At 38.7% G+C, this 288358-nt stretch overlaps 2 protein-coding genes and 2 long non-coding RNA genes across 17 annotated transcripts; 3 read left to right on the forward strand and 1 right to left on the reverse strand.

Moving 5' to 3' along the window:
- Nucleotides 1-86390: 86390 nt before the first annotated feature.
- LOC129371918 (uncharacterized) lies at nt 86391-101455 on the reverse strand. Of its 2 annotated transcripts, none has more exons than XR_008607213.1 (6): nt 101408-101455; nt 92264-92390; nt 92043-92165; nt 88949-89091; nt 88563-88840; nt 86391-86538 (listed from the first exon to the last, which is right to left on the reverse strand). It is a non-coding gene; the product is annotated as an uncharacterized LOC129371918 (long non-coding RNA). The 2 variants fall into 2 exon arrangements; XR_008607212.1 differs by having other exon boundaries at nt 92043-92195.
- Nucleotides 96586-176708, forward strand: mef2cb (myocyte enhancer factor 2cb). 13 transcript variants are annotated; one of them, XM_055048778.1, is made up of 13 exons: nt 96586-96861; nt 104676-104796; nt 131210-131458; nt 143566-143769; nt 159275-159418; nt 159603-159740; nt 161940-162120; nt 162901-162948; nt 169280-169452; nt 170365-170388; nt 171164-171293; nt 172469-172604; nt 172894-176708. In XM_055048778.1, the coding sequence occupies exons 3-13, from the start codon at nt 131405-131407 to the stop codon at nt 173240-173242; spliced, it is 1581 nt and encodes a 526-aa protein (XP_054904753.1). In that variant the 5' UTR covers nt 96586-96861; nt 104676-104796; nt 131210-131404; the 3' UTR covers nt 173243-176708. The 13 variants fall into 13 exon arrangements, with proteins under 13 accessions (XP_054904753.1, XP_054904756.1, XP_054904766.1 ...); XM_055048781.1 differs by having other exon boundaries at nt 161943-162120; XM_055048791.1 differs by lacking the exon at nt 170365-170388 and having other exon boundaries at nt 161943-162120.
- Nucleotides 176709-183318: 6610 nt separating this feature from the next.
- Nucleotides 183319-226971, forward strand: LOC129371968 (uncharacterized). The gene is made up of 4 exons (XR_008607214.1): nt 183319-183690; nt 198546-198642; nt 219909-219986; nt 224398-226971. It is a non-coding gene; the product is annotated as an uncharacterized LOC129371968 (long non-coding RNA).
- Nucleotides 226972-244268: 17297 nt separating this feature from the next.
- On the forward strand, nt 244269-263934 carry tmem161b (transmembrane protein 161B). The gene is made up of 12 exons (XM_055049112.1): nt 244269-244495; nt 250318-250421; nt 252688-252768; nt 253905-254002; nt 254108-254264; nt 254863-255014; nt 255094-255154; nt 256229-256369; nt 257711-257824; nt 259244-259418; nt 260089-260185; nt 260285-263934. Exons 1-12 carry the CDS (start codon nt 244493-244495, stop codon nt 260578-260580), a joined length of 1479 nt encoding a protein of 492 aa, XP_054905087.1. The 5' UTR covers nt 244269-244492; the 3' UTR covers nt 260581-263934.
- Nucleotides 263935-288358: the final 24424 nt, after the last annotated feature.

Consider the following 288358-nt stretch of genomic DNA (forward strand, 5'->3'; position numbering starts at 1 on the left):
CTTATGCCTACAATATAAACTCAAGATGTTGTCCGCAAAGTGGTATGAGCTAAATGTGACAGAGCTACATTAGAACTTGGCCCAAACAGCGAAATTTTAAATAACCTGATTGTAGCAGCTTACATGGATACCTGTCACTGTGTCCCATTAGAAAGGTGGAGAACTATTTAGAGAATGAGTTCCCCAGTAAGTTTAAAAGCATTGTCCTGTTGAATACACCAAGGGAAGCTCCCTTCTCGGTGGTGGCTATAAACATGATTGGTTATCTGTAGGTTAAATTGTACTTCAACACAAATTACCAGAAAATATGAGCTATGTTGACAGTGTGGAACCTTCCGCAATGATTTGGAGCACATTCGATCATCCAAGAAAATTAAATCTTCTCTCCACTGTCTGGCTGCACTTGCCCTATGCTTAGAAATCTGTTCCCCCTCCAGCTTAAGGTTTTGTTCTTGAATTCCTTCTCATCCACCTTGTTCTCCTAGGCTAAAGTAAAGCTCAAACAAGTCAATTCCCACAGCTTTTCTGTCAAGAAGACTGTGAGGAAAGAAAGGATTACCTTTGTGGTTGCTGACAAAAAAAAAAATCTCACTTCTTTCGGCGTACACAACCCGTATTCTTGACACACTCTATATTATACAAATATATATATCTGGTGATCTTTAAGGGAGTAACAACCCATAGCTGAGGGGTATGACGGGGGACGTTTTAGCTCTGGCTGCATGAGAAGATTGAGTTGTAAAAGGAACAATAATCCTTGAAAAATGTGCAGGGATCTGGCAGGAGACATCCCCATAGCTGCTCCATCACCCTGAGATGTTCCAGGATTAAAGAAGAGAAAGATCAATTAACAGCAGCTCATGGCTGATGACCCTGCAGCTGGCAGAGTTGCTTCTGACTGGGCTGACACCTTTGTGAGAGAGACAAATTATGGCTTAATAACCACTATATTTTACAACAAGAATGCTACAGTGATTACTGAGTAATATATTACCATATAAATGCTTACATATGAAATTTGGTCTTAAAGTGAAACTTTTCATCTCCTTTTAGCATTGAAAACATTTACTTAATCTTCCAGGTGTTTGTGCTCATCTGCATAAAAGCATGAGTGTGTGTATCTGAGTTCTTTCAGGCCACACACACAAAAACTGGAAGAAAATTATTCTGTTTCCCAACACGGAGGGTGTTAACATAAAAAAATATTGTTGCCGTAAAATAACGCAAGTAGAAATTGTGGTTTTCTTGGGCCTGTCTGCTAGGGGAAACTACATCACAGCGGAATTTACACAGAAGTATGCTTGCCTCACTTAACAGAGCCTTGCAGTGTCAGCAGAAACTATTTTGTACTAAAGCTGTTTATGCTAAATATGCCTGAACTTGGATGAAATTAGTACAAATTCCCCACTTCCTCTAAAAGTCTCCCAATTTTAGCAGTATGTCTCACTTCCACCTTTCCATATTTTTTAATCACTCCATTTACTAATATTTTTTTCTTGCTCTTCCCCTCTCAAAACTGAGACACATCTGAGGCTCCTCTGGCGGTGACAGAAGTAGGCTGCACACGCCACGGAGCCAGCCCAATCAGTGACAATCTGCATGGTAATGTGTGGCAGGGGCGGGATAATGAAGTTCCCAGCTTGCCGACTGGAAGGCTATCCTCCGGTGTGCTACGTGATTTATCTCCTCTGTCAAGAGCCAGGACAGCCAGGACTTGTCCTTCCCAATGGTACGCGAGAACAGGAGTTGAGCAAAGCCACGTAAGAGATGGGAAAAGCAGGCCCAAGTTGCTTGCAAAGAAGAAAACACACATATATACAATATTCCACAAAACAATAGTAGGTAAATACTTTTTTTTTTTAATATCAATGCATTACTGATTTCTGCAAATAGTTGTTTGATGGTGGAAGAAATTTAATACCCCTTGATTCACCTGCATATTCTCTAAAGTATAGGCTTATCCACCAACATCAACCTGTTCAAAGCTACTGTTACGCAACATAACTATGATATACTGTTTAATTTAAAACACATTGTGAATGGATGTCTTTACAGTCTTTCATAAAAAGAAAACTGCTGGATGACTTCTGATGCAAACAAAAACAAGCAAAAACATTTGGTAGAATTTAAGTCAAATGTTTTAATATTTGCTTCAGTTCTGATGAGCATTATAACTCAGGCGCTCATGAGCAACAGCCCTCCATTTTTTCTGAATTACTATCCGACTACGCCATTTTATTGGATGTGTAAATCATTTCAACAGTGAAAAGAGGCAGCTTAAAATCTTACTTTTCAGTCTGACTTTCACTTTCATTGCACTGAAGAAGCCGTAAAGCCATTATTCCAATGACACACGCCGTCACACAACTCTTTCAAAACTCAGCCCAGTACTACTGTACTCCGGCCCTGGTTGTTTTGCACTGAGCATCGAATATGTCAATCAAACTTCTGCTAAAGCTGCCAAGGCGATCTCCCTGAAGATAGTGAAAAGGTTTCATTCTTCGTTGTCCCATCCTGTTCCGTCTTTCTGCGTGCCAGCAAGGAAGCGGAGAAAAGAAACATTTCAGCTTTACCTTCAATTAAAAAAAAAACTTGTCATCTGAGTATCCTCTCTGAGCTGGACTATCGTTTGGAACTACCGCAGTGGTTTGCGGGATTTCCCCCGCTGGAGCAAAGCGAAATGTGGAAATACTCTTATTCAGAGTCTTGCCAACTTCTGATCGGTTCAATTGGAGAAACGTTATTTAAACAAACACTCTCTCCTTCATTTGGCTCAGACACTGAAAAAAATACAAGTCCCAGTTGTGGCTAAATATCATGGACAAAACATAAGTGGAATGGGTGTTTTGATAAGTCAATTCACTGATCTTGACAATTTTTCTCAGTCTTTGAGGAACATGAGAGTTCACACATCATGATATATGTTGCTAATAAATAGCCTCAAATCAATTTAAAGTATTCCAAGATTAAAGGTGTATTTTGTCAACACAGTAGTAAGTTAAAAAAATATGTCTCATTATGTGTACTAGAAATTTCACAGTGTTGCAATTTTAATTACATTGTAGATAGAATTATACAATCAGATCTTTTTTTAACAATTTTGTTTTGTCTTTTCTTGTCTCCCATCTGCACACTGTGGTCACTGTAAATCTTTGTCAGACTTGACCTTGGCAAAAGATTTTAATTAGCTCGGGAAATACGTAATGAGTTCATTTAGGTAATTAAGCACTGAGGTGGAATGACAAAAAGCTCTCTGAATTTGCCTCAGGAGTGTTTTTGAAAATGGTCAAGATAAATCATACACTTAAATTTGTTTTGTGGGTTTTTTTTGAATTACATAATTTAATTATTTAAACATTTGTATTTTTTTCAAATCAAAATGAAAATGTGAGCTTCTAAAAAGAATATTTTAGACTTATTACTGTGGAATATACCACCCTGCAGCAAAGTTTTGTAAATTACTTTAAATGATCATTTCTATGAACCATATAAATAAACAAAATAGGACATTTTGCTTTTTATTTTATTTTTTATTTTTTTTTACAAGGATTCTGTTTGAGTGCAGTTAGATTGTGACACATAGCCAGTAATTAACAAGAGCAAAAGAGAAGAGAGGAGTATTAAAGACGCACTATTACGGTATGTAAAATCTTCTTTTCTCAGCTTTCCATTGCCTGGGCGTAAATTCTAACAGGAAGACTCTTCATCTCACCTGCCCAGCCAAACATCTCATCATGCTCCTCCTTCCTGGTGCTGGTCTTCTCCTCATGGTAATGTGGAGAAGGTGATCATCAGGCTTTTCTTTCTTCATAAAGTCCAACGTCAGCTCTACACTTGCTCCTTGGTTGAGCTTCAACCCACCTCCACCCCTTCTCCACCTCCAAATTAGTTTCAGTCCTTCACATCCTCTCTGCCAGCCCGGGGGGAAGACGTCTGTAATTCTTATCCACAGCGGCTCATCCTCCGATGGCGGTTACCAGCTCCATGCCTTCTGCCGAGGTCGAAGCGCCACAGATTATTTGTCAGATAGCTTATTATTTCTAATAGCTACTTTCTCTCTGTGTTAGTCTTGAAATAATGTTATTCCCTCGTAAAAAACATATCTGGCGTGTTTTTTTTTTTTTTCATGCATGTTTGATATATCCTTTAAAGGAGAGATCAAACCCTTAAATAAGTTTTTTGTGTATTTTGAGTCTCGGAGTGCAACAAATAAAAATGTATTCTCTCCTGGGGTTCCTTGGGTATCTTTATACACTTTTGGGGAGACTTGACAGGTATGCAGTCATACTTTCAAAATGGAAACTTTTTTTCGCTATTATGATGGAGATTGTGATTAGCCGTAAAGCTAAACTGATCATCAACTTCTTATGTTACCAACAAGGCCCAGCCATGGATGGAGAACAACGACTGAACTACACACAGAGAACAACAGAAACTGGTATAAACTCTGAATCCCAGAATGCATAGTATTAACCCATTTTTATGACAGTTCCCTGGAAAGTGGGGTTTTAAAGCTGAAATCCCCACAACATAAAAGGGGTACAAAACTCCATGTACACCAGCATAATTTGCTTGACCTCTTCTTTGGCTCCAGAGGACTTGGGCATTAACCTCTTGATGTTGTTAAAGACTATATCTTCAAAAAAAAAAAAAAAAAAAAAAAAAAAAACCTTGAATGGAAAGGTTCAGTAAGGTCTCCTGTCTGTGTAATAAGTGACTGTATCCCAGAGAGGGGAAAAACTGCCTGAACTTCCTCACCCGAACGAATTAAATGCCCTAATGCTTTGTTTGTAGTGCTAACAGGCCCGATGCTACACGTTTCCTTTGTATTGTTGATAACTGAAAAAGAGTAATTTCACTCTAGCAGTGCAAGCTCATTCTGTTTTATTAGCTTTCCCCTTACATCACCTCTCACTCACTCGCATGAAACATGTCTAGATATATTTCTTATAAACAGGCTAAATGTGTTACATGCTAATGCTATAGCTTTGCTGCTGCTAACAGTACTATCAGTGGGAATTCAGAGAGGGCCCCCGTAAATGAAATTGGTTACTTTTATTAATTTTCCGGCCTGTGCTTTTTCTTGTACAGTGAAGTCAACTAAAAGTAACTGAGTGGATTTTTAAATTGTTAAATCTTGTCGAAACGTTTGCCAGAAAGAATATAAAGGAAATGTTGTAACTTACTCTGTGTATGGATGTCACAGAGCAACAGGACCTGGATCTGGGAACCGTCTCGGTAGGCTTTGTTTTCCTTTCTTCTTCTTATTTATTTAATGTAAAGTGTAACAAATATGCAGTGTGTTTTACTGCGTGTGTTGCAGGTCCGGCAGCATGGCACAGAGTCAGCCGTGACCCCTTGGACTAAAAGCTGCTTGCTGATTTTACTTTAAAGTGTCCAACTCTGTTATTCCTATATCGATTTGATACAGTAGGGGCTTCCGCACTTTCGATATTTGTGCCTTCTGTCCCTTTTTTTAGCAGTTAAAACTTTTTAATCCGTTGATAACGCGACTTAACCTGTTTTTTCCGAGCTGCCTTTAAATGCAACATGAGCGAGCTGGGTTTACGCAGGTGCGGCGACGCAGCCGAGGAGACCTGCTGCTGCTGCTGCGCAGAGCGATTCGGGTATGTGTCAGAATCATGGCAGCAAATCGCAAAGAACTTTTCACAGTTTTTCCCCGGATCTAACAGACTGAGTTGAGTAATATGCTGTTGGATACAGCAGGTAATGTTAGCTAAAAGATGACTAGCTAAAACCAACACAGCACTTTAAGCTTGACAACAAGTAGCATGTAGGCTACCGATGTGTGTTGTCCTTGTTACATTCGCTTAAGTAAGTGTTTTCTGTTTTTTTTTTTTTTTTTTTGAGAAAAAATTACTTATAAAAGTAGTTTTGCTTCAGTGTACCTTCTCTTTTATTTGGGTAATATTATTATTGCTACATAAATTGCAAATTTAGGGAGAGTTAGGGACGATCCAAAGTCAGGCTCTGATTGTTATCCTGTCCACTAGTTATCTCTGGTTTAGATCTGAATAAACTGGAGATATTAACAATGTCAAAGAATACAAGAGTTAGTTTTGGAAGACTCTTGAGCTTAGTGCTACTTCTGCAGTGCTTAGTATCTCATTCTTTTGGACATCAAAATAGCTGTCGTTGACATTATTGCCACCAACTGGCACAGCAGGTGTATTACAGGAATGTCAATCCAACTGACTGAGGGAACAAGAGGATATTAAAAATATACCTGAAATATGATCGGCAGGGCCAAAAGGTAGTTTGAAAAGGGGATACAAATTTGTATTCCTTCAGATTTAAAATGCATTTGAGAAAATTTAAATTTGACAGACATGTCTTCTATCTGCTTCATGAAATATCTAAAACAAACTGTAAGAGTGTGTGTTTTGGTTATCTTGTTTGTGATGTGTTTATTTCCATACTGATATGTGTTTCTGAGGTTGTATTTGTATATTTGTTTTTCCTGATTAAATGCATAATTTTATTTGAGCAATAACTTTAAAGTTTCTGAATAACTGGGGAAATGCATGTTGCGCAGGCCACAAATATAGAAAAGGTTTTCCAATTTGTGTATTTTGCATAAGGAAAACACCTCACTCTCTTTTTCTGTTGCAGATATTCAGTGCATTGCTAACTAGCCGACACAAACAGAAAACACACCTGCAAATTAGCTGCAAAGGCATGTGCAAAAATAAGATAAACTAGATTTATATTTTTAGCCCAGGAATTGTAAGCTACTTCACACAGGTAGTATATAATGATGTAAATACAATTGGGAGAGCATGAGAGCTTCTTCTGGCAATAGCGAGTTGTTGTTAGAGCTCTGGATGTTAAAGGCTGTTTTTTTACAGTTACAATCTTTATTTCGCGTCAATTCTTATTGGACAAGTGAAGGCATGTTTTGTTTATTTCATGCCTCACATAAGTAACCATGAAATGTATCTAACCTTTAATCTGGCTTGTATTAATATACTGGTTTAGTAAACAGTATTAATGAATTTTAATTATAATACAGTACCTAGTAATTTGTTAGAGGATGCCACTTTTGTTATTATATTAACAGCAAAAGGTTGGGACACCATTAAAGCTGTAAGTTACACATTCCCAATGTCCTTCACCTCTGTATTCAATTTTAATCAAATATAAGTGACAGTGTTTTGCAGAAATGATTAAAGAGAATAGAACGTGTTTTCCCTTTTGTGAGACGAAAGGATCTAGTGCTGAACTGCTGTTAGCTGCAGCTCATTATTTGAACGCGTTAACAAGTCTTTTCAGGCAGAGAGGTAGAATGAGTACACAGCAATTGACTTCTGGCCCCACTCATCGCATTAGAGACCCAATAAAATAGGGTTCTGTTGTCACCAGCATGCAAGATAACTGAGGGAAAATTGTTGCCTCGTTTGTTATAAAGGTGGTTGGAAAAGCACAAGGCCTCAGCTATTGATTCAACTGAGGCCTTAATTGAGCAACAAACTTTAACTTGACCATTTTATAATGAAATCATCCTTTGTTTCCCTGCCTATCGCTGCGGTTTTGGTTGCAATATCTTAAGCTTCCATGACTAAAATAGAAAAAAAAACCCACATTTTTGTCACTGCATTCCTTAGCATAAAACACCAGCCTCCCTTTCAACTACTTTCATACACTTATGCACACCGAAACCTGGATGTCAAAGGCATGTCGTTTAGAGCCCAGTCTGGTTGCAGCAGAGGATGGTGTGTTCCTGAGCAAGCTCCTCAGAAGCAAGCAATGGCGGGGCTGACAGCGTCAGCTTGGCTCTCCTAATGAATGTCTCACTTCCCCCGGCACACTCCCTTTACTTACCACTTACAGGCACCTAGCACCCACCGCCTACGGGCTCCACATTTCACCGGTCGACAGCTAGTGCCATCATTGCTGTGACCTCACGGCCTCCTAACCTTGCCAGCGGAGCCAGTGTCACTTTAGTTTTCTGCAAAAGCCGGGTGGTGTCAGGCCAGTGTGGAGGGCATATAGATTAATGGAACTTAATGAGAAACAGTGCAGCATTACAGTTAAAAACAAATATCTGAATTTTGTCTCAGTTTACCAAAGTAGGACAACACAAGAACCACAATAATATTTCTTCAGAATTCAAATGAGGTAAAATAAAGTCAAACTGAACCACAATTAATATAAACTCATGAGGTACACAATGAAGATGTTTGTGAGTAATTTTGAAAAAAAAAAAAAAAGTTTAGTGTTTATTGTTTGAGAATAAATAATTTGGAAGGAAATTATGAGCTAAAGTGTAGACCTTAAAATGTATTAAAATGCCTTTAAAAGGATTTAAAGGTATTAAAATGCCTTTTTTTATTGCAAATGTGGATCGTTTTCACATTTTGTCACATGCCAGACAGATGTCATTTAAAGCACTCAAATGTGACAGAGTAACAGTGCTGGATAATTATATGATAGATGCAAAAAATACATGTTTTTCAATCTTTTCTACAGATAGGAATCTAAAAAGTGTGTTTTGCATCAGTAAATCTCCCCTTGCAATCTATACTTTACAGAATCAACTTTTGCTGAAATTACAGTTGCAAGTCTTTTTGTCTCTACCAGCTTTGTGTAACTTGAGACTGACATTTTGTTTAGACTTTCTTGCAAAACAACTGAAGCTCAGTCAGATAAAGTTGGAATATGAAATGTGATGGATTATTATTTTTCAATTGAATCAGGGATTTTGCTTAAACTATGTTACACATATAAGCTTTAATCTCAACCATTCCATTAGAGTTGTGTATGAAGGTGACCCTCCACCCCAGTCTCTAGTTTTCAGCGGTTTTCGGTAGGTTTCCTTCTAGATAGTCTTCTATCTCCATCCATATTCCCATAATATCGTTCTGTCGGAATTTTAATCTCTGCAGCTCCTTAAAAGTTACCATTGGCTTCTTTACTCATTTCAATTTCAATCTAGATGACAGATTGAACAGTCTGTTGTTCAAAACGCGAGACATTGTTTAACGAACCTAACCTTGCTTTAAACTTCTGTTTCTTGATTGACGTGATGGTGTTTGTTCATTCGTTTTCTCTTAGGAAACTCTGAGGCCTTTGATTTAACTTTTTTCTTTTTTTCAAAATATGATCTCTACACCACAACTGTCAGATTTGCATTTGTGCTTTGCAATTATGTGTGACTTTCTTAGTGTAACACGTACAATTCTAATAAATGCATGGGAAATGTTTCCAAGGCTGTGAATATTCTGAATAGATCTCAGGTACAGCATTCAGCTCAACTCAGTAATGATATGAAAACAATCTGTGTGTTATTGGTCAGTCAGGCACTAACAATGTAATGACTATCATCACTGAACTCAACTCCCGCATCAGACAAACTGCTTTTTCTTTTATTCAGAGATGTATTACGTACACACACTTGCTTGAATACACACTGCAGGTATCGCAGTTGCCCAAATCAAAGAAGACACATTTTTGTTTCAGTTTGCAGATTGTAATATTTGATGCATATTTTCATTAACTTCTATTTCTTTTTCTTTGGCAGATTTTTTTTTCATCTTGTTGCACATCTTTCTACTTCTCCCCTCTTTTTGCAGGTTGGCTGGACTGCTGGTTATAAGTGTGATGTGTTTTTGCTCCCACCTCCCCTACTTGAGCAGGGTGACAATTACAGGTTTTCCAAGCTGAGAGGAGACGCTCATCATCAGCTATAATCTGCGGGGACCCCTGTCACACACACACACACACACACACACACACACACACGCCACCGCGCGCACACACACGCACACGACTCGACACAGACACACACACACATATGCATGACCATCCCGCTTGTATGCCATTCACATACAAAGCCAGATACAGGGTTCACATCACATACACACATTTTACCACCCACACACATATCCTATGCTGTAACTCACTCACAAGAATGGGAGAGCAAAATCTGGAGGCATGGCAGACAGACATGTCATTATCCAAGCCTCTCCATCAGCGTTGAATGTCTGATGCAGGGAGGAGGACCCCGGTCCCATCTTACAAACAACTAGACACCCATAAGTTCTGTAAAGCCTATTTTATCCGCTTTTGCTTAGTTTTTCTTGCACTTACTTTATCATCGAGTTAGTTGAAACCAGAAGCAATAAGTTAATTTTCAGCAAAATCAGCACAAAGTCATTATTGTTATGATAGGTTGTGCAGCACTGCCACTAATGCAAAATCAGCCTCTTTTGGGGTAGCAGCCGTTATGGCAGCGTGTCTCTATCATTCCCTGCAAGATTTCCAGATGTTCTAAAAGTCAAAACACTTTCTTTATTCTCTGTACCCTTTCCCTCCCTCTTTTTTTTTCCTGGCACGAAACTCGTCTGGACCTAAACAGGAAGGGTGTGACGCTGAGGTGGCACACCAGGGTCGCGACCTGGTCTCTCTCCCATCATTAGAGCCTCCAGCTAGGCCAGAACTTCCGTTGATGTGGTCCGCTAAGGAGGGGAGGCAGGGAAGGGACATCCCTTTTAATTGTACCCTAGGCCATAGCGAAAGGAATGTCTGAGGTCTGAGGCCTTGTTACATATACACAGTTGCATCCAGAGACGCTCAAACGTTCTCTCTCTCCCCCGGCCTCTCTCCGCCGTTTCTCGTTCCTCTGTGTTCTGCACCTCCCATACACCCCTGCGGAGAAGGCCACTAATTGGCACATTGGCTGCCCGTGTGGGTGTGGAGGGAATGTCAGCGTGCCACGCCAAAGCAAAGGAACCCACAGACATCTCAGAAGCAATATGGGAACCCTGGGGAGAAAGAGAGGAGATAAAGAACACCTTACAGCACAGTTTTCTCATAGACTCCTGTGTCATATGAAGCAGAAAAAAAACCCAGATTCAGTTCAACTTGTTTTGGTAATACTTGATTGTTGAAATTGTTGTGGGTTTTTTTGTTTGTTTTGTTTTTCTTATCAATATGATTTGGAATACGGAGAGATGTTCTTGTTAGATGGTAGGTAGATGGCTAAGAATTAATGACAACAATTTTATAACAAGAATGCCACAGCCATATAAAATGTTTTTACAGTGAGTGCGCTTGTAATTTTTTTAAATGTTCTAATGTATTTAGTTGACTGTTTCACGTAATTATGTAATGCTATTTTTGATGCAGGTATTTCTAAGACATCAATATTTTAAAAAATTATTTATTTTCCATTCACTGTTTTCACAGTATTGTGTGATTGTTTCAGTTGTTTGCTGAAAGGAAATTTTCCCAAAGGGGGCAATAATACAGTGAAATATATATATATATATATATATATATATATATATATATATATATATATATATATATATATATATATATATATTCCATCTACTCTCTTTCTCCCCATAAATCACACAAAATGTACATTTTAATTCACAACAACCGCCATCAATGATGGCTATTATTCTATTATTCATTATTCCTCCTTTGGACATCGAAAGCATACAAAACAGTTTAGATTTGAAAAAAATAACAATAAAGAAATCTGAATCTTTTCACAGTTCTTTTAATATCAAGTTTTAAATATTGAAATTAGTCTGTTTGCTTAACAGTTAACATGAAAAACATAAATGTTGATAAACGTTTAGAAATTACTCAGATTTTTAAAATATATTTTCAGAGAATTTTAGGTATTTTGATGAATTCAGAGGCCAAACAAAATGGAATTTAGAAATAAAGTATCTTAGGGAATGAAGAAAGATATGACAAAAAAAATCTTACATTTTGATATAGGAGTTGTGAAGAATGGAATTTTTTTTATTGAAAAAGCAATTTTCTTTACATTAAAAATGTTTTAAATATATTTTAAGCCAAAACTGGTGCACTTTTGTTTAACCGGCTTACACTGAAATGTTTTATAGATTTATAAAAGCAGGACCAAAAATAATCATTTAAAAAATTTAATTTTTTGCTTTTTCAGATTTTTTGGATAATTCTTTTCAGGACAATTTGCATTTATCCAATATAATTTAGATCACATTAGGCATACATAATAACACATAAAATCTAAAAACATCACAATTGTCAAAGTTTGACAATTTTTAAGTTTGGTTCTGGTTTTGTTTGTCCAAATAATTTAACAATATTTGACAATTTGCACGTTGCAGCTGCGTGCAATTTGTCTTGTTTCCACATGCACAAACACAGAGCAGAGAAGTGACTTTCTCTTGACTGGATCTGTATAGTTTAAAGTGAATTTTCAATTGCAGAACTTCAATGCACATTTTTTATCCACTACTTATTGTTCCTCTGAGAAGAATAGCTAGTATATATAATTAATTGATGACTTGCAACCAAAATTGCAGCAGAGCATGGATGTACTTTGTTCCTGACCTTTAATGGGTGCTTTATTGGATTAAAATTCCCCTTTTCATTATACATTTAAAAGAAGTTTAATTTCAATTTAAAACAATTCCATGCCACACAAAAATACATCTGATATACTTTGAGTGAGCATATGTGCAGCTAAAGAGCTTTTTTAAAATTAAACCATAAATCCAAATAAGTTTGGGAATATCAATATACTGTTCAATAGAATTTCTTTATTTTCTGTAATATCTCTCTCTCTCTGTATATATATATATCGTTTTGATGTTATCATCCTATGCTTACACTACTGTCTTTTTGGAACACCTTGGTGTATATGGTTCTCTAAGGAGGACTGAGGTGCGTGGGTGTGTGTGCAGGGAGTAGAGTGGGTCAAATGGGGGGAGAGCAGGTCAGGCACTGATAGCCCATAGGGCTGGCGGAGCCTCGGCCTGTGGAGCGTGCAGCCAACTTTCCAGTCAGTCAGCAGAGATGCGCCCAAAATAAATGGCTTCCCTGTTGCAAGCGGAACCACACCCATCTCGTGGTTTCTTGGAGGGCAGCGTGGGCAGACCGCCCTTTGGGGTTTCTGGGGCCTGTGGATGAATTTGAACAAGGGAGGTAGCAAAATAGGGGGAGTGAGGGACAGAGGGAGTAGGCGGTGCAAGAAGGGTGGAGAGGCGTTTTGGGCTGGAGGGGGAGGGGTGTGTGTTTGAGTTCCCAAATTGGCAACATGAGGGTGAGGAGCTGGCAACCCCTCAATCTTCTCATTGTTTATTGTTTACCCGCATGGTGGACGGTAAACAATGGCACACCCACTCTTCAGGCACTCTGTGGCGGAGGCCGGAGGTGAACTCAATCTGCTCAAACACACGATTCGGCCCTCGCCGACCTACTTGAAATTTGTTGATAACTTCTTCCCCTTGCCGTTAAATCTCTGCAAACTTTCTGTTTGCTTTCTGTCTTTCCAAATGTACCATTGAAATCTCTGAGCGATGAGTTGATGATGACTGTCTAAACTAGATTTAAAAACCGTACAAAGTTTGCGTTTGTGCTTCGAGGTTAGATGTGCTTCTTTTTCTGTATGTCCTGTATATATATTCCACCGCACGCCTTCCCTTGGTCTCTTTCCAGTGTGTATGAGTGCACGTCCGCCACTGTGATGGGTCTCGTTAGCTGTCAAGTGTCATCTTTATTAGCGCTCTCGGTGAGTCAGAGAAATGACAAGACAGAGCTGAGAGTCAGTCTTTCATTACCCCTGGCGACGGAAGTGTCATTCCCTCCATCTATTATTCATATTCTCTTTAATTTAACCAGGTGGAAGTAGCCTCGCAGCCTCGGCATTCAGATATACTGAGTCAACGAAGCAAGACAAACAGGGCAGAGGAGTTTTCTTTTTACATTAGAAGACACTCAACCTCTCCGCTTGTTGACTTACGGCACAAAGGTGCATCTCATTGAATAACAAAGTCACAGAAAAGTCCATTCATTAAGCTTTGAGTTAAAAAAGTGAAACTGACACAGATTCATGATACACAGTGTACATACATTTTGAGTGTTTATTTCTTTTTAGATTTTTGCCTCAGAGCAAATGAAAACTCAAACTTCAGGGTTTTTTTCAAAGCATTTTAGAGGATGAAATAAGACCAATAAAATGAAGGATTTTGAATTTAAAAATGTTTTGTTATTGTCTATGTGCAACAGTAACAGGCTTGACATTTGACCAGATAATACTGTAATTTTGGGACTAGATGCCACTACTTTTTTCACACACTTAGAGCATCGCCATGCGGTTAATTATTCAACTGTTTACCAACAGGTTTCAAAAGACTGGACTTTTGTGTGATGAACAGGACAGCCCAACTCAAGAGAAAATTTAACTCAAGACGAAAGAGACATTGCGAGCGACAAAGAAAGACTGAGTAAGTGTATGAGGCTGTTCAATTCTGATGTTGAAGAAGACGACTTTACTGGTCTTTCTGTCTTCATCTTCCTCCTGCGCATTATGATTTTTCCTGGCTGCTCTTTTTTTTTTTTTTAAGTAGCCATGTTACAGGAACTGTTTGGAAAACACATGTTTGTAATACATATTTAAGCTTTGCGGCTTTTAGACAAGTGGGGCCTTTACTCATATCCTTTTTTTCCCCCCAAAGTTAGTTCATGTGGCTCATGTGAACTCAATCGACCAGAAATCACAGTAATACCTTCCACATAAAAAACGTAAAACACAAGATGCCCTTGCTAAAAAGCAGACTTTTCATAAAGTGCCCAATTGAAACACATTAATGGTAATTCAGTGGAAAGAAAACGTGTGGAAGGACCTGGGGTTGAAAACAACAAAGCTGTACCATTGTAAGGATTTTGAAGGAAAGCCCATTCAAATGTTGTGGCGAAAATTCTCAAGTTGTGGTCTATAGATGGATTTGAAGAGGTATCAAACACAGATTTATCCAGAACTCGACCAACAAATGAAACTTTTGAACCAAGTATAATGTCACAAGAATTTTATGTGGGCTATGGAGTAAAATACGTAGTATTCTAAAGTCCTCTTTTTAGATGAAAGTAAATTTTTCCCTTCACTGGAAATCAAAGTTTCAAAGACTGGAGGAAGAATGGAGTAGAATACAATAAAAGCTGCATTAGGTCCAATGTGAAGTTTCCAGGAGTTCTGCTGCTGTTGGCCCACTGGATCTTATCAAGTCAACGCAGCCATCTTTCAGGAAACAGGCGTTTCTGACTTCACTTCTCAGCAGAACTCGTCACCTGACCACACTGCCAATAGTACCAGTATCTGACTTAATATCTCTCTATTTGTCTGGCAACTCACTTGTCATAAACCATATTATGAAACTATGCTGTGTTGTCAAAAGGAAGATGAGAAACACCACACCGAGCAAAGCAGATGAAGGTGGCTTCTTTTACACTTCAGCAGTCACAGGTAGATCCCGTCCAAGCCATACCTTATTGATATAATAGAATAATTTCTATTATATCAATTTTGTGCATCTACTCTACAGAACATGAAGATACTATTCAGTAGGTTGTCATTTATTTGTAATTTGTCTAGAGTAATATTAAAATTTTCTGATATTGTGAAGCAATATTACTCACACCAAAACAAATACTAGTCACAAAAAATATTTCTCTGCATGCAAATAATTTATATAATATAATTATATAACTTTTTGAATCACATTACTGACTTATAAGATGAGATTCAAATATATGTATAGGTTATAAATTATTGTTTTAGAAAATAGAGTACAATTTGTTAAAAATGTCAACCAGTCATTGGAGTGCTCCCTGGATATTCCTGTCATATTATTTTAATTCTTTGAATTTATGAAAGGATTGATGTGATTTTATTTTATTTAAATAAGGGATCCCTGTCTGTGTTTCATGCTTGAAAAGAGAAAATGCTAATCTTTGCACAGTTAATTACATGAATATGATAACATTGTTATATTTCTTTTGTTTTTTTTTCCAAACAGAGACTTTCTTAAGAAAAAAAACTAACCCTTAGGGGAGTACCACCTTGCCTGCATTAGATGAAAAAGATCAAACTAAAAGCATACACCAGTTAATGTGGAGCATGCATGCATACACACATGCACACACACGCAGTACGTATTTCTATCTTCACAGGGACTTTTCTTTAATTTCTGTTCATTTTTCATTTGTTTCTTTAGCCTAACATGATTCTATGCATAACTATTCCCAGAACATGCTTAAACCTAAACATACTAAAAACTGAATTCACACCTTAGTCCTAAACCTTATCCTAAAACCCCAAAACAGCACCTCTTCTTACGGGACCAAAGGAGCAGTCGGTCCCCACAGTGTAGTATTTGTTGTATCAAATGCAAGGCCACACATACACACACACACACCCACACCCACACACACGCATGCAGTCAGAATTCACTTGTGACTACCAAAAACACACACACACATATGCACTGACTAAAGCTTTTAGGAGCTCCAACTTCTCGTAGTTGAAATGATGAGAAGTACAAGGAGATCCTGAATGATTGAGACAAAGAGAAGGAAAAAAGAAAGAGGGAAGAAAAGAAAAAAAAACATTACATCTGCTAGCCTAGAATTAGAGCGTGAATGTATTGTCACTCAAGTGAATGTTGCAAACTCCAGGTTCCCTCAAAAACAGGGACGTCTCCCTCACCGCCTTTTTCCCCCCGAGGACTAGGTGCGTTTGGGGAGATAATTGACGAGTCCCTTGGCATGCAGGGAGGGAACGAGTGCCACACTCAGCAGCTCACAGTCACACAAAGCTCATGCTCGCTCACAGTGCATGTATGCCAGCGTCTCAGCAAAAACAACAGACTGGGAGAGGGCGTGCGTATGTTTGTGCATGCAAATGTGTCTGTTGTGTGTCTTCGCTCGCACACGCCTGTGTTGGGTGTGTTTACCAGGGGAAGGAAGAGGAGGAGAAAAGGGTGATTATTCCTTTCTTTGTGTAGAAAAATCCATCTCTGCTTGGCTTGAGAGAGCACCCAGGAGTAATGAGAGATGAACCTGAAACGACGGTACTCAATACATAATGTTCTGAAGAAGGCCTTGTGTGCTCAGTTTTTCTTTCCTTTTCATCCATGTTCTTCTCACCTCTTTCTCTTCCTCTGCTCCTCCATCCATGTGCCTTCCTGAACACTTCAGTGTTTCCGTATCAACTGTTGTGTCTGAGCGACAGGGCTTTTTCTGACGTTTTCAAACTACAAGACGTCAATGTCAGATGCACCGTTCTGGCTTGAACGTCATGTTTTATGTTCTTCCTTTCCTTTTGATCTTTTTGCAAAAGAGCTAACCAGCAAGACTAAAAAGAACTAAATGTATCACAGCAGGGGGAAAGTTTTAATTGTTTACAGAAAAAAAGTTCCTCTGAGTCGAAGAAGCACAAAATTTGTACAAAAACTTGCCAACATTGATTTTTAGATCTGCCACAGGGATTATTTAAAGGTGATTTAATCAATAATGAAATTGAAAAAGGGAAAATCCAGTGTTATGCAGATTCATAGCCCAGACAGATTCACAACATACAGAGCCTTCTGCGAGTCTGCACTGTTGGCTCTTCTGTCTCTCATCTTCCTCTCCTACGGGATTTAGGTCAGACCAGGTTGAGATCAAATCCAGCACGGTGATTCCATGGTTGTTAAGACAGGTCTTTGTATTCTTGGGAGTGCGGGAAGGTGGCAAGTCCTGTTGAAAAATAAAAACATCAGCTCTATGAAGCTAATCAGCAAAGAGGTTTATGAAATGGTCTAAAATATGTATATACTAGAGGCCTGTGCTGCCTTTCGAGTTTGATAAAAGCCAGAGGACCAACAACAGCAGACATGGTTCCCCATATCATTACTGCCTGTGGGGACGTCTCTACCTCAAGCAAATTGACTTGTGTACTACACTGTGAGTTCTTGATTTCTTAAAGAAATTGGACTGCATTGTTGCTCAGCATCCAAATTCCCCTTTTCAAATAACTTTGGATTAAGGACAGATCAGCTGATTTTTTTTCCAAGCTCAGGCAAGTTGTTTCTGATATCTCTGGTTGTGGACTGGCGTAACAACATTGAGGTTTCCCTTCATCTTGTGGTCCATCTTAAACTGGATTTTTTTTTTCAACTTAACTGTCTATTATTATGATTGAACATGTCACTGGGTAAACAGCCGGCATCTTAAGAATTAAGCGTTTGTGGCTTTCCTACAGACGGTTAAAGTTGTGCAGAGTTGGTCGGAGAACTGTGAAGTCTACAGTCTTCCCCATGATTGTGTAAGCCAACGTTTATGTATTAAAATATTTTGTTGTTGTTGTTGTTCTTATGCAATGCAATTTCCTGTTGAACATAAAAATAACCAAGATGAGTTCTTGTGAATAATAATTATGTGTGCAATGACTGTGTACAGCACTTATGTTTAACTGTTGGAATTACATTTAAAAAAATTCTATTTCAACGAGATTGTATTTTGCTACAGTGCACCTATGGTGCATATTTGTGCATATTGGAATATTTTTAAACAGATCAATACATATTTTGATTTAACTGTTGCACCAGTATCAAAGTTGCACCGGATATATGAACTTCCCTTCAGTTCTCCTTAACAGAAAAATATTTCATAAGTCAGGACTCTTCCCTTTTTTAACAATTTCACATGCTTTAAAAATCAGTGCTGATAAACTAATTTAGCTGCTAATCAAATTTCTCTGTATTTTAAATTTCCGGTATTGTTTGGAGAGTCTTTTATAAATAGAACTGCGGTGAAAATGATTTAAGAATCTAAGTAAGAAAAGATGCATTTTAATACCTAATATTTAAATAGAATACAATGTTTTCTTTGCATTGTAAATCATGTCAGAAACAAAAGAGAAATATAAATTTAAAAACAATTTCAAGAGAAAAGAAAATACAGTCCAAAGAAAAATACATAACTACGTTTTACATTTACAAAACATTGGTTTTATTATTTTAAGTGAGAGACATTTTAAATCAAATAGTTTTGATACACATCATACTGTAAACATAACCATGACTGAAATAAGACATAAATTCAGTGGAGTGTGTCATTAACTGAAAAGCTGTAAAATATCCATTTACTGTAAGTGAATGTGGTATTTTTAACACCTTCTAGATTTATTTATTTATTTTTTAGTTGCTAATACTCCGATGCAAAGTTAACAATGAGGAAAACACAACATAAGCAGTCAAAGGACTCTTCAAAGGCAGAAATTATGAGTTAAAATGCAGGAAAAGAATCTCCTAACTGCCACAATAGTTTTAATGAATATCTGTAGTTGCTGTGCAATAGATAAAAGTTTTTTTCTTAAAGTCTCAGGATTCCAAACTAAAGATATTGTAATGAGACGTTATGAGTAAATAAATACAATTTTTGCATGTTTTTTTTTCCCTGTCGGAATTTTATAACATTGTATGTAAACTGCTTAAATTTGGTAATTTTGCTGGTGTCTTGAAAAATACATAAAAAATCGTAGATGAAATGGAATTTCTTTAGTGAATCGACTGTCTTGAAATTGAAGGCGTTGTGCAGGGGTATTTGTACATTCTATTGCGCAGCTGCATACAATTTGTCCGTTTAAAATAACATGCCATTATAATCAGACAAAAAAAAAAAAAGGGAGAATCCAACCAGACTTGACAAGAAATTATGACATACAGCCAAGTTCCCTAATATTCTGACTGGAACCATAAATACTTCCCCCTGTTAACAGTTTGAGGAAGCTGTCATAGTCACATTTGCCTGGGGACAAATTCATTCACAGGAAAATAATAAGAAACCTACACGAATTAGGCGACATCTCTGAGTGTCACACAGACAGTATGACACGTTATAGGCTTTGAGATTCATTGTGTGAATCACTAAACAATCCTTTAGTTCATCAAACTGACAACAATGAGATTAACGTTAACATAGATGCTTTCATGAGCTGCACAATAAAAATAAAGATTGGGCTGGAAAATGAATGCCTCAGAGTGCTTGTGTGGTATTTTCTTTTTCTGAATAGAGTCGTATGCGAACACACACTCCTCCATTTTTAAGTTGGGCAGCGTGTTCAAATCAATCCTTCAGTACATAGTTTCACGTCTGAGAGAGTCAGGGAGGAAGAAATAAGTGCATGCTTGCAAAGTCTTACCCGTGAGTGCAGGAGGCTCTTGCACTCGGTTTGTCCCTGCAGCGCGTGTTCCCACCCAACGCCTCCATTCTCTACCCCCTGCAGAGGCCTCTGATTGCCCTGGAAACCGCACTTAAGGAGAAAATTAGGGTTGCCTCCTCCCTAATTTAGAAGTATGTCTTAATTGGTTTCATTTATTAAAGATGCAAATGCAAAGTAAATACGAAATTATATATATATTTTTTGTTTATGCGTAGATGAGATGATGGGATGAAACACCAAGCGAATATTCCAGGAGGAAACCAAAGGAAGGAAAGAAAGGAAGAAAACTTTTGTGGTTTCAAAGTTACTGCACAATGGAGGAGATGGAAAAGAATCACAAAAATAGTTGCAAACAAGTGAAGTGTGAGCAAGCATATAAAATACACATGTACAAGGGCTCAGGAGCATGCAACACTTAGGTTCATAGAAACACCCTGCAAGGTGGACTCAAGAGGGCTGAATGTAGATGTGGAAAATTACTGCTCTGATCTGACCACCCATTGCACAATCAAGACTCAAGCTTGTGGATTCCGTGCAGGTATATTTATCTCCTGTGGGCAACAAACTGTAAATTCATACAGACACCCAGACAGAATTGAAAACCTCAAAAGACATTTACTCAGTACACAGAAAAATACTCAGCTCGGGCCCATATGTATGCATCTCTGGCACATGCCAAGAGCTTATACATGTCTCTTAAACAAGACGAGTAAACACGAAGTAAAATACAATTTTGAAGTACAGACAAACAACACTTGCAGCAAACCCACCAGACGTTCCTTGACCAAGTGGTCCCGCCAATAGGTGACAGCGGTCAGTGGTCACCTTTCCTCTCACTGACTGGTTCTGTGTTGAACCAGAACCACATGGCTACCACACGACATCCTGGGCCAGGTGAATGTGCCGTGATGCTGAGCAACAAACACAAACACCATTCCGGTCTTGCTTCTGTACATATACGCACAGGGGGCAAGCAGTGGGGCATGAGCGGTTAAAGTTTATTTCTGGATGTATTCATTACACAGTGAAAGGCTTGCAGTTGGGGCTTAGCAATTGTGGCGCCAGCATGTGATTGTGGCAAGACGGCCTGACCGCCCAAAAATGGCTGAGCTAACAGGGACAAGGAGAGCAGGCAAGGTTTACACTTTTCAGTCAAGTTTAGTCTTCTCATCATCCACTCAGGAACATTCTGTGATTATTATGTACACTGCTAATACCACTATTTAGTGCTTTGCTAAATTATTCAAACCTGTTGAGCTTTCATACATTTTGTGGTGCGACAACCTCAATCTCCATGGGATTCGAAACTTTTGATTGTTTTGTCAAGAAAACATGCTCCCCAGACTAAAATGTTTTGCAGCTTCTAATACATTTTCTACCAGGATTTCGGTTTGTTATTCTCCATCCAAGAAAGGGAGAAAAGAAGCCAGATTTGTGTATTAAATTATTAATAGGTGTCCTTTCAAAGGAGTCTTCCATCTTAGCTTTGGATCTCTACAACCCCAAAGGGGACAAAACTCAATATCTGTTTGAATATTGTCCCCCATTTTGGGCCTGTGACTTTAGTTGTGTTTTTGCCAATCAATGATGGTGCCATATTCTTTCAGACAAAATGACATGAATATTCATAGCGGCTGTAATCATCTCCACAATGTTGTTGAACTTTCTGTTTTGTTTCTTGATCTTCATGATTCCATTTTCTGAATGTCTTTAACAAACCTCTGTGGCCTGTATTTATAGTAAAAGTTATTGCGTAAGTTGAACTATATTTTACTTAGGGTGTCAAAGTAAAAAGAGGGTTTACATTTACATCAGATGAGATTGCAATTTGGTGTTCCTTGTGGTTTGCAGTTCATAAAAAAATCCCAATAAATACATTATACATTGCTGTAACTGTAATGAACTATTTGCAACTAACTACACACTGCACCCATTAACAAAAACACAAAAAAGGAAAAAGAGAATGCAAGCATAAAACAACAAGGAGAGAAAAAAAAGGGATCACGATAGAAAAAGTCACCAAGCAAACTTGAGGAAGATAATATACACAAAGAAGTAAAAGAAATGATGGAATAAAAAGTGAGAAAAGGGATTGAGAAACATGACTTGTTTGGAGAGGTAGCATCGCTCTAACCTTCAACTGTAGAAACACATTTTGAAAGTGCGAAGAAAAAGAAGAAGCTTGATTCTGCCACCTTTAGCTTTCAGTGGCCTACACAGCTGAGGGTGTTCTACTCTGAGAAGCTCTGGAGCTGTTTTGTGATGAGAGCACCCTGAGGGAGACACAGTGGGACACCGGGTGTTAGAGTTCAGCTGTGTTTGCCTGTGCACAACCTGAGGAGGGAGGGAAAAAAAAAAAACAACACAAAATCAATGATGAAACTGTTAGTGGAGGGTTTAAAAGAGAACGTTTAGAGAGGATCCTGGGGTGGAAGGTGATGTAGCTGCAGTCTGTAAAAAGCATGTGGTCGGACTTTGCACCGTAAGAGAACTGGGGTCATGATGCGCTCTGTTTGTGTAAAAGCAAAGCACTGATCGAACGACAGGCACATAAGTGAGGTTTTTGAACACGTGTTTTTAGGGTATTTATGTGAAAAAGGGTGACCAGTTGGTACATGTGTGCATCTTCACTTTCATATATGCCAACAAAGGCTCTCTCTCTCTGGTTATCAGGCCTGCGTGCGTGCGTGTACGCGCGTGCTCTCGTGTGTGTGTGGTTGAGGATGATAAATCACGTCCCATTCTTTAACAGTGACAGCTCTTCGTGGCAGCAAATCTGATTCTGGCCTCTTAAATCAAGACATGTGGTTGAACGGAGGCTGCAAGATCTGAGGTTTGCAATGCCTCTCAAAGAGAATGTTTGAATGGGCCTTTTGATAAGAAAACAGCTTGAAGCCATCCCACACAGGCATGAAAACAGCATGCACCTCCCATACGAGAGCCAAACAGATTGGAGGGGATGTGATGTTGGATCTGTTCCTATTACCCAACGAGCCAAGCCAGCAGAGTGATTGACAATGATTAAGTGTAAGAGGGTATGCAAGTGTCATTCCCTGAAACATATTTCCTACGTGTCGCTGTGTGGGAGGGTTGGGCAGAGCCTGTCGATCAAAAGAGACAGGATGAGTACATGGATGCCGTCTTTAGAGCTCTGGATCAAATTGTGTCTCGTTACACCTGAAGTATCACGTGATTCTCTCCCCTGTGGGTTTGTGATGTGTACTTTTTTAAAAGTGCAGGTCAGCACAACAATGAAGGGGTGATGTTTCGGAAAAAAATAATTTAAAAAAAGAGAGCGAAGAACTCCAGCTTTGGAATCCAATCATCTGAATTTTCAACTTGGAATGCGTCGAGGTGTCTCTGCCAAGTTTCAGGAAAACAGCACATGTTGACAAATTGGTTGAATCGTGATCAAGGCACCTGCCACATTGAAAACCTGAAACAGGCACCAGTTGGTGGTTCATGAGGTCGGCCGTTCGGTATTGAGAAGAGGAAACGCATGCCAAACCTCCCTTTCAATCACATGGCACATGCAGAGATTACCACCTACTTACACAGGATCGGTTTTGGATCAGACTTAGCAAAAGAAAAAAAAAAAAAAGCATACATTTATTTGTTGCACTCTTCCAGGTCCATTCAGGTGGATTCTTTAGTTTGCTTTCTTCTTACACCAAACAGCATTCATTATGATCAACGCCCTGCACACAGAGTTGTGTTTCATTAAGTACCTGCTCTCTGTTACCTACTTTTCAGGATTAGTGCCCCGCTGAGTTCAGTGGATATTATATGTTTCCCCTAATTGCAACTGCATGGCAAAATATAAACATAAAATGAAAGCGGTTATGGCAATTTCACACGAGTACAACAGCGAACTTTCAACAAGTCAATTATTCTAATGTTATGTCTTTATTTACTCTTAACCACCTTCTATGTGATTTATGAGAAATCATACACTCCAGGGAAATTATAGTGCTTCTTGTTATGCCAATCATTTCTCTGCTTCTCCAGGCCATTGTCTGAATTATATCTTCTCCCACATATTAAATCTTTTCTGATTAAACCTGTCTCTTAGACTTAGTAAATACTGAAAAATATCAGATAAAATTGCTATGAAAAATACAACAAAATTTGTGTTTGCTTGGCATCATATTGCAACATGACTAACAATTCAGTCAGCAGCTGTGAGTGCTTTAAAGATGTAAAAAAAAAAAGAAATGTGAGAAAATAATTCTAATTGGAAGAAGATGATGCACATTATTAAGTGCATCATCACAAAATGATACACTAATCATTTGGGCAATGAAATGTTGCCCAATTCAGTAGACATTAAGGAGAAAGTGAGATTTGGTCATTTCATCAGTGAGGCAAAGTCAGGTAAAAATGTTAGTATGAACAAATCTGTGAGGTAAAGATTGGCCTTTTGGGGGGGTTAAAGAAGGGAGGTGGGAATGACGGTGATGTAGAAGACATAATTTTGAGGTTCCTTCAGGCCTAGAAGATCTCAAACATCGTACAGTTTAAGCTGTGTGGGAATAGCAAGGCATATAGCATAAACAGCAAAGCTATGGACTCATAGGATAGTGATGTTTATGTATTATGCTAGCGGCAACAATTGTTGCCATGCTTACATTCATTGTATAAAATTTAGAATTTCATCAAAAGTTGTAGACGGACATAAAAACTTGTTGAGAATTGACAAAATTTGTGTTATGCAAAAAAAAAAAAAAACTGTGTAAACAAAAGTTTGACTTTCAAAAAGCTGAGGAATTTAACCCCACACATTTTAGTTGTGGTTATAAGGAAAAAAATATATATATATCTGACCACGTTAGAAGAGATTAGCAAAGATATTTTTATCTCTCAACTAAATTAACATTGATGCTAAAGTTAAAGCCTAAGTTAGCTGATCTCTATAACCCAGAGGCAATTAATTCAAATAAACAGAATGGTTTATCTGTGGTAATCAGGTGAAATAAATGGATGTGTCATCTCCTAACAATAGATTTTAAAACATTTTCAGAAATACTTTATACGTGAACTTGTTTGACAAGTTGGTAGGCAGTGCAACTTGGTTTCATTACTTACTTCATAAACCAGTTTTTACTTATTTTTGAACTAAATAAGACAAACTAGATGATCAATATAATTAGTCAGAATGAAACTCCTTTCAGATATAGAAATTTTTTAATTCATTACAATTGAACTGCCGTATTTAGCTTTAGCTTTTACGCTACAATATAAAAAAACAAAACAAAAAAAAAAACAGGCATACTCAAAGCTATTGATTAGACATTAACCAAACAAAATATTTGCACATATATCACAGCATTTTTATTGATTTGAGAATAATAGTTTGTTTTCGTAGCGTGTGAGCATTTAGATAATAAGCAGATGAGTTACGAAAACATCAAAAAAGCAAAATTTGAAATCCACAGAGGATCAGTCGGAGAGGGGAGTGAAGAATAAAAAGAAAAAAGGGAGGAAATAAAAGGAGGAGGTCGCAACAGTTGCAGAAAGTGTTTTCTCTTGTTTTTTTTTATTTTTTTAGAGCTATCAGGAGCTTTCTCTCAGGTACCCTGAGAAGCTGCATGCAGCAGCAACAGTAACAGCAGCAGTGTGTCTTTGGCTGACCTATTTAGGTAATTGCACTCTTCATTAAAAAAAAAAAAAACTTCATCTGCAAGAGAAATTACACTTCCCCAATGGTATCTAGGTAACATAATCTCCCTCCGGCGGACTAATTGCATGGCATGATAACCTCATAGGCTCAGCCTGTTTAATTTTTCATCTCTTTTCAAATAATTATGGATCAGTAGAGAGAGGTATTGATTTGATTCATTAACTTCATACACTGAGCCAAGGTTAACGATAACACACATCCCAAATCACTCAGTTAAAATCCGGTCTGTTTGATTTGATTGGCTTCCACTTTATTATTGGCAAAGGTTGTGTTGAAACATCGAACACACTTTGGTGGAAGGGGACTTAAAAAACACAGATGTAGCGTAAATGTGCAACGCTGCATAATTCTTTGCCCATTGTTGCTGCGTGAAATTAAGCTCTCTTGTTAGATATTCCGCTATCTATTTTTCTGATGGTGTTTCACCGCTAGCATTTTTCACTAGCGCTTGATAAGAAGCTGCGTCTTGAAAGCGTAGCATGGAAACTGAAAGCCTTTCAATAAATGAGTCTCACAGCGGCAATGGCAGCTTCAGTTCCACCTTACACTTTGCTCAGACACCTGCTGTGCTCTGCTTGTGAACAAACAGGTCTTTAGAAGACACAGGGCCTCGGGCTGGGTGAACAGGCAGAGGCAGCAGTTCAGGTTTTGACTTCAGGCTGTCGTGCTTAATGTGCAAAAGGAAGGTTTCAGGGTATCTGTGAAAGAAGCTGTAATAAAATTGTTCCAGATTGTCTTATTTTCTTCAACTTTTTTTTGTGTGTGAAATAATACGCTGATGCAATCTATTTGTGGAAGGGAGTATCCCCCACATCTCTTTTTCTAGTCACTTCAAATTTTACGTCACCATGATCTGTTCTTTTTCCAAATCAGAAATGTTTGGTTTGAAATAAAGGACTGATGAAACAAACCTGTTAGACTTTAACAAATAAAAGTGCTTTAATAATTTCCACGCATTTTATTCAGGTATGTTTTTATATTTCTATGTAAAACAAATTAAAGTTTGACAGAATTTTTTTTTATTATTATTTAGAATGAAAATATGGTCATTCAAAATTAAAATTTTGAAGATGTACTTCTTTATAAAAAAAAATATTTACTCTACAAATTTTTAGATTGATATCACTCAAGTGAAAAATATTTCATGAGACTAATTTTGCCAAATATATCCTCAAAAAATACATTTATGAAAATTTATAAATACATTTATGAGAATACATTTCATGGGAATAAATTTATGAAAATGAATTTGTGGAAATAGGTGGAGCTTCATATGAGCAAGTCATCAGGCGTCCCTGAATGGTTGCTGATGTAGATCCAAGGATTCTTCACACAATCATGAAAGAATCAAAGCAACATGCCGCATGTATTATTGATGGGTCTAACATTACGTCATGAACTAGCCAAAGGTCGGCACACAATTATTCTCGCACCAGAACAGAAACGTTTTCAACCAAAAGCCTTCTGACAATTTTTAACTTTTAGTTAGTTGATATCCTGTGTTCATTCATAATGGATGGATGTGCCATCTGCCATTACAGATGTGTCTGCTGGACACATTACACTACAAAAAAAAAAAAAAAATGTTACTGAATCAACATCTTGTTAAATTATAATCGCAATATTTCGGTTGAATTGGTTGGTCAAAAAAAAGGATTTTTAGAATTAACCATTGTGAAAAAATATATTTCCAAACTAATGTGCTCGTTTAAAATGTTCCGAAATGCATTTTTCCTACTTCAGCAAGCAATAAAATAAACCCACTTCTTGTGACAGGAATCATAGGTTGAATCCCTCCCGGATGATTTCAAACAGACACATGGACATTAAAATGACTGAAAAGTCTAAACGATTTCCTCCCATTAAGTTTCTCCTCCGCTCTTCTTTCTTTCATAATCATTTCTCTTATTTCCGTCACCTTATGCTGGAAAAGGGGAGGAAGCTGGTCTTCACATAGCCCCAGATGAATTACATTTCCCTTTAATCATTTCCAGAAAAAGGGAGGAAAAAAATATATTAACAAGAAAGAGTTGCTGAAAGTACTAGATTTCAAACATTTAAGTGGTGGCCATTTCTAGGTGCCCAGTGGGAGCAATTTCGAGTCTGCTCCATTATGTACACAGTAAATGTTTTATATATTTATTTTTGTCTTGTTGATCACGCTGTGGGGTATGCACTAATCTACCCCCTGCCTTTGCGCTTCGTCGCAGTTTTCCATATATGTGACCGATGGCTAAAAGCGTGCCCAGGCACACACCCCGTCTAGTGATCTCACCTGCTCTGTGTCTGGTTGACTACGAGGTCTTTCAACTGTGTTATTCATGAAATAACAAAATGAGTGTGTGCGTGTGCGCTTGTAAAGCTAAGCATGCCTATGTTTGATGTCGCACTAGTTGCTAGGGTGAATTCAAGTAGTTTCACATGGCTGGCAAGTGAAAGATAATTTTGCTGGATGTTTTAGGACATGTTGCTCCCACAAAAAAAAAAAAAAAAAAAGGGGGAAATTATGCAAACTGTCCCACACCTCTAGATGGCATCTGGATAATGTCTGAGCGGTTTCTCACCGAAAGACTAAAAAGAGGCCTTGGGACTAATCCCTTGTTTCCTAATCAAAACAAAGCCCCCAGTTTGGTGGCCTCTCTCTTTCGTTATTTTGATTTTTCTCACATCCTCATTCTCACTCTTCTCTTATGCTTCTTCCTCTCTTGCTTTCTTTGTTCTTTTGAAATCAGGCAAACAATGAAAACTCATCAGGCAGCCCAGACTTTCCATGGGGTGTACAAAAAAAAAATTTCCCCAAAAAACATTTACAATAAAAATAAAAAAAAAAGATCCTCGGACCTCTAGGGTCCAGAGGGGAAATCCGCAAACTACTCCTCCATTCACTGTGCTGCCGTAGAGGTTCATGTTACCTTTCACCATCCATCTGTGGGCAGAGAGAGAGTGCAGACAGACCAGTCTGCTTTTATTTGTGCAGCATTTCCATTCAGGGTGATGAGGCCTGCCAAGGTTTCACAGGTACTGGTAATCTAAACCTTGCTTCTGGGATGTTGGTTGTCTAATTTATGGGGTTTAGACAGCAGGTCAGGGGTGTATGAGCGGTTGGGTTGAATGGCTCTGTTGGATCAGTCTGTCTCTCAATCAGACCCTTCATGAACCAGACTGTTAGAGAACAGTCTGGTTCTCTAACAGAAAGGAGGAGGAATTGGAGGAGAGCTTGTGGCTGAAGGCTCTGGATGAAGTTATTCTTCTCTCATTGCTTTCTTTTCAAACACCTAGTTTTTTCTCGCTCCCTGTGAGATTCCCTCCTTCCCCCATTTGTCCCCTGCATTGAGGTTCTACTAAACATACAGTGCAGAGGCAGTCCCTGAAGGGTTGTTCTCAGGCTGTTGACATTGCAAAAACGTACGTTTTAACAACTGTTTAAGGAGCAAGCTCGGTACACGGGACCGACTGAATGCTTGGAGTGTTAACAGGGCCCTGAGTGAGGCTGTGCACTTCTCATGAAGGAGATTCAGACAGATTCGGAGAACCTGTGGCTTACTGTTTTTTTCTCAGTCCTGTGTTGTCTTATGCTTTGATAAATAATTTAACTGAACAACATAAAAACAGGGAAAAAATAGCAGTCCACCAACATAGATTTGATTGAAGAGATTAAGAAATACTGAAAATCTTAAGTACAGACTCTTCCGCTGATTTCTGTAGCTCAGGGGACAATTAAGGCAACAAAGAAAGCCAGCAGAAATATATATTTTTTTAAGTAACCACCAAACTGCACATCAGGTATTCAGAAGTCTCTAACAGATATTTGAATGAGGCCAATAATGACTGCAAGCACTCTCCAGCCCCAGCCTGAAAGCAAAGATCTTTGTTGCTTTCGGCACAAATTTATTTAAAGGGATTTTTCTGAATATTTAAAGTTCTACAAGGCATTGCATAACCAGCGATCTTCCTGTATGAAACACATACTTTAGCTGTATATAAAAAGAGTAAAAACAGTGAAGTTCTCTATTCAGTTTTTGTAGATTCACTTATTCACAGATCTGTCTGTGAAATGGAGCTCCGAATTATTTGTGTAAAAAACACCTTTTTGTGGATTTTTTCCTCAGAGCATAGCTTAAACTATTTTTTAAACTCAGCTTATAAAGCTGAAATACTTAGATGCAATACTTAACACTATTGGCTAGCTTTTACGATGCAGATAATCCAGAGAAGCCAACTGGTGCGGACTGGGTAAGCCAAGATATATTAGTTGTGTCAAGATGATTCCTGGATATTTGGGGACAATAGAGCACAGTTGTGGTGATTTTCTGGGATCCATTGTACCTGATAACATAATGAGAGAGTGTACAACTCTTCAAAATTAGCATTCACCATGAGCCACTTTAATACTTTTGCTTTTTACACAAAAGTACTCTTCCATCATGCAGTTACTCTAGAAAAAATTGGTCTTCAGACTGAAAAACTGGAAGGTGAGTCGCCTTCGGCGTCCATTTAAATTCACTTCCTGTGGAAATAACCACAGAAAACTTGACAATAATTTAAACGAGATGCAAATGTGTGAAAACAAATCAAATTCACATGGGTCTTAGTGTCTATAAGAGTTTAAACATTCAACTAATTACTTTTAAGTAATAATTTAAGTGTCATAGTTTTATACTTTTTCTTAGCAGACACCACAACAATGCTTGTCCTCAAGCATTGTTCTGCCTTTTTCAGAGTAAAAGACAGAAATCTGTTGTGAAAAATATACAACACATCCACTATGGAAGAAGGGGCACATTTCACAACAGATGATACCAGCAGTCTATTTTTATTTCCATTGTAGGCCTCAAGTTACTCATTGATCTGATTTCTGGTTCTCTTGGTTCAAAACCACGGCAGTTATGTCCCTCTCAAGATCCACATGAATTTGTCTAGGTTTCTCACTGCACCTCTAAAACCAACCTCTAAATCATATCTATGACATCTCTCCATCATTGGTTTGCTGCCAGTTTACCTCACGGCAATATCCCACCTGGGTTATAGCCCAGTCTATCCCTTCACATAGTTCCCAATTGAAACATTGACAGCCTCTGGATAGGTGCAGTTCGAAATATATGTTTTTTTTTTCTTTCACATCGTTCTCAAATGAAATGTTAACAGTCTGTCTACAAAATACCCTGAAGACACATATCAGTTTTGTCTAAAAACAAGGTGTTGAGTGTAAATCATTGAGAAGCCCTTGTGAACCACTGTGTTTAAAACTCTCCAGAGATCTTCTGAAACTACTTTTTGTTTGCCAGTTTTTCTTTCAAAATTAATTAAAATTACTTAAAAATTCACAGCAGAGTAAGAGTAAAGTTAGTATATTGCTTAACTTTTCTTTATAAACAACTAAACAAGGTAAGACCACTTTTTAAATATATATTTTAGCGTTTCCATTTCTGCTCACCCATTTCCTAGTAGATCAGTGCAAATTAAACGTCCCATGCAAATTTTAAAATTGTGAATCCTTTTTGAATTCTGAAATTGTGTTTTCTCCAAAAACACCATAGCACATACCTATCTCTCCTCAGAACTTTCACTCCAAACCCATGCACTAGTGAGCCACTGTATGTGGTGAACATTTATCAAGTTTCTTTTTACTCTGCACAAAGGATTGACTGTTCTGGGTTTACTGCAGGGGACAGGCCTCACAGGCCAGTGATCTGAATATTTATGCATTAGACCTCACCATCTTTCTGTGGGGATATTTCTCCTTTAGATTTGTGAAACATTTCTGTGGTCAAGTTCATGTATTTTGCATTGGGTTAAGCTGAGGTAGCGTTTATGAAAACAGACAAAAAGAGGAACCCAGTTATTCAATTCTTACTGTCAATGTAAAAATACTTCAGTGGCTTTTTTAATAAGTTGACAAAACTAGATCGGATATCCTCAAAATGTAGTGATTATTAAACTTTTTACTACATCAATAAAAATGTGTGCTTTTCAACACACACAGGCAAGTTTAGAGTTGCACACACACCCACGCACACAAAATTTCAATACAGTAAGTGGGAGACCCTTTTTTTTCCTCCAATGGGACACAACAATCCAATCAGGCATGCAATCATGCTAAAACAGAGTAAACATGGCCAATTACAGAGCATTTTGCTGGATGCTGATTAGTGCGTGTTAGCCCCAGGGCTACAGCGAGGTAAACAGAAACAGTGACCGCCGGCATGTTGACGTTCTTCCTTCACTTCACTTGGCCAACCGGATGAGGGATGACAAGTCAGCGTGCGTAATCTGTTAAAGGTAGAATAACAAATACCAAAGTGCCACTTTGGTTCCTCTGTCCCCCAGCAGCCGTTTCCACCCCTGGAGGGCAATTTGGACCAAGATTTATTAGACATAATTAACTGACTGTGCTGCTCCTGTCTTGGCCCTGATATTTAATTTGCTCACTTAAACAAAAGACAGTCAAATAGAATGCATGAGTTCTCTCTGTGTCTTTAGGTCCAGCGCCCTGCTATGCTCTTTACAGTCTTTTTAAGAACTCATCAAGTTTACACATAGTGGCTGAACTAGAATAATATGTGTACCTGGTTGCTGGATGCATCTCTTTGAACAATGGCTTTCTTTTTGCCACTTATCCAGGAAGGCCATATTTGGAGGCTGAACAATTCATAGATGACTTGTCAATACATCTCCCCTATGAGCTGTGGCACTTATCTCCATAGGTTGTTACTAAAAAAAGTTATTTCAACATGTTAAGCTCTCCTTTAAAAAATTATGTTTTGTGTGATGCATTAGACTCATATCAATATTGCATGCCAAGTGTCAAACCACAAATTTTAGTTCTAAAAAGCTCACCATAAGGTGCAAAATAAACAGGTCTACATTCTTGAAGACAACATTATGTAACTGGCACTTAGCAAGCCTTTATTCTGTTCTTGTCCTCATTCTGTCATCATGCACAGTTCTGGAAGCAGCTTGTTCTCCGTAACCAGTGAGGACAAAAGAGCCTTAAGCTGTACTTTAACAATTAGTTTACATCAGACTCGTGTGTAGCTCACCAAAACTCAAGAAGAATTAAAAAGAAAGGCACTAGTCTTTAAAAGCTGTCTAACTAAAACCTGACTGCAGCAAAGAGCATTAATTTCATTCAGGGCGTGGTATCAGTGGCTTAGCAGTGAGGGACAGTGTGGTGTGTTGTGGTTCTGAAGCCAGCGCACTATGAGGAAGTGTGTTCTCTGTAATACTGGATGTTGTGGTGGTGTGAGTGGAAAGAGTGTGAACGTCTGTTTGTTTGTCTGGCTGTCTGTCTGGTTTTCAATCTGAACTGATGAGTGTGTAAAGGCTCTGACTGGAATCCCCCTTCCCTCTCTCAGCCCTGGCTGTCTGTCCAGCAGTTCTGCAAAGAGACAGGAGTGTTGAAACACTTCCGGAGAGAGAACACATAAGAGACTCATCTTGAGTCTCATCTTGAGTCTCTTATGTGTTCATTGACTTTGTTATTTGAATGACGTCCAAAAAAGGACGTCATTCAAATAACGACGTCTGTGAATTTGTGCTGACAGGACAACACAAATACAAAATCCTAAAATTTTTGTCAGCTTTTTCTTAACAGATTTTTAACATGACAAATTACAACAAGGGAAACAAGTCATTTGCAGTTGTGAGGATTAATTCTCTTCCTCTATTGTTCTACAGAAATGTGTCTTTTTCACATCTTCTATTGTTACGTCTCCATTTTATTTTTGCAACTGAAGTTCATACTGTGTGAGAAAATTGAACGTACATTGATAAATAATTATAATTGTTTTAATACCATAAATTTTTCTGCAATTAAATGCTGCAAAAACATTTCGTTTTTTTATTTTGTCTTATTCTGCACAGACTTCCTTAAAATAATATAGCTGAATTTGCTCCACTGAAATTTGTTACCGATGTAAGTGTGCACAAAGTGAAGGCACATTGGGCTTTATTTACAAGTGGGCTTGTGTGCATGTGCATGTCCGTGTGCGTGTGCGCACGTGTATGTGTGTGTGTATGTAGATTACAGCACGGCTGCTCTCAGACATGCCATGCCCGTGTGTAATGACGAGACTGAAACAAGCGATGCCCTGAAGCTACTCGTTCCATCTGATGAGCCGGAGTCAAGCTCTGATAGATTTCATCTACCTTGCCTTAACCTTAATTTGCCAAGATGCGGCACATCAAACAGCCTCAGGACCAATGGAATCTGTCAGCCAACTTCAAAATGTTTTTTTCCCCCCCCTCTTCCTTCACTGCTGTAACAAAGGGGTTCAAATGTGCATCCACTCAAGCAGCAAAATATCCTTCTATCACCTCTCGTTTGTGTGTCTGCTTCGTGAAGCTTTCCATGGAGAGTCAATATTAATCATTGAATATAAGAAGAATCATGGCATTTTTCTGTGGTCACTGACCTGTTGATAAGTAGAAACATTTAAACAGCGTAATCATATGAAGGGTCTCTGAAAATGTTTTTTGTCACTCATTTCATAAAGTGAAACTCATAGTGTTTCAGAACATGCAGAGTGAAATATTTCAAGCTTTTATTTTTTGCAATTTTGATAATGATTGCTCAGAGATAATGAAATCCTAAAGTTCAGTGTCTGTAGAACAATGTGAAAACATTTAATATTGGAAACTCATGGTGTCACACTCCAACCTACTAATTTACTAAAAACACCTCCATTGGTTTTCTGTGCTCCATGGACCAAAGTCCTCTTCTCAGGTGAAAGTAGAGTTAGCATTTTATTTTAATATCAAGGTCCCAGAGTGGAGAGGTACTGCTTGTGTTGTGTTGGTCCATTTTGTTCTCTGAAATTCACAGTCAAAGAAGTTATCTACCAGTAAATGTTAGAGGTTTTCATGCATCCTTCTGTTGACAAACCTTATTGAGATAATTACTTCTGATGTAGTTTTACATTAGATGTAGTTTTATTGTGTGTGTGTTTTGTCCTCCAAAAACACGTACACACACGTGTAATTTACATTTACTGGCAGCGCTTTTTGCCTCTTACTGATAATTCATCCTTGTCTCAAAGTCTAACTTAAAATCCACACAAAACGACAGTTTTATATGTCTTAAGATGAATTATGGCTACCGTTATTTGACTTGAAGCAGTTTACATGTGTGTCTTTGACCTTGTGTGCTAGCATGAGCATATAGCCATGTGCGGCATGTGCGAGCATGCATGTTTGTGCGTCTTGCATACAGCTGCTTGCTTCTTCCCACAGACTGCCTCTGTGGTTACCTTCTTGGCCCTCCGTGCCGGAAGTCCCACACCAGTCACATGTGACATTGGTGCCTGACACTCGTGTTTACAGCGAGCACAGATGAGCACAGCCCCCTCCAGAAATGTTTGTCCTTAGTAAAAAAAAATAAAAAAATGGGAGGAAGATTGTGGGGGGGTTTGAGGTGCTTGTCCTTCTGAGTCTGTTGGGAAATTGTCTGCGACTCTGAGTGAATCCATTCCTCCCCGCAAACGCAAGCCTCTCCACAACAGATGCTTGCGCCGCGTTGACTGTGGTCTGTTGCGTCTTGAGTATAAGAATAGTTTTCTTGTTGGGGTTTTTATGTCCACATGTTCTACTTTGCTGTGGAGTTTAGGGCCGGTTGCTTTTACAGGCAGCAAGAAAATACCCTTAATCCTTTTAGTTAAAAAAATGGCAAAAATTCAAAAACATGAAATGAAAGTTCATATTCACCTATATTTATTTACGTAAAAAAAAAAAGATTAAAAACTTTGAACAAAAAAGAAATGTCTCTTAATAAAAATATATTATTGTATATATGAGTCACTTCCATTAATATTGTCTTCTAGATGTTTGGATAAGTAGTGACAAAAAAAAAAAAAAACACAAAAGAAGACCAAGGAAAGAGAAATATTGCCCAGAACATTACCACCAGCCGGGTCATTAATGAGCATTGCTCATGCTGTCATGGCAACTATTATCACAGCGATGTCGCTAATGGCATCTGAGACAGGGCAAGAGAAATATGTGAAAATTATTGTCAGATTCAATTAGAATCCTTTCGTCTGAACTCAGCTGGTCCCCCTTCAGGCTCCTCATTGATTAGCTATCAAACTGGAAGAAGAATGGGAATAGTGGACCTGAGACGCCCTGATGTGAGACTCATCACAGGATCCTGACGCTCACTGATAGGAGAAGGCTGACCCTACCCAGCAACCTTAATCAGCATCATTGCAGACATATTAGTATTATTACTGTAGAGCAAACTATCATCTGCACTCAGAGAATGATTGTTGTGACAGTGTCTGAGGTGGCTGGTGTTGCAGTGGAGATTGTTTCAGGGCCACAAAAAAAACCCTTAAACCTGTCGATTAAATTGTCAAAAAAATTCAACCTGATTTTATTCTTAATTTCATCAAATCTTTAATAAAATTTAAAATTGTGAGGTAAAAAGTAAATGCAGTTTTGCGTGGCATCCATTTAGTGCAAGTAAATGTCTTCACAGGCCATCCATTAAGGGTCAGAGGCAACCCGTGTCCCTGAGATATTTGTTAGCAAACAGAAGTTAACTAGAAGACAAAGGAACATTTGAGGCAGGATAGCAATAAAGCTGTGGAGAGGCTGGAAGCAGTTTATAGTCGTTATAAAACAGCAGCTATAAAACAATATCCCAAGCTTTGATTGAAAGTCCTCTGTCAATAAATGGCATAAACTTTTGCAAGTCCAGGAAAGCAAGTCTGAGTTGAAAAAATGTGGATCCAGCTAAATGTAGCATAAAGCTGGAAGAAAACCTGAAGACTGCAAAATACTTGAAATGGGGAGATGGTTTATGGTCCAGCAGGCCAACAGCCCTAATCATAAATTCACTTAACAGAATGTTAGATCAAAGAATATTTATGGCTAGAATGGTCTAGTCAAAGTTTCTGTTCGCAGGCACAACCCAAATCTCATTTGTCTGAACTGTCAAAGCAAAATGATCAGGACCAACAGCAAAGTACAGCGACATATTTTAAGCACAAGTCGGCATGTATAAAAATGTACTTTGCGTCAAAGTTTACGTAAATATACGCACACTTTTTCGCTGCCGTGAAAATGTACGGCAAACTGCAAAGCGTCAAAACTCACCTAAATACTCTGAAAACTGACTACATCCGGTGTTATTTAGACCAAGAAACATCAAACCCGATGTTTTTCATAATTTTAAGATTTTATTGTTTAAACGATGAAACTGAGCCGCATTTTTCCTCAGACAATAAGTGACACACACACAAAATAAAGAAAACAAAAAAGAAAAGAATGTGAAAACCTCTCTCGAATGTTAATAGTACTTTTTCTCAGTTTTTGTCTCATAAAGATGTAAGGCATTGGTCCGAGCACCAAAGCGCATAAAATGCATCTATGGGATCATTTCATTCTCACTAAAAGAAGCAAACAGGACTGGATCAGCAACTGAAACCTTCTGATTAAAAATAATCAACAGGTTTGTTTATTTTTAAGGTGATCAAGGTGTGTATGCGATCACACATATATAAGTAGCTGCGTAAAGGTAATTTTGGCTCTGATGGAGAACATCGCCAATGGATGGATTCAGAGAGAGCGATTGTTCAGAGACCATATTGATCAGCTGGGAAATGTTGATGATAATTTATGAGCGTTTAAATTGCTCATCCTGGAGCACTGAACAAAGGAGCCGTGCGGTACCGGTCCAGCTGCAGTCATCCTTCAGTCGAGTCGCCCGCTTTGTGAAGGCGTCTTATGGACATAAAGTATTCTACTATTAACAATAAACGTCCACATTCCCACTCAAAGGATTCTCTGACTTTAAATCCCGGCTGAACGCTACAGTTCAAACAGACATTTGCAGGATATCTTTTTTTTAAGTTGGATTTTTTTTTTTCTTTGAAATGTATTTTTATTTTTGTGAGGTGACATTGAATGTCCTCAACGTACCTTTTAAATAAAATATATAAGTATTATTATTATTATAAATACTTATACTGGTTCGAACAATGACATTGCCATGATTATTGCTTCAGGTGGTGACAGACTTCCGGGTATTTATACTAATTTACATATGTATTTATGCAAGGCGACCTGCAGCTGCGCTGTATTTCCTGCAAATTAGGATTTATATTTATGTGTGCGCACGGGTTTATGCATCCAATTTGTTTATACATTTTTCGGTACTACAAGTTTTAGTTTGAAAACTGCGCACTCTTTTATCCGTGATCTGAAATATCCCAAAGGACTTGCAGTGAAAGGTTGTGAGTATTGACATTGGTAGAGGTAAATAAAATTTCTGCCACATTTTAAAACATCTTCTGTGTAAAACAAATTATGAATACAATGTAAAATGTTTGTTTCACTTCGCTGCTTTTTGCGCAGCGTATATCTTTTCAAAGGTTTAACGTGTGTGACGCGTGGAGTGAATACTTTTGCGAAGCACCCAGTGAAACATGGAAACTAGAATATTGAGTAATACACCAGCTTAATGAGAACCATCTTGTCCCGCTGGGCAGGTGCTTTGCTAAAACAAGTGAAAAACAGTATGGATATTTAAAAGTGGGTTGCTGGAAAGGGCCGATTTGATGACTCCCATTTGGTCAACATGTTTGTGTGCTTTGGAATGCATGAGGTTGTTGTGGATGGCCACATAAGAGAGGCCGGCACTGCATGGTCAAATTCCTGTGGTCGGACAACAGCAGAGCTACAAGACCCTCTTTCTGGAAAATAATGTATTAGTTGAATAGAAAAAAAAACAACATTTATGTTTGCTGACATGCTGTTGACAAAAAGCTCAATGCGATATATTTTGTTGTATTCCAAATTTAACCCCAATGCCATAAAACGTGTTTGTCTCTCTCCACATTGCTTCTGCTTTTGTTACTCTTTACTGTTTCAGATAATCAAAAAAAGTTAATTGTGTTTTATTTTGTTTTGGGTTTTTTTTGTCAGGACCGGGTTGTTGTGGATCTATGTTTTTGCTCAAATAGTAAAATCAGTCAGAGTCTGAGAGACTTTAATTTATTGAGGTTATCTTTGTCTGATATTATAATTTGATTGATAATTTGACACAGGTGTTACAAAAATAAACAAAATCTGTAATGGATCATCTACTTTTTTCTGTAACTATATATATGTGTGTTTCACATGAGGTCAATTTTTTAAATGGACATATTAATATAACAGAAGAATGTCATTTTTTTCCTCCTGGATAAACAATATGGTTTGGATCGTGTGTATATTTTTATTAATAATGCACTACGTCTGCAACCTGACATTAAACCACAAGACATGACAACCAGGCCAAAACTAACTTCTAAGGCATTTTGGAATCGTATCATTGCCCTAATACCTCTGAAGATCAAGTGACCGCAATAATTAAAGGTTGACATATATACGTCTTCAGGAAATAGAAAGTCTGGTGGACAATGTGGGCTGTGTTCCTACTTTTGGAAGTTGTTTAACCTTTTTATTAAAGACTTCAACTTTATGAAATGAAAAGGTTATTAAAGAAACATTGCACGGTGGAGAAATGCATTCCAGTCAAACGCTAACCCTTCAAACCAACAAGTCATCCCTTTCCATGTGATCACAATGGAAACATCATATCTGTTTTTACTACAGTACATTTCTGATAGTGTATTTTTTATATAGAGGATTAAGCCCGAGGGCAACAATCTGCAATGTTCCCTTAGGGAAGTTTGAATTCCTCTGGGACTTATGTTCCTCTTTATTCACTCAGCCATCCTAACAGCCTCTGTGGGATTTTCCAGCTTGTCTAAAATAGTGGACAATAGTCTACTTTCTGTAGCACACAAACATACTGTTACATATATATATTGTCTGTCAATAGAAACAGCAACCTTATCTATCCTCTCCTGCCATCTTCTCAAACGTCACTCAGTATATCTTTAGTTAATTTGACCGTGAGGCAGCCCTGAACAATGCTTTTTCTGTGATCATTTTAAATCTCTCACAGGTGCTACAGACATTTAAGTAGCAGACGTTTGGATTTGGGTTGTGTTTGTTCATACCTTAAAGTGATGCATTGCTTATAATAGCTTAACTTTTAAGTTATGCATGGGAAATAACAGTTATTAGTTCATAGTTCTGAGCGCACGGCAAAATAACTAGCCCACGGATAGATTTTCACTAGATACTGGAACTTAAAAATGATGTTTTAGGCCAACTCCCAAAACTACATGAGGTGAAACAAACCTGCGTGCTTTCAGACAAATGGGAAATTCTCTTGATTTTTGTGGGAACTTCTAAAGGTTTCCACCTTCCTCTTTAAAATCCTATCCACTGAGTTCACGTGGTGATTTCAGAGCAGATGGATAAGGTGGCTGCAATGTAATAACTGCAATAAAATACCTCAGCGTCATTAGAGTCATTACTAAATACCTCCATTCTTCCCATTTTGCTTGGGCAACAAAACTGAATCAGCCCAGTATCATAGTTGAAAATTGTCTGTTTTACATTTAGGCAAAGCAAAGAATTTCAAATGGAGAAATTAAAAAATATTAGCAGCTGTCATTCATGATGAGTGACATCTTTTCACTAAGGCTAATATGCCGACAAATAAGGCAAATGTATCCAAATCCATGCAAGCATTTATCCAAATGTGAAATTGAAGCCCATGACACAGCCTTTGGAAACTTATATACATACAAGTATTTTCTCACAACCTATTAATAAACACTCTTTGAGTGACAGAGTGTGTCTCCAAAAGACAACACGGGTCAGCAATGTGAGAAAGAGACCCTCCCTGAGGGTAAAGCTGACAGGACCAGCTCTGAGCCTTTTGCAGAGCCCACTTTGCTTCTTCACAGAAAAGCTTGCCGCTTCTTTGGTTTGAATTGTTCCAACAGGCTCAACCTGCTCAGAACCGTACTAACTACCTCTGGTATTGCTCAAACATCATTCTCCAGCCCTCTGGTACCTCATTTACTCCAGCAATATCTGCTTCCTCATCAGTAACACAGTCCGCTTGTCTGCATTGCTTCACATGCTGTAACAACAGCACACCAACTGTGGGTCACATGGGTTAAAACAAGGATTCTTTTCAGACGAGTGTAAGTACTAGAGTTCTACCTTGAGCAGGTACTCCATGAAGTGAATTGGCATGTAAGTGTAAATGTGCTTATTGTGCATGGTAGAACTTTTCCGTAATGTTCCAGAACAGTATTATCATGATGGGTCGCTCTCCCTTAGAGTAATGCCTCAACATCCAGCAGCAATCAAAGCAATCAAACGCAGCTCTGCAATGTAGAACGCAGAGCTGCGTTCTACAGAGCTGGGGAATTTATTTTGTGCACAACTTCCAGGTATGTAGCAAAAGTTGCAGTAAACCCAGTGTTCCCATTCCTTATCATGTGTAGCAAACTGCATTTTTGTGTGTGTTTTGATAACTATACAATTATGAACATCTTTCAGTGAAACTCAAACATGAGAAGTTGCTCTGCCCATTGCTTTACCTTTGAGTTAAATTGGGTGTGTACTGAAAAAAAGGACCAACAACTGAACCTGGACTTTTCCTGTGATTAGCGGATTTTTATAGGAAATCTCAAAACAGTCAAAAGAGAAAAATCTGTAACCTCCGTAGAAACATCTGCTTCTGAAAAGGATTAACACTTGAATGAGGAGATTCTAACCCAATATTTTTACACAAATTGACTGACAAAGAATTTTTTTGTGCATTAGATCACAGTTGCTGTCATCACAAGTTTTACATTCCAACAGCTTGACAAACGGTTTGACCACGAGGACAGATGCAACAATCAACCAGTCTGGCTATAGGCTGAACTGGATGCTGGAATTTAAAGCTTGCCACTAGGAATTCTTTTGGCTGCATCTCCACATATCTGAGCACATGTTTTCAAACTCTGTGTGGCTTCTTTGAAGTTTTCTGTCTGACTGTTTGCTAGATATTTAGAGCTGGGCAAATAGCTGCACTTTTAGTAGACAAGAGCCTGTTCCTCTGGTTAATTATCTTTCTACCCAACACCAACCATGAGGTCAAAAGATCCTTTTTCGATCTCATAGAGTTAATGACAGAAGGTGAGAAAAGTGATGGGAAGTGTGTCGCTGGATAATGGGGCCATGTGACTGTTTGCACAAATACCCTTTGCCGTGTATGGTTATGAACCCTTCTTCCATCAGCATGAAACTAACAATAGATCACACCTGTTGGTCCTTACTGCAGAGACACTAGACACCACGTAGACTCTCATAATCTTTGGGTGCTGGCTGATGTCATTTAATATTTTGCAGAGTGACACATGCAGACACATCGACAAGCACACGCTTACAGACACACCCCACATTACACCATAGAGCACAAAAGTATGCAAACACTTTTGTTTTGTCTACAGACTATTTTCCATTCCCCTAAAAGGCATCATAGGATGATGTCCCCTGCCTCTGTCTCTAGAAGTAGTGTTAGGTTTTTGACAAGCAGTTTTGGAAACATTTCTACAAATAATTTTCACACAGTTTTTAACTGGAGTACTAATTTTAAGTTTTTGCAGATCAAATGTGATAATGATTAACTTGGTGACGTACATTTCAGTCGAGGATTCTTTTTGGACTGCACATCGACAAACCACCTTGGTAGACCCACATCTTGGTGGTTATTCAGCACCAGATCCCTCCGTCACCAGCCATGGTCGGGTTCCAAATTGTTGGAAGGACAGGGAAAGCCCGCTGCTGGATCAGATTAGCTTCAAACTGCTCTCTGAGGGATATCCTTTTTAAACATGGGAAAACAAAGCAGGAGTTTGTAGTAATACTCATTGAAACCAAATTTACAAATGGAAATCTTTGGAAATTGAATGATTAACTAGTTTTGTGATAAACTTCAAATGATGGAGGCTTTTTTGGGGGGTAAATCTGTTGTATGCTCACTCTTAAGTATAAATTAACTCTGTAGACAGTAATTCTCAGGACTTGCAACAGAATCCTTATGGGATTTAGATCATGAGTCTAACCAGTCTTCTATTATTGCTGCAAAAGTATATTTTGGTTTAATTTGAAGTATTTTTACTTTATATTTTTTACTAGTCTTGACGATTAATTTACTTTGTATATCTTGCCATCAACTCTCACCAATTTTCCTGTTCCTTCTGAAGAAAGGCATCCACACAGCATGGTGCTGCCATCACCAAGTTTCTCTTTATTATTTAATGTTTTTTTTTTTTACTATATCTCACAGTTCAGAGTTGTGGTATGCAGGACAAATAGTTAATCAATTCAAATATTCCTCCACCAAGAATATTTGTGGTTCTTGGCTACTAATCTCATTCATGTTATATTTAGTTGAGGTGTGTTGGGCTAACATATAAAATCCAAACAAAATATACATAATTTAATGTTTGGAACATAACAGGACATGAATAAGTTCAAGTAGTATGAATTACTTTTGCGAACTACTCTACATATGTAAGCTTAATCATAATCTTTTTAATGTTGAAAATAGTAAGATGGCAGATGTGTGGCTCTGTAAAATAAACTGAAGCTTTCAACTTTCCTTAGAGAATTTTGGATAACATTCTTCAAAACATTTTGTATCTCAGATTTTGGCAACAACAAAAGCGTCACACATTCCCAGTCTGTTTACGACGTGTGCAAAAATCAGAGAAATGTGAACATGCTGCTTAATGAACATTTGTCAGCTTAGTGCTCACAATTAATTTACAGTCCATCCACTTAGAAAAACCCAAACCCCGTCTTCTTTTGTCCTCCACAGAAATCAATTTAGGAACCAGAGAATGGCCTCTCTGGCCCACTCATTATCCCAGCATACGTTGTTGCATTTGTAATTCTCATGTAATCAAAATTGTCATTGATGTGTGCTCTCGTCCCTCTGGCGAGGCAATTCATGTAACATAGAGGTAATCACAATAACTGTGTAGTGACAGAATATGTTGATTATGTGATTAAGTGTGCATGTAATTGGCATTATTGTTATTTTTAGCTAGAAGTTAATTGCTAATGGAGATCCTAGTAATTGGATCACCGAATGGCAACACTGCAAATCTATTAGCTCCTAATAATTGCTGCAAAGTGAGAACAGAAAGAGTGGGTGGAAGGTGTTTATAGGGGGATAAGTGGCTGTCTGTGCACTGTAGCAGGGATACAGATAGCATATTTAAAATCCGCGACATTCAAAAGCTAAAATGTTAAATTTGTTGGGTGAATTTAATGATTGGGATGAAGCCTCTGTTTATTTTGCATTGGTGGTAGTCTGTGTTTTTAGTCCTCATGAATGTTGACTCAGACCTAATTAAAAAGTCTTGTTGAGAAGGTGGCGTTTGATCAAATGATCATAATAACTGAAAAAGTACAAGCACATTTAAATAATGTTGAATTTGATTAAAAAACGTTTTTCTTTTTAAAATTGAAGTTTACCTTAAAACTATATTGCAGTAATATAAATGTTTATTTGCTAATTTTTATGATTATGGCTTTCAGCTAATGAAGACCAAATTTGACATTAGACAAATAAAAAAGAAATGTACAAATGACAATTATCTGCAACCTGGAATAAGCGGAACAAGAACTGGGCTGTTGTTCAGCTATCCAACAGCTTTCCTCTATGTAAAACTAAATGTTGCACTTTGTGTCAGCTGCTGGTGAAGGTCCACAGTGTTTTGTCAAGCCCAAAGCTAGCATAATAATATACCAAGAACTTTCAGAGCATTTTGTGTTTTTATCTGCTAACAAGATGTTGTTTTCTGTCCATATTGCCAAAAGTGCAAAAAAAACCCCAAAATGTTTTAGACCATGGTAACACTGTGCCGGATTGTCAGACAAACTCACCTGACCTATTATTGAAAGACAACAGCCCCAACAGCACAGTACAGCACCAACCACTACAATTAAATTAACCTTTACAGACATTAGAAAAAAAGACATGATTATTTTTTATTTTATAAGAACAATTAATTCAGTAAGAATTAAGTTATTCATACTTTTTAAAGTTTGAATGACAGACGTTTGTTTGGTATTTTAATTTACTGAGAAAGTGATATATAAAGACAAACAAGGGAAATTAACTTAAGCTAGAAAGTTGTGAACTTTAAAGATAGGAAAGTAAAAAAAAAAGAAGCAGGAAGGATGAGTTTGAAAAAAGAAATGTACACAAAAGGAAAAAAAGAGAGGCCTACAAATGAAGAAAAAATAAAAATGACTAAGACAAGCAGAGAAAGAAAAACAGCGAGGAAGAACGACAGGAGCCTGTGCTGTATCATTTGACAACGGGCCTCTCCAGCGCTATCAGATGGAGGCGTCAGAACGATCAGTCTCACACACACATATACACACAAAATCACTCTCTTTCTCAGGCTCTTTCCCCTTGTCTCTCTCCGCACTAGAGCAGGCACCAGCCGCTTGCTGATAGAACAGGCCCATTAGGATCCTGCTATCGCCCTCAGCAGCAGAGAGATTGAAAGGCCCAGATAGTTACTCTGCAATCCGCACGGTCCCAGGAAAATCTCTCCATATCAGTCACTGGATCCCTGACTTGAAACAGAGGGGAAGAAAGTAAAGGAGGTGACAGAAAGGGAGGGGAGAGTAAAAGGCAGATTACACACCTAGTCAGATGTAAAGAGGGATAATTCAGAGAGGAGAGAAGGGTAGAGTTGGCAGGGAGTGGCAGAAATTGTTAAAAAGAAGAAAATAAATTCCCACAGAAGAGACAGTGCAAAAATGTCTTTGTGTCAACACTTTGTTTACTGGAAGAAGATCTCCAGAGCAGCACACAAGGTGTTTTAAAGTGAAAGCTTTTATTGTCTGACAGAGGTGAATCCTATCTTACAACATAAAGTTTTAGGATGTCATGCATCTCCACATGGCACATAACAATTCAATAGCAGATAATAGTGTGCTTTCCTGTACAGGGCTCTGTTGCTCAGGTCATTATCTCCTTCTCCGAGCCAGTGGGGGTTAGCACAGTCACTTGGGCAGCGGGTCAGAGGTTCTGAAAGCAGCGTTAGGTCAGGGTGGTGAACAGAAAAAGGTAACAGGATTAAAGGTATGTCCTTTAATGGTCAGATGCTTAACTGGGACAACAAAGGTCAACTCAGTGGTGCTAGGCTTGCATGCAACCTCCTATCAGTGGGGACCCAAGAGCAGTCAGATTTCTGGCCCTCTGTTGGATGACTTCCAGTGAGCAAACTAGGAAGCATTTTGTCTGCAGCGCAGACATTTCCACTCACTTTCCAATGTTTTAAATGATGTCATAAGTAAATACAGACTTCAATATATTTTATAAGAAATTTATTTGACAAGTCAACATAAACTGGCACATAGATGTGAGCTGAGAAAAGTATGCAGTTTTTAAATCTTATCCAAAATGAAACATAAATGTTTTATAGAAAGACAAATAATCATGAAAAGTGGACAATGAACGTAGAAAATAATAATTGTCCATCCATCCATCCATCCATCCATCCATCCATCCATCCATCCATCCATCCATCCATCCATCCATCCATCCATCCATCCATCCATCCATCCATCCATCCATCCATCCATCCATCCATCCATCCATCCATCCACTGTCTTTACACCTTTATGCCATTGGGGTGGGAAGGGGTGATGGTGTCTATCTCTAGCTGTCAATAGGCAAGAGGTGGGGTTCACCCTGGACAGGTTGCCAGTCCATCGCAGGATAACTGGATGTAAGTAATTGATTAGAACTACATTTTATGTAGTTCTAAGTACATAAAATGTTTTAATCAAAACTTAAAAGAAGGGAATCTTGTCTTTGATTCCATTCAAGCTGTCTTCTCTGCTCTGACTCTGTGTCTCTGTTTGCAGCCCACCAGTCTCTGATTCTCTTCTTTGTAATTCAGTGTTGAGAGCTCAGCTGAAAGAAGCTGCCACAGTTTACCAGATCTAATAAAAAGAGGTTCTTCTATTTGTCAAACCCTGTCATGCTGCTAGTTGACACAGGTTACTCAAGGTCTGCTGGGTACTTCTTCAAAAACAGGCAATAATTTATTAATTTCAAAAGAAGTTAAAATGTAACAAAAAAGATAATCACATTAAGGAATAGTTTGACATGTATCCTTTTACTTTTTATTAAAACGTTCTTTGTCTAAAACAACTTTTTGGTCAAAAATGTTTTAAATGTTCATGTAAGATATTTATATTAGCTAAATCTGATGTAATGGGGAAGACCTTTTGCATAGGAAACTAACTAAATGTGAAAAAAAGACAGATTTCTGGGGGCTACAGCTACAATTTGTACCCAACCCTATTTATCTATTTACCCCTAAAATCTAGCGCACAACCTTCGGAGGCCAGTAGTGCATCTGTGTGTAACTGATAAAACAGCTGTTCTGTTAACGGTGGAGAAGATCAGAAAATCATAGTCATGCACTACATTGGGGTTTTTCTGTCACAAAAATATTGTAACAAACTACACTGAAGTTTGTGTATTTCTACATGGCAAAATTGTCAAAAGCTCTCGAGGTGCGAATGCTTTTGCAAGGGACTGTAGATTCATTCACAGGGGCTGTTGTGCTTGCTGGATCTGTTTGTCATTTTCAGGTCTAAATGCAGTTTTTAACAGAGCAGGACCATGGCTAATCCGAGGGACGTTTGTGTTGTTAAAAAACTGGACCTGGAACAAATGGCTGATTGACTCATATGAGCTGGAAACCAACAAGCTCTGTGGGAGCTCCCTAGCTGGCATCTGAATTGGCGAGTGAGTCACATAGATTGAAATAGGCAGTCAGACTTTTCTTGCACTGAGTGACTCAGGACATAAAAACAAAGTTTTAAATTGCCGAGTGCATATAGGTTCTTGTGAAGCTGCCGTCTGTGTGATAGTATAGGAGGCAATGGCTGTGTCTAGGACTTTGGCTGCTCTAATAACACCTTGCCATTGGGAGACTAATGAAGCATGTCTGCTTTCTTCATCTTGACAGAGAATGAGAGGGCGGACACATTCTCGCACAAACACACACAGAGTGATGCAGATTAAGAGCGGTCTGGATGTCACTACAGTAATTGTAACTTAAAGCGTCTTTTCACATTGACAATAAAAAGCAAGATCGAGGGGGAGGGAAGGGAGAAAGAGAGCGCAAATGACAGCGGCATCTCTGTGGTTTTTCCTGCTCCGACTTTAAGGGTCGGTGAGTTTGTGGTGCTTATACCTCAGGATGCCTTTCCTCCTGCCCAGGGGGGCTGTTTGAAGAGCAAGAGCTGATGAGGCTTCACTGAGAAGCCACGCGGTGGTTTAACGGTGCAACTAATACGGCCATTTCCTGAAGTCGGCCGAGCCAAAGTAGCAATTCCATGGAACGGTAGATTTCTATTAATTAAATCATAATTGGGTTTTATATATTTATTTGCTGGAGACATTGGCAGGGAGAAGAGTAAGATTAGGCAGAGATTTGCATGTAAAATGTACGAGCTTCATTAGACTACCTTGGCAAAGACGGAATAATTTGCCTGCCTGCGGGGCACACAGATGGCTCTGTATGTTTGCTAATTTGCTCTCCTTTCAAGGTCATTAGTTCTGTTTGGAGAACTATCGAAAAGTTTATTTGAGGTGGGTAAGTTCTTAAAATGCTCATAATGTGACAGCTCCTTTTTTATGTCTGCCTGGAGTTAAGACTTCAGCATCATTAAAGGAACAGTTCAGGATGTTTGAAGTACCAATCCGTAAAAAAGTTTTAAGCTCTAAGAAAGCCCAAATTTCCCACTGCACTGCCACCCAAGCCCTCTTCCTCTATTTATCCCAAGGCCAAAGGTATCATTGTGATCATTGATTCAAGACAGACTCTTAGTTCTTCTAGTTCTTTTAGCAGCTTTAACTTAACAAAAGTAGTTTCTCCAGTTCAATGTAAATCAACTCTATCCAGAGATGTATTTCAGCTGCAGAACCTCTGATTCACGTTGAGAATGCTGTCCAAAAGTAAATACATGAAAAAAAGTGCAGCACATAAGATCTTCAAAGCATATCACAAAATATGATCAGAAATATTGTTGTATAGCATTTTTGCTTTCTCACATTATCTATTTACAGCAGCAGTTCAAATATCTTCCTATGAAAATCATCACTAGTCTAGTAAGAGCACCTTTTGACAAACGCAGAAAATGTCCAGCGACAGTATGGTCAAAATGACGACTGTAGTTTTATAGTTTAAGATCAAAGGTGTTAAGACACAATTAGTAATGCATATCTACCTGAACACCTTAAAGGCCCTTTTTGATATGAAACTATAGAGGTTTGCTCTAGAGACTGAAGTTAAAGGCTGATCAGACACCAAAGTTAACCTCTGTATTATAAGACAACTCCAAAGTCAAAAATTCCCTGGAGGTTTATGTAAACATTGTCGCATAAATTTTGAATGATCACGTCAGCATTATGTTGTTACTCACATTAATGCCGAGCCGTTTTTCATCTGAATTGTATGTACAAGCCAGCATGGCACCAATGGCCTGTGTGAAGTTTGCAAGGAAAACAGAAATGCCTTTCTGCCTAGAGCAACAGTTAGAAAATTTCAAGGGACTCCTTTAATTTTTTTGAAGAGAGGGTTTTTTGAAATCATTGAACAGAAATTTCTTATACTCTAACAATAAATCCTGGAGGTGGAAAGCTGACAGTTGGTCCGATATATCCCTTGTTTTAGCTGATACTAGCAATGTGAAACAAATAAACTGGAACTCAAACTCCACTCAGGCACAAGAAGTATTTTTCTCAGGTGGACCAAACTTTAACATTTTGCAACAGGCTTGCAATAGATTTATTGATGGGACGTTGTTGAGTTGTAAGACATAATGAACTTTCACAATCTCTGAAGATAATTACTTTTTATGTCAAAACAAAGCTGTTGTGTATATTAAAATGTAAACTAATAAATAGTATAAACTATTTTTGTCTTATATAATAAACATAGATGTAAGTTGTCCAGGTCTGAACCAGTATGCTATTCCATCTACATTTTGCTCCTACAGACACAAATGAGTATGAGTCAGACATCAGATACCTGGATGTTTATCTAAACAACCCCTTTTCATGTCTTAGACTTATTACTGCACAGTGACAGAAGCTGAACCAATTTTTTTTTTACCATGCTTTTCTTCCCTCTTTATACAGGTCCTGTTTAGTTTTCTCATGCAGGAAATGAGTTTTGACATAATGGATTTTTTTTTCTTTGCTTTGGCATTACAAAAACACCGACAGCACTGGCACAGTGCACAGCAGAGGTTGCTAAGGCTTTCCTGGTGTTGTTTATCCAGAGACAAAACAGCCTTACTTTAATTTACAAATGGTTGGAGGCAATTTACACACAGTATTCAATTTTTATGTTTAATTTATGACAAACTAAAATGTTGTCATTTTTAGAAATGATGCATTTTGACACAGTAATTTAGATTATCCATGTAAATTCTGCTAACTGTAAATCTAGAATCTAAATTCACACAAAGAGAAATTAAAGTATTACAATTAGATGAATTCATAATGAATACATGCAAAGTATATGAATACTCTTTGCAAGTGTTTTATGTGCATGACATTGAAGAAATTTTTGATAGTGGAAATTTATCAGTTAAAACAACTAAAAAAAAACCCAAAACATGGCAGTATTTATTAATCCTTCCTTTACAGGTCTGTCTCTTTTGAATTCAAGTCAATACTGTAAGTGTGATAATTCAGACTTAGCGTGTCAGATTCTCTGCCTTCTGAGATAGGCAACATCACTGGGAATTACTTGGCTATACTTTTTATTTAATAATGAAACAGACAAGAGAAAAGTTTAATCAGCCTAAGCATTACGGGGGATACAGTGCAGCCGTCTTTGCATAGTAGACAAAGAATAAAAAGAATCACTTTTTATTACTATCTAACTGCAATTAGTTTAACCCTTTTATCTCTCACCATTTGTAACGCTATTTGGGCCATTTCACAGAGCCTGGAAATTTGGGCAGTAACAGTGAAATTGATACAGTGCAGGAGATACCATCAGCCTAGAGGAATTGGGCAGTAACAGGAATGTGTTAGAGATACATCAGCCTAGGGGAAGGGTCGGGTGAAGGATTAGACGGGGGGGCCCTGCTTATTTCACAGTCTGTCCTTATGGCTTAAATCCAGCTAACAAGTAGCAATGAAGGACTTTCTGTTCACTAATCCTTTTACTTTTTGATTTTACATTTTACTCAATTAAAACACAATGTATGAAATTTCAATCATCCAAAAGATGATCAAAGTCAGGTGAAATTGAAAACATATTTTCTCACAATGAAAAATTGTCTTGGACATGTTTATGAGAAGGGGTCATTTGCCACTTGCGCTTCAGCCATACGTCTGTGCCTGTGCTGTAAAACACTCACCGCTCATGTTCAAGAGATTCCGAATCTGAAATATTCTCTCCCCAAATAATAATATGACTAAGACGTCTCATTAGCATGCAGTGCAGGGAAGAAGTCTTTAATGAAGGTATCAGAAGAATCTTATTGTCTGGGGATTAACACTTTCTTTTTCTTAAAAGCCATTATTCAACATTGACTAATGAACGTATTGTATTTATTTGTGTTATTTTTGGTATTCTCTTCATGTTAATTGGCTCTTCTCATATTTCTGCTTTTTATTTATTTATTTATTAATGTCTGTTTTCTTTCTCTTTTTTTTTTTTTTTCAAAATAGGGCGTTGCAATTACTTCAGCTTTTGCCGTGGAATTGGAGGTTACAAACATTTGTTTATTCCATCCCAACTTTAAACTTGAGACTGACAGAAGCAGAAGACAGATGCATAGCTAGTTTAGTTTTTACTTATTTTGCATTTTCATGCCCTTACAAAGCACTGTGTTAAACATATTTAGACGTATCAGAAAGTGTAAGGTATAGATGCACGTGAATAATGGTTTGCATGTGCGTATCACATGTAATATGTTTTGGGGGAACTCACATACATATGTAGCACTTTTACCCTGATTTACAGTAAATAATTAAAGGTAGAGACAGAATCAGGTTTCACTGAAATTAATTTAAAAAGATTACTACATACATACGTGGTGCACCAGCTACATGAAATTACTCACTTTCCTCTTGTTGATTAATGTCTCGTTGATCCATGGCCGCGTAAAATGCTGCTCTGTGATTGGTTGCGTTGGTCTTATAAAAATTGCAACTATCAGTTTAACAGCAAAACTATTACAAATGCGCTGGCCTGCAAAAAGGACAAAACAAGAGGAACAAAAGAAACAGCAAGACATTTTTAGCTCATCTTCCATGTTTCGATTTGTACATTAACCAAATTATGTGTTCAACTGGCTAAAAAGAAGCTCTCTGCAACAACGTAAAGTCTGATTATCTGTATTAATTAGGCCAAAAGTTTTGTGTAAGTTTTAGATATCACAGACTTACTTTGTCTTGTTGTTTTTAATTATTATTATTTTTTTAATCAATTTTAGAAACAGGAGGTTGAGGCAAGATGCTAACTCTGCCCTGGCAAAATATGTCCAGTTTAAATTTCCCTAACAGAGACCTCTGCTGTTCGAACTAAAGGTGTGAGATTGTATATTGGATAGTTTTACACGTATGACAAGATTTTCAGTCCTTTCACCGAGTGAAGAGAACGTGTCTAGAACACTGGCAGAGAAATCGGGAGAGGCACGCTGCCACATGGCCAAAGACTGTGAGACCACTGTTGGCAGCCTCAGTGGGGATGGCTGCCTTCCAATCTTCAACGAGCGCTGAGAGGATGAATAGATCTTAGAACAGTTTGAATTCGAAAATGTAAATTTTATAATGAAGAAATTGATATTTAATGCAGTCCTTCATTTGTAGACTTGGTGGTTTGATTTTATTTTGCGCAATATATAAATTCCAATATAAATCCAAATCGACAAACCGTATCACAGTTGTCCAAGGCTCAGTGGTCCACTGAATATTCAAATGAATGAAAATTTAATGCAGGTGTTTCCTGGCAACAATCACTTTTGCCATCACAAAGACAGAGATAAAAAAATATATATTTGCTGAAAGTTAAATAAAATATTATTTAATTTTGTTATTCGGCAAGATAAATGCTAAATAATTTGTTAATTACTTCACAAAATTATATAATTATTTAATTACTGAATACCTGGAACGCCACACAAGAGCTGCAGTTTTAGAAATGGCTGGAGGTTGTGTTTGGTTCATAAGCTATAAAAATAAATAAAAGAAAAGAAAACAAAAAGCTGGGGGTGGATGCATGTTTTAGATGGTCATTCTCTTTTCTTTCCTAAATATTAAGATTTTTTTTTTGGGAAAACCCCTGACTCTTTGTGACTAAGGAAGATAGCGTACACACTGATCTATTCTTGTCTGAGGTCAGACGTTAAAGACCTCAAGAACTTCCTGCTTTGTAAGAGAAGTGGGGGGGGAAAAAAAGTTGTTGCTTCAACAGACTCTGGTGTGAATATCGACAAAGGCCAAACTGCTAACAAAAAAGGCTAATATATGGGGATTAATATTGTTCTATTTGTGGGTAGCGTGTGTTGAATTGTGTACGCATGTATGCTTTTGTGTGAGCAGCCAACCAAGCTCTAATGGCTCTGTGTGTGAGATAGAATTGACTGCACGGCTCTGACAGTGAAAAGAGGATAACAGGGAGATGAGGAGCACAGAGGAAAAAGAAACAGAGAGAGAGGGAAAGAAGGAGAGGCACTCAGACACTCATTAGGCTCCAGACGCTATCTGGAGTGTGTCAATAGAGTCATGTTAGTGGGGTGTTAAAGCATTGACCAAGATACAGTGAGAGAGGAGGGGAAAGACGAAGAGAGAGAGAGAGAGAGGGGGAGAACGGGAAGGATAAAGCGAGCGCTCCCCCACCATCGCAGCACCTGTCACACCTTGAGATAATCATCCATCATGTCTTGCCAGTGACTGGAGAGTGTGTGGTCCTTTTTAATGGTTGCCATTGACACGATTCGTCTTCCCCGCCACCCACAGCCTGTCACCAAATTGCTACTGTTGCAGCGGGGATACATTTTATTGCACCTGTGCTAAGATGAGATGTGTGCATTTCTGGCTCTGAGAAAGGTTCGCCAAGGAAAGTGTGATTTCTGTGCGTTGATAGAAGGTAAGGAAAGTGGCAATTTCTATTGTCAAAACCTAGGAAACTTGGGCATTCCTCAACAGATCAACTCTGAGCATGACAGGAAAGAAGAAACTGAAGTTTTAGTGACGCTGCGGAATGAGGCTGAAACACATGCACTTGATTTGATAAGCGTATTCATTGGCCACTTTATTAGGGAAAGCTTTCTACTACCACATTGCCCCACACCCCAATGCCTTCAGAACTGCCTCAAGTCCTCATGGCATGGGTTCCACAAGATTTTAGTCCATATTGTGATGATTGCAACTCTTGCACATTTGTTGGCTAGCCATCCATGATGGAAATCTGCTGTTCCATCGCATCCAAAACCAGAGCTCTTGGATTGATATCCAAAAACGGTGGAGGCCACTGGAGTCCAGACAGTTCTTGTCATGTTCAAGGACTCAGTTTGAGATGATTTAAGTTATATGACATGGTGCATTACACTGCTGGACATTCCCAACAGGAGATGGTTACAATGTGATCAGAGAGTTGGGCATGGTTGGCAACAATAATAGTTTTTAGCTGTGGCACCTAAATGATGCTCACTTACTTAGTCATCCAAAGTGCTGTAATAACATATCCCCATTTTATTTCGTTACAGAGTTACCGTCTGATATTGTTGATGCCAATTTTTTTTGTCTGACCATCAAACTATTCCAGCTGAAGTGAAGAGTTGTCCTTCTATCATCTCAAACTAGGCTTCCCACTTTCCTCTTATTTCTGATATCAACAGAGTATTTGCATACACACAACCATTCAATTGATCTCTTTCAAACAATTATCCCTAAATCTGAAATCTGCATAACATTCAGATGAATTTCAGTAGATCATCAATTTTTACAATACTCAGATCAGCCCATCTGACACCAGCAGTTGTGTAATGTTCAAAGTTACTCAACTCCACTTTCTTCCCCTCTCTGCCTCATTTTAGACTTCAGCAAGTAATAAAAATGTCTTGACTTGATTCCATATCATTGACAGATTAGTTTTTTTTTTGTTTTAGCAACCATCTGTGCGGGTGGCTGTATTCAGCACTTTAATCAAGTTTCCATATGTTTTACAACAAAAGCGATCTTCTGAGTTGGAAGCTAGAAGTCTGAACAAAAGAAGTATGCTATACATAGAAGTTGTAAATGTGGTAATCTGTGGTATGAATGTGGAGATATGTGCCTCACCAGGATCTTGCCAGGTCTGGCCCCAAGGAAATTGCGGTGAGGTGAGCTCAGACACTGGAAAAGGCGTTAATAGTGGATCTAACATGACTAGATGTCCCGTGGTGCTGCTAGGCACGCGAACGGAAGAGGCCTAGCTAATAGGAGAACGTCGGTGGGAGGGTGGCACACACCCAGGGCCTCTGGCGGCCCTTCAATAGAGGACCGCAGAGATGCCTGCCTGCTGTGGTTTCTGGGTTTTAGATGATTCTAGTTTCAGGTGACATGCCTCATGCTCTATTAGCAGACTCTTCCGACCGCAGTTTTCTTTGGCAGCCGCACAGGTCGAGACTACAGCAGCTCTGAGCAGAACCAGTTTTCCACACGGCATCTTTCTGCTCTTCAATCATTTGCACACACACACACACACACACACACACACCCACACACACACACACATACACACACACACACACACACACACACACACACACACACACACACACACACACATGCACATAAATAAACATATGCAGACACACATTTGCATGACCAAATCTATATATTTTTTTATATATTTACACATTCAGACACAGAGTCAAACATGATCATGTACAGATACTGACAGACAAGCTCTGCCGTTGGGCTCACCAGTAAATAGAGTCTGTTGATGATGTACATACTAGGAGCCCAGTGCACATGCACACTCATACACATCCATATATTTTGTCTGAAGCAATAGTGTAGACATGGTAGCAGTGAAGGATTGAGGCTCCAGTGGTGTTTGTTAAGTACAGCGCTGTGTCCAAACATCCTGCTCATTCCTATGAAGTGGTCGCACACTGGTCCTCTCTCTCTGCCAGTTTTCTGCACGCTGGCACACAGTCTGGGTGGCATGAGGCCTCAAGTCTGAGTCAAAGGTCTGTCTCCATGGCTCATGCTAGTCTTCCTTTTTTCTCTGTTTACCTTCTGTGATCGTCTTGCTGTCAGTCCTGAACTGAGAGCAGACGGCAGAAATGTGTTCTCTTTCAGTGGATCCTGTGAGTTGATAACACAGCTATGTAACAAATGTGTCATCTTCCTCAATTTGAATGGAAATCTACTTCCCCTACTGTAAGAATGCTGACTTTTGTCTTTTGTCGATATGTCAAGTGTATTATAAGGCCGTGTTTTTTATGCACAAAAGCATGCTTTGTGCTGTTGAAATAATAATTCCCGTAGTTAGCGTTAAGCAATAATTCCAAGAGCTTTCCACTAGCGATATCTCAATCATCATCTCAGTTGGATATTGGCATGCTCTGAAAAACTGCATTGTCCTGCGTCATTTAAACTCTGCTCAATCCAAAATTCGGCAATACTTTCACAGGAATTTAGGTTTTAACAAAGGAAAATTATCAACTACTTAAATGATGAGGACTGAGATATGCGGAGCATATACTTCTTGCTGTATGAAGAATGTTTTAAGCTTCCACTGTTTGGTTTACACACAATATTAAAGCAGCCATGAAAATCTTGTTATTTTTAGTGATAGAAACAATAAAGAGAAAATATTTACTGACTTCACAAGTAAAATAAATTGAGAAGAGCCTAGCAAGCAAGATTAATGGGTAACAATATAGTTGGTTGAAAAGCTTTTGCTTTTACAAGATAAAAACACAATTTTAAAGCCACTGTACTCAATGTTATTAAGCCTCGTAAAAGTATTCACGCCTTAAAGTTTGACCAATTTTGACATTTTACAGACAGAAAGTTCAAGAATCAGGAATGTTTCATTTGGGATCTTATTTGAGAAACTAACACAAAACAGTGTCTAATTGAGAAAAAGGAAGCAACATGAAGGTTTTCAAAAACTTCTCCAAATCCAGTTATTGTATAATCACTTTGTACTGTAATTCCTCCAGCAAAAATTTTGGGTCAAGTCTCTACAAGCTTTGTACATCTAGAGACAGAAATTGTTGCCCATGTGAACAGCAGTTTCAGAATTTGCCACAGATTAGTTTCAGTCACATGATTCGTATGGCGTGTGGATGTGGCTTGATTTCTGATGGTGGACAGGAAGTAAAATGTCAATGAAGGCAACTGTTTCAAATTGCAGTGATTTAGATCCAGCTTCAAAACAAAAAGTGTTGGACATGGCTTGCATTTCGGAAAGAGTTTGAAAGAAGTGAAATATTTGGCAACAATCAAGGCTTTTGATATCAAAAACTCTCTGGTCCTCCAAACATCCTCTTGCACCTACCAGCAGACAAAAGTCCATCAAAAGGTCTGGAAGTCTTACCATAACCCATAACATTTTTGTCAGTGGGTGGGTCCAACACCTCGGTATGAAATGGCTCCACAATAAATGTTGTTTGGTTTTTGTTATGGTGGGTGTTTTTCACATACTGTTTTTTCAGTGAAGATGCATGCAGCGAGCAGTTGTGACAAAAGCGGAGCACTGGTTACACAAATGACCTTGATCTTTTATGATCTATTTCCACTGATCACCTCTGATTGTGCCACCAGTAAAAGCTCCTCCAGGGTCATGCATACAGCTGATAGGCCACCATGGGCCCAGCACATTTTGACCATCTTTGTTATTCTTCTTTTAGCTTCATCCTACGCTCTGATTTATGAGATGTCTCTAATTTGATCTTGGATTGTTGATGATTGGGCTGATTACCTTTGGAGCCTAGTCTATTGACTCAATATTACAGTAAGGGTCCTGAAAAGTCCAGATGAACTCCATGTTAGACTAACAGGTGCATAGATTTAAGATGACAAATATTTTAGATAAACATTTTACTGTCCTATGAGTTTTTTTTACATGTTTATGAGTGACAACCTCGTCACTCAGTCATGACCCCTTCCTTTGTCTTTATTACAATGATTGGAGCAGCTTTAAACTGCACAAAACTCAACACTGGCAGTCCACCATCTTTGAACCACTGTGTGTGACCTCACAATCCAGCTGTGTAAGGTCATGTGGAAGCATGCTATCGGATTTTCAGAGTTTCATGGCACATTTACCATTTTATTGCACAATAAAGTAATTCTGTTACATTCAGTTAAAAAAAAATTGCATATACATCAAACATGACTTAAAAGTTGACTTCATAATCTGAAATTGTCCTATGAATTTCCTACACTTCCCGACACTGTCTTTAGTGCGTCATCACAATGCTTCTCATTATGCTGTGAGCAATCGTTCTTTGAAGGGTTGGAGTAAGAGAGAGCTTCGTTTAAGAAGCTCAGCAGACGTGCAGTTCTACCAAGTGTTTGCTAAATTGCTGCTGCAGCTAGTCTGGTGGAGCTGAGAGGAGAATGTGCTGATCTAAGGAGGAGTTTTGTGGAAATAGGCGTCCCTTTGTGGGACTAAGCATTTTTGGCACCCCTGAAAGCCTCTCCTGGGAGATTGAAGGATTACTCAGACATGTATGAATTAATCAAAACAGCACTCCAGTTATGTTTTTGATGAGGGAATAACTTAACGTGATGTAAATATAGTAAGAATTGACTTAACCCCTTTAAGCTTGAACTTCTAAAGTGCCATTTCACCACATGCGTCAAAATAATTGTCAGCGTAGATCTGGGTGCATGTTTGGAGTCGTCCTTCTTAAAGATGAACTTCTTCCTGAGTCTTAATTCTTTTGTGGTTTCTAACAGGTTTCTTGGCAAGATTGCCCTGCATTTATCTCCATTAATCTTTCCATTAACTCGGATCAACTTTCATATCCCTACTAAAGAAAGGCATAACCACAGCAATGTACTTTTGGTTTTGCACTACAGATAGTATTTTGCATAAGAGAGAAAAGTTTCATTGAACTCTCATCAGACCAAAGAAATTTCTTTTACATTTATTGTGTCCATGATTTGGTTCATAGTGAACATTAAATGCAACCTTTTATTGCTTTCTGTTACATGGAGGCTAGGCTTCACAACTTAGCTGTTCTCTTGACAGATTATCCCACCTTTATTTTGGACCACTGCTAGTCCTCCAGAGTGACATGGCCGTGTTGACAGCTTCAATGATTAAATGTCTCCTTGCCGTCGGTATTGGTGGACGGAGCTGTGCTTTTTATGACATTCCAAATTTTGGAAATTGTTGTGTTTGTTTATAAAATGGGACTGTGATAAAACACACAAAAGTTTCTGATTATAATATGACAGAAGTGAAAAGATTTAAGGGGTATAAATATGTCTGCAAGACGCTTTGTTGGTGCACTGTCCTGATTTTTTAGGCACTAAAAATCTCGATCAACTACACATATGCTGCCAGATCCTTTAACATTCCTTGAACACACGTGTTAAATGCATGGCAGTCCCTTTTAAAGCCATTTAAAATGGATTGTGGCATGATGTAAATTAAAAAAGATTCATGTCGAAAGCTGAAAAGAGAGAGGCACCGGGGTAGGTTTCTTGACTTAAAGAGAGATCATTTTGACAACAATGTGGATGTTCCTTCGTCGGTGCTCTGATATGCTGCTGTTTATATTGAGCTGTATATTTGCTGTATAATCTGCATGGAATCAGATTTTCAACAGAGGATATTTTCATCGAGGATGATATGATTTTAAAGAAAGCTTCTGTCACTCTGAGGACAAACCTGTGTAATGTTTTGTATGTTATACACTGTGTCAAGAGGGGTAGATGGCAAACAAGCAATTTTCAGGCAAGACCAAGCACTAACTTGAAGCAAACACACATCTGCACACAAACACACATGTGAACCTGTGTTATCAAGGACTTTGGCTTAGTATTTCATTGACCCACTGTAGTATTGCAATTGTTTTAAGGTGGCACTATGCACAGCTCTGTGGTTTTACGACTTTGCTATAACTTTAGGTCATTGTTCAAACTATATAAAACAAAATCATAGACAACTATTTTTGTTTCTGGGTTTGTATCTATAAGTACATTGTATCCAATATCCTGAAAAAGACTTAGAATCACAAAATCCTCAATGAGATAAAATATCTTACACCCCTCTTTGTTTTACGTGTTACATGCATCTATTCTGTACATCAATTGCCAAGTAAAAAATTACATTTATTGATTGTGCGCCAAATAAATATTCTGTGATGCTTCAATCTTTTGCTGAGTGAAAACAACTTAAATTTATTTGATTAGTCAAGCAAAAACAGCTTAACACAAAGCCTAGACAATTGACAAAAATATAAGCTTACACGTCGAATTGTGTTAAAGTGGATATATTGTGCTTTTAAATCCTTCCTTTTCACATGTAAATCATTCACATCTGGTCAGTACAAAGTGGAACTGCAATGCTTTGGTCTGAATTTGTTATTACTGAAAGCTCTCCATACCCTAGTTTACTCCTATTCTGTGGTGTGTTTTAGAGCAACTATTCTTTTTTATTCTTTTTAACATGAATGAGATGTTTCACAACCTGACCCTATAGGTCACGCAGAGCTACTCTCCACCTCATTTGACCACTTTTGTAATTTAATAGGAAAAATAAAATTATCTACCGGCAGAAAAGCTTTTCATTCCAAAGTTCATCAAAGACGTCAACAACGGAAGACTTGTACATCCAAACAAGTCATCCAAACTGCACATTAGTCCAAAATATATAATTCACTCAACAAATTATTGACAAAGTGTCTTTATTTTTCTGACCCAGAGCAGGAAAATAAAGACAATCAACCTGCAGAACCACACCTTCAAACGAATGCATTGTAATGGTGTTATTATGGTACTACAATATCCATCCACACCAAGTACCTTCAATATGGAATGTAATACTGTGTGGATGCTCGTTAGATACCTTTTAAAAGGTCAATACTACCACAACAAGCAAACCCTTGACGTGATTAAGGAGTTAGCCAATGGGAGCATCAAGAACATCGCCAAAAGCATTTCGGTTATTTTTTCCCCATGACCAGTTTGATAAAGACATGAGCTTTTAGAAGACTGTAACTATAATGGGTCAAGTCAGAAAAACAAAATGTTGGGTCTGGGATTAGAGTCATAATTACAGTTTTGTTATATTTATGAAAACTGAAATCTTCAAACTTCACAAAAATACTTAACTACAATGGAAAGCTAACAGATGAGCTATGGCTTACGTTAGTACAAGTTTTCTTTTGCAGATATAAAAGGGAGGTTGGAACGGTCGAAACGGTGCTTGACCTTTTTGGAACCCAAAGTTTCTAAATAGTGTACCTGCACTGCACATTAGTCCAAAATATGTAATTCACTCAACAAATCATTGACAAAGTATCAAATTCTCCCAACACTTGCTCACAAAAGGACTGTTATAGCTACAACCACGCACGCTTCCTTTAAAAGTGGTTTGGCTCTGATATTCCGGGAGCAGCCCAACGAGCTGGCTCATGTGACCAACATTGACGATGGTATTTACATTTGGCTCATGGTGAGGTGTTTGCTGAGAGGGATAATTTGACAGTCAGATAAACAGACAGACAGACAGACAGACGGATAAACAGAGTATTGGCTCCGGACAGAGATCTCACTGTCAGTCTCACTGCCACACTGTTCCTCACTCATGCCCAACAGCCACGGGGCAATATTTGAGCAGACAGTCAGCAAGTCTTCCAAATATTGAACAACATGCTGTATCTGTTTTTTTTCCAAGCGGGGTTTGGACCAGCTCTCTCTGTTTGCTTCTTGATCGTCTTCTTGTGGCGTAATACTGCCTGTGGGTAGCTTGAACAAGTCTCTCCTCGTCCCTTCTTTCTCCTTGTCCTTTTTCTGTCCTGGTTTCTGCCTGTTAGATAACAAAGAATATCATTTTAACTGTATTTTACTATAAAGGATCTTCAAATTGTTTCCTTTTTGTTTTTATTTTTATTACGTCATTATAACATAGTTCTGAAATCTATCAGAGCCATATAGCTCTCACAATGTATAAATGTGATCTTTAAAATGCTCTTTTGTTGAAATATTTTTTAAGAAACTTTAATTAATGGCCATATGTAAAAGAGTTCACAGATATCTTTTTTTACAGTCTTTCAAGTATCTGTTTTGTGTGGGCGCATAGTTTAACAATATCAGATGGTGTCAGTATGTCGTCTTTGTGCCTTTGCAGCGTTTGTGGATGTGTGTATCCACTGTGTGTTTAAGTATTTGTGCAAGCCCATGCACATGTGTGTTTGGCGTTCCATGCCTGCTGCATCCAGTGACGCTGTCACACCTCTCCCGGTGTCCTGCTGAGTTTCCCGCGGCATCCTGAGGTCCTGGACGCTGTCTCAGTATCGCCGCTAAGGATGGTGGGCGTCTGGCACAGATAACACTCTGATAACTTACTGATGGACAGTCGGGAAACTTTTTTTCCTTTCTGCTCTTTTTTCTTACCATCCCCCTCTTAACACCACACAAAACATACATTTGCTTTATTTTTTTGGTTGTTTGTTTTAAATAAGCATTAGGTTTTTTCTAAGAGTACGCCAAAGGGAAAAATACTGAAATCAAACTGTATCTTCTTAATTTTTCTTGTTTTTCTTTCAATTATCCGGCTTTCCTTTTCTCAATTAAAACACAACTTCTAATGCGAGCGTATATCTTGAAACATAAGCTCCGAGTGGCTTTTTTTCTGCAAAAGTGTCATTGGCATTCTTTTATTCTCTCTTTGTGATGGCCTGTGGGGGAAAGGCTAATATGTTCTGTGTCAATTCACAGCATGAAACTTTTAGATCTATATAAGGTTACTCATTGCAGAACTTATTTTCTAAGAGAAAAGAGAAATACATTATTTATGAACTAATTCCCAGGCCATTGCTAATTGTTTATTTTCTTCACAATTGCTTTGATGTAACCAGCTAGATACTTATAGAAGTCTGTCGAAAGATGATTTTTTTCCATTAGACTCCCTTAATATATAATTATTGTGTGTCATTGCGCTAAAGTTTATTTTAGAGCAGTGAGTTTTAGTAAATAAACTATGAACCCAAGTCCTGCACTAAAACGTGCCATCATGCTTTCTTGTGTTTTTTTTTCTTCTTAAAGCAACACCATTTAAAATTATATTCACTGTATGGACATGTTCATGTTTTTTCCTTTTTTTAATCCAATAAAGAAAATGATCTGTTATTGAGCTGAGTAATAATTTTCTGAAGGGGTTCACTGGCTGAATGTTTGTTGTTCCCCACACTGTCACCAGTAAGCACAGGCTGGTTTCCAAAATGAATGTATTTCCAGGGTTTAAAACTTTACACAGCACCACCTATTACATCCTCCACATGATGCTGCACAGTACTAGTTAGCAAAAGAAACCCGTCAGTGTCTTCCATTGCTGTTTTAGCTGATAAGTTGTAATAGCATAGCTTGGAAATGGTTGCTTCTCTGTTTTGGATCGAGTTGTTAGATCAAGTTTCAGATTTTTAATGTCGTGTTTGTACAAATAGTTTGACACTAGAAAACTGTGATATTTTCCACAACGTTAATAAACTGAGAACCTTAATATCTGTGGAATCCCATTCCTTCCACTTGAAACGCAGTTTTTTTCTTAATCATTCAAAGCAAACATTTCTTTTCTTTTTTTTTTTTTACCATAATTTTATTCAGCAATAAATGTTATGAGAGGCAGAAAGTTGAAATCTCATCCACACTGAGTGAACATCCAATTCGATGCCAATAAACTGTGTGTTTGCCAGGTTGTGGTGTTTTCTACATATGGTCAGCCCCATCCCAGGCAGCTTCACCTGTCTAGACTTTGCGTTCCCAGCTGGCAGGCTGTAGGGAAACGGCCTCCTCACGGAGCCTTTTACACAGAGTCATGTCGTTCAAATACCAGGGTGCCCAGTGGCGGGATCTGTAGCTCTGTTCTGGATATCAGCTTTCATAGGATCAAAGCACTGGCAGCGATATCCTCCCCCTCATCAGCCAAACAGCCCCGCATGTACCCAAGGGATATGATCAGCGGATGGGAGTGAAAAGAGGGAGTGAACGAGAGAAAGCGAGGCAGATAGACATAGAATGGGGTTTGAGGGTGGTGAAGGAGGCTGGAGGAGAGGAGGGAGGGTGTAAGGAAAAAGGGAGATGTGAGCTAGGTTAGGGGCCTGCGGGGCTCAGGAAGATGGGAGTGGGTGAGCGAGGGTAGGAGGATGGAAAAGACGGTTGTTATGGATGTTTGAAGACAGCGGGGGGAAGTGCCGCTGATGGGAGAGTGAAGCAAGGATTGAAGGTGGGGGGCAGGGTACGAGATATCTGCGTGTAAACAAGACAGCTACATTCTCCTTATCATGTAGGGCCTGAGTTTCTAGATGGAACCCTCACAGCTGAGTTTCCCCCAGCTTTGCAGCATCTGGGTAACACTCCTTAGCCCCGCATAACTCCGCTACCTTCACCACTCTTTTTTTGCCCATGAGTCTATTTACTCACCTGTTTGTTTGCCAAGAGCGACAGTGAGCCACCCCTCCTCCACCAACAGTGCCAACCTAGACACCCTCTGCTCCAACTCCCCCAAATCCCCCCACCTTCTTTCTATCCTCTCTATCATCTTCCTTAGAGATATATGGAGCGAGGTGCAACACTTTCCTCTTCCTGCTCTCCTCCCTCTCTCCAGGCGTTTTTTGATTTCTCCTCTCACCTCCTCTTTCTCTCTCCCCCTTTCATATCCCAGAGTGCCTCTTTCTTCTGTTCGTCTCTTCCGATCGCAAGTTCTCCTCAAGGTATCAGTGTGTGGTACAGAGTTGTGGTGGAGTCTTTTCTTAAAAGTGCTAGCTCATTAAGGAGTGCGAGTGTTTGGATATGCGTAGTTTGTATTTTTAGTGTGTTTGTTTGTGACTCTGCGCCGCGGCTGTGTTCGTCGTGTGTGTGCCTGTGCATGTGTGTGGTATGTGTGCGCGGTGGGTGTAAAGCAGACGCAGGAACAGTGCTGAGTCTGATTCTTTCTGTTCCACCGTGGCGTTCGGGAAGCAGAAAACTTTATTCCTGTACAACAATAACATCTGTTTACAGTGTTGAACATGCTGAGCGGCTGGCGAGGTGAAACAACAAGATGTTTAAAAAGTCTTTCTGCATAATGTAAGCATGTGGCGGTACAGTCGATGGTGTTATTCAAACTTTGTTGCAAACCCACTTTCTTATTATAGGTGAAGGCATTAGTGGAAGTGCAGACTGACGTGCATATACGATGTGATGATCTTAGCAGCAAGCAAAATGAGATGGTCTAATTATGACTAAAAATAATAACCAAACCATATCATCAACACTCTAAAAAGTTTTATATGAAAAAGAATTAGATCAGGCCAAAAATCTGGTAAATTTTTATGATAAAACTATAAAAAACTATAAAAGCATAAGGATGTTCTTAAGCAGCTGTATTTATTGGATTTATTTACACATCTAACATATACATATATATACACATAACATATATATATATTTGTTAATTTTATGTCAAAGTAATGGTCTCTGCAAAATGACTGAGTTTTTGTCTCACTTTTAAGTAGACTATAAAATAAATAGAAGATTTTGAAAGGCCAAATTCTCGGGTTCCTCTTCCTCAATCAGAATCACAAGCAAACATTTGTTGGTCAACTCATAAAGTTATTTATTAGCACTTCAAGTATTGCTGGACTCTTCGCCTTAGAGTTTTGACCCTCTATGCTCCTGAGGCATCAGTGAAGTTGTTCCAAAAAACATTTCTGATTTCAACATTTTTTCCATTTACGTTAACTAAATTGAAAAGTGAGAAGAGAAAATGCAATTAATATTTTTAGCTATGCTTTTGTGTCTTTTGGGAAAAAAACAATAGGGAATGCAAAGTCACTAAAAATGTTACATGTGGTTGGAAAACATTAATTGCTCAGGGCAAATTTGGAAATTGTACGTTAAAACTATGCACCACACTTAAAATCCATATGTTTTTCAGCCCAGTTTGTTTTGCTACATCGACTCCTGAAAACAGATTGCAGCACATACACATGGACAAACCTATGCTCTCAAGTAAACAAGCGAGCTTACCTGGTCCAGCTGACTTCCAGTTCCCGGTTCTGTTCCAGTATGATCATGTGTAATTGTGATGGTGCGTGTGAGTCTATGTTTGTGTGATGCATAGTCTGGAGCATGAATATTTCAGCCTTAACCCAGTTCCCAGTGCTAGGGATGTCCTGTCTTTACCAACTGAGACATGGTGTCATCTATTTCAGGTGGTTCACTGAGTCACAATGTGCACTGTGACATTTCCAACCTCCTCCACTTAATTCATATGCAGTCAGGATTACACTGAGTGCAAACCAACACATGTGCATGCTTGCTTGCCCAATGATGGCTATTCAATGTATTAATTCAATGTAGTTAAACATAGCTCGTGAGTGTCTTCTTCATATAATAAATTGTGAAGATTGCTCATTTCAGTAATACAGCAGATTTCGGAAAACCGAGAGTCATTCTGACTTTTATCATATTTTGATGTAACATAGCAATTTAATGTAGAATGACTTATCCAGCATGATATATATGTGTTACATGACATGTATTAGTCTTTATGTACACATACAAACACACAAACTACACAAACAAAGTAGAGCAGGATGCCTTAAGGTCAATCCTGTATGCACCGAGTCTTCCTGGAAAGAGGAAGGTAGCGTAGCTGGCAGGCTTACTGCTTCAGATCGATAAAGGATTGCTTTTACTGCTGTTTGTGGACGCCTTCTCTCCACTGTGTTATTTTATCCTTCGCTGAGCTCTGTTCATTTGTTGTTCATTTGCTCTGCTCTGTTGGTTCAATAAATCTTATATCATCTCTGCTTTCCCCCCATTACAAACAGCCAGCTTTGCTTTGCCAGGACCTCCACAGCCTGTCTGGTCCTCCTGAGCAGCTACTGCCTTCCCAGCATTATCCAGCAGGCCCATCTGTGAGTTGGAGGACGAGATGTGATTGAAGCACGGGATCTACAGTGCTAATCTAATGTACATATGAGCAAATATGCAGCAATGCTCTGAATGAGCATTAAACCTCATCAAAATGTGTGAAGATAGATAATGAATACATCAGTTCTCCTCAAAGAACTTTGCCACGTGTTAGGTATGTTTCCTAGTACATTTTTGCTTTTTAAATCCATATAAATGTCTGCTGGAAAAAGTCATTTCTAATATTGTTTGCAGAGACAAATATTCACAATCTTTGACAGAAAGCATGCTATCTATTAATCTTTCGCTCTCACCATCCTTTCCACGATTGGAGTGTAAAATGGTGAAAAATATGTAAAATCTGAACTTTATTATTTAAAAAGAAGGTCTTGTTTTATTGTATCCCAGTTCTATAACCTCTCATAAGTGAGCATGTGGTGTCTTCAACCACCGCATAATTCAGACCTAAAACAGTCTCTATCCTCTAAAGTGTGAACACCAGTATCCCAAATATGAAACCAAGTCATGCTTGGTTTGCAAAGGACCCAGGCGCAGAGATCTTTGTTGAAGTGGATATTTATTAAAAGGAAAAAAAAGAACAGATCTACTTATAGAGAAGACATGTGGTGGCCAGAGCATGCTACAGGGAAAAAATCAAATACACAAAACTGAGGTGAGCATCAGAAGGATCCAACAAGGAATGACTGAAGGTAAGTAGCTTAAATACTGGGGAGCCTCATTACTGAACGGAAAACAGGTGGCTGATTGGAACAGGGAGCAGCTGTGAGGAGAGACAGATGGATTGAAAAGAGAGACAAAGAGAGAGAGAGAGAGAAATGGCAGGAGAGGAGCAAGAGAGTAAACAATCACAAATAAAAGCGAGAAATAACCAGAATTAATTGCACAATAAATAGAGGAGACAGATCTAGATAATTAGAAAACAACTTATAATTAAGACACGACACAAATAAAAAAAAAATCAAAATGCAAATAGCTGTTTTATAAGGAAACTTATCAGCTGGTTGCAGAATTAATGGTACCACATTAATACCCTATTAGCAAAGGTTTGAACAGTGGAATCTTAAAATATTTGAGAACCCCTATCACTGTTGGATCACTTACATTCATCACCTCTTTTGGAAATGTGATAATCAGTTTAATCACCTTTATTGCAGTAGGGCTACCATGTCCTACCTGCTCTGCAGTAGCTAGCAGTGATTGTGTGAGGAGATAGAGGAGCATTCAGGACTGATCATGCAAGGAGCCATTTTGTAAGTCACCATGCTTCTAATAATAAAATTTTTCCCAGAGTGAATTTCCAGTCTGAATCTTTTACTACCGGGGCCTTACAGAGGTTCCCTCCATGTGCCTATCTGCAGCGGTCAATGGTGAAGAGGCTGAGTATACCCTGGACAGTTCACTTATCCGTCATTGGACAACGCAGAGACACATGGGACAGGTAGTCAGTGAGTTTCCAAATGGATGTTGAGGTTTTCCTTTTGAGCTATAACTCATTCAAAGCTGGGTTCTAGACCTTTGCTGGTGCCACTAGTTTCATTATTACTGAGAAAAGTTGTGTTTGCTGAAAAAGCATTCAGTCATCTTCTGCCAGTGACAATAATTATGGACAATAAGCAGTGTATGCACAATAAGTAGAAGAAAACACAAATTTCAAACATTTTACATGTCATCTTTCCCTGCCACCGAAAGTCCAGTCACACTCATCCCACAAGAAAGTAAATGAGAAAAGCAGAGAAACTTTCTCTATTCAGAAGACCTGTTCAGCAAAGTGTGCCAGGTTTGCCAGGGAAGCTGTCACTGCTCTCCCAGATCACAGCCCTGGTGCCACCAGACTTTGTATTTTATTTCTGTGCTTTCCTTGTCATGGCAACCTGTTCTGTTTTCTCTGCTGCTCACCATTCTTTTTTTCATTACGGTCTCCCGTTTCTCCACCTCATCACCTCTTTTTCACTGTGTAAAGTGATTCTCCTGGTGGATGTTGGTCATTCAGAGATTTGTGGACTGGCAGATAGATCGTGTGCCTGGTTTCTCCCTGAACCCATGCTCACCCCCACAGACAGAAACCCAGCAGGCTGTCGCAGTTCAACATGGCAAAAGGCCAGGCTCTTGTTATTGCAAAGAACTTACGTCTGGGTTTGCTAAGCCTACTGAAGGAAAGCGCTTTTGTATTTCATCACAAGCAGTAACGAAGCGGTGGTTGCTGGTTAATTTGTGCAAGTCATTTCTTGCTAAATTTTGGTGATATACCAACGAAAAGAAAGGAAATGACATTTTTTGCCGCGTTCCACCACAATTGTGATGTTTCTGCAAGCTTGCGTAAAAGCATGGCAACTGTCTCCTTGACATCAATATATATAAAAAATGTAATCTTTTTTTACGATAGTTTAACATTCATGGACAACTAAGTTTTCTATGCATATGTGTGTACCTGTTTAGGTGTGTGTTACGGGACAGGAGATCACCTTGACAATGGGCAGTCAGAGAGAGCCCTGGGCACTGAAACTGAGAAGGCAGGTTCACCTGCTTCCCAGAGGGTCGTTCTGTTCGGCAGAGCCATCCTCTGAGTCCCTTTAGACTCCCTCTCCTTCTGTCTTGCTTCCGTTCCTTTTCTGTTCCTCTCTCTGATTCTATCTAACTCAAGCATCACACACACACACACACACACTTATGCGCGATCACAGCCCTCCAGCTGGGGGGTCCCAGGAGGTGGTGAAGCTCACTGACTGATTAGGTCCCAGGTAAAGCCTTGCCCGGAAGCTTGCTACAGAGCCAAAGTCAATGATGACGCTCACCAGAATACGTACGACCATTGTACACCTTTCTTATGCCTCTCCCCAACCTTTTTTTTTTTTTTTTTACAGAATCTTCACACACACACTTAGAGGCACATGCATATGTGTGCAGACATACCATCCTCCTCAGCCAGCTGCTCAGGCAGTCTGCTCACCTCTGGGATTTCATCATATTGCATATGATATAATGATATTATTCCTTCTATTTGCTGGCTAGTTAGTCACCTAGCCAAGTGGCTTACTTAGGAAATTAGGATACCATTATGGGTATATTTGTGGTTGTGAAATTGCTATACATTGGAACCGTAAATATGGAGTCTCACTTTGCTTTGGATATTTCTTTTTTGTTGTTGTTGTGTCACTTTTAGACTGCTTTTATCTTATTTTCTTTGTCTCTTTCTCTTCTCGCTTCTAATCATTCTTTACGACAGACATGCCTTGAACAATAGGCTTCTTAGCACAGCTTGCTGGATTCATAAACCATGCACCACAGTGCTAATCAGGAAGTTACCGGACAATGGCAGTGGCCCCCGCCAATCCACAAGCAGTAAAATGACAGCAGTCTCTCTGAATCTATTCTTTGCTTTTTGCCATTTTATAGTCTGCTTAGGCTGTTGGTAGTTTGAAAGCTCAGACCGGAACCCTCCAATGCTATTTCAAGCTCTTTACTGAAAACCCACTATTGTGGATGTATAATTACAGGCCCGTGAGCTGTGCTTAATTGTCAAACAATAGGGTATACACTTACACAAGGGTACACACATTACTTTCCATTGAGGCACAGTTCATAAGACAAACACGTCTCTTTGTGTTTAAAGTCTCTGTCTAGCTTCAAAATGCCTAATGCAGTCTTTAATGATTATTTCATATTAAAAGTTAATCCCCACTGATATATCAATATAATCCAAAATATAATTTTTTAAACAGTTGTGTCAAAATCAGTCCAAACTCATACATTTTCCTCTTCCAAACCTGGCAAACAATTTTAGTCGTTTCCCTCCCTTGCACTGCTTCACCTGAACAATCATGGCTGAGTATCAAAACTGGTGCTGAAAGTTTGAAACTGCAAGATGGCATGACCAGAGTAGAGCCAGTGTCACCCTCTTTGGCCGAGAAAGACAAAAGCATTTTTAGGATGTTGCTCCAACGGCACGCAGAAAGAGAGCAGGCCTTGCCTTGCTACAGAGTTTTGGCAAAAGAAACAAGTAACACTGCAGAGCAGACAAAGCATTTTCCATTAAGAGTATTTTTCAAACATTTACTTTGGCATAAAACCTACTAGCAACACACCAATTCATAAAATTGCAGACATCAGACTGTTTGGAGGTTTTATTGTCATAATTATGGAGTAATTTTTTTTGTTTTTTGTCAGTAATTATTACAATGATACAATAAGTGATGGGGTAATAGTATAGCCTATTTAAAATATAAAAGAGAAATCACACAGCTTTATGGTACAACTTAAAAATCTTCCCCCGTTAGATCTTAAGACAAGATAATAAAGTTTCCTTTTCAATGAGTTGTGGGATGTTAAAGCTTTTTTTTCATTTTCTCTTTTCCTGTTACTTCTCTCTCTACTCCACTTCTTTTTCACAAACTCTGTTGTTCCTCAGTGGTCATAGCCCCATGTCTGACACTGATGGGTTCTGTTGCTCCGTTCACTGCTGTCCTCCTACGACAGGCACCCAGCTCCCAACTCTTAATTGGTGGAAATGCTAGCAGCGTCTGGTTATGGTGAGCGTTTTTTTGTCCACAATGGTGGCTATCCAGTGGTCTGACAGCTGCTTACCCATAACGTCATCTCCTTGGTGACAGAGTGGGCTCTGGCGCTGTCCTGCAGGATCTGTCATTCAGCATTACTCGCCATCCTAACAGAGGAGACAGAAAATTGTATGCATCTGAGAAATGAGCCATCCACTTTCAAAGAAAAACAAAAAAATATATATATTTTATACTGTAAGCTTATTAGAACCACCAAGAAAAACACAACAAAATATTCTTTCCAGCTCAGACAAACTCTGGCATTTGGGAAAAGGAGTAACTGAGAATAAAATATTATTTCAACGGATCTGTGGTGTGAGTATGACGCTATGTAGCATGTATGTATGACTTTCTATTCTCTACCAAGTTTTTTATATTTGGATTTCTGCGCTATAGTGGTAAGACATGAGCAACTGGCAGACAATGTCTTTGTTTGTTTAGTTTGAAGTAATTTTCTTCAAACTGCTGATGGAAACTCTTACTGTAAGTATGTACCATCGTAAGAACGACTTGTTAGTGCCGGAGAATGTAATACTGGCTTAAAGGAGAAACATTCTTGTGATCACGGGCTGTAGGTAGAGTGTCAGAAAGGCCTAACTTCAAAATGTTAAATTGGAAAGTCAAACTTCTTTTCAGTCATGTTTGAGATACACATATTTCTCTGCCTCTAGAAACTAGCAGGAGTTTTAAGGAAATTACCTTTTTACATATGTATTGTGTTTAATTTATCTGTTTAATTTGTAATGTTAGCAGTGTAGTTGAAGATACATTTATATTCAACAGTGCAGCTAAAACAATGGGGCTTTTTACTTAAGGCCTTAAGTAATGCTTACTTCAGTTGTACTGAATTATTTCAACCCGTTTGAAGATGCTATTAGGCCTTTTTACTCAGCTGGTGAAATAGAGGAAACAACAATGAACCAGGTGGAAGAGGTTTTAAAAATAACAAGTGGTTTATTGTTAGCGGGGAAATGCTCTGTTATATCTGTATCATTCACAAGCTGTGGATTCATGTAAGGAAACTGTGACATTAAGAGTTGACTGTATAGAGAAAAAAGCTCACATCACAGAATTGCCATCCACATTTACAAAGAAATCAGTAATTAATTATAATAAAATGTCTTTCTAAAAATAAACATAGTCTTGCTTTTGAATAGTATACATTTCAGACAAATTAATTTGCTTTAAAAATTTATGAGAGGGACGATTAGCATTCAAACTGCTTGTTCTGATTGATCTTATTTTACCTATTTAATATTTTATTTGTTATTTATTATTAAACCAAATAAAATATATTATTTTAAATCTGAGGAGAAAAACAAACAATTCAAAATTTACTTAAGATGCCTTTAACTTCATACACATGGAGACAGTTTCTTTTACTGTATCAAAATATGCCTCATATATTAATAAAAAAATAGCAAAAGCAAAAATAAGAACATATCTTTTAAATTGAGTTTGTCAGAAGTTTGGCAAACATATACAAGCTGGAAAAACTTAATAAAATAAGATAAACATGCATCTTAGTTCCTGCAAGATGGCACACATCACTTCGTATTTGCTCCTGTTTCTGATCCACACATGAGAAAACACAGCGGTGGTCATACAGGAGAGGAGGCGGCCGAGGAGCAAACAGCGTGAGGCCACCATTTTCAATCTGTGGTGACCAGTGGCTCCTGCTTGTCCGTGGCCTCACAGCCTTGCCTTCCGCACCGGTGGTTGAATGCAGGTATTCACGAACTGGATTCCGGCGGCCACAGAACCATCTAACCCAAATGGACACGGCGACTCTTCTAGGTAAATAGCGACTTGTGCCAACAAACAAACAGGTCAGCTTCTTTCCATGAGTGTAGCTGTGTCTGTGAATGGTGCTCTTTGGCATTGTTTCCCCAAGCAGATTTTACCCATCTAAAAATAAGCACGGGTGTGCTGTTTTTAACAGGCTTAATAGCTTATGTTTTGGAACTAAATATTACCACTCTGTAAGAAATAGGGAGGCCAAGCAGTCAGTATTTTCTTTAGAAAAAAAAAAGTCATTAATGGTGATCTGGGGGGAGGTTTACAAATCATGCATTCAAAGACACATTATTCTGATTAGACAAAGAAGTAAAAGCAACAAACATTTTAAACAGTAGAGAGTAATTTCCTATCCTTCATGACTGAATTGTGTAATTGTTCAACATTAGGAGCCCCATTTCAGTAGTTGCTTTGCTATGGAGGAGACTTGGCATGAACACTTGGTCAAAACTGAGGCCAAACAATAGTCTATAAAACAGGCAAACAGCTCCTGAGAGAGCAAACCACATCATAGAAAGACTTTCTAAAGTCAGACAGCTCTATCTCCCTGAATGCCAAGGATTAATGTTAGTTCTGCAAGTGATGTTCTTTTTAAGTAGTTTTGTTCTATTGACTTGGCTGTATGCATCCTCTGACATGTAAATCCCTTAAAGTGCATTCATTTCCTCATTGACAGAGATGCTTTGGTAAATATGTGCAAGATATCTTCACACAAAGCATGAAAATCATATTTTTTTTAATTTGAAAAAAATCTTTGTGGGGGATATATTTCTTTTATTTTTAGAAAATCACAGGCATCAAAAGTATCTGTGCTCCTGACGTTTCCTTTTAAATAAATGTCAATATTTATTATGTACACTTAACTTTTTCGTCAAGTTGATCAAAATTCCAAGGGTTTTTTTAATGGGAAATATATGGATAAGCCTTGTCAGTGTGGGAAAGACAAGGCAGCATTCTTTAACTGGTTTGCAAGGGCCACTTAACCATCAAATCCAAATAGACCCTTATTGGTAAAACATTACCTATAATTTTTAAAGCGACTGAAGATTCTTGAGTTGGATTTATTGTTGACTCAGAAGTCAGCATTATGGATTACATTCTGGATTGTGGATTATACATTTCGGATTATACATTCTGGATTTTTAGATTGCAACTGATGTAAATTGATCCAGATAGCAAAGACAGTGTGAAATGGTTTTGCAGTCTCTTAATAATTCCAAAGTTAGCCTCATCAGTGTGTTGCATGATTTGTGGAACTAACAGAGAAAACCTGTCCAGGTGATACCGTCTTACTCAGATGTCCGTAGTGGCATTAAATAAAAACTGATGGATGGAAAAATCTAGAAAATGGTGTGTAGAAAAAAAATTGAAGATAAAGGCTATGTTTAATGTCTTTTTTCATATTATCATATTTCTAAAATAGTTGTTCTCTTTTGATAAAAATGATTTTTTTTTTTTTTCTGAAGCACAACTTAAAAAAAATTCCTACTCAAATATCATATTTCAATAAACAACATTAAGGAAATTGTGTGATTTTTAAATAATAATTGAAAGATCTTTCTAGAGTTGTAATCATTGTTGCAAATAATTTTTGCTTTGGATTTTCTTTGGCCAAACTGTGACACAGAAGAGCAAATAAATATAAACATCTTTAAACTGTACTTAATGTTAAGGACAACTGCGCTTGAAAAAGAGACAAAATCTGTTGATAAATTGAAATGTTTATGACTAACCTTTCCGCATGATGCATTGCTTATGACATTTGCAGTGACGAGTGTATTTCTGCAGGAACCTTAGCATTGTTTAGCTTTAGTGAGCAGTGGTCGACAGGCTTTCCACATTTATCAAGCATAATTGCTGCTTAAAGTCTTAAATTATTTATTATTGTGAGATCTGACAGTGCTGCTCAGAAGCAAATTGGGATCATCTTCCATGACCACCAAGGATTTGCAGATTGGAAGCAGAACTAAGTTTATTTCCTCAGCTCTGCTTTTATCCCTGCAAACGAAGCGTTTAAAAGGATCACCCGCGACAGATAACCACGTTACTGTACAGACGAATAACGCTGCTGCTCTTAAGATCCCGATTTTGTCTGTGACTTTTTTTTTTCTCTCCCTCTCTCTCTTGCCTTCACCCTAGAATAATTGTGCTGATGCTCTCCCTGTGGGTTTTAATGTTTGACACGGCAAAACACTCTTAAATCCTCCACACTTAGCTGCTCGCTCACTTATGAGGCCCCAGTATCTTAAAAGCAAAAAGGATGTATGTCTAATTCACAAATTTATCACTTTGCAAAATGATGCATTAAATGAGAGAGGACACGCTCTGATTTGAAATGCTGACTTAAGAAAAGAAGTTCAGATTTTCAAAATTAGTTTAGATGGGCTCCTTTTAACCCCTCACCCACCCGCTCGCCTCCCACATCCTCCTGCTTTCGCAGTTATTGCTCTCGCTCTCTTTTAGATGGGAGGCCATGTAGGTCTTGTTTTGTCTGACAATCTCTTGGTCTCACTTCCCAACCGATGAAAAACACAGATTTTTTTTGCGGCTCCGCTTAATGCGTTCGCACATTTATATATGAAGTGCTTAAGAGCACATTTAAGATTGCGGGTTACAACACGTACATCTGCTGTTTATAAATATATAATTATATTTTATAAGAAAAAATATACTCCTTTTAACACAATGATTAATTTAAACTTCAAAAAGATTGAAAAAGTCACTATGACTTTTTTTCACCTTTTCTCATGATGAGAGAGAATAAAATGCAGCTCTGCCTACCTCAACCTACCTTGTCAAATTACTAGCTCTATATATTCCTAAGGGTACACCAGCCTATGAAAACATGTTTTCATTGTATAGTCTGTTGTTGGACAGAGACACAAATACTCATCTATGGAGAATTATCAGATTTAGAGTTACTGATAATTATAAGACTGTAGATATGATTCTGAAAGCACAACATATTTCTGTGTTTTAAATGGTACAACAATTGCACAAACCTTTTACAATGTCATTGAACAGAACCCATCGTATTTATCTGATTATTTAATGTTGCATTGATGTCGTAGTTGACACGTGGCTCCATCAGACACTTTTCTTTCTCTTCAAAGGTCTTGCATTTAAAGGAGTACTGGTGAAAAAGGAGAATTTCTGAGCTTTTGCATGCCATCATTAGTTTTGACTGATTACTTTATTTACACATTTCCTTATTTCTGAATAAAACAGTTCATAACAGTCAGAACTTATAAGCCTTGATGGATAAAATAACCCACCTTTGTTTTTCTCTTTCACCGCCTGGTGTTGCAAACTTTCACAGCGCAATCTGTGATTATTAGACTGAAGTGTTTGTGTTACACACAAACATCTTATTTCACCCCAAAATTTATTCAAGTGTTTGTCATGCTCTGAGAATATGATGTAAAAGAGATTTCGACTAAATCAGTAAAATGTGAACACACAGAAGTAACACAGGATGGCTAATGTTACTTCGAACTGGCACTAAATGGAGGCGCATGATGAGGTGACAAAAAGGACTGGAAACCTAAAAGAAAATAAGGGAAATAAGGCCCCTATGTCAAGATAAGATTAGAAATTCTTTACTAGCCCCTCAACTGGAACATTTAAGTTGTGATGATGTTCATATCAATGCAAAATCCAAGCAACCCCATTGCTAACTGAAATAAAACTGGGGAATGTCATTGAAGATTTTCCAGCATTTTCAATGGCTCCCTAGAGTGATCTTAACCTCACTATTTGTGAAATGGAAATGGTTTAAGACCACAAGGATTTATTTATAGAACGCCTGTCTGGCTCTACGGGGTAACCGAGAAAGCAAAGCTTCGGGCAGGGATGTCACCGGTGTTTCAAGACTCAGTTTCTAAAAGAACTATCATAGATGCTTCATAAGGCTGGAGTAAAATCTATGTTCCCTCTTCTTATTGTATTATTCAGATAGAGTAATTTCTTCTTGACAGACAGTGTTCTTCTCAGATTTTTGTTTGTTAGTATCTTTCAAACATAATTATGAAAATTTAATTACAGTAGAGAGACAAATGTTTTGATTTGAAACATAACCCATATTGATGAAAATGTCCCTTAGATTTTATGTATCCAATTAATAATAATAATAATAATAATAATAATAATAATAATAATAATAATAATAATAAATATCATTTTTGATTGTTTGATTTACTATTTTTCTTTTTTTAAATTATTTGACAATGGGAAACTGTCCAATCTGGAATTCTTACCAAATGAGCTGTACATCACAGACAATCCTCATATTGCTCTATGACAGATCAGTGCTGACTGTAACCTGAACAGGATGAATTGGGTATGGAAAGTGAATTCAGGAAGACATGTAGAAATGTGTGTTTAAAGATATTCTATACCATATGTATTTAGGTGTGGTATTTTGCAGCATTCCTGTCCCTAATTCACACTTCACCAAAAAACAGCATTTCAGCTAGAAAACCAAGTCATAACACAAGCTGTTAGCCTCTCTCCATTTGGAACTGCTGCAAAGTGTAGGCGAGTAAGTTTAATAAATGGTGTTCAGTGTAAAGTTACTAGGCTGTCAAAGGTCTTTGGCTACTCACCAGACATATAGCTGTAAATCAGAGGGAGTCAGCAGATTACTGAAGCGTGGCATGTGGTTAGAGGCTGACTGCAGGTGTGTGTCCTCAACACGTGCAAAAGAGTGAGAGCGGAATGGAGGGAAAACCAGAGCAGAACTGAGAAAATACCGGGTAAATATGGTCACTTCCCTCAAATTTCCAGGTGCAAGATCATATGGAGAAACAACCAGGTTCCCCAGTCTGTCTATCTATCTATCTATCTATCTATCTATCTATCTATCTATCTATCTATCTATCTATCTATCTATCTATCTATCTATCTATCTATCTATCTATCTATCTATCTATCTATCTTTCTATCTATCTATCTATCTATCTATCTATCTATCTATCTATCTATCTATCTATCTATCTATCTATCTATCTATCTATCTATCTATCTATCTATCTATCTATATCTATCTATCTATCTATCTATCTATCTATCTACTACCTACCTACCTACCTACCTACCTACCTACCTACCTACCTACCTACCTTCCTACCTACCTACCTACCTACCTACCTACCTACCTACCTACCTACCTACCTACCTACCTACCTACCTACCTACCTACCTACCTACCTACCTACCTACCTACCTACCTACCTACCTACCTACCTACCTACCTACCTATCTATCTATCTATCTATCTATCTATCTATCTATCTATCTATCTACCTACCTACCTACCTACCTACCTACCTACCTACCTACCTACCTACCTACCTACCTTCCTACCTACCTACCTACCTACCTACCTACCTACCTACCTACCTACCTACCTACCTACCTACCTACCTACCTACCTACCTACCTACCTATCTATCTATCTATCTATCTATCTATCTATCTATCTATCTATCTATCTATCTATCTATCTATCTATCTATCTAGCAAATGTGAGATATTTTGAGACAGATGCCTAACATGTTATATTTGCAAGTATCTCAGAGAGTTGAAAAAACTGTTTTCGAAACTTTATCTGAGACGAGGATGTGCAGAAAAAAAGAAGAAAATAATAAAAAAAAAGAAAGAAAAAAAATCCTCTCCACCAGTCTTCGTGACCCCACTGGGTATAAAGAAATTGTTGGGGGAGAGTTTGAAGAGACTGTGAGGGTGAAACAGGTGAAACAGAAAAGAAAAGAAGTGCAGCTTTTCCTGCCACCTTCTCTGCCCTTTGTTGCTTCCCCCATTCCTGCATCACCTTGCCTCGGGGGTTTGAACAACTGCTCTTGATGGGGGGGCAAGTGTTCTCTCTGTTCTTTCCATGCGCCTCTGGGTGTACCACCGACTCTCACTACCCTGGCGATCTCCTGCCGCCTCACACTTTTCAGAGTTTCACAAACACGGAAACACAAGTGCACATGTGAACACACAAGCCCTGTGCAACATCTGAACCCTCTTCACTCCGCTCCCTCTCATCTTCCTATGTGGGGCTCTTTGTAGATGTTGTGCCTGAGCTTGGTGAGGAGAACAGGGAGAACAAAGCAGAGCATAGAAGACGGATGGCGAAGAGAGAACGGAGGTGGTGTTAAAGAACAGAAAGTGGTAGGGGATGGATAAGAAAGAGAGCGGAGGAGCTAATGTTCAGATTGTAGCGACAGCGCTTGCCTGTTGTTGCTCACAGAATATGGGTTGGTGAGTGTTTGTGCACCGCAGCTTGATTTGGGGGTTGTCCCCAGCTGTGCGTGGAAACAGCAGTGAGGAGATGTGGCAGAGACTCTAATTAGATGGGCCCAAGTGTGCTGAACTGGGGGAGAACCCTGGAGCGCAGGCAAACGCTGCTCAGCCCCCCTGCAAACAGAGCAGGAGGAGACCCCCAGCAGTAATTATAACGTTTCACAAGCCAAGCAAGACATCACCAGGAAGTTTTCAATCTGAAAAATGTTCTTTCACTCTCTAGGGAGCTGAAAAAAGTTGTCTTTCATTAGTCTTCCTTTTAAAAGGCAAAAAGGATAGAGAGGATAGTTGCTCTTTGAGTGGAGAGATGCTCTTGTTGCTTCTCCTGTGATGTCATCACTATCTTATGCTTTTTGCTAAAAAAACAAAAAACAAAGTATAAATAATGGAAAAGCGACACTGCTGAGAAAAAAAAATATTTCCCTTGTTAAACATTTTTTTGCCACAGTTCATTGCTCCAGATCAACATGCAAATTAACTAAAAATATAAAGAGTGAATGAAAATCAATGTTCTTCTCAAAGAAAAAAAACAAAACAAATCCAAAACAACTTTAACCTCCCCTGAATTAATTGTGTTCAGCTTGACATTTTGGTTCAATTTCATTAGCAGGCGTGAGAATTAAGAAACCACTTATACAGAACCTTTAAGACAGTATGAAGTAAGCTAAAAGATCTCAAAACACACAATGCATCTCAATATCAAAGGATATTTAAGAACAGGTGAGAAATCACGCCAGTGACATTGATCAATAGCATCATTATTTCAAGAATGTTTGATTTTAAACCTGGGACATTTGGAACGCATCATTAGAAAAATAGAAACAAGTCACCAAAGCAAAAACAGACACAAATTATTAGACTTCTAATTTCTGAGAAAGAAAGAAAGAAAGAAAGAAAGAAAGAAAGAAAGAAAGAAAGAAAGAAAGAAAGAGAGAAAGAAAGAAAGAAAGAAAGAAAGAAAGAAAGAAAGAAAGAAAGAAAGAAAAAGAAAGAAAAAAAGAAAGAAAGAAAGAAAGAAAAAAGAAAGAAAGAAAGAAAGAAAGAAAGAAAGAAAGAAAGAAAGAAAGAAAGAAAGAAAGAAGAAAAGAAAGAAGAAAGAAAGAAAGAAAAAAAGAAAGAAAGAAAGGAAGAAAGAAAGAAAGAAAGAAAGAAATGCTGAATATTCTAGTTGGACTTATAAAGAAAGCATCTATGCTTTAGATAGCATTTTGAAAGGTTTAAAAGATAAGCTTTGTATTTGAATCACTCTTGTGTACGGAGTAAGGCACACAGTGATGGGCTCGGTATATTTTTGTAAAATACTAAGAAAAAAAATGTTTGTGCTCACAGCATGATGCAGCACCTTAGAAAATTAAGTCGCAGGTATGCCAGGCCAATCGGTGGCTCTGTAACACTGACAATAACATTATTTGTCAGAGTGAAGCGTATTAGGACATAAAAAAAGAAATGGAGCTTCGACACCACTTTTAAAAAAAAAAAATCACCACATGGAAACATCAAACCAGCATTCTGAGATTTATCCACTCTAAAAGTTTGAAGTAAACACATGACTCACTGACATCACCAAAGCATAACAGCATTCACCATGAAGATACCACTGAAAAGAAGACTATGAATATGATCAGATGTGTCTGATCATATTTCAATTTTCTTGGGGTGAGTCTCAGAACTTGTTTTGTTTTTAGAACATTATTATGTTACATTTCATGCAACTGGCAGGCAGATCCAGGTCTCCCCGGCTTTAGGTTGCACTGCTGTGACTGTGCTGAGTGCAATATGACAGTAACGAGGCGGTAAGCAGGAGCACAAGCCACACCGGCCAACTGCATCTAGTAGCTGTTTCAGTAATCTGGTTTCCAGAGAGCCATCATTCAAATGGACATATCATTTTATTTTTGATTTCCATGTGGTTTGCCATCATTAGAAAGCTTAGAATCCAAACTTTTCATAATCTCTGAAGGTCCCCAGTGATTCTTCTTGTTCCTGTTTCACATTCAATTTGGGGCGCTACTTACTTTCTGTACATCATGGTAAGATCCAAAGAATATTCTCAAGTCTTCAGAAAAAAGATCGATGTAATACATGAGTCTGGTAATAAATTCAGAGGTCATAAATAAATTTAAAACCAGCCAATCAACTTTCTGGGAAATAGTCAACAAGTGGAGGGGCAACAACTGCCAATATACCCAAGTCTCGCCATGCAAGTAAGCTGATCTTGAGAGCCAACTGCAAGATGCCAAAAATAGTTTGAAAATGCTTAAAATGTCAACAAGGGACATATAGAAAAGTCTTGCTACTGTTGATGTGAAAGTACATGCTTGTAGATTTACAAAGACTCAGCTTTCATGGTAGGCATGGACAAAAGAAGCGCTTTTCAAATGCAGCATTTCAGGAAAAGAACAACTATGTCATATCGAGTTTAAAGTGTCGTAGTTTGGAGGCTCTTTGCTTTGACCTATAAACTCATCACCATAGAAATCAGCATGAATTCTACCATGTATGACAGGGTGCTTCTCGAAAACACTAGACCATCTGTAAAGCCAAAGGAAGCCAAAGCAGAACTCCATCCTGCAACATGACAGTGACCCAAAAGACACCAGTAATGCAACATGGGCCCAGCTGAGAGGAAACGGTGGAAGCCCTGGGCCGAGTCAAAGCCCTCATTCTGATCTCACTGACATTCTGCATGGTGACTTTGCAGGCTGTTTGTGATAGAAATTTTTCAAACATCTCACTGCTGAAAGTGAGGTGAGGAGTGGGATGAAATTTCCTCTGAACTATGGAATAGACTAGTTGATGGAAAGAAGAGATTCAACATCTAGAGGTAAAAGTTTCATAATACAACCTTTATGTTATTGATTATTTGTAGAAACGTGTTTCTGTGAGTGACAAAGCTGCTGCTGTAATATAAGAATGAGCACATTTCAAAAAGTTAGAGACTTGAAACGCATTTACACACATACACCAGCACTTACACTCAACTGCTCTCTTTAGCATGTGCAGCAAAAATTAAATTAATAATTTCCATTATGCATGCTTAATCAAATATACCTCCAACTTCACTTTGTAAACAAGAAATGAATCATTATGCCATACCAACTGTTCTAACATGTCTACCATTTTAACATATTTAGTTTTGACATGAGAAGTAGCATTCTTAATTGCGTGCATGTAAAAGCATCTGCCCAAGCACGGAATGTGTAATCTATGCTTTTCCTGCTAGGATTAGTGAGGGATGTTGTGGTATGCCTATCACAAAGTATTAGGAGAGGGGGAAAAAGGAAACAGGAGTAATATGGACCTTCTATATCATACAAATTTTCTGCCACTACAAAAAAACAAAGAAACAAAAAAAAACACAAAATGCATCTTGGAAGATTGTTTTAATGCTAACTATTGATCTATTGAAGAAAAGTGTGTGTATTTTAACTTTTTTTAAAATCTTTTATTTATTTCTCTGAGCAATGCTTGCTGAGTTCTCAAATATAAATATGTATTGGCTTTATCTTGTCTTCCCCCTTAATATCCAGTCAGTATTACTTCACCACAGAAATGGTAATTACAATCACACTAAACAGGCTTGTACCGTATCAAAAATTAATTAATATCAAATTCATTTGGGTTATCCACTACTAAAACACCAGGTTTTTGCATGCTAATGTAACATATTTTGAAAAAAAATTCCTGCGATTCAATTACTTGTGGAATATCATTAAAGGCAACAAATATGCAGTTTAATTTGTGTGGACTATTTAAGTCACGCCAGAGCTGCAGAATCCCCTTCCTCTGTAAGTGGATTAATTAATTTGAATCAATAAAGTCTCTTAGTTGGGTTGTACCAGTCCCCTAGAAAAATAATGCAACATGAAGCCTTATCAGCTGCAGTGACAATCCGAACCACCACTTTGCGCTCAAAAATGAAGTTTTACTGAAGTAATTAGAGGCAGATGAGTTTAACTGCGTCTTTTAGTTTTTCCGTATTGAAAGCTTGCTTTTGTGTTTACATGCAAAACTGAAGCCTAAAACTAAAACTCCACTGAAAGTTAAAATTCTGCAAATAAAATCCTTCAGATTTACAGCCTTTTATAAATGTGAACAGTTATTTTACAAATCATATTTTCTCTCAATGTAGACGAAAAATGTAAAACTCATTGTGATTACGGTTTCAACACTGCTAGTAGATCATTTGTCCAAATTCCATTTGGGCAACTTTTGGCAACCGTGATAAACACTGATTTTAACGTCGACCCTTACAGCACAACTGAAATGATTTCAGGTGTCAAACTTTCACAACACACATCATGTCTGTTCTTTCTTTTACATCAGTTTTGAAAATAACTCAACGATAGTGAAAGAAGGTTGGGTCGTTTTCATTTTGTAACAACTTCTACACTGAAGAGTGCTATTGGCAGTGTATCATTGTAGTTTCTATGTAGGGATTTTGTACAAAAATAACTGTTCATCATCCATCTTGTATGTAATTCCTATGTGTTTGTTGTGATAAATATACACACATAGCATGAAATCCTGAGCTGCATAATCTCTTTTTTTTTCTTTTTTTTCACTTTTTTTGTATTACTTTATAAAATAACAAAAAATAAAAAAAGTAGACCACCAAAAGATTAAACATGAAAACAACTGTTTTTTTCCTAGCCACCTTCTGCTTCAATACCAGCTTTGGAAAAACTTCCTCAGTCCACATGAGTTTGTTTGGTGTATATACAGTAGAGACTGCAATGGCATGGTTTATATATATATATATATATATATATATATATATATATATTATATATATATATATATATATATATATATATATATATATATATATATATATAAAGATACCAGAAACTGAAAATCCATAATTCAAACACATTAGAGGCTTTGCACATAAATTCATAATTTTTTCTTTGACTGAATGAAATACTAAACATTATATTGCCAATGAATAGAGATGCATGTAACCCATGAGAACATATGGATTTAAAAGAAAAACTCCCCATTTGACAGGTTTTGTGTGTACCAGCAGGAGACTGAGTTGCTTGATGAGTCACTATGACTACTCGGCAAAGGAAAATTTATGTAAGGAACAATATTCAGCCTCCACATGTCAGTGTTAAACATTAGTTTTGCTGTTTTAGTGTCATTTTAAATTACTGGAAAAGCATAAAAGTGTCCTGCTATGCTCGAGCACATAAAACAGCTCCAGTGGATTACTTCCCGTTTCTGTGTCCCTGTAAACTTGTAAAGCTGATCATTCATGGTACATCTGAATCCCACTTTCAATTAAGGATTTAGTACAGCTGTCTTCAGACATAAAGATTATATTGTGTGATTTGTAGCGGCTTCCTCTCCTGGTATTTCAGAGGGCTCAGTTTAGTTTTGATACTCAAAGAAAAGTCTCTCCAGAAATATTGCTTGTTATTTTGACAAACACAAACACGCACACAACCGTAGCCAGTGAGACTATGTGACAATTTGTCTTGATGCTTTGATTTTTGGCTGCAAAGTGACACAGTTGAATGAACTATTGCCTTGCTGAATAAAAGGTCTCGGGTTCAAAACCCAGCATGGGGTCTTTCTGCATGTACTTTCCATGTTCTCCCCTTTTGTGCATCGATTAACTTTGTTTTATGACGGTCCCATTCCCCCGGAAACCTGCAAGTATAACAGCAAGTGCAGAGGAGAAATGGATAACATATTTTATTTTAATGGACGTCTTTTCTTACTTGACTTCTTTCATGGAACCTGATATTCTAATGACCAAACATAGAGCGGTCTCAGAATATGTGTGCTGTGGGATCACAATCCTCCACAGTTTTATAAAATTTGCATGAGGCTGGTCATGTTTTATTTAGTCATGTGACTATGATATTATCAGTGAATATTAGTTATTGGCCAAAACAGCAATAATAATTTTGGATGTTGCTTGCACAGATCTTTAAATCTTTTTAACCCCAAAGTTTTATGTCCAAAAGTCTGATTGAAAATAAAGCAACTGACAAAACTGTATTGCAAAACCGACTCTGCTTTAACTGGAAGTGAGCATAGGTTAAAGTCAAGTGCTTTTCTTCTAATGCATTTGATTAGATAACCATCTGAAAGTGTGTCTGCCTTTATAAAATGTGAGCCTTAGCACAATGTGAATTTGAACAGAAAAGCAATCAACTTAGAGAACCGTTATTTCTGCCATGCCAGAAAAAATCTGTACTTATCTGTCGGTGGCTGTTCAGCAATTTTAAGCAATTTGAACAGAAACACAAAGATTTTTGCCAAGAGAAAGTCATTCATGACGTTCACTAATCATCTCAGGATTAGATATCACAGCAAGTTCGCTCACAGTTAAGAGCATGTAGCATTTAGAGAAATTGTGAAAATGTCAAAAGTGATAGTCAAACAATAAAAGTTATTACACAAGAAATTAAGCCTTCATCTAGAAATCAACCTGAAAGCATGGTCAGCATTTACGTAATTGCATTTGATTAAGTCACAGGACTTATGGAGCAATGTGTTTGGACAAATCTGACTGAAGTAAAAACATAATATTAGGCAGGGTGATGTTAAGGGAAAACCAGAAACACCATTTTAGCAAAACTAAACAAAGAAAGAAAGGAAAGAAGAAATAAAAAAATACCGGAGCAGGTAAAAAGTTATGTACTGCTCAGAAAGAAAGAGTGAGAGAAGAAAAAAAATTAAAATTGTTTGTTTTTATCCGTGTTTCAGTTCTGGAACAAAGAAAAGATTAGAACCCTGAAGCAGAATGTTGTTGCTTCAGGATTTTTCTAAAGGTGGAACCGTGTATTTAAAGAAAATCATGCAGGCCTCGTAATTTTTCATCAGCTCTAAACCCAGTGGCTATTCTCCTGATTAAAATAGGATAATTTTCATTACATTGTGATACAAAAGATCTTCACTATAGTGAATGTGCTTTCTTCTTACAGCCTCCATATACAGTGCACTTAGTAACTCTGTGTCCCTTACCATTTCCCTCTGCTGTGGTGAGGAATCTGATGCTGAGGTGTTGAATTTCTGTTTGTTTAAGAGAGTATTTGTGTCACAGGTCCAGTTGGAAAGCTATACTTGTCCTCAGTTAAAAAGTTGTTTTACACAGGGAAGGATTGTTCATCAAATAATCCTAGATTATTTGGGGCAAAGGAAGAAAAATGTTTTAGCCACAGCATACATAATCTTTGAGGTTTTTCAATTTGTAAATGAGACTGATGAAAAATGGCACTAAAAGAATATTTCTTTAATGATCAAATCCTTCTATCTAAAAAAAAATCACAATTCCAAGAGATAACAAAAACGTGAATGCATATTATACCGAGCAATTGTTTAAAAAACAAGCAGATGGCTACAAAACAACTGCTGCTTTCAGTATTTTGCCTTATTAAATTGTCACATCTGTGTTGTTGAGCTGAAGCCAACACTCTTTCTTGGAATTTAATCAAACACACGAGGAAATGGACTTCAGAGGACGGAAAAAGATGTAACCACTTTCAAAGGAATATACAGACACTGACTAAAGAAAGACATTCATTAAGTAGGTTTGTAACAGCTGATTTTGGTTTCAGGCTCAAGATACTTTAATGAGGAATGAAAGAAATGTCAAGTGTCCTCAAAAAGATCAAATCATTCTTAAAGAAATAAATTGTTGACATTTAATTATTTATTTTTATTTTTATTTTGACAAGACATGAGTACTCATGTCACAGCTGTAAAAGTTCAGATAGCAAGCATGTGCTCAGCTTTTAAGGCTTTGAGGCTTATAATCAATAAAGCGCAGCCATGAAGCTATCAATTTTACTTTGACACATCACTTTACCCAATCTGGACATAACACCATATATTTGCTTAAGTTCATTTTTCTCAGTTATTCCTGCTTGTGGTGTTAGAATGGTAGACTTATGCCATGTGTGGTTGTTGGTCCACAGTGTGTCATTTTTTATGGGCCTCGTTTGCCATGCATAACTTTTAGAGAAACTGAATATGGGCATTTTTCAACTGTAAACTATAATCATCAAAACGAGCAGAAAGACTTGAAGTACATCTCTGCGGAATGAAACATGACTGAGTGCGTAAATTAATTTTGCCTTTAATATTTTATTGAATTGGACTTGTATAGAATAAAACAAGACTAGTCATTTATATGAGTCAACACTGAATATTATGGAGGGATTTTAGTCATCAGTCAACTGTACAAATATGGGTAAGTTTTCCACAGGAAACATCTACTGACTCAGTCATGTTTACTTTAAAATGAAAAAAGAACAAGTTATTTGTCACTTTGAAGCTCTGATTCATGGTTAAGAGAACCACAAGAGTTTCTCAATGTCCCTGAGTTGTTTTGAGGGTTTATTATTATTATTAGTTATTATTAATAATAATAATAATTATTATTATTATTATTTTGTATTCCTTAGGCTCTTTCTTTGAGCAGTCTTGTTTCTGTTTTGTTCAGTTCAGTTCTCCTAGTTTATTTCTTGTCTCTAGCTACTGTTTGTTACTCTAGTGTAAGTTTCTTAGATCTAATTATTCTTCATTGTTAAATTTATTTCGTAGTCCCCTCTCTCTGTCTCCTGTTCTCCCCTCACACCTGCAACCCATTTCTAATCAATCATCTGATTATTGTTCAGATATTGACCTCCCCAGTTTATTTACAACTCATTCTCTGTTCCTCACTGCTGGGACCTTCTATTAATTCCTGTTCAACCGTGTTACTCCCCTGAATTTTCCTGGCAACTTTATATTCTAGATTTTTGCTTTTGCTTCTCTCTGGCTCCCTGTGCTCCCATGGTATATTGTGATTTTTTTTTATTTTTTTTTTTATTTGTTTATTAAAACTTTTAACATGACAACACACAAAGAGCTAGTTTGTTACTTTCCAACCAGTTTTAAAAATAAGAACAACATAAATACACAGTGTGTGATTAAAACTAAAATCTGCAAAGGGAGGAGGATCATGAAAATCATGTTCACATTTATAATAACATTTAGCTGCAACAAAATCCCTTGCAAATGAAATCAGGCAACAAAGTAAGGGAAAAGAAAACATGGACATAAAGTGTGAACACATGAAGCTCTTGAATTGCGGTGCCATAAATAAAATAAATAAACGAGTACAAAAAAGAGGAAAATGAAAAAAGTAGCAGGGGGTACCTTGCATCATTCACTGTCCTTTTAGATGCTTTTTTCAGTTAGGAGAGTGGTGGGCAGTTGGGCACTTTAACCTAAAACACTGTAATGGGTGACGACTCGGGTTATACTTGCACTCCACATCCATCTGCTCAGAGCAACACTACCAGAAACGTGGCTCAACCAAAAGCTGCCCTTTGAAAATGCTTTTACCCCCTTGGTGGCTCTACACAAAGGTAGAGAGTTCTGGACATGCGAAAATCAATACTGAAGTGAATTAGAACTGCTGCGGCACAAATAACCTGTAAGATTAGAACAGCAAGTCAGCTTGTCTCGACCAGAGCAGCGTTAAATCTCCTGGCAAATTATTAATGCATTCATATACAGTGGAAAATTTCAACTGCTCATACTTCAAAGTACCGGAAGCCACCATACTCTATCAGCTGCGGCATGCTATATGGAGCACACGTAGCCCTCTGTGTAGATTCATTTATCCGTCTTTGGTGGTACTTTGCTGCATTCTTCTGGCACATTTGACAGCCCCACGCCTCATCTAGATTAGAAAATTACACAAATGTAAGGTTAGAAAGGTGTAATTGAAAATGGCAAAGGGGCTGATTAGGAGACATTTAAATGATTATTCAACAGCGTTGAACACGGAGGGCGTGTGGAAGAGGCCACAGAGGGAACACTTTGAAATTATCACTGCCCCTGACAGGTGGATGACAAGTCTCGCTCGGACCGTTTCTTTCACTGAACTTGTACAAAGATTGTGCCTTGATGCTTAATTGTGCACACTGTGTGCAGTGCAATGTGGTTCACATGAATTTGTGCATAACTATCTATGTATATTGTTGGCTCTTCTGTAGTGGGTCTCTCATTATTGACATGGAAGGGTCTCAACTCTTCCTCAGTACCTGCAGTAAAAATACTTGCGAAGACATATTTACAGAAATACTAACTTAGTAATCAAGTACATACGAGAACGGAAACATTCTTCAATGTATTTCCATGGTAGCCACAATGCCCCGTATTGGTTGCAATACTTCATTCCTTTATAGCGGAGGGTTAAATGGTTTCGTCTAAAAAGAGAACTTGTAGCATTATCAGAGTAAAAGTAGACTGTAGGGGGAAGGTGGGAGTAAGCTTGAATTTATTCAGTAATTTAGGGATGTGCAAACATGTATTTTCTATGGTACAAACCCCCCCACCCCCCAAAAAAACACAATTAGGTTTGATAAAGTTTTCTTTTTAACTTCTTCTTAACTTCCTGAATAATCAGTACTGCTGCAAATTAACACAGGTTTAACTCATAAAAGTTAATTATTATGTCAATGTGGTCATGAGCTGTGCTGAAAATTTTATACCTAGACCCCAAGATATAGACAAGGAGAAATCCCCTCCTCTATCGTGAAAGGGACTGTTGTTATTTTGCAAGACTGGATATTCTTGCAAATGAGAAGGGTTCACAACTAGAGGAAACTAGAGGAACAGTCCACACGCATCAAAAAAAAGGTATAATACTTTTTGGAAGTCTGGATTTGATGTAAGTGAAGATGGGACCCTGGCAGTCTGCCACATACTGTAACTAACCTTATTATGTGTAATGAGGTTAGTCATAATAATTTATAGTGTATTGCTGTGTGTGGTCGGCTTTCTAACAATGAGTATGCCACAATAGACACAAAAAAGATAAAAAAATACAAAATAAGATAATGTTTAAAAAAAGTATAGAGCATCACATCAATTCGTAGACCAAATAGTATAGGAAGTAAAAAGTGATCCATCCATATTTGATCCTTCACAGCTGCATATTTTCACAGCTGCTCCAACACTTGCATTTTTCTTGTCTACATTCATGTGTTGATGTCAGTTAGTTGATCTTAACATCCTGTTAACAATATGTGGTCAGGCTCCATTTGCATTCGTTACTCAGTAAATTAGAATATTATCAAAATATTCATTTTTCTCAGTCACTCCATTTATTGACTAAAATCAGTTTTATGAATTAATTACAGACATACATATTTTCTATTAGTCTTCACTTCTTTTAATTTGTTGATTAGAGCTAATTAAAGCAACTCTTTATAATGTATGCGATAATTATTTTACTGAAATACACGCTGTTTCAAATTCAGGTTAGTTTCAATATTTTCATTCAGCAAAATAGTTAAATAAGGATGCTCTATGGTATACAGTGTGACTGTTATATATATATATATATATATATATATATATATATATATATATATATATATATATATATATATATAAACAACACAACATTTTTGAAGGATTTAACCTTTTTTTGTGATTCCTCATCAAATAATATTCTAAACCAGGTTTCTTGACATTTTGTTGTCTTTAGCAAAGTAATGACTTCAGCCGCGATGCTTGCGTGGCAAACCTAGAACACCATGGCCACAGTGAAACAACTGACATATCACTTTTTTTCCATTACACAGTGAGATGTTTTCTATCTCTGCGGTCTGAGTCTGAGTTGTGTTCTGTCAGAGTAAGTGCAGTTGACAGGGGAGCCTGGGCAACACCCTAAACCTCTGGCCTGAGACTTTGTTTTCCCTGGGCACCATAGCACTGTACTGCCCCAGGCATTGCTCTCTGAGCTGCTGCCTTTGGCTGTTTAACTCCACTCTCTCATGCCGTACATTCGACGTGAGCAGTGAAGGCTTTCATCTAGGACTGAACTATCTCAGTTAGATTAATCTGCCAAGTGCAAATACCAAATACTTCTTGAAATCTACATACATGTTCAAATTAATAAAACATATTTTGAAGAAAGTGTCTAAAAATTCAGACCAAATCTTGTTCTGCTTTGTTTGTAATTACATTTATGTGTCAGCTGCTAGAAATATCATATTAAAACTTTCAAATTATTACTTCTGTTTCCTAAACACTGAACTGAATAAGAAATAATAAGCTTTCGTATCCAGTGTAACTGACTTTGAAGATTGCTTTACAAACAAAAACTAATCTGCTTACATGACTTTTGGCTTGTGAGAACATAGCTGTTCAAATCAGTCAGGTTTGTTTTTAATTGCTTGAAATAAATATAATTTGAATGATTTTATCCCACATAACCATTCTTGAAATAATAAAAATGTTTTCATTCCTAAAGTTCCCTAAAAATAAAAAATAAAAAAGCTGCTCATAATTAGCTGTAGACCTGCAGACCAAAGACTAAAGATATAAGATTTTTTATTTCTCACTATGTTTCTAGAACATAACAAAATTGGAATAGACTCCTCGATGATAAAGAGATACGTAGATGAACAAGTCTCAGTCAGTCCTTATGGTGCAGCAAATGGGTGTGAGTGTGTCTGCTGAGGGGATGGAAGGAGGGCAGATGGATTTCACAGCTCCTGGGAAAAAGCTGTTCTTTAGCCATGTGGTTGTGCTGCCTATGTACCTGTACTGTTTCCCAGATGGCAGCAGTGCAAACAGTTTCTGTCCTGCATGAATGGGATCAGCAGCAACATGACTGACCTTCCTTTGCAATCTGCTTCAGGTTGGGTAACTGGCTCTCCACAATCTGCTGGGCAGTTTTCACCAAATCCTTTTTGGCCTGGACTGGGACCAAGTCATGGTTCCATGGAAGCTTTTGAGCAACTGTGAAGGAAGTGCAGCTCTTTTCAGTTTCTAGAGAAAGAAGAGTCTCGTTTGGGCCTTTCTCGTGAGAGGAGAAGTGTTCAGCAACCTCCTCTTACCAGGTTTGAGATGAGGTGGATGCTCAGGAATTTGACGTTGTCCATGCACTTCACCACTGCATTAGCTCCCCATGAGTTGTGATTGTTGGGAGCCTGGAGGTTCAGGGATGAGTGGATGACTGCACAGCTGAGGGTGAACAGAGTAATTGTTGACTCTGTGGTGTCTTCTGTGACTTTTTTTTTTTTTTTTTGTTTTTATGATATAAAGTTGAACTGCCTTATTGCTGAAACGTGCTATGCAAATAAACCTGATTGTTTGATTGGTTGGATTTTGGTTTTAAAGTTGAAACACCAGTCACATGGATTTATAGAGGAGCGAAAACACTCAAGGCACAGTAGGAGAAGGAAGATGACACTACTAAGATTTAACTGAATGATGTGATTGCAGTGTGTCAATGATTAATAGTACTTAAAGCGTGAATATTAATCAAGTGCTCATGTGTGATACTTTGAGTTTGGTCCAAAGTGCTAACTAAAACCTTTGAAATGTTGTTAATCAAGAAGTCGTTCTGTTCCCCACTTTTCTCTGCTTTCATGCTTTTGAATGGCTTTGACATTTCTTCTAATTTGCAGATATGGGCATAAAGGAAGAGATGTGAGGAAATCCTCTGTTGCCATCCATGATATAACACAAAGAAAGCACCAAAGGGTTTATTGCTTCAGTAACTTTCTTTACACCACATATCATATTTATTTACCACATCTAAAGGAGGAAAACATATTATGTATCCCAATTTGCACTCAGTCCACAGGAAACTAAGTGAAGAGAAGGTGAAGGAGATTTGTGTGGAAGTTAGGGCAAATACAGAGAAGAAAGAGAAAAGGAAATTGCTTCATTTTGTTGCCATGGCCACCTGAAAATGCTTTCTGTCTTTCTCCTGTTCCAGAGAGAATGACCATGCAGGGAATCTAAGCACAAAAGATGTGCTTTTTGTTGGAGTGGCAGCTAATTTTCTTCAAAAATGCAAAATTTGACAAAATGGAAAGGAAATATATTTCCTTTCCATTTGAACATATCTTTAATCTAGTTTTACTTTCGTATGGCTTGTATTATATAAATATTTTGAACTCTCAGCAGTAGTGACAGTTATCACAATTATGACCTTTACAATTATCCTTATGGAAAAATGTCATTCTGGTCTTACAGAAGGAACAGTGTAGGCTAAAAACCCAGCCATGCTACTAGTCATAATCCACCCTTCAAAAGAGCCAGATGGAAAGGGTAAGGTTTCACTTAAAATGTTGTTTTTGGATGGAGGTGTGCAGCTCGCTCTCCGAGTCTCGAGCTCTCTCATGCTCTCTGTTCTTGTTTCAGTGTCTTTCAAACCCTCCTTCTGCTCTGCTTCATCCATTCCTGTCACTGAAAACTGACCAAGCTCATCGAGATGAAGCACCCCAGGACCTTTCGCGTCACAAATTCTTAATTTTCTGAGGACATGATGATAGGACCAGAAACCCTAATTATCCATATGCATAAAATTCTCAGTTCTGTATTGAGGTTAGTATTTTTTCATCACTTGATGATGGACACTCAGTTTAGAGCCTTATAAGCAGGGATTATAAATCAGCTATTTCACCTCGAGATGTCTGATAAAGATATAGCCCTTAGATCTGTCTCTGGACTATGGGGTAGAAAGGTATGCGCTTGGTGGTGATTGTGTGCTGCAGCCTCTCATCATTCTCTGAAGCTGAACACACACAGAGCGACCTTGTATGGAGAAGAGAGGTGGGCAGACATACTGACGTCTGCAGCAGATGGACGACTGTACATGTTCATTATGACATTGTTCAATTCAGATTTTGGATTTAGACTTTTTGGAGTACTAAGAAGTTATGTTTATTGAATCTATTAACATGCTTTACATACTTTTATTTTGAATATGTTGTTTTTTAGGATTTTTATAATTATGAACATTTTTAACAAGCCAATTTTTTATTTTTATTTTTTTGTTTGGAAATTGCTGTTTGAAATGTTTGACTTTGTATTTCTGCGACAGACTGGTGACCTGTCCAGGGTGTACCTGCCCCTCGCCTGCAACATTAGCTGAAGATAGGCACCAGCACCTCCCCACCCCAATAGGGACAGGGGTGTACAAAAATGGATGGATGGATGGATGGATGGATGGATGGATGGATGGATGGATGGATGGATGGATGGATGGATGGATGGATGGATGGATGGATGGATGGATGGATGGATGGATGGATGGATGGTTTCAAACCTCTGATCAGGCTCTGCTTGTGGTTTGAGGTACCAGTGGTTGATCCTGACCTCCTATAAAACTCCACAACCACCCTTAGATCTCAGAAAATAGTAAGAATTTGAGGTTATTTAGAAGTTCTCCTTCAGTAGCAATGGACATGATGATGTTGCTAAAAATGCCAGTAAATGTCATTGGAAGTTGGATCTTTGAAAGACAAATGAACTGATAGTATTAAATTAAGGTCCAAATGTTGAAGTTTCTATAATTTTATTATTATTATTTATCATGTGATTTTGATAAAATAACACACGCAACCTATGCAAAGCACCAGACTTTAAGGAATAAGGGAAATACTGTGAAGAAAAGTACAATAAGATAGAAATATGTTTCTCTCGACAAAAGGGTTTTGATGAATCACTTTCTTCTCTCAGATGTTAAAAGCTTCAAACAGAGGTCCGTCATCTATGACATTACTCAAGAACCATGCAGCAACAAGGTTTGATGTTTTTGCCCTCTGAACTCAATGCATCCTCACTTTAGAAGTCAGCCACTGACGTCGACGCAACATGTTATCTTTCATATATGTTCTTAGAGTCGATTCTCATCTGGCATAGATCTCTCATTTTATTTCAGGTTATCCATTGTTTTTCCTCAAAGTGGATAGCCACTACATTTACAAGATTTCTGTTACTTTGTCTCATCAGCCCACCAAATACCTCCTTTTGTCAGCCCAACAAGATTAAATAAACTGTGACCATTGATCCACTTCCCACCCGATTCCTGTCCAAAAAAATTACTCAATTCCTGTCCAGCATGAGGTCACAAAAATACCAGAAAGGGCAAACATTAACTGGCTCGTGCATGCTGCAGGAGTAAAGGTAGTAATGGTAATAGAAATTGGCCTAAAAAAACTGATTAGTTTATTATCTTTGCCCAGAAACATGTAAGCAATACAAAACAGATCAATACAAACAAAATTCCACTGTCAAGAGTGAATCCTGTTGCCACCGCTTCATTCGCTCTCATTCTAGATCAACACTTTTGGATATGTTCTGGGAAAATACTAATCTATATTCTGCTCGTCTTTCCTTAATGTCATCAATCTCCACTTAAGACAGTCAACCTATTTAAGAGGGACATATGACATACTAATTTAGTTGTACTGTGTAATTTTGTACATGAGACTTTGGCAATAGATAACTTGAGCGTGACTGGAAATTATTTGATAAAATTACAATTACCTCTGTGCCACCCCCACAAAAATTTTAGCTAACACACAAATGTGCACAGAAGATGTTGTGATTTAAGCCTGCTGATTCTTGCACTGTACTGAATGTGTCATTAGGATGGAAAAATGGCTTAAAGTCACTATGCCAGCAGCTTAGGGAAACCAAAGTTTTTCTTTGGAAGGAAACACGATTTTTATCTGGCAGTAATGACAAAACAACATTTTCTGAGCATTATGGTGCTTAGAAAAAGCAGGAGTGTGGGCGGATTTTAGTCATGGATATTCTCAGATAAATGAGCTTATAATTACTAAATTATAGGTGTATACCAGCGCACCTGGTATTTTGATAATTGTCAAGATGCTATCAATGCTCAGTAATTTCTTCCAGTGGTTAATTTATTTATGATTCACATAGAGTACTCTGACTCCGGTTATGAAAGGGGCAGGATTATTTCTCACATCCAAATGTATTTATTTTTATCCCATTTTGGAACGGGAACATCCTGGATCATCAAATTTGACACATATAAAATGTTTACTTTAATATTTACTCATATTCAGACAAGTTATTTTACTTATTATTGCAGAGAATCTATGTAGAATGCTTACTCACAGGATGAAGAGATTTTCTGTAAGATACATGCAGCATGCATACTTATCTATGAAGTTACAAGCTTTGTTTACGAAGTTGCACATGCAGGCATGCGTTTTGCATTTGAAGGGACAAAGGTAGTCTTTTTTTGCCAGTGTGAAGGTTGCAGGATTCTTGGGAGGGCACATATGCCAGTGCCGACAAGTGACACTGATCCGTCGCAAGGCTAAATTTATGCAAGACTGATAGGGGCAGGTGCACTTAGCTGGGACAGTGGCACAGGGTGGTCGGAAAGAAGCAGACCTGATTTCAGTCCAGGCAGAGATCCGGGGCAAACACACAACCCAAATAGGGGTTTCTTTTCAAAGCCAGCTGGTCTGGCTTTAATTCGTGCAGGACATCAAACTTAAACTAATTTTTCTTCTTTTTTTTTTTTTTTTACTATAATTGTTTATTTTTACAATCTTTTTTGTTGTTTAGATTTTTAAACAGGTTTTCTCTACTTTTTTGAACATTTGGGCCTCAGCTGGTTCTGCAGGGTGTAACTTCCTGGGGAAGCAGAGAAAAGGCGCGGGTGAGTTTTCACAGAACAATCTATTCCTTCCATTTCCCCCCATCTTGTCTGAATGTCATTCTGTCAGTGGAAAACCCTGTACCCTCCAGGATGTTAGGCCGTACATGGCAGACCAGTTCAAAACGTGTGTAACTGTGATTTTGATATTGGTTCAACTCTGTTCAAAAAGTTCTAAAATTTCTTTAAATGTTTTTCTGTTATTTGACCAGACTGACAGAGAAGAAAAATAGTTGGTTTCAACTAAGGTGGAATCAATAATTTGGAGAAAGTTTCACTTAGGCAACTTTTTTGTTTCACTTTAGGCTACTTTCACATACAGTATATAGTTTGTTTTGCAAATGACCACACAAAGCAGAAGTCTCCAATATTTTTCCTTTTTTGTTTTGTGCCAAACATATATTTTTCATAAGACTTTGGAAAGTTAGTGAGAACAATAACATTAATTTATTTTAGGTTTTGTTAGGTTTAAAACTGTTTCATTCTGTTATACACCAAACCAAACTATTTTTGCCAATTCATACAAGTAGAACTCGCAGTATATAATTTGCTTTCCTCATGGAGAACCACTAATTCCCCAAAATTTAGAACCTTCGAAACTTTGACCCAGTTTACAGGAACTGCTTAGCCCTCACATATTAGCTTTACCGGCTCTGAATTCCCTGGCTTTGATGGTCACCAGAGTTGAGGAAACGCGATGTTTTCTTTCTCTGTAGGGTGGTGAATGCTCTCACACTGTTGCCTTTTTGCCTTTGAAAGTCACCTCATCCTGTCAGCTTGCTTTCAAGCTCTGCAACTGGTTTGATTCTTGTTTTTAGTTGTTGATGTAGCGAGGTAGAAACTTGAGTAGGGTGGCAATTTATTTTTATTGGTAGCGGACGAATGATATAATGAGTGTATCCAATTATTATTAGATGGTACGATCACCAAATGTAACTTCCTAAAGACATTTAATGTCATATCTGTTTTCTACACACTAATTTAATTGCAAGAAAGTGAATCCTTAAGTAGTTAATTAATTTGCTGTTTCAGTTGATTATGTTAAAGATGAAGTTAATCCAGATGCTTTGTGGTTACAATGTTTTCATCATTGGAAAAAGTGTATTTTATTGAATTCAGTCAGTCATTCAATTTTGAACAAATTAGAACTGTACCATGACCTATCGCACATATGGGAGCAGTTTTGATAGCAGTGGTATGGAAAGCATAGTGTTGTGATGCTTTAATGCCTTACAGAAACTGAGTAATTTTGCTCACATTGCCTTTTTTATTTGCTCTTCCCTTTGTTATTTAATTCTGGGAGATTTCCAGCAGCGTTATGTCCTCCTGTATGATAACTCCTTTTCCTTCTAGCCCCTCTGAGCGGTGCCGAGGCCAGAAAACAGTATGATGCTCCGCTGCCGCGATACATTGCTTGTGTGGTGGGGCCGCCTGAATCTACAAAACACAAGCGCTGGAGCTATGCGGCTCTTTTGATCTACGGCTAATCTCAATTGCCTGCTTCCCCTCTGATCATGTATGAATAAGAATGAGTCGAGGGTGATCCTGAAGGCACAAAGAGCTTTAGACGGTGCTGCTCGTCTGCCAAGCTCCACCATGTAGCACAAGCCTGAGCCCGTGGCCGCTATAGGCCCCACAATCGCACACATGAGCTGGGGATTCCTCATTTAGACACATTTATTCCTCTGCACTCCCTTTTCTTCCCTGCAAGATGTTATCTGATGCTTGTTAGGAGTGTGGGAGAAATTGCGTATCCACACCAAATGATCTTTAATTGTCCGTAGAATTGGCAGAGGTCAACAGCTGCAGGAAGAACATATGCCAAGTCATTGTGAGTACAGGATTTTGAAACAGTGAAAACTAGGAACCTTTTTGTGGCACAGAGAAATAATAAAAGGAGGAAAGATAGCCCATGAATCTTGAAAAATGAATACTTAAACAAGTTGTCTCTTGTTCATGCCTGTGTTCTCGTTTGCAGGGCAATTTTTTTGAAAAGTTTCTCAAAGTGATAAATCAGATTTTTTCAAAGTTTATTTGTACTGCTATGAATGTTACCTGCGTCATTTTTTACAAAGGGGAAAGTTCTCACCAGAGAGTCTTACTGCTTGCAATGGCAGGCAAATTTCTGAACACTGTTGTCCATTGAACTTCTACCAAATTACTAGTTTAATGTGGCTAGAATTTGTTTCTTTGGTTCTATAAACTGAGTCAGATTTGAATATTTTATAGAACAACATAATATATACATATACTGAAAACTCTTAAAAAATCTAAATAAGTGCATATATGACAAGTGCAAGGTGGGCATTTTCAGTGTGGTTAAATCAGACTACATTTAATAGTTACTAGGAAATAATATCACAAAACTGCCAGTTCTCCAGTTTTAGGAATAAGAATCTTACCCCGAATTTACACTGCCTGCGTCTCCGCTCTGCAGTAAACGTGCACCCTCTATAGTCAATGGAAGCATTTACACTGCGTCTGCATGGCAGCGTTGTGTGCATCACCTCTGCATAATCAATCATCAAAATTAGAACCAATCCTGTTTTTGATGGACACAGAAGCAAATGCAGAGTCAATCTTCAAAGATCACATCACTCCAACAGCTAAAGCTGAGATGGATGCAGGGTAAATCTGCAGTTACAGTGCTCTGGTCCGGAGCCAGCCAACGATATAATTGAGTTTATGCCCTCCATGCTAGCAGGGGGCCCTCAAGAGCACTTTACTCCTCATAAAGAATACATATCCCATGCATTCACGTTTGTAGTTGTGTTGATCAGAAACAAACTGCCCCGTATTCCCCACCCTCAATTAAAACAAAAAGGTGCAACAGAGTGATGGGCTATTTTTGTTCTTACCAGTTAAACTGAAACATAGACTGGATTAGTTCGAACTATTTCAACAAACAGTTTTGAAACGCAAATGTTCAGCCAGGTAAAACTGAGAGCTTGGCATTTGCGTGTTATATTAAGACTGACCAACGTTAGAAACTAGGCACTATGAAACTGCCACTATCCCAAATTATATCAACCACACACCGTCAGAGTGAGAGCATATCCAATTCATAGAAGGCAAACCTATACAATGAATAACCCTAAAATCTCACTGTCAAATGGACTTGGTAAAGAATGCAATGGAAACCAATGTTTCTTGGGCATTTGTCAATAGGTAAGGAAACTACCTTATTGATAAAGTCTCAAAGCACAATATGAACAAGAGTGAGGGACAATGAACATCGTCAGTGACTAGTGTGTGGCGAAAATCGGACTTTGAAACAAACTTCGACAGGACAATTATACAGCTTAACTCATCATCTATCTGTGCAAATATAATCTCGCTCCCATTTCTGCGCTCCCTGCACTTTCACATGTGCAGCTTTTTTTCACAACTTCAGGAAATACTAGTGGGCACTCCTTGAACTGAGACCAAAAAAACAAAAGGAATGCCAGCATCTCCCCTTGCTAAGCACAATTAGAGAAAGGGCAGCAAGAACAATGAAATAACTGTGCCTGCTCTGGGGCGGCTCATAGCGAATTATTTCCCAACCATTCAAAGCGGAGGAAAAATCATTAACAGAAAGTAAGTTTTTTTTTTCTTTCTCAAAGCAATCTAGAGGAGACAAAAAGAGTGCTTAGCCCTTGATATATACAGACTGAAAGCATGACAGAAGATTTAGGAGCAGAAAGAGAGGTTAGAGAAACAACAGTGTCAGGGATTAGATTGAAAAAATTTTGAGTAAATTACAATGAAAATAATTAGAATGCAGTATGAAGGATAATTTCAACAAGTATTAAATCTCAGTTTAAAATGACCTGTTTTTAGAGATGATAATTCTACTAAATTGCATTGCTATAAAGCTGTTAATGCATGGTTTAAGTTACTGATTTATTTTTGCATGAGGGATACCTTCAAGTCAACACTAAACTGAGATATTTCATTCTGTTTGAGAAGGGAGCAGACCTCCCCTACAGGCTACACACTTAACTGCAGTGTGAGTGAGTATTTAATCTGTGGCAGATGGTTCACCGATGGCACCTGTCATACAGTGGGCATATTAATGCTACATATGAAATTAAAGAGCTGTGATAAGAAGCCAGATCGATTTGTAGTCACTCTGCAGGTGTTTAATGAAATATTAATTCAAACCTTATTTTTGTTCTGTTTTCTTCAAAATATCCAGATGTTAAGTGTTTGTTTTATTGAAATTATAAAGATCAAGAGGAAAAATTTTCTACTATTTGAGTGAAGTAGGATTGATGTTTTGGTGTGTGAGTGTACAAACATGCATTCATATGATGGTGTTAAAAAAAAAAAAGCAACAGGCCTGACCAACAGTTTACCCGCCAGAGCTTCATCTGAGGCTGTCTGCATGGTCACAGGACCAAAGAGCTGTTCTGATGTTGTAACTGGAGCCCCAGGCGCAACAAAAGCAGAGCTTGTTGTTGAGCTTGTGATTCATCCATAATGCAGAAAAGGTGTACAGACAGTACACTGTTTGTTAAATACAACACATGCAAATCCCACGTGACACAGCTTGGAGAGAGCCTACCTTGTGGCCATTGCAGTTTAGAAGTCCTCCTGACCTTGTTTGTTTTTGTGTTCAAGTTTATTCTTGAACTCTTTACATGATCTGTCGTCATGACGTTTGGCGTGACTGTCTATGGTTCTGATGACAAATATCAAACTAGAAAAAAAAAAAATACTTTTAGGGGAGGTGTTTACGTTTTTTTGCATAATCTAAGTAAGAAACACTTAAATTCTCTAAATGGGTTGATTTTAAGTTAAAGTTATAATATATATTCACCATGGAGTAATGCAGCTGTTTGTAACTGTTTGGAAAGTAAGCGGACTAGATTTACGACCGTAAAGTTTTGATGCCATTAAGATTTTCTGATACGCTGTTCCTTTGGTTAGGTTCTTTTAATGAGAAGCTAGAGGTTTCCCAGACTTTAAGGAGCTTTAAATCCTGCAGAGCCGCCATCTTCAGCTCATGTTGCACGCTGGTGGTCAGCTGGCTGTATGAAAGCAACTTCTACACTTTTCTTTTCCTTTCAAGGAAAACAATTTACAAATTTTGAAAATGTTTGAATCTAGGACAGTCGTGGCGCTCTGGCTGTCTCACTTATTATGATATTATGTTACTGTTTTAAAACCGCACTTGGTAGCAAACATGCGACATGTAATGTAGCTCCCTTCAGGTTGACTACAGCAGCAGAAAGCACAACTAAATAACCACCAACAATTAGCTAGTTTCTTCTCCAATGTTACTGTATGAAGAGCAGAAAGGCAAAACTGTTTAATATTCTATGCAATTATCACCTCAACTAAAGTTATTTGGAATTCATTCTACATTTTTAATAAAGTATTTTTTTTTAATCAAGAATGTATGTTATGCATTTTTGTTTATGACAGTATTAAAAATGATGGTGTTTTTTGCTCAAGGTCATCGTGCTGTGAAAGTATGACATGCCTTGAACTTTTTATGAAAAATAGATAATCAGTTATTGCTATTTGTCTTTTTAGTCATGATAACAATTATGTCTAATTGTTTACCAAAATAATTATTTTTTTCTTAAAAGAAATAAAATAATTAACAAATACAAAACAACACAGGTGTATTGCTTTTTTGTTTTCAAAGAAAAATAATACAGAACATTATATTCATAGTTTATTTAAATATAAAACATATATGTATTTTCTATCAATGTATATATTGATAGAAAATATATATATCTTTAGCTTTTTAATAGGAAGAAAAAAGAAAATCGGTTGATCAAAAATGTTGTTGTTTCATATATTTAATTTTAGCAAAGGGTGCTTCCATAACTTGAGTGAAACAAAATACATTTTTGTCACCTTTACTCCTCTAATTATAATTTACAGTGGTAACATTTCTAGCAGCATAATTACTGGTGATGTTACCCTCTGAGTTTTCTTATCAATCATATTAATAAGGAGCTTGAAGTCATATTAAATACAAGGCTTTGCAAGCTAACAAAATTAGAAAAAGCAGAGAAAAGGAATTTTCTCTCCTCTCCAAAGTGTGATGTGACTCCTAAAGTGGGGATATCTCTCCAGATGTTTGGGTTGAGCATGTCCTGAATATGTATGCTAAATTTAACAGGCTGGATAAAAGACAATTCAATTAAAAAATGTTTCATCCTTGCCCAAAATCAAGAACTACTTAATTAAATTGAAAATATTAAACCAAAAATGATACATTTTCATAAAGCTCAAGAATAAAATTTTAGGAATAAAATTTGTTTTACACATGCTTTTCACTGAATAATATGCAGAAACTTGACTGAAAATATTATCTCTCCTCATGCCCCTCAGACACCTGTATCTTCTAAAAGAAAGAAAGAAAGCATGCAACAATATGCAAACCCATGTGCAAAAGGGAAATCTATAGCTTCTCAGCTGAGCCTGTGAGTTAAAATGGCCTGCAGGTCTTTTTGTCCCCATCGTGAAGGCTTTGGTCGCCACGTCATGTAGCATCAATCTACTGTCAAAACACCAAACGTCTCCAAAATTCATTAGGGAAATGAGAGCAGGAAACAGCGACTGAAACCTGTAAATACCAAGTAAAGCTGGGAGCATCCTCAGATATATCCGACATACAACAAATACTCCGCTCGTCTCCCAGAGCCTCTGTAATAGCCGGCTAATTCTCAGGAGCGCCGAGGCAGAGTGCTTGACAACATCATCGACTGTGACAGGCAGATTGTATTTTCACGTGAGCGTGATCGACAACAGATTGCACTGAGCCTGGGCTGTTCCTGTTTGCCCTGGAAATGTGTTTGTGTTTATCTTTTGCTTGAAGAGAGGCATTCCTTTCCCTCTCTCCCCCTCCCGCTCTCCCTGTTTCTCTGTTACCAAAAACGCATTTTTAGATGAACCACTCCGCTTGTGTTTGTGTGTGTGTGTGTGTCAGAGCATCTGTGTGTGACACAGGCTATAAAGTGACTGCCAGGAGAGGCTTAAGAAACAATCCAAGCAAGATCAATATCAGCAAACCGCACTTATGTGTTTGACTTAACATCCAGTTGCAGTTTCCCCTGTTCTCTTTACATGCCAAACCTCACAGTAAACTACATTTAGCTGATGGCCTGAGGAGTGCGTGTACATGCTGTGACATATTGTAATTGCATAATTGTTTTGGCAAACTGTAAAACAAATTTTATTTTCCCCCATCGGGCTTTGATGCGACTGTCAAACCCACACTTGAACACGCACTCACACTCCCTCCTCTGTATGTTAAGCGCAGCCTTATAGGAGTAGGAGGGAAGGATGATCAGGGCCAAGAAAGTTTCAGGTGGAAAAAAAAAACTATTAAAACTATAAAAAATAGTTTGACATGTTCAAATCCCTTTGAATTTTGTATGCAAAATTTAAAGCGATAATTCTGAACTATTTAGGGAAGGTTTTGTTAAATTATTAGGAGTTGATATCTCTCCTGGAGTAGATACCTCTCTTAATTGTCATCATTTCTACAGTGTTCTTGAATTTTGAATATGCAGTGGATCTTCCCTGCTTTGGATTAAGAATAAGAGCACTGATAAAGCTGGATGTATGCCTTCACTGTAGTTTTACAGTTATACACCCCTATATGAATATGCATGAGCTAACGATAACATTGTTTTAATGATTTTACACCATTTAAATGTATTCAATCCACAGCCTCCAATTTATTCAGACACCTGCATGTGGTCATTTTACATGCACACACATACATATTTTGAGAAAGAAATATTTTAAAGTGTATTCACAGATTCACTTCCTCACGTCACGTCTCTGTAATTTGTTTCTTTTTCCAGGTGCCGTTAAATGACAACCTCAAGGATTGCAGTGCAGAAAGGACCTCTCCAATGAGCTGCTGGCAGACAGTGTAGAGAGCAAGAAGGACGCAAGACAGGAGACGAAGGAACGCTGAATGTGGTATAACCAAACAGACATACAAAAAAAACACCTATGCATATTGATGTTTCCTTTATCGTCTCTACGCACAGTCGAAACAGAGGTCTGAAGGGGGAGAAAAAGCGTCTGCAGAGGTTGTGAAAACTGTGTACTCATTGTTTCACTTGCTATTGATATCTGACATGTTCACATTATGAACTCAGGGTGTCTAACAGACTCCTCCTTATTGATTATCATAGAGGCCCAGGGTCCAGAGGAAATGCTATTAAAGATTAAAGGGTCATGTGATGTGAAGGTGGCACGCAGAGTTATCAGACACCAGCGGCTTCAGTTACATGCTGTAATGTCCATCCGTCAAACAGATTAGCCAGATTGATTAATTTATTAACCTTTGTTCCCCACATTTCCTAACTTGACTAACTAGGTGGCAAGATTGCAGCTTACACTCCACAGGAAGGCAAAGAGGGACTCACATTTTGTGCATTAGGCTCACAGAGAAGGACTAAACTATTTGGTGTAGATTTCAGAGTATGAATTGATATAGCAAAATACTGAACCAGCAACCAGAAATATGGTGGATATTAGTAATATAAACATGGCCACTGTGTGACTGTGTGTGTCTGTGTGTGTGTGTTTGGGGGGGTATAAAAACTTGCAGTTTGCTTATGGTCATCTCCCCTTGTTAGGAAATGGGCAATCCCCTCTTTTGTTCAGAGAATACGCCTTGTAATATATTATTGCTGAACACTGCAGTTGACCAACAATGGTGAAGGCTAAGCTCAGTCTGGACTCCCTTGGATTAGCTCTAGTTCAACATCTATACCTAGACTGGACAACACTACAATGAATAATTCTATACAGGACAAACACTGTTTGTTTTTGGCATTATGAAAATCTAAAATCAGGATGTGTGGAAAAATACATCACAATGCATGTTCTTGTCAAATTGCACTCTGTCACGATGTATGCTATTAAAAAAAAATGCAGTTTGGATTTGGAAAGCCTATATGTATGTGGCAACAAACTAAAATTGACATTCTTACCCAAGCCTATGGTCAAAATCTATTATTGTTTCCTCTCTTATACAACCACCACTGAATGAGAATAATGAAACTATTATAATAAATCTAGGTATTTAACAAATTCTATGGGATACATATTTCTGCACAAAGACACTGCGCTGTCTGTCTTATCTCTAGTGGTGAACTTACTGCTCTAATTGACACTAATAGAGTGGATGTTTGGAAATCATTTGGCTGGATGAATAAAGAGCTGGCATTTTCCACAATGCTTACTTACTGACTGCTGTTAAGGCTTATCTGCATGAAATAGCTAAGACTTGGATAGATGGAAAGAAAACCTGAGAAAGTAGACAGTTTTTCTATATGAGAATCATTTTCCTTAAGATACAAAGAGTCTTTTCAGGCTGTGTTAAACATCCAATGATTTAGTTCATTATCTTACTTTTCTTCTGAAGTCCTTGGATCGGCTCAGAAAGAGATGTTTTTCCCCCTCCACTAACGAAACCAGTTGTTAGAACTGGCAAATATTGTCTTTGGGTAGATTTTCATCAGCATTTTAGGGCTCACGTTATGTTAGTTTGTCAAACAATAAAGTTGTCCAACTTCAATTTTTGAAATCAAAAATTCTAACATTTATTGAGATTAATATATTCATCTTGTTTGTTCAGAGATTATAACTGTTGCCTGAATGAAATTATTGAAATGCTATAAGCTTATAAAATCTGTTCTCAAGAGAAGAGCTGTACATGTTTCATCAGAAACCAGTGGATAGGCAACAACTATTTCCAGGTTGAGGTTGGTTGGACTACGATTTTGACTTCAAAATTAGTGCCACCACTAAACTAGCTGGATACCTAATTAAATACTTGTTCCAACACAGAGCCTATCTAAACCATTACTGAACACTGCATTTATAAACAAACACACTTGATTAAAGTTCCTTACCTTGATTTTCATTGGGAAGGTTTAATAACTTTTGTTGTTTTGTTTTTTTTACAAACAAATTCTCATTTTGGCCAAATGAGAATTTGGCCAAAACTGACGTCTGAATCCAATTAAAACATGTAGGAAGGATTTATCATCACAACTAAGAACTTACTTCAGATTGATATTGTTAATTAATATTACTGGATTCACAAAGTATCATTTCGTTTAATTTTAAATAACTGCCAATCTAATTAAAAACACACTCTTACAATATTCTTTTAGTTTAATAGGTATATACAAGTCCAGAAACCTTTTTTTTTATTTTTTTTTTTCGCTGTGTAGCAAATTTTGGTCGACTTCCGATAAAAGGGCTTAAAAAATAATAATAAAAAAATAAGTTTCCCACAATGAGCACTACAACTTCGGCGGCTTTTTAAAAATAGACCGCAGACGCGCTCTCTGTTGGTTCATTAGTTAAACTAGACATCAGCCAATCATCTTCCTCTAGTGGTCCTCTCGGAGCACTTAATTGTGTGTCCAGTCTATCGGGACTGGCGTGATAATAAAGTATTAAGAAACCATGCCTCGTTCATTAAAGTAGAGTGGGGAAATGTGAGACCGCCCCCTTTTCAGGAGTCAAAAAAAGGAGAAGGGGGGGAAATGATTATTGCTTCTCGCACAGGGTGGGAGAGTAGAAAGGTTTCAGAAAAAAAAAAACAACACTTGGTCTGGATTTGAGGGGAAGGCAGAAACGGCGCTCTGAACACCGGTGTCAGGCTCCCAGACGTCCCGCACTTCGCTGGCACCTCCCCTCCACCTCTAACGCCGAGTCCCGCTCCTCTCACCGGCACCTCTTGGAGGGAGCAGGCGAAGCGTCCTCACCGCCTTCAGAGAAGATACTGTCCGATCACAGAGAGGGTGGGGGGAGACGCACACACGGAGCACAGAGTAAGAGAGAGAGAGAGAGAGAGAGAGAGAGAGAGAGAGAGAGAGAGAGAGAGAGAGAGAGAGTAGTTTGGTTTGATATTATACAGACTCCTACCACTTACGTTTACTTTTTTTCTTACCCGGCGCCGTCTTCTGCTAAGTTGCGCTCCTGGATTTTAAGTGCGTCTCGGCGAACTCCGTCCCCCCCCCATCAGGCAGCGGCTTCACTCTTCCCGTCCAACAGCCGGGCCAAGCAACCGGCGGACCCGCTTGTTGTTCCTTTCTCTTCACCCAAAAGAAGATTTCATTCCAAACAAAAGTAAGTACCCGCCGCGTTCACACCTGGCGCTCGCTCGCTCACTCACCCGGGAATGCAGCGTCATTTACACATTTAGACCTTTATTTCTAAGGGGAAAGTTAGCGGCTCTATTTTGACGCGCGCAGCCCGTCAACAAAGTGCGTTAACTGCGCGTATCGATTTGTTGTGACCTCCGCCGGCGTCAACTCTGTGCTATCATTACAAGGTGACATCAAATAGCTGGTTATGTTCTATTAGAAAGAGGCCAAATGAGTTTCATGTCATTGTTAATGTTACTCTTGTGGTGACCTTGTGCAGCTTTGGAGAGACCACATACACAAAGCCACATAAAGTGAAATGAAGCGCACTCTTAAAAATATTATATATATATATATATATATATATATATATATATATATATATATATATATATATCACAAAATATTAAAAAACTTTTAGACCAAGTGGAAAAATTGTCAAGTAGGCTTGAAATTTTCAGCTTATTGTGCATATTTCCATCTTTTTATACACATGTAAGCATGCCACGCCACAATTTTTTGGACTAAAGTGCAAATATGATATAGCTACAAACTCTCCTTAAATTATTTTATTACAACAAAAGGATTTTCATATTGCATCAGGACACAATTTGATAGACTTGGGTGTTAATTGATGCAGAACGACACAGAACAGTTTTGTAAAACAGTCCTTTTTGGAGAGTGTTACTCTCCACAAGACTGAGCTAACAATTCATTTTCTGTGACTTTGTAATTGAGACTGACTTACTGTAACCACTACAAGAGGAGTGTGATATATTTACAAGGTGAGCACAGTTGAGTCTCCAGTGGCACAACTGAACCTGTTGCAGTGAGAGGATTAAAAAGGACAATATAATTAACTTGTGCCAACTTTTACAAGTTGCCACCTCAGAGTTGAATTAAACCCCCTGCACTGTTTGTTTCATTTTAAAAGTGTACGGACTCCATGCAGAAATAGGTTTTGCTCAGTTTAAATCTGAGACTGTGAGAAAAGTTGATATCTAAGTGTATTTTCTTATATTTTAACATTGTGAGGAAAAACGGTGGGAATTTCACCTGCAATTTTATGCTCAAAATAATTTAATAAATAGTTAAAGTAAAAGAAAACAGTTTTTAAAAACAAAATAATTTCACCGAAGTTTAGAATTTTTTTTTCACACTGACTGCCAAACTTATAGAAATGTAAAACATCACCCCAGAAAGGAAATATCCTAAGTTGACAAATTGTGCAGCATGTCGGAGCGGCTTATTGGTTCTGTCTAATGCGCACTTCATACCTTCAGTCAGTGCACAGTCGTTTCTTGCCCTGAATTCAAAAACAGAAGAGCCACTCACCCTCTGCTTAAAGTATCCTGCATTTAAGTGAGATATTATTTTAAAAGGTCAGCTTTAATTGCTCATTCTTTTTATTTCGTCCCGCCAAAGTTTGTCATCTTTTTTAGTGAATTGTAATTTTATCAGAAACATACACTCTTGTCACAAAGATCTTACACGTGGCCTTCCCTCCCCTGACTATTGTCAATGAAGCTGTTCTGTGTGGCCTCTCTGGCCTGTTGCTCTCTTGGGATTAAGCGTTAGGTTAATCCGCTCAGAGGAAGGTGAGCACTCGCATGTGGACCTACGATTACACACAGAGGACTCCTGTCATCCAAGCTCTGTAATCTCAGAGACCCTTCACACACACACACACTCACACACACAGCAGACGTCTGCTGCGAACAAGCACGCGCAAGTGCAAAGACGAAACCAGGTTCCCTGTCTGTCCTTCCCTTACACACGCAGACACACACACACGCGCTCGCCCTTTTTTGCATCAGAGGACACATCGACACCCACACTATCTGGCCCGCGCTGCAGTTGCTTCTCCTGTTTAGCTTAAGTCCTTCCACCTCCTGACAAATCATTTGGGATTTTGAATGCCGATTCACAAAACCAACAGTGACAATACACTCTTACCCTTCTCACAGAGAGGGATTAGAAGGTCACGTGTCCCTCTGATTGGCTGGGGCATTGAGCCGATTGTTAGGGCACTTTGCTGTACACCAGGGGCTCAGCGGAGCTTTAGTTAAGTGAGGGGAAGGGACACTTTGTATTTCCAGCTTTTGAAAGGTTTTGCCGTGTGTTTAAAAAAAAAAAAAAAAAAAAACTTCATTAGTTTAATTTGCTGCCTATGGAAAGTGAAATATAACGAGAAAGTTAACTTGTGAATACCGTAACATGTTAGCCATTTTTAGAAGAAGTCCCACTATGTATGCTGCTCTGAGCAGAGACATTCAATATAGCACAAAAGGCTCAGTTCAAGATTCCCTCATCATGGAAAACCAGATCTGTAAAAACAGTCTTAATGAAAACATCAAATGTATTTATGTTAAAGCAAATAGTTTAATAGCGCCCTTTTTGGTGTGCTTCAAAGTTTTTTGTTTTTTTTTCACTAATGGTTTCAAATATTTTGGAAGGAGTTTGCACAGTTTGCACAGTTAAACATTCATTTGCAGATTGCCGGCTGGCAAGATCTAGAGGGAGATATTGAGAAACTGTAATTGGACTTCATGCCCTTTGGCTCAAATGAAAAGGTAATATGAGAGTCAATTGTAGAGAATTATATTTACTCTAGATCATAAAAAATACCTGAAAAACAACTGAGAATTGTCTCTTCCGTGTACATTTACCTCTCTCTCCTTCTTTATATATATATATATATATATATATATATATATATATATATATATATATATATATATATATTTATATATATATAATTACATTTCTTATGAAAGTCTTTAAGTTTTGTCTTTTATCAAGTGAAAGTTCTTACAACCATATGTGTGTTTTTTTTCTCTTCATATGCTCAAGACACGGTTCTTCTTCTTCTGCAGTTTCCATTTGTTTTTGCATTGTTGTATAATTGCTCGGAAAAGTGTCCGGCTCAACTTCAGCATGTGTTTATTTGTTAATTTGCAACACGCTTTTCTCTCCTTGTCTCTAATGTTGAGAATGTTCTAAATCTCCCTCCACATGGATCTGTGCCTTACTCAAACCTAGTCGTCGTTTCTTCACAGAAGCCTAAAAATCACTCCACACAAAAAGAACTTAAAGAAGTGTCAGTAATCTAAATAAATAATTCACTTCTTGGATGTGTTGAATGCATACATTTGAATATGTCCTGGTTTTTGCATAATAATTCAAAACATTCTTCGGTCTCTATCTAGTAATTAGCAGTGACGTTCAGCAACTTTCTCTGTACGTTGTAAGTGGATGGATGGGGTGGGGGTAGTGGGGGTGTATGGGTGTGTTCGCTGGGGTGTTAAAGATCACAGAGGAATATATCAGCCTTTGATGTTTAATTGTATTGTAAAACACACTTTAGAATATTTCTGCATAAAGTAGACTTCTGGCTGTGCTGTGCTTTGTGTTTGCTGTTCTGTGTTTTGTGTGTTTGTCTGTCTGTATGTGCATATGGGTGTCTGCGCAAGCGCGTGTTCGACTTTGCGTCTTGTCTCCGCGTGTTCATGCATCAGAATGTTTGTGCCTTCTTTTTTTTTGTCTTAGTTTTGCGAGGTTGTTGTTGGTGTATATTCAAATCAAAAAGCCTCTTGTTGTTTTTTCTCTCTCCCTTTTCTTCTCACACTGAAGAGAAAATGATTTGATGTCTGGGATGATGGAGCAGTCTGGAAAACAGTGTCAATGCGAGGGGCTGATAAGGCAGACTGAGAAGACTGATGCTGATGAAAACAGACACAAACAGACGCGTTTGAGGTTAGTTAGGAGTTGAGCAACAAAACCTTCGGCCTCCGCTCAGGTGCACTTCGTGAAAGAGCGATGCTTTCGTGATGTCATCCTTAGCACCCCAATCTAGATGAACAGGACGTCCTGCCTTCTTCATCCTGTTTCCTGTTTCCTGCCTGCACTGTTGGTCATTATTACAGCGGCTGCCTGCTGGGTGGTCTGCGCTCGGCAGTGCTGACCACACAATCATATCGTCAGCTGCAGCCCACCTAACGAGACGCTAGAGACACCTCACCATACTTGAGGCCAGCTCCCTGAAATATTTGGACAGTGAGAATCTTGGGAGGTAAAAAAAAAAAAAAAATCATCAAAAATAGAGGGAGTGAATGATAAGTTAAAGAGAAACATTTAGAATAGAGCAGAGGTAGGGTTTTCTTTGTTTAAACACATCATCCTGAAAGCCTCAATATCAAAACTCAAATGATAAAGTCAAATGTAAATAAGAACAAAACTGTTTATACATTAGTTGATATGGTTCTTGAGCATGAAAATCCTACAGCTTTTTGTTGGGAACAATTGTATCGATTCATTCATTTTCTTGAATTATGGGTTTTGATTCCAGTTTTTTAAGAATGACAAAGGATTAAAGAAAATAAAATGTGCGGCAGAATGTTTTTTTTTTTTTTGCTGCGATAGTAGTTTTGAGTCCAACCGATCATGAATAAATAACCAATCTTTATCTCGTTTTTCCTAAGCGAAATGCATGAAAGTACATGTGGTTGGTTCATATGGTAGGAAAAGAAACAATTTCTCATTTTCTGCCATTCAGCTCTCTGTTTGCATCCGTTTAGTTATGGTCCAATATTAAATTCTTATGGCAAGCTAAACATGTCTAATAATACCCTAGTTAATTAATAAATTTAAAAGAAGCCTAATAGAGGGAATATTTTAAAGAAAGAAGAGCAACAGTTAACCTTACTTTTGCTAAAATTATATCTTAGTAACAGTGATGGGTGGCACCAGTTTCCATACCATATATTGAATATTTAATACCCCCCAAGAATTGGAAAGCAAAGGAAAAGCGCAGAAGTCATCTTTCAGCCAGCTAACCAACGGAGCAAAGCAGCAGTTTATGGAGGAGCAGAGTCGTGTTAGTAATTAAAGAAAAAAGGTCTTTGGGATCTGATTGAGTGGACTTCAGCCGGCAGAATTTGTGTAATGGAAAAGTTTGTGATTTGAAACCAGTCTTTTTCAAATCCTCTGTACACCACAACACTAATAATCAGGTTCATGCCTCGGGCCGAATCGGGGTGAATTGGTTGATTTCAATCCTAATCCATATAATTGCTGCTAATTGAGTACATAGAAATAAAGACTTAATCAGTGCAACTAAGTGTTATTTCTTTGACCACACACATTTTTTTGAAAATAAGTTGAGAGGATTTCCAGGGGGTCATTTAACGTGGAAGGGGGAGAAGAGAACGAAAGTCCGCTGTATTTCAAAGAACGGTACCTGACCTTTAAGTATTAAAGGGCCAAAATTGTATGCCTAAGATATTTTTGCCTCTTTTGGTGGAGGACACATTTGGAATAGAGCCAGTACCAACAAAATTAAAAGAGCTGGAAAGACAGAGAAAGAGAGAGAGAGAGAGAAAAAGTAAGGAGGGTGGAAAAAAAAACAAAAAACAGAGACGTCTTCCAACGACTGTAATTTATCTTTGTCACAACTGCAACATAGCCGAGTCATTCTGCGCGAGTCCGGCGAGACGCACAGAGGTAGCTCTGTGTCGTGGCCTCACATACGCTTCCATCCATCTGAAGCCCACGCTCGGTCGGCTGCCACAATCCGCGGCACTGCTGCTGCTGCTGTCACCACCGCTCCCTGTGCTTTTTGAGAGCTTTGAGTTGCAATACAGAGTATTTTTAGCAGCTCTTGTGTGCACACTGAATTAACAGGAAATTTACTAAGTCATTCTTTGGTGTGAATTTGCTCTTTTGTCATCAAACAATGCAGCACAAAAATTTCGGCCATCGGCACAGTTCTGCACGTGTATGTTTCTCCGTGCGCCAGGAAAGAATATTAATCATGTTCCTTTCTCTTTTAGATATTTGGGAAACCATATCAGGAAATTTACCATTCTGATCCAAGGGAACTCTCTTATAAATCTATCCCTGGTGGCAGGGGAGTCAGGGGGGAGGCTCATCGGGAGAAAGAAAAACAATATTCAACAGCTCACACACAGAGTTCCCACTTTTTTTCAGAGCACACAGCTTAGCCAGACGGTGTACGGCCAAAGTCCACAGAACTGTTCCTTTCCACTGTCATCTGTGACATTCCCAACCAAAGGCCAGCCTATGTAATGATGTGCAGCACAGACCCGTTGAGACCACATACATCACTAAGCTAGCTGGAAACAAAAAGGCAAAAAAAAAAATGTAGGAAAAGAAGTGAGCAAGATGAAATATATCAAAGATAATTAAAATATGATATTTAAACTTTTCAACAAAAGCATATTAGAATTCAAACTATATAAGCACAATAACATACAGCGATACAAAAGTACCCTGAGGGTGGGGAAGAGCTAAGCGACGCCTACCGCCCACTCCTGTTTTTTTTTCTCTTCTTCTTCCTTTTTCTGAAAACTTTTTCTCTTTTTTTTGCCTGACTCCCTCTGCCCCTTGATGTATGGCTTTTTCCTTACAGTGTCTCTTCCAAAGTGCAGCTCGTGATGTCATTAATTTTATTCATACTTTATACATGCTCTGTCTGGGAAAAAAAGAAAAAAGATAGAAAACGAAGAGGGACGAGGCGAGAAGAGAGTGAAGAAGATGGAGAGAGAGAAGCTGAAAGAGAGAGGAGAGGAGATGGCGTTGGAGAAGGAGATTTTCAGTGCAGTTGCATGTATAATAAATGAGGGGGGCACTTTGTTTGAAACTCCAGTCCGAGTGCTTTGCTGCAAGGTTCGCCGGTCCAGAGCAGGGAGGGTCGGTAGGTTGGGGGGGCTTGTGGTCTCACAACAGCCACTTTCTTTATCCTGCCAGCTGATGCTTTCACCTGGCACTGCGGTTGGACCTGGTGGAAAAACAAACAACCTTGTTTATTTGGCGGAGAGAGATATGACAATGGAGCAGGGGATTGACTGAAAAAGGGTGAGGACAGGGTGAGGGAGAAGGAAAGAGATGAATTCGTGTAAGAGCGCCATTTGCAGTGACAGGCCAGACGATCCTGAGGAGAATACTGGCACCTGGCCCACACTTCCTAAACAGTCCTGCTACAAAAATAGTTCAGCCTTGGTATTGACTTTTGTCCCCTTTGTGTGTGTGTTTGTGTGTGCACGTTTGCTGAATAGGACAACATAGATGGTTTCATTGTCTTGTGAGGACTTTTTCACTTTCAGCTGTTTATGCACATGGGTATTTTTCAGCTTCCTGTGTGTTTGTGTTTGGAAAGCATAAAGGGAGTCTTTATTTGTCCCCTCTGTCATCGTTGCTGATAAAAATGGCCTCTGTCTTTATTTTTGGCCAGGCGCTGGACTCACGGTTTTATAAATAGCCGAGGAAGTGCGGGGGGATACCTGTCGTGGCTCCAGCCTCCCCTTCCAGTCGAGACCCAGTTCCCCCACGTCACATCCATCCACTGCCGGCCCACTTTGAGCAACCCCCCCCATCTCCTCTCAGGGGCCAAGCAAACAGGATGGCATGCCGATTGGGAGTGTGAGAAAATACCGAAAAACATCGGAGGACTTGAAGTTAGGCCTGAAAAGCCTTCGTTAATGCTCTGATGTAACATGCAAACTACAACTTCTAAACTAAAAACTTCTAAACTAAATCTTCTGAACTAAAATGTTTAGATTGTCAAAACAACATTGAAGCTAGGTTTTGTAAATTAGAAAAAGCCCATGCTGCTGTAAACCCAATTATTATTTTTTTTCTCAGTTCAAAACAACTAAATTTGCTATATGTTATATTCACAGCTCTTAACCATCTACACTTCCAGAAGAGACTGGTTTCCAGGTGTCATACTGGTGTGGAACTGGCATGGTAAGGCCAGACTGAATTAATACAGCCAGTAAACTCCTATAGCAGACTTAGCATAGTAAGAATGATGTTTTTCAGCTGAGAAAATATTAAACTAAACAGTATTCTGTGAAACAACAGGCAGTTAATTTTCCTCAATAGTGTTTTACCTGATTTTTAAGATATTAAAAATTCAGACAATCAGCTAAATGGGGGTACAAGGAAACAACAAAAGCCAAACTCTTTAGTGCAATTATATGTTACTAGAGTAGAACGGCCATAAAACACCTTACCCTCTTTATACTTTACTATCTAACATTTATTTTTTAAAGGGGTTATTCTCAGTCAAACTGATTTCTCTGTCATTATTATGTGGGCAAATGGCAGTCTTCTTGGTTAATCCTGTTATTCTTCGAAGGGCACCACTCCTCAACCATGCCATCTAATTGTTGAAGTCACATTATCACCCTCAGATGCTCTTTCCTCTGCAGCTCTTTTTTTTAATAAAAAAAGAAACGAGTGTCATCTTTTCTGCATCCTAGCCCAAGATATTATTCTCCAACTAAGTGACTGACACTGCATCTTGGCCCTCATAATAGGGGCTTCGTAATCATGTTATGAGTGGGCCAGAAAGAGAGAGTGAGTCTTTGCAAAGCACTCTGCTGCCCTTGGTGGACTGTCTCTTTACACTGGAAATGAGAAGTGCTCCCCCCACCATCTTCTCTGTGCAGGGAATTGTGCCTCCTCCTTTTAATGTGTTTTTTGACAGCTTAATATGATAACCAGGCTACTTGTTAAAGAAACCTTAGATTATTCTCATAGCAAGACCATGTTTTTTTTCTTTTTTTTATCACTTTCCCATGTTCTTCAAAATGCTGCTCCACAAACTGTCGATGACCCAGTTCTTCAGAGGTGGTCGAAAACAAGCAAGAGCAAAAAAGCAAATAGCAGAGGGAGAAGGAAAAGAGGTAGGGGAAGGAGGTACTCTTGGGAAGTTAACGCAGGTGCTTTTCTTTCTTCTATCTCCTTCTAGCTTCCTCTTAAACTGAGCGACCTGCCTTGTGGGTCTCCTCTTCCCTGTAGCCTAATCGGAAGAGAAACGCTGGGAACGATAATGGGGATTAGCTTGCACAGCTCGCTGGTTCCCCCTCGGTTAAGTACATGTGTAATGAGTTGTTTATTTGGGATAATGCTCAGTAGGTGCAACAGAAGCCCAGTGCCGCTCACCTCCCTATTCCCCGTTTAACACATACACGCTCACGTGTGCACACAAACATATAGGCATGTACACGTATGGGACATACATGCATTGTGTAAACCAGAAATGTACTTGGTGTGAATTGTGATGTGTATAGACATCCACCTACTTTAAATAATAATTCACACATGATCATTCTTTTGTTGGAAATCGACTTCCAACAAAAGACAAACAATCCAGCAAAGTGTTCGAAGTTCTACTTTAAATGATCACAAGAAAGTGAGACTCTTTCAAAGTGAAATGACAGCAAAAGAGGAATAGACACAGGCACAGTAGCCTCATGTATAGTTTTAAATTGTGACACAAATATTTTATAAAGATTCATGCTGAGACTGGGTTCAGACTTAAGGCAGACAAAATCAATTTTTTGTTTCTAATGGAGTATTAGAAAAAAAACAATTATATTCTGCAATTTAGATCAAAAATCCTTTTTTTTCTTTTTTTAATGTAAGCTGCTTCTAAGTAAATCTTGAACAAACAAAAAAAGAAAACAGAAAAATGGTTGTTGTTTTCTTTTGTTGATTTCCATATATAAACTATGATTTTATGTTTGGAGCAAAACAAACATTTCAGTTTGGACTTGGTTTATATTCAGCAACACCCACCAATACACCAACCCTTACAAATTCCCACACACAGCTGTGATGCAGGTCACTTGGTAAGGAGAAAAATGGGCAGTTTGTATTTAGAGGACTGAGTTAAGGGGGTGTGTGTATAAGTATTCTTGTGTGTGAGTGCTCATGGATGTTCTCAGGCCTTCTAGGGGTCAACAGGCCGGGGAATTTTTCTTAGGGTGAGGAGAAGGGGAAGGAATTGAATGATATGAGAAAAAAAAAAATTAGGAGGGAAAAGAACCAAAAAGGAGGAAAGGGGGATATGTCGTGTGCCCACCAGCCTCTGCTTCTGTCAGTTGCTCTTGCGTACATGAACTGGGAAAAACTGTGTTGCTTAGTGGATGGGACGTGCTCTGCTATCATTTAGTGGGGGGGTGTCGGGTGGTGGTGGTGGAGGGGGGTTGCAGGCGAGGTTATGTGAACAGTGCAGCTGTGCTCGCAGCAGAGGGATTTGAGTGGAGAGTTGAGGCGAGGGGGGTGGAATCCAGGCACCCTGGTCCTTCACTGAACCACTAGATTGGGAAGCAGATGAGAAAAGAAAAATTCTACATTGCAGCAACTTGCTGCTGCCCCCTCTGTGCACTGATATTCCATCCCTCCTTTGCTCCCCCACTTTGGACCTTCCTATCCCAAATAGGAAAAAATAAATAAATGATGACGGATGCTCGATGGCAAGGATAAGAGTGCCAGAGAAAGAAAGAGGAGGAAAGAAAAAAACACTTATGATTTATATACGGCGCTCATCAGCCAAAGAAGGAGCTTTTCCTCTGTAATAATCATGATATTAATTTAGATTTTGTCGTCTTTTAGCAAAAGGGATTTCCCCACAACACAAGTGTTTGAGTGAGGTTTTGAAATCTCTCAAATTTGTTGAAAGATCCCTCCCTACCAGTGAACGATTTCTTCGCCCAAGAAGCCAGATCCACCACATAGCAAAGGATGGTGGGGCATACGAAAAACCCAAAACTTGCTTGTCAGTCCATGTGATCAGTCGCTGTTGAGACAGGAAGAAAGAGAGACAGAGAGAGAGACAGACAAGGCAGAGGTGGCTGAGAGACGACAGAACACAGAATGGCATCGGTGCGCGATGCTAATGCATTCAGCCTGCCACCGTATCCAACAACAAGGCAAAATATCACACGACTCACTTCACAAGATGTTCCTACAACAACAACAACAACAGCAACAGACAAGTAAAATATCGCGCGCTCGTAGAGGCACGCACACACACACATGCGCGCGCGTTTTAAAAACCAACCGTGAGGAACACGATTTGAAAGCAAACAAACAAGTCACAATGTAAGGAACTTGTCTACGACGTTGTGACAAAAAAAATAAATGCAAAAACACAAAAAAGCGGAAAAAAAACCCCTTTTGTTTCATGAGAAAGGAGTTTAAATGCAGGGGTGCAACCACACGTTTACATTTTGAGATGAAACTATAGTTTAGAGCAAAAAGAAAGTAGAGGTTGTTGGCATATTTCTGTAGAAATGGTAAGTGTTGGGCTAAAAATAGAGTGTGGTCAAACAGTAGTAGCTTTGGCATGAGGGGGGTTGATACAGCAGCCTTCATTGTAGCCACATCTTTAAAGGCACTCTGCCAGAGCTTGTAGATTCAAAGCAGTAATTTAATATTTGTTTGTCTCTATTATTTCAATCTTCCCCTTTCTCTCTTCCCAAACTCTCTCTTTCCTAAAGGGTGGGAGGCGGGGGGGTGAGTAACAGCACGCTTTATCAGATTACTGGGTCTGAGGTCTCTTTTAAACCTCTTTGCCATCTTGATGTTGTGCAGCTGTGCAGACTCTTTAATCACACGCTATCTTTTTTCACTCACCCTCTCCCCCTTCTCCTCCCTTCTTCTTGTCCTCCCTCCCTCCCCTAACATATGTTAATTGGCTGCTTTCTGTGACAAATTACGAGCGCTCACTTTGATGAGGTCGGGTTGTGATGGCGCTGGGAGTGGAGTACAGTGGAGCTGCCAGACCCTCACCAGTTCACCAGTCGCCCCCACCCCCCATGCCCTCCCTCCATAACCACTCCAAAAAGGAGCGCGGCACCCAGCCGATGAGTAATGATAGGCTTGGACTCGGTCTGGCCTGGCTCGAGCCTTAGTGGGGGCCACTCCCCTAAACAGAGGCTGATCTGTAGGTACCGTATGCCGCCACACGCCCTCCGCACGGCATGCACAACCTTTCGCCTCATGCAGTTCGCCACTGACTCTCCTCAGGGAACCGTAACGCTCTAAAAGCACCATGATTTCTTTTTAGCAGACTCAGTTTGACACTATCTACAGCAGAAGATTTTTAATGCAATGATTAATTGCAATAATTATTACTTTTATTTTGGTTTGTGGTCAAATTGATCTGAAATAACCCATGAGAATCACATAATTTGTAAATGTAATGCTCCCAACTTACATCTTGAATTTACACTGGTTGGTGTGTGTGTGTGTGTGTGTGTGTGTGTGTGTGTGTGTGTGTGTGTGTGTGTGTGTGTGTGTGTGTGTGTGTGTGTGTGTGTGTGTGTGTGTGTGTGTGTGTGTTTGTGGTGAGGGTACATTGCCTGGAAGCATTAAACCAGCATTTCTTAAACAAACAATTTCGGTGGACCAATTTCTTTTTAATGATGCTCATCGTCAACAGGGAAACAATGTTCACAATAATCAGCTCAATTATTTGCTGTTGAAAAAAACAAACCCTCTCAACTGGTTCTTTTGCTCTTTCTTTGCCTCTTAGTCTCTCTTTCACAATCCCCTCTCTGCCTACTCTGCGATCTAGGTTACTTGGTTTCCTAGTGGAGCACAGGGACCAGAGGAGGGGAAAAAAAAAGGAAAATCAGTAGGTCGAATCTATGAAGGACATCCTTGTTCAAGTGTGCAACCTTCTACTTCTCTGCAAATTACCCACACACTGTGCATAGACTGAAAGCCGAGTGGCGGCACTCTTTTCAACTCGGCAAGGCTGCGACCGATCGGCTCCAGGCAAAGCCGTAATGGCGTCCCAGTGGCAGGAAGAGGTATCACTTGATTTCATTGCTGCATTAAGATGGCCATAACTTCAGAAATAATCAATTTACATCATAGATTCACGATAGAAACCAAACTTGCTGACGCAGCCCAGCAAGAAAGATTAGTAAATTCCACAACTTCCTCATAGATCTGCTGGTCTACTCTAGCTGATATTTAACTAGTCAACCCAAAAAAAGGGAAATATGTCCTTCTTCTTTTAGCAAGCATGCAAATTAAATTACACCCTACAAGATATTCCATACTTCCAAAACCAGAAAGCAGAAAGACTCCTTTCTGCTTGTACACTGAAAGATGGTGGTGGAGAGACAGTGAACAAGGCTGCAAGTGGTTGCTTGAGGGTTAGCCATGTTAGCATTAGCCTGCGGGCCCTAATTGAGGCCAGGAGGGAACATTTAATAATTGCTGTCACCAGATCAAATTTAATTTTCCTCTCCTCACTGCTACTACTGCTGTAGGGTAGAGTGAAACAAATTGTCATCAGAGATTTCTAAATGAACAAAGCTTTTAATTAGGGTGATTAGAATACTGTGGCAAGGAAAAAAGAGTAAAGGGTGTGGGTGTGATGAAATCATCAGTGGATTGTCTCAACTCTGATCTCTGCTGGTGATACTGTGCAGGGTGGGGTGAAGAGGTGGGGTACTGAACCCCAAGCAAGCAGGCATGTATTACATCATATTTAGTTAAACTGTTGCCAAATTACATTTAAGTGACAATCAGTTGTTTAGAAGTAGCTCTTGAATAAATGGTTTTGGTGGCCCAAAAGTTGCAAATAGAAGAATAACAAATATATATATATATATATATATATATATATATATATATATATATATATATATATATATATATATATATATATATATATATATATATATATATATATATATATATATAAGGTATTGGTACACTGGGCAGAAGCGCCAGGCACCCCTGAATGGTGACTATAGGACACTCAAAGATTTCTCAAACATGCATGAAAAAAAATCAAAGCAACACTCAAGGTGTGTTTTTGGTGAGAGAATAACATCATAACACTTAAAAATGGCTAATGCTTAGTCAATTGTTGTATTCTCACACTGCTTATAAATCGTATAAATCATGCTGGAGGCAAGCTTATGTTTCGTAAAGGAGTGTTGTCAACAAGTCTGACGAACATTTTTATCACTCATTTCCATTAACACAGCAGGGTGTCTCAAGGACTTCTTCTTTTACTTTTTTAAAATAAGAATCTTAAGTATATATGCAGGTGTCAAGCTTGAAGCTCGCAACTTCATAACTGCAGTTCATAATAATAGCACAGTCTTACTTTACCAGAGGAAGTCAACAGGGTAGCAATTTTTGAGACAGCATTCACTTAGAAAAGAAATATTCTGAAGTTTTAACATTCTGTGGTCCATGGGATCTTCTTGCATTCCTAGTTGACTTTACGAATGCGTGGACAGCTGCTTGTTGTCATCAAGAACTTTTAGCACTAGGTGTTTCTTGAGAGAGGTTACACATGAACAACACCTTTAACCAAATAAAAAAAAATCAGTTGGAAAGTATCGCAGCAGTAGAAATATATAAACTTTACTTGGAGAAACTTCTTTCTAGATTCGGCTATCATGGTGATGTAGAAGAGATATTTAAAACTTGTTTTATATATATTTTTTACTGATAAACAGGATGTCCTTAGAGTTGTCTTTACATGGCGTCAGAATATTTTTGTACAAACAGAATTTGTTGGAGATGCTTCTAACGGCCCATGAGCAACGAGGCCTTGGCTTCATTTTCAAACCTCAGACTAAAACATGTACATACACACACTCTCCATCAGTGTAGAACATTGGTAACATCCTGAGACATTGTCATACTCGACAGACTATATACAGTAATTGGGTGAATACGTCAGCGCTTTGTGTTTTTAGCAACATGACTCCTGACTGTTCTATTGGTTAAAATTAGTGAAAAGTTTGCTGTAGTTTCACTGCATTGGTTTGATTTTGTCCTTCTAGAGGTGTGGAAAATTTCTCACCACTGCATCCAAGTCGTTCTGGCACAGAAACGTATGGTGTACATTTTCTGTTCCTGTTCCCTCGGCGGTCGGGTCACACCTGGGTGCTATGGTGCTCAGGCTAACATTTAAAGTAAGTGAGTGGTTCCTACTGACTGCAGAGTGACATTAAAAAAGGGAGTGACAGAGAGGAAGAAGAGACAGAAACTGCTGTGGTGTTGAAAAAGTGAAACTTGGTGAAACTATTTGTGTTTATAAATCAGATGTGATCATTACCACAATCAGCACCACTTCCATATACAAAACCTCTTCGATATTTCAATAGCGTCAATCACATTAATGAAATATTAAAATTATTTTAATTTTAATCTCTGCTGTATACCTACATGTTGTCTAACTGCTGTCCCTTCCAAAGCAACTGGAATGGAAACACTGAATATACCAAAGGGTGATTCATTCCCGCCTTCCTGGGCCTTTCCACATTGTGGCTTGCATTTGCTTCTTCTTTTTAACCTCTTCTTCTTTTTCTTTACTTCCATTTCGTTCCAGTTTGGCTCATGGCTATTAATGTCGTCGCGGTCATCTACGCTTATTTGTTTATCACTCCTGCTTGTGAGCCACTGTCGCAGCAGACGGCTGCTGACAGTTGAGACATAATGCCTTTTGAACTGGCGTAGCTACTAGTTCTCCATTTCCCAGTTTGTTTGGCTTCTCCTTGCTTTCATGTGTGGCCTCTTGCTCGATTTGCCTTTGGTCCGGCAGCTGCAGCTTCACAGCTCTTGGCCTCCTTTCAAACGAGGAGGGGGGGCTTGACGCATTATGTCAAGTCATTTTGTCCTTGGGGAAGTCAGCGCCGGGTTATGGAAAGATGGCTTTCACCTGTCTCTGTACTGGCTCTGACGGATGGCTACCTATCTGCGTTGCCCAAGGCCTGCTTTTCCTGGTGCTGAGTGAAACATACAGCTGGCCAAACGAACAACACACCTCTGGTCTCAACTGTGCTTATATCACCTCCTACAAAGGTCCACGATTGAAACCAGCACATGCTCAGTGAATTGCAGAATATCTTAACATGTTAAAATTAAGCTGCATTTTGAAAGTATAGCTATGCTTTCTAACAAAATAGCCTTTTACTAGCAACATTTTTTAAGAATTTAAAACTTTGGAATCAAGTTTGAGTAAAGATCTTGTAACTCACACACCTGATAATAAAAGTATTTCATATTCTGGAAGTGCATTTCTTTTTGTTTATTTCCTTTTTTCTGCTACTGGAGATACTCCCTATTTTGCAATCAGACTAATTCGAGAAAGGAAACACCTTTAGCACCTCCGATTGTCTCTGGCTGCCTGTCACATCCTTCCACTGAGCTGTTTGTGTGTGTTTCCTGTCCTGTCCTCCAAGATCATGGAAAGGAGTGATCACACCATAAAACTAATAGGGAAGCAATGCTACTAAAACTACATCAAGATAAAATCCGCCTAAATTTAAAGCTAACTTTGGAAACAAGACAATCAGACATTAATGAAAATTTGAGAGCTCATATAGCGTTGCTTGAGATGCTGCCTATAGCAGTAAATTTCCTACCATAACGTCAATCACATTTATGAGGGCTTGACAGAATGTTTGAAACGTGTGCCAACCATAGGCTATTGGCTCACTTTTCTCCTTATCAATAGACAGGTGTCTCAGTTCTGTGTCACATGGAGATTGAAAATAGAATATATGTGAAACCTTCTCTGTCTCACTAATGATCCAACTAAACCGTGATCTAATAGAGAGAGACAGGTGAAGACATATCCTCAAATACACACACACACATAGATACAGATGCACACAAGGCGGCAGCATCTAAATTCAAGCAGTGCTAGAAACACACTGGTTAAAAAAAGGAAGAGAATGCGCACATTATAAGATGATCCACCACAAACGCTCTAATCCCCAGATGTACATGTTGCTAATCTCTTTAGCTGCTAACATGTTAAATTAGCCCTAATATCTGCTGAAATTCAGATTCACAGATGTCCACCTACGTTTGGGCAACCGCCCAGGTTCAGGTCACTCTCCCCCCCCCTCTCCGCTTGTGTTTCAAAAAAGATACAGACACTGAAGTGGAATGGGGGTGGAGGAGGTTGAGAGACGTAACAGTGATAGCCATTCGTCACCCTGCCTATCTCGCTCTGACAGATGGGGAGTATGGCGTGCCACATAGAGGAGTCACTGCCTGTAATGACATTAGAGACACAATGAGACCCAGCACACGTTTTTCTGTTCATCCGGCCCGACCATTGACTCGCTCCTCTGCCTGATTCTTCCCTTCCTCTCTGTTGTGCTGTTACAGTATATGTCCATCCAACCTTACTGGAGATAAAGTACTGCTGTGTAACAGCTTGAAAGCATAAACACGTAAATGCACTCGCAAACACATCCATGCTTCTAAAATAAATAAAAAAAGGAAAGGCAAAACAAGCATGCTCTTACACAAAGACAAAGTACAAAACTCAAAAAATCTGTGCCACCGATAAAAAGAGTTATTGAGCAAAATCCATGTCGAACACAAAATGCGAAAACCTAAAGGCTGTTGTGAAGTGCATCTACGGAAAGTCAGGCTGTATTGGAAAACTGTTCAACACTTCCTTTCATTCTCCTCCTTAAGATGATAAAAGGAGTTTATTTCAAGGGAGGGGCTCTCCCATTCACCTCCAGTTTACTCAGAAATGCTTATATCTTTGCAGAAACTCCAGTTTATATTAAACTATATATATATATATATATATATATATATATATATATATATATATATATATATGTACACACTTGCCACACTCTTCAATAACTGAAAGATAACTGGTCCAATGTATATTATATTGACCTTTATGAGTTTGGAAATGTCTTCAAGGACATAGTTATGTTATTTAATTTGCCAGTATCTTCAGTCAGATGTGTAATTAAAAATTTTAGAGCAACTTAAATTATAACAGATAAGAACTTTAGCCAATCTATTCTATTGTCATCAGAACATTTATGTATATTATCATTTTTACTGATCTGGCAGATCAGTAAAAATACATGATTATTTAGAGAGGTGTACGATGACTGAAATTATATCAGCAATCTGCATAACACAGCCAAACAATGTGAATATTTTGCAAAACTGTTAAGCCCAGTGCTTTATTTCTGTTTTCTAGACCGCATGAACCAGATTTATGCGCCGCACTACATAACCAAATATGCTGCAGATGTACCTGGCATAGTGAGTTAGCTTCTTGGAAAAACATCTCCAGTTCTGTCATGATAAATGACCTTCCCCAATTTGCTATAACATGTAGAATTAGAGTCTAAGAACAACAGCCTAAGCAGAAATGTGCACAGAGTGCATGTCTAAGTGTAGAGCGTTAGTTTCGTTCACAACATTTTGCTTCGCGGTTCTCTAAATGCTGAGATTCTCTCTTTAGTTTTTTTTTTAGTTTTTTTTCTTGGAACTGGGGCTCTTGAACATTTCTTGTCATGCCCACTGTCCTCATTCACAAACAATACAGCTGTCTTTCAAAATGATGAATTAGTCTTCCGGATGACTCAAGCTAAGAGTTCCTCTTTCTTTTCTCTCTGTCCATAGAATTTAAAGGAGTTGTTCTTACTGTACGTCCTTAATGACGGAGCCACATTAAAAACCAGTCTACACACATCTATTAGATCGTGAAAAAGCGCCATGTGCTGTATATTAGTTTTTAGTGACTAAACACTTGGGAGAGAGGCGACCTAGAATCAAGCCTTGTGGTGCTCTGAGTATGTATGTTCTCATTGTCCTCTCAGCTTCACTTCTGAGACACAGAGAGAAAATGCTCATTAGATCTACGTGCTGAATCTCCGCTCTCACTCTCTCTCTATCTCTCCTTTCCTCCCCCAGTCATCTCTCTCTCTATCTCTCCATCCGTCTGCTTAACAGATGGGAGGGTCGTGGGCACAGCTCTTCCCCTCCCCCTGGAGAGGCATGGTGCCTGTTCAAAAGATCCTTCTTTATGCTTCTCTCCATTTTCCTTTCTTCACTCAATTTCTATGTTTTCCTCTCACCACTCTTCCAGCTTTTCATCGTCACCCCTCCAACTCAAAGAACAAGGATGTTAAACAAGCAGAGGAGCAACTGTTGTCCTTCTGTCTGCTTGATGCCACTGTGCTCTCTGACCTCAGCAACTGCCTACCCCAGCCTCCCTCCAATTGTCTACTTCTGGCTTGTGTTAATAGAGGAATACCATTAGTTGGAAGCCTCCGGACCTCCCTCTGCCTTGCTGCCTTTGGGCATTCATAAATCACTAATCAAATCGCTGACATCTTGCAAACAAGTGAGTTTGTAAAAATCAAACCAACAACTCTGACCGTAACCCAGGACTGAAGTGGATGTCAGCAGGATTGATATAGAGCAGTGCACATAAATTGTGTCAACATCTCTCATTGTAAAGAGTGGCTTGTGATAACATCTCAGTTTTATTCTATTTTTAAGTGAAACTGCTACAGAAGTCTATTTATCTGTGTGTTAATGGAAAAAAAAATGATTGGTGTAATGCAACATTCCACTTTGGTTTGCGATTATTTTATGATTTTGGAAGGATTTAAATACCTATTTTGTCCCTTTGGTGTTTTTTCTGAATATAATGTTTCAGACATCAAGCCAGGTAATCACCACCACTATAGCTGACCGCTTTAGTGGTGAACCTGCTTCCATCCTCCAAACGGTGACATAGCTATAGCCTGACCAGAATAGTTAACGTGAACATACATTAGCGCCAGAGCAGATGGGTGAATCATGCAAATAATTTCTAGACATTAACAAATTCTGTGGGGTGCATTGAGGTGCACTAAAACAAAACAGATCCGTTGACTTAACCCAATAGAAGTTTCTTCAGTGCTGGTGGGAGACGTCACCCATTTGTTTTCTGAGAACAATGGGAGATGTTTGACCTTGTTGAGTTAAACTTTGTTCCTCTTTGGTCTTGGAATGTCAGGTTGATTTTATCTGACATGTGAAAATGTGCATGTCCTATGTGACAAATCAGCTGTGATTTGTCATATAGGACCTGCTCAAAGCAGGGCTTATGTTTATGGGTTCATGAAAGAACTGTTTTGTGAAAGAGGCTACAGTGGCGACAATAAGACATCTAAATTCTGGCTGTAAGTATGTTTAATTATGTAGACTCTACATAGTACATGGTCTCTTTTGTCTTCTTCGTTTTCCCTTTTTCTCTACTTTGGGATTAGTAAATTGGCTTAAAGTGTTAGACCGTTTAGGTTTGTATTTCATTTGTTATTGCCCCACTTTTGGTCAGGTATCAGTGTCAGGGGCCTGTAAAAGCAATCTGGCTGTGTTGTGCCTCTTGAGCAAGTTAAAAAAAAACTGCTTGTTTGCTGCAATTCCCTTTAGTTTTTTTTTTATCTTGGCGTTATGAGGCTAAATTGGATTTAGTGAGTCAGTGGTAATCTGTTAAGTTAAATGATGCTCCATCCACCACAAGGGAAGAAAAAGGGAAAGGAGCCCGATGAGGAGGTGGGCACTCACTTCTTAACCAGAAGCTGTCTGGCTCTCATATGGGATGGGGGCGGGTGTGAGGAAAAGTGGGGGGTTTGGTGGCAAGAGAGATGGGGCGGTGGGGTTAGGGGGAGGCAAGTTGCCCTGTTGTGTAGGAGGAGGTAGACGAAGCACAGATGAAAAGGCATAGGGGAAGCTGGCTGAGCCGAGGAGGCATCAATACGGGGCTAAGTGGCAGCAGAACCTCACCTCAGGGGAGTGCTAGTTGGTGCTGAGAGCCAGAATCGGGGATTAAATGTTCAGGACACAGGCTTAATCTTAGTGTTAACGTTACGTAAGGCCTAAGGTGTTGCCCCAGCGGGTGTTGACATTGAGAGTTTCAGCTCTGCTTAGCGAGCTGCACGAGGAACTAGAGGGAGGAGGTGGAGGCCAGGAGGCAGGGATCACGGAGGTAATGCCTCCCTTGTTTGGAGTGATGCCCAGGCTGGGTAATGTTGAGTACAAAGACTTGGGAGGGGATGATGCTGTCAGCCTGTGATTGAGGTACTCCGGCTTGATTGATATCCTTGTCTGGCTGTCTTGTGCCAAGCGCCTTAGTGCTGGCTTGTAATCCTAGTTTGTCTGACAACATCCTTTTTTGTTGAGTACCAGAGGGCAGCTCTTTGTTTTCCTGTCTATGGATGGGTGTGTTTGCGTAGAGCAATGCTAAGATGTTTTGGATAGCCTCTTTAGAGCTGCCACAGTATTATTTAGGATCTTAGTTTTATTGTTATAATGGTTCAGTTTGATCGTTGTGTTAGCTGACGAACGCAGCATTTCAATACTTTCATGGGTGGGTGTATTCCAAATCTCTAAAAGTTTTTTTTTCTTTTTTTTGTCTATCATTTCTTTATTCTTTAGACTCCATTGTCCCACATTGTATTAGTTTTTCATGTAATGTCAGTTGTTGGTTGACTGATCTGTAAAATATAGAAAAATTATGGTGATAGTGTTTCTTTGGAAGCAAAAACGATTGCAATGATATGACTTATTTAAAAAAAGAAGACAAATAATTGCTTTTCTGTTTTAAGCATACATATGTATATTTTGACTTGGTTTAGTTAAAATAGTTAAATATATATAAGGAAGGTTTTCAGTCTTAAGGACCTGAATCGTATCACCAAAGATGAAAAGTTAAATCTCATTGGAAACATTCAAAGAGCTGATCAGCAAACATGAGAAATGTTTGATTGCTTTTCCTCTGATTACTGAGAAGTATATAAATATTTTTTGATGTGCCAAATTGTATAAAAATATAAACATAACAGACACATTTGAGAATAGTTGATTGTCTTGTCTCTTTTCCTATCAAAGACATTCACGGTTACATAAAGATTATTTTATAATACATAAATATTTATAAAAAATAACTTTAAAAATGCAAAATGGCAAATATTAGTTTATTAGAGTTTTTTTAGTGTCCTTTCATTTTCTGTTGCACCTGGAACAAAGTTGTGTGCTGTTGCCACAATGAGCCAAAGTATCCCTCGCTGTCTCCATTACAAGCTTTCATTATCAATGTCCTACTCGCAAGCACAAAAAGGTCAAGTGCATAGCAGTGTCCTGCAGTACAGCTAAAGGGTTTGGATCTTCCTTGTACTCCCTTGGGCATGTTACTCAATAAATACATGGATTCGGGTTAGGGGAGAGTAAAAAAAAAAAAAAAAAAGGAAGGAAGAAGAGCGCATTACAATGTTCGAATATATGTATGGGAGTATGCAAAAGGAGAGAATATGAGAGAGTGAGGAAAAAGAGCAAGGGTGTTTGAGAAAAGAGAGACAGAGAGTGATCGAGAGAGAGACTGAGACTGACATGTCTTTTGGTGAAGTGGTGTCGTCTTCCACATCAATGTCTGATGCTTGTGCTGCCAGGTGCCGGAAATGTGGTTCAGAAAGGAGAGAAGAGAGAAGAAGGGGAAAGTAGAGAAAAAAAAGGCAGGGTAGATGGAAGATTTTTTTTTTTCTTATGTGACGGCGCTGACAGCTCCCCTGCATTGCACTGAGCTTAAATAATGGGATGCTCATTTGCATAACGAGGGACGTTATCACCTCTACTGTCAAAAGAAAACACAACAACAGTTCTTCTGCTCCTCCCCGAGATAGATTGGGTTGGCCTACTTTAGCACTCCAGAGAGATGCTCTGGAGCTCGGGCTTAGCCAGGCTCATACAAGAGTGCACACACCCATGTACACGCACACACACACGCAAACGCACGCCCGCACACACACACACACATGCACACGGACAGCCGTTCAAAGTTTTTTGGAGCGCGGTTCTCTTTTCCTCGTGGGTGCAGTCCTTCACATAAAGCTGCAGCGCTCCACCTGAGTGAGGGTTTCTACACCCTCAGCTGTTCACACAAAAGTACAGTTTTTTACTATTAATCAGGTGGTGTCACTGACTTGCAGTTTCTCCAGCTGGATTAAGTGCAAGCAGGAGTTGCGCTGGATCCTAGTGCGACTTTCAGAGAAACATAGCATTTTTTTTCTTGTTCTCCTTGTGGCTTTGTTTTCCAGAACGTGGCAAGACCCGGGCTCCACTTTTACATCTGCCTCTTATCCTCTAGCTCACATCTGCCGCTCTGGCAGATGTGATATGGACCGCAGATAGAGTAGTAAAAGTACATGGCTGGCAAGTTCCACTGTCTATATACAGTGCCGTTTCAAGGGGGAGACATAAAATGTGTTTCTCAGAGCCGAGGTAATGTAACAGTGTTGGTGATTAGAGCAGTTAAGTTAGTGGCACATCCAAAACACTGTCAAAGAACGAGGCAAGATCCTGACAGCGCTGTCTTCTCTCGTAGTGGGTGCCTCGGTGAAAAAAAAAAAAGAAGCAAAAACTGATTTGCATGATATCGACAGAAAAACACAGCATTTCTCACAACATTGTTGACAGATTCTTTGTCTTTCTTCACCCTCCCTTGTGGCTGCCGTGATGCTACTTTTATATATTTTTTCCCCTCTCACTGTTTTGCCATATTTCATTTCATTTAATGCTTATTCTCTGCTTACCCCTCCCTCTCTGTCTTGCAGGTACAGATGCTGGAATCTTTGAGGTGATTGGAACAAATAGAAAGAAGAAAAAAGCTAGATAAGAGATAGCAGGAGTGCAAGAGTGAAGAGAAAGAAGAGCGAAAAGAAGAAAAGAGGAGAGACAGAGAGTGAGAGAAAGAAAGAAGAAAGCTTTGAGTTATTCAGAAAGAGAAGAAAAAGAAAGAGACGGGGACGATGGGGAGGAAAAAGATTCAGATCACGCGAATTATGGATGAACGCAACAGACAGGTAAGTCCCGAGGGGGCGGGAGGATGGATGAGTACGAGAATGGGGGAGAGAAAAGGCTGGAGGAGGGAGGAAGAAAGGAGAAACACCCTACACCCCCAATAGCCCTCAACAATGAAGGTCTTCTGGGAGTCTGGGCAATATGTGAACTGGGGAAAGGAAAGGTGCATGCAGGAAATCTACTTATTTAATGTCTTTCAGAAGTATCCATATACCTTAAACTTTTACCTTTTCTTACATCGCAAACCAAAAACTTTATTTTGTGAGGAATTTATGTGCTAGACCACCTCAAACTAGAACGTAATTGTGAAGGTAAAGGAAGCGATTTTATCAACTGATTGTTTTGTTATTTTGCGAAAAGCGTTCAAACATTAGTGAACACATAATATAATTAAGACCAAGACACAGCCGAGACTGGTCAAGGAAGTTCGACAAGAAGAAAATGTAATGCAGAATGTGAAATTTCAAAACAATTGGAATTAAGAGTAAAAGCATTGCAGCATTATTTGCGGAAAACATTTGAAAAAAAAGTAACTTTTAATTATTTGTTTTTTTAGTTTGCATACAAAAGCTACGTGTGGCAGAAAAATTAATATTTGACATCAAGCAGAACATACAGTCTTCTCTAAAGACACGTCCATGGCAGCATAAATCTGTGGGGATGCTTAAGCAGGAAATAGGTAGGTGTTCTGAGGTGATAGGGCAATTGACAGATAGATACAGAGCAATCTTTTCATAAAACGTCTTAGAGGAGGAGGTTCAACTTACTTCTATTACTGGGAACAGGGTAGCAGCTCATGACTGTATGGCTGGAGTAAAACATAAATAAACAACCAAACAGAAATGGAATAGTTAAAATGACACGCTGGAAAACAAATGATGTAGCTCTATTTTTGTTTGGAATAGAATCAGTACCAAGATGTAGAGCATTTAATATCAAACAGTTTAAGCTAAACAACAGTGCTAATAGAGGACATATTGACGTAGAAAACACTTTGCAACAACAGCTGGCATCACTTGAGAGAGATGTATAAAATGAGCTAATAGTGGACAGAGAGTTAGAAGTAGACACTATCGTCTGTGGCAGGAAATAGACAGAGACAGAGCTCTCTCTCTGCCCTTGAGGCCCACAATCGATCACTTCCTGTGGCATGGCTGACCACTGACACTTTGTCAGCTTCCTGGCAGCTCCAATTGGATCCATACGCTGCTAAGGTGGCCTCTGGATCACAGGTCAAACACATACACAGACCCGTTTCTGTCGCTGTTGCGCTGTTGGGGCATCTTTATGTTTGGGTTTATACAAGCATGCTCCCATGTTGTTTCAGGCCAGAATTTATCTCGCAGTGATCTTGAGGACATACTTTAGGGTCAGTCAAGAATATCTTAGGGGGTAGTTTGGATTGTTTTAAGTTTTCATCAGAATTAGTTCCCTTACCTAAAAAAAGATGTTATTTTGAAATGAGCGTGCCAGAACTCTATCTCACAATTAGTCATCAGTTTAGCTTCCTGTAGCATTCTAAAACACCTCACATTGAGACTATTTATATCTGTGGGGTAAAACTCAGTACTAGTGGCTTCTCACTTTATATTATTTCACAAGAGACCAATGCTAATATTGTCATTATAGTTTAAGCTAAGAAATGTCCATGTCAATACACCTGCAAGTTGAAGTTGAATCTCTGCTCCAAGTTTGTCAAGAGTGGAGTAAATATTAAAATTTGCAAATTATGCTGAATGACTCAGAGGCAGTTTATCAGGCAGACAGTGATAGTCTGCAGCTGCACACATTGGAAGTTTAGCATTGCAACACAGATTTTGTTCAGCTTAGAAAACAGCAAAAAAACTAACAATGGTCTTTTGTGAAAATAAAGTCAGTTAATATGCTGTTACTAATACAGATCCTTTTCATCTTAGCAGTTTAAAATTGATAAAATAAGCTCAAACTTGTCTGACTAGCTGTCAGCCTTCTCAGGATGTATGGAGTGTTTTATTTGCGGTGTTCCCAGTTGGAAAAACAGCCAGAACACCCCAGAGATTGTAATTCTGACTGGGAGAAGTTAAGTATCCATAATGGCTGTTTTGTGGTAGCAACTATTAGCATATTTAAGCATTTTTGATGTATTGTAACTTAATAAACTGGTGGCAGAAACAAATCAGACCATTTCGTTTTCTCGTCCATCACATTACTGATAAAAAATGTTACAAGATTTTGTTTTGATGAATAAATAAAACTGTCCCTTTAAGAGAAAACAAAAAAAATCTAGTTAAATAAAGTTTGGCTGAAAGAAAAAAGACATGTAAAAGCATTTGTTCTTATTGCCAGTTTTCTGTTACTGAAAGAGACAGGCAGGCGGACCAAGAGACAGAGCAAGAGCAGGGAGGAGGTCACAGGAATGTTACATGAGGACTATAACTATCGTGTTGCAGCACCCACTCTCCCTCAGTGTTATCGCAGGCCCTCTCCCTCACCTCCTCCTTAGCCTATGCCTGCAAGCTGCACCAACCTCTCTGACTCCCGAGGATAAGGAGGGAAAGAGGGAGACAGGAAGGACACCTGAGGGGAATCGATGCCTCAGATATCTTGGCTTTATTTACAGGGAGAGGAGGAAGGAGAAGGAAACTGAGCAGAGAGAAAAGGGTTCACGGAAAGGAAAATCAATAAATCGCTGCATTTTTCTTGTTTTGATCTTTAAAGCGATAATAATCATTAATGGCTGCTTTTTTTTATGGAAATAATAACTCCTCCTGGCGTGACTTCACCGAGTTATGTGGAAAGCACCAGTTTCTTGTTGAACCTGGAGCTTCAATAGGTGATGTCATTTTGTTTAGGGGAGGAGGACATCACAAGACTGAGGCAGACACAGAAACTAAAATTTTCTTCCTTTATGAAAAAAAACAAAAAACAAAAAAAACAGAAGCTTTGCTTTTGCATATTTTCACTTCCTTTTTGAGGAAATGTCCCAAGTCTAAGCCAAATAAACACCAGATGACTCCTCTCTTCCTCACATTCATAACATATTTCAGGTTTGTAGGCCTAAAACATTTACTGCCAACTTAAAAGGATAGTTCAGAATTGTGAAGTGAGATTCTGTTAAAAGGTTACAAGCCAAAATATGTAACATTCAGGAGATGACCCTTCATTTAGTATAAGTCCAGAGAAGTTGGTCCCATTGACTGAAGCTAATGGCTAATCCAAGAGTGGCCAAGACCAAAGTGGACATTCACCTACTTAAAAGAACTCTAATTATGAAAAACATAATTGTGATTAAATGTAAAACATTTAACAATGCATTACTTTTACCTAGTGACTCTGATGAGATCCCAAAAAAATCAACAACCTCCTCAGCTTAACGTCTATGTCTCACTGCAATGGGTATCATTGTATCACAGCGATGGATGCTAACACTACTGAAAATAAATGATCTGTTAGCAAAATAATCATTCGACACAAATTTACAGGTTGCAATGACACTGAACCAACTAATGTGGATTTACCTTAAATGACAATAACACAAGAGTTATTTGGCCCAGTTAAGATATTAACTCTAACTTTTTAACAGAGCATCATTTAAAAAAAATCTCTAGCAATCCCTTCAAACATATCAAAACTTATTTCGCCTGCAATAGAAAAAAAATACAACTTCAGTTATGAGAGAGAAAAAATATGAGGTTTCAGTTTAAAAGAAGCTGCAAAAAGGTGCTTCATGCCTTATTTTGAAATTTATCCTGGATTCTTACACACTCCATAACGCTACCGTCTTTGGAGTGGCACCACTCTGTGGAGCTGTCAACGCTACCTTGCCACCTACAGAGCGGCGCTGCCTCCTTTTCCTTCCCCTCCTGCACTCCTCACAGTGGCAGGATCACACTGGGCACGACGCCTGGCTCTCTCTGGGCGGCCACTTTGGACTGCCACCCCCGGGCTCCGAAACACTTCCCGAGAGCGGTGGCAGAAGGGCTAGGCCTCCCTGGTGTTGACTGGCTGCCCGGAGCTCCGGACAGTGGGCAGCAGTGTGTGAACCCTGGCTCCAAGCCGCCCGACCACTCATACCCTCTCCCAGCCTCGGGCACATGAAAGAGGCCCCTGTGTCATAAACTCATGGACTGCAAACAGAGAGCAGACTCTCTTGATCTGCACACACATAGGCAGGCAAATGCTCCTAAAAGATACAAGTACAGGTGTGGGTGCGCATACACATCGAGGTAGCTGATTATTCTATCACATGCATATTTTACATGCTACATTTACTGGCTTTGTGTACCCTGAATTCACAAACACACGCTTTCATTTACATGCAAACATCGACAACACATCTTTTTCTGTCTAGCCCGACATGGGGATCAACTAATTTACTGCAATTGGCTCTAATTAGTGTTACCTCTCCAGCCAGTGCACTCAGTGGGCTTAATTTAGGATGACTTGTTTGCGTGAATGCGTGTGCGTGTGTGTGTGTATGTGTGTGTCTTTGTTTGTCCTTGTGTGGGACATGTGGTATCCAAAGGGAAGGGACCCAGAGGCCAAAGGTTAAACATGGATCAGGTCATCAGTGACAGGAAGTAAAACAACTGGATTTCTCAGCTCCCTCAAAATAAGTCGCTCACACTTAGCTGGGGAGGAGAATTAAAAAAAAAAAAAGAGTATGTTTTTATGTCCTTCTGTGTCTGTTTTCCTCTTTTATACTCTACTCCTCGCTAAGTTAACTGCAGCAGCAAAGACAAAAGAAGGGATCTTTTTGTTTCAGCCGGCAATGCATTCTTCATTCCCAATCAACAGCGCTGGGGTGAGAAAATGTGTGAGAAAAATTAACAGCAGGAAAATAATGAGGCCCACAGGGTAACTCTTCACCCCTGAACTCCTCCTCCTTTAATTCCCTGTTTCCCACCTTCAGTCGTCTCCCTCTCCTACCACGGCGAGTGGCACTCCTTTGCTGTCATCTGCTCGCCACTACAAGATCTCACCTGAGAGAGGTCCACAAAGATCGTCTCTTTTATATTGTATGTCTGCAAATCATTTTAGTTTGTTTCATTCTTGCACATCAATTACGTTATCCAGCATTATTGGGGGATTTTGATCCGGACGATACAGCTCAACTCAGGCGCCATTGTGTCCGAGGCAGCCCACATTGTTTCCCATTGTTGTTTACAGTTAATAGTGAGTTTGGAATTGCTTCTGTGTTATAATGTATGCACCATAATAAAATATGGCCATACATCGCAGCTGAAAGTAGCATCTGGTTATCTGTGCTACGTTAAATCCTGACTGTGTTTGATCAGCTTTATTTCAATGTCCAAAATACTTTGGCTGGTCAAACCAGAATAATTTTGTGCTGAACAGAAATTCTTTAAAACGTAGTTTAAGACATAAGAATCCTAGTTTTATTTCAAATCATAATATATATATATATATATATATATATATATATATGTCCTCGATTTTGTGAACCTAAAGAGAGGTCTAACCCACCATGTAGAAAAAATAAATCTGTATGTTTAACAGTAATAAACACTACAACTGACAGGACATTTGTGAACTATAAAGTGATTTAAAACTGTTGGTTTGATGTGAAGTTGCCAGAAATCAGTGAAAACAGCAATTTGTACTTTTTGGACTTAGGTTGTTTTTATGCACACATCAGAAAAAAAAAACATCAAGTTTGCTTCCTTTTCTGGTCAAAAAAGCAGATTCATTAAATCTTCTGAGCACATTTTCATTCATGGGATTTTCATTGTGTTGTCTAAAAGTTTAAATAAAAAAAGAGTTCCTCAATTTTTGTAGAAACTAAAAATTCAATCATTTTCTTTTCTCAATCCGATTAGTTCTTTCTTTTTAATTTGCTTAAATATTGAAAATTTAACTTTGTTGGAGCAATAAAACGACTAATGTGTAAAGTGTGGAAGTCAACTTTAGGATAAATTTATATTATCTTGAACTAATTGAAATAAAGTGAATAAAATGAACCGTGCCATGCAGAAGTGTCAGCCTTCTTTCTGCTCTGAAAGTTGACCTCACTCAGACAAACAGCAGTAAAGTTATTTCTGTCATTCCAACCACTAACTTGGACCCAAAGATGCAACTTCCACTTATTTTTAATCATTCTTTTGTAACTGTAGTTTTCCAGCATAAACAGGAACATGCAGAAGGGCATTGCGAAGGAAACATCTTCGATGAAACCAAATTACCGGTTAAAACTATTTGAACTGGTGTGCAATTTACGACCTCCAGCTTAAACTGGCCAAATTAAATTTTTATCATTTTTTTTCTGGTTAACAGTTGGACTCTTCTTTCTTTTTAGATACTGAATCAAACACTCTTAGGAGGCTCCTGCCCTCAGTTCATATGGTACAAAGAAAGCACACACGAGGATGATAAGTGTGGTTTTGAAGAGAAAAAGGAGCATAGAATATATTAGAGGTGGGACAAAACCTCTTTTGTCATAATGCCTCTCTTAACAGCTTCTCTAGCTGTGATGCAGAGTTCAGGCCAAGGTCCCCGACTCCTCTTATTCCTTTTGCGTAAGTCCCTGGTTTCCTGCTCTACTGTGACAATAGGATAAGTGTTTGTCTTGAGACAAATTCTTCATAGGTGACTGACATGTCTGTGTTTGTGTGTGTGTGTGTGTGTGTGTGAGAGAGAGAGAGAGTTTGTTTTGTGTGTCTGTCTTCATATGGCCCTGTTTGGTTTATTAACCAGCAGTTTTTGGGTGCCTGTCCATCCACTCCTCGTCTTCCTTCACCTCCTCCTCCCCCAGGGAAGAAGGCAGGAGGTGGGAAGCAGAAGCGAAGCCATTGTGAAGGGGAAGCCACTGGCCTCTTCCTGTTATGAGAGGAAATGCATACAAATGTGCTTCCTGTGCATCCACCCCCACTTTTTATGCTTGTCCCTCCTGTCTTTTTCTCACTCTTTTGTGGTGCAGAATCACAATATATCCCTCTTTTTCTTTGATTTTTTAAGTCTTCCTGGAAAAAGTGACCTGGTCCTTAAGGTAAAACAGGGAATTTTTCATCACTAAATACTATTAGATCGGTTGATCCATGTCCATTCTCACAATATCTCTTAATAATTGTAGATGTCAAAAAAATAATTGGAAAAAAAAATAGCATAAGCGGGAGGTGACAGCAGGTAAAGGTAACATGGTTCAATGATTACCAAGTCGTGTTTGTGAGTCTGTGTGTGTGTGAATGACTTTGCGTGGGCATGTGTGTTAAACTGCATATGTCGCAATCTCCCCTGGGAAGAAAGCTGAGGAGGAGGATATGGGTGAACAAATAAATTGTGTACTTCTTTAAGGTTGTGCAAAATAATTTCCACCGTATATTACGGATCAGTTTTGGAACGTCAGAGGATTAGATATAAGAAAACACACTAAATAAGAGTATTTGATGTTTAGTCTACACAAATCTCTGATTAATACTTGTTGCACATACAAAAATACATATTTAATTAAATATTCCATAAAGACCGTTCTCTTATGAGCCATTAGCTCAACACTTTTGCTCATGGGGATGTAAAAAGCTTTGATAACTTGTAATGTTTTGTGTATGTGACGAAAGTCACCACGCCCCATTCACAGTGTGCTGTGAATAGAAACAATTAGGTTTACACTCACACTTAGTCCAGTTTCCCACCAACCAAAGCACTTTCATAACAGACTCCCCGACGATAATAAAGTGTTGTGTCTAATAGTATTGATGAGCCGAGGACAAAAGGTTGTGACCACATACGGGTTGTTTCCACCCGGGAATGTTTTTTATTCTGTCATCTGGGTTTATTATTATTTCTATCACTGAAAACGTGTCAAATCACAGTAAATATAAAGTGCACCTACCTCTGTATGTCTCTACCAGCTGCTGAAGAAACGGGTCAGAGCAACAGTTTACAACAGCGGCTTGGGGTACTGATGTGTTCTTGAATTTCCAAATAAAAAAATTCTCTCGTAGCCATGGAAGACAAAAAAGGTCACATGAGGCAACAAATGTTGGAAAGTGTCCTCAAGCCATAACAGCAAAGATCAGAACATAAAAACTCTATTGATGAGATTCATCACAAATTAGCACATCCCACATTAAGTATTTAACCAACCACTTGTCATCTCGGCAACATTCATATACATGCCAACGAGTTTTATTTTTAAATTGTGTGTTGAAATCAAACCACCGGGTGTGTTTACGGATGTGCGCGGATGGGATTTTTGTTATATATGTGTGTTGGAGGTAGCAGCTTGTATGTGTCAGGTTGAGATATGTGGGTGTGGTGTGATATTTATGTGGCTGTTATTGTTTGGTCAGTTTAGGCTTTTCATTATCACACTCGTTCTCTTTCCCCGGCTCTGTTAAAGTCAGCGTACGTGTGAATTATGATATGTGGGAAAAGCATGCATGCAGTTCTGCATTCAAGATTAGAGACTCAATTTGATTTGATTCTTCCCTTCTCTGAGCTGTTAAAAATGACATGATGATAAGTGAGAGGTTTAAAATATGTCTTCCGCAAACGTTTTGTACAACTACTGATGAGAAAAGCCAGGTGGCACTTAAAATTTGCTCTTTCCCTACAAGAAAACAAAATGTCACTTTATGCTTACACTTGTTTATGAAGCTAAGTTTGTCTGATTTTTAACCATAAAACTTAATGAGATTTATAACAAATTTTAAACTGTATTTGATCAACTTAATTACTTTTGACACTTTGATAGATAAGGTACCTTTCTTTGCACAGAAGTAAAGCAAATTGAATGAACCCAACTTAAAGTGCAACAGTATGATACTGTGCTATCCAAGCAAGTAAACGTAAAAATAAAAAAATAAAAAACTGTCCAACAATTTGAAGTTAAATATTATATTACATGCATTAAGTTAGCTCCCTAGAGTTTTTTTTTTTTTATCTCTTTCAATATTACCTTTCTTTAATTATATTTTTCTTTGTTTGCAATGTGCAAAGTACGGGCATACTTTAATGTGACAAAGTGTAGATGTAGAATATGAAGTTTAAGGATTCAGTCACAAAAAATAACTTCAGTGGAATTATTTTATTTCTTTAAAACTTCTAGAATCTACCCATGTATTTTTTGTATTTTTGTAATAACTAACTAATGTTTGTATACCCAAAGGTTATAAAAACATCCCAGTTTAATTAAAAACTAGCTTTAGCTTAGTTTGACTTGACACAACTGGATACAAAATTTTTCAATAAAAATACATTTCTGAGGATGTTTGTCCAAGTAGATTTTTGCTGAGAGATTATAATAACCTTAGCTTTCTCCCTTTCTGTTTTGATATGCCATGTTGATCAATCATCATATAGCAAGTTCCCTTAATCTTGTGAGATGTTCTGTTTAATAAAAATAGTTTACTGTGAACTTTGTAAAAACTAATTACAAGATTTAAAGCAGCATCCCATAGCACTATCAGTTGAATCTCAGCTAAACATGCCCTAAAAATAAAGTGAAGACTGTATCTGGATTGAGCATGGACATAGATCTAGTTTGAGATTTCACTTGCGTAACTGTTGCTCAGATTACACGTCTCCAGAATTATGTCGATGAATAAGTTGCCAGCCCCAGTAGGAACAGTGTAAGCAAGCATGTCAATTTTGTTTTGAGGCTAGGTCCTCTTGGCCTTTCGGATTGTGCGACATGGCAGCTGTTGAAACTTTAATGGCGCCAGTAGAGTAAGTGACAGAGTGAACAGTTGATAATGGAGCTATGATAGTTGTGTCCTACATCTGCCCCTTGTTTTGAAACACCAGTGGAAGACAACACTCTACATGCCATGTACCCCAACAGCTTGTTTTGACCTTATGTTCTGCAAGACTTGTCGTCTTATTGACGCGCTCATGCACAGTTTGCAATGCAATTCAGCCCCTGAAAGTCTCCCAGGCCCCTCTGGGAGAGTTTAGGTTTCAGCTGTGGATGATGCAAGTTATAGTGGATATGACAATTAATCACATTGTCTGAAATTGTGAGTTAATCTAAAGCCATGAGAATAAGGTTTGTATTTTTCACATTTTGTCATGACTGTAAATGTCAGCATGGTATTTAGAGCACAGGGGAGCATTTTCTCCCCGTGTCATCACTGAATCAGACGAGTGTTCTGAGGTACGTGACCTGACGCTGCTCACACAAGTTTGTCAGGAGCTGGATCGCTCTCCGAGTCTGCGGTTTCAACCTGTTGCCTGACAGCATTCTCAGCATGATGCTCTGGCATCTCGGGGAGAACCTTGGACGCAAAGGGGGTCCAGAAATATCAGGATTATACCCACTCTTAGTGGAAAGAAAGAGCGAGAGAAACAGAGAGGGAAGGAAAAGAAAACAGGATGGAGTGAGAGGAAGATTTTGATATTGAGTTTCATTTGTGCTTCTTGGGAGATATTGTTTCAGGAAATTCAAAATTGTCAATATCTTTTCAAGCTTGTCTCATTTTACAGTTATAAAGACAAACTGTAAACGGCGGTGCATTACAGACAAACTTCAGAAACCCATTCATGGCGCAGATTCACCACAAACAGAGACCTTTTCTTTAAAGGCTTGAAAGGGTCTTTATCCTCACAGTGATTGGCTCTTTATTGTATTCAGAGCATGTATTCATTCGCTGTTTATTTTGTATTTTTTGGCCCACTTAAAAGTCAGAAGAAAATAGGCAAACACGCAGTTAATCAACAAACTCAGATGGTTAGTTACCAGATGGGCACGGCTCTGGCAGTATTTTCCTCGCTGTAAAAAAGCTTTGTCAAGACGGATCTCCAGTGTAATTAATACACACACGGTCGCATAGGAAAATAAAAAAGAAACTCCAATAACAACAAGCAGCGTTGCTCAGGGAAGCTGGCAGTGGCATTTTCTTTTTTTTTTTCCCTCCTCCCCGTACCACTAAAGAGCTGGCACACATGGTTTGGAAAAGAAAGCAGGTGCAGCTCACTGGAATTAACTCACTTTCACTGCTCTAGTTTTGATCCAAACAATAGGTGGAATAGAGGCTGTTCTATTTTCACAATGTGGCCACTTTGTATGCCTTTGTAGCAAAGGCTACTAATCTTAAGAGCTCACACAGACATACACAGATGTGGCTGCATACCCACATAAAGAGACAGAGACAGGAGGAGGGGAGGCTGTGTTGCATGAGATAATTCGTGTTGTTTATCTTGAGTAGATTACCACTTTTGTACCATATGCAAACGTCTCTAAGCAGACAATATTTTTCTGAATAGAAAGCTCATTCTGTCAGGCTAGTTGTCTCATACAACAACTTGCACGAGGGTTTGCCATTGAAGAGTTTAACATTTTGTCACGTTTCAACCACACCCTTCAATTTTCTTCGTTAGAATTGTATCTGAAATACTGGGGAAAAAATATATATATAGCTTTAAAACTTTTTACAATTAAAAATCTTTTCTACATATGTGCTACAAACTGACAGAGTTGTCAGGTGTATAAATCCGATATCCCCAAAAAAAAAAAAACAATCAAAATTTGCACTTTGCATGAAAAATGTCTGTCACAAAAGAAATGGACATATGAAAAGGTGAAACAATGGAATTAATATTTTGGTAAGGCATTTAGAAAATTTGGTTCACTGTGGCGCATCAATGACTAAAATAGTTAGAAAAGCTTTTTTTTTTTTATTTCTACCAGACAATTTGTTGCCGAGGGAAACTTTAACTCACCATATGTTCCACAATAAACCTCTGTGATCTTTGATGTACAAGCAATAAGTGATCCTCTTTACCGTTATCTGACTGAGACAGAGTATTTTCAGTTCCTCCTTTTTTCTCTTTTTTTTCCTGGCATGGTGGATGAACTGTTACAGTCAGGGTATGTTGAACCCTCAGCGGACTTCTCTTTGACTTTAGTGATGTTTCCCTAAGAGCGATAGTTTTTGAAGAAGAGATGTTCTAATGTCATTTTTCAGGGTCACTTCCTATTTACAGTAGGATTGATACGTATTATGTGATTGTTTTTTCTATGTAAAAATAAAGACGCTAAATACATTTGATTCTCATTTCTTTAATTTCTATTTTTCTTGTGTGCATTTCTTTAAATCTTCGCACCTTCTTGGCTTGAATCGGCTTTCTTTTAGTCTCGCTAATTTTGTTTTCCCTCTTCTCTCTCACCCAGGTGACATTTACAAAGCGAAAGTTTGGCCTGATGAAGAAGGCATATGAGCTGAGCGTGCTGTGTGACTGCGAGATTGCCCTGATCATCTTCAACAGCACTAACAAGCTGTTCCAGTATGCCAGCACAGACATGGACAAGGTCCTCCTTAAATACACTGAGTACAACGAGCCCCACGAGAGCAGAACCAACTCTGATATTGTGGAGGTATGTTACAAGAAAGCACATACACATTCACATACACGCAAACACATTCCCTGACATGCAAGTTCACGGAAACGCACAAGCAGACAGATGGTAACTGCGCTTGTGACTCATTCAGCAACCCTTACTTCTCTCTTTTAGACTTCACACCTAACAGAGTGCAAGAAATAATTGCTCCCATAGCTTGTTGGTCTTCCCCAAGGGGCTTGGGAGCAATATCAATCATTCTTTTTTCAGAAAAGGCATTTTAAGCTCCGCAATATGTCATTAATTTCAAGAAAATATTTTTCTTTAAATGGCCTCCTCTTACTGTTTAAGCTTCCCTGCAAACAAGAGGTTGTCTGTTATTGATCTGGACTTCTCAGCCTGTCCCCTGTGGTGTATAATCACTGCACCCTGCCCTTGGTGTCTTGTCAGCATTGATGTGCCTCTAAGAGGAGGATGTTGATCTGGCTTCTTCTGGACACTTGTCACCGAAGTGGCTCAAAGCAACATTAAACAGAACTGTTGGCCGAGGGACTAAAATGCAGGTGGATCAAGCAGGAAATGACGTTGTCAGTCTCCTGAAGCTTTAAGCTCCCAACGTGGAACTGTTATGCAACAAATGCTTCTGGACCTGGTGGGCAAAATGAATACACACATAGTTCATCTCCTTCTGCCTTGCAGTGCCATGATCTAATGGAGTAGGCACATAAAGTTACCTCTTCATTGTAAAATTAAAGATAGTTACAGACATGTGCAATTTTGCTTTATTTTTCTTGTTATCCAAGCAAAATTTTGACTTTTGTTGAATCAATTTTATGAATCCTGATTTTTCCCTTGTGGTGGAGGAATTTTGGAAGCTATGTGGCTGTTTTATATTAATAACATATATAGCAGCATAATGCTATGTTCATAATTCATGTGCAACACATGCATACTTATCTAAATCTGTTTTTTTTTAAGACAAGCACTTAAAAAACACAGAACACATCAAAGGGATCATAGATATTTGTGTTTTGTAACGAATGAATATCACACATGGTCCAGTGGCTCAATCCAGATGGCTACGTGATCAAAAAGCATGGGACATATTTTTCTTCTCATATAGCTGCTGCTAGGCTTATTGCCCAGTTAGTAAGTGACAAACATGTTGTTTGCTGTTACAGAATACGAAAATTAATCAGTTTATGTATGTGAACAAAAGTACTTTGGCACTGAAGATTTTTGGTCTTATGCTAATACCATTCATCATGTGATCAGGCGTTGTCATGTTTAAAATCTAAAACCAGCATCAACAAACATGTTGCAATACAGTTACTGATTTCAGTAGCCCATTGTTTCATAGCCATTTCCATTTGGTAGAGTCAAATGTGAAGAGTGTTGATGCAGTTCCTACATTAAGCACTCAACATATGACAAACCTCAATGATGAAAACAAAGGGAATGAACACGGTGCATTATCATGGACTGTACTGAAAAGCATGACAATTTATTCGCTTTTGTAGGACATGCTTTATTGCCTGCCTATAATTCATACTCGCAAGCTCTTTTGAAATTTTAATCTGCTTAGGGCTTTATGCATTCTATGAATCACACTAATCAATTTAGGATATACTTTTAAAAAGCTAGAGTCCATTTGAGCAGTAGTGATTTTAATGCACCCAGCTCTTCGCTGCCGGTGTATAAAGCTGCCCCTCCTGAACCCATGAACAGAGCTGTCACATGTTTCAGCAAGTGCCTGTGACGAGAGTTCTTTGTAGCTCTTCCCTCAACTGTGTCTCCATTAGGGAGCACAGGATGGCTAACGTGTAAACAGCCGTGTCAGGGGAAAGACGCTAAAGAGCCTAGTGGGGGGAGAGCGCTACGGAGCACTACCTACAATTTGATCCCCAGAGGACTGTGTGCTTTTTGAGCAACTCACTGCGGGAGAAATCGATCTGAAGAGGCCTCCAGCCTGAGCTGCGCTGAGCTAAAGGGATTGGCCACAGGGCAGACACTAGCACGTTTATTGTGGTTGGGGGGGAGGGAGAGGGGGGCTGAGCAAGGGTCAAGATTTTTCCCTGGAAGCTGTTTGCGATGCTGTTTAGCAACGTCACAGATGTGGGACGTGGGAGGCTTGTTGAGTTTGCAGGGAGGAAAGAGCAAAGCAGACTTCCTGTTGAGATGAATGGACGATGAGGAGGAGTTCAAGAACAAAATGATTCAGAGCTGTATAATAACTCACGTTCCCTCGTAAGAATATGTGTCCTTTCTTACGTGGAAAGAAAGGACACTGGTCTTGTCTTCAGCAGCGCGCTGAACCACATGCATCATTCTCCCTGTATTACTGCTGCGCCTGAAGTTGTAGTGGGAGGAGAGGCAGAGGTAGGGGAACGGAGCTCACAGTGTGGGCGGCTGGCATGGAGACCTGCTACATTAGCAATAAAGCTCTATGTAATTAGCATGTCTTTGGTTGATAATTAGCGTTGTTGAGAGAGTGGCACTAAGAACGTTGCGCTGCCTCTCTAGCAACAGAATGTTTACAAGAGGCTCGAGGGCTGACTTCTCTTCCTCCTTTTATTCTTTTTATTTTGAGTTCAGTTTTGTATTGAGCATACATCTTCACAAGGTGTGTTTTTATGGCTTTATTCTAAGGGTCGACAAATACACATATATGTTTGAAACCAATGGCGGGTTTGGAAAGGAAGACAAAAAAATAAATAAACAGGACAAACTGTCTTGCTGACTCATTTTGAAAACATTTCATCTTGAAGAAAACTTACATCGCTGCTTGTGGAAGAAACAACTAACTGACCAAAGAACAGTTGTGAATTTTAAAATTGGATGTTTTGCTCGCCCACAAAGGTTATTTTTTTGATGGGAGTGTCTTTCATATTTAAACAGACAAAAAAGTCCAAATTACCATGATATTATGATACACTTTTTCCAAATGTCTTAGTTTTCGCAAAGCTTTAAAGTGGCGTTACTGTTTATGTTCTAGGCACAGGACCATTTCATCGCACAATCAAATAACTGTTACTTACAGATGTCATAAAAATTTTGTATCTATATCAAACATAACTTAAAAGAAATTTGACTTTGCAGTCCGATGCCTTGAAATTGGCCTGTGTCTCTTTAAGAAGCTCCTGTTCTTTCCAACACTCTTTTCCAACGTGACATTGACAGCCACTCCTAAGAGCATTGGACTGAGAAGTAGTTTGTATGATAACCTCAGCAGTTGCACAGTTCCAAGATGTGTTTGCTAATTGCTACTGACACTAGTCTGGAGGAGCTGAGTCGGGAAATTCTCCCTCAGCTGGAAACTGCACCTGTGGAAATAGGTGACGCTTTGTATGATCAAGTGCTTAGGCACCCCAGAATATATGCCATGGGAGATTCAAGGATTTCTCAAGCATAAATGAAAGAATCAAAGCAATACTTAAGGTATGTTTTTGATGAGACAATAACATTACAACATGACAAAGCTCAAAAATGTTGATTTTACATAATAAAATCAACATTTAAAACATTTAAAATATGGTTGTTTGGAGAAAGAGGGGAGCACCTTGGGTGCAACTCTGGCATTCTCGATTCTCCTCGGAAATTGGAAAGGAAGTCACAAGTATATACATATTTAAAAAAAAACAGTTTGAAAGGTTTTACTGCAATTTTAAACAAACTCAGATGTATATTTTAATAAATCTGTTTGATTATTTTATTTTTTTACCATGACATTCTAACTCCCTGATACTCCTCTTGTGACTGTACTAAACTTTTCAATGCACAGCTATCACGCCTTAGCTAAACAAGAGGGGAGGTCCTCCTAATTAACGATAAGTGTTCAAAGAGACATCTGAGCTCGTCTCGGCTCTCACAGCTTGATAAAAGCAAATACAGACACTGATCCATCATCTCTGGATGTCGGCGGAGGGTTCAAGTGTGTCCTGCTGGCAGGTCCATGCCTCACTCTGAGTCTGGCTGCAGATAAAACAGATATACACATAGATAGATTTCCCATACTCGCTGTTTGCCAGACTGGCTTCCTGGACATGTGAAGAGCATTAGAGCTGTACTTGGAAAAGATGAGATAAAAGTGCCATTTCTCTTTTTTTTAGTCTTATGTTATTAACACTTAAGAACAATCACTCTTCCCATCGTTATTGGCGATTTATTTTTCTGGGGGAAAAGGGGATGTTTGGGAGGGGGTGGGAGTAATTGCCATAGCACAATAAAAAAGTCCTTTCTGTTTCCTCTACTGATGATTTCTGCCATAGCCCAAACCAAAGCAGAGTTGGCTGGATCATGCTGAGATTGAAAGACCACCAAATCCAACAATTCTGATGGGGTTTGCCAAATCCCTGCACCACAATGTGCTTGTCCTTCCTACTGCTGAAACAAAGAATGCAGGTTTGTGATGCAACGAAAGGGTTAGTTCCTGTTGTGGTAAATGGGGCCATGTGTCCTCAATGCTGGGAAAACAACCTCATTGGATGTAATGCTGGTATCAGTTGTATTCAGCTGTACAGTGTGAGCCATTGTCCTCTTAGTGTGTTGGAGATTGTGCATTTGACTGCATGTTTGCTACATGGATACCTTACGCTGAGCGCTGTGGTGACCTCCAACAGAACCTGCACACTCCTGTGTCAGTGCTGAAGTATCACATGGAGCAGCACATGGAGCTTGGAACTTAGGTGACCTGCCGGCCAGAGGAGGGCCACTGGCCAATCCCATTCCCAGCAGATTTACCTAATCTGAAAGTTCAGATCACCCTGTAATCTTAAACAGCAGCAGCACGAATTTGACTCCCGCACCCTAACCTCAGCTTTTTTTTTCCCTCACATTTTTTTCTGCCTACATTTTCTCTAAGAAGGAACTACTGAATAAGGGATGGAAATGGAAAGGGACAGAGGGATAGATGAGTGCTAGAAGAGAAGGAGGGAGGGAAAGAGGGATGGAGGGAGAAAGGCTGGTAATTATTTCCAAAGGTCATTCTGTTAATGACTACCTGCTTGGCTAATGAGATTCAGCAAAGCTCCCTCACCATGTTTCACCCTGCGTATGTTTCACCCGTGTACCAAGACGTGTGAGAAGCACAGGTGTGATTTCATCCCAGTGACAGTCCACCGGAGAAGGGGGAAGAGTGTGAGGAAGGGGGCGGTGCTGTGGGAGAGTGCAAATGAAGAAACATAAAGAGAAAGCCCATCAAGCCAGGTATTTCTAGGAGACAGCGCATCTACACCGGCTCAGTTCACATTGCAACAGGCGGTGGTTTTTTAACGCTTTCAAAATAGAACAAAGTCTCATTTGGATCGACTCGATAACCTCAAAAATGTCTTTTTTGTTAATTCTGTCCCCTTTTCTCTATTTTCTCATAAAATTCCTGCAAGTCAACACGACATGTGATCTCCTCATCTGAGCTGCCAGTGTGCTCGTGTTCTGCCGCACTCTTGTGAAAATATTTTCCAGCGTGTATGCTATTCTGTGTGCTTATTTAGTTTCTAAACAGCGTGGAGAACATTAGCCTTGGGGAGTTTTCTGTGTTGATCGGCTTCACTGAATGGCTGCTTCTCATGGCTCTCAAAGACTGTATAATTACTTGGACTTGAATGTAATTTATCCTCCATTACTTTTACATGTGTCAGCATCCAAAAGAAACAGCGGGGGTCATATCATATCTTCAGTCCTTTTCAGTTGTCCACTGTAATTTTGTGTGCAGCCATTCTGCGGTTTCAGAATAGGGCACATGTGGCGTAACATGGGGTGGAGGTGAAGGGTGGGGCTGTCCCGGCATTCACAGTGCCTCAGTGTTTACTAGCAATCGACAACACGGCTTGTTTTTGCTGGTGAGACGAGGATTAAGAGCTGAAGCTGCTTTGACGAACTAAGTAAATTAACCTTGTGGCATTGGCAAGCTAAGAGTATCACAGTTTGCTAAAACAAAGATTTGAATGGCAGATTTTGCACATGGCATCACAAAGTGATTAAAACAAGGGGGTAGATAGTCAGTAACTGGTGTATCAGGTTGAATGCATTGCCGTTACGATTCTAGACACATTGGAACTAAGAAAACAGCTCTTAAACTTTTTTAGTCAGCCATCCTGAGTCAGTAGTTTGATAAACCACCTTTTGCTTTAAGTATGTGCACATTTTCTGAGGTAAACCAGTACCATGCACATCTAACGACTGACATTTTCCATTCACTTTTGCAAATTCACTTTTGAAAAATAACTCAGAGTTAATAAGGCTGAACATTGAGCATCTGTAAACTTAATATTTCAAGTTCTCCCACTGATTCGCAATTGATGGGGGAGTTGCGGTTGTTCCATACTTCATTTTTCAAATGAGAAATTGAACAATACCTGGAATATTGCATTACACCCTAGCATTTGTTGAAGTTTCTGCAAACTGAAGTGTTTGTGGTTGGAACATGACAAAATTTGATGAAGATCAAGGTGTACAAATACTTTTTCAAGACTTTCTAAGGTACTGACATTTATCCAAGTTACCCCAAAGCTACAATACACCACAAATTAAATGTTATGAGATTTCACTTTTAAGAACACAGCGTGGAGGTACTGAGTTGTACAACCCTCTCTGTTCCAACTCATTTCAACTTTTAAATAGATTATTTAAATGGAGATTAATTTGTTCCCCTATATGTATGCTTCACAGCCACAGATCTGACAATACGAAATGATATGACCACAAAACTTACCATCCCCAGAACAGCACCACTTTATTTGAAGTATTCTCCTTCTAATAAACGTTTAAAAAGTGGAAGCGGTCTAAAAATAGAATGTGATGAAGCTAAATATAGCTGTCTGTGTTTTGTCAGGAAGGGATAGAAGAATAGAAATTGAGTTGCTTTCATACTCTCCCTCTCTCTCTGTCGCTCGCTCTCTTTCTTTCTTTTTAATTGCCCCCTCCTTGTGTTTCAGGCTGGGTAGGTTGGGGGTGTTTAGGCAGAGGAGTGAGTAAGCAAAGTGTGAGGATATTCATCCCGCCCTCTGTCTCAGCGTCTTTCTCCCTCTCATTCCCCCCTTCACTTTTCAAAGATCAACAGAGAAGATTTGCCCCTCGGCGACCGCATCCAGAAGGCCCTTGGTGTGAGACCTTGTGGTGCCTTGAAACATTTGATCCCCTGAATACATAAGTCTATTATTTGTCTCCAATGTTGCCCTGTCTCTCTCTCTCGTGGTCTCTCTCTCGCATACTTCGCCAAACAGACTGTCCCTGACTGGTTATTTTCCAAAGTCTTCTTGTTACAGAGAAGATTCATTTGTAGAATGCTATTTCAACTTTGTCAGTGCGTTCAAGCATTTGTTAAGATAAAAGTGACAAAAACGGAGGCGTCGGCGTCAGACGTTTACTGAGTTCCTGTTTTATTGCCTGCATGCCTTTTCTGACTTCAGAAAAGTTAAACAAGATGTTAGATAATATATGTGACCTACAGGCTCAGCACTTTTTTCCACATCAGATGCCCGCTGACCAGAAAAGCAGAACCTCAGTCAAGAAATTATACCACTTGGATCTCTGAGAGAGGTGTTTTTTAGGGTCAATACCAAAGCGGAAGTCTGAGGTACTCGCAAAACAACAAAAAGGAGGTTTTAAAAATAGACTGTTTGAAATGTGCCAATATGTGGTCCCTGTGGTGAGGTAGCAGCGCAAAAGGCAGGCCACTTCTGAGGCCACGCTGCCAAAAAGGCAAGGCTTTTCCACTGCACAGCCTAAAACAATTCACGCCAGTCATTAAGATGAAATGATGCCCTGTGCTTTGAAACTATTTATGGAAAATCTTTTTAGAATAATGAAGATCTATTTTTAAAGATGGCATTCCCTGCCCTGCCTTGGAGTACCCTCCTACCCCTTCCCCTTTTCCCTCCCCTCTTTGAGTGTGGAAACTCAAGGTCACAGTATAGAGGTCAGCAGGCCGGTCATTGTTACTTGAGGCCCCCCTCCGGCTTTCTTTTCCTGCTATGTTGCCACGCGATAAGAAACGGAGAGACAAAAGACGCTAAGTGAAGATTAGTGATGCTGGAGGGGACCGCGAAGTAGGAACAAAGAGGAGCTCAAACGTGACTTGAGATCTTCATCCGAAGACAGCTGGAGTTACTCGGCTACACTGTCACTACATATCACTTTTGAGTCTGTACTGTAGAGCTGTATTGATATGATTGTATCACATCTGGAGTAGCATCTCTTGACATAAACTGCTCATATCCCATTACTGCCTACACAAAGTATGTAAATCTACACCTGAGAGGAAAACATACAGTTTTACTCTTGGCCGATGAATTTTCTGCTTCTCATCAGAAGCTCATATAGATTCGTTCTCATTTGAATAGAGAAGTATTTTACAGCTGGAGTGTAGATGGGGATGAAAGATGGCCAGGCTAAGGGTGAACACACAAGTGCCCTCTTTATGCAGTTCCACTGAGCTGGCATTGTGTGTCATAATGTCTATCTGGCTAATTATACAGTGTAGTGACAAGTCTGAATGACCACTTTGTTCCTGAAGCTGGGATGCTGCTGCAGCAAACAGTGTTGGATTCTGACATGTGCTAAGTGTGTGTGTCTTCCATATGGGAAACACTGCACCATCTGGTATTCTGCTGTGTACTGGCTAGCTAAAATTGCGTGCGTGTGTGTGTGTTTGAGCATGCTCATGTTAGTAGCATTTTTAGCATAGACATAGTGTGAGGAAATGTGAATAACCATTCACTTCTCTCACCTCAACAAACATTTTATTTACAACTTTTTTCACTCCATTTTTAGGACAGTCTAAGAGTCCTCTCTACAGACAGAAATAACATGCACTCAGTTGTTAGCTACTAGAAACATCAAAACTCTGCTCAACCATGAGAAAACAATAGCCTTAGATTTCTTATTAAAATATAGCAAGACACAATAAATAGGAACTTTAAAAGGCACAGAACCTCCAAAAGTAGCTAAACCAATAGTGACCTTAACCAGTGACTATTGGGTGCACTGATGAATAATAAAAAAAACACACACACATACAGAGGAACACAGTGTGATTAGGGGTCCCACTTCTCAGACTGGTAACCTACTAAATCAGCGATCTAGCCTGAAATCGCTCATGCAGATACACACACCATGCCGCCGCCATCCATGGGCATGCCCCTCGACATGGTCCTGGCATGTTCAAACTACGCTTCATGAAACTGTGGCCCTCTTCCCTTTGGTCTGCCATCTGCTTCCAATAAACTAAGCCAGTCTGATTCCTCTGATGTTCCCTTTGCTTTGAAAAGCACAGAACCGAATAAGCGAGCCAGAGAGAGAAAGAGTGTGAGGCAGCAAGAGAGAGAGAAAGAGAAATAGAGTAAGTAAGAATAAGACCAAACAGGCCCAAAATGAATGAGAAATATAGGGAATAAAAGCACATCTCCAAGATATTATTACTTCTTCCCTGCTGACGGTAAGGCCACCCTGATTGTGCTTATGGTATGCCGGTGCTGGAATCTCTTAATCCACAACTTTTCCACTTCAGACTTACCTCCATTGCATTTGTAATGGGAAGAGACAGTGTTTCTCTTACTTGCCTCAACCTTACAAACATTAAACCACATTACACCTTTCCAGCATGCTCTCACTGAATGAAGTTTGTCAGATGGCTAAATAAAGCATACTCCTTGTGGTCTTTCAAAACTTTTCCTTGATTTTAATCAAAATTTTATCTTGGGTATATAATATATTTCAGCTGAAATTTACTGTACACTTTCTATTTTTTGCCGTAAAAATAAGTATAGATTATTATTATTTTTTTTTTACCCTGAAGCTTTTTATTAACTTCAGTTACTGCTTGAATTAACTATGTGACATAAACAATGTGACTACATTGTTCGTGTTACAGATAAGGCTTTACACAGTGTATATGTTTATTTAAATTCCTCTAGGACATCACACATTTGCTAAATGATTCATTACTGTATTTCTCAAAACAACAGCTTCACCACTAGGTCTTAATAATGATGAATTTGAAGCATTGGTCATTGGCTAATAGGACCACAACCAATGGACAGAGCCATTGATGTCTTTCCCACATCTGTTCTGTGAAAAATTGCCTAGGTTTAATGCTTTAAATTGAACCTGCCATCAAACCTTTTAATAACTCCATTACTTTGGTAATTTGTTCTTATCCTCTGTCTTGGTTTCGTTTCAAAAGTGACTCCAAGGAACGATCTAACCATTTACCACATGTGAAAAGAGTTTCTATCAATGGGTTGTTTTCCTTACATGTTTTTGCACTGGTGCTGTCAGTCAATGGGTTGAGGACATTGAAAAACATTCACTGGCCTGGCTGTCACCAATAGCCATAAACACAATATTGAACATGTCAGACCCTTCAGCCATTGCCAAGATAACTGCAGAGGGAAAATGGTCTGTACTGGAGCTCTTTCCAAACACAACCCATCAACTAGCCATAGCAGATCAGAAGTAAAGACGTACCCATCAAGCCAGCAGTGTTTTGACTCTGTTCGAGAAATGGTTGAAGTGCAGAAAATGTGAGGATCAGGACGGCGAAGGCGAGACCAAGACAGACTGAGGAGCAGACTGAGACTGAGACATGGGGGCAGAAAGACGGATAGAGGGACAGAGAGGGTGAGCAGGGTGGCAGACTGCCGAGCAGACGGATCCTGGTATGGCGGGAGCTCTGGGCAGGCATCATCTGTCCCTAGCAGACCCCCTGGGGCCACTCAGAATTCACACCCAAATACCCTCCGCTGTTTTGCTTGAGAGCGACACTAAGTTGGCACCCACAACCCAAATTATGAAATTTAGCTCTTTTTCCTGTTATTAAAACATTACAGAACTCAACATGAGGTTGCGAATATGTGTATTTACTGAACAAGCATGCTTCTGATTCTTTCTAGCTCTGGTCACCTTACTCAGTTTTCTCAATGCTGTCCGATGGTTCCTCTTCTACCACCACAGTCTAGGCCAGCTTGGCTGAAGGTGCAAAGCTACAGGATACCACTGAGACGCTGCGTCTCAAGTATGTAGGACACCTTGTCTATGCTGTGCCTGCTTCACACAAGCCCTGTGAGTGGAGTCATAAGGGAGCGTCATGAAGAAGGAGTTTAATTAGGAGCAAGCCTCCAAAGGGGCCATCGAGAAAGACACTGAGCGAAGCAAGAAGAAACAGCTTTTCTGCCATATCACCCTCATTTCTGGTCCCCTATCTTGCACATTTACTGGACTTTGTCCATATAATACAGATCACTGTATTCTTAGACACATTCTGTGGTTTTTGTTTGAAGGATGAAGTCATCATCCTCTCCTACTCACTTCTTACTCACCTTCTTCTCATTTCACACTTTGGTCAAATTTGGTCTTATCGTTCTGTCCTTTTGCGAACGTAGCAGAGAAGGTGTCAAAAGAGGGCAGCTAGGAGGAATACGTAGTGATGCAAATGTATGTATTTGGAAAACAATAAGTTCCCAGGATAGTACTGGAGACTCGTCAGAAATGTCCCTCTTTTCTTCGGCTTGATTCAATTTTGCACTTTTGAAAGTGGATCGAAATATTTTTACAGCACTTTGCAGTTACAATGTCTGCTCACTGGGACTGGTATTACCAAAAACTAGCACTAACGAAACTAATGCTAACCAAAAGCAGAAGCAACCCCCTCAGCATGTTCACAACAAAAAACAAGCAGTGGTGGAATGCCAAATATTTACAGACCTGGGGTTTCTGCTTTTATCATGGTGTTCTAACCAAGATGTTTGTCTTCAAGATACTGCTGAGTATGAGGAGCAGGCGAAGCGGCACATAATTCAACATGTTTCCTCTCTTATTGGTTCACTTCCTGTCTTAGGTTTTTCGGATAGTCCATCTGAGAGCTTTCATTTGGTGGGAAATTCCCAGTTTTCAAGTGTTTAATGACTAATCAAAATCTGATTTGTCATTATTTAACCAGTCAATTACTAAACAGAGGCAATCAAAAAAATAATGTCCAATTGATTGTGACTTCCTTAACTATTGTAACTCTAAGAATACTTTATTTATATTGTTGTAGCAGCAATTGGAACTATTGCTGCATTTCTGTTTGGAATAAAAATAAAGTGGTTTTACTTTGATACTATGCAACTATAATATCATAAAATGGTTACCATAAAATATACTTGTAGAATCCAATAATGGACTCCATTTTAGTGAGAGGTTGTTTGACTATACACTTATATCTAATAAGTTATTTTTGTTTGTTGCCTTGTCAAATTAATAAGTAACTCTTACCCCCTAGCAAGAATTGACATCTCCTTAAAATAAAAAAAATAAAAAATAAATAAATAAAGACGTGAACAAGTTATAAAACAACATTAAAAAGCATTGGATGGCAAAAGTAAGCTACAAGAATGAGGGCTCCATTTATGGCTACAGATTATCCTATTGGTTGCTGGGTTGTTTGTCAGACTTTGGCAACAGATGTGATGTCACTGAACAGGTGGGCATAACTGGGATAGGTGACATACCATCCTTGAACCCTACCCTAAATATGTTGAATCCTGCCGGAGAGCTAAGCCTAGGCCACATGCTTCATAGTCATGTAACACTCCTGTCCTGGCTGCCTGCACGCCATCGACGCCCAGCGCAACCATTGCCCAACCCTCGGCAGGACAGCCAGCTCAGTTACCCCATATGAGTGACACTTTTGGCCCAGCCTTTGCTCTCGTCCTCCTGCTTCGCTCCACTGCTGTTTCTCCAAGAATGGAAATGAATCCCTAGTGCTCTCCACGCTGGTGGCAGTAGGTGGAAATCTGTGCTGGTGGGAAGAAAAGTTACTGGTACTTGCGTGTGTTCTCATGTGAACCAAGGAAAGGCCGGCGGTTCAGCTCTTGTCAGCATGATGTGATGCATCGCCAAGATCACGGAGGAAGCTCGGCAGGAGAAATCGAAACTTTTTTACATCTGACGCCCGTTTCTTATAAACAAGAATGCAGCATGCAGAACCTCTGTCACCCCTTTGTTCTTTCCGCGTAGAGTGCTCTAATAGAGCAAGAGGGCCTGATTCACTGCAGGTCTTCTGTATCGCCTCAGCTGATTTGTTTGGTGTGATTTCCTGAAGACTGTCAAAAGATATGAGACGCTTTTAAATTCAGAATTCCAGATTTCCACTCCAGGGGCCGAGGGAGGATTCGGAGAGCCAGCAAATGTTGACACACTTACTGTAGATGCCTCAGCCACAAGACGTTTCAAGAATCAAACAGTTATCTTACACACACACAAAAGCGGCCCTCTAAGTTCACTAAAACCACACTCTAAACAGGCCTTTGTTGTGCTGACATAAGAGATAACTGGATTGTTATTTGTTTTCTAAGCAGGCAGATCGCTCCTGTCATTTCTGCAGCTGCTTGTGATGGAGTTGCTCGCACTTGTATCGCTTCTGTGAGTGAGAACCGGCGGAGAGAAACAAATGAGAGGAAGAAGTTCACAGAGATTAACTTATCTTAGCATCCATCTCCTTTCCTTTCTCCTGCTCGGTCGCTTTTTTTTTCTTTCTATTTTTTTTTTTTTTTTTTTGCTTGACTCGAACACCTACTCTCACACACCCACACATGCACACGCAAACACAGATTCATTCCCCTTCTTTCCCCTCCCACATACATACACACACTTGATCAGCATCAAATACAGGGTGTGCTAAAGTAAATTTAATTACGTCTGTCTGATATGGAGCTTCAGATGAAAGTAGGAGAGCGCGGTGCGAAGCAACGACTGCACAGACAGGAGCAGGCCCATGATATTCCTCCTGTAGACTAATCTCCCTTTATTAAAGCCAGAAGGAGAGAGGGAATGGAAGGAGGTGGGGGGTGGATGGAGAAGAGTGGGAGGAGGAGGGGTGTCTTTGATGAGATCTGTAACTGTCAGCTACTGTACTTTTCTGCTCTCCTGCTCTGTCTTTGTCTCCCCACTTTGCGAGGCAAATGAACACAGCACCTATCGTTGCAAGGCAGGCAGACTCTCATGCAAAGTAATGTGCTGTGAAACTCATCCTCGTTGTTAAGGATGTCAACAATTTCTTTAAAAGAAAAAAAAGGACAGATGTGGCTCTCCCTCACCTCCCTTAATGCTTTCTTTGTCTTAGTCGCTCCTCCAGTTAGAGGGAGTGGTAAGCCAGTGAGTTGTCGGCTGTTTTGCTGCCCACTCTAATAGGGGCAGGTGGCCATCAGGTGGCCAAAACAAGAAACTGCCTTCCTTATAGCACCTATATAGGGCCTTGAAGTAGCATTTTTGTAATGTTACATTTTTATATTTGTAACAGACTCATAAAGTGAAGTGCTTAATTGTAATATTTATTACACCACCCATACCCCAGTGTACATGTCTATCCACCTTCTTATTTTGACAGGTCTACAGTACAACTGACAGCCTTCAGACATCATCTTAGTGAAATGAGGCCAACTGTGTGTAATTTAATCATGCCATTATTATTATAGCTGTGCATTCCACAAATCTGTTCCTTATGGAACGTTATGAGAATAAGGCTATTGTTGTTGGTTGATGGGCCGATGGTGGCGACGGTGGTGGAGTCTGTCCTATAACCGATAGGTTGCTGGTTCAATCCCAGTGCTGTCTGTCTCACTCGTTCTTCAGATTGCTGGTGGGCCTGGTGGCACCTGTGCATGACAACCTGTCACGTCAGACTGCCCCACCACAGCTGTGGCCTCAATGTGTCTTCCCACCATCAGGGTGTAATTCACCCACATGTGCGTGAACTGCTGAATGAATGGCTGAATCACTGATTGTGCGTAAAGCACTTTGGGGTCCTCTGCACTTGATAAAGTGTTACACAAGTACAAACAATTGATCTATTACTCCTGAAAGAAAGCTCTAGGTTTCCATAACATTCCCATTGGTGAAACATGGTGGTGGCAGCATTATGGTACGTGGATTTTTGTCTTCGCAAGTGAAAGGGAATATAGAAGAAAAAAAGATCATAAAAGTTGAGGCAATGCATCAAGCCGTTTTTCATGTAAATACAGAATAAATCTAGGGGAAATAAATCAAAGTTATGACTGGGCTGTGCTGTGAAGAAGAAAGGGCAAAAATGTTAGTGTCAAGTTGAAAGAGACATACCATAAAGTAGTTGCAGCTGTAATTACAGTGAAAGATTTCTACATTTACAAGGCATGGAATACCACAACCCCACACCTCCTTTTTATTGTTATTTTTTCAAAGTCTTGTACTATTTTTAATTCTTCAAGTCTGTGATTATGTGTGGCATTGTGCTGTCAGTTGTGATTAAAATATCTGTGCCATTCTGAATGATAAGTTGAATGTAAGCGTGTTCAAAAAACAACTGATGCTCCTTCACTCAATGTTAACAGGTTAAAGATTTCCAAAATGGCAAAAAAAAAAAAAATAGAAAAATGCACTTGTCATGGAACAGCTCCTTAAAACAACAAATGTACTTTAACAGTTCATTTTTTAAAATAAAAATAAAGGCTAAGGTGTTTTAATTGGGATTCCTGTCTACCTACCCAAAAACACCTTCAACTATGTTGTGCAACTGCTCTTATTTCAGACGTTGAGAAAGAAGGGCCTAAACGGCTGTGACAGCCCAGACCCAGATGCAGACGACTCGGTGGGCCACAGCCCCGAGTCCGAGGACAAGTACAGGAAAATAAACGAGGACATTGATCTGATGATCAGCAGACAGAGACTGTGTGTAAGTACTTGACATTAACCCCAGAGCCTTGCTCTCACCTTTCTTTTCCTCTCTTCCCCTGTCCCTGTTTTTGTTTATCCCCCTGTGTCTGTCTTTTCATCTCCATGTCCCCGCTATCACTCCGTATCTTCATGTCTTCATGTTTCCCCCACCTCCGTTTTCTGTGATTGTGGAACCTGGCCAGGCATTGAACAAGAAGGAGAACAAGGGCAGTGAGAGCCCGGAGCTCGAGTCTGCTCTCATCCTCACCCCACGCACTGAGGAGAAATACAAACAGATTAATGAGGAGTTTGATCACATGATAAAAACTCATAAGATCCCTGTAAGTACTGAGGGAGCAACCCCATCGCTCAGCAGCTTTTCAATGGCAACTGTTGAGCTAACCCAGCTAACCACAGTTGTTTTTAACTGGACTAATTGCACAAAGAGAGTGAGAGTAAGCTCAAAGTGCGATTACAGTGTTTATTTACAATGAAGAAATTACAGTTCTTCAAACTTGCTTGCTTACATTTGAGGAACAGCCCTCTAATCTGACAGAAGTGTGACCACAGCTCACAGGCGTTTTCCTCTATTAATTGCAGACTTTCTCTCAAGAAAAAAAAAAATATCTGACTTTCCCACCTTGAACTCATTCCGCCCGCACTACTGTTGCCTGTGTCCCGGGGGGAGTGTGGTGTGCATGTGTTTGTCCTTTTGCTGCCTGCACCAAAACAGCGCTCAGTCACCTGCAACATCAGGGGTTTGGGGTTAGAAGGGAAGTGGGGGGAGGTGGCAGGCAGCATGGCAGAGAAAATGTAGCAGATGTTCCATGTTCTTCACAAACCTGAAATTATTGAAGGCTTCTTAGTGGACACATGTCAAGGTAGCGTCTGCAAGATTTATGATGTTAATTTTGCAAAGTAAGCTGACACAAACCACAAAATAGGGACTTCTTTTCCATTTAAACTGACCCCTGTTCCTCATTCAGAATGTGCCATATTGGAATGGTTAGCGCTTTGGCACTTGCACAGAGAGACATAATTCCACAGTATATTAGTAAGAGGAGAACAGTAGTATCTAGCCCACGTGGAGCAGGAGGCGATGTGGTTAGAAAAAAGGCAGGGGTTGCAGAGTTGAGGGGTGGACTCTGTACACAACAAGTGGCAGTTCAGCGTGTGGTCAGGGCGGCTGCCAAGCACTGGGCCTCTGGATTGCAGGGGACTGTTGGCAGGGGTGGGGGAGCTGTGGGGAAAGGCAAGGGAGGAAGATGAGTGAAAACAGGAAGGATGGCACCAGCTAGAAGACAGTTCACAAACGGGGCCCTTTGCTCCCAGTAATGGGGGATGTAGACAGCTCCCACTACAAAGAAGGCAATGATAAGCTCTGAAAGTCCAGTCAGGACTCTAAAATGGAAGAAATGGCAGACTGGGTGGGTGACTGGATCGGCAGTTACAGCGAAGCGTACAAAAGCCCACAATGAAAAATGGTAGAAACAACCATTTTTTGCATGTTAAAATAATATTTGTCCTCAGCAATGTAGAGGGGAAAAAAATCATAGAAGTCGAGGCAATGCTAAGGCACCAAGCCGGTTTCCATGTACAGCAGGCCGATGCTCTCATGATACACTCCCTCCGCAACTTGAAGACACATGGCAGTAATTTAGGGGCCTATTTTCTACTTCCTAAAGCTAACATAAAGGATCAACCACTTCCAGGGTACTCCCAAGGTTAAATCCTTCTGCCAAATGACACAATAAATATGACAAACTGGATGCCTCAGGGCTGTCGGGTTAGCTTGACTCGTGTTCCTGATTGAGCTGCTGGCTGATCTGCGCCAACCATTTAAACACCTGGTGTCGGCTCAGTGACGCAGAAGGGAAAATAATTCTTAATTTCATTTAAAAAAAAAAACATATTCAGGAAGTACTATTTAGAAGGTAAATCTTTTCTATTTTATTTTGGCCTTCTTAGGAAAACACAATGCCAAATCTTTATCCAAGTAACCCATAGAATTTATTTTGGGCTATTTTGGACAATTTCTGTAATTGTCCAGAAAAATACTCAGATCAGACATGAGTCCGTTTCTGATCTCAAGATGTAGGAAAGTAAAACAAAAAGTGTTCAGTCATGCCATTCTTAGGAGTTATTTGTTTAGATGCTAAGTCATGCTAAATCAAACTGGAATGCTACAGGGTTTCCATGGCCAGAGTTACCAACAGGAGAATCTCTTGTTCTTTGTTGACAATCTTTTCTAGTCCTACTTATTCTTTCTTTACCACTCTCTTGTTTGGATTTTTTAAATTTTCAGTACTTGTCCAGTCAATTTTTTTTTCACATTCATTGATCCCTTTTGAAATTCCATGTCTTTTTATGTCATCTGTACTCTTCAGCAATTCTGTGTTTCTTCTGCATTTCTGAATAATTTTGTCTCTTTTTATCCACTCTTTACTAAAATCCCTAATCTTTCATTTACTCACCTGAATGATTGTTATCTACAGTCTAATCTTTGTCTTTTTTATATATTTTTCTCATCTCTTTCCCAGCAGGCTGTACCCCCATCGAACTACGACATGCCCGTCTCTATCCCCACAAGCAACCAGAACAATTTAATCTACAGCCATCCTGGCGGGTCCCTAGGCAACCACAATCTGTTGCCACTAGCGCACCATGGTCTACAGAGAAACAGCATGTCTCCAGGCGTGACACATAGACCCCCCAGTGCAGGTAATGCAGGTAGTGCCCCATGTGCACCTATGCACGCCCCCAACCCCAAAGCATGCGGTTACCCCATCTGTCTGTCTTTTCGAGCAAGCGTGTGAACCTGTCTGTCATGCTAATAGAGCCAGACACATCAAAACGTGTAATTTAATTCATGACAGCTACCCACAATGTTCCACCTAAAGGCGGTGAATGAAACTGGAGTTTTTTTTTTGTTTTTTTTTTCCTCCCACATATAATCACATATTCCCTGCTTCACTGTTTTGTCAAAGGTAACAGCAAAATGATGTAAAACAATATTAAATCCCAACCCACAGTTATTTATTGTGAGACTCTGGTGCTACTTATAAGCAGTTGAGCCTGTTGGTTTGTTATTGTTGTCCAAAGTCCTTTTTCTGTCCCTGTTGCCCAAAAGGCTGTTGCCCACACCCTCAACCCTGTCATTACGACTGGATGTCTGAAACGCAGAGCACAAACTAAATATGAGCTTTGGCGCTCACCGCATCCAGAGCAAAAAACATTCTCAACCCTCCCACTCTTCCACCTCGCATGTTTTAAAAATAATAATGTGTCATTTTTCTTGGACAGCACCTTCATGCATCCGCAGTGTCGTCCAGTTGCTCAGTGTGCTAAGGGTTTAAGTGGGAGGAAGCCTTGCTTCTCGCGTCGCACCGACACACGTTGTGATTAAAGTGGGAGAGACAGGGAGGCGGAATGGATGCTGTGTGGGTGTCTATCCTCTAATGGTTTTTTCTCCTCTGCTTTGCTCGTTATTTCATCTTACAGGTGGCCTCATGGGTGCTGACCTCACCACTGGCGCAGGCACCAGTGCTGGTAAGAATGGCCTCCTCTTCTCACACATGTCTGCTTGCAGACACACAAACACACATCTATGTCACCCACTCACCCACTTGGGGCCATAAAACGCATGACTAACACTAACCCAAACCCAAGTGAAGATTTGGTCCATGATGTGTTGAAGTTAGTGGTCGTGGAGTTCATATGGGAATGTTTGCTCAGTGCCTCGGCTGTGACACATCCTGCCCGCTTTCAGCTATAAAATGGTAAAACAAGTGGGGGGGAAACAGAAGCTAAAAAATTGCACCGTATGCAGAAGCTAGGCGCTGAATCTCTGGTTACATTTTACAATTTAGAAAGAATGAAGTTTGTTGTTTCTGTACAAAAATCTTAATTTATTAAGCAATGCCAGTGGAGAAGCATGTTGATGAAATCTTATGAGATAGCTTTTGTTTGTCCACCAGTGTGCCCCCAAGGACATGCTCAGCTCAAGTTTATAGGAAAGGGACTCCCATTTTAATGGTTAAATTTTATGATATGCAGTGCGGAGTGTAAAAATGGGGGAATTAGGGGCGTTGGTCGGGCACAGCTGGGTAGCCTTGTCTAACACACACCCGCACACACACTCCCAAGGCCCTGACATTAGGGGTCAACGCCTGGCTCTCTGTCTGGTCACCCGTCGCACACAACAAACACGAGTGTGCGCAACAACAGGGCCATTTGTTGTGGCGTACGTTCCATTGACGGCGTTCCGCAGTGCGCGCCTCAAACGCAGCCTTTGTGTTGGCTTCACTGGGGGGGAACAGAGGCACTCTGTGAAGGGCTCTGCGTCGCTCAGCAGCCGTGAAAAACACAACGTGGAGAGAGAGGGTCATGTGGAAGCTGAAAGATTCCATTCAGTACTCTCTTAAATCTCATTTGAGTGGGGGTAAAGGGGGTAGAAAGAGTGTCTTGGTGGGGTTGGAGGGGGGAGACCCCGGTGATAAATATCCACTGATGGTGGAAGCATGTGTGCAAATGAAAAACAGTCGGGGAACACAGATGGAAGTGTTCTACTAACTTGGTCAGCCGTTTTAATTATGTTCCTACGAACTTCATTAGAGTTACAGTTCCTTTCTTAACTATTCAAGCTACTTGAACTTTGTCTCCTTTTGTCACCTTGCAACCGGAAGCTTTAATGTATTTTATTGGCATTTTATTTGATAGACCAACAGAATGTTGTGCATGATTGTGAAGTAGAAGAATAATTGCACAATTTATTGTTTCCAATTAAAATTAAAACATGTGCTTCAGTATTCAGACTCCTTTACTTGTATGCCTAAAATGAAATTGTACAAGAAATGCTTTCCAAAGTCACTTGCTGTTTAATTTATTCTCAGCAAAAATACAACTATTCTAGAGAATATTAGTGAACAAACAATTTCATGAAGATCAAGGGCCGTGACAAACGGGCAAGCAATAAAGTCTGGAAATGCTTTAAGCATTGTTAGGTTATTCAGCTAAATCTCAAGTTTTGAACATTTCACAGAACACTGTTCAGATGATTATTCAAAAACAAAAAGGCTATGGGTCAGCTGCAAAATTACTATGTTGTGACTTTCCACCCAAACTGGCAAAAAGTCCTGGAGAGAATTATTCAGAGAAGCAGACAAGAGGCCCAAGCTCCAGAGGACCTACAGAGATCCACAGCTTAGGTGATTTAAATCAAAGTGTGTGTTAGAATAGACCAGTTAAAGTCCAGACCTAAATCTACTTGACAATCTGGTAAGAAAATGTATGACCACATATGCCTTGTATCCAGCATATAGGAGTTTGAGCTATTTCACCAAGAAAAGTGACAAAATTGTCCATCTTTCGCTGTTCAAAGCTGGTAGAGACATACCCCGAAAGACTTGCAACTATGTTGGATTATCACATAAAATCCCAATAAAATTGCATGTGTTTGAAAATTCTCAGCACTTTTGAAGGAGTGTGAATACTTTTGCAGGACAGTCAAGGTGTCTCAAACACTGTTGCACCATAAAGAGCCTTTTGATGCCCTTGATCTTTTCACTGTGTTTAAATAAGCAAAATACACATTTGCACTGTCTTAGATATATTTATATGTCTATGACATATCTAAGAAACCAAAACCTTTTGGATGGATGTCTTTCAGATATGCACGTAAACACCCGCTTTGTGGCACTTTCTGCTAGAGTTCAGTTTTTTGCAAGACTAGTTGTAAAACACTGTGTTTCAATCATATCTGGGACCAATTCTTTGGAGAATTGACTTTCAATGTTAACCAAAACACCCTTTTTTCTCATCTTGTGCAAATATGGTACATGAAACCCAGATGTGGGGGTGTATTCAAAATCACTAAAGGTCCCCAGGTAATTCTAGTCTAGTGTAAATGGGGCATGTCACTGAAAGGCTTAGTCATCATGTCTTTTCTATGGAAATATTGCAGGCGGTGTGTGTGCACATGTGCATGTTTGCTTATTTATGCAGTATATTTTCAATCTGTCATTCCCTTAGCCGGCTGGGAGAGAGTATGAGGTGGTGAAAGGGACAGAACAGGAGAGTAAGAGACCCGTTGAGCAGAACTCCAGCTTAAGGCCCCAGCTTGTGAGATCCTAACGACTGCCATGAGCAAAACTAATTACCCATGATCCGCATTCCAATCAGCACCCTCCTCACTAAAGTTCTGCAAGAATCTCTCCTCTTACCTCCCAACTTTATCATACACCATTCTCTCCTTTCAGTCTGTTACACATGGAGCTGGACAAATAGTAGACTGCGCATGGTAACTGGCAAAAAGTGGCCTTCAACTGCTTAAACAATGTCTTTCCTCGGTCTGGGCAGCACCTTGCACCAACTGTGCAGATTGTGAGCTCGAATGTGACACCTTGGTTCAGTTGGAGAATTCGGGGTTGAATGCACATTTGGCCAAACCGCAACGGAAGAGTGTGTGAGCATGGGGAATAGAATGGAGCACGCCTGTTAGACCACAACAGGACATCAGAAATTTGTTCAGTAACAGTTAAATGTACAAGAGTTTAACCACACCTCTCTTTTTGTGTGTGCGTGTGTGAGCGTGAGCGACGTGTGTAAGAGGGAAACAAAAGGGTGAATGAAGACACTGGAGGGGCCTTGTCAAACACATGCCCTGTAGCCATGGAGCTAAATTAACGTTGACCCCCACACAGGCACACTTATAAATAGCATGAAGCTGTTTATCTCAATCTCAGATCAGATTTTGTTCTCAGTATGAATGTTTAACATAGCAGCAATAAAAAAAAGGGGCTACTTGATAAGCTGTATTTAATTTTGGTACTTCCTCAAAATAGGTGACGCCAGCCTGCATGCAGCTCCGGTTTGCAAAGCAGTATAAAAGGAGTAGGAGGACGATAGAAATGAACTCTGGGTATCATGTCTTCAGCTGATGTAGAGATCCAGTCTATGTCGAATGCTACCACCCTCAAATCAGCTGCAGAATAGAGAGATTTGAGTCACAGTTCTCGCTTCATTAGTCTAATTGGTCGGTGATTTTACTTTTGAAGTGCTTAAGGACTGGCCTCTGCCACTCATGATTACAGTCATCCAGCATATAATTGACTGGACTGCAGCCATCTCTACAGGGCGGGAACACACAGATGTCTGATTAACTGGCACCGTGATGAAATCCATGTCTTCTTGACCAAAGTGTGTATTAACGTCTCTCTATAGTGTGGCGTCTATTTTACTCATCTGTAGAGAAACACTGATGAACTTCCTGCTGGGTTATTTACCAAAGTATATGTGTATGTGTTGCGTGGTGTGCTCTGTGTGTGAGTGAGGTCTCATTCATCCATCTCCACATGCACCCACTCAGTCTCATAAAGGGCTCGCCATGAGAATGAGAAAGCGGCAGTGCTGAAGAGGCAGCTGCCTCTTTACAAGTGTGAGAAAGACACTGGAGCCAAGAGGGGTCCGACACAAAAACACATGTGCAATCATATGCAAGGCTTGGAAGCACCCTTATGCCATGCTGGGCAACCTGTGCTCATAGCGCTTTGTAAATTTGTCACGTTCCAACTCAAATTTCTATTTATTTTATCGGATGTGTGTAGTATCTGTGAGGTCTTTAGTAATTGGTCAAAATAAAGTTCCAGAAGTAACCTATTTAGTAAATAGAGTCTACCTGTCTGAAATTTAATGTCGGCATGAAACCAGCTATTCTGTGAACAAACTGCATCACGGAGACTAAGGAAAACAGCAGGTCAGAGATTACCTTGTGGAGAGTTTTAAAGCAGTTTTAGATTATAAATGTTCCAAGCTTTCTTCTCACAGTTCAGTGTTCAATCCATCATCTGAAAATGAAAGGATTATGGCGCAACTACTGTCCACGTAAACTGTCGAGCCAGATGAGAAAAGCATTGGAGCCAAGAAGGAGCCAAGAGACCTTTGTTACCCCTTGTGGAGCTGCAGAGATCCACACCTCAGGTGGAAAAATCTGTCAACAGGGCAAATTTTTGTCACGCAGTCCCCACATAGTCATTCTAAAGCAGAAAAACAAAAAGGTGCAGGATGTCTTGTTTGTAGTTTTCCACAGGTCATGTGCGGAATAAAGCTAAAGTATAAAAAAAAAAAACATGCACTCCTCAGATCAGAGCTAAATAGTACTTTGTGACCTTCATAAAAATCACTTTGTGATGGAAAACTATCTTTGCACATCGGCCTGAACACGACATCACTGCTAAGGAAAACAATGGTGGCAAACTCATACTGTGGAAATGCTTTATTCAGTTGGAACAGAAGAGTTTGCAAAAGCTAAACACAGGGCGATCGTGCAAGAAAACCTTAGGGTGATGAGGATGTTCTCTTTCCAGCAAGACAACGGCACTAAACATCAATGCAAGTGCTGAAAGAGAATACTTCAAATGAAAGAATATTTGTATTCTTGCCCGTTGGAAGCACAGATCTAAATCTAATCTGTGGCAAGACTCAAGATGCTCACAGATGCTCTCTATCCAATGCGACTAAGCTTGAGCTATTCTGCTGTTAAGAATGGGCAATAACACGTTTATGTGCAAAGCTGGTCAAGAAATACAGCCAAGAACTTGGTGGTTCTACACTCTAGAGTTGACTCACTGGAGCTTATTATCAATGCATGCCATAATTTATAAACTTTTCATTGTTAAAGCAGTTACGAACTTCATGTTATATCACAAGAAAATATGTTTCATCTTGTTGTGTAACATGACAAAATGTGGAAAGATTCAAGGGGTGTGAAAACTTTTACAAGATACTACGTGTGCCATTTATAAGAAAATCTCTGGATTTACACACAAGCCGAACTGCCTACAAAAAATTACTGCAAAACATACACAAAATGACACACAAACTCAATTCTAACAAAAGCTTAAACATGCTTATAAATCACAGTTTTCAGCAATCACACTCGCACCACGAGCGACATGCTGTTTTTCTCGTTTTCTTGCCGGCCTCATTTTCTCTCACCGCCAGCGGTCGTTTACTCTTCAAATTGTTCAAATTGAGCTTTTGAGACTTTTCATTTCCAAACAACAACAACAACAACAACAACAAAAAAAAACCTCGCTCTCAAATTAAACAAAGATCAGCGAGGGAAATTGCCCTGGAAGACATCTGCGTCTCATTTTTCCCCCTGGAGTATATGATTAGGAAATTCATTTATGTCTAACGTATAATTCCTGCCCGTCTTTCAAGTGGGAACGTCCACACTGCGCCCTGCGTTCTACCCCTTTGGAAGATCGGATTGGGAAGTAAGGGGAAAAACAGCCCATGGTACGAAGTTAGAAACAAAGACTTTGTTGCCTGGCAGTGTTCTCTACGCTCAGACTTTTTTAATGATGGTAGGATTTCACCCCACCATTTTTCTTGTGTAGGAGAAAGTGGATCCTAAGCAGCAATTTTGATTTATTTATTGACCTCATTCTTCTGTGGTCTTGTGACCCATAATTAGATGTTTTTACGAGGTTAATTCGCTGTGGCTGAGACATAAAGTCTTTGTTGACAGTGACTGAGGTAAAGGGTGTGTTCATCATATGACTTCCTAACAAATGACTGTTACTGTTGTGATAATCTGTTTGACTGTGGGTCTGTGGGTGCGCTTTCCTCTGAGTCCCCGTCTACTATGAGTGTTCCAATAAAATTCCTACCACAGGGTTTGGGAAAGGAGACAGAAACACCTAAAAGTATCCGAAGGGAGAAAATCAATTTGTGTATTCCCTAATTAGGCGTATTACAGTCAGCAGAGGACAGAGTTTTGCTAAACTTTTCAAAAAAGGTTTAATTGTTTATGTTAAAGATCAGGTCAGAAAAGAAGCATTTTTAATGTTTTTCCATGTGTGTTTTGTTCCGTCAGGAAATGGCTATGGGAACCACCGCAACTCTCCTGGCCTGCTAGTTTCCTCAGGTGGAATGAACAAGAACATGCAGGCAAAGTCCCCCCCACCCATGAACCTGGGCATGAACAACCGCAAACCTGACCTACGCGTGCTCATCCCCCCTGGGGCCAAGAACAACATGCCCTCCATTGTGAGTAATCTCTGCATCCTTCATTTGACATCCTTTCTCTCCTCATCTGCTTTCCCCATTGTATGTGATATGACCTGTATCTGGGTCTCTTATTGTTTATTTTCTTTTTTTCTTTCTCTCACTGCTGCTTTTATCTCTTCGTATCAGACTTGGGTTGATTGATTTATTGTTATGGGAACAGGGTTTCTGCAGAGAGCTAAAAAAAAAAAGTCCTAAACAAGTCTTAAACCACTTCAGGGCCTAAACTATCTTAAATACATCAAGATTTTCTGAAAAAAAATCTTAAAATGCCTTTAGAAATCTGCAAAATTTCTATGTACGCTTGTTTTTTTGTTTTATTGCTTCTTCCATTGATCTGTTTTTATTTATCGTTTTTATTTTTTATTTTTGCTTTTTTGCAGAAATTTACTGCTGTCTGTTTAGTTTGATGAATTTGTTTTTAGAAAGTAAATAATTAATTTAATTTGTTTTTCATATGTCTTCATTTTAAATAATGAGTCTCTGGAAAATGCCTCCTCCTAAAGTTTGCAGAAATCCTGTTCAAAACAATATCTTTACCTTTTTGACAAATCTTTTCAAAAACTTTGTCTTGGCCCAAGGCTGATATTTTGTCAGATGCCCACCATAGACTCCGCTGTGTCTCTGTGCGCTGGCACTTAAACTGTTATGATCTGGCAGTTTTGCCTCATCTCTTTTCAATCTGTTTTTAGTTTTAGTTAGTCCAGGTTCACTAGCTTTTACATATGTGCTTTATTTTTTTTTTCCAATTAGTTTTGGTTTCATTCCAAAACTAATTGGAATGAAATTAGTTTTTGAATGTCCTCAATTAGTTACATCCCTATGAGCTCCCTTACTGTGCTCAATCATGTGCACTAATTTGAATGTATTACCCTCCCCTTTCAATGCCATCAGTCTGAGGATGTTGACCTGCTGTTGGTAAGTCAGACTGCCACTCAAATTTAGAAAACGAGACAACCTCCAAGTAGTCGAAACCTTTTTTCATAGTTCGAGTGAGCACATTGTGCCTTAGAATCCCGACAGCTGTGCCTTTTATTGTGGGAAACGCTTTCCTTTTCTTTGTTTAAGAAGAGCAACTCCTAACTCCTAATGGCCAACTTTTTCCCCTTGTTTCTGCTGATGGCATATTGCGAGGGTGCATAGTGCCATCCAGTGGCGTGTCTAAGTAAAAACAACCCAGCCACTTCAGCGCCACAAGCCCGGCTGTATCTCCTCCTCCTTTCACTCTTCGTGCGTTTCTTTTACTGGCTTCCAGGGGGTTAAAACAACTTCCATACTGATCCTAAGCCTCTAAATGTCCACACACACACAACAAAACACCAGACGCATCATTTTTCCATCAAACCTCTGCTGTTTTCTTCCTCTCCCTCCATGAAAGGCTTTCCCTTGCAGTTGGCACCACGCGTTGCTATGGAAACCCACGGTGTTACTATAGCGACAGCAGCCCCTTGTAAAATAAAAAACGAGAGGTAAATGATGGGGTTGGCAGAGTTCAACCGAGCCTCTCGTCAAGTGATTAATTTCCCCTGAAGTTGGTTCCACATCTGATCTCTCAGCATCTGCTGGCACAGAGAAAGAAATTACACATGATAAAATGTTTGGGTTTTTTTTTGTTTCCTGCAGAAGTTCAGTTCATGTTCTCAAGCTTCTCTTGTGTCTCTCTTTTTTTTTTTCCCCCCCTTTTCTGTCACAGAACCAGAGAATTAACAACTCGCAGTCTGCTCAGTCGCTGGCCACTCCTGTGGTTTCAGTGGCAACTCCCACTCTACCAGGACAAGGGATGGGCGGCTACCCATCTGCCATCTCTACCTCTTATGGTACCGGTACGTACTTCAATGTCTTCCCTCTCCTCTTTTACCTTTTTCAGTAACACTATCTAATAATGTTTATTTTACATTATTAACATAACTTAAGTTACTTTACACTTTAGTGAAATGACTCAAATTTGACCTCAGAAATGTTATCATACATATATAAATCGCCTGAGCATGAACAACTCAGGAGTGTAAGAGGTGTAATTTCTGTCCAGGGTTTAATTCAGGTGAATCTGGTGCTGAATCTCTGAAACAGTTCTCAACAGCACGAAATCTTGGTAGATAATTGCATTGACTTTGAACTCAATGAAACTCACTGAACCGATAGCAGCATTTGACATCTCTATATATCATTATTACTCGTGGAAATTTCACCTTTGACCTCTAACATGTAGCAGCATGTGTCACTTCACTTTTCCTGGAGACTGCATTGCTGTGATTTTGAAGAATTTCCTTGCATCTGAAAAGAGCACGTCGAACACTGAGCAACAGTCCAGCACTTCTTCGCTTTAGTAAAATTATTCTGACAACTTTGCTAAGGAGTGCTGCTGCCCATGTGTCCACACTTTGTTAATCTCCCCCAAATTTGAAAGGACATTGCTTCATACTGTTGGTCCAGTATGTTGCTTGTGTAGCTTTTCTGGCCGTATTTCTTCTATTCTATATCATCTTCACACGCCTGGATACGGCACTATTTGAACACTCGGCTTCATTGACCGTTTATAGTTTACCTTCAATGTGGATGGCATAAGTGAAAGTAGGACTATACAGACATAACCTGTTAAAATAAAAAAGAATTTTTTTGTTCATTTTATGTAATATTATCATTTTCTGGGAAGAAAATTTTAATAAGTTATGAGACACATTTATCAATATAACCAGAAATAATATTCTGAAATGTACCAATGTGTTTAATGTGCATATATATATATGACATTTGATTCCTATTTTTAGAATTGTGTAATAATAAAAATAATTAGCATTTTCAGAATTAAGTTACACTTAGAAGCTCTCCAAATGTTCAGTTGTAATATAACCTTTCAACAGCAGATGGTGCTATAGCACTACTAACCGTCAGGGAATGGGAGTCACACGTTCTACCGGAGCTGCTCACTTTTTGCAACTTTAAGCTTTTGTGGTCTTCATCCTACTCTTTCTTTTCTCCCTCGTGTGTTTCCGTGCAGAGTATTCCCTGAACAGTGCAGACCTGTCCTCGTTGTCCGGCTTCAACAGTGGCAGCTCCCTGCACCTCGGCTCCATGAGTGGCTGGCAGCAGCAGCATCTTCAGAACATGCAGCATTCAGCCCTCAGCCAGCTCGGGTGAGTGCAGAAAACTTACTGTTAAGGTGTTTGTGTTTTTTGGAAAAATGCATGATAACACATAGATAATTAACAGAGATTTTTGTTTGAGTTGCCACGCTAAGACTTCTTCACTGTTCCACATCTTCACTTGTTAGGTCAAACAATAAGTGACACATCACTGATTTCACATGTGTGCGTGCGGGAGTGCTGACTGCATGCTTGTGTGAACAGACTTGACTATACAATCACCTTGTCTCTTGCTCTGTAACTCTGTAACCCCTTTGCCTTTCCTTTTTCCTTCCAACAGAAATTGCTCTAGCTCTCACTTATGTCAGGGTTCAAATCTATCCCTGCCCTCTGCTCAAAGCCTGCACATCAAGTCCGAACCTGTTTCTCCTCCTAGAGATCGCACCAGCAGCACACCAGGGGGCTACGGCGGCGGGGTGCCACCCAGTCAGAACCCCCAGTCCCGCCAGGACTCGGGACGCTCCCCCGTCGATAGCCTGAGCAGTTGTAGCAGCTCCCACGAGGGCAGTGACCGCGATGAGCACAGGAATGAGTTCCACTCACCCCTTGGACTGGCCCGGCCTGCCCTGGATGAGCGAGAGAGCCCCTCCATCAAACGGGTGCGATTGTCAGAGGGATGGGCGACATGATAGCTCTGCCGACGCCCCTGGCTGTGCCCCAAGTTGCCCGGAGACCCTGACAATGCAGCATTTCGATGCCCCCAAAGTCAGCTCCCATTTCCTTTTCACGCACCACCGGACCCCACAGCCTCTCTCCTTTTATCTCTTCAAAGATGAAGGAAAGAAAAGGGACAACCCTTTCAAAAAGTGTTTTGTAATTTCTTTTTCTTTTTAATTATTATTATTATTATTATTTACTTCCTTTTGTTGAATGTGTGTGTGTGTGTGTGTGCTTTACTTATTGACATTATATAAACCAGTGAGGGTGTTGTAATGGGCTTTTGGGGGGGCGGGTGTTGGTTTGGATGGGGGGATTTATGCCGGGGAACTATGCATAAAATGTATTGTGTGTGGATAAAAGAATCACATGCATATATCTCTACACGTATTTATGTGTACATATATGCATATCAGCATATAAAAAGAAGTAGTCAGGTACTCCGTCTCATAAAACAACGTACTTACAATTTGCCTCAGTGATGTATCATTAACTAGAAAAGAAAAAAATTTATAAAAAAAAAAGCATTAACATGAGAGAGAGTGTGTCCAGAGGGGGGGGAAAAAAACACCTTGCACTTGAGTTGGACAAAACGTACGTGTGTACAGTATCAGTTTCATTGGTTATACTCCTTCTCCGCAGTCCTCCCTTGCAAAAACGTGTTAACATTAGATGATGTCATGTTGCAGGTTCAACGTATTTATGTAAATAGTGGATTAACAGGTGGGGGGAAGGGTGTTGCAGGCGAGGGGTTAAGAAGTTGCCAGACATTTCAAGATTTATGAACTCAATAAATGAAATAGCTATTATGCAACATTTGAAGGATTGTACAGGTAAACATGCAGGAACCCAATGCTAGGTGTCGATTTTTTGGGGGGGACTCTGGTCAGAGGACGGAGTGAGGACCACCCTTCGATCTAAGAGCTGCATTGGTGTAATCATGAAAACTCGGGTTCTAGTATTAACTTCTCAGTATTGATGAACAAATAAAAAAAAGACGAAAAAAATGACAAAAAAAAACAACAATTGTACGATACACTTGCTTATATTTTCATATGAAAGGAATACAATGCAAAGCATTTTGTGGCTTTTTGTAGTTTCTATAAGCCAGAATGTGTTTTTTGATAGCTTTGCTAATGAAAGAGGGATAGTTCACCCAGAGAAAGAGAGAGGTATGGGGGGATGATTGGGCTTTCACGCCCTAAGCCATGAAAAACAGATTGAGATCCGATGCTTCGCTGAACTGTTTTATCTTTGTAGAGGTTTGTTTTTAAACGTGTATTTCTAATTATTATATATAATAATGGTAATATTAAGAATCTTTAAAAAAAAATCTGTGAAATTAACATGCTTGTGTATAGCTTTCTAATATATGAATATATATAATGATTTTTTTTTTGTTTCTTAGTGAAGTTTCTATGTGCAGTTGCACATGTTGTCTGGTTTTTGTTTCATTTGAACTCTGAACAGTGCTGTTGAAGGGGGTTGTATTTAGACTAACTTTAGAAACCAGCTGGATTTGTGCAACACAGAAGAGATGGGGCCTGAATGCTGAAAAAAGAAATTAAAAAAAAATCACAAAAACAGTGTCCTTGTGGAAAATGTCAGAAGACTGAAACTGGAGATGAATAGAAATGAGAAGGCTCGATGTATTCTGCTTATCTCACGCACCAAGAAATATGATGGGAATCTGGTTGCGTTTGTATAAATTTAGCTGAATCATAGGGATTTAAAAATTATCAAATTTAGTCCCAATAATCTCATAAAGCAGTTTTTTTCACATTATATTAAAATCTCAGGTCTTCTCCAATCTTAAATGTGTGTTCTAGATGTTTGACAAAACTCACCCAAACTGTACTGTTTCCTTTTGAATCATATTTACCTAACGCAACTTTGCAAATGCATCCTGATGAATTCCCACTGATCATCATTATCATTTATCAACCTAAGCTGATTCTTCTCCTTGCGATCTCCACTATGTTCCAGTCTTCAAAAAGCATTTCCACTTGAGGCCACTGATACTACAGCAAAAAAGGACGAAACTGATCATGCTGGTATGGGAAAAGCACAATGTGTTAATTTGAGATAAATAGTTGTTTTGGATTTATTTTTATTTCTTCTTTTGTTTTTAAACAATGAAACTAGCCACATATCTCTCTCTGCCTCCCACTCCCGTATCTGCTGTCACTTAAGTGTTATTCTATTTCTGTGTGCATATTTCATGCAGGTTCACAATGTTGTTACTGTATACAGTCTGTGTAGTCAAATGGGGCAGAGCCTCTGTAACGGTGTTCTTTCTTTTATTTTTTAAAACTTCAATACAAAAAAAAAAAAAAAAAAACAAAAAAAAAAATACAGTTGGAAAGATAAATAAATATGATGTTTCCGGCAGCATAAAGTGTGGAGAAACCAAAGCCAGTGGTATTTCTGTATTGTAAAATCAACTTTTATTTTCACATCCATTTTTTTTTCCGCAAGCATTGAAAAAAAAAGATAATAAAAGAATTTGCTCAAATTTACAATTGTTTTTTTCCACATTTCAATCACAGTTAGTTGGGTGTAGCTTCAGGTTTGTTTTTGTTTTTTTTTCTTTTTTGTTAATCTGCTTGAACAGTTTCTCTGTTTGATTGCTCTTCTTTTCTTTGCGCTCCCTGTGTATTGCATTGCAAAAGGTTCATATTAGCAAAAGGAAATTGGGTTTTTGCTCAGAATCAAGAAAATCATCTAGACCTGTCACTACTCCCTGCTCTAGTTTCAATAATTTTTTACCAAAGACAGAGAAAATTTGTAGGGTTGCCTTTTTATTTAAACACGTCTGGTGTAATTGTCGGTACCTCAAAATTGACCTAAGCAGTACCTCAGCTGATTTTTGATAACGTAACCTGCAGTGCAAAGGGAAGACCATCCACCTGTACAGCCATGTGTATTAACTTACAAATGCTAAATGTCCTGGCATTTACACAGGACTCTTTGTTGCTCCACTGTGTTTGTGGTCTATTTAAGTTGTGCTCAAAAACTTACAAAAAAAAAAAAAAAAATTTAAAAATATTTTTTTTTAAAGTGTAATATGGTATAAAAATAAAAAAATACTTCAAAGTCAGTCTTTAGTATCAATGTAGCTTGTATAAACCTGAAAAAAATGGGAGAACGTTTGGAAGTAATGTTTTTTGTTTTGTTTTTGTATTTTTCCTGGAACGCAAGAGAGCGGCTTTCAGTGGCATAAGCTGGCCTTTGTCGCTACTTGAGACTAAGATGGTTTTAAATTAAATCACATCTCTGTAACTCAAGGGACTTGTTTCAGCTGTATGTAGTAACATAAATTTAAAAAAAAAAAAAAAAAAAAAAAACGTGGGGATGGAGCCCAAGTCTCCTCTGCTTGAGGGAAAGGCTATTTGTATTTTGCAGAGATTTCAGTAAAGTTACTGGCTTTCTTAGTTATCCTGATGTGACTCAGTGTGATTTTATTGTGTTGGATTTGTTTCTATACATGCTTGTCTAAACAGTCATTCATTTCATTTAGAATCAATATGATAGTATTCTCTGGGATTTTCTAAATAACAACATCGACTTCTTAACACTCAACAATGGAAAAAGAGAGTGCATTTTCTTTTATTTAAACATACATTAAACAATTTAGTGATTTTTTTTTCTCACACTCGCAGTAGTGATATATTTTATTATTGATAAAGGTCTCTTGCAGATCAAAGAACATACACGTGCTCTCCATCAGGTAGAAGAAACAGTGCAAGGAAAAAAAAACTAACACAGTTTGTGCTTGCTCAAACCATGATTGGCTCATTGGATTCTAAATAAAAATAATGAAAATAATAAAGAATAAAACATAACCGATTATACAGAGAAAATGTGTCATATCGATATTTGTCCCGATTGTTTTTTTCTTTGCTCACCCAAATGATGAACACATAGCTGAAAATAAAGTGATCAATGAGGTCATATGGGGTCTTATTGTGGATATCCTTAATTTTCACATCACTGTATTGCTCATTTGTGAGCTTAAAATATAACAGGCACAATCCGGAGAGTTGCTTAATAAAAATGTGATGACGTTACAAAGAAGTTCTTCAAGAAATAAAGCTTAAAAAAAGGAAACCAAAAAAAGGAGACCCTTCAGCTCTCATTTTTTCTCAATTCCCTGAAATCCAGAATAGAATAAATTTAAGGTTTGTCATTAGGATGGTTAATATTAAATAGTGGTAAAATACAAAATGCACACTTTACTTCAATCTTCACAATTTGTTTCATCACCACATTGAAGCTGGTAGAGCCCATTTTATCTTCAATATAGTCAGAAAACAGTATTGGTAAAAAAAATAAAATAAAAAAAAACCAATAATGCCAATATTCATTTAAACGTTTCTCCTATTTATTTTTTTTTTTTTTTTGACTTTTACAAATTTAATAAATTCGCAGGTTTCGCTGCGCAGCCGCTTCATTGTGAAAAATCTACCACTTTGACGTCATTGGATGGCTCTCTTTGAGCTTACATTATGATAGGCCTAATAAGAAAAACTGTTCAAAACTGCTGTGATGACAATAAAAGAACACATTAGAAAAGATAAGAAAAAAACTTAATAAATCAACTTTTTAAAAAATCATCAAAGTGGGGCCGTGTTAAGTCGATAGTCACCTTTTCACGATAGGTAAATAAAAAATAAATAAATAAATAAATAATGAAAAATAGCTTCATTATGAGAAACCTGCAATGTTGACGTCACTTCATGACGCATTAGTGATCTTACAACACATTTGGGCCAATCGGGAGAACTGATTAGATTGATGAGATGACCTTACAGCTACATCAAGGACCCAAAAAATAAAAAAGAAAAAGGGGAAAACATTACAAATAAAGACAAAAACGGAACAAAGATATGTTAGCTCCTGTCTGTTTGTTCATCCCTCACAAACAAGGGATGAACAAATTCCGTCTACAAGGAAACACGACAGTTGCTTTGAACATTATCTAAGTCTTTTTTTTTTTCATCAATAGGCTATGTTTTTTTTCCCTTTTCTTTTAAAGGTAAAGATAATACATAGCGCTACTTGGTGTGTTGATCGCTGGTCAATCCTTATCAGTTTCCATCAGTCACATCACACCGCTGGAATGCTCTCAAAAAAAAAAAAAAAAAAAAAAACTTGTGTCGCAATTTAGATTTTTCGAGTCTTTGCATAATTGTTCGAACTTCAAATCGACCTACATACTGCATGTAGTGCAACAAAGATCTCGCTGGTGGCCTATTTGAGTTAAACTGATGTGAGCAGCAAAAATGAGAGACAGAAAACAAAAATCATTATTTCTCTAAATAATCTAAACATGAACAAAAAATAAGTCGCTAAATAGTATAGTCACAACAAATATTACTGATTGCGTTAATTATTTTCAAGAACAGTTTTAACGGATAGTTTATTGTCCCACGTCACATTTGCATGCAAACATGTGATGCAATGTGAAATAATCTCTGCAGCCTGAACCCCATTAAAAACACTGATGTCTGAACTCTTCCTGAGTTAAAACAATCGTATCGTTGCTTCTGTTTGAACACGGATGCGTTTTCTTTGCTTTATTTTGACGTCAGGAAGCGCTGCGTCTTTTTCGTTCTTTTGACCAGTTCTCAATTTTCTGCGAAATAACCGCGACATTTTCTGCTTGGCATTTCGGAGACGCGTTGCCAGCAGCCGTAGAACAAAAGAGCAATTTTCATTTTACTCAAACACACATGAAAAGTAACATCAGAGAAAGCCATCATGTTAAGTGGTCTCTTCATGCTTCACAGAGCTGTTTATAATTCTCTATGATATGGATTTATCTGTATATATATATATATAGACGAAAATTAATAGTGAACTGTTACAAAGAACGAGGCACCAAAGTCCATTTCGACATAGATCGCATTAATCTGCCCCGCCTCCCGCCTACTTGCTTCGTTGGTGGAGCAGAGTGAACTTTTTAAAGCTGAAAATCGCGAGTTCATTGGAGCTAAGACGACGCGTGCACGAATGCGTTGAATAGCCTATATCTTCTTTTGTTTGTTTTCTATCAGCAGTCAAGATTGCTGAAGCCGCCACGAGTCGGGGAAGCCGGTGACCGCTGTCCTTCCTCCACAGTGCGCATTCTCCAAGTTGACCACTAGATGTCACCGTTCACCATTTAGTCATTTTTCACCGACGCCGACCCCGTTTAGTCGTCATGGTCGTCATCTTCATCGTCCAGAGGCGTTGCATGTTCCCAAGAACTTAAAAAATAAATAAATAAACAAATAAATGAACGAACAAGCTTTATGGCGCTTCGTGCGGTAGATGGAAAAGCAAGACATGTTTAGAGAAGAAGGTGAGAGCAAAATATGAACAAGAGTATCACATAATTTGAAAGACATTTGTAAGCCTACTTTCTATTCTACTTATTATTATTATTATTATTATTATTATTATTATTATTATTATTATTATTATTATTATTATTATTATTATTATTATTAAAAATAATAAATTATAATAATGATAGCTCATGGACTGTTTTCCTAAAGGTGTGTGTGGTTGTGTGGTGGTAGGAGTGAAGGTTATTCGTGCACATTGTTTCCTCGATCTCAGATATTCTTCTCAAATGAACTGTATTTGGGAAGTTAGACTATTTTTACTACACCGTTTATTTCAATGAAAAACAACATGCTGAGTCCAACGCTGTCCCCAATGTCACATGTTACTCGGAAGGCTCATGTACTGGCACATAAAAAAAATTATAATAAAATAACGTGCGCACACAAATTATTCTTTTTTTCTATTATTGTTTAAAAAGCAACTCTAAATGCATTTAGTGTTTGTTTGCAGAACAAAAGTAGGTGTCAAATTATAGCGTCTTGTTTCTTTTTTCTCAAACTCAGAAGAGCTGCTGTTAAAGCGGTGCGTCGTTTTATCATTTTTCTTCTTTCAAATTCACCCTCTCATCTTTGATGAATAACTCGGTTCGAACAATAGGCGTGTTAATAACTGCAACAGAATCGTTTTCCATGCGGATATTTGAATTGTCTCTTCTGCATTCTGCTCCTTTATTGCAGAGTTTGTAGGCTCAAATCCACATTTATTTTTCTTTAAATGTAGGTTAGAGCTCATTTTTGAGATTTAGCGGGGTAATTATTACTTGTTACAAAAAAAAGAGTCAAGTTTTAATGACCTGAACTGATTTACATCATCAAGCCAATGCTGAACAACCGAATGATGCTTTTGTTCGGTTTTCAGAATTGCCTGTTTGTCACTATTATTGTTTTTTATTCCACGCTTTTTTCTTCGACTTGTGTAGTCGATTCCAGAAAGTTTGAAAGAAAGCGTAAAAATGCAACGCATTGAGCCTAACTCTGAAGCTGGTGTTATTTATGTTTTAAAACAGCATATTGTCAATTTAAACTCCCATAAGGCGACATTCAAATCAGCTGCTCCTAATAAAAATATTCTAGAACAAGAAACAAGCTTTTAAGATTTTTTTTTCCTTGCACGTGTGGGGTTATCCGGATTCCTGTGGCTCTGGATGTGTTTACGTGAGCCAGTCTGTCTGACCACTGGTGCTGAGCTTTCGAGCATTTGAAGAGCAAGGTTCAGTGACGGAGGGGAGTAGCCTATAGGGGGACAGCTTCTGCCTATTGCTGCAAGAGGAAAAGTTTGCACTCCATCCATCAAAAGCGGCCTGCATCAAGTTGATCTATGGCGTCGCTAAAAGCGGACAGGTCGGAGCTACAGAAGCGTCGGATTTTTGTGAACTGGAGGTAAGTTGGAGCGTTTTGTAAATTTGGACGAGACGGGAAACATGCAACATGAGATGCGATTTGGATAAGGAGGAAAAGGACTGACGAGGGAAGAAAAGTAAACAAAATAAAAGAAAACAATTATACTACATGTTAAGCTCACACACAATTATTATTTTGGATCTTTTGTCTCACAGAATGCCGCACTTCCATTTGCGCGCTCTTCCCTTTGGCGTATGTGTGCGCGTGCATGGCAACGCTTTAGACAGCCCGAGCACTTGGATCGTGAATGTCAACGCTGCGTCACTGCTGTTTTTTTTTTTTTTTTTTTTTTTTTTTACAGTCTGACCACGGGACTTTTTTTAGGGTTATTAGTTTCTGCACAGAGTGTGCAGTTTTCTGCGTCTGTCTGAAGAACAAGCAGAGCTGTCTCTGCTCCCCTTCTATCCATTGTTTATCCAGCCACCAGGAAGCTCTTTGTTCATGCATGCTGCATATGCATTGTAAATTTGCACGGAGATGATTATTTTATTGATTTATTGATTTATTTTTTAGATTGGAAGACCACATATCACTATTTGTACCATCTTTTTAAGGATAAATAAAAAAAAGAAGCTTAAAATTAAACAAATCACCGCTACAGTGCATAATATTGAATAGTCATATTCATGCAAAAAAGGTCAGCCATATATGAACACAATGCAAATCTAAGCACTGAATATGCATCTATATGAAAAACAATACGCACACCAGAGCCAACGGCGTCGAGGAATTTAGAGAGAAAAGTCGGCGCGGATGCTCTCATTACGCATGGGCGTTTTTTCCACGCAGCAGCAGCAGCAGCAGTCTCCCGGTTCCACTTGTTCTCTTCGTCGTGCCTTCCTCCTTTCGTCCCGCTCGCTTTATATGCCTTCTTGTTGGAACAAAACAAACGCAGTGGTCGCTCTTTCAAAAAGGCAGTTATTAAAAAAAACACACGTATGCAGCAGTGGGTGCGCAAATTATCCTCAGACTGCGGCCGTGCTGCACTGGCAATGTAGTAAGGATGGGGGATTTGCATATTTTGATGGGCTAATTGCCTTGATGTATTTAAATATGGCTGCACGCAGCTGATATGCTCGTCTACGTCACTGAACGTGCCCTCGCAGTTTAACTAAAACGTGAATCCAGGCGGCGGATGCTAATGGATACGCCTGCAATTAGGCAAAAAAGAGGGGGGAGGATGAAAACGAGAGCTCTTTGTTTTAGTATTCATTATTATTATTATTATTATTATTATTATTATTATTATTATTATTATTATTATTATTATTATTATTATTATTATTATTATTATTATGGGTATTTTCCAGGATAAAATGTGAAAATTAAGCAAATTATATTTTGCAAGGAAGCTCTGGAGAAGTTCTATTAGATATATAAAAAAAACAATAAATAAATCAATAAAAGTAAACACGTTTTTCTATAAAGATAAACATCGACAGAAGGACAATCTATTGTACTGACCTCATTTGAACTTTTGTTGAGTGAAAACTGCTTTTAAAATTTCTACTCTTTTCCTCAAACTGTGTGTCTGAGTGTGTGTCCAATTTCTGGACTCTGGTTGTCCTTCCCATTAGGACACTTGCAGCAGTGTGACTTCTGTTACACTTAAGTCAAAGTGTGTCTTTCCCAATTTTTTTTTTCTGTTTTTCTTCTTTTGACTTTAGTCCCTGACTTAGTTTTCTTGTTTGTTTGTTTTTGGAATTGCACGTTGCAAAATTATTCCCCCATATTTTGTCTGCAAAACCTGCAATAAATGCGTTCCGTTTGTCAAAGCGTGTTAGAGGAGCGCCCGCAGCAAATTCATTACCACTCCGACAGCGAGGCTCAGATCGCAACCTGGTCAGAGGGGGTCGGGGGGCGGGGGGAGAGGAAAGGGTAGTGGGGTCCGAACAATGCTCCCTCAGTTCGTGCGTGCAACAAAAGAACCGAGGGAACTTGTTTTGGATTTCAGAGCACGTCCTCTACTCACAGAGAAGGATGGACTTTACACCCACCCCTCCTCCTCATCATCACCTTCATCATCACCACCCACCGGCCTCCCTCTCCCCCCCTTCTTCCCTCCTCATCCGAACCCCATTATCAACAGGGGGTGGCGGTGGGGGGATTGGTAAGGGGGTGAGAGAGAACAAGAGAAAAAAAACAAAAAAACTTGCACACTCTCCGAGAGCTCAACTGTGCATGCACTTTTCTATTTGCTGCTTTATGGGAAAGTTGTGTCTCTCCCTCTCCTCATCCCTCCCCTCTTTTTTTTTTTTTTTTCCCTGCCCGTCTCTGCGTCTGTCATGTGCCTGGGATGTGCTCATGCTTTTGGCACAGAGCGGCCGTTGCACGCCGCCTGATGCGGGTTACAAAGTGGCAGCACCAGTTTTAAAGTCCCCCCTTGCCCCCCCTCTCCCTCCCCCTTTAAGCAACCAACAAGCCGACCAACTACCCACCAACCCAGCATATTTAAACGCCTGGGATTTTTAGTTGCTCTCCCCCCTCCCCCTCCCCCCTCCCACCTCCAAGAGGAACATTTACCTACACATCATACCACGATACACACGGACCTCGTTGTTCTTCTGCTTCTGGCGCCTTGGACACTTTCTGATTCCCTGGCAGTCATCTGGCTGGACCGCGAAGAAGTAAGTTCAACTTTCAGTGGCTGGTTTGAGGGATGCGCTCGCACTCCGGTGCGCAAAAAAAGTTAAAACGTACAAGTGGCTCGTGTTGTCTTAGTTGGAGCCTAATGCAGGGGAAGTTGTTCGTGCCGAAGTTGACACAGACGTCTCAGGTCGCTGCCATCTCCCCACACCGTTTGAAGTGAACAGATAAGACGGGAAAGATTTGTTCGATCATTGAAATCGTGTATTTAAGTCAGGCTATAATTGTCACATGGCACTTTAGTGCAGAATGCGCTGTACAGTCTGCCAAGTTTGCATGTGAGTTATTGTGGAGCCTTGAGCCAAGCTGGGGTTATTATTATTATCATTATTATTATTATTATTACTTGCGTTCGCAACAATTAGATAAAGATAAGTCACAGTATTATGCGTTTTTGTTTATTTTTAAAACGCCTCTTTTACATAGAAAACGCGCTTTCTGTTGCTCAAGTTCAGGTTGACTAAATACAATTTGAGATGCGTTATCAGTACATTGCTAGAGAACAATAGGGAATGAATCAAATACAAAAGAAAAGCAAATATTTAATTACTCTCGTTTATAAAACGAGGTCCGGTGCTGCGCTGAAATAATAATAATAATAATAATAATAATAATAATAATAATAATAATAATAATAATAATAATAATAATAATAATAAAAACAAACAAAAATACACGTACTACACTGTCTGCATGTAACGTCACGAAAATTGTCGTGCTGTCTGTTAAAAACAAAGCCCTCACACTAACTGCAGCTTCTCTGCGTTGTTTACTGCACTTAATAGCAAAAAAGAAAAAGAAAAAACAAGCATCCATTTGACAGATGGCATCCATTATGGAATTTCTCAGTTGCAATTCAGTGCATGTTGGAGGGATCAGCAGGTTGTGCGTAGAATCGACTGTGCTGTAATTAAATCTGAGTGGGAAGGCCCGGCGTAAAGCTCCTCGCATTCTAATCAGGTGATCATTGAAAAGTTAGTCAGGCTGATCCTTATGCGTTGCTATCAACGGGGAGGTCAAAAAGCTTGTGCTGGATATGAAAGCAGCTGAAAGCAAAGGGGCAAATGAGTGATAAAGAGTTTTATTCCAAATATACATTTTGATGCAATTTTTACTGCTTGTTTGTTTGTTTTACTGCGGATACAGAGTGCTTAAGAGTTACTGGATGTGTTGGTTGTGTCTGAAAACATGCCCACAGGAACCCCTAATTGAAATGCAGAAAGTCGGGGTCATACGAGAAGAAAAAAACAACTTAGGGGTCAGGTCTAAAATTATGCGGAGGTTACACAAATCAAAACTTTTTAAAGCTTTAATCTTTTCACTCATTCAGCCGAACCGAGTCAATCACTGCTTGAGACCCATTCCCCCCCCTCCTCTGTACTGTGTGCGTGTGTGGAGTGCAAGCGTGGTGGTGGGAGGTGGTGGTGGTGGTGGGGGGGTTCATCGTCCGAACAGAATCAGAAGTTGTACACGAGCCAGCGCAGGGTTTTGTGGAGCTACATTCTCCTCCTGCGCATGATCCATCGCGCGTCCCGCTACGTTGGTGATGGCTAACTCACACTTGCAAAGATCTTATATTTGAGCTGTCATCCACTTGCATTTTCTCTAAGGAAAAGTGAAGGGGGGTTAACATCCGAGAGCAGGGAGATGGTGTGTGTGTGTGGAGTGGGGGGGAGGGGGGGGGGGGGGGGGGTTCAGTCGGTGCGAGGCGAGGTCTCTACCTTACCCATCGGATGCGACAGTCGCGAAAAAAACATAACGAAACAACAAAAGAAAAAACACCAAGAGGCTCTAACGGATTTTCGACGCACAAATCGAGCAAGAGAGAGCGATTTAACTCCTACAGTCGCATCTGAAGTGAGCAGGAGAGCAGCAGTAAGCAGACGGAGATCATGCTACTGAGGATATTCCACCTGGTCCGTGCAGAGGAGGCGGCTCCGCGATGCTCTTCGCCGACTTATTTCGGGTGTCACGCTTTATTTTCTGCTCTCATCTTCCATTAAAAGAGAGAGACAGAGAAAAAGAAAGCTTCCAAATGGCTCCCGAGCTGCGGCTTCATAAAATAGAAAAACAAGCATTTCCTTTGCTCTCCGTTTTCCTTCCCTGCTCTGCTGCGTGTGAGGAAGGAGGAGCGGCGGAGCTGCTCGCTGCGCGCGCGGCGGACTCGCTCCACGCAGCGCGATCTGTGTAAATGGATGAGGAGATCGTGCATCTGAAAGGAGGGCGCATTTGTGATTTTTTTTTTTTTTTTTTGTGTGTGACATCATCGCAGTTCCTCTCTCCCGGTCCGCGAGGCCTTTGACCTCCTCCGGGCTGGTCCATATTTTTGGCCAGCCCTTTGCCCCCCGATTTCTGTCAGTGGAAGGGGATTGTCCCCTATTTCAACACACTGCCACTTTCGTCCGATCCAGCCCGCCGAAAGGACCGTCATCGCAGGTTTTCGCTGCCCAAACAAACAGGATGCAAGCGGACAACTTGACAGTCTTTTGTCCCCCCTCCAAAAAAAAAAAAAAAAAAACGTGGGGGGGAAGAAGCAAACATAATCTTCTCAATCCGAAACATTTGCGTCCCAAGTCCCTGTCGCTTATTGCGCTTTCCACGGGAAATCTGGATTTTTCTTCACCACCCGGCCTTGCAGGATCTTCTATTGCTGCTGCCACAACGACTTAATAGAGGCGAAAGAGCCTTTGTGGGATTGAGGCAATTTGCATTGCAAATTAAGGCCCCGTGTGCAAGGATGACTGCACTTTACCACCGATTTCCAAGGCCTACTTCAACCCAGTAATACTGGTTAATGTCAAGTGAATTTGACATTAACATTGGGAATATATAATCCTTTTTTCCCTTGAAGAATTATCACCTTTAACTCCTGAGTGTTAAACAATTTTGGTTGGCCATCTGCAGCTACAGTAAAAGGGAATATAAAGCATATGATGTGACTGTATTTTACCAAGAATATTGAAGTTGCAAAGAATTTAAAACTTTGGAGCCCAGAAGGTGAAACATGGATTGTGGATTACTGTAGAAGACAGTGGAGTGGGTTGTTATCTTTGGTTATCTAGCTGTATGAGTGTTCTGCTCGTCATAAAGCTAGATAACCGAAAGTAAAAACTACTTCCAGACTCATCGAGGACCTTTTGGACGGACGCACACTTTGATTTCCCCACGGACTAAAGCCTGGAAATATCACTTATGTCAACAGAAACTGGATGTATTTTTGTCACTGTTCTGTAATTTATGTTGTATTTTCATTTTCTCCCACAGTGTGAATATATATGTGTATTTGATAGGACTGTACCAAGAACATTTAGCTTTGACAGTCTGATTTTACAACTGCTCTCTTGTACATTATGTCCAACTTTAAAATGGATACACACACCAATAGATGCGCAAACACACACACGTGCACGCACACACACGCGTACACACACACGCTGGTTCTTCTCAGGTCACATATTGCATGTTAATATTTATAGTCCTCTTGATTTTCATAATATTGCATGATTTATGTTATTTAAAATGCATGAGGTTTCTGCACAGGCCCACTGGGTGCATGGAAGAGTCACATTCTGGGGGCTACTGTAGAAATCCACGTGCGCCCTCATTTCAACGTTCTGGGGTCTGGCCGGCAAGCATCACCGGCATTCCAAACGGCAGTGATGATTAGGATGTATACAGACAGAGCTGACAAAAAATGGAGAGAAAGAGAGAAGGACGTAGGGACAGGGTTAGGGAGAGGAGGGGGTTGGGAAGAAGGGGGTTATGAGGGGTGTATTTGGGAGAAGCTGGTGTGTGTGTGTATGTATGTGGGTGGGTGCTGGGTCGGGTCTGCTTAATTGATTCCGTTAACCGCAGTGCAGGAGATGTGAACGACTGGACGATCCCATTCCCACGCTCGGTGGGGCAAGTGGCAATGCCGTGCCCGGGCCCACTATGACAGACAGCGTCGTGAGGGCCTAGAGGGGCCGGGTGTGCGGTGTGGGGATGGGTGGGGGGGTATAGGGATATGGATAGAAGAGGGGGAGCAACAGGGGTCATGAAAAGACGTCAAGTGCACCAGACTCATCTGCATCCCCAAAGAAAGGGGCGAGGTTTCCCAGCCTCAAGCTGACGCGGTGGTTCCAAACTCGCAAGCAGTAACGGTCTTGTCCGCGTTCCTGTCTCGCCAGTTGAGTTGATAATGAGGATTCTGGGTCATTAGCTTAAAAAAAAAATCTATGCTTTTATACAAATGTAAATGTGACGTGATGCAACTTTGTAATCCAGCGTGCCCCCCACTTGAGTTTCAATGCAGATATTGTTATATATAGGACATTTGAACAATCGACAACTTACACCATTGTATCTGAAATTCAACATAAACAAGTAAGTAAACTAAGTAAGTAAATGGAAATCTGAACAGAGAAACATTAGATGTCAGAGGTGAAACAGAGGTTGGCCAGACTTCACATTTTCTGAAAAGTTACTCAACCTGCTTTAGCCATAATTAACAAAGGGAGCATAATTTTGGTGTTGGAAAAGCAGTGCTACAATAAAAGTGTCTACATTTTTAGTTTGGGATTCACTAAAAATGTGCTCATGTGGTCGATTGACAGGCTTAATCAAGATAATTACTTGAAGGGCTGTTTCCACCGTAGACCTTTTAGGAAAGGGCCGGTTACTGGTATCAAGGTGCTAAGAAACATATGATTGGTCAAATTTCTCATATTTTGTCTTATACATTTATTGTAGTAACATGATGTCAGAGAAAATGTCAAAACACTAAAAACGTAGCATTAGCTTAATGGCCTTATTAAGGGATGATGTTGTGAAGTTCCCCATAAATGTATTTTTTTTGTTGTATTAATGAAATTTTCAACGAAGAATTTTGAAAAGATTCTGTTTTAATTGGATTTTGAAGTAGTTAACCTGTCATGCAACTATTTAAAAATAAATAATCTAATACAATTTTAGCGCTATTACTCTTAACCAACCCTCCCCTCTAAGCTGGGCAGACATACAAATAGCAACTTTCTTTATGTATATTTCATGACTCCTTTGTTTTTGTGCACTCCATAAAGGGAGTTAGATCACCCTATGGATGGATGAATGGCTGTGCAGTGAAACCTATAAACCTTAAAGTCGATTCATGCTAAACTTACCAACAAATCGTGTGCACATGAAAAAATAGCTTTAGCCCAGGACTAAAATCATCTTAAATTCACCTCTTAGCTCTTCTCCTCCCCAACCTATTGTTGTGCATTGCTGGTGAGCTGGTTGAAAGAAGGCCAATTACATCAAAGACAAGATGAGCTGTGTGGATATATGTCCTGGCAAATTGTATCAATAACACAATGATACCTAGTCAGTAGTTTATGTCAGTACAGAAGCTACAATTGTTTTGCTGTTCAAAATAAAAGCCATTAGATCATGTTACTATGGTTATCCTGATTTTGTGCTAAACCATTGTGTTATAAATCAAGGTTCACACTCTGGAAAAGTCTTGTACCGCCCCGTGGCAAAGATTACATGTTGCAAACACACTTTCTTATTTACTAAAGGAAGTATAAAAATTCACATGTTTGTTTTTATGAATTTCTTTTATGTGTCCTTCCTGTATGCTGTGGCAAGAAGACCCAGAATGGTTAAATTCAGAACTGCCTTTGCTAAAAAAAAAAAGAAAACCCTATTACATCGAGACTTTCTCACACCATCAGACAAAACTGGTGTCTTTTGTTCCAAGCCATATCAGAAACTGCATACAACACCGGGTTTGCCAGAAAGAAATCTGAGACCTCGATTTAGGCCAAGCAGTGATGAATGAAACAAGTCTTATTATCCTTGGTTAAGTCGATTGAAGTTGTTTTCGTTCTTTATGAAAGAAGGCATTGTTTTAGGGCTGTTGAGGGGAGCACAGTGAATGTCAAAGAGGAAGGGAGGGAACCAGTCTGTGACTCTTCCACCATCTAATAATTTTCAGAAAATCTTTTTCAGTAACACCTCCATGTGTGCTTTGTATTCTAAGCATTATTTCAATTTTTAACCTTAGTATCAACAATGCTATACTCATAATTGTTTAATAAGGTAAAAGATTAAAAAAAATTAATTAAATTGTGCTTCTCTCAAGCAGAGAATCACTGAAGGGTTTCTGGCAGCTGAAACCAGGCCAGACTGGAGGCAGTATAGCCTCTGTTAGCCCCTTTGGGGACCCTCATGGGGGTCCTGAGAATTTGGGGGAGGGAGGACAATTTAATGGATCTTTCACAATAACATTTCATCTTTGAAAACCTTATTGTCATTTATCTGGTGACATGCTTTATTTTGCTGGATCTTTGATTGGCTAACCAGTATTGTACATTTTTGAAACAATGGTGCCATTGACTGAACCCCTTCTTTGCTTTGATATATTTCACTGAGTGCCCGTCAGGTCAGGCATTGTTAATCAAACGTTTTGGCTTAGCCTTCTTACCTGGAAAGATGTCAAGCTTTTTGTAAACATTGTAGACCGGACAAATACAAAGACGATTTCACAGTCTGTGTGAATATTTCCAAGTCTATGAACCTCAAAGTTGAGATGCACACATTATAAATTTAGCTTAATTTACAAAGGCGAAAAGAAAGTTAAGTAAGGCAGGAAAACTGGCTCTGTCCTGAAGCCTACAATCTCCTGATTCCAATCCTTAATGTGTGACCACATGCCATCCTGAGGTGCATGAGGGAACCTGAAAGCTTCACTTGCAGAGTTTTACATGGTGCTTCTCCAATGTCTGATTTAATAATGTGGTTCTGATATACAGTTTTTTTATTAAGTCTACCAACTCTGTTGCAATAAACAAGAAGTATTTTCTACTGACTTACAATCACATTATAAACAGTGCTAGGTTTCCTTTTTGAAAAATATTCTGCCCCTAGAAATACGACTGATTTTTTTTAATATGAGCTAACTAAAATAGCTTTTCTTTTTATGGATGGATGAATGAATGAATGAATGAATGAATGAATGAATGAATTAATTAATTATTTCTAAATCTGTATATTTGTGTAATGCATATTGAGTGTCCTCCTGCACCTGCTGTGCTTCTGCAGTAGAACAAAATCCTATCTATCTATCTATCTATCTATCTATCTATCTATCTATCTATCTATCTATCTATCTATCTATCTATCTATCTATCTATCTATCTATCTATCTATCTATCTATCTATCTATCTATCTATCTATCTATCTATCTATCTATCTATCTATCTATCTATCTATCTATCTATCTATCTATCTATCTATCTATCTATCTATCTATCTATCTATCTATCTATCTATCTATCTATCTATCTATCTATCTATCTATCTATCTATCATTGGATTTTTGGGGGTGGAAATAATGATTCTTAAATTGTCTTTTTTCTGGTCTGAAGCTCAGAACTTGATTTGTACCAGACTAATCAACATTATAATTTGTAAATGAAAATTGTACAGATAGAACACCAGAACCTGCTCTTACTCAGTGACTCATTCCTCTCCTAGATCCAGCACAGGTGGTGTTCATTAACATATTTGTTGAGCATGGTTGTGTCTCTTTTTAATATAAGCCGCTTTCATGTTGTTTTGCTATAGCAATATTGTTCCACTGAGAGCTTGTCTCCAGGTACAGTTAAAACTATTGTGTCCAGTTTGACACAGCATGCTTGTTATTCTGCTGGAGTTTCCGAGAGGGCAAAAGGCTCCATGTGCATCTACATATGTATGTCTCTGCATGCGTGTAACCTTCCTTCGTGTGTTTGTCCATGTGATTAACTGACCCAGGCATCCCGGATAGCTAGCGAAGCTTTCGCAATCACGATGATGAGAGGGAACAATGGCTCAGTCTACTACGTCTGCTTGTCTGGGCTGAGCCATGCCCCGCTCTGTGTTTGTGTGTGTGCCTGTCTCCAGGACGTGAACTTGAACTTGAGACAGAGCAGCCAGACACCATCTGTGTACTAGGGGTAATGAATTCAGGGCATTCATGGCTGCAGTGCAGACCTAGGCCACCACCACCCATTGATAAGCAGATGACCCTTATAGTCTGAGTTAGCTCTTCATCACTAATAGAATTCAGCACAACCAGCTGGTTGTAGAGGGACTTTACTTGGACTATTTTCCCACAGATGTAGCTTTCATGCACATGTTTGCAGAAAGCATCCCCGTGCGCGCCACTATCTTAGTTTGTATGCACGGAACCGGCTGTGTTTTCATGTCGTCTTTGTCTCGCTATGGCTAACTTGTAGTAATTGGAAAAGCATGAATTTGCTCACCATACGTCTGATAAAACACTGAGTTGTTATTGTACCAACATAGCCATGCTGGCCTTTGATAATTGAAACTGCCGGCTCGGTATTTTCCCTGATAAAGGGTCATAAATGAACGAGGCATGAACCTTAAACAAACCGGGCACAATGTGAATTCCTGAAGGCCCTCCTCCTATTTCTACCCTCTCCTCTTTCAGCTCGAGCTTCTATCACAATCACTGCCACGCATTCACACTCTCTCGCACTCACTCGCATGCATGCAGAAGCGGACGCATGCGCGCGCACACAATAAGGCTTTTCCCTCTGGTTGGTGTTGCCACAGCAACGGTAGGTGAGATCACCTTGCGCATGGCAGCATCGGTCCCTGCTGATGCAGGACAGGTTCCTGGTTTCCTGTGAGTGGTTGGGTGTTTGTTCTTGTGTGGAAACCCCGAATGTCACCCACCCCCATGTCTCTGAGGCTCTTCGTGCACACACATTATCATGCTCATGAAGTAAAAAGCTTGTGCACTTGGTTTTTGATTTACTTTACATTTTCCATGTTAAGTTACCTATAAACCAGAGGGGTATAGTTTTAAATTGGCACAGACACCTCGAAGGTGTCATTTCCAATCAACAGTGCACTGATTAACCTGTCTTCAGTACCCAGATGTCCAGCTATAACCTCCCAATAATCCAACGAGGAATGTCATGGCTCGGCCCTTTTTAATGACATCATGCATGGCCACTTGAGTGTCTTGTGAGGAGCAGCAGGCATGCTGGGTTATGCTGAACTGCATGGTTTTGCTGCATGCCTGACAGTGTGTTTATGTACATGTTCTATGTCCATAAACATAGAAAAATAACCTGACAGTGTTTCAAAGTAACAGATTCATGTTTTCGAAAGGTTTGTGTCGTTATGGCATAACAGCAGTACTCTTGCATGAATTGAAATGTCTTCATGACAGTTTCATGAACAACAGAAGAAGTGCACGATTAACGTCTTAAACCTCTGACACTCTGAGCTCCAGTTGCTTTCTGTTGCAGATTCTTATAAACCTCTGTTATTCACATAAGACTGTATGGATGTGCATTTTAATATGTGTGTATGTCTCTGTTGCTTTGGATTAATTTCATAACATATTTCTGGTGTTGACTTTGAGCTATTTGCTTTTTGAAGTGCACTGACATGTCAAAAAAGGAGAAAACAGAAAATTTGTGTAAATATTTTCTGTAAATATATCTCAAATATTTTGCTTTGATGACAGTCATAATGTGTAATTTGGGGGTAGATCTTATTTGAGCTTTCCCTGTTCCTAACCCTAAAAATGTTCAAAGTCTACAACACAACTGTTTTTCTTTATTCCTATTTAATTAAAAACTAAAAGTGACAATTTTGCCAAAATAATCAGTCTTCCATCATGTATGTTTGTATAAATACTGCATATATATACCTTCAGAAGTAACATAAAATATGATTATATATGCAACATAAATTGCATTTATGCAACTGTAAATTAATGCTTGATTCAATGCAGTGTACTGTTTCCTAAATTAAATGTGTCCCGCCATCTTTCTTGTACTATATACTGTTAGCTTTATATGTGCATGATTAAACAGCATCATCGTGACAACAGCTGTGCATAACAAGGCCGCATGCACAAATGCTATTTTTCGCTCCAAAACTACAAAGGTGGCTGTCAGCAGCTTGTGTTCCAGAGTATCTGTGCTTCTTCTTGGCTTTCGATTATGCAAGTGTCGGCACCACAGCATTAGAGGCGAATGAGTACACCGCATATGAAATCTGCCTCCTCCTTGAAGATGAAAGGGTGTAAATAATGTATTTTGTGTCACTGCATTATTCATCCGCAATTAATTGCAACAACCAGCCACATTTTTTTGTGCTGTTCGTTTGACTAAATTTCATTGCTCTTAGGTGCTGTTTACTATTGCCTGGAGGGCAGTAGGTAAATCTGTACTCAGGGATTGCCAAGGTGCCTGCCACTAAATAGAAATGGGAAGTATTCACTTTCATTTTTATCATAATTAGGCTAAACAGTACAAGCTTAGATTAGTCAACAAGTTTTTTGGTTGATAAATAGAGAATGCTTCTCTAGTGTCTGATATATGTTCTTATTCGTGTTATGCATGAAGGTGCCTGTTATGTATGGGAGGAGGGGCTTTGGAAACATTGAGAAAGCATAAAGGCACAATTAGAACAGCCCCATATTTCTGGTCTCTGTAAATCATGTTGTTCAGAGGCCCGCGTACAATCAGAGCAACGTGAATCATTTGAAAAATACATGTTGTGTGGCAATTAAATTATATAGCCGCTTGGACCAGGGAGCCAAGACCAGTGCATAGATTGAATAGTGAGGAGCCATTGCTATGCTTGCATTAGCATCTGGCCCTTTTATGTAAATTTGATGAGAGAGGACTCATGCATATATGGCAGGAGCTGGGGTATACTTGCCTAATATCCTTATTAGAGAGAGGGGAATTAAATATTTATTAGGGGGGTACCAAGGGTTAGAGAAGGGGAGGGGACACAGAGTCAGACCTGTGTTGTCGTGAAGACCTGAGGTAGAGGAAAGGGTAAAAGGGAGGAGGAGATTGGCTTTCTGTATGAGTGTCTCTCTCTGCCTCAAGGTGCCACCATCTTAAGGCGTTTGGCAGTAGTGAGAGTGTGGGGAGGGTAGACCTAAAATGTCCGCTGGCACACACATGCACACACATACACATTAGCGATTGCAATTTTTTTTTTAATTTAATTTTTTTTGGTGTATTTAGGCAGAATGGAGATCCCAAAGGCAATTTTATTTTAGTTACGGTCGCCAGACTCTTGCATGCTAAGAATCAAATTTGCATCCATTAAATCCTTCGATTACTATCAGTGTGCACCAAATGAAGCTTTGTTTAGTTTTCTAACGCTTGCCACTAATTGGACAATATTGCTGCCACGAACAATGTAAAATCTAAGCTGGTATTTTCTTTATTAATATTTAGTTTTCTGTTTGTTGTTTTTTTTAAATTTTTTTTTTAGTCTGAGCTGACAATTAATTGCCAGGTCCAATAGTAATGTCCAGTGGCACCACCAAGGGGGTACCAAGAGTGGGTAATTTCCCCTCCTCAAATTTGTTGGCCCATCCCTTACCCCTTGAATTTCAGAAACAAAAGAGTAAGCGTTAATAAATTGCAATGCATATCTATATTCAAGTGCTCTATGTTTCACCCGTCTTATTACCCCCTTATGAAGTTTTTTATGGTTCTGCTGCTAAATTACATAAGGTTCACATATTGACATCAGAACTCAGGAGTTACAGAATTTTGAAAGGAACATCACAGAACAAGCATGGTCTAATTTATCAAATCAGCTGATTTTTGTTGTATACATAATTGAAAACAAATCAATAGCATATTATTTGTTTACTTAAATAAAAATACATGTTATGAAAATCTAAAACAAAGAAAAAAACTATAATAAAAGTAACAACCACAACAACAATAATAATAATAATAATAATAATAATAATAATAATAATAATAATAATAATAATAATAATAATAATAATAATAATAATAATAATATTACAGAATCTGAAAATAATCTAATTTAAAGCCTTTAAAAATTATAAGAATGATCTGGATTTTCTTTTTTTTAATTTTTGGAATTCACCTAAAGTTCAAGTTATACCATTGCAGCAAACCTAAATAAAAATCCTGGCTTTTTATTCAGCTGGTGCCACCCCACTATTAATTACGAGCAGTTTCCTTCTGGTGTCCCCTTGCAAAGCCTCCTGGAGGAAACAAACAGAGATACACAGACATGACCCATCAGTTTATTCCAGTTCTATAAGCTGAACATAAAAAAAGCATTTGAAAAATAAATAAGTAAAATAAAAATACTTCTGAGATGTATTGTGTATTTATGTCCTTTTTGCAAGAATTGTGTCAAATCGTTCATATTTTACTTTTATTAAGCAGTTATTGTAAACATAATATGCCACTGCAGCAACAGAGAGAATGACTGGGAAGCCATTGACTTCATAAGTCTTTGATGCAAATTAAAGTTTTCTCTGGTATCATTCGTTGCCTGTGTTACAAAAATAAAAATCACAAACCGTAGCTAACCTCTACCATCTGTATGCTTAGGAGGGTTGGGTGAGATACAGATACAATATTAGCAAATTTTTTTTGTTTGTTTTCTCGTTTCAATTTTGGAATTTGTGCATGGCAATATTTATGGCTTGCAATACATTTATTGGCATGCGAATTTCTGTGGGTTGCTGATTTATTTATCTTACATTCTACAATTTTCAGAGCGTGCATGTGAAATTATCCCCTTCCTTGTACAGTTATCCTGTTGTCGGCCTTTTATTATCCGCGCATAGTCTATTGCCTCTCTGTTCCTTCTGATGAGTGGTGCGGCCCGGCGTGCTGCTGAAGAATTGAGAATAATTAAACGGCTGTGAGTTTTAGCCCGGCGTCGGCTAATGGATTATTACCGAAAGGAAATGAGACAGACAGCATGGGGTGAGCCGGGTGGCAAAACAGTGCCTCCACTCTGGATAATGAAACACTGAAAGCTACCTGGGGTATATAGAGAAGACACACCTTACCTATAAAGAAAGGAGGCACTTTTCTTCTGTGCCTACTTCCTTTTGTCCTATATGTATAAAGGGGTGACACACAATTGCAACCGCATTGTTGCAGACATATGTGATGTTTTTAAATCAGTGCAGCTAACGTTTTTAGGAAATTTTGATTACCACAACTTGTGCACTGGCACTACGTAATTCTAGAGAAACAATAACCATGGCACCTCCTACCCCCTCACTATCTCCATATTCTCTCTCATCGCCACTATCCATCCCCCAACCCAGCCACCTTCTACACATATCCTAAGAGTGTGGCGCTAGGAAGAGATGGGTGCTAGAGGGAGATAGGATGAGACAAGCCACACAAGCTGCAAAGGGAACAAAGTGAAGGTAAAGGGGGAGGAGCGCTCCATGGTGTCCTAAACTGTGCCGTAGGGCTTGAAATACACATATGCACACTGATTTGGCACCACACCACAAGGATGCTTTAAGATGTGTAAAACAATGCTCTGTTCATAGCCTGTGTGGCCAGTCATGCATTTTTGTACCAAGTGTGTGGTGAAATAAAATCCTGAAAACAAATCAATTAATTTAAACGACTCTTGTTGTGCTTTGTTAGCGACTGCAGACTTACATGACGCAGAGAATGTGTTTGTGCCAGTCTGGATTTGCCCTGATGGATGTTAGCTGAGAGCTCTAATAAAACGTGGCACCTGTCAGTTTGATACTGACATATCAGAGGAGTCACACAATCACCAGGGACAGAAAAGCAAACTGCATATGCTTTACATCTGTATATTTTTGCAGATTTTGAGCGATTAGGATAAATGCACCCTCTTTTAGATGAGAAGCAAAGCAATCTCAAATGTTATTTTAAGAGTACCAGTCTTGTTATTTATTTTTACTGTTATTGGCATGTGACCAGGGTTTCACCTTACTGTCTTCAACCAGTGTGGCATCGGTGAACGTCAACAGTTGCATCTCAAGTTAAAGCAAAGTTTATTACTACACAAAAACTGAACTAATATTCAAGTTGTTAAGTCAAAGGTAAATCAATCAGTACAATCTAAACAATGATAAGGAAATTTTGTTTAATCTGGTCAACATAAAAAGTAAATGTAAAGCCACAATACCTTCCCTTTCAAACGCACATCGCTTATCAACTTTTTTTTTTTTAACCATCAAAGTAGATTTTTTCTGTTTTGCTTTTCGATTAAAGAAACATGACTTATTTGCTATTTTTAGGATTTGAAGCAATACAAGAAATACAATTTTCCAAAGAGTGAATCGTTACATTTCAATAAACGTTCCCGGTGACCTAATGACAAGTGAGAGAACAGCAAAAATTGATTCCTTGTCCTTTTGGTGTCATTCTGCTGAGGAGTTTCTGTAACAATATTGCAGTCAAATCTTAGTAAACGTAGGGAAAAAAAATATAATAATAAAGCTTTATATTATCTAAATAAAAACCTTTTTGGTACTCATCAGTTCTGGCCACAGTTATTAAGGCCTTGGGAGCCACATGTGGCTTAGGAGCTGTAGTTAGCTGACCTCTGGGATAGAGGTCAGAGTGGAAGACACTGGTGTTGTGGTAGAAGTAGTGGGGAACAGTTAGCTACAAAAGGTAACATGGCATTTATCATAATTGTCTGATAGTTTAAGAAGAAATGATGCAGCTGTTCATTTCCAGGCTGACTGTTAAACTTGCATTTGTGGAATATGTAAGTATTAAAACAAGCTTTGACATTCTCTTCAGGTTCTGCAGAAGTCCTGCGTTTAAATTGCTGATTTGAGGGAGATATTTGCACAAAGTTATTGCAAATTTGAATTCCTCAAAACAAACATAGCAATTGCTGCTCTCACTTCTTTCTTTTAATCTTTTTTAATGGAGACAAGTTAATTGTGATTTGCAGTGGAGGAGCTGTTCAACAGCTAAAGGTTCCCTTTGGGTAAACATAGTCTCTCTTACTGTATTTGTGTGTGTTTTGTTGCAGCAGTAGTGGAGAAATGGAGCAACAGGCAGCTGCAGGACGCAGAGAGAGGAAGCCATCACAGAATCGGGGATTTTGATTTTCACTGGACCTGTACAAGGTAAGATGTGGTTGATGGCCAAAATTAATGTTGGTCTATTTGTCCATCCATCCATTTTCTGTTCACCCTCACCCCTACTGGGGTCGGGAGTTGCTGGTGCCTTTCAGGGTACACGCTGGACAGGTCGTCAGCCTGTCGCAGGGCAACACAGAAACAAACAGGACAAACAACCATGCAAACACACCTAGGGAGAATTTGGACCTAACAGTCATGTTTTTGGACTGTGGGAGGAAGCCGGAGAGAACGCACACATGCACAGGCCGGGCCAAGCATCGAACCCAGGACCTTCTTGCTGCAAGGCGACAGTGCTACCAACTGCGCCACTATGCAGGAAGAAGTGCTTTTTTTGGCCACGGAGTTAGGCCTAGGACGAAAGTTTGTTTAGGATCAGGGTTAAGCATGTAGTTACTGGTAATGGGTAAGTGTAAGTATTAGGCTATAGAAATGAATAAAAACTGAATGGAAGATAGAAAGAGATAGTGTGTGTGTGTGTGTGTGTGTGTGTGTGTGTGTGTGTGTGTGTGTGTGTGTGTGGGGGGGGGGGGGGGGGGGGGGGGGGGGGTGTGTGTGTGTGTGTGTGTGTCCTTTATGTGTACAATGTCAGGTCCCACCTTCAGACCTACAAATTTACTTTTTCTTTTCCACCAAAATTGTGGCATCTCACAACTAGAAGACAAGCAAACTTTATGTTGAGCAGAGAAGCATTTGAAAGAAAAAGATGCTAACTGTATGTTGGCAAAGCAGATTCTACTGCTTTGCTTATTTTAAGTTTGACCTCTTGAGATAATCAAGTGCATCAATGTCATAGGAAAGAACCTACACACCTGGAAAAAAAATATATATACATATTTTGGATTCTGAACACTTCAGAATCCTTATAATCAAAAGTTTATTCTCTGTCAGTTATAAAGAAATTAAAAATTACTGAAAAGAGAAAAAGTTATAGGCTGATGAGATGAAGTGGCATGTCTACACCCCTGGGTATTAGTGTACTGCAGTTTAACTGACTTTAATTACTCCCAGTTCTCCCACACTTTTGGTGAACTTCTCAAAAGGTCCAATTAGAAGAGTAGGGAAGGTCACTGAGTAGAAATAGCCATCTAGTCATTTCCACAGAGAAAATTCTGCAGAACATCCAGAGCAGAGGCACTGGATGGACCTGACTGATTTTTAAGCTCATACTGAAGATTGTTTTAGCCAGAAATGATTTCGTCTTCAGTAATCAGTTTAAGGCAGAGGCGAATCTAGAACAGCTAAATGAACGTTCCATTGTTGAACACTTTAGCAATCAGATAATAATGTACAGCTGAACTGAGCCAAACATGTTTTGTTTAATAATCACATAAGTCAGATGAAATGCTAATTTGAAAAATATTATTTTTCTTTTTGCCCAATATTTAGGTCCCATTTTTATTTTGAAAGAGCTTTTTTTTATAAAGCAACAAAAGGTGCTCAACACAGGACTTGACAGTCCTTTCATTCCAACCATTTTTTGGAAATGAAAAGCGAATTCAATTTAGTGTTTTGGGGTTTGATATTATTTTCATACTCTGTCTTTTGATTAATTTTGCTAAGTTTTCTCTTCAATTTCTTCAATTTCTTTTTCAACTTTCAGTTAAGTTGAAAGATGCTTACGTATTAAATGCGATAACATAACACTTAATAATTTACTTATAGTATTTCCAGAATGCGAAGTCAGCAACAAGTCATTTTAAAAATTAATTGCAACAACTTACAGTGTCATGAAATGTGACTCAAGTTCAGAAACAAGCGGCAAAACGACTCAGGTAAATTGTGACATTAATGACATCATTTACAAACTGTGTGTAAACAGTAGGGGCATTCTCAAACCCGCACTGTGTGTGGTTTTGCTTGATGATGAGGTTTCTTGTGCTCACCTGATACTGCTTGCTTTGCACCAGCTTTTTGTTTCCCCCAAGCCTTACCAACTACGGTTATGATGAGCCAGTTTGATCTCAGGTCCAGCTCTGTGGTGGAATAGGTTTTGTTAGCAGTTGGAAGCAGACTCAAAGTATTTCTAATGGCATGTTTTTAAATTCTAGAGATGAATTTTTGATAAACCTAATTTCACACTCGAAAAAAAAAACCATCTAAAAGTAATAATAGAAAGTCAGACCTGTAATATAATAAAATAGCTCTCTGTCTCTAATCTTCCCACTGTTTATTTTGAACTCACCCGTCACAGAGTCGAAGTTAGTTATTGTGTCACACAGCACCGCAGCTACAGCTGATATTTTCTGCTGAATCTGTGAATATAATTTTACATGGAGTTCCCAAGCAGCAAATATTTTATTCCAAGTCTGCTGGCATTGATTACGAATATGCTATGTAAATATGTGAAACTTTGATGAACTTATTGTTTTAAAACAAATAAAATTTCAACTGGTTATATAAAACAATCCTTGCAGGTATACTGAATAATGTGATGTTGTAGTTAAGCTATCTCCCCACGCTTCATCTCAACTACAAAAATGTAAATAAAGTAAACTGAGAGGGGATCAAACATTCACTGTCTGAGATGTTCACAGTGACAGAATGGCAATGAGCTGGCTCTGTGGTCGAAGAAAACCAACTTGATCTCCAATTTAACCTGTTAAGAATAAGCTTAAAAGGTTCAACAATAAGCAGGAATAAAATCCTCAAGGCTTCCTGTGCATCAGGGGACTCATTTAAATTACAAAGACAAAACATGGCGAACCATAACACACAAAAATAATCATTGTGATATTACCAAAGTCCAAAATGTCTGTTTTTTCATCAGATAAAAACCACTAATACACATTGTACAAATACACCTCTGTAAATCCTAACTCGGGATTTACAGTACTTAAATCCTCCCATTTTACCCATTAAAAAAAAAAATGAAATAAAGTTTCCATTTACCAAAAACACATTTGATTTTACTTAGACATCTCTGTTTAATATAGAGTAACTTGGCAACATCTGTTCTGTTTTTGTACACAAAATAATTTAAGGGCCTGGGCATAGACTAGCCCATTAATACATTAAAAATCCTAAACTTGGTAATTTGCATTAGAATTTTAAGCAAACACCATAAGCTCCTTAAAAGCAGTTTACATCATTCCAATTGTTTATTTGGAAGAAGGACATTTGGCTGGGACCCCACAGAATTAGAAGAGCTGAAAAATTTGCAAAGACTGCTCATACTTTGGGCCGGCCAGGGCTTTCAGATGAGCTCACAGTGTCAAATATTACTAAGCAAATACTTTCAAAATTTCTTACCTTTGGTACTTTACATCTGAATCAATAAAATGCATATAAAGCTAACTTTGTTGAACATCTTAGTGATAAATTATATGAAAGATATACAAAAAAAAAACACTGCATGGGTTAAAGCACGTGCTCTCTAAGTCCCCAAGCCTCAGTGTGTTTTAGGCTCACAGGGCATAAATATATGATTCTACATTATTTAGTTATGGATAAGCTTTTTGTTTGACACGAACATCTTGCCCACCCACTGTGGCAGGAGCTGAACCAGGTCATCTCACCATCTTTGTAGAAACGCAAAGAAAAACAGCTCATGGATTTATTTGTCTCTCAAACTGTTTAAATCCTTTTTTTTATGCCTACACATATTGCGCATACATATGCATATGCACCATATTACATAATAAATTTCACAACTGAAGGAATACAAAAGTATTTACACTGTAAATTGTTCTTTAGTCTGCTATGCCCAGTAATAAAACCATAAAAAACACAGAATGTTTACGTCAAAGTATAGCCTGCCCATAATACTCTTCTTCATTTTACTGCGCTACAGTTGTAATCATCTATCAGACATGCATATTGGTGCTAAGGCTGCTTACTGTTACCGTACCATCGGGAGTAAGTCTTCATAATGAGGCCCCCACATTCTGAATATAAACCCTCAAACCCTCACAGAGGCTGGCCCCTCAGCTAGAAGTGCCAGCTAACAGAAATTAATAACATCATCTGAATGTGTCTGTAGGATTTAAGCGAGCTGAAATATGCATTAGATGCATGCACGGTGTCTTATCTGCACTGATAAAGCAATAAAAAGTGAAAAGGAAAAGATATACATTTTTATACTTGTATTGTGTAGGTAAATTGAAAGGCGTCTGTTTTAATAGATGATACAAGAGCAAACAATTTTAACCTGTGAAAAAAAATATTCCAGAGGCACTTGAATGAGAAAAAGGTAAACTATTTAGAAAAATATTGCAAGATATGTGAACAGGTATTTTAAGTGATTTAGTTTCCATCTGTAATTTTTCTATTTTCTGTTTGCCATATTTTCCATGTTTTGTGCTTGGAAGCAATGCTTTGCCACTTATTGCAGCCACATATGCCGATAATACAATATGGCTTTTGCTTGTTCCACAATTCCACACCTAACTCAACTCTTTTTGCATTTCATTTCACTATAATATCATAAATCAGTTCTTTCTTTTTAAAATCACAATTAATTTTTTATTTTTTTTTGCATCTAATAGCCAAAGAGCTTTGACTTGGGCGGGTAACAGAGATCCAGAGGGAGGGTTTTTCCTGCATCATCCTACAGTCAGAACAAAGGATATGCACATACTGAAAATCATGCAAATACATGCAAATTGCCGGGGGCGAGAAATAGCGGTGTGTGTGGTAGGAAAGGAGTTTGTATAAGCAGCGAGGAATGCAAAGGACTTGGTACACAGCACATGCTTAGATACTTTTTTTCTCAAAAAATATACATAACTTCAAAGATAAAGATGTTGGACTTGAATATAATTCTGCATCTCTTCTGGAGACGACTGCCTCCACATGAATGCCGGTTAGATCTGTTTACCCACAATGCTCGCGGAATGTGGATCTCGGCATGTCTGCTTTCTTTATTTATTCTTTGCTAAGAATTATATTCCATTTATTATGATGCAAGAAACTGCACACCATTCAGAGAAGACTCTAAAATGCAGTGAATGCAAATGTGACAGACAATGCCTGCGAACGGCACCCCGTTAAGAAAGTGTGTGTATATGCGTTGGGATGATGCAACATTTTGATGGCGCCGCCCCAGAGGAACGCCGAGCTGATGTTAGTGACATGCGCTAATGACAGTCGCAGCTCAACTTTATCATGGCAGACATTTTCATGAGGTTACCGCAATGATTAGGTAATGACAGCATAGGCCGCTTTCCTCTCATTGTGAAAAAGAATTATGTGCTTGTTCCATAGTCCTTGATAGTTACTCTAGTTCAACCTATCAAAATTTAAAGCTCTCACAGGATTGCTACATCATTTCAGATTGACTCTTGTACATGGAATATGAAAGTCACTTTATGTTTTAGAATGAAAATCAAAAGGTAGCTTGCAGATTACTTTAAATAGGTCTGGGGTGAAGCACTTATTACTGTTTTTCCTTACAAGTTCACGCAGTGTTGCTAAGCCTATTTTGAGATAAAAAAAAAAAAATCAAATTACTAAGAAAAAAACAAAGTACATATTCTTCACAGAAAATTAATTCAAGCGTTGAGACAACCAGCTAATATCAATGTGCGTACTGGTTGCCAATATAACACCCAGAGAGTCTCGACGTCTTGCAGGAATCTGTGATTTGTATAAGACTGCATACAAAAAAGAAATAAATCACATTTAAATAAACACCGCCCACCAACCTCTTTCCGTGGCACTTAGACACACAAGCTCACGCACGCACACACACACACACACCCGCACACGCAGGCAAGAGAGACCTGCAGACACAATGTGGTAGAGGAGAAAAGGGGGGGAAGGCGCACACAGACAGACGCTCACAATTGTGCATAATAATGTTAGCATTCCTGCATGTCTAATGCAGGGGATATTTAGACAGACACTAGCTGGTCTGCTGTCTTTCTGCACGATGTGGGTGTGTGGGCGTGTGTGTGTGTGTGTGAGTCATTGTAGGTCTATGGCCAGAGCATAATGATGTTTTAATTGTGGAATGAATTCAGTCCGGGTGTTCAAGGCTCCTTGTTGAGGTTACTAATAGGGATTCGATGTGATTGTTAATCTTTGTGGAAGCTCACATTTTACTTTTTTGTATGTTTGTTTGCTAGTGCAGCATAACCTGAGTGGAGCTGTCCATGACGCCATGTAAAAAAATAACTGCTTATTTTATCCTAATTATTTGTATAATGTGATGGAAAATGTGAAATATTCCCTCAGACCTGCACATTAAAATACCACATTTTGGAAGACTCAAGAAAATGCCAAACAAATGAAGGAGCAATGGCAAAACTATCATTGCAAACTGTTGTATTCACACACGATTAACGGAAAGTGAATATTTAAATCTGCTCAACACTAAATGAACCTCAATTTTTTTCCAAGGTCCTTCCGAATAGACATGTACAAACCTGGGAGGTGTGGTAAGAAAATGAAAATAGATTTTCCATAAAGGATGCAAACAAAGAGGGACAGACAGCATATATTCTGACAAGGACAGGCAGAAGATGAAGCTCATTTTTTCCTGGGCACCCAGTGGTGTCTGCATTGCAGATCGCTGAAATCCCCCTCGAATGCGTCCCTGGGCTTAAGGGGGGTGCGGGGAGTTGGTGTAGAGATGGGTGAATGAGGGGATGGGTTTCGGCTATGTCTGCTGTGGTACACTTTTTTTCTTCTTCTCTCCTTCCCCCCTCCTAAATATGTTTTTTTTTTTCCTGTTTCCATCAAATGTCAAGTTAATTTCCTGGGTGCTATGAGGGATGTGTCCTACCCCCTCAGTACGTGTGGCACAGTGCAGGATTATGATAGTGTGTTCTGTGTCTCTGTGTGTTTCTCGTGTGTTTGTGTGTCTCTTAAGTTTATGAAAGGATGAATGGAAGAAAAGATGAAGGGAGGGGGCTGTGACTGTGTTGGACTGGCATGTACCTATGTGTGTTTTGATTACGGTTGTAAAGAATATGATACAATTACTACTAGATACATTTAGCGCTGTGGCCATGGCTACGTCGCTACCCTCATTTGTGAATTGATGTGCATGCATTTTGGTGGTACATTTTCTCTGAATACCATGAAAGAGAAACAAAACCCACAATATACTCTGTCACCTATGATTCAGTTATCTGGAAAAGAACCAGAAGACCACAAAAGCAGTGAAGATTGAAAATGTTGGACAGAGTATTTTGTGCAAGCTGACAAAAGATTACCAAAGCTTATTTGAAACAAACCTATTCAACTTGCTGCTATATGTTTGTTTCACATAAGCTGGTGGTGGATGTTGATGATTGGCACCATTATGAATCCTTCCTTGAGAAGCAATATTTGATATTTTTATTTCCTGTGTTTGTTAATAATTCTTGTGTAAATTGTGCCTTGAACACATTTCCATGTAATATATATATATATATAATATATATATATATATATATATATATATATATATTATATATATATATATATATATATATAATTTTGATGCTTTGTGGCTTTTTAGTAAAAAAGGCTTTTTGGATCTTTAGTATTGATGTATTTATTATTTTTTGTATATCAAAGGACTTCATCCTCAGTGTCAAACCTGTTTTAAACTGTAACAAGTTGCATTGTGAGATTGCCTTGCATTTTCCTCAATCTGTCTTACCATCAACTCTGGCCATGTGAGAAAAAGCATACCCACAACATGATGCCGACACTGCCATGTGTTTTTCTGGATAGTCCTGTTTTAAACGTCTACAACTTTTACTGACCTGTCTCTGCTTCATGATGCAGTTTGTTCACTTGCATTTATAGTGAGATTAAATAACAGACAGGAGGACTCTATTTGCTAATTTCTTTTTCTTTTCTTTTTTTTAATAGTGTTTGATTTTGAACATTTTTATTTAGGGTTAACAGAGTGAAGGGGTCTGAATATGCACAGTAGGCTTTTCAAGTTTTACATGTGATTATGGTGAAAACCATTCGACTGCACAACTGTTCTCTGCTTTGTGTTGGTCTTGAGCTCATATTAAATCTCACTAAAACCTTTTAGAGATTGAGGTTGTAACCAAACAAAAACAAAATTAATTCTTGAACATGTTTTTCGGAGCTCTCTAGTTTGCTGCTATATGTGCAAAATGTTGGAAGGTAAACAGCTTATTTTGTTTCCCAAAGTGTGAAAAGGGATTTTGGCAGAGAAATGGATTTGCATTTTGCCAGTCGTGCTTACTCTGATTTATGCTCATGCCCCACAAATGTCACATCCCATAACCCAGAAAAATTATACCAGTCCCACCTAATTACGCATATTCATGCTGGTGTTTTGCATATAACACTGATAGCATATGTCTGTTACAGACTGCATAGCGGTCGGAAGTGGGTGAGCAAAAAGGCTTTCAATCCACTGATTCAGAATGTCTGCCACTACCTCAGCTGGATACTATTATTATTTGAGATCATTATTGAAAGAAAGCTTTGTGTTGTTTCTTACAGTCAGTCGCATTTTCACTGCCTTCAGTATTTTAAACTCAATTGGAAAATTTTAATAAATAAGTCAACATTGTTCTATGTTATAAAGGTCATTCTTGAAAATAGATCAGATTTAGCAGATTGCCTTGCTTTGACATTCATATCACATCTTCTGTGTTTCCCTTTTGCTTTTGCTGAATCTGCATGTCTTTTATCCAACTTCTATGGCAAATGGGATTTCCTTGGTTACTGGAGAAGAATATGTAAATGAGAGGGATGGCCACCTACTAGAAACAGTTATGACTGAACAGGCGGAGAGAGCTGGATGAGACTCACATCGGGATCATTGTAGTTACTCACAGGACAGACATTGTCAACCTTTGGTCTCGCTGTGACGAAGATAGGAAGGTCCACATTTCCAGAAAAACAGCAGTTGTTTCCAAATCCGCTTAATAATAAAAAATGAATAGGAAAGATTTTCTTGGAAAAGTGTGTGAGCAAGTGGGAATCTGTAAAGAAGAGAAGGAAGAGTAGGTGGATGAGCAGAAGAAACGAGTGGTGCAGCAAAACAGCAAAAGGTGCTTTTTCTGAACGACATCTTTTTTGACACTCCTCAATTGTATCTTTTTTCCTACTTCCTCATCTTCCATTAAATTTCCCTTTCTTAAATGTTTTCCCCCAATCTTTTCCTGTCATCCCTACAGTGATGATTCTGTCTTTTACTAACCTGCCACCCATTTCATTTTTCCCATCCACTTGCCCTTTGTTCCCTGCTTTCTTTGCATCAAGAATGTTTTACCTGTCATACCACCTTTGTATCACATTTCCTATCCAATTCCAGAGAGAAAGCAGAAGGAAAGATGATACAACACAGGAAAGGGAGGAGAAGGGAAGAGAAAGGAGGTGAAACAAAAAGGAAAGATCACACTGCTTATTGGCCTAATAAACATGACCAGAAGATGCTCACAACAGAATGCAATTTGCTCTTGTTAGTTTTACCAGTCAATTAGCAAAGGGCACACTGTGGCACTTGGCTAATTGACAAAGTTGCTGCATGGCTACTGGGGTTTTTCACAGCCCAAACGAGAGACCAAAGGAATTTTCTTTCCCATTCTGGATTCTCAGTGGCCACAACAAATTTTATTTCATTTGTCAGTGTACAGGAACAGTCTGAATTTGCGTTTATGCTGAAATTCTCTCCTCAGAGACTAAAATTACCCAGCTTTGGACACTATGAAAGGACCTAGCCGGGACTTGTATACATATATAAAACTGTGTGAAAAAGAACTGAGAGAACCACAGATATCTCCGAAATTTAGACTTCAGCTGATGTACCTAAAAGAAAAGCTATGCAGTGATACCACACAGCACCCACTAGGAGTGGGCTCTGCCGGAAGGAAATCAGCCATCACAATGTGTCTGTGAGTGACACTGACAATTGCATACCAAATTGTCACTCTGGTTCTATCAGCATTTCATACAGCAAGCTGGCTGAAATTCCTTCGCCCTCTTCCCCTCCATGTTTTCTTCCTTCTCGTTCTGTCATCCAGAGGAATAGCTTCAGATAATAGCAGCAATCTTTATTGTGAGAAAAGGCAGGGAGTATTTCTGCCTTACCACAGACTCAAACCACTACTCTGCTTCCGATGCAGAACTTTGCTATGATGCCAGTCTGGAACTGGAAATGTGGAAACAATAGGAAATGAAGAAGCTTGTGAGGAAGAAAAACAAAATGTATTAAGTTTTTGTGTGTTTTTGTGTGTTTGTATAGACGAGGCCTACTAAGAGAAACATGATTTCATATTTGTTTCAGAGGGTCTCTTGTTTATAGGCAGAAGCAGCAGAAAGCCACGGTAGTTACACAGTAAAGATTGCAGCATTGAGAAGCTTTTAAAGTGGCCAGCATGGCTCACTTTCCAGGGCAGCACAGTTTTGGGGACGCACTCTGAGCATAAAACTGTCTTGTGTTGTCAAACCATTTTCTGATGGACAGACAGACAGACAGACAATTACAATAAATAATACAAATACAATATGAACAATTTGAACAAGGTAATTAAAAAGTGGGTGGCTTGGACAAAAAAATAAGAATGAAAAAAGTTTTCAGTTGTCATTAATTCTACTAACTTGTTGTAGAGCATAATTTTAGAACATACTGTAGGTTCCACTAAAAGACATCAGTAGTTCTGCAAAGTATTGTCTCATGGCATTTCCTATGGACATAAAATATGCAGAAGCTAAAAGCTGGCGCGAAAGGGGACAAAACGGTCCCTTAAACTTGTCTGCACGTTATGTTGAATATGCTACTGAACACTATTTCATAAGTGCCTCAAGTTATTAATCTGTGCAAACTGTTGGAAATACATACGAGGTCACAGGTAGGAATAGGCAATATTGCATCTATGTCATCTGTCTGAAACAAAATAAAATAACTGCAATACATGGAAAGGCATGTGTGAAGATTATGATCCAAGAAATAGCATCATAGAATACATAGCTCATATATTCTGTATTCAAATGCATTCTGTCGTTTTAGTTGTGCAGAGGACATTTGGTTCTATGTCTTCCCTCTGAGAGCTTCGATAAGCAGCAGTAAATGAAAGGGATGAAGAGAGACACCATAAAGATTGAGAGAAAATACAACTTTAAAGACCCTGAAACACTACGTCTTATAGATATGTAGTGCCTGCACGATCCAGGCATGGATGTTGATTATGTTTTGTGTAATAAGAGAAAACGATTGCAAAACATTAGCAGTATCGTATTTTCATTTGGACGATTTCTTTTGGACATCATATAGAAACTCAACAAATGATTAAGAACAAACAGCTTGTGTCCTTGTAAAACCATGTCTGCACTTATCTTCATAATTATGCATATATCCCCATGCACCATCTTTGCAGGGGGCTCAGGGCATCTTCTTTCCTCTTCATATCTTTTTTCCTTCATCATGTGTTCTATATCACTGCGGGGTACCTGTGTACAGGTAGTCACACTGGTGACATTTGTGTCCAAGCAGAGGCTGATGGCATGGCCTTTATCACCCTTTTATCACTCCTTGCTGGTTCTCCCCTCACCCAAAGAACCCCACCAAGTTCTCTTCATGTCTACGTTTTGCATTTGTATGTGGGCATTCTCAAGCTTTTGAACCATGTTACTGGTCATGCCTAAATTTCCATTCTTTACTCTGGCCTGTGTTCACCCAAGGGGATATACTAAGTTTAAAGAGGCTTTCTTTGCAAAAAGCAAGGTGAGCAGATACAACCCCTCTGCTTGCTGGGTGACAGGGAGGAGAAGTGGGTGCAAACATGAGCTAATATGAATAATCATAGCTCGCTTAGATATTATTTAAATATGACGTTTCTGAAAAAGCAACTTAGTGAAGAATAAAAAAAAAAACACAACCTGTTTTGAAAATGTTCAAATCAGATCGTGATGCACATTTACTGGTTTTAATGATTACTATGACCAAATGTTTGACATCATACTCTATAAGGCTATTTCAGTCTTTTTTTTCCCTTTTAACTTAAAGGGATAAATCAAATCTCTTTATCTCTTTAAGAGCTGAAACATATTGTGCTCTGAACTAAAATAACCCCTAGAAAAATTTCATTGACACAACAGTCTGAAATGTGTTTCTATGGAGGTGCTTACACTAGATTCAAATTTTACTTTTATCACATTATTTCAAATGTTTTAATAGGGAATATAATGCTTTGAAACACATTAGAAAGCCAAGATATTATGTTATGCCTTTGTAGTCTTCCAAAATATTACTATGTTAATATTATTGACAAAGTGAAGAGAAATACAATACAAAACCAAAGAAACAATCCATCACCTTAATGCTGCTCTTCTCTAACCAACAGACACATATGTGCAAATCCACAGAAATACTCACCGTCCCTGCAGCCATGGGAATGGAGAATGCTGAGGTTCAAGGTCATTTCAAGTATTATGCACCCCGGAGCGCTTCATTGTCAGTGCAGCACATCCTTCAGCTCACCCATGTTCTCAAATTTGCAAACAAGACATTGTGGGCAGACATTCACTCCAAACACAGCATTTAAAAGAGCACACATCTGACAGGAAAGTGCCCATCTGGTTTGAAAATGACACTACTTTGCTCCACTCAGATATACAAAACAAATACAAGTGTGAATGCAAGGCAGAGACATAATTATCTGTGTTTGTTTCGTGCCGCAGTTTGTCATGGCAGAAAAGAACGGCGGCTATATGATTGTTGGTGTTACTGCTGTTGGGCACATTACTTGCATACAGGGATTTGTGTTTGATGGCAAAAATGATACAGGCAAAGATTTTCAGACTGGAAAGAAGAGAGGTGGATGCAGCAGTGGGTTTGATTAGCCCCTTTGTTGGAGGTCTGGTAAGCTTCATTGGTTCCAGAGAATAGGTTCCTAATGAACCCAGCCAAGCCTGGACCAAACTTTGTGTAGAAGACAAACTAAGTTATGGTGGTCTGGCGGAGCGCTGGGGGTGAACTGACTGATATACAACGCTTGGACATATGGTCCCCCCCATCAGGGCCTCTCCAAGCCACTTTCACATGTTCAAAGTCTGTGTGTGTGCAAAAATTACAAAGGGGATACAAATAGAAAGAATATGTAGTTCACAATTGTCTATTTTTCTTTGTTAATTCACAGAGAAGAGCAAAACAACCAGAGAGAAAAACGGATTTCGGAGGGAAAGTAGGGATTGAGGGGATGTGAGTAAAGAGAAGCTGCTTGATGCTTACTGAAAGCGACAGAGGAGCGAGGGCTGCAGGCTTTGTCTTTACAGCTGACCCCAATACACAATCCATCCTGGCACGTCCTACAAGACATGGAGTAACTGAGTAAATCAGGCCAACCCGGCTCTGATTTGGCAATGACCTCACCACAACAGATGGATACCACAATTCTGGATTCAGGATGTGAAGGAGAAAGGGTTTTCAGTCTTTTTGTACCCTCAGAATTTACGGCAAAGACTTCCTATATTTCTGATGTAGAAGACAACAAGCAACTTTGCATTCCGGTTCTGTGTGTATTTGTCCAAATAATTGTGCTGGGAATCAAAGAGAGAGAAGGTGAAGGTGAGCCTGGCCGCAGTTGTAAGACAAATTGTTGAGATCATATTGGAAGTGTGGGGATGGATGTCCACAGCGTCCCACCAACAAGGCTCTCAGTAACTGAGCTGGTGACGGGGAGAATGGGGCCACTACAGAGCCACACAGCAGGCTCAAACAACACTTATTCTACTGCCCAAACTGTCAGCCAGAACAACTTCATTGTGCCCAAAATTGGGGTTGAAAGCGGTTGAAAGCAAAGCAGAGGCTTGGTGAGGGGAAGTGGACGGGGTGGGGGTGCTTGGGAAGGTAGGGAGAAATGGAGAATGCAAAGCCAGAGAGGGAGATTCAAGTAAGGTGGTCTGTAGGAAAAAGGGTGACTGGGAAAGGGAAGCTCCAGAGAACGTGCAGTCACTGGGATTGAATAGTTTGGGGGTGTGAGTTCACGCCACTAAGGAGAAATCCCACTCTAGAGGCACACAGCCAGAAGCAAGGTAGCAGTAAGAACCACCAATGCATTAAAATGTATACTGGTGCAAAGGAGCCGATGGGAAATGTTTGCTATTGTACTGCCTGTATGATCAGCATTTAAATCCATTTTGAAGTGTCGTTCACACATAAAGGATCTTTCAGAACATTTTATTTTAGGATATGTTTAGTGTATGGAGGGTTGCTGCAGTGGCAAGTAATACCTTTTGAAAGTATATTTATATTATGTTCCTTTAAAACTTCAAATCTGTACTCATTTGTATTGTATGTGATAGAGCAACACACAAAACTTCATGCTCATGTAGTGAAAGGGAAAGTATAAATAATTCAAAAACTGTTTTTTGTTGTTGTTTTTCACATAAATATCTGAAAGTACTGCTTTCATTTGTATTCAGACTCCTTTTTACATAAAATGCAGTGCAACCATCTCCCTGCAGGTGTCATTTAATTAGTTCGAATAATCTGTGAATAGTGTAATGCAAGATGAAAAACATTTTGCTAAGAGGTTTTTAAGAACAAATAGCATCATGAAGGCCAAGAAAGCTATGGATAAGTTTTTAGCACAGTCATGTTCTAAAATAATATTAATGTATGAAGCTTTTCACAGCTTTTAATCATCTAAAAACCGAGTCTGGCACAACTGGAAACATAGCAAAATATGTTTGTCCATTTGAACTGACAGACCAGACGAAATATGATCAATCAGATAAACTCTGCATGGTATCTCTGGAGGAGCTGCAGAGATCAACAACTCAGGTGGAAGATTTTGTTGGTGAACAACTGTTAATTCTCCACTGCGCGAATATGAAATTTAAGGAAGGGTGTCAAGAAGAAAGCCACTGTGGATGCAACAACAAGTGGTCACAGCAAACATGTGAGGGAAGGTGCACTAGTCAGATGACATCAAATTTTCCCCTTTTTGTCTATATTTTAAAGTATTTGTGTACAGAGAAAGCACCACATGCCACTACATTTTTTAACGTCTTAAAACATGGTGGTGGCAGCTTGGTGCATCAGGAGTGATGTCATCCCCAGAGACAGAAAAGCTGATCAGAGTTGATGGGAATAGAAACATCCATCCATTCTCTGTTCACCCTTATCCCTCATGGGGTCCGGAGTTGCTGGTGCCCACCTCCAACTACATTCCGGGCAAGAAGCGGGGTACAGCTTGGACAGGTCGCCAGTGTGTCGCAGGGCAGGATTAGAAACAGGGAAATGTTAGAGGGACATCCATCGAAAGACTTTAGACTTCCAGTAAAACAGGGACTACAATGGAATGATTTAGATCAAAACATATCTGAATTTTACAGCAGTCTTGTCAAAGTCCCCACTTCAATTATACTTAGAATCTTTCTAATTCTGCTTTATATTTATACATTACATTGTATTGGTCAATCACAAACAATTCTAATAGAATAGTGAAGTTTGTAGTTCGATTGTAAAGAACATTTGAAAGGAGGTATGAACACTGTCACGCTGAACTGTGTACAGCTCAAAATTGTATGAAATACATAAAACTTTTTTGCACTACACAAAAACACAGACTACCACAAAGCATTAGATGTGTCCCTGGAGATGTGCAGAGGACCCCAGGAGGGACTCCAGCCACAACCTTTGTGCTAGACTCTGTTTACAGTACAACAGAAAGCTCCTTTAGAGTGACTTTAAACCAGTTTAAATCAGTCCAAACAGTGATTCGTGTCACCTTTCTTCTCTTTGTCTCTTCGCCTTTTTATTTCTGGCTGTTTCAAATTCATCTTTGTGCCCTCTGTGACGATTGCAAAAGGATGAAGGAGTTTACTTAGTCACAGTGAATTTAGGGAGATGAGGAAAGCCTCTGATTCTGCATTGGAGGGGGGCAAAGGTGTGCACGTGTCATTGTAGTTTCTGTATGTGTGTGTGGGTGGGTGGGAGACACAATTGCCAAAATGCACCCACACTCCTCACACACACACACACACACACACACACACACACACACCCCCACACACACACACACACACCCGTACACCAGTCTTGTTTGATCCAGAGCTAGCCCTGCAGCTCCCAGAGACTCAACAAAAGGCCTCCTCTATCCATTGTGCGAGCCGTGTGTTTCCCAGGAGAACCCAGGCAGTGAGAGCCGGGCCCCAGATCGTTTTCGCCTGACATGGATGTTTATTCGCTCCATGGTCCAGCAGAACACCCTCAAACGGACTGGCCTGGGCATTTTGACGTGCATGACATATAGTTTTTCAAGAAGCGTAGAGGAGATGGGGGTGCGAGGGAAGGAGGGTAAAAAGAGTGAGAGTGAATGTCTTGACAGATGAACAGACAGTTGAGACAGAGGGAGAGCAGGCCTGTCTGTGAAGGTGTTCTCAGTGCACTCATATGAAAAAGAATATTCAGGGTGTTCTTCACCATTTTATTTGCTTCTTGTCTTTACACTAGTCAGCTTTCTTGTCAACCTTGTTCATAAATGTAAAACTCTCCCCAGTGGGTGGGTAGAGAGTTCTTCCTGATCTTGACAAGCCCTCCTATCGCTGACTGCATACTAATTTTCTTCCAGAACCACTGAGCCAGTGCAAAACAAACACTAACTGCCAGTGCTACTGTTCAGTGCTTCAGAAACAGAGTTTCAGGAGCTAAACAGTGATTATACAAACAGTCTTCAGTTTAAATGGAAGCTTTTGTGGCCGGCTTGTTGGTGTCTGTGGAGATCTGATATGTTTCCAGGATAAAGACCAGAGTTCTTTCACCAGTGAATTAAAAGTCCTGCAAATCTTCAGCTTAAGCTCAAGAGACAGTAACTGGTTTTCAATCATATGCAATCATATTCAATCTTAGAACATATAGAAAACCCTCAGATATACTCGTTTCTCTTGCTGACTCTTTCTCCAATGTTTGAAGGCTGTCTCCCCGCATACGTAACGTTCCCTGACATATCTCAAGGTTTCCTTGAGACTAGGAGTGCCTGCAGGTTTGGCTGTGAATCTCAGAAGAGCTCCAGAAGCTGAGAGTTGAAAACAAACGTAGGATAGGTCGATACCATCTAATCTGTTGAACATCATTATCGTCTAAGATATCACTATACTCCCTTCCATACCTGCACAAGCCCAGCCTCCAAGCCTCACACTCCCTCTCTCTCTTCTCTCTTTGAGGTAAAAGCTTAAGTGTTGAAGCTGAAAATGAATGTAGGCCATTGTTGGGTTGCAACTGGACTCTACAGAGTGTTGTTTGATCCCATGTTGAGCCAGAAAAGGCTTTTTTTTGCTTGAACTGCCACACCATTTGTAAGGGTTATTCAGCAGGAGACCATGTTTGCAGGCTCTGTTTGTCTCCATCCTTGATTTTATTCTAGTGCTATCCATTTTATTTTTTTCAGGTTAGTCGTGGACTCGAGTCCAAGTGGAGATTTAACTAAACTTGTGGTCTGTGACTTGAGTCGGATAAATAATCTGTATCTTGTGTAACCAAGAGTTGAAGCAAACCGTGTTGTAAGCTACAGACCGTAGTTCTGCATTTTGCCGTATTTTTTTTTTCCATGTAAAAGGGAATGTTTGGTGTATTTGTCAGGAATGTTTATGGAAAACAGGATATTAGAGGCTCATAATCTGCGCTTATCTTGATTCCAAACTTTTGTAATTTTCCTTTTTCTTTCTATCATTGTCTAGTCTCTGTATTTTCTTCATAAGACAAGGATAATTTGTACTTTTTGAACTTTGATTTTGGTGTGTTATTATTAGCAATGGCTCCTTCAACCATAGAAAGAAGAAGTCATATCACAGTGCTGTGCAACAACAGGTTTGGTTTGGCTATGAATAACTATTAATAAGTGTCAATGGCACATGTTAATAAAACTGGTCATTTTAATCAAAAATAGGAATGGAGTGAACTTTTAAGTTATTTAATAACAATATTGAAAATGATATGTTCCTGGTTTTTAAAGGTTGGATGAAAATTGTCCTGGTGGAAAGAACATCAGGCGGGCTAATACAGCTGGAAGTTATTTTAATGTAAACTGAAGGATATTGCACAACCATAGTTATTATAACCTGTGAAAGATTACAACAGCTGAACAGAAGCCATGCGAGATAAAAAAAGCATGGTCAAATACTTTTTTGAGGATTTTCTTTAATCAAGTCATTTGAATCACTTGATGGAATTTTTCACTTCTAAGATGCTTTTTGTTTGTGTTAATTTTTGCACTTGATGTTCTAGCGCTTCAGTCAAGCAACAGTGTGATTACTTTCATGAGTTGAACCTCTAGAATAGCATAAAAAGAAAAGAAAATACTCTGCAATTCTGTAATTCTGTGAACCTTTCAAAATTGATTTCTTCGCGCAAAATACCGTTAATGGCGTTCTTGCTGTGTCCCTGTTTACCCAGTGCAACTTTATGATTTACATTACATGACACATCAATGGGCCTGCATAGTCCAGTCTTTTGGAATAAAAGTAGCATGGTGTTTTGATACTGCAATCACAATTTATGATCTGTTTGCTGCTCACTGCACACAATTCACATGTAAATAACCATTTCACTTTATACAAGCTTTCTTTGTATTTCAGCTTTACAGGGAAGCGTTGAAGGCTGTTTTTTGTATGTGTTTTTCTTTTTGGTGGGGGATTTGGGCACGACACATCCACACTTCCGTATGCTCACATCTGTGCCCTCAACCCATTTCAGACAGGAGAAACTGTACCTTGATTTGCATAAGAATGATTGACACTTCAAATTAGCCCTCCAATCAAAGAGGATTATTTTTCTCAGCATATGTGCAGGCAGTGAGTGCTGCCATGCTGGAGAATATGAAAGGGAGGGAACAGAGTGTAGGGAAGAAGGAGGGGGCACGTCATAGAGGATTAACCCTTTGATTTCCACTGACGATCATAAAGAAGTTGGTGCCTTTCACTGAAAATAGAGATTCATGTGTAGTAACAAAACTGACATTTTGTATGGAAAAAGTAAACATTCTTTGCTTCATAAATAAAAAAAACATGTGTCATAGTTTAGAATTGTTATTTTTGTTATTATTGGATTTACCTTTGAACTCTATGACTACATTCATTGTGTCATTTGTAAGTATGAAAACATCTCACCTAAATAGACGTGCACAAATTGGGTAGTTGTCCATAAGAAACCACCAAAGAGATTTCTTTGTTGAATTACTAAAGATTTCTACTGGAAACAAACAATAGTTCAGGATTAAACACAAATAATTACTTACAACTACACTGCTTTTACCTGATGTACTCATGTTTGTCTTCAGGTTCTCTTGCTGCAGCATGCCTTCATTTTGGAGATATCTGGCACTTCACTCTTTCATCATGTGTCAGATTATAATCTATCTAATTTCTGAGCAAGGAAGAGGTTGTGTTCTGATGCATGTTTTCCACGGCATCACGGCTGACGACATGGGAGTTGTTTTAAGGACGTGCAAGTATTAAAAGGAGAAACTGGGATACATTTTGGGGGAAGGGGGCAGAGGGTTTGGCGCCAGCCCCTCTGAAGCACTCAGCATCCCCCCGCTTCTGGGATGGCGGATGTGTCTAAGTGTATCCATGACAACCTTACTGCATGCAGGGTTACACCACGGCAACATGGCCAAGGAAAGTTGATGTAGGTCCGCCTGTGTATGTGTGTCGACATTGAGTAGGGCTTATATCTTGATGATATTGCTTTTGTGTGGCTGAGGTTACATATGTATATGTTTGACTTATTTACTTTTCCATATTACCGACCTATCCACTGTGTTTATAGAGAAAGCCTTCCTAATTGTTAAACATCATCTTAATAATTATTATTTGTCACAGACACAAAGAGAAGCATCTTTGAATTTACTCAGGTAAAAAGTAATTTGCTCACCACTCTCCTAAGACTAGTGGGTTACAAAAAAAACAGCCCAATCTGGGTTATTTTACTGACCCACTCTTGGGTCAAATACATACCTGGGTTATTTCTTTATTTTTTTAACAGTAAATGTGTGTTAAAGTAATGTCTAATGGAAGGGTCATTAAAGGGCTTGTTGAAAATAGTGTGCAGGAGGATGGTGCCAATTTCCACAGGTTGTTAGATGATAAACAAGGTGGAACCAGGACAAAGAAGCATGCAAGCACACCTAAGGTTGATGAATTTCAAGCAAAAAAGAAATTCATATTCAAATTTAAAGGGCTTTATAACTTGTGTCCGTTAGCAAATTTGCAACGTAAACATTTTTAACACATGACATGACATAGTGCTGATTGAATTTAAAACCTTGCGAGAGAACAGGTTCTGACTGGAGTGTGCCTTAAAATTTTTTAAATGAGTGTAAATGGAAGGACTATCTTTTATTATAATTATCTTTGTATATATTCATTATTATGTAACCAGTTTTGTACCATTGGCTTCTGACAATGCAACAACATTTAGAAAATGTATTTTGAGATTGATTTATCACAATTAATCCATCCAAAATCTATACTTTGTTCCTGCCCATAAATTCTGCTACGTGAAACTTACCACATGGCCATCTTTTGTCATCTGTTGGATGGGGTTCAGAGTTCAGATGGGGTTTGGGTAACTAGGAGACGCCCGCTTACAGCACCGATGTGATTAAAATTTTTGACCTAACGTTTAGTTGAAGCTGGCCACCTTCTGTTCCAACATCAAGAATCCAACGTTTAGGTTGAGGAAATGATCCAACAGTTTGTACAGCACAATAAACATGCATTTACTGAGACATGAAATCATGCAAAGTCTTGCATGTTCTCACCCCTGCAAAGCGGAAGAAGTTGTCTAAGCACAATCCCGTGTGCTTAGACAACTGGGATGTGCTGGCTTGACCCACTGAAAGTAACCACAAAAGGAAGCTCTGATAAGTTCTTATTTGTGCCACTTAGTGATCAAGAGAGCAGAAAAACAGAGGGATGAAGTTGTTTCATGAGACTTAGGCTATGTGCTGTTTGTACATTTTAAATCACGCACTTCTACACAGACACACTCATACATTCACACATGGATGGATAGAACCAAACTGGGATCCTGTGGGAGTATATTTTTAACCCTGACCACCTGACTATTTTCTGAGGGGTTAAAGGGCTGGATGGTGAATCCAGTAAATAATTCACAATGGTTGAAACTCTTTCAGTGTAAGCTCAGAATAAACGAGGGAGGGAGACCTGAGAGACCATGCGGTGGCACCGCATACTCCAGCTTAATCCGACTTACTGTTTTTATTTAGCTGTGAGAGGAAGATTCATGGTTATTTATCAATTCTTAGATCCTGAAACATGTTAACACTACATTTGACGATTTTTTTTGTTTTGTTTTTTTGTTTTTTTAGGTTGCTTGACCATCATGACCCTTAAGTGACCAAACCTTCAACACTGAAGACATAAAAAGTATGCATGTAATCTCTAAGGTGAGTTATATTTCTTAAAGCTCTACTCTCTTGGTCTTCAAGTCATATAGACAGAAGTTTTCTTCTGTGAACCAGCAACAGCTGCATTATTTTTCAATCAGTAGTATCTCTCAGTGTCAGCAGGACAGTTTGAGACAGATTGTTTCTGTCAAACTGCAGATTGTAGAAGACAATAGAAAATACAGCTCTAATGAATTCCTCTGACCCATATATTACTGTCCCATCCATTTCTCTGGAGTCACAGAAAGGGCATTTACACAGGTAAGCCACGACTGGTCCCTAAAGTGAAAGAGGGGTTTCTCAGAAGGAAGACGGGTTATCCATAATTTACCATGCTGTGCCAGACACTTAGAAGATAATGCAGTGCTTCAAGCATACAAAACATAGAGCCTTCTTGGTACTGGTGAGGCCATTGTTGTACGTTTTCCAGCATGTCTGTTTCCATCTATACAGACAAATAAAAAAAACCTAAAAATACAACAAATCCTTCCAAGGCTCAGAACTCTAGACAGAAATGGAAAGTGAAAGGAACGGCAGGGAAGGCCTTGCTGGAGAGAGTATGTCATGGTGTGGCATTTATGGGTATGTCTGCTTTAATTCCCCCCTCTTGACCAGCTGACGAACATCAGGATTAGGAGCAGCTAATCTCATAATGTGGTGGAGTCAATATTTTGACTGCTTCCGACATCTTCTGTAACGTCACTTTAAAATGTAAAACCCTACAAAGAACAACCATACTGATAGCAAATGTAAGACAGTGTGAAATATCAAATAGAGAATACACCGAACTGATTCTTGTGAAAACAAAAAGCTCACAGAAAAATGAATGGCTATTGGCAACGCCTGCTAAGAAGCCTGTTAAAGGAATATTTCTGAATAAATTGAACTTCATTTCATTATGATTATTGTAGCAATCATACACTTTTATAAGAAACAAAACGTAACTCGGTCTGTTAAATGTAGAAGTTGCTTCTCAAGACCATAGTGTTTGAACTGAAAATTGGTTGTGTTTTGGCCAAGATGGCCAAATGATTTTGCTCTTCCCTAATATCTCCCGCAAAATGTGGACATGCCTAAATCTTTGTGACGTGGATCAATTTTTCACCTTCATTATCAGAAATTAACAGACTGCTGATACTTACTTCTTAATCTTCTAATTCTTCTTAAACCATCTTCCTTGAGGTTTTTACAAAAGTATATCAAATATATGATTAACCTTTACAACAACGTTTGTGCTTTAGATACTTTTGGTTCTGATTATGACTTTATTAATTATTCGATGTCTTGGATGAGCTCCTTTACGTGTATATTTGCTCTAAACTAATCTAAGACTGTACCACTTATTTGTTTGTCCTGGTTTGCATAAAGATGTCTACTGTCCATGTTCACCATATACTGTACAAAAATGTAAAATTGCAAAGTCAGCAAAAAAATAAATAAATAAATAAAGCTTTTGCTTAGAAAGGCACATGTAGTCGTTATTCCAATCAGCTGTCACAAACTGTGAAGGCAGGCAGGAAGCTTGAGTTTTTAAGCTGCTGTGAGCAGCTTTTTGTATTGAAATGTCTGAATCCGCCTCCCTTTATCTTTGTAAGTTGTCCTGAATTTGGCTGTCTGTGGCCCAGGGACCCCTTGCCAGCACTTCAGTACTTTCAGCTAAAACGTCAGAGAAATTGGTTGACGGAAACAGCCAGTAAAGTGCATCTGTACTTTCTGGAAAAGTCTAGAATTACCACCCCCCCCCCCCCCCCACCCCCCCCAAAAAAAAAGTGATTGAAGAAACGCTTCCACCTTAATAACATCAATATGAAAAGGCAAACGAAACAAAAAACTAAATAAATCTGCCACATATCTCAGAATAAAATAAGAATGATTTTTTTTGTTACCCCCTGACATTATTAGAACAATGGTTCAGTCCAAAGTGTGGGCGGAGCAACAGCAGCGCTGAACGGTACAGGCTCCGTTAGAGCCGGTGAGGTGAGGAGCTAATTGTTAGCTGTTAGCCGTTAGCTGTTGCTATGCAGCTCAAACATAAAAATCCCTACAGTAAGTAAATACTTACAGCAAAAGACTTGTAAACATTTATTTACTTTCACTACTCAATAAAAAGGAACACATTAACAATAAAAACCAGACTGCAGTTTGTTATTTCATTACTTTGGCTGAATCATGATAAACTGCCTCATTAGCAAAACTGCTACACTCCTTTTTATAGACTTAAGCTTTTTTTGTCAAAGGTAGCAAACATCTTATTTCTTAAGCGGACTCAGCTCAGAGTGTGGGAGTCCAGAACAGAAGAGAGAATAGATAGAAATTAACAAAAAGTTATGCCTTTATTTCTCACTGTCTTCAACATAGAGCATTTAAAACCACAAAATGAAATCGGAATATATTTTGATATAAGCCCTGGGTCTTTAAATGTTACGTTTATGTTAGAATACCTCCCAGATCTTCATTTCTGTCTACTTTTTAGTTGTCATCCAGGACATGTCAAAACTAAAAACATAAAGCAACTGAATAAGTTATGATCTAAATAGGCCATAACTCAGTGTATTACCTTAGTAGGATGTGGAAGCAAAATGATTTTTGGGTTTTAGAATTTATTTAATTTTTTTCAAATGCAGATCTATGTTGTGTGACTTGCATTTTTATTCAACTTCCCTCCACTTTTCCATGACTTTCTAAAGTCACTTTTAACCACAGTTACTGCTGGAAGTTTGTTTTAGTTGGATTCATCCAGCTTTATGTATATGGAGTTTGAGCTCTGCCAGACTGGATAGATAACAATTATAAACAGCAATGTTCAAGTATTGCCACAAATTGTTAATTGGATGTACATCTGTAGTTTGACTAGGCCACTTTGACAATGAATATATTTAGGTCTGAACCATCTAATTTTATGTTGACCTGGGTATATGTTTAAGACCATTGTCCTGATGGAAGGGTTAGGGTTAGGGTTAGCATCCCTGTCATTGCTCATTAAAAACATAAACAAAACACAACATTACCACTTCAAACCTAATGTCTAACAATGACATATTCAGTATGTCTTAGTTTACATTTTCTTTTTTGTATGTTGTGCTTGTTTAATCTGACCAGACCACCTTCTTCCATTTATTTATGTCCCCTAAATTAATTGTGGCAGACACCAAATTTGTGTAGGGCATGAGTGATATTTGTCATTTCAACAAATTCTCCCACTTGAGCTGTGGAACTCTGCAGCTCCTCCATTTAGCGAAGAATGATTTGCAGCTTTTGTTGTTGAATGTGTGGAATGTTGTATATTAACCCGACTTTTTCTTAAACTTCTCCACAACTTTATCTTTCGAGTACCCTGGAAACTCAGACTTTTCTGTTGTGCTCTTTGGTTTTCATGATGCTGTTCATTCATAAATATTCTCTAATAAACCTCAGAGACCTTAACAAAACAGTTACATTTATACTTGGATTAGATTACACAGAGGCAGACTCCTTATACAAAGTAGTTGAAGGAAGGATTTAGGTATATCAGATACAAAACTGCTAAATACAAATACCTTCCACAGTAGTTATACCTTTATTTGTATAAAACATAAAAACCATGACTTTTTTTATTACTGCGTAACTTTGTGCTGATATTTAACAAAAACGTCCAGTTAAATACAGCAATCTTTGGCTGTATTGTTAAAAACATATTCAAGGGGTATGAATACTTTTGCAAGTCCTTGTAATTATTTTACTTATGGGGAAATCTGATACAGAGAACATAGTGCTGTAAACCCTCTAGAAGCAGACATTGGTCAAATATGCCAGGAGCAACTCAAGGTGCAGGTAACCCATGTCATACTTCGCATTTACAGAAGATCCAATAAAGTGTTCTATCGACCTCAAAGCTTTCCGGGTTTCTCATTGAGAAAATAATAAGTAGCTGTAACCCTGAGACACTCCCAGGCTTGTGTCCTTAGCTGCAAGAAAACCTTTGCTGGGTTTCTTATCAGGTTCTAAGAATATCGTGTAAGACAATACATGTGAGAAGTGCAAAGTGAACAATGGGCGGAAAGTGCAGTGCGATATGAGGGGGACTAGTGTCAGTGGATATTGCTGAGGCCTTTGTTGCCTTCGAGTACCCTGGAAACTCACAGCTAACATTATTTCTTTCATTCAGGGCTCGTGATCTGGGGTGTGATGAAATTCTCCGGCGAGTGATGTTCCTTATACTTCAGTGATGACAAAAGTCTGTGATAGCAGAGCGTGTCTTTTATTTATTTATTTTTTCTTTGAGTGAAGGTCTAAAAGAGAACTGATCGTAGTATTTACCATGGATCTCACTATTTTTGTCCACAGAGTTGTAACAGTTACTTTTCCAGTAAAATTCAATACATGGACTGTTGAGAGGGAGAACTAATTTTTTTGCAACAATTGTCTCTTCCAGGTGGAGAGTTCAAATGAAGAAGCGAAGAGGCTGATTTTCCACAAGAGGAAGATTTGAGATTCACTGCACTCTTGTTTTGCATCAAAGTAGCAGGACATTGATCAAGTTTAGCATCACCAAACAATCGAGCAATGCTTTTGTTTGAGATGAAATTTTTACAAGCCAAACAATTCACGAATGGGTGAAGTAGTGTAATAGAACACCAGACCCAAAAGTAATGACATACATACGCTGCTAAATGTTTGTAGCTATGTCATGTATTAAAAGTTACATTCACAAAATGATAGTAATACTGTGGTCAATAAATGTGAAGAGTTTGGTGTGAGCACTGGGGCAATTAGAATATGCTTATGTAAAGTGTCAACAAGAACTCCCCCTAAAAATCAGTTGAAAAAACAATATAGGCTGAAGAGGAGCATGTTTACGGGCCAAAAGAAAAATGGCACAAAATTTTGAAAATAACTTTTTATTGTTGGATCTAGGTCACACAGAAGGTTTGTCAGACGAACCCAAAATACTGAATGTAAGCTAAGGTGCATCAGTTTACATCACACCCTAATTACAATACAAATTGCATTTAAGAGTCAAAAATGTAATTTTTTGTTGTTCCATTAAGCACATAGATAGATAGTATTGCGTTTCAGGGCTTTTTGAGTCACTACGTAACTAATCTCAGTCATCTGTGCTGATTAGTTTGACAGGTGAGCTCAATTAAAGGAAAATTATTTAAGAAAGATTTTCCACATTAAAGCAGGCCCAGGTTTGAAGCAATATTGGAAAGAGCAAGGCTTGCTCTGCTGTTGAAAAGCATCAGATAGTACAGTGCCTTGGAACAGGAATGAAAACATTAGCTATTTCACAAAAACTGAAGCGTAATCATTCTACCATGAAGAGATTTGTGGCTGATTCAGAGCACAGATGGGTTTGTGCAGATAAAGGCATAATGAGGAAGATTTCTCTTAGACAAATTCATTGAATAAAGAGAGCAGCTCCTAAAATGCCATTACTAAGCAGCAAACAGTTATTTGAAGCTGCTGGTGCCTCTGGAGTCTCTATGGAGGATCCTCCATAGGTTAGTTATTAAACCTACTATTCGGCCAACCCTAACCAGTGTTCACACGCAGAAATGGTCGCAGTGGGCCCAGGTGGGCATGACGATTAATTTTCAAACAGACTTGTTCACCCTGGATGGTCCAGATGGATGCAGTAGTGGATTGGTGGTGGATGGCCACCGCATCCCGACACGGCTGTGACGTAAAAGCGAGGAGGTGGAGGAGTCATTTTTTGGCTCAAAATCATGGGGAAAGAATCATTGGTCAGCCCCTTCAGATTCCCTGAAGGTGTGAAAATGACATCAGCAAAGTATATGGACTTTCTGACTGATCACTTTCATAGTTCAAAAACCTTCAGTAGCAAAATCATCCTCATGCATGACAATGCACCATCTCATGCTGCAAGGAATATCACTGTGTCATTAGCTGCTATGGGCATAAAAGGGGAGAAACTCATGGTGTGGTCACCATCCTCCTCTGAACTGTGACCCTATTGAGGACCTTTGGAGTTTCCTCAAGCAGAAGATGTGATGGTGGGATGGAGTTCATATCAAAACAGCAGCTCTGGGAAGGTTTTCTGACATCCTGCAAAGAAATTCAAGCAGAAACTCTCCACAAACTCACAAGTTCAAGGGATGCAAGAATTGTGCAGGTGATATCAAAGAAGAGGTCGTATGTTAACATGTAACTCAGTCTGTTAAGATGTTTTTGATTGAAATAGCTTTTGATTTTAGTACATGTGACCACTTAATTCTGCACATTCAAATAATAACCGATTGAAGTTCTTTATAATCCATAAAATGTTTTTAAAAGTTGTTGTGCATAATAATTTGGAACAGTGCATTTTGAGTTTTTTTATTTAAAAAAAAATCCTGTAGTCATTGGGAGGTTTAAATAAAATGCGATGTAGACTATACCCTAAATGTTCATGACTTGAAAATTATACTGACCATCATTTGTATAAATTGATCATTTATACAAATTTGAAAAAAAAATCACTTGCCTAATAAATGCTATGATGTAAATACATCATAGCATTTGACGATGTCCTATTTGATCATGTCTGCATTGAAATGCCATTAGAATTAGCAATTTTACCAACTCAACCAACTCAACTGAGCTGCATTTTGGTTCTAGACAAATACAACTATGGCTACAAAATACCTAGCCTAATCCTGGGACATTTATTCACCAGAAAACTTGTGAGGTGACTTCAAACATGCTATTTCTGAGGCAAAACGAAGAAAAGCAAAGACTTGTCTAAGGCTGAGTATATAAAGTAGGTCCCAGAAAGTGACTTTACAACTAACTAGCCAATTGTTCATCAAACTAGAAATCAAAAATAAGAAATTTAAAAAAAATTCCCTTTGCTCTAACAGGATTCAGTCTGTTTTTCACAGAACAAAATCTTCTGAAATGCAATGAAAAACATTTCTTTCGTTAATACATGATTGATATAGAAATGATTGGGATGATAAAGTAGAATTTTTTGACAGGTAAATAAAGATTTCCTTTCATTTAAGCAATGTTTTGGGTGTGAGTTATTTTCATCCTTTTCTGCACAACATTTTGGTACTGCTGGCACAAAGAACAATATGCCTGACATAATTGGGTCCCTTTTGGCTCTAGAAAGAGCATGCAAGCTGATAAAAGCTGGCAGGTTGATCAAAGCATTAGTGCATCTGAATCAACATTGTACACCTGACACAGTTGTAGTTTATCCAGACAAAAAAAAAAATCAAAAACTATGGGAAACCATATTTCAGAGAGTATCAATAACTAAAGCAACCGAAACATGCTGATGTGGTGGCATCTGTAAAGTTCAATTCTATATTTTATTCTATTTTTAGTGACAGAAAAAAAAAGTTTATTATATAACTGAACTCATCTCTTGACCATAGTTTTGCATTCATCTTTATGAAGATGAATAAAATAAGTGCTTCCCCGTTGTCTCATTTTGACTTTTTTGTATTAATTACATTTTTTTCTCTTGATTTAACATGCATAGATATCGCTCATTCTTTTTTCATTTCCTTTACCAGCATCATTCTTCCAATCCTTCCTACAGCTCTCCTTCACTCCAACCTTAAACCTATTCTTTTCCGTCTCTTCCACTCTTTCACCAACCCCACCCTCCTTGAATTTCTTCCCCTCTCATATGTCAGTTCCCAGTCCAGTCTTCCACTTGCCTAGTCATCATCTTTTTCACACAGTCCTGTCCCTCTAATAGGGCCTGTATCGTCATATCATATAATGTAGAACACCAGATCACAGCCAGAGATGAAAGATGGTCTCCACCTGTCCCCTTCCACCAGCCACACACACACACACACACACACAAAACTGCGCTCGCACACATCAGTGGTCAAATGGGACACGGATCCAAGTTGATGGCTGTCTCTGTGAACATTTCTGCCCCTCATGTTTGCACCAAAATGCTGATGGGGTTGTTATAGCTATGACAGGTGAGTTGGTGTGTGTTGCAGGGGTGTCCAGTGATGTTTGTTTTAAGTGCCAGGGGCTTTTGTTAGGAAACAAAGGATGCCTCGAAGCTATGGTGTCAAATCTGGAGGTAACCATCAAAATAACGCAAACACCAACACAAAGTGTCTGGGGAGTGTTAAAATAGCTCAGCTTGCTTCACATCAGTTTGGTGAAAGCCTTTTTTCCCCCTACAAAGTTCTAGAAATAAAGAAAAAGAGGTATATCATTGACTTTTATGTCCACAGAATGGTAGAGTGAAGTCACACAATAAGAGGCTGGATGAAAAAAAAAGCATTTATACAGATGATGAGACACAAAAAATTATGAAAAAACAACAGCAACAAGGAATAAGAGACAAATCTAAAAAAACAAGAAATTTTTTTCCTTTTTGTGGACCTAGGCTGTCTCACATAAAAATAGTACATCTGGCTATTTCAACTACTTTTTCAGTCACAATAGATTTTTCTTAAACTAGATGCGAAACAACAAAACATATTAATAAAAGATTTTTAAATTAACCTGAGATGTATATTTAAAACATTGAAAAGAAATGCAAGTAGCTAGGGAGAACCGATCAGATAGGGGTAGAGCAAAAAAACTCTCACCTAGACCACATTGAAATGCAGCATGGTGGTATCAGTGGTAGCATAGCATAAAAACTGATTTTTTTTTTAGAGTGGAACATTTGTGCATGGAGTTCAAAACCAGGTCTCTTGGGTAACATTTTACAAATGTTCTGCCTGGCTAGGACTGCCTCCTACCCCAGAAATCAGATTCTTCAGCTGAGCAATGGACAGTGTGCGCCTACTGAGAAAGAAAATATCTGTCAGATTAAACAAAAGCACATGTGCTAACTGTTTATAATAGAAAGAAGGAAACAAAGAAGAAAGAAAGAAAGGAAGAAACAAACAAAGAAAGAAACAAGGAAATTGTGAACAATTTTAGCAAAACAGAAGGGTATTTCCCATATTTCTGTGATATCAGGTTGACTTCAAGCAAATATCTTAAAAGCATCAAATTGCTTTGTTACAACTACATCTGGATTTTTATAATCTCCTTGAGTTTGTGGTGCTTGTATATTCCAACTTCCTTTCACAGCCAAAACAATGCATTTGAAGTTAAGAGAAGATTCTGAAACCCCTTAAATGTGAGTGCTAGATTCTCACTTCACCTCTTGAGGCTCTCATCACTTTAATTTTGGCCTACTTTTAAAATCGTGAAAGCATATTCCTATCAGACACTGCTTTGTTGTGTTCATGTTGTAGTGGTGGGGTTGGAGTTTAGCCAAAGGTATTCTTTGAACATTTATGTAGTCCATGATAGGGAAATACTAAAACATATGAGACAAAAATAGATGTGGATGGATTTGTCTTTTTAAAATGCATTGCCTTTCATCCCAACCTGCTAGCCATAAACAAACCATGTTCTATTAATCAAATTAAAGTATTGAATGAACGAATGAATCCTTGCAGTTTGTGGTAGAATTCATTATTCTGCTAACAAAAAAAATCTAAAGTATTTTAGGGTTAAAGTATTTTAATCTGTTCAGATTATGAAACATAACTTTTTCACAGTTGTCATTTTATACAATGTAACAACTTGTTTTCACACGTACATGAAAATTGAAAACTATATAATTTAAATCTTAAAGTATTGACATTTTTTTTTATCAGGGATCAGACTCTGACAAGCAATGACGCCTTTAATCCCCCATAGGTTCAAGAACTGTTGTGCAAGAAGCTAATCTTTTCCAATGTGGTATCTACACATTTCATATGGTTCCCAGAAACAGTCGGAGATCAATTCACTCACTCAAGTCATAATCAACATTGGACTAAGTTCTAATTATTTCCCTTTTTCAGCTTCTCAAAGCAGAGCACTGGGATTTATCTTAATCTTTCTCAGATTTATTTTCCTGCGTGAACCCGTATATTGATATTATCAAGGTGAACCAACACAATCTGATTTGAAGCGCGAGAGTATGATTTTAACCTCTGATGAAACATGTTCTATTCAAAATGCAGTTTAATGTGAATGATGCAAGACAACACCCCTGTTCAAATGTTCTGTTTTTTTTTATTTTTTTTTCCATGAGCATGACCTTGGTAGTTGCATTCAGGTAAAAGTGAGGAGAACTTCTCAACTCAATTATGTGTTAGAAATGTTTTGCACCCTTCTGTACCTTCCTTCTCTTTATATAATTTTTTTCTTTCCCTCAAGACTGCATACTATTTCACTTTTATCTACAGATAGCAGGACTTTGTGTTATCTTTTTTTGTTTGGGGAAAGATTCAGTAGTTGCATCCACCCCATGATCCCAACAGACGACAAGATACAGAAGTGTGAGTCTGCAAAGTTTACACAAAGAAAAATGAAGGGTTACTGAAACTACATTATTTTTCTGCTTACTCTCTCAGTAAATCTAGGAAGCCATAGATGGCTTTAGTGTTCTCTAATATGATAAGCAATTTTATTTCTTTTAACAAGTAGCTCAATCAAAACTTTTAATAAAATGTACCATGAACAAACAAATACGGAATTGATTGTGAATACACTGTAGAAGACATAATTCAATAAGACCAAACCAAAATCCTTCTGTGGTCATATGATAAATATTTAGGAATTAAGGATATAAAGGCAAGATCTTGACACTGAATGTAGTATTTTGTAAACCAATATCACAGTAATAGATACCTTTCATACCTGACTTTTATTTATATGGCACAGGAAGAAACACCTTCAGAAAAATAATGTTGACAATGTAGCATAGTTTGTTCACCAAATAATTGCTGTATTTTTGAATATGGGAAAAAGTTCTGTCATATTCTGGTGTATGGGTGCCATAGCTTTATCTGACATATATACTGCGCAAAATCAACATAACTGCAAATCTTCTCAGCAGTCCCATTTTAACCCTTGTAGATGTCTCATTTTCCTGGCATGCAGGATTTGTAAAAGTGATGCTGAAGCTTGCTCTACTATCTAGATAATTCAGTTAGTAAATATCTGAATTACTAACTGAATTTAGTGGAATATTTACAAAAAAAAATCTAATTCAATTCAGAAATGGTGACTTGTTCTAGAGATGTAAGAAATAAAATTAACTTACATCCTCCAGTGCACGGGTGTCAAACTCCAGTCCTCAGGGCCACAGACCTGCCACAGGTACAAAACACTGGAATGAAATGGCTTAATTACCTCCTCCTTGTATAGATTAGTTCTCCAGAGCCTTGCTAATGACCTAACTATTCTATTCAGGTGTGGTGCAGCAGAGGCACATCTAAAAGTTGCAGGGCAGAACATATGTTTGACACCTGTGTTCCAATGAATTGCACACCCTTGCTCCCAATGTACATACACTATTCAAAACATAAATGCATTAAAATCAGCAAGGTATGAAGATTAAAACATCATGCCTTAAAGATTTGCTGGTTTGCAAAACACATAATATAATTTTTTTTTTATATTGAATTAACAGTGTGACAGCAGCCTTAACAACTGTGAGTGCATTCAAGAAAATGTCATTCAGATGACCTGCTAAGGTGTTCATTGACTAAGTTTTGTATTTGGAAAGTCCTCAAAATTCTAAGCTTTACTTATGGTAACAAGCTATAGCTTTTCTGCAAAGGGCAAAAAAGTCAGTAATATATACCATACTGCCATAAAATATACAGTGAAAACCTTAAGAAAAAAAGTTTGTATAACCAGCACACTGACTCATAGCAGATTGCCATTTCACACCTTGGTATTTCTGGTTGGTTTTGGGAGTGGAGAATGCTTCATTTTATCCTTGAAATGGGGAAATAGTGCAAAAACCACAGAATAATATGTTGACATGAGTGTGCTCTGAGTGTTACACTCCAGGTCTATATACTCAGTCTACAAGTGTGCAGGTGCTCTTTTGTCAAAAGGGAATTAATAACATGAAAGTTGTCTGTTATTATTTTTGTACTGTAAAAACAGCAAAGCTTGGCGTGAGGTCGTCACACTTTATGTTCAATCTATCTGCAAAGTCTACCCTTGATAAAACAGTGGGGCTGACTATATTCAACATTTCTTGGTAATATTGAAAGTGCAGCAAAGTTTCCTTGCTGCACCTGAGAGTTCAAGAAGGGCAGCTAGCATATACTTCTTACTCATGTTACGAGCCAGGAGTGACTGTTGGTGTGCAGTATGTGACGTAGTGATTGGCATGAGCAACATGTCAATTAAGATACAATTATGTAGTCATGAGCTTGATTTCAAGATGAAATGAGTAAAGAAGTACTTACCATGTATGGATATGAAACTGGATACAAAATTATGAGTTTATATTATAATATTACATTATATCTGAGTAGCAATGAAATTTGGTGTTTCTAAGCAGGGATAATTTATGGCTTAGTACTTCATCAAATAAGCCAAAGGAAAAACAGTAGTGTAAATAAATAGACTTAATTGTATAAAACTCAATGTTGGAAAACCAGGGCTGGTTGCATGTGATAAACTTGCTCAAGGGCTTTGCTATAAAGACAGCCACATCAGCTTTGAGGCACTTCAGAAAACCATTTTCACTCATCAGTTGGAACTGCCTTGCACTGCAACCAAAAGTGTTTTATACTGAATCAACAGGATATCTTAAACCAGCTCTGGATACAGACACCTCCAGGTTGTCTGGGCATAATGTTTCTCACAAATGGCACAAAAGAGCAAATGTGTCCAGTTGGAAAGCACTTTTTTTTTCCAGACTGCAGATCATAAGAGAAAATTACATTGGCACATTCAGAATTTTTTTTTTTTTTTTTTTTTTGGTTAAATGTACATCCAAAATATACAGAAAAACAGAAACATTGCTGACATTCTGCCCCATTCCTCAATAATGACAACATGACACTGTGACAGGCTGCTGTCATACAGCATCTCAGCATTGACTGTAGCATGTGCGGTTGCAGTGTGTGTCCTTCTCTTTTTGTCCAGTTGAGAGTGATTGATTTTGAAGTGCAGAATGTTGACAGTGTTCAGCTATCCCAGGAGGTATGAGACCATGGGCCTGAAACAGAGAAGCAGCCATCACTTTCTTTTTCTCTCTCCTGCATCTGCCCTTCATTTCAACACATCTCTCAACCCCATTCCTTGTCCACTTTTTTTCGTCTCCCTGCTATTTTTACCCTGCTCTGATGGCTTTATTGATAGGTAATACCGATATTTATGGCTGGATAAAATGAGCTGCCATCTTAGAAGTGCAGGGTGGGAGATCCCTTATGTGGGTCAAAAAGAAACAGACATGCTTGTTGATTTTCTTTGAATTCACAGCTGCTCGAGCTAATACCGCAGAGATGCAGCCCCCTGTCAAACTTGCATTCATAAGAAGAAAAGAAAAACAGAGAAGATGTGAAGCAAAGTAGTTTCAAATGCAATACTTTTTAGACATAAATATAGGTTTATGTATGTTCTGGATATTCTGCCAATGTACATGTGTTTATCACACACATCACATGTTCATTCTTGAAGAAAGAGTTCTACATCTCTTTCTACACCTTTAGTGATGAATCATGTGTTTGTTCAACCTAAACACAACATCAAAGAAGAAAATACTAAATGAATTTTGTGCAAACAGAATGTTTCAGCAAAGTTTCTACAAATTCTGACCTCTTCATATCATTCATGTTGGTCACGTAAACGTCAGATTTGGATATTGTGGATTTAATCTTGTTGCATCTTCAAGACTTGGTGGTTGTTACGAGACAGCCAGTAACAAACCAAGCCAGTGATCCAGTGATCCTCTCTGCTCCTCTATTAGTGATGTCATGTTACCCACTCCTGGGGCCCCAGCTTTGTTTTCCCATCATGCCCCCGTTGCCTGCTGGTTGGTTTTTAAAGAAGCAGTATTCTTCTTCAGCCTTTCAATTATACCATGCCCTGTAGCAGCATCCTGCACCCTCCGCGCACACCAAGACAGGAGCTAAGCGAGTGGGAGGAATTGATTTGAATTTGGTGTCTAATGGGTGTTTTGGTGTTCCTGTGGTGTTTTTTTGTGTGCATGTGTTTGTACTGTGACTGGCTGATTTTAACTCCCTATAACTAGAGATATTCTGCAATAAATGTTGTTTGGAGAAGTGCACTAATACAGAGGAAGTGGGGAAATGTAGAGGTTATGTCTCCGAGGGAAACCTGAAGCGACAGATTCAAGTTTGTGGAGAAAAAAAAAAAGAATAACTTGAAACTTGACAGTTCAAAAGTGAACACATTTTCTTTGCAACATAAGCAATGCAGCATAGCAAAATGGAATTGCAAGCGTACGTATTCATTCAAGGTTTTTAGAGTACTACAGATTTTGTAGAAAATGAGCCTTCGACGAGTAAAACTTCCATAGCAATCCCAGCTACACACCAGTTCCATGTTTCCCTGTCGCCTTTCCTTGGAGTCACACGGGAACCAGACATGGGTCAAGTTCTTCTTTTAAAAGGATGACAGAGAGGTTGAAACCTTGCAACCACAAAATCAAGCAGTCTAGACAAGGCCCCACAATCCTGACCCCAGTTAGACCCCATCCCCCATGGGGCCCCATAACACCTTTGTTTCCATGTTTGATTAATTCAATTTCCCGTCACACTAAAACAGTTTCAAACACCATGATATAAAAACTTGTCATACCAAACTTTCACTATAGGTATGTACACAGCATGAAGTTACAATGCAAATTTTTTATTATAACGGCAAAAGTCTTTTAACAATTATTATCAACACAAAATATTAACAAACAAAAGCCATTTGGTTTATGGCAATATTCAACTACAGTCAATTTTTGACAAAAGAAAAAAAAACATGAAGTTTTAATTGTTAATCTTTAATAAATAAATAAATAAATAAATAAATAAATAAATAAATAAATAAATAAATTATATTGCAATTGATTTTTGCTAGAAAAAAGAAATATGTATGTATTTTTCTATATAGGACACAGCATTATTACAGGAGACTTTGTAAAAAGCCTCTTGTTCATTTTAGCATGAACAAGAGTTGAATTATTCATAGCCCTGGCATATTAAGATTTAAAGTAATCTATTAATTTTACGAACAGGTTTGTTCTGACACATGCAAAATTAGTTTTAGAGTGACCAGGCCAGAATCCCGACTTGAATCTCATAGAGAATCTGTAGGGAGCTAAGGGTTAGCATGGTGGCAAAAATAAAGAAATAAATCTGAAATTAATCAACATAAATCAGACAAACATTTTCTTTCAATGCTGCCTTGAAATTATATTTTAAGAAAGGCCAGACATATTTGCTTACGTATATATCTGCCTATCCAAACACATACAAGACCTTGGCACATGTAAGCAGAGGTACAGTAGATTTCAAATATTCCCCATCAGAACAGAATTATAGTTTTGTCAAACCATCTTGATATACAATCTAGCTACTGTATGAAATCAAAGTTTGGACATGTGTAGCATTTCTTAAATATTCTGAACTTAAACATTTTTAATTAATTTATCTTCACCTTGTAATTTTGCAGGCAGGCTGTGTGGTATATACTTCTTAAGTATTTCATTATTCCTTCATATTTTTATAAAAATTAAGTCTGACTTTTGATAATCTTTGAAAGTGGATCTTCAGGCACTTTGTGGTTCAACGTTTGCCAAAATGTTCTTAAATTAGACTGGGAAGAAGTGTCTTGGAGCCCGTGATTGAATAAATTATGCCTGATGTGACCTGATTCTCAGCTAGTTAATTCTCAAAGACACATTGTTTTAAGCAGTTGAAGGGAGCTGATTCAGGCATAAAATATTATCGAATCATGAAAGTAATGCACAGCTTCTACAGCGATCAGTGTCTTTCTTTAAAGGAGTTCATGAGGGAACAAAGACTGTGGTTTTTCATTGTGTCTTTGTCAGATGTTATGGCTAACATTTAGCAAGCATTTGCATTTATAAGCACTATGTGATTAATTCACAGGCACAAGTGTAGATGAGGCTATTGAGAAACCAGACAAATCCATAAAAATATAGTTACAGATATAGTTTCTTTAACTGAAGCTAATGTTGTCAGGTAGCTTGCTGCTGCAAAAGCACATCCACTTTCTTCATCTATGAAGAAGGAAGAGTGCGCTGATAGTAAATGACCCACATTTATATAGCACTTTATCGAGTCTCAGGACTTCAAAGGGCTGTACACTCAGTCACTCACCCATTCATACACGCTTTTGTTCTTCATCAACATTTTTCTTTTGTCTCTCTACCAGTTTGATCCAAAATGATAACACTAAGAAGCCAAAGTAAGATTTTCTTTCCTTCCTCCAAGTGTTCCTGCAGACTCCTCGTCCACCTCTCTCCATCTTCTGCCACCCCATGGAGAACCACGAAGTGTCTGAGTCATCCTCGATTACAGTATGTATTTATAGGGAGTAGAGTCAGAACCTGGACCCCGCAGGTACATGTCAGTGTGTGTGCGCGTGACTGTGTGTGTGTGGGTTGATAGGTGTCTTCACACTGGCTAAAACAAGGACCAGTTGTTTGATGACTCACCTCGGCCAGTGGACACTGCACACCGGGTGAAGTGACGTCAGCCTGACCTTAGACAGAGAAACCGTTTGCAGTGACCTCATTCCAGATAGGGTTAGAAAGGTGAAGTGCTCGACACTATCCGTCAAGACCCTTTGTTTGATTTGCTCATTTCCTCAGCACAGGACAAAGTAAGCATGTGGCATTGCGCTGTATGAACACAAAGCCACATTTGCGGATTAAAGACTTTTGTCTTCCCCTCTACCCACACACATAGATGCTTATCCACTGACTCAATGTGTCCAGATACACACATGAACAAATAGTCCTCTACAATGAACTCGGCCAGCACATACATACAAACCGTGTCTACGGAGGCCTTCGTGTTGTTGATGTTTGAACATTTCAATTGAGAAGGCTCTGAGACCTGCAGCTGCCTGTCTCGTCTGCTCGGGACAGAGAAAGGGCGGGGGTCCCGCTTTTTTTAGTAGGGAAGGCAAGAATTAAGGCAAGAATGCTTTTTCAATGAGAGATGAGGCATATTGAAAACTATATTAAATTACCCTGATTAACAATTTTACCACGATCGGGCAAGCTGTGGGGGGTGCTCCGTGGGGAGGCTCGAAGACTATTCATCCCCACAGTGCCGGGGTCGAAAGGAGCCCCAAGTTCACAGGCTCGGGCCCTTTGTTATGTTAACGCCGTATCCCAAATCAGCTGCCTCCTCCATCGCCAGACACAAGCACTTGCCTGAGAACTTGAGAGAAGTCGTAGCTCCACTGTTCATCTAAAGCCATCCACCCACTCCACCCTGACACACATGTAAACACACACACACACAGGCACTTTCAGGCTCAACGTCATATTTCCGTAATTGGAAAGAGGGTGGCAGATGTGCAGCAATGACTCTCTTTGTCCTGAATTCATCTATGTATCTTTTGTGGCAAAATGTGTAAAAATATAAAGAGAACATACTTTTCAATTCATGAAATAAATTATGTTATTTAATTTGAAATTCTATTTTTTGTTGTTTTTTTTTTTTGTTAGGAAAACATATCAAGTAATATTTCATTACGAAATAAGTGTTTTAACCTCTAAGTCTCATGGGAGTGATAATCAATACAAATTAGACAGGGAGTTGATAAGACATGTATTAGAGGTCAAGAGTTAAATTCTGGTCAAACAGCTTTGACCTTGGGTCAAAGTATTTAGAGAGAGCATGCCACCAGTGGACAATTACATTGATCTTAAATGCGAACCTGGTGCATTCAATTTCTGAAGAATAGTCAGAAAAAGATGTATAATCTTATTCTTTTATTGTAATTTTGTCTAGATAATAATATACATTTTAATTTTTGCACATTTCAATTTCTGAGGATGATTTTATGTCTGAGAAACCCTAAAAATAAATCATTACAGCTTTAAGGATACCACAAATGAGTTACACACATGATGCATAAGAAACACTATTCCATAAACAACAATATCAATATGATTAACAACAAAATTAGACAAACTTAGTTAAAAAACAAAACAAACAACAACAAAAAACAAACATGCAGTATAATTATATACCACAGTTCTGAAGACCCTGATGGTTCTGAGTTGTGGGCTTGATCAACTGCCCTCTTCTCTCAGCTCCCTATTGTTGTGCCAAACCCATGACCAGGAGAGGGAGAGGAAGAAAAAAAAAAAAACATCTCATCAATGCAAATTAAACACCCAGAACCTGAGGAGCTTCGGTTAGCTTGCCGGGTTCACAAGAATAAAAAAAAATCTTAAAAAAAAAAGAAAGAAAAAAGTCACCAGCTTTTACTTCCAAATCTTGCTGTTACATACAGATTCCTCACATTAACATGAAATAGTCAGTCGTATCCGTGGATTAGTCTACAGTGAGTTAAAAAGCCGTATCCACACTCTGGCTGCCACAAGAGAAAATAAGGACGCCTCTAATTCTGCCAGCATAATTGCCTGATTATAATGAGCTTCCCTCTCTCTCTCTCCCCCTCTAGCTCTGTCTTAATTTCTCAGTGTGTCTGCTATTGTCCACACACACACACACACACACACACACCCACATGCAGTCAAACACTGCACCCTAATTCTTATAAATCGATCTTCATATGAACAGGGGAGGAAAAATTGCATTAATATTTTGGACTGCTACACTTCTGCGCTGCGAGAGTAAATGCAATGTGGTCTTTTTTATTATTTTCTCAGGGCTCAATAGTCAAAACAGCATTTGTGCAGAAAAGAAAAACAATATAAGAACAAGGAAAATGTGGCATAATGGTGACATTCTGGCAAACACAATGACTACGCCAGGCAGTGTAACTGTTGGTGTTTTAGTCTTCATTTAAATCATCTAGATTTGCACGTACCTGAAATTACAAAGTGTGTAATCGAAAATGGAAGATATTCTTTTAAAGCCATAACTCTTTTTAGTTTTGAACGTTTTATGAGTGAATAGTTGAACAGTAGACACATTATACAGTACCAGAGAAGATACTGTATTACAAGCTTGCATGTGTTTTTTATTCAATTAAACCTACGAGTATGTCTAAAAAATATTGCATTTTATTCCAAGTTTTTTTCAATCCCATTCTACAGTTCTAATTTGTGTACTTCCATACTCATTATAATGTTACTCAAATGCAGCAACAAAGACCATAGAAATGAATTGGCAGAAAAAACAAGCAAATATTGATGTCCATAGATAGAAAAAGCCAATTCTACCTGTATGTATGTATTACTACTTCTTTGTTATTCTGTCATTAGTAAGTTAATTACCAGCAGTGAAAAAAAGTTAGCATGTTAGTAACTTTCATGTTTCCTTTTCTGTATGTAATATTTTCACTCTACTGCAGCTGCATGCAGTTCCACCAGGATTTGTTCTTCCATCCTCCTAAAACCATACAAACCCGGACATGGGCAAAATGAACGTGACCACTCCTGAACGTTTTTGCTTAATTATAATCCCTGATGGAAAACCTGCAGAGGGAGAAATCTAAATACATTAGCTCAGACACAGGGAACATCAGCACTTGTAAGTTTGTGTGTATATGTATAATATTAATTAAGGTGATGGGTTTCTTTCTATCTACAAAATAAAATTTAAAAAATAATTTTTTGTGTGTGTTAGTTCAGTTGTGCCAGAATTATGAAAGTGATTGTTAATTTGTTGGATGCCAAATTGCAGAAAAAGCTGAAAAGGGTGATTTGAATAGACATTTATATAGCATATAAGTTTTTTTTTTGTTTTTTTTTTACATCACTGACACCAACATAAGTTATCATGAGCAAAAATTAAACCTTATGTTTTGTTCAAATAATTTGATCTTTTTTTTCTTAAATACAAATTACATTAAAATAAATAAATAACAACAGGAATTTTTTTCTACTGGTGTTCTGAAGTAACAGCAGCAATATAACAGAGGTATATTAATTGCAGATTGTAAAATAAAGTGTAGAGGTTTGAGCTGTAGTTTTAACTATATTGTAGGATATTAAATGATTGAGCTATTTAGCAATTACTATTGTTAGTCCCTCACAAAATCTTCCAAGAGAAACCGGGTGAATTTCTGTGGTTAACCAAATCTGTGCTATGAATCCCACATCACTCTGCTTAAGCAAGAAGCTGCTGGTTTTGGAGGAGAAATGTAGACTGAACATAAATTATTCAGCAGTATTTGCATTTGCATTGTAATTTGCATGCTTGCAGATTAGAGAGAATGAGGAAGGAGGCGCTGCACCAAAGAGAATTACATTTTGAACCATTTTCAGTTCTGTTGGTGAGGAGATGACACAGATTTTTCTCCCATCATCCCCCTTCTGCATCAAGGTACGCCACTGAGATCAGTGGCAACACATTTCAAACTGTTGTTTGATTAATAAAAGAAGAAAATTATGTTTAATGCTTAGCAATGCCCGTCCACAAAAAGCCCCGCCATTAAAAATGAATTGTGACATTCAACAATAAGTCTATTTGATTGACTTGGCTGAGATTTCTACTGTAATATTCCCATCGTATTTATTAATATTTGAAGGCTTGTGCTTTAAGCTGAGCACAGAGGAGATGTCGTATGGTTTAACAATAGGAGTGGTGTGAAACTTTCACAGTGTGTCGAAGATCACGGCTATTATGTTTAATCTAAAAATAACAAGGCTGACTAAAAAGAACAGACAATGCTGGCTAAGAAAAGAATAAAAGGAGCACAGGCTCCAGAGAGCTGAGAGTTCAAACAGCTGCAGTCGCAGTGCTGAGTGGGATGAAGGAAAGGAGAGTAGAAAGTCAGAGACTGTCTTCGGTTTTAAATAAAAACTAAATCAATTGGAAGTGTATGGAAAAGAATGGATTTATTATCATTTTTTTACAAAAAAGCTGTCGTGATTAAAATTGACTCATGAGAGACTTTAGTAAAATCACATCTGTCTTCGTACATTAGAAACATTTCATTCTTCTTGCTACATTTGCCATTTTGTGTTAATAGTGATATCATTTTACTTAACTGGGTTAAATTTTGACATCTTTATTAGTAAATAACTATCAGATACAATAACTGTGAGGTATTCTTGAAATAAAACCGATTAATAACTGTATGCAAGAATATTCTGGCACTGTATGCATGTGTCTGTCTATGTGCCATAAAAGAGTAGTGCTATGCATCAAGGGGGTGGAGTAGATTTCCCTGCAATGAGAGGGGAGGGCTTTGGCAATATATGCGCATGTGCAAATAAAGCAAAGCCCCCATGTACCCACATAGAAATGAACATATTATTCTGCATACATATCATGAGGGCAAGCACACACGCACAGATGTGTGCACAAATGTGTGCACAAATGTGTGCAAAACATGCTGATCTTTGCCACTTGATAACACCCTAAGCTTTGAAAAGACGCAACAAATGCAGTAAATATTTTATATTTCCCCGAAATACATGGGATGGGACATAAATAAAATAACATAAACCAAAATTTTACAGACTATATCAGAAAATTTGTTTTACATAAATTTTGATGTGGTTTGATCCATTGGATTCAGAAACACACCAATGCAAATATTTAAGGCATAAAGAATGCGTTGTAATTATGAAGAACATCAAACTTACCACTTTTTTTTATTAGGCACAAGCTGATATTGTCATTGATTTGGTTCTGGGTTTTGTTCATTTCTGTGTTATGTCAGTTACATCTGTATTGCTCCTGCTTTCCTTAAGTTCATTTCTTCTTAGTTTTTCTAGTCATGTTTATTTCTTATTATTTGTTACTCTAGCTTTATTAGGTTTCTTTAGTCTAGTTATTATTTAGTGTTAGAATTACTTCTTGTTCTCCTGTGTACTCTCCCTCGCCCCCTGTGCCACTCTCTCTTTCTGTCCGGCTTCCCTTCATCCTCCACTCACACCTGCAATTAATTAACCCATCAACCCAAGACTTTCGTTCATGCGACCTCCCCAGTATTTAACCCTCTATTTCTCACTCACTACCTGCTGGATCCTTTCATCTACTTCTGTCACTTCGTTGTTCCACTCTGTGTTCACAACACAGAGTGGAACAACAAGTCCCCTTGCTAGTTTCTTTCTTGTGATTTTTGTAGTTTTTATTCTTTTTCATTGAATTATACTCTTCATCTACTCTATGTTATTGGAGCATCAACTATTATTCAACATGACAGTGATAAAATTCTTTCAGTATAAAGTGTTGAGCCAAAGCATCCTGGTTTTATGGTGTCATGGTGTTTAGACAAAATCTTAAAACAAAATTGTGCATGAAATAGCTTTAATTTCAAACTCAAAGGTATGACATCAGAAATATAGCCAAAAAAAAAAACATTGATATGAAAAATTTAAGGAGAATAAACAGAGTGATTAGAAATTATTGAGAAGCAACTACAGCTTAAACACATACTATACCTAAAAGGAATGGGGGAACACCATGTCAGAACACACAATTCATCAAATCTTGAAGCTGATGTGCTACAGCATCAGCAGACCACATCAGTTGCCACTTCCTCCAGGTTAGAACAGGAAACTGGGGCTACATTGCACTCATCAAAATTGCACCAGAATAGATAGAAAAAAACATTGCATGGTTCAACTAGATTAGATTTCAGTTGTGATTTTTAGATGTACATAGTCAAGAACTGGTGCAAAACAACAGAAAAGCATCTAGTCACCAGTGATCTATTTATCAACTGTTTAATTATGTAATTATGTGGCAGACATTTTACTTATAGACAGTAGACCTTTTAGTACCAAGTGAAGATGGATTAATTACGACATACATACAGTCTGGCTGATTAGCCTTGGTGACCACGTCCACCAAGTGTACCCATTTTCTTAATATAATCACAAGGAACCTCTTGGTTGCAATATTTTGTATACTGTTATGTTTCAAGTGCCATACCATACATGCACCTTGTGTATGCCAGTAATGTTCAGCAACTGACCTACTGGATAGACTTAATGTCGACATTGGATCGGTATTTTTGGTTACCTCTTATGGACCGGCAAACTCATCAGTGTGTACTTTGTGGCTATATAAGCACTGGTCCCCAACTCATTTAAGTTTTTTTTCATTTCAAATCGCTAACCAAAACTCTTGAGTCAAAAATCTTTCAATGACTTACATCTCTTTTCAAGGGTTACCATTAGAGCTAGCCTTCCCACTCTTCCTATACATTGGCACCCAATTCAGTTTGTAGTCAAAATATCCACTTAGAAATGGAACACTGATTTGAGAAGGAGATGATCAATCATTTGAGCTTAATTTTATTTGCCAATATAGAGTATGCAAACAGCTAGCAATCCTTTTGCAAACATCTATACTCAATAACTTGTATGCATGTCAAGGAAGCACAAAAAGCTATATGGTAAGTGCTCTGAAAAAAAAACAAAACAAAGCAAAACATTATTTCAATGAATTTACACTAGATTCAGGTTTTTACCAATTAATTTTCTGACAAATTCATGGATATTTCATTTTTTTAAAAATGCAGAAGTACTATGTAGCTGATGTTTCAAGGAAACAGAGGTAAACCACACAGATCTTCAGTTATGCAGACAAACCTGTAATAAGTACATGTTATGTCAGTGAGAATGAAAAACTCTAAAACCTTGTTGAATCTCAGCTAAAATAAAGCAGTTCTGATGGTAAAATAGTGGCCTACCCAGGTGGTTCTATGTCAATAAAATAAACATATAAATTGGTTGTTCAGTTGCAGATTCTCTGTTTGGCATTTAAGTGTGGACCTTTAAATCTCATATTTTAAGATTTAGAGGTCTTTGGCTTGGTATGCCTTACTCCTTGAAAATGATTGGCTCTGAAGTGAAACAGAGCTCTTTACTTAAATAAAAACCTCAAAAGAAAAAAAAAAACATGCAAAGGTAAATTGATTTTTTACTCAGTCATAATTCTAATTGCTATTTTACAGTGTAAAATCAGGTTGGGGTATTTCTGCATCAGTTTAAAATAGTAACGTAGTTCTGTGTGTCCAGGTAATCTTGGAAATGTTACTTCTTTTAAATAGCGCATGATACACCGTTTCCTCTGTTGTGCCTAGAAACAACTACAAATCTGTCATGTATGCTAATGATTTGTTGGTCCTTCCTGACTGAGGCGGTCCTACTGAATCACCATAGGCATCTCGCTCACGCCTGTGTTAAATAGCACAAATAATACTTTTGACTAAATAAACTACACAATCGCGTATTAAAAATATCCAAAGATTTCTAATATAGCAGGAGATTGTAGTACCTTAATGAAGTGAAGATGCCGTTGTTGTCTAGAGTGGCGCTTTTTCACACAGGCAAATCCGAGGACTCCTTCTCACCCAGAGTTTCAGTGTGACCTCTACTGCAGTTGAAAATACTTGAGAGGGGAGGTTGAATCCATTGATTTTTCTGACGATGAAGCCTATCTTTGAAGACATAGAGAGACACGTTTTATTTTGGTAGGAGCCCTTTCATTTCTGTGCACAGCCATCGAAAGAAGGGCTTATGTGCTCCTCGCTACTTGATTTCGGAGTAGGGGTGTTGTGTGTTGCTGGGGTAGAGTCCGTTTTAGCAGCACTTCATCAACATGGTGAGTATGTCAGCAAGCAACTGAACGCAATGCTTTCACTTTACTGTAGTGGTTCACTGATGGTCCATCAAATGGACATATTTCTCTTGTATTGAGATATCTGTAGTGGTTTTGTCGTTTCGTTTATGTTAGCTATTATATTTGTGAAAGAAATGGTCTCATTTTAGCACAGCTTGTTAGCCATAGCAGGTGTCTGTATCTGTTGCTTTATCAGCTTGTTCTAGGTATCAATAAGTTATGCGTTGGTCTGTTATGGCTAAGAAACAGGGCAGGCTTCGTTTATACTACTGAAGCGGTAAATTTATCACACTTAAACCAGCATATCAATATACTTCTTACCTTGCTAATTGCAGTTAGCTAACATGAAAAAAGCTGCCAGTTAAGGAGCCCAGGTTACTTGAAAGACATATTTTTAGCCAATGATCAGAATTAGAAAATTAAGATAAGATTATTAATATGGCAAGAACAAAATCAACTTAGTGGTAAACATTTGGCTTGTCACTCAGGTTAAAGCTGTGTAGTGAAGGTTGTGTTGATTCACCTGACCTGCACGGTTTGACCTCTGGACGCCCTCAGGTTGACTGTCAGGATCATTTGACCCACCTAACTTTGGTGTAATTTATTTCTAAACTTGTGACAGATATTTAAATAGAACGACTTACCCAATTTGTATTTACCTGCATACAAACATAGTTATAAAAACAAGTATAAATACCATGATTTGGATAATTAACAAACTAAATCTTTTAGTAGTTCTATGATATGTTTTTTTTTTAGTTGTTTTTTTAAGAAGTTCAAAATTGTTTTATGGGAAAAGTATCAATGAGAAATATGCTATAGGATAGTTGCAAAAAAACAAAAGCAAGAGTGACTTTTATACACACTCGTTATTCATCTCAAGTAAAAAAAGAAAACTCACAGACTTGACTAATCCTGTCATTCCCCTTAAGTTTGTAATCACAGGGTTAATACACAGGCTGATTTAGATATTTTCCAAGTCTGAATAAGCATGAGAAGGAAGAGTTTAAACTAAACCATTGAATAAATATAGTATACAATGATCCATCAGTTATCCCAATCATCCTTAAGTTTTAAATCCACCCATTCTTTATTTGCTGTTCTGTTTTTCTTCTTACAGACATTGATGTTTACAGTTCAGTCTTACTACTGTGAAAATATCTGCATAAATTCATAGTCCAGTTTTGGATTACACTTCATTGCTGGATGAGAAAAGAGTTTAGAACCATTAAAGTTTGAGTCTAGAAGAAGGATGGAATTTGAAATGGGAACATCTGTAAAAACTGTTATCAACAATTGTCTTTTATGCTCCAATAATTGCTACAATATATTAAACACTCATTTTACAGGTGGCAACTAATAATGCCTTTGTCATATTGTACTTAGTCTTATAATTATTTAAAACCTTTTAGTCAAACGTTGCATTTCGCAGTTTAAATTTGATGATAAAAAGCTTGCGTGTGCACATTTACCATTATGTTTAATTATATGTTTTTTAAATAATCTAGAGATACTGTTTATCTTTATTATACTTATTGTGTGACTAATGTATTCACAATTTTTTGCATTTAATTCCAAAATGCCTTCACTAACTCTCTATACATCTCCATACACAGATATATGAACGCTTGTTGGTATAACAAGCGTTATACCAGCCAAAATAATAAGCTCCAGAGCTTATCATTTTAAGCTATGGAACAGCTTAAAATAATATTAATAAAAAGCCTATATTATTTAAGGACTCAATTATTATCTAGATGTTTTTCTAACATTTCTTCAGTGGGAAATGCAGTAGACGGATAACATGTCTAACTTCATTCATCAGGGTCAGTTGCTCATCATAATGTTGGACCTTTGTGTTGAATCAATAAACAAATCGTCAAACTTCAGGGTTTTTCCCAGTATATTATAAGCCTGGCGAGCCACCAGGCTTTACTTGTGCCCCCACTAGTCTTACCATTGCTTAGTCTTTTTAAAATGGTTGCATTTTTTTAAGACTTTATAGTTGGTGTTTCTGTATTAATCTTCAATATTTCAGTCACACATAATTATCAAGTGATATTTTTAAATTTCCTTCCAACTTTAAAAAAGATTTCCACTTAAAAACACAACAGGTTGCTGGATGAATAACTGCCCTGGTACCCAACTCTGCTATTTAAAAAAAAAAAATTAAGTATGTGAATAGATTTGGGGTAAATATAATATTATTTGACAGGAGTCTGGGCAACAGCGTTTAGTGGTTTCCTTCATTTTTGCCCTGATATGTATTGATCATCTGTAAACCCAGGAGAAGTGGAGCTGAATGATGCTAGACAGCTGTCAGTCAATATATGTTTTACAGCTTACAAAGTTAGTTTCATCCAGCACTTATAGATAGATGGTGGTTATCACTGCAGCTCCAGCAACCCTACCCCCTGCAGATTTCATTTGGTTGTCATGTGGAGGGGGTCAAGCGGACTGGGCAAGATAAGGGAGTACATGCTGGGTCAATTTCCCCTAGGTCTGAGATCCTTGCAGGTCCCCACAGAGAATGGTCAGCATTCGCCTGAGGAAGACTGTCTGCTTTTGACCTATATAGCATGACCATTACTCTGATGAAGAAATGTCTCTACTCAGACAGGTTGTGTTTGGTCACGCGTCAAGTATGAGGGAGTATAACTGCAACATAAATTGCTCCCACCCTCTCCTGCAGTATGTCTGGAGATGTATTGACTCCATGTTTTGGAGCTCACCCCTTGCTGGGCAACACTGTGGCTCCCTATGACCTTTACAAAATTTAGTTGAGTGAATATAACTCACACTTTTATGTCCTCAATATATTTGTCACTTTCTATGTCACACTGGTATTGTTGTAAATTGTTACTCAGATTATTCTGTGCGCTGGGTTTTCACTGTATCCATTATGTTTGTCACCTTAGAGGCAAATAAGTAATGATATGTTTGGGTTTTCAGATCACTGGAAACAAAGAACTCAACATATTTATTTTACTGTATGTAGGGCTTTTGTAAACAAATGTTTTAGTTATCAAGTAATCTATCAATTATTCTTGCAATTAATCAAATAATCGGATTAACAAAAAGCTCAAATAAAACATTGGTAAATTTGACATAACAGCAGTATTACTATTGCATATCAACATCAGTCCAATTTTTCACATTTGAGCTTCCCGAACAATAACCTTTCTGTAGTTTAGAAAACTGACTTGTAACAATAACAGCTCACTTTCCAAGTTAACCTGAAGAAAAGTTCTACAAAGATCTGAAATTATATCAATTTAGTAATAAAGCAGCAGGCTCACAAATATGCCTATAAAAAGATGTCCCTGCTTTTTGTTTTTCTATTCATCTTCAGTCAATTTAATAAATGAGCTCTCACCTTACCCACACATTTGTAGCCTTTGTGTTTATGTTAGCGACGGGATTTGACACCTTCGTTCATCACACACAGAGACACATCTACCAGCTACGTACCGCCACGATGCGTTCCGCCTCACATGTGTTGAGACCGGGATGATATGAAACAAATTTTCTGGTTTGTCCGTAAAGCTACACATTAATTATCTAATGCACAGTCTATGCGCTCACCTGCATAACTACACCTGCAGTGCTCTGAACCGCCAACAGGGAGCAGCACTGGGAGGAGTAAAAGTTGCCGTACTCCAGGCATTGCGCCAGTCATTCTAAGGATGCTTATAGGTCCCCCAACCAACAACAACGATCCAGACATTATCACCGATCAAGAAAATCACCATGGCCAAACTTGAAAACTGGACGTTATGTTGCTAACATTTAGCTTTCGTCAACAACTTAGGCAGAAGTGAGACCGCAGTGACACGCAAGTCATAACCCTGCCGCAACAGGTGTATTAAATAATAAAACATAACTTAACGAAGCTTTTGAGACAAATTCCTCAAGGAATTTTGATAATCGAGATACTTGTATCACTCAAGGAATCGTTTCAGCCCTAACTGTATGTTGACATTCTGATAAAGGTCTATCTGGCACCTTAGTGCCAGGCGGACTGACACAGAGAATAGAATACGTTTTCTGTATTCTGCATAAATACAGAAAAAGTAACAAGGATCCTTAATGTCACCACTCAGCTAGAGATCAAGAAAATGTCTTATTCTGAAACCCAGCTTTGTAGTTAATACTACAGAGGATATCTGAATTATTTGAAAGGAATTTATTTACTTAGAATTACAGAGACTGAGGTCATGATGTGAAGAAAACGCTGAAGCAACAGGATTTTTCAGATAATGGCTTTCTAAGTGTAGTTTAACTGGCTCCAGTTCAAGCACTGCAGCCGTAGGACACCCCCTTGAAAAGGAAAACATTTTATCATGGATTAATTGGTCTTTTTGCTGAAGTGTGTGCAGGAAAAGATATAAATGATTCCTACCGATTGCCAAAGAGAAACCCACCAACAGATCTGAGCCAACAGCAGCTGGATAAAAGCACAGCTTGATGGGAATGATTCTGGCCTCTTAAACCTAAGTGAATATTGATCTGAGGGTCCTGGGTTGGAATTGAGCCCCTTTTGTTGCTAAATCTTTGGATAACAACCATAAAAGCTGTGTCTGGCCAAGAGACATTTTGAAATATGTGCCACACAATAGTTTGATGGAAAAATTTCGAGAACTTAAATTTTCTGAAAATGCAACACTTATGTATTATGAAACGTGAAGCTGCTTTGATGCTATTGAAACCATGTTTGAAGGATCTTCTTTTGTTATTGATAAAGATGACAGGATTTTGTGAAATCTGGTTTTGTTAGTTTAGCTTGTTGCATTTTGGACTTTTTTATTGGCATAGTTTTGTTAACAGTTACTGTTTCAGGTCTTGACATCTTCCATAAGCTCAGTAAGTTTAAGCTTGACAGAGAAGGAAAATTATGCATTTAGATGCATTATTACCAGGTGTGTGACATTTCTGGGCTTATAATAATCGGCATAATGGTAAAAAAAAATAATGCTGCACTTGAGCAGCTAAATTGATGTGGTATTTAAGATACCAGTAGTCACTCTTGACAAGCATCTCCACAACCATATACAAGTAAATGTATAAAAAAGTGTTTTGTTATAGAAAAGCAGAATAATCTCCACTTGCTCCTTTGTTTTAGTCTCTGCATGATTTGGATTTGGAAATGAACTCAAGCTAGGTCATTTCAGTCCCTTTTGCAGAAAACTCTAGACCTATTGTTTAGGACACTGAAGCAAATTCTTGAATGTCTTCAACTTTCTGTCCAGACCCGTCACTTTAAGTCACTAGCTCAATAAAGAGAAGTTCGGGAAATGTCACATCAACACTGGTGCCTTAAAAAAAACATTGACAAATTAGCAGGAATTTCTTTGGCACAAGATCTCATGATATTAAAACTCCACTATATTTCTTGTCGAAGTGAAGACTGTCTTGTGAAGTTGCTGTCAGCAGAAAGTCGGTACCTACTCATTTTATCTGCTGAAGATATGGCGCAACATCCTATGTCTGTACTTGTGAGTTATATTTTGAAGTAAAAAAGAAAGTAGTTGTTAATTTTCCCTGTTATGTTGATGGTAGATGAACACAAACTGCTCACGGAAAATTTTCAACCAATTTTTTATATTGTTTTATATTTTTTATTGTTTTGGCTTTTAGTTTTGTGGGTGTTTTTAAACCCTTTGTGTGTTAAGTGTATTTTTGAGAATAGCCACACCAAAAGAGTTGAAGAACATTTAAAAGTTAATGTTTCTTTAGAGGATAATTCATATTTGTCGTTACCATTTAAATTAATAACCAAGTGTATTTACTGTCTTTTCTCACAGGCTTTGTTTGGTGTGCAGCTGGTGGTTACCATGATAATGGCCAGTGTAATTCAGAAAATTTTACCTCATTATTCCTTCGCAAGATGGCTCCTGTGCAGTGGCAGGTAATGTATCATCATTTATAAAAGGCCTGATCCATCTGATGAGAGTTTACATCAATTAAAGTTAAACACTTTGCACATTTAAAATTGTTTTAAAAGAACCAACAAAAATCAAACAGCTGGTGTGTCTCTAGCTTTCCCCTTGTCAAAATTGAAAAGCATTTATTACTTTATATTATTTGCTGCATGTTTACTTAACCATCCCTTGAAATGCATGGCAAACTATGCTACCATGGTATAATTATCTTACACAAAATATTTAACCACAAAATGTCTAAGTACAAACATATGGATATGGTTTGAATCTTCCAGGAAGAAACAATAAAATGTGTGTGCCTCTCAGTGTTGTGTCCACTAAAAGAAAAATCTCTTCTTGCTTTTATTTGCACCTTGCAGGACATTAATCGCTATATATTGACATTGATTTTAATTCTTCTGCAGAACATTTATGATCTGAGAAAGTAATACTATTTAACAAGTTAAATTGTATTACTGACAGTTGTATGTATGTATGTAAGGCTTGTCGATACATAACACAAAAAGATTGGAATTTCTTAAAATCAGCAAATGTCCTTATGAAGTTGGTAAGTCACAATTTTATTGAGGGGTCAGCAGAAGTAAATATTTAGATTTGAGCACTTTAACCATATAACCTTGCATCCTGCACAACAATTATTTAAGCCTTGTCTCTATGAACTGTCTGACTTTTTACTTAAGTGCCATTTCAAAATCTTAAGGGGGCTCAAATTGTTCTTTTCTGTCTGACTTTCTTCCTTGCTTGGCTATCTTCCTGGATAGTCCAACATGTCGCTTTTACAGTTTTATCCACATTAATTTGCTTGATGATAACATTAGCAAGCTGGCTAAGCTTCTGTCAATTTATTTTACTGTCTGTGGCAGACATGTGGCCAAGACAATACCAGAGTGTGTGTCGGGATGGCTTGATAACCAGTTATCTTATGATATTCTCCTCACTGCCGTCATTCAGTAGACCTCATTTAAGCTTGCATAAATGTAAACGTGCTGTGAAAGTTTTGAACATGACTCACTAAATCTTGACTGGATGGGTAATACAATGTGAACTTTGACAAAACTCAATAATAGGCCTGTACTTCAGGAATATTTAATTGTGGTAATGCACATCACAGTTCACCTTCACTGCTCCAAAACATGGTGGTTATCAACCCTTCACTGTTAAGTTTGGTTTTCAAGTATCATCCAATGCTCCAGAAGAGAAAAGCCAGGTTTCTCTCTTGGAAGGCTTCTGGGTGACATGTACAAAGTGTGTTTATAGTGTGAGTGACGTTCAAGAAATTATGCACCGTTTTCCTTGATTTGCTGAAACTTACCTGTACAGATTTGACACATGGCCTGACAGAGCTGTGTCTTGGATGCCCATGCATCAATTTGTCAATTGTTTACACATCTATTCATCCATTCTTCTGTTTATCCAATCACTTCTTCCATCCATGACTCAAGTCGTCCATCTTTGTCCATTGATATTGCTGTTCTTGTCCACCTATTTGTTCATCTTGTAATCAGTCCATCCATGTGTCCATTTATCAGTGCACCCATCCATTCTTGTGTAGTTTTATGGGGTCCATATTTAAAGACTGAGCACCAAAATCATATGGAAAGTCTGGAAAAGTACAGAAAATCTGAAGCAAAGGACAGTAGGGCCTCTAATCATGGCCAATGAGTGTTACAGAACGAGTCTTCCTCAAAAAGACATTTCTAAATGAATATTTTTTTGAAGTTTAATTATTGAAGCTAACTGATCACAATGGATAAAATACTCACACGTTTTTTGACGTGATAAATAGCATTGTTAGAGATACAGTGTAGAAATGGCATTTTTTCATGTGAATATGCTTTCATAGCTAATAAGCTGTTAACAGGAAAATTGAGCAACATAAATCCTCTTATAGTCTAAAGTTGTCCGTGGGATTTGAACATAGCTGTGAGGATGGATCTAAATGGAACTGAATATGTATAACAGTGGGAGAAATCTACCTCTTCTATAAAACAAAATTACCGTTTACACATGGTTACTATTTGAGTCTTTCTAAAATAGTTTTCTTAAATCCAAGCTGTACTCCACAGCCATATTTATTTACTCTTTACACCTCAGCAGTCACATAGTTTGAGTAAATTTAGCTTCAGTTTGTTTCTTCTTATCCATCTCCACAAAAATACCTGCTTTTTGTACCTCTTTACTGCTGTATTCACTGTTTGATAAAATGTCTCCGTCCTTTTATCTTCTTCACAGTCTGCGGTGGTATCAGCACCCCACGGAAGATGAGTTAAGGAACTTGGCTGGGAAACAAAAGGGACAGAAAAGGAAAGACAGGTAAGACAATTTTTGGGGGAATTCTGAAAGTGTAAAGACACTCAGACAGTACAAAAGTATTCCTTTTTTTTTGAGAATGCAGATGATTTGGATGGATACAAAGCAAACTCGTGTCAAGAAAAAAATGTTGATGTTTGGCTTTTAAGGACTGTTTGAAATCCGATGGAAGAGACAGTTTATTTTTTGTTGTTTTGTTTCATCTTTACAGCACTTTATTAGAGTTTAAAGCAATTCATCTTGTTTTGATCAAGAAAAGCAGGTCCTTCTTCTGAGGAGGGAATGGGATTGCTACATTTTATGCTATTTTTGAGACATGATGGTTTAAAATACTTTAGTTGCCTAAATATCAAATATCAGACTTTTATTCTGGAAAATGATTTTCCTTTAAGATTATTTTGCAACTCAGAATATGCTTTGCTTAAAAATGATGCTGACAAAAGTTACACCACACGTCTAACTTGTAACTTTAGCTGTTTTTCTTTGTACTCCCCTGTTGAAGTGTGTATAAAAATAAGATTCATCTTTAAGTTAATCCTTGCCATGTTATATCTGAACTTGAGACGTTTCTGTCGTCTTTTCTCTGACACTGTGTGGGTCAGGTCAGGTCTCTCGAGCACCACATGCTCAATAATTCCCTAAAAAAATGAACCACTGTCCTTTTCAACTCATTCCATGGAACTCCATCCTCTGTTAACAGAGTGACTCCCTCAGACAGAGATGGAGTCAATCTTACTTTTTTCTGTCAGGTGTCTCATAGATGAAATCTGTCCCTGGCTTGTTTGTCGTTTGAGTCTTATGGTGGTATTGTATGTCTGAATCCAGGACATAAACAGCAGGTCTCTATTCTCCAGCTGTCCGTGTGTCCCTCCCCTTGTTAACATAAGAGAGGCTGCTAACTGTTCTTTTTGTTTGATGGCCTTGTTAGGTTAGAATTTTATTTTATTTTTTTTAATTCATGAATTGATAGATAAAACATTTCTCTCGATCAGATAATGCTAAGGTAATTGAATTATTATAGTTGCACTCAAGGTGGCCATTTTCTACCACAATGTGTGGCTCTGAATATCTGTATATCTTATAAAACTGTAGATCTTTTTCCCTGTACTTTGGTGTTTTGTTCCCTTATTTTCCTCTAGGAAGTACAATGGTCACATAGACAATAAACCGCTAACCGTTCCAAAGGACATAGACCTGCAGCTGGAGACAAAATGCATCACAGAAGTCGACACGTTAGGTACTTTTACAAATATTTCTAAGTCCAAGAGATATTGTCCAAGAGAAAGTTTCTACTCAATCCATTCATAATCAAAACTTTTAAATGTCTTCTTTTCCCCCTCAGCATTGTATTACTTCCCTGAGTTCCAGTGGCTGGTGGATTTCACAGTAGCATCTACTGCAGTGTATCTGATCACAGAGCTTTACTACAGCGTTGCTCAGCCCTCTGGAGAGATGAACATCAGTGTGGTCTGGTGCCTACTTGTACTCGCCTTTGTCATGTATCCTTACATCATGCTCTCAGTTCTGCTCCTTATTTTTAATTGGAAATTCATGTGAATAAGTGCCAATAGATACCCTGCTAAAAGCCACAGTTTATTCCTACAATAAACACCACAAATACAATAAAGTAATATGTCACATCATTGACTTTACCTTTCTCCTGCTTTTCTGTTATGTTGAATGATTGTAAAATAACACATTGTTGACCAGACTCGGCCTGTGTCGCAGATTGAAGGGCCCATTTTCACAACCCAGTTGACTGATTTAGTGGGGCCGCGAGGGGTGTTGGTGCCTGTCTACAGCCATTGCTGTTTACAGGTGCTCTTGTCATTGACCACATTTCACCTAGAAAAATATACAAATGCACACCACAGTTTCTTCTTTTTTGCTTTGGCCTATGATGTACAATTTCAAAGTAACATACTGAAGTTTATAATTTTGAGACAGAATGTTTAAGGTGTGTGAATACATTCACAAGGCTCTATAATACCATATAATTGTGACATTTTTATAAACTGGACTTGTAAGTTCAAAAATATCAGTTATTTAGGTACTTGCATTTCATTTCAGTTAATTTCCTTGACTTTTTCTTCATAGTAAAATCCTCTTTTCCCTCACGGCCCACTACTTCAAGCTGGAGGAAGGAGGCGAACGATCCCTCTGCATCACATTTGCTTTCTTTTTTTTTGTCAAAGCTATGATCATTCTCATTGTTACTGAAAACTACCTGGAATTTGGTCTGGAGACAGGTCAGTGCACCACTATTGCTCTTACAAATAGCTTTGACAACTTTTTGTCACTTGTAAGTCACTGTTTCTTCACTCTTAGGTTTTGCAAACTTTTCTGACAGTGCTCAACAATTTCTGGAGCATCAGGGCTTAGAATCACAGTAAGTACAATACTTATTTTTATGCTTATAGTTGTGATTTAAGGGGTTTTAATGAAAAACAAATATAACACTAGTATTTGCTGTATTTGTTCCACATTATAGTAAAAATAAAAGCCCTACTACTGCTCCCCTAAAATTACATAGGGGATTTAACTTCTAAATCCAGTTTGATGGTCCATTAAAACATGGGCTCACCTCAGTCTCTTGAAATATGCCATGGTGTCTTGGCAAAAGTTCAACAGAACCATTTTCATACTTAGCTCCTCTGACTGTGGACACAGGATGATATGCACATTGGTTCCAGTATCATTAATGAGGAGTGAGTTGATGTTTGTACTGAAGGCTTTCATATTCATAAAACAGTATAAAAAATGTGCTGAAAAGCTATGACTAAGCTGCTTGATTTTTTTTGTTTTTTAGAATTTCTGTATATTTTTTACTGCGATATCTTTGGACTCTAGCTGTGATTCTGAAACATAAAACAATTTGTTTTGTTGTTTTTTTTTACAAATTTTGGACAAATATTCTTTAACCACATTTTCCAAAAAGAGATAATCTCGGAGTTATGCAGCTGTATCATAATACCGTAGTTGTTTTTTTCAGACAGTAAATATCTGTTTTCTGTTCAGCAAGTTTGTATTCGGCAGGTGTTCAAGGTTTGGTTCAACGTCAGCATCCCCGTCCCTAAGCATTTAAAAATGCTTATACATCTATCTCTCCGCACACCTGTAATATTTTAGACCAAGCAATCTGATTCAGCATTTCTCATCTGGTTCTATGTCAGGATTGAAATTAATTTTAAACAAGCCGTGTGCTCATGGTTTTGAACTGGTTCCACCTACATTTCTTACTGCTGTCACATTATCTTCAGAATCTGGAGTTTATATTTGTTGCCAAATATTTAACTCATGGATATGGCTGTTCTTGCCAGCTGTGTTTGTGTACAGCTGCTGTCTAACCAAGTCTTCTCTTCATAGCTGTGTTGCTGTTTGTTGAAATTACGATCATTTGGAAGATGACCTCTTTGAATTGTAACTTCCTTTCATTTGCTTTTGTGTCATTTCTCTTTCACAGGGGCCCCATATCTAAGCTCACCTTCAAGCTGATCTTGGCCCTGCTCTGCTCTCTGATTGGAGCATTTCTAACGTTCCCTGGCCTACGATTGGCCCAAATGCACCTAGATGCACTTAACCTAACCACAGCAAAATTTACGCAGTGAGTGTCTTGCCATATTGTATTTCTCTGCATTAGGAGACTTTTTTTTTTTTTTGTATTTCTTCTTTAACATTCAGTTACTCTTCATTGACAATTTTAATACCCTACTTATCCATTCTTTATTCAGTTAATAAAAATAGTTAAATTAAATTTTAAAAAACTACAATTATTTATTTTATATTAATATATGTATATATAGTGATTGGATCGGCACAATTTGTGACCTGAATGACACATCTGTTGGGCCTCCAAAGCACAAACAGTGAAACACTGAGGAGGTAAAGAACTAATAGAAGTCTAAACTTGCCACAGTAAAATGTGAGCCTGGATATCAGGAGCCTATGAACACCGGGTGCAGTTCTCTGTGGTGCATTGACCCAGTTAAACTCTGTGGCGAATGAAATCAAACAGCAGGAAGATTAGACGGTGAACCCCTGCTGTGCCAGTATTTCTTCTTCTTCTTTTTGTTACTGTGTTTTGTCTTGAATTAGGCAAATCTAAAGTGAACTGAAATGCAAGTTTTAGATGTGATGCTCACCACATTTTGGTTAGTTGTAGGCCTAGGAGGTAGGTGTCCTAGCTCCTAATAAAAGTGTTTCTTTCTTCCATAAAGTTAAAATAAAGAGAGAAGTAATGTATCAATTCCATGTTTAATATTTTTGGATTTAAAACTAATAAAATGTATTAATTAAGCACTACCACCTGTTTAGCTGTGGAACTTATCTGGCTGAAAAAAATATCATGAAGGGCACAAATAAGCAAAAAAAAAAAAAATAATTCTTGCTGATGTTGGTGTAAGCTTTTTAGACTAGTCTTGTTTGTTTTCGTAGACCTTAAAACTGTTCAGACTGGTCACCCATTCAGTCCCCAGGATCAAATGATTATATTTTGAACAGTCAAGCAGAAAGGTCTTATGTTGTTCTGGACATGTGCGATACAAGAGATCACTCTGACTGAGATGAAGATATCTTCAGTTTGGACATTTTTCTGGATAAAAACTCTCTGGGTGGCATGTCTCTGGCCATGATAGGAGCTGCTGAGCAGAAAGCACATTACATTCACATAATCCACTTTGGCATAGTAGCATTTCCAAAATGGCTTCCTCTTCCCTTCAAATGCTTACCTTGTCAAACCTTGTAACCAGAGGGGATTATTTCCAGTACCCTCAAAACTTTTTGCCATGGTAATATTGTCACCTCTTTCAGGGAAGGTTGCATGTTAACTTCACATCAGGGTTAAAAATGTATAACTTCAGGTTGGTTTAATTGAAAATGATAAAACATTGGAGTAAAGCTTACTGGTACTGAGTTGTCTCTGCTTCTATTCTTAATTGTTTCACAGAACTCTGCTTTATATCAACTTCCTCTCCCCCCTCATTATGGTCCTGCTATGGGTGAAACCCATTACCAAGGACTACATATTGAATCCCACTCTTGGGAAAGAGAGCGTGCCTTTGTAAGTAAAAGTTTTGTGTATACCATACTATACTATATGCTGTAGCATTTTTTTCCTCATAAATATAATATGAACTGTGTGGTATTTGACGTATGAATGTGAAATTCTCGTCTAGTTTTTATATGAGCAAAAATAAGTTTTTGCTCATAAGAAAGGTGTTTGTAGTTATCTTTAAATGTAAACTTAAGATGTTAATCAATACTTTATTGAACCAACATCTGGTTTGTGATTATAAAAGTAGAAAAAAATGTCCTTATTTTTCTGAAAAAAAAGCACAAATACATAGACCAAGTAGCTCCGTCACCATATGCTCAATTATTAAAAGTGGTGGCTGTTTATATATTGTTGAAAAAGCAACATCAAACATAGAAGATGTGGTGAACTTGCCATCTTTTTGTCATCTTTCCATTTTTTGTGTTAGTCCAATAACCAGCATCTGGATTGTCATCATAACCGTTCCACAGCAGCACCATGCTGTGTCAGCAGTAGCCTAGTGGCAGAGAGTCTCATGCAATAGAAGAACGGTATAATGCTACAGTAAGACAGGTTGCAGATCATTTTGTCCATCAGTTCTAAAGAAATCATTAATGTTTTTTTTTTTTTTTTTTATGGTTTTGTGTTTTAAGTTAGGTCCTTTTGTACTTTTTTTTGCTAATTTTGAAAACTTTTTTATTAAACTACAACATGAGGTCATGGATGCTTATCAAGCCAAACAATAAAACCATGGTAATGTTTAAATATCTATTTTTGATCTTCAACTATGTCTTTGTTTGGCATTATTTCACAAATCTCTCCACAATGATTTCCTCACTCTGCAAATGAGATACTTTAATTCAAACTTTTTACTAATCCACCACTTATAAGTCAAACATCTTGCTGGAAAAACCTCTTACCTTTGTGTTTTAAAGAAAATACATAAAACCAAAGTAAACAGCTGAAAAGTTTACAACAGCGGGATAAAGGAAGTGCTGTGTTTAGTTCATAAAAGAAGTGACAGCAACATATACATTGTCTTCACCACAAAAAGAAAGTTGTTTTTTTTTAACTTCTCTCTCATCATTAATTCTAAGATGTTATCCTCTACTTGTTGTTTGAGTCTGTCGTGTATCTAACTTTCTTCTGCCTTTGACATAGGCCTTTATGCGCATCAAGGTCAAACCTGATTAAGTTTAATTTCATGTTACACTACCCCCTTTTCACCTTTTTATACCTCAATTTCACCCTCTCTTGCCTTTTCTTCTGAGCTGTTTGTGGCTCTTTTTCCTCCCCTTGTCATTTCTTCCTGTCTCTGTTCCTCTGCTTACCACCCAGATGGTGCTTTCACGATGCGTTAAGTTTGTGGAGCAGAAAAAAATGCCTTTTTTTTTTTTCCCCGCCCCTGTTTCTCCACCTTTATTTTCACCTTCCCATTAATGCCAGGATGAGCGAGCAGACGTATGATTCGTTGCGGTTATGGGTTATTATACTGATGTGTGTGCTCCGACTCGTCATGATGAGACATCACCTGCAGGCCTACCTCAATCTGGCACAGAAAGGTGTGGACCAGATGAAGAAGGAAGCAGGACGGATAAGTACAGTTGACCTGCAGAAGATGGTAACGACTTTGTTCATAGTTTTGTGCTTCTTTTAAACTACAACACTGAAGCTATTTTCTTTATAAATTGTACTATTTAAGATAATCTAAACTTGGCACCTTGTTTAGTATTAAATATTGAAGAACAGTTCTGTCTTCTGGAGTTATAGTTTTAGTTCAGAATGGTTGTCATGTACTATGTAATATTTTTTATTTAAACCTACAAATATTATGCTTTTGCATTTTCTTTTATAACTATAGATGTAAAAATTCTACTACTTTAAATTCCACCAATTTACATTGAGGTGTGAGATGTGTTGAATAATGTGTCCTGTCTTCAGATATTTTTTTTATTTTTTTTTTAACTTACATTACAGTTTTAGGAACTAACCAATCAGATTATTTGTTGTTGCCGTTGTTCTAACTTATTTTTTAGTTTTTATTTTAAAATAATTTTAAATATTGAGGAACCTTAGAAAATTCACCGTTAACTAAAATGGTATAATTTTCAGTTTCATTGGCCCTGACCGAGAATCAGCCATTCAGAAATTCAAAAAGTCAGCCAATGACAATGTTGGATTCACAATGTTGAATGTTTGGAAATGTTTCATCTTGCAACAGTTTTTTATTTTAAAAAAAAAAGAAAAAAAATCTGAAAGATTCTGAACTAATGCCATTCTTCCTTCTCTAGATTGCACGTGTTTTTTACTACTTGTGCGTAATCGCACTACAGTATGCGGCACCACTGGTGATGTTGCTACATACAACTTTGCTGCTAAAAACTTTAGGTGAGTCACTCCTTTGTATTTTACATTTGTGTTGAATAGTCTTTGCTTTTTATAACATCAAGCCATTCTTTTCCCTTTTCTTTTCTTCACTTGCAAAAGGTGGTCACTCCTGGTGGGTCTATCCTGAAGAAGACTTGCCTTGCCTCCATGAGATAAACTCTGATTCTGTTATCGGAACAGAACAAATAGCACCTCTAAAACCAGACACAGTGGTGGAAACTGGAGCCCGGGCATCTGTGGCCCAACTCTCAATGGCTCTTGGGGGCTTACGAACTGTTTTTAGCCCCTTACTTTTCAGGGGCCTGTTCTCCTTCTTCACCTGGTGGATTGCTGCCTGTCTGTTCTCCACCTCTCTTTTTGGCCTCTTCTACCATCAGTATCTCATGGCGGCATAGCATCAGCAGCAATCCCAAAATGTGGCATTTAAACCCCTGCTTTTCTGGACAAGGTCTGAAAAGGACTTAATGGGGGGGGCTGCAGGGGCCCTCTCATGACTCTGCTCCACAACTCTTCCTCCTTCTCCTCCATGTTTCTGACCCCCTCAGAACAACTGATCATATCATCAGAGCTCTTGGTTTTACTCCCAGTGCTTCCTCCATAGATGACTGTGAACTCTTATTTGATTTAACTTGCATAGAAGTGATGTTTTTCATTAATTTGAGCAGCAAAAGCTCTAAGTCTTTACAAGGCTCACCATTAAACAATGAGAGGTTAATAAGTCAGTGTCATCGGTAAAGTGACGTAAAAACTCGACAGACAGATTTATTAATTTTACACAATAAAATAATCAGAGATTCTGATTGACATTAGGAAATGGAAAAATGGCTTTCATGCAATTCTGCTTCTCTCCATAGAAACTGATGGCAAAAGCCATTTAGTGACTGCAAGCTACATGCCGTTATTTGGTCATTTCAAACATTCTCAGATATCTTTAACTATAATTAAAACATGATGCAGCTCCTTTAATGCTTTCCAAGAAGTCAATTAGAGTACTAATTTTAATGTTATCATTTTCTTTAAATTATCTCTGATTTCAATGATCGCCAGGTCATTCTTTTAATCGTAGCACATTTTAGCGATTTTACTGGTATGAAAGTAAAATCACTACAATTTTACTGATTTAACTTGAAAATTTTGAAAAAAACGCAAAATCTATTTAAAATCTGAAACCTGATGCTCCCCCTCTACTAAGATATTCAAACATATTGATTAGAATAATTACAAAATTATTACTTATCATTTTTCTTCAACATCTATTTTGACATGCAGCTCTTCAAGAGTAACAATCGGAGTCAAATATATTTGACGTTAGCTGATTGTTTTGAAGCTAATTGTTTAAGTCTTAGTGGACTGGCCAGCATTACTGCCACTCATATGAAATCCACAGTAATGTTTAGAGAAAAGTGTTCATTAAAAAGACAGGTGAGTTGTCCTCTTTTAGTTCCCACTGACTAACTTTTCAATTTGGAAATATTCTTGTCGAAGGAAATAAATGCCCATTGGTGGATTGTAAAGAAACTGCACTTAAATCACAGAATATCTGGATTATTCTAATCAGACTGTTTTCTTTTCCTTATCATTTTTGTGTTTTCTGTTTGTTTAGAAACTGATTTTGTTCACTGCTTGGTTCCGTCTTGTACAGGTCATTTCTCCTCTCCACCGGGTCTTATAGGTTTGGTCTCTTTGTTCCCAACCTTTTTTGGATAATAAAGTTGGTTGTCTACCTCGGGATGTTTTGCAAACACCATGCGTGAGTTTGTGTTCAGCATGGGGACATTTTGTACCTGCTTTGACAACCAGCGGTTTTAAATAAGTGTTCTACAATCTACTCGCAGACTACTGTAAGGAAATGTGTTATGACTATAAAGCTATTAATTAGCTTTCTGCTGGAGGTTGCTCACAGTTTTGGTTTAATCTGAGGTCATAAAGTGTCGAATTTTAAAAGACCCAAAATGACCCACACAGGGATATGAACCACAATCTTGGGGAAATTGGATTTATTTTAATTATATTTGTTTGGCATTTATTTTTCTTTATAATTAACTACCTAAAGAAACAAACCATTGCTCTATGGTTAAGTACATGGAAGGAGTTTGGGACCAAAAGGAAACAGAACAGGGTTATGAGTTGTTCTTCACTCCTGAAGTCTCTTTAAAGTTTTGCGTTATTAAAAAAAAATTACCTGTTTTTTATTATTATTTATTTTGTACCTGAAATGTCTCACATAGTCTTAAAACGTTGTATTAAGGACCAGTGAATTTCTGCTCGGAAGTGCTGTAGTCCAGCTCAGGCTTCTAGAGTTGGAGAACGAGAGCTGGACTCGCAGAAGACATGAGATCGTTTCTCCTCAGCTTGAAGTCGATGTGCTTAGAGTCGGCTGACTGAGCTCGCCATGCAGGACAAAGTTGAATTTCAAAATGGAAGGATTTCTGGTGTGTTTGTCTTGTTTATAGTTTACCTTCATGGTTTTACTTGAGCCATTGTAGTCGGTGTGTGAGGGGACTCAGTGTGTGTGGGGCTCAGTCGGGGTAACGGCTTATACCCCTGTCTTTCTGCTGGTATGTGTTCACTGCTGATCGTCAGCTGTATACTCAAAGGGCATTGTTATGAAGAGAAGTCAGCTGCTGTTAAGATGACATAGTTTGTTTTTTTTTATCTCAAACATTTAATTGTGCATTTTTAAAAATTTTTTCTTAAAATGGTGCCAAGTAAGGGTCCTAACACCCAACTACTCTGTGCTTTGTTGCTGAAGGTCTTATTTCTGCTACTTTGTGAAACTGCACTACAACTCTGCGGCCTTCAGTTTCAGCCTTCATCTGACTTGTTACATTGGGAATTATTGGTTGTGGTTCACACAAGAACTACATGAGTTCAGTAAGTCTTTTTGGATTGTTCTTCGTCAGTAGGAACATATAAATATGCGCACAAGGAATCATTGTGCTTTTGACTCACTGGCCAACACACTTGCCCAGTGTTATTATGGATGTAGAGCACATTGTGTCAGGTTGATTCAAATGACCGTTTTCTTTGGTTCAGCTGTTTATCTTTGGGCTTAATGCGTGATCAAGCTGGAGTTTACGAACTCCGGGCATCGGTTTTGTATACAGCCACATATTCCAGCAACACCATATCATTTTTAAAATCCTGATTTTCAGTCTTAGCTTTTGTTTGTATCTGTTTGAAATGATGGAGAATATGCACATAGTGAATGTATCAATCCTGCCTGATTTTTAGATTGCGTTTTAATAAATTGATTTGAGTTGATTTAACCCCCTTCCACCTACTTCCCTGCGATTTTCAAATTCATTCCTTGTCAAATGTGTTTAATCTGAATCTCATACTAATCATATTTGTCATAATCATCTATTTTTTGATCTACTTTTTAAAAAATATTTATTTACTTATGTCTGCAAACATTTCTAATTTGAATTGTAAGCTGTTCATTTTGTTGTTGAAGTGGACAACGGCTAAAGTCTCAATTTTATTTTATTTTTTTGCTTTTTTATGTGTTTGACAAATCTGTGAGAGATTACCTTTTATTCAATAGCCTGGTCTGGGTAATTGAAAATAATATTTTGGATATTTTTAGAATCCACTGTGCAGATGAACAGAGGTTGATATTTTCAGTTTTTTTACCACTGTAACTGTTTATTACTCATTCTTGGGTTCACAAACTAAAATAACACATGTTGTTCTGTTGTGTATTTATTTCTGCTTTAGATTTTGTCTTAAATAAATTATGTTCTTTATGTTCTTTGTCCTTTTTTTTTTTTTAGTCTTGTACACTCCAACTGGGGATCACGCATGAGATTATTAGAAAGATTGTAGGATGTTTTTTCAGAATGTGTTTCATTTTGACCTTGAACTGAAATCAAGGTCAAACGGTGAGATGTTTTTAGTTAAAAGGACACTAACCATCACAGAAGTTAGAAATGTGTTGTTTTCCACTTTAACCCTTGAATTCAAATGACCACGGAAATATATGTCTGGATGATTAAAATATACTGTTAATTATTTTGTCTGTAAGATCAGCAACTACAAAAGTAATTAAGAAGCAGCATAAGCATCAAAGGACTGGCATGAGGTCTTTTTTCTGCCTCTTCACAGAAGCTCCCTTGGGCCAAATTAGGTAAAGAATAAATATAATATTCTTCACATTTGTTTAATTTACTAATTAAATATTTGAAGACACAATAGTGACATGTCACTGACATCCTTGGTAAGGATGGGTAAAACACTAACACATTCATTTGTTAATACCATCACATCTATATTACAGTGGGCTTCTGTTCAGTAGCAACTCCAAACAAACGCTAGGGGTCCACTGGAATAGGCTTTTCTTTCTAAAACACTTGGTACAATTGTTTTTGTGTGACTGCACACAATTCCAGGTGAAGAAAATTTCCCATTTACAGTTATAAGTTTTTTACATTATTATTGACAGTTTTTATTTACGGTTGTTATGCAGATTTAAGACCCAAATTGTGTTTTTTTGTTCAAACTTTCTAATCTTTGGAGAGTTAGCTATCCTCCTCATTGTGCCTGGTAACAAGATTATCTGTGCATAAAATTATTCTACTGCAAAAAAAAAAAAAAAATGTCTTAACATTATGTTAAGACTATTTGGTAGAGGTGCCAATTAATGTCTCCAGCACTGTTGGTGTATTGAAGTGCCTAGTAATGCCTTTCCTTTTACCTATAGCATAAAAATGCAAAGAGACATAGAGGTCTGTGCCACATTGCTACTTATTAAACTGGGAAAGACAAGAGAACATGCTTTACAAATAAGACAAATTGGTTTTGATCCTTCTTAGTTATTGAACGTCGACAAGGAATGACTACTTGCTTACATACGTTCTGGAGTCAAGAGCAATAATTAAATAGCTTAAAAGACCTGGAACTAACAAATAAGGATGGACAGAAACTTGAGTTTATTATTCCAAAAACATAGGATGGTAAAAACAGAATAAACCTCCAATATTCATTTTCTTTGGATTATTAATTGTTTCGAACAACAATTTATTTTAAGGCACATCTTGACCATGGCCATGTTCGTGAGCAACAAGGAAAGTAGGACAGCCAAGAGAAAAACTAAATTCTGAAAAGATTTTTACTCCTAGTTTGGGAATAATATAATGGCACTTAAAAGTCCAGTTTTTAGTACAGAATCCCAAGGTCTCAAACAAGAAAATGTTCAGTTAGGAAAATGAAGTGGCTGTTGTGGTTCAGGGTCTTTGTATGTATGAACTGTTCCACGTTCTTGTCGAATCTATAATATTGATTTTGGCAGTCAGCAGTCATTTATTTACTTCTCCTTGTTAACCGTCTCCATTCTCCGGGGAAAGGTTTGTGGATTCAGGGATGAAACGACAAACGTTCCCAAAACTCCTCTCAATGTGCGCCATTCTCTGGGAATAACGTCGGGGCAGTTAATACAGGCCGAGTGCCATTGTAGCTGTGAGCGGGAAAACTGGGCCAATGCATTCATTCATAGGTAGACAGATCAATAAGACAGCCTCCAAAACAAACCACTGGAGAGGCTCCTTTATTCCTCTTGAGTGGGGCCTTTTCACAGAGGGCCCCTCTTCGTAGACCAGAGACCCCCACCCATCCGTTGCCACAACACAGCCGAAGAACCGAGAAGCTTCTGAAGGGGTCGACGCTACAAAAGCGGGCTTTCTGTCTAGCACAGAAGGGCTAACCCATCCCGATGTTGATTGTGAGAATCTGCTGCCATACTTACATGATTGACCTGACCTTCTCCCGTGAATGGCCGAAAAGAGAGCACTTTACATTGCTTGACCTCCTGTGACCTAGTTTTAGGTGTTTTTTTCCTCTTCATTGATACCTTCAATTAAAAGCAAGTGAAAAGATTTTTTAGAAAAAGCTTTTTTTTTTTTTCATAATAGCACGCCAATTACAGAAGATCATAGCAATCATCATCAATTATTCTTTTCTAAACATCACAGCAAATTTCAAATTAAGTGTGCTGTTTAGAACAAATGTAAATTGTAAGTCGCATCAAAATTCCACAACTCCACCTTTTTAAATGTGCATAGAAAAATATTGATCATGACAAAGTTTTGATAAAAAGGTCAAACCATTTTCAGATTATTCACACGTTCTCTGAGTAACAAAGAAACCACACTTGGAACAGATTCATGTTAAATGATGAATGACAAACACAAGTGAAAAATCCACAGTGGACATTTCATTTAATGGTAAAATATAGAAGGTTCAAGGTTTTTTATTTGTCACATTCACACATTTCTGTAAAAAAACATGCAGAGAAATACGGCAGAAAAGGTTGCTAAAAGAAATCAAAAATAATTATAGTCAACTGATGAATGTATTTAAACATTTTAATAGAAGCTGAAGTATTTTTAAACAAGTAAAGGAGATATTAGTGAAAAGTAGTAATGCCAGCTGTTGGCAACAGGCAGAAAGTATTGGAGAGTGTTGACATAAAATGACAGGAGCTTTATATTAAAACTTGAAAATAAATGTCATGACTGTTTTGTTTTTTTAAAAAAAAACATTTCAATGTTGTATATAAAACAGTAATTAAATTGTATTTGTTTTGCGTTTGAATGGTTGGGAGCAACAAAAGTTATGACGCAAAGTCAACAGAGGAATATTTTTACATGACCTGAAACAATAGAGTGTTTGATGGTAATTTAATATAAACAAATATGTTGAAGCAAACACTTCTTTCCCAACTAATGTCAGGACCTATTTACACTCATCCAGTATAAAAGCTTTCTGGATTTGTCTCAGACTGAACTAACTTCTGCCAGACGGGGACAGAAGTGCACAATAAGTCCTTATAAACTAGATTAAAATCGCCACTTTGATTTGGTGAAATGGCCGGCTGCCCTCTCTGTGATCACTACTCCTCTTACATTATTTTTTTTTTCTTTGATTAACACTGTTGCTTTGGGGTTTCCACGCTTCATTGTTGTGTGTCTTTAATTAGCAGCAGCCTCCTGAATGACTGCACCACAGACAGAAAGCAACAGTCCAGCTGTGTGTATGTGAGAGAGAGCATTATCCTATCTCTTTAAAATAAAAGGCTTTCTTTGGACGCTTTTGGAAAGCATCCTTGTTGCCCACCTCTCTTAGTTTATGCAACGTGAATATAGGTTGTATAAACAGAGTTTTCCAATTGACGTAAACCAATTGATGAGTTTTCCTTTTCAGTGCTCAACTGAGGATAAACTGTCCAGTCCAGAAGTAAATGTCAAACCACTGATTTCCAAAAATTCCTGACTAGTTTTTCATGGAATTGACAAAAAAAAAAACCTACAAAATATTTTTAAAAGATCATTCACTCAGTGTGAGTCCAACACTGTCTGCCTTCTCCACAACAAAAAGCAACAGGGTGGACTGCCCTCTAGTGCCACCGCCTGAGTGTGACACAGTGTGGAAGAAAGGGGGGAAGGGGAAACAACATATGCAGCATTAGCAGAGTGTCTGCTTCTGCTTTTCAGCGCCGGCCAATCACAGAGCCCAGCGCTAACTCGTTCACACATCAGGCGGAACAAGGTGGCGAATGCAAATGCTCTGGGATCAAGGTGTCTCCTTGGTAGTGGTGCAGCACTTGTTTCCTCCCTTTCATGTTAAAATGATGACAGTAATAATGTGTCCAGAGAACAGGCCTCGGATTGAGCCAGTGGAAGGATGAGAGTAGATGGGATCTTTGATATGAAGCGCCGTGTGATGTTGTCGTTTATGCAGCACTCTGGATGACCGTTCATTAGGAGGATTTTTCGCACTTTAGTGAATGCGGGACTTGAACTAGAACAAAGGTGGTGCAGTGTGCACATAGTGTCGCCTTTTGGGGGGTATTCCCTTTTAGGTATCTCCAATGTCAATACAATATCAATAATAAATATTTTTAAAAATCATATTGTTCTACACACACACTTTAAGAAAAATGTAGAACTGGCAATTGCTTTTTTTCCCCGTTTCTCTCCTTCAAGCTTGGTGGAGCTAATTTTCACCGTCATATTTTATTAGGAAAATAATGCAGCTTGCATTCATATAGTAGTTAAACCTCTGGTTCACATAGCTTTTAAAGTCAGCTGATGTTTCTGATTTATGCACATAGTTAGGTGTCTGGAAATTATGAAATAGAAAATATACAGAACTAGTTCTATAGGCCAGCTAAATTTAGTTGTCCACCGACTGATTTATTTTTCTCTCTATTTTTATTTAGATTCATATATCAGTGTATCATATATCAGTGATTCATATATCAGTGTATGTTTATATGCAAGATTTTACCTTGTTGGTGTTGGTAAGGGAACAAATTTAGAATATCTGCTTTCCTCTGTTCATATCTTTGGTCTTGACTCACAAGAAACAAACTGCTTCATTAATATAACTTAAATAGTTCTGGTTTCTTCAAAGTAACGCAACGCATTTCCTTGAAAAATAAAATGTCATCAGAACATTAGACAAAATATGAATAGGCCAATTGCCCTAATCCCGATCATATGTGGGAAGGTTAAACATTGATCCGCCGCCACCTCAGATATTGTCTTTGACCTCTCGCTGCAGCATGTCAGGGGAGAAGTGTTGGCAGGTCACTGCAGTCCTTTGGAGTTGTCCCTTGGGAGGCTGACCCTGGACACTCAGAAACAAGCCCGTCGTGCTGCAGACACATGTTGATTGTCCGTTCCCTCCTGCAGCATTGTCTGTTGGACAGACATGAGAGTGTATTTTTTTTTTTTTTGGGGGGGGAGGCAGATACATCAAGGACAGATTAATATTCTTTGTATTTAAAATTTGGATGCTTTTTGGTAAATGAAAATCCCTGCAAAAGCATTCATGACCCTTAAGGTTTTTCACATTTTTTGATGTTACACTCATGAACCCTAAACATATTTTGTGATGGTTTTGAGTAATAAAATAACACAAATAATGTGTGAAAGGAAACATATCAAGTAAATATGACTTCCAGGTAATATTGTCCAGTTTTATAGATTAATGAACTGGAATTTTTGTACATTTAAAAAAAAAACAGCAAAAGTTAATTCAGACTGAAAAGATGTGTTTTAATGTGGTTCAACCTGAGCCATGTTAATCATGGGCATGCTTTGATCAAAATCATTCGATTTTATCCTGAGGTGGATATTTAAGGTTTGAGTTCTGCTTGAAGGTGACCATCCACAAATGTCTGGAGTCTTTTGCGGTCTCTGGCAACACTGACCTGTATTTAGCTTCATCCATTTTCCCATCAACTCTGCTCAGCTTCCTGGTCCTCGCTGAAAAACGGCAAAATGCTGATGTCTCTATGTTTCACAGTGAGCATGGTGTTTATAGGGTGTGAGCTTTCTACCACACTTGGCGTACTGGATGTAGATCGAAATATTCAATTTTGGCTTCATTTGACCAGAGCTCCTTCCGTTACATTTTTACTCTTTTTTTGTTTTGTGACTTACGGAAAACTGCAGAGGCAAATCTTTCTGCTTCATTCCAGGACTGGATTTCAGTGCTTTAGGCTCCTCTGGAAACTTTTTCAGCTCAGGTGGGCAGCTGTGTCCAGGCTTTCAATTGTGCCACATTCTTTCCATTTTCATTCAATGGATTAAACTTCTCCACAGCTTGACCTGTTTGTCTTTATGCTGCTGTTTGTTCACTAATGTTCTCTAACAAACCTCTGAGGGCTTCATACTGACAGTCTTTTTAGCTGACTTCAGAAAGTTTTCTTTTTCTTAAAAAAAAAACTTTAAAGACATATATTATCTTATTTCCACTCCATAATTATCCACGGCTTTGTGTTGGTCTGTCACAAAAAAAAATCTAAATTATATACTTTTCGCTAAAGTTTGTAGTTGTGATGTGAGAAATATATAAAAAAAGTTCCATAAGTATTAATTCTTTTGCTAAGCATTACACATTTGTATGTGTGTGTGCGTGTGGGTGTGTGTAGGTGTGTGTGCAAAATTACCCTTTTTAGGCATACTCTTATATGCACCAGAGACTTTAAATGATTGAATAACATAAAAAAACTTTTTACGTTTATAATATTTCACTGAAGAATATGAAAGCGAAATATCTAAAGAAAGAAATAGCGCACTCATAACCATCAACTTTGTTTTTAAATGAAAGATTGAAAATTACATTTCACTTCTCGAGCGTTAGAATGAAAACGTAATATAAAAATAAGACATTTCCTTTTATTATTCTCTCAAAAGGGCTATTATCTGGTAAAGGTGAATGCATCCCAAGCAAGAAAAGCAACTATCATTCATCTTCTGCAATGCATGGCTGTAAATTATGGCATTATCTGCACTGCCACAGAAAAGAAAGGCTGAGATGAAGAGGGGTTGTTGAAAATAAAGAAAGTGATGTTGGGTGAAAAAAAAAAAAAGACAAACTCCTCTACGTGCACACACCCTTCAGTCAGTGAAAAAAGATTAGGCTCGGCCTCATCCGGTGGGGCCTGTCAGATTTATTTCCAACATCAAGGAAACTCTTCTCCGCTCTTCCAGTCCATCTCCACCAGAGCTCTGACTGAGCTGCTGTGTGGCCAGAGCTGCTGAGGACGAAGTCTCGGGGTAGAAACTAGAGGAGGTGTGTCTGTACATTCACGAGGATGTTTTGGGAGGAGGCAGTGAAAAGCCGAAGTAGTTGCCAGGGCACACGGGGCCCCGTGGCATTCTGCGATGTCTGGGATCCCGGCGCGCACTGGGAGCACCAGTCACCAGCGGAGGTGAAAAGCAGTGTCACCACGATGAAAAGGGGCTTCCTCCCCCCACCACCAGCCCGTCTTCAGATCTGTGAGAAAATAATGAAAAAGACAGACGGATAGGGGGGAGACGGCGAAGGAGAGAGTTTTAGGGAGCGTAAAATCGCTCTCACTGTAGTTCATGTCAATATGTCTCGCATTTGAAATCCTTATTATAAATTGGGGTGTGGAAAAAGAAAGGGGGATGTGTTTTCATTGTTCGGGGACATGTGCTGTCTCACACACACTGTTCCCCTTGCCCAGACGCCTGTGCCACACCACCTACCTCTGTCGTTCTGCAATGTGTAACCTAGCAACTATTTAATTAAAATAGCATCAGCAAGGATAGAGGCTTTTTCCCTCCTCCCTTGCAAGGATTTTCTCCAATCTCAATACTTCTCAGCGCAACATGAATCAAAAGTGACGCTGTGTCTGCCACCATATTGTGCCCCCCTTTCTTTGTTTCTGCATTTGTGCTGGTTTCCACAAAACTGACTTTCTTCGCTGACGGACAAAATGCTTTCGACTGACATGTAAAGGGGATAGAAATGTACTGAAAACATCAATGTCTTTATCAATAAATGTATTTCCAATGTTGCTATTGACATGGAATCGAGACCAGACACCAGTAAAAAGCCAAGGTTTCCAACACATAAAAAGAAGTCGAAACAAAGTGCACAAATTATATGTAAGGTGGAAGAACACTTAGAATACATATTATAAAAAATTATGTATCTATAAAAACCTCTAAGAAAGACACATTTCTATACTTGTGCATGTTTCATTGAGCTGTCAAAATGTGCATGCCCTTTTTAGAAGTAGAACAAAATAATCAAGATGCTTTTTTGAGCTTATTGAACCTCCACTTGCAATGAAGTTCAGAAAAACCAGGATTCACAAGCTACTGTTCTTACATGAAAACAATAAACAATGCACTCAACCTCAATGTTGTCTGTGAGCATTTGCTGCACAAAGACTCCACCGCAGAAGGAAAAACATTTTGAAGCTGCCTTAAAATTTACTGCTGAACATTTGAACAACGAGCGATTGAAGTATTGGTAAGAAATTGTCTGGTCAAAAATTACATACCAACAATAAAGTTTGAGGATGGGAACATCATAGAGTCAGACTGTCTTTAACAATATGGTACTGTAATACCTCATTAAATTGAATTGAGGATAAATGTACAGGGTTATTCTTAATCAGAGGCCTTAGATGAACTATCAAACTGTGACCCAAAATAAATGGGCAATCAAACCCTCAACAGAGGAAGAAAACTGCTGGAATGGCCACGGCAATCATCCCAACTGAAAATCGATGGAAAGAATTCATGATCAAATAGCATTGAAAATTCGAAGAGAGTTTGTGCTGAAGAATGGGTCCAAATCATGCCTGGACTAGGCATGCGAATGCTTTCTCCATGCATTATTCCTCCTCAATCTACCATGACCAAAAAAGCTTCACTAAGTATTAAAAAAATATCACTAAACGTGTCGATTAGTTAGTCCCTCTGCATTTTATACAATTTCTTTGTATCTCTAAATCACTTGGTTTGTGCACTGATATCTAGTATTAGTTTTTGCTAATAGCCCTATTAGAATGAATTTCATGTGTTCAGCTCTTGGTTGTACCACTGCATGTAGGTTGACGCTAAATGCCAGACCTTACTCTACAACAGTGTTGCAGAAACAGGGCCGTCGACCTCTGTCCTTCAGAATACTCAGTCAGAAATTATAAAACGCCTCCCCTTTGTGCTTTTCTCCTCCTACTCCTCTTGTTATTTGTCTACCACCCTCATGGCTGCATTTTTTTCTTCTTTGTATGCCAAAACACAGCACCTCCTGTGCCGACCTGAAAAGAGTTGCCTCTCACCATGCTCTACATGTGTGCCAAGCTCGGGCAACGCGGAGCAATTAGAGGAAATGTGAAGCAGCTCTACATGTCAGCGTACGCCACACTCACTGCCACTCAAACCGCATCTATGGGAAGCAAACAATGGAACAATGTTCCAGTTTATAGCTGTCAAAACAGAAGGCCCTGGTTGCTGTCTCTCTTTCGCCTTTCGCTAGACCGCGTCGATACCCTAATGTGTCACAGAGTGGGGAAGTTAGCTGTTCTGTCTTGATTTTCTGTAATGTCACGTTGCGCTATTGTGCAAGTCCAAAGACGTGTACACGTAGAACCTTTTTATTGCTCTTCATATGAGGAACTCTGTCAAACAGCGACAGTGAAAGTCACGGTAAATGGATGAGTCAACATTCAAATAGGTACATTACAGGGTTCACCTCTGTCTCAGGCACCTTCATGATTTCCACCAAAAGAATTTCACATTTCTGCCTCTTATATCCCTCTCACCTTCGTTTCTCATTGTCTCCATTTCCTCAGCAGACATCACATTTCAAACACAGACATTTAATGCCAGGAAAAAAGAAAGCGAGTTAGAAAATGTAAAATGGATCCAATCACATAAAAGCTTCTGTCTAATAGTCACTCAGAAAATCACTCTCCACCCAATTTGAGAGGGTACTGCCACTAGACCCTTCCTTGTGTGATCTTTTCAATAAAATGTATCAGTGATGGAAAATCCTCTTGATTTGAATATATTCAAACTGGAGCATGACTCTGACTTCTGTTGCTAAGCAGATATGCATACAGTCACACTTTAATTTTAAATATATTTTTAAGCTGTTGCTTTTTTTATTCTCTAACTTCATATTAAACTAGAGATGCACCAGTGAGATAGCCAGAGTTCTGCATCTTTCATTTTTTTCCTTTATCTTTATTTTCTGATTCACCGACTGTTATGCATCAAGACTAAAAACTCCCAACATGTTTTATCTGATAATGCATCTGTGAAAAAAATTTACTTTGATTTGTCTTTTAAATCAATAAAATAATGTAATTAAGCTTAAGGACATATGTTTTGATACATAAAAAACAACAGCAACATATTTTTTATCTATGTATGATTTTATGTATCATTGCATAAAAATCTTGATAAAAGTAAAAAAAGTAAAATAAAAACCTACAGCACATTTGTTCTCCTTTATGTGTCACAGTACTTATGGAAAAAAAAAATTGGAAGCCTCAATGAAAACTGCCTGATTGGTACGTCCCTACTTACAAATCTTTATTTAACGCTATTATAATAAAGAAAATACCATATAAGTTATTGTTAAGAACACAAACCTAGTAAACTTATAACACTAAACAATTCAAAATAAAGATAAGAATTCTTTTTATTATTAAGAAAAATTCCATATAACACCGATTTGAATTCCTCCTGTATTCTCCTTTGCGTTATAGTCCATATAGCTTATGTAAATCTTTGAGAATGTGTGTTCACACAGTGATTTGCATAATGGCACATGATTTTGACAGAGAGAGGGACCCCTTGACATTTTTATAATGGCACTTTACAGGGTGGACAAGGTTGGGGGCAGGGAGGAGTATGCAAGGCTGTACTTGTGGAACCGCATATAGAGACCTGTAGTGCGTCTTCCAATCAAGGAGCGAGACAGTCGCCCATTGTAAGCTGTGGTTTTAAGAGAATTGGATTTCATATTGGAACTTATTTGGTGAACATGGAGATAATTACATGTCTGAGTTCATGCAATTATGTCCCAATATGACATGATTACATGAAGTAATTTCTCTTTTCTTCAAATCAATTGATTTACTTTTTTATCACGTTACAATCATTGACTCCCCTCCCCTACAGGTGTAAGAGTTGGCCTCTCCCAGATTTGCACATCTACACCATACCTCAATGTCAGTGAGGAGAAAAGCATCTCCACAGTATAATGCTGTTTCATCAGTGGGATTGTGTTTTCAGGGTTATGCCAAGGTTTTCTGCCCTAAACAGAGTATCTTTTTTTCCACATTTATGCATCCTTCATGGCCTTCATGGACGTCTTATGGCTTATTTTCAACAATGACTTTCTCTTTGCCTCTTTACTATAGGGGATATATTTGTAGAGTGCAGAATTGACATTTTTCATGTTAACATATTCGCCCGACTGAGCTGTAGATCTCTAGAATCCTCATTATGGAGAGGGTTTCTTTTTCCATTAATGCCCTTTGCAGAATTGTCAGTTTAGGTATATGGTTATGTCTTGGTTGGTTTGCAAAGGTGCCATCTTGCTTCTGAATGAAGACTCAAACAATGCTCTGTGAGATGTTGAAACACTGTTGTGACCTGCCTGGTGTGTTCCTTGATCTTTATGGTGCTGTTTATTCACTGCTGTTCTCAAATCACTATTGTGGTTAAATTACAGCCAGTACACTGAATTTCATTAGGACTAATATAATTTGAATACAAATGTGTATCGTGTATTTATGTGTAAAACCATTTGAAAGTTATGTATTTGCTTACCTCCTCCTTTAGCTTCACATTTATCTTCTGGTTTGTGTTGGACTTAATTTAAAATCCTAAGAAAAGTACATTACAGTTTGTGGTTGTAAGGAGACAACCTAGATACAGATATAGATCACACAACTCTTGGATTCACAACGACGGCCCTAGGTGATCAACAGAACAGAGCTAGTTCAATGAAAGCTCATTTCACTGTACTTCGAAACCGTCTTTCAGATATATTTTGAGATGTTTTTTTTTTTTATCTGTTACAACAAATATTTGGTTTTGGTGAGAGACGTCAGTCAAATAAAATCCAGGAAAAGTGGTTCTTGTCAACAACAGTGGGATGGGGAGAGTCCCGAGTCGCAGACTGGAGTGTGCATGGCAGACACAGTCGTCTGTGGGAGAGGCCACCGGCAAATTAAAAGGTCACAGACTTTGATGGCTCTCCCTTTTTACTCTGACACACTCCCCTATGTCTTGTCTGAGAGGCACATGCAACAATGGCATTATTTTAGCTTGCCCAAACAGCTTATACAATACTGCAGCCTAAGGCCATATGCTGTGCCTGAGGCCATCCAAAAGTCCCCCCATGTTTGTGTCCGTGGGAACAAGAGGTAGACTGAAAGGACTGTCTGGAAATCACTCCCCTAACATATCGTGAAGGAAGTTTTTTGTCTTTTCTTTCTTTTTTCTTTTTTTTTTTTGTTGCTGCAAGTGGAGAAACAAGATGGCTGATAAACACAAGTCAATACATAGCATGCCTTAAAAATAATTAGATCGGCAAGATGGAGAAGTAAAGTAAAATAAAACTGATTAATGTCACAATTTATTGGAATTTGTAAAACATATATTCATGTTTTGTTTTTTTGTTTTTTTTTTCAGTTATAATTTGAACCAAAAAGGGTAGACCTCAATTAAAGGAGGATTCAAAATCAGAGCTTCGTATCCTTAAAATCAGTACAAATTTCATATTGATGCATCCACTGTTTTTTGCACTCTTGAACCCACTCGTTGGTCACACATCTGTCTCGCTCCATGCTTCAAATCCCCGTCATAGCGACATGCATACACGCTCAGGCATAAGCAGACACTTCATTAAAATGCATACGGAGTCTCACTCACACACTTACACACACCTGACACACGCATTAATTAGCACACAAGAAACAAGCGAGCCTCTCCATTCACACCCTGAGCCTCTTTCATTAGCATGACAGTGGCTAGCGGTGGCTGGGGGCCCGTCGACTGCAAGGTTCTCTCCTTGGGGCCCCTGATTAAAAGGAGAATCCCTTGGACGATTCCTTTCATCGCTGCACCCATGCAGAGAGTCTTGGATGATCCTCGATCTGCAAACTGTCAAGTGTACCTGCTTCTATGGGCTGGTCTCTTTGAGACACTGCTCCATCTCTCCATGCACCATCCTTCCTCCTCTCACTCGGACCCACTACAGTCTGCTTTCTTCCATCCAAATGTAATTGTCACCTCACTTCCTAATTCTCAGCGAGGCCATTTGGGCTTTCCTTTCAGGGATTCTAACATATGTATGCAAAAGAGGAGGCCTGTTGTCGGCCCTTGTTCTGCTCCTAGATACAGATCACACAACTCTTGGATTCACAATGACGGCCCTAGGTGACCAACAGAACAGAGCTGGTTCAATGAAAGCTCATTTGACTGTACTTCGAATCCACCTTTCTCTCTTTTCAGCACACAGGGATCTTAGCACCCTAACACCTGATGTACAGGGCGGCTATCATCTCAGGCCTTTCCCACCGGGTCTCCTCCATCCAGCCTGGATTTCAAGGCAAAACGTCTCATTAGCTGTGGTCCTTGAAAGAAGGGCACTCAATTTTAAATTCAGTTGCACATTCCCTTTGAGTGGGACTGGAAGGCAAAGAGGAAGGCCGATAGTGGAGAGAACCAAGGCATGGAGATGATCTCAATCGAAGGCTGGGGCTTTGGACCCCAAAGGGAGCAATAGCAGAGAGGGCTGTAAGGGGTGCTGAGGCAGCCATAATTTTACACCATCATTACCTCTAAAGACTGTAGATTTATGCTAATGCCAGTTTCAGGAAGGAGGTCTGCAGAAAATAAGTTTGGAGGTTCCCTAAAGGGTGTGTAGTTTGAAGTCTGTCTTCAGTCTACGTTTGCCTTAGACTTTTCTAATGTTTACAGTTTTGGAGTAGTCAGTCTCTCTTGTTGACTCTAGACCTTCCACATTTATTGGCACACCTGATACAAATTTGCTGAAATATGTTCTAATAAATTAATATTTTATTTCAAAAGTTTTATTAATTTAATCTTTCATTTGAGTAGTGTTATTCAGTAAGGAAAACAAATATAATGTTAATATTTTTTTTTTTTTTTTAGCAAAATCACCAGATGCACTGTTTTTCTTATAACTAATGACCCCCTTTTAAATAAATGTAACAAACCCATTTTTTATTTGTATATTATTTTTTTTAAGTAATCAGCGAGTTTGGAAACTTTTAATTGATAGTAAATTATTTGTTGTTTACCTAAATAATGTATATCATAATAATCAAACGGGGATGACGATGAAGAACAGGGGTCTGTAACTCCAGTCCTCTGGGAACGCTGTCCTGCAACTTTTAGATGTGCCTCTGCTGCACCACACCTGAATAGAATAATTAGGTCATTAGCAGGGCTCTGGAGAACTAATCTACACAAGGAGGAGGTAATTAAGCCATTTCATTCAAGCGGTTTTTCTACCTGTGGCACATCTAAAAACTGCAGTACGGTGGCCCTCTGGGACTGGAGTTTTAGAAGCAGTAGTGATAGTTTGTGGACTCATTTTAAGCCATAAAAGACGTAAGACATAAGAAATGGCTTTCGAGCAGTTGCTCTATTTGCTCTATTTGGAGGTGTGATGTTTTTTTGTAGTTAATATTTTTAACCAAATAAATATAACCCCACATAATAAACATATACAAAAATGACCTTTATGTATATTAATAAACACTTCCACATATCACCTCCGATGTCCACCAGGCTCTCAGTTGATCATCGTGTGATGACAGAATACACACTTGGACAGGTTGCCAAAATAAAACACAAGACAAGCAGCCATGCAGACAACCACATACACCTACTGTCAATTTTAGATCAATTAACTCCATAAACTGGTGTACTCAATCATATTGGGTATTTTTCAAAAATTTTTATGACAAAGAAAAAACTTAAATTCTTTATTCATCTTTATTGGGGGTGGTTTTAAGTGAAGCAGGTATTGCAGTAGAAATCACAGTGAATTCTAGTCAGACAATTTTAAAAATATTTTCACACCAATCCAGGTGTAGAAGATTTATCAAATCTTATCAAAAGCCCGGTGGGCTGAGACCTCAGATTGGTGCCTTTCTGGGCTCCACAGTTGACCAGCAGTGCTCGTTGAGATCCAGCCTCATGAAGGAAATGCCTCCTAAAGAAGCTTGTGGTGCGCACATCACATACAGCACCAGGCTCCACTAATGATGGCTGCATGGCAGCGGCTACATGCAGCAGGGGGCAAGCTGACAGACTCTTAACGAGGAAATTTCATAGAGAGACGGGGTCAGTGGTGTCAGAACTGAGCAGATTTCGGACCATACTACATTACACACAGATGAAGAAAGTCCCATCATGTGCTCCTTCAGCGAGAGTGGAACTCATAATTAGGATTAGATGAAATCATCAAAACTCGTCCGGGTTGCTAGACCCCTGCTGGGTTTTACAGTTAATAGCCAACAACCAGCAATACAAAGGATGCAGTGCGATAAGAATCGATTGGCACTGAGCTTTCACTGATTTCTCATTCTGAACCATTGATTAGGACAACTATTGATCAATTTCTTTTGCTGTGTTACTTTGCAACCATGGACCAAGATGAGATCAGTAATGGAGGGTGGCACCATGGTGAGCTAGAGGGCAGATGGAGGCCATATGTCATGATGTGGATCATTCCTTTAGCTTTCCTCAAAATGTATTCAGAACCTAATCACAGCTTCATGATAATTAACCAGGTGAATGAATAAGGACACATTGATGGAATTGTGTGGCATAAGAAAAAGTGACAATGTCGTCGTGTTTGACTGACTAAGGTCAGTAATAGTTTCATGAAGAAAGAAGAATCTCCATATCAAATACCCACTAACTAAACTTGGTAGTACACTAAGGAATGTTTTTGTCACGTTCCTTAGTATTTGTAATCCTACATTCTTCTGTTATTAAAAGAAGAGTAAAACAGTGTGCAGGCCTTTTGAGAACGCGTTTTTTTTTTTGCTGTTACATTTAGAGGATTTATTTTAAGAATGTTCAGTTCGAACAATTCAAAGCTTAATTTAGATGATAGAAAGGCATTTCCCATCTGATACCAGGGATCAGCGAGCGGTTCCAAACACAGCATTTTTTAAATTATCCATATCGAATGTCCCTAATAACACTCAGCTCATAATAGTGTTTGTTCTCTTGCCTGTGACGATGACACCCCTTGTGAGACATGTGTCCGGGTGTCAGTTTATAACAATCACTGCCTATTTTGGAGTGTATTGCTTGCAAAACTGTGTTATAGTTGATGTAAATTATTTTGTTGGTTAAATCTGTGTTTTGCTCTTCAGGGTTTAATTCTGCACACATGCGACTGTGTGCAGGATTAGCTCTAACGATGGAAATATCCCGTGTTTCCGTCACCCTGTGTCATATGATTTCCATGCCCCTGTGGTGCAAAGTTACTCATGTCAGGATGCTGCCTCACATCCATTGGTTAGGTGCAATTTCGCTGCCTCCCATTGGGGTTGAATTGAGCATTAAGGGTGTCTATTTGACATCTGGCTTTTCTATAAGGATGTTCCACATCGTATACTTCCCAGCTTTTGCTCAGCCAATCTAGATAAGGCCAAACATTATGCAGTTTATTTAATTTTCTGGCAAGAAAGAACTCTTCACCTGGAGTCGCTGTTATAAATTTGTGAAAGTGGCCATACTCACATATAATGCCTGTCAAAAGTCAATTTCTTCCTCCTTAAGCCATTTCTCATCGTTGCAAATTGAACTGTGCCACACAGATTCTGAGTGTAAAAGGAGTCGCACACGAAGGTGGGGAAAGCCAGGAAGAACCTGCTGCTGCTGCGAGTATAGGGGAGGGAGGGTATTCGTGCCCTACGGCACACTGCAGGGGCTAAAACGTTCCTCCACATCTACGCAGCCAGCGAAGAGTCTGGAGGCATACATGGGATTACACCCTGTGTTATTGCCCTAGGCAGTCACCAGGAGAGGCCCTCACACGTACCAGAGAGCCACGCGTAAAATATATTGCACCTTGCAAATCTTAAACATTATGCACAAATTGTAAAAGTGTGTAGTCGGTTGTTTTTTTTTTTTCTTCTTCCAACTGAATCAGGAAGAACTATCCACCTGCTTTAGGTTTCTTTACATAGTTATTAAAAATCTTGATATATGAGCATTTTTTCCTGGTGCTGGCAGCAGGTGACTAAATGAGAGAAAATCTCAGAGGAACAATGAGGTTGTCAGTTTTAAGGAGCTTCACTTTTATCCCAAGAACACTGATACAAAGTCGAAACAGCTACTTAAATATTGTGAAATCAATCAAGTGTCAAATTTTGTACAGTTGCTTGAATGTGCGACGCGAGAAGAAAGCCTCTTTTCTCGCCGTGCTACAGACCCCAAGGTGACATATTTTCCTCCTTTAACCGCAGCGAGATGCATCACTCGGTGCATACACACCGGCAGGTTCTGGTACAAATGAAAGCATCTTCTTAACACTGTGCAGGAGGACCCAGGGGGTGTTCTCCACTGTCGGCTAAGCACACAATCCTCCCCAGTCAAGCCCACTCGTACTTGCACCGACACACAGCCATTTGCACTACATATTCAAGAAAAACTCTGCCAGAAAGAACTGAAAGGTCACACGAGAACGACAATGTGCTCCACTTCCGGATTTAGCGCCGAGAAAATTGATTTCTATCTTTTAAGCATATAATCATTGAAATTTTCTGTTACTGACAATAAGAATAAAATCTTTCACGTGTTTTAGTCTTTTTTTTTGTTTTTTTTGCTGTGGTTTTAGGCAGTGGTAAGTTTTAGAAATAAATCATGTTTTTTTTTTTGCTGTCAGTTAGTTTATGTCTCACCTTTCACCTTCTGATGTATTCTCATCGCAGCTCAAAGAAAGATATAAAAAGAAATGTCAGAAACATTTCTCTTACTCTTTCAACCCTCGTGCCCATTAACAGTTAGTGCTCGGAGTAATTGTGATTTGAATGCAACCCCAAATCTGTTTAATGATCCGTAGAGGGAGCACAGGTAAAGTGCTTTTAACGAGAGGGCCCTTATTTTACCAGCCACAGAGGAGCAGAGAGGAGCCGGGCTGCTTTTTCACATCGAGCTTCAAAGCGGTGCTTCAAATTGTGCCGACGAGACTTCATTTCCTCTTATCTGCGTGTGTATAGGTCCTCCACAGTAAGAGTGCACCGAGTGAAAATGTGAGGGGACGGCGGGTGAAGATGTATAGAGCACACAGCGCCACAGACAGTCAGGAAGACTCAAATTAAATGAATATGAGAAATGGGGGAAATTGTTAGACATTACAGTGGCATGCTCATAAGCGTGGGTCTACAGTTATGTCCTCCTCCAGACAGACCTGAGAGATACTTTATTGCAATGAAAAGGTCTATGATATTCATTTTCCTGTGTCTTTGCATGCAATACACAGACTCTATATCATAACTACAATGGCTTAGGGTTTCACTTGAACATTTTCTGTGCTTTCGACAGGGTGTTTTGTTTCAGACTATCAAACTATTGTCAATATCAGACAAAGACAACAGGTAAATAAAAAACAAGATGCTTTTTTGATTTTATGTCGTGTTTTTCTTTGCTATCCAGACGTGAGAAAGTAATCGCTTAAATCATGAATCATTTCAGGAAGATGAGTTTATTGTGACTCTCCTTAAGGAGAACTTGTCTGACAGCAGAAAGTTGTCAGACAAGTTGTCAGTTGTCCTGGGTTTGATTCCCAGTTTGGGGCCATTTGCTGTCCTCCAACCTATTTTCTGCCAATTTAGAGTTGGATATGAACTGCTTATTCATGTGCAAGACCACTTCTGGAACCATAAGATAAGGCCCAGGACAACATGTACCATAAGCAGCCCAAAGTGGGTAATATCAAGTCCTTTCAATGTAGATGGCTCAGCATAAGAGCAAAAGAGGCTAAGATCTACCAAATGAAACAAAACCCAAGATAAAGGCTTTTTGTGCAATAGGTTACAAGAACCAAGCTTGTTTTGGAAGTCCCAGTCAAATGAAACACCATGGAGACAGTTGCGAATGACAGTGCAAAGATCCTCCGGGACTTCCAGTTCCAGATTGATAAGAAAAGGGAATGGCGTTGGACAAAGTAGACAAGAGGGCAGTAGTGTCAGACATAACAATTCCATGTGACAACAACATCAAGAAGATAGAATGTGAGAAATCAATCCATAAAGGCAGAGTGGAGAGTGTACAGTCAAACGTGCGTGTACGTTTGACTGTGTATGCTGTTGTGTATGCTGTTGTGTATATTGTATGAGTATCACCTAATTTGGTCTACCATTGTTGAATTGGGTTTAGCTGAACTTTTAGATTCCTAATTCTTTGCCCAGTTTTGTTTCTTTCAACAAAATAGAAATGTTTTTATACATTTTAATTGCAGAGCTTTTACTATTTTGGAGCTGTGACATAAAATATTTAAAATTGCTTGATTTGGTTTGTAGGTCTCTCACTGGAAAAATGCACAAATATATTCCATTAACAGCCAGCAGGCAGTAAGTCCAAGTCCTGATGACAAACTACTAATTGAGTTGGAGGTTTTTCACTGAGAAAAATAATCACACGGCAATTTGGAAGGTTGTGAGCCAACCTTCCAGGTTAATCTCCCATGCTCATTCCTCCCAGGACAAGGCACAGAACTCTTTCAGCTTAAATATTGGTGTATGGTTGTGTGAATGTTATGAGTGCAAGTGGATCAATGAGACTCTGGAGTAAAAGTACTCTGTGGTTAGTATAACAAGAAAAAGCTCTAAGCAAGTTAATTTACCATATGTTAGAAAATGAAAAACTGCAGTTAAGAGTAGAAAGACATTTGTTAGTTTTGAAATGTTTAACACATGTTAGCCTTTCTATAATTAAAAATAACCAAATTACTCCAATGATTTAGATGTCCAGTGCATTTCTACACCTGCCTCAGTCTATTGCGCTTTCATAGCCCAGTAATATAAAAACTGGGAAACCGAAGGTAACTTGAATGCCCTCCCCCAATACAATAATACATCTTGGACTGGAAAACTAGAGTTGGAAAGCTTTGAGGTTGGATTGAATGAATGAAAAAAGACAAAATGTCACCAATTTCATCTCTGAAGATTTCAGATAGGGTCTGACAATGAAGGCACATCAAAGGGAAATGCAGACCCCAAAGCCTTCAAAAGGCACTGTGAGCATATGCAGGGTTATTAAATAGATGAATATTGACAGGGTTTTTCCTATTTCAGGTGAAGAGAATCTCAGCTATATCTCTTCAGATCCAACAAGAGCTAAGAGAAGGCAAGCACAGTCAGGGCGCTCTCTTTCTCCTCCCAGCCATTCACAGCAGACCTAATTGACAAGCAAAACCCTCCAACGGTTCGCTGCCCACCCACCCCCCTATCCTCTGCACACCTCCCCACCGCCAACTTTGCCCACTGGACCGAGATGTTGCTGAGCCAATCAGGAGAGGTTTTGTTTGCTGAACTCCGGTACGTCCTTCAGCACTTTGGCCCCATTCATCTCACCAAACAATCCCCCTAAGAATTTAACTGGTGGGCAAACACGCAGTACATGGGTAATGATGGGGGCACCTTGGCTGTCGGTGTGAATATTTACCCTGTCATCAAAGGAGGGGCATGCATATAAATCTACGCCTGCCCTCCCAAGTTCAGGTTCAGGGTTTGGAAGTGCGGGAGTCGAAGCGAGAAAGACAGCAAGTGAATATTCCTCAGATCTAAGAGCCTATGGAATGTGATGGAGCTTTAAACATATGGAGTATGATAGGAAATTAGGATGGTTTGTAACTCCACAAGCACGCAGAGGTTGCTTAAAATGTCAGATCCATGAATAAATACATTTGAAAACAAAATGGCACCCACCCACGCAGCGGGGCTAGTCGATTGTAGATGTGTGGAAATACTGTGGTTCATCTTAAGCACCCAGCTCTGTTTTTGTTTCTTACATCCAAAGGTTTTGTGCCCTGCTCCTGCAATGAAATTGAAACAAAGTTTGCTCGCTGAGTTTTGCAGAAAGTTGCGACCTTTTCCGCAATATTGCATTCTGTTGTTTAACACCCGATAAACAATCCCCATTCCATTGTTCAACACCTGATAAACTCAATTCGTGAGGGGCCAGGAAACAATTCTGCTAAAGAGAGAGGCAAGAAAATAGCTGCAATCAGCCAGCAGATTGCAGTGTTTTGTCTGCGATTTGGAAGAGTGGAAAGATTCCATCTGGCCAGTTTTGCACCTGATATGCTACTGGTAATATGTTCAGCCTTGGTAAACTTACGATGGGCTGAATGGATGTTTTATTGAAACTTGTGTGCATAGCAGTCAGGAGCTTGCATGGTCTATTCGAAGAAAACAAACATTCCATTTTATTTTTTTTTTCCTTCATGTGTAAAAGTTAAAGTATCTGCCATTTTTTATTCCCCATCAACCTTGAGCAAATCACTTTCTGTAAGTGTAGACTTGCAGCTGCTTTATATAGAAAAGCACAAACTACAGAGTGTTATTGAATAGGAAAATATAACCTCTTCAAGTGGCAACATGTTTAAGGTCCAAGTATTTCATTTCAGTGATTTTATTTTATTGAGATTATCTTGAAAACATAAAAGAGCAATCCAAAAGCTACAGAAGAGAAAATAACTTCACTTTTTTTTAATCTGCTGTTCATGATGCAGTGCTGCGTCTAGTGTTGACTCTCCAGAAGTAATGCAAACATATAGCTCCCTTCACACATATTGGCATCCTTCTTAAAGATGTTAAATTTCTAAAACCAAGTTTACAATCGCAATCTCAGAATGAAATATTTTTAAAGTTCCTACCTACAAATGAAGTATATCTGGCATCATAAGCCTTTCAACTATGAGGATAGAAGTCTAAATAGCAGTTTTTATCAAAACCTCCGATGCCACTTTTAATAACTAATACAAAAAATGCAAATAACAAAAGCAATTTTGAAATTTGCACTTCACTTTTATAAGCTGATCAAGGCATCTATTCGTAATTCAAGACTTTCTGTTTCCCTTGGTCATAAAAAATGATAAAACATTTTATAAGGGTGTAAATGTGAGAGTTTATGGGAGTATCAATTATATATATGGAAGGCATTGTGTGTGAGATGTATTTGTTAGCATTGGGGTTGGAGGACCTTTCGTTCCTATCATTTCTTAATCCTAAACAACCTCACAGTACGTTCAGATCAATAAAGCTCTTGTTGCAGATTACTCTACATGCCCATGCAGCTGGAAAACTAAACTTCTGAGAAGCCATCAGAGACCCAGAAAGACACAAGCATGATTACATTAAAAAAGATGACCTTATTATAGGCAGGAATGGATGTTGTACATTTTTTCCTTGCACAAAGACAGAGAAAAGGGGTGATAATGACAGCATGATATGTTGTATTTATTCATTTTGAGGACATGCAGTTATTATTCAATAGACGAGTGTGTCGGCTTGAAATCACAGCCTATGTCAACAAGAGGCAGATATGCACGTCCGCTCGGTGCGGAGAAATGAAGTGAAGGAAAGGGAGGGATTCGTGTTAAAGCTGTGAAACTGTACTGCTGTTTAAACACAAATTAGCAAAATCTGCCCAAAACACATGGAATCCTAGCATCAGAGTCTTTCTTTGTTGGTTAGTTTTATTTCATGTTTAGAAATATATATTTTACCGATCATGTTTATTAGCATAAAAACAGACAAATGAAATCAGAAACTGGAAAGTTTTCCCAATATGTAAAATCCCTTGTTTTGAGACTGACACTAACCTGTGGAAGTGTGCAGTCATTGAAACATCTTTCTTTCTCTGTCTGTCTGTCTGTCTCTCTCTCTCACACAAGCACACACACAAACGCACACGCACGCACACAAACAAAGCCTTTTGTACCATCTTCCACACCAGTACTCCTCTAGGGGCCAATACTGTGCTGCAAAGCCCTTTAGAGGGGCAGCAAGCCGGAAAATGACCCCATGCTGTCACCGCTCGCCTCAGCCCCGCCTGGTTACGCCCGTTTCCCAAGGACCCACCGAGGGTCCAATGCCCCCAGGCCTCCCTCTCACACCACTCTACCTCCTGGGGCCAAACGTTAACAGCGGCTCCTCGCCGCAGACAATGGCTGCCGGGAGACGTGGGAAAGAAATGTCACAAGGCTCTCTGACAAGCAGAGTTCGACCCCCTGACCTCGAGGGCTGGTCCCACTGGGCCTCTTTATGTAAACACAGGGTTTCCAAAGAAAAGCATACCCTGTGTTAATCAGATTCATAACCCATGTGAGAAAATACCAAAGAAGTTGAAGTGTGAACTGGAGGGTCGAACTGATGGCAACTTCTTCACTAAAGTTAGTAAAAAAAAAACTACAGCTGCTTATTTCCTTTCTCTGTTTTTGTACGTTAAAAAGACAGCATTAGGAGAGTTTTATAGTTTGGTTCAACAAAACTTCAAATTATTCAGTCAGATTTTCTTAATAGTATTTTTGTCAATCAATGTTACAGTCCTGAAGAGTGCTCTTATTAAGTTCAGCACTAAAAGTACTTACAGGACTTCTATTTGAGATCTCAGCTGCCTTGTAAACAGTCCTGGTCATTTAACCTCCGACCTTCTGACTTCTCAATCTGTCCAACATCCTCTCCATATGGGACAAGCAGGTCAAATGACGATACCATAGGCCATTCTGCACCTCAGGCAGGGAGGGGTTGGACACGGGCCTGGTGGCTGTGTAGTGTTAAGGGTGCAATTTGTTGTAGAATGAGGGCTAACAAGAAGAACTGGATCACTCATTGTCATTGAATTAACCACAGAGTCACAAGCTTTCAGTGGTTTTGGATTCAAATTGGAGCGGTGTTTTGGATCAGTCCTTTCTGAACAAATTTGTTATTTTATCTTTTTGTAAATAATATGACAAGTTATATGGCAAGTCAATTTTATTGTTATTAAGAAATTACTCTTAAGTCACCTCACGTGATCAGCAGCACCTCAATAATTTATTTATCAGATTGATTTGTTTGTACAAATCAATCTGATAAATAATTTCACGTTATCTTTTAATGGGTGGTAAAGCATCTGGTCACACTATTTACCACTTCCTAATCTACTTCCTAAAGACTTTTGACAAGTTCCTGTTGATGACCCCTCATTGGTATTAGAGCCCATGTAAAGGTCAGACCATTGTGGTCACCAGGGGCCAGAGTTCACAAACCAAACAGCCTGACCTCATTCCCAGGGGACTCTAGCTGATGGAGTCCCCCCGCTAGTTAGTAGAGATCATTATTAGTCAGCGCTCAACAATTGACAGATTGATGATTCTGGATTGGAAGTACTGAGATGCTGACCAACCTAAAACAAGTGATATACATAAATATTTTCCAGGTATGCATTAAAATATAATGGTAGAATCTCAAAGAAAAAGGCTACCAAATATAGTTAGCTTTTCTTTTTTTTTTTCTTTTTTTTTTTATAAAATTAGGTCTTGGGGCAAAGAAAGAGTAAGATCACATTCAATTCATTGTATAGATATACACTTCATATGCAATTCCTGTTTTTTTTACTATTTGTACTGTGAAGCACTTTGTGACTATGTCAATAAAATTTTCTTACTATTGCACTATATGCCGTCTTTTAGTTAAAAATATGTTAGTTTTTATTAGCAAAAGACATTAGAAATAGAAAATAATATTTGCGTTTTTATTGTTTCTGCTCCTACATTGATGTTTTTTTTTACTGTAATATAAATGCATACCTATTGCATATGTATTTATGGATTTTGTTATTAAATTATGGG

This window comes from Poeciliopsis prolifica, unplaced genomic scaffold (assembly GCF_027474105.1).
Source record: "Poeciliopsis prolifica strain line A6 unplaced genomic scaffold, Auburn_PproV2 SCAFFOLD028, whole genome shotgun sequence".
In the NCBI taxonomy this organism is placed as follows: domain Eukaryota; kingdom Metazoa; phylum Chordata; class Actinopteri; order Cyprinodontiformes; family Poeciliidae; genus Poeciliopsis; species Poeciliopsis prolifica.

Bases quoted from the DNA above. Each gene is read 5' to 3' on its own strand.
- tmem161b (XM_055049112.1), top strand. The intron at 254,003-254,107 runs GTACTTTTACAA...TTTCCCCCTCAG, and splicing joins CACAGAAGTCGACACGTTAG to CATTGTATTACTTCCCTGAG. The intron at 260,186-260,284 runs GTGAGTCACTCC...CACTTGCAAAAG, and splicing joins TTTGCTGCTAAAAACTTTAG to GTGGTCACTCCTGGTGGGTC.
- mef2cb (XM_055048778.1), top strand. From the start codon at position 131,405: ATGGGGAGGAAAAAGATTCAGATCACGCGAATTATGGATGAACGCAAC. The intron at 131,459-143,565 runs GTAAGTCCCGAG...TCTCTCACCCAG, and splicing joins TGGATGAACGCAACAGACAG to GTGACATTTACAAAGCGAAA. The intron at 169,453-170,364 runs GTGAGTAATCTC...CAATGCCATCAG, and splicing joins AGAACAACATGCCCTCCATT to TCTGAGGATGTTGACCTGCT.